The sequence below is a fragment of the Phyllostomus discolor genome, chromosome 9 (genome assembly GCF_004126475.2).
Source record: "Phyllostomus discolor isolate MPI-MPIP mPhyDis1 chromosome 9, mPhyDis1.pri.v3, whole genome shotgun sequence".
Taxonomy (NCBI): domain Eukaryota; kingdom Metazoa; phylum Chordata; class Mammalia; order Chiroptera; family Phyllostomidae; genus Phyllostomus; species Phyllostomus discolor.
In genome coordinates, this window is record NC_040911.2 from 28,253,217 (window position 1) to 28,458,542 (window position 205,326).

The 205,326-nt window shown below is 42.3% G+C and overlaps 1 protein-coding gene and 2 pseudogenes across 4 annotated transcripts; 2 read left to right on the forward strand and 1 right to left on the reverse strand.

The window, feature by feature from the left end:
- Positions 1–64,395: 64,395 nt before the first annotated feature.
- On the reverse strand, positions 64,396–205,101 carry MAPRE2 (microtubule associated protein RP/EB family member 2). 4 transcript variants are annotated; one of them, XM_028523884.2, is made up of 8 exons: positions 204,986–205,101; positions 182,407–182,468; positions 123,860–123,987; positions 100,208–100,353; positions 96,803–97,016; positions 74,362–74,501; positions 69,694–69,852; positions 64,396–67,372 (listed from the first exon to the last, which is right to left on the reverse strand). In XM_028523884.2, the coding sequence occupies exons 3-8, from the start codon at positions 123,978–123,980 to the stop codon at positions 67,298–67,300; spliced, it is 855 nt and encodes a 284-aa protein (XP_028379685.1). In that variant the 5' UTR covers positions 123,981–123,987; positions 182,407–182,468; positions 204,986–205,101; the 3' UTR covers positions 64,396–67,297. The 4 variants fall into 4 exon arrangements, with proteins under 4 accessions (XP_028379685.1, XP_035865051.1, XP_028379684.1 ...); XM_036009158.1 differs by lacking the exon at positions 204,986–205,101 and adding an exon at positions 203,488–203,669; XM_028523883.2 differs by lacking the exons at positions 182,407–182,468; positions 204,986–205,101 and adding an exon at positions 150,219–150,533.
- Positions 109,901–112,099, forward strand: LOC118496677 (annotated as a pseudogene).
- LOC118496678 lies at positions 201,143–203,430 on the forward strand (annotated as a pseudogene).
- Positions 205,102–205,326: the final 225 nt, after the last annotated feature.

Consider the following 205,326-nt stretch of genomic DNA (forward strand, 5'->3'; position numbering starts at 1 on the left):
TGAAAAGTAACAACCATGTATATTGCTGTTCTGTTCAACAGCTCTGTGCAGTAGCTATATTATCCCCATGTCACAGCCACAGATGCTGTCTGAAGTCAAGCAGCTTGTGACCAGAGAGGCTGCAGTCCCCGAAGTTCAAGGTCACTGTGGTTTCCCAGACTCTGCACCTTAACGTGGGATTTCCCCATTTTTCAATAGATTCTAGCTGGCAGGAAGTCTTAGTATTTAAATTTTCTTTTGGCCATTTAGTAGGTGAAAAGTGATGTCCTGTTGTTTTAAACTAATTAGCTTGAAGGTAGGGCATTTCCCCTCTCATGTTTATTGACCATTTACGGTTCTTCAAAGAAAGGGCTCTTCCCAGTTTTAAAAATGCGGTGTCGCTACTTTTCTTTTATATGTGCCGGAATCTTTAAAAGGTTTTAAAAACATATTTTTAGAGTGGGGAAAGAAACAGCAATGTGTGGTTGTCTTTCACGCACAGGTACTGGGGACCTGGTCTACAACCCAGGCATGTGTACCTAGTGGGAATTGAACCAGTGACCCCTTGGGTCACAGGCCAGGGCTCAGTCCACTGAGCCACATCAGCCAGAGAATACCTCCCTGAGTTTTTTTACTTGCTAAGGATCTTGATTCATTTGTTGCTAACATTTCCCTTTTTATTTCTATTTAATTATTTTTAAATGTTAGTATAAGATAACATAAATAAAAACAAATTCTCCTTTGTGAAGACAATTAAAACACATATTTGGGAAAAAAATTTATTAGCATGCAGAGCTATTCGTGACTTACTAAATCATCCTTAATCATTGTAAAATAACTACAGCAATTTTACAAAGCAAGAGAAGAAATAGCATTACCTTGTGTTTCAGTTATCTATTGCTGCGTGGTGACCAAATTGGACTTACTAACAATAGCAGGTGTTCGTTCTATTGCACCTGATTCTATGGTCAGGCATGCAGGCAGGGCTTACTAGAGATGACTAGTGCCCACTTTATCAGCTGTCAGCTAGTGTGGCTTCACTGCCATTGCTGTGCTCTTGGTGCTGCCTTTCATCTGGAGTTCCCTGATTCTTCTCCATAACGTCTCACATCATTCAGGAATTTAACCTAAGCCACCGGTGGCAAACACAAGGCCTACAGGCCATATCTGGCCCTCCACCTTGTTTTATCCAGCCTGGCACCTTGTTTCTACCTGGTGGCCGTGTCGAGCTCTCGCTTAACTGTTAAGGAGTTGGTTACATTTACACAGTCCTAAAATTGCATTTGGCCCTTTGAAGGCAACCTCAAGGCTGATGTGGCCCCTGGTGAAAATGAGTTTGACACCCCTGGCCTAAGCTTTCTTGCATGGTGGTCGGCTCCCAAGAGAATGAAGGAGGAAGGGAAAGAAGATACTAGTTCTCTTAAGGCTTAGGTCTGGAACTGGCATTGTATTACTTTTCTGAATTCTATTGGCAGGAGTAGATTCATGGGAAAGGGAAATAGACTCCACTCTTTAATAGGAGGAGCAACTTGAACATAGGAAAAAAATTAGCAGTTTTCTTTGTTTCCAATCTACTATACCTTTTGTTATATTGAGAAGCCTACTACTTAGGAGTGGAACTGTTGAAAGGGAGAAGGAATACTTTCAACGGTGGGAGTAAAAACCCTTACCAAATGTCCTTATTGTTTAAGCTTTTTCATTATCCCGCAGAGCTAGATGTATAAAGGTAAGGCCATTCCCAGGGTTGGTTAATTACCATGACTTGATGATATTGTCCAGGAACCAGATCCTTCCCCATTTTTGCTTCCCTTATGGTCCTAACACAGCTGCCTCAGTTCAGATTACAGGTGATATCCAGTCGCAGCAAACGGGAGCACCCTTATCTTCTCCCCCTTTTTAAGAGGAAAACCTCTTAGCCCAACAGATTTTTCCCTCCTGTCTTATTAGGTTGAGCTGCTTCAACTGTCCATGCCTGTCACCAACAGGGAGTGAGGGGTGGTGGTGGGGTTGAGGCCTCCATAATGGACACATGCCAACTGAGCATCATATCCCAGAGCTGAGGAGAGGCCACCCTGTCCTGAAGGACACTGACAATCGGGAGAAGGTGAACCAAATAAGGGTGTTAGGGACATAGGTTTCTAGTGCTTGACCCAAATGATGCAATCGTAAGAAGCAAGCTGTTCTCAGTGATTGCCAATTCATCCCAGGAGGCATGGGCCCATATTACCTGAAAAGAATGTTCTTACCCAGAAAAGTAGGCCAATTCATGTTGTTTGCTGCTTTGAATATACAGTGTTTATCAGGCAGGTGCCATCTGGCTACCTGCCACCTGCTTAACGAGCACATGCTACTTGGCTACCAACCACCTGCTTAATGAGCACATGGCACTTGGCTACAAGTCACCTGTGTTCCTGGAGGCTCTATAAAGCTGCATCCTCTTTGGGACAGGAGAATTCACTCTCTTGCTGCTGTGCGGGTCTCTGCTTCTGTCTGTAAGTTTTCCAAATGAACGTTAATTCTAGAGCTGTCGGTGTCTTTCTTCAGTCGGTCGGCTCAATAGAGGTTGGTTTTAGCACACTTAGGACATTTTCTCAGCACAGGGTTATATTAAAAAGGAAGAAATGTTAAGGACAGAAAAAGAGGATAGATGGATGAATGTTGACTGGGTAATAGTAGCATTTACCTCAATAGATAATCCCATTTCTTACTTATGTAGGTAAGGAAGTGACACACTGGGAAAAGTTCAAATCCCTGTCATTCCTTATAAGGTGGTACATACTATATTTAACATATAAATCAATTACTTAGTTGCAAGAGACTGAAGATTTAGAGCTAATTTCTAGGACTTGGTTTAAATTTCCATTAGAATAGCAACTAATTACTTTTTAAGAGCCTAGACCAAAAATTTCTATTTACATAGTGTCTTAGTCCTTTCGGGCTATTGAAACAAAAATACCATAAACTCAGTGGCTTGTAAACAATGGAAACTTTTTTCTTGCAGTTCTGGAGGCTGGGAAGTCCGTGATCAGCAGACTCAGTGTCTGGTGAGGGCCCACTTCCTGGTTCACAAACTGGTGATTGGTGAGTACAACCATTCAGTAAAGTTCAGCTGCTTGAATTACTGTATCATTCAATGGTGCCCTGCTCCCTGGTCTTCATGAAGTGAGATAAGCTTATTGACAGTCTCTTAACAGTAAGCCACTATTCAATAATAAAGGATAGAGAAAATGGCTTCTGATACTTAAGGGAAATGGATCATTCTCTCATTCAGCAAATAGTATTGGAACATTAGTATACATGAAACACTGGTATGAAAACTGAGGGATTCAAATGGAACCAAAGTTGAGCTTCCTTATTTTACTTACCACTTGCAACTAGAGGATAAATTCCACAAGGGCAGGGGTTTTGCTTGTCCAGTGTTCCCTCTCCAGTGTGGCCTGGAATACAAATGTACAAGGGAGCACCGGAGCTGTTAAAGTGACTTAAAAAGGTGGCTTGGATACTGCAGCCTACAGAAGCAAACCAGACCCAAGCCAGAGATGGTACCAGTAGATGCCTCAGGTTAAGAGGTAGAAACTTGAGAACAACTAATCACAAATCACTAAGCTTTCTCAAATATGGCAACCACTTAAGCTATAGCCAAGCAATGATTCTTCCTTGCTATGCTCTGTAAAGCCTTTCTTTCCCTTTGTTTCTGCTGGCAGAATGCCGCCCGTAGCCATTTGCAGTTTGGTGCTGCCTGATTCCCGTAGATGTTTGCTCAAATAAACACTTCAAAATTGTCACGTACCTCAGTTTATCTTTTAGCAGTGGCAAAACAAGTGATTCTAAATACTTGAAGGATGCAAAGAAGTGGAGTATTGTAAAATATTAGGCTGGCCAGAAAGTGTGTTTAGTTTTTTTCTGTAAAATAAAAGACATATTTTTTGTTTTCACCAATAACTTGATTAATGTGGATATTTCGAGTATGTCGGCTGTCTCCCATTGTTGGCTTTGGCTAGGGTGCTGCTAAACATCTTCCAATGCATCAGACAGCCTCGCAGCAAAGAATTATTTGGCCAAAATGTCAATAACACCAAGAAAATTTGCAAATCCCTTTGGACGGATTTGATCACTGACAGCACCTTCTCAATATACTGCACAAGTCTTTTTTTTTTTTTCATTTCAGTTGTGTTTTTACCTTTCTTGAAATAATTAAGCATAATATGCTGAAAATGTTGTGTATGTTCTTCCATCTTCGATATTAAAATGGCTGCACAAAAATTCACCAACTTTGATGAGTTTTTAAAAATAAATGCTGATATGACAGTTGTCATAATACAATCTAACAAAATCGTTTCAAATCAAGTTAAAGACAACTAAGCACTACTAGAGCCACTGTACAGAAAAGATGTAATGGACTTTTTGGCCAACCCAATACAAATTTTGAGTAATATGCTGAGAGTATTTATTTTAACCTGAGATTTATTTTAATTGGTATAGTAAGATGACAGACACAGAGACAACTGCCTTTGAGAGAAGTTCCCCAGAGGGTGGAAGGCCCCATATGCCACATAGGGTCACACGGGGTCACTCAGGAGAAGCAGAGAGGGAGAGAGAGAGAGAGAGAGAGAAGAACTGGAACTAAACCTTTTATCATTGCAGTGCTAGGAAGTAGGTAGGTGGGGACATCCCCTATCGAGCAGGAAGCCAAACACAGAGTTGAGGCTTGTGGTTGGAGGGTTTGTGGACAAGATTTCCAAGTGCTTAGTGGTGGAGGTATTTGTAAAAAAAAAAAGTAAAGGAAAGGAAGAAAGGGAGGGAGGGAGGGAGAGAGGGAGGGAGGAAGAAAGCTTGGGCTGTTAGCATGGCCCAGTGACTTCAAGATGAAAATCATCAATTGAAGATTATCAAGAATAGTTATTATGCTATTATATTCCATTGCTGTTACCATGATGTCATCAGCTTAGCTTTTTATTTTTTAGAGACAGATAATAGATACAGGAAGAGAGTGAGACAATGCTTATTTGTAGTATCCAAGACAGTAAACAAAGGCCTTATTTACTAAGAAGCTGTTTCTCTTTGCTTCCGTGCCCAAGCCCCTGAGGCTGCTCGTGAAGGTGCACTTTTGCACTCATCAGGCCTAGAACAGAGTTAAAACTACAGGTGGGCTCGTACTGTTCTACTTTTCCCCTCTCTTTTCAGGGTAAGCACAATGCCAAATCCCGTCCTAGCTCTTAATCCTGTCAGCCGTTTCAGAAAGCGATTCCACTAGGATTCTATTCTGCCCGGGGGGTGATTCAACAAACATTTGTTCTAAGATTATGGAGAAGGCCCTGTGTTTCTTAATGCACGGAGTATGAATAGTGAAAAGAACACTTGGCTGAAGAAACTGAGTGAAACATTGTCTAATGGTTTTGCGGGTAGGACACAGGAGAGCCTGGAGAGAAAGCTTTTCAAAAGGAGCTGTAGGACTTGAGTGCTGAAAGTCACTCGCCTCCTTTCCTTACACCTACCATTTGTGGTGAACGGGACAGGTTTAGAAATGGAATCCGGTTGTCTTGGGCTTGTATTATATGCCTACACTCGTTTGTTGTAGCAATATAGAAGATTTAGGTTTCAATTGAAATTTTTACATGAAAGTTAATGTATTGAAAACTCATTCTCTTCAACAGTGTCAAATAAAAAAGTAATTTTTTAGTCTTATTAGGCAGCATGGTGGTAAATGACTAATTTATATTCTACCCAGTATACTGTATACTTTTATTTTAACTATTTTTCAGGAGGTACAGCTTAATTTGCTTAACTTTTCTGGATCTTTCTTGCTTTTAAAAATTTATTATTTTACATCACATTCTTATGGCTGGGATTATTCTGTGGGTAATAGCACATTCTTTATAAATGGCTAATTCTTTTGGTTATATTAAAAAGATTCCATTGAATACATTTTGGTGGCACCTCCTTTATTTATATAATGAACCACTTTAAAATTTGTGATCATGTATACAGAGACTGCAAGGTGAATTTCATTACCAGGAGTGGAAGTGAGTACCCCAAGGGAACTTTTGGCGCCAGCACTTTGGGGACAAACAGGACAAGTGGGTATGGGAGAAATAATGTATTGATTATAAGTTCAGGTTCTGGAGCAAGACTGGGTTCACTTCCCTGACCTCTCAATTATTAGCTCTGTAAACTTGTGCATATTTCTTAGATTCTCTATGCCTTGGTCTCCTTGTTTGAAAAAATGGGGATAGTTGTACCTGCCACAGCAGGTTGCTACAAGCATCGCGTGAATTAACCCGTTTAGAGCCGTGCTCAATGCACGCGTGTTGGCGGTGTTTGGCAGAGGAAGAATTGAGTTGTTGAGAGTGTGGAGGCTGGAAGGGGGAACATCTCCACAGATCTGGATTTGTAAGAATTATTTAGGGTCTGTGTTAAAAGCACACATTTCTAGGTCTTCAAGCAGAACACCTAAGGAAGAATTCTAGGAATTTTTTTTTTTTTTTTGACAAATACCTGAAATGATTCTTATCAAATTAGTTTGGGAGACTGGGATGTGAGAACAGAGTGTAGACTTCTGAGTGGGACAGATATGTATTCGGATTCATTCTTTGAATGATTATGTCCAGATGTCCACATGTACCAGGGACAGTTTCAAGTGCTGGACATTCAGCAGAGTCCAAAACCAACACAAATCTCATCTTTGTGCTTATAGACCTTATAGCCTGCTGGGATCCCTACTCTAAGACACCAACTGGGGCCTCCCTGAGTGACCTGAATGAACTGTTTAAACAAAAAAAAATGTTTTTTCCTTGTCATAAAAGCATTAGAGGTTCGCAAAAGAAAAAAAAATGAAGCAGAAACTATAAGCCATAGCTCTCATGTTGAGGAGGGAAATCCTCAGTACCCAGAGGCTTGATGTTGATATTAAGGGAAGTAACTTAGAATAGAGAAACAGCGGTGCGGTTGGTGGGTTGGCGGTGGTGATGGTGTCCAAGTGTTTGACCTGTAAATGGGAAATGGAGCCACTTGCCCACAGGAAAGTAAATATGACCAGATTGTTTCCCTGCATGTTGGGTTTCTGCATTTATGTCTGATTGTCTAGTTGTCAAGCCTAATAGGTTGTTTTGACAAATCCCATCAAAATTACCCTTTGAAAGGGGAAATTATAGCAGCTGAATTTTGGTTTTCTCTTCCCCCAGGGAGGTAGGACCAAACACAGGAATATTTTCACGATGTTGATGGCTTCATTTTGTTGACATGTAAGAGGACGTATTACCTTTGAAATGGTTTTGTTGCTGTCTTGTCAGTGGGTGCCAAAAAGTATTTGACAGTGGTTTGAATTAGAGTTCAGTTTAACATAACCAGTGTCCCATCTACTTCTAGGCAACTCTATTTATTTTGTGTTTTTGGTAAATGAATCAAAAAGCACTAGGGTTAAGAGTTATGTAGGAATGCCATTTAATTCTGAAAAAAATACATATTAAATATAAAATATTGTTTTCTTTGGATCTCTTGAGTGTTCAGTTTTTATCATTTGATTTATAGATTCTGGATTTATTTCCCACTGGCTGTAGTGGTTTACTATCCTCTCTACTTCTGTGGTTATGCTTTAAGTACGGTATAAACAAACATTGAAACAAAACTGTATTTTGACAATGCTGTTGGGGAAATGAGGTGCTCCTTATAGTGACATAAAGAGACAGCTGATGCTTGCCTCTTTAAGAGCCAGAGTTTCCACATTTTTGCACATTCTAAAGGTGCTGCACATTACCATTCCTGTTGAGAGTGTATTGAAAAAAATGTTATGCTATAATGTACTTTTTTAAAAAATTGATTTTAGAGACAGGAAGGGAGAGAGATGGAGGGAGGGAGGGAATCAGAGAGAGAGACAGAGACAGAGACAGACAGACAGACATTGATTTGTTCCACCCATTTATGCATTCATTGGTTGCTGCTTGTATGTGCTCTGACCAGGGATTGAACTCATGACCTTGGCGTATCAGGACAATACTCTAACCTGAGCACCTGGCCAGGGCACTATAATTTACTTCTATGCTAAAGTACAATTTTTGGAAATTATTAAAGTATGGAGATAAGGATACATAGTCACTACTTATTGTTCAACCTGATGCAATCCAGTTTCTTTTTACCATTCCACTGAAGTTGAACCTTTGAAGATAGCGACCTTGTTGCCAAATCCAATGGCCTCTTCTCAGTCCTTATCTTTTGTGAACTCTAGCTTTTTCACTGTTGACAGCCTATCCATGTTTCAAAAATTTAGTTTCTAGGACACTATTTTTTCTCTACCACCCCCTTTACACTTTGCCCAGCTAGCTCCTCTTTACTACCTACTTCCTGACACAGGCTTTGGCTGAGCTCATTTTTAACACTCCTCTCCACGTACGCCTTTTCTCAGGGGGTGATGTCACTTACTACTCATACATCATATGCCCAAACTCATATTTCCACGCCTGACTTGTCTACTAGATGCAGGCGTGTCAAACTCATTTTCACCAGGGGCCACATCAGCCTCCAGGTTGCCTTCAAAGGGCCGAATGTAACTTTAGGACTGTGTAAGTGTAACTACTCAAGAGTTAAACGAGAGCTCAGTGCTGCCGCCAGGTAGAAACAAGGTGCCAGGCTCGATAAAACAAGGTGGAGGGCCGGATTCGGTTCTTGGGCCTTGTGCTTGCCACCTGTGTCCTAGAGGAAAAGTTATTTTTCTGCTCATAGCACTTTTGACATCAAATATGTGAGTTTTCTTCAGCAAGCACTTCTCCAGTTCTCTGCAGACACCAGCAGGGTGTCCTGCAATTCAATTCAGTTCTGATGTTAACTACCCCAGGGGTCCTGGGCCCGGACTCCACAGGCTCCCTGTGTTAGGGACCAGGGACAAAGGCCAAATGTATATTTCTTATTAAATCACAATATTACATCTACCAAGCCCAGGTCTTTTTTTTTTTAAATTTATTTTCTTATCCTCTCCTGGGGACATTCTTTCAGTGCTTTTAGGGAGGGGAAGGGAAGCAGAAGGATAGGGAGAGAAACATCAATGTGAGAAACATTGATTGGCTACCTGCTGCTGACCAGGAACCAAACCAGCAACCTAGACATGTGCCTTGAATGGGAATTGAACCTGTGACCTTTCAGTTTGTGGGATGATGCCCAAATCACTGAGTTATAGCGGCCAAGGCTACCAAGCCCAAGTACTAATTTTCAACTTGTGTGAACATCTAACCTGGATAGTCCACCAATGCTTCCACATTTACACAACCAAATCCAATTTGCCTGCCTCCATTTTAATTTTATTAAGAATGAATTATTATTATGGAATTATTATAATAGAATAATTGTTTTACTTTATTAACTTCCTTTTTTTTTTTTTGCCTCATACTGTCATGACTAAGCAGAAATTTTAGGGCCAGTGTAAGGGACCAGGAATTGGTGGTTTAAAACACTGATCCTTTGGAATCATCATCTGAGATAGCTCAGATTTTCGGTTCCGATTCAGGACTGTTTGTCTTCCATGTAATAGCTTCTGAAATGATCTTCTATGCCTCCTATGCCTCTTCCTCTTATGTGTTTCTCAGATTGCCCCTGGAGTCTTAACATGAATCTGATTATGTAATCACACATTCATAAGCCTTTGCTGCTTTGCTGTATGCTCAGAATATAAGGTGCACACCCTTACCGTGCCATTCAGCACCTTTTCCTTCTGACCCATAGCCATTCCCCCCTGTACTTGGGCACCGATGCTGAGGCACCATTTCTCTCATCATATTCTGTTCAACTTCCTTATCTTTGCTCTGGCTATTGCCTTTAATGGCCTTATTATTTTGGTTGAATCCTCAGCATCGTTCAAGCCAGTTTATATGTTATCTTCCTTGTGAAACTTTCCTCACTGCCCCCCCCCTCCACCCTACCACCAAGGAAGGGCTCTGTTATGATTTCCATCTCTTAAATTATTCGTGTTAGTATTCTCTGAACCTAGCAAAGTACTTTGATCGTACTATTCATTTCTTTTTAAAATTAAAAGTACTTATTTTTAGAAATTATCCTTAAAACAAACATAATTACCAAATTTAGTTCTTTATCTATTAAATTTCCTTTGTTCCATTCCTTAGCAGATTAAACGAATATCATCATCGTCTTCACTTTGACACTGAACAAATATCTAGACTGTGCACATACAACTGGGGTGTGGATCTAACCCCTGGTCCTGCACTCACCGACTCTGTCAATTGTTTAGTAGGCCTAGTAGATATTGTGATTGTACTTTTCCCAGTGCTGTGCTGCCACAGACAACAGTGAGTCTTAGTTGGGACTGATGGGAATGATGTGCTACAAATTCTCCAAGTTTCACTTGAAATTCGAGTTCACAATCTGACTCATACTCTACACATTTCTAGGCTTAGTGGTTACTGCCCTATATAATTTTAAGCAAGTCTCAAGTCCATTATTTGTTAAACATGTACAGTCAGTTTAATCTTGTGTTTAAATAACAACCGATTTCTCAGTCTACTAGGAAACTGTGTGGAAACTGAAGTACAAATAATAACCCCTTAAACAGCATGTCAGAACCTCATAGATTTTAAAAATCAAAGATACCATTAATTGACAGTTTGCATAGGTATGGCAAAATAGCAGAATAAAATAAAATTAGAAAAACACACAAGTGAATGCATTCTGCTAATGACTAAATCGAACCAAACAAAATAAACTCAAAGTAATTATTTTTAACTCTAACTTGCCCAACATTTTGCCAAATTTTACTAGTTTATGAAAGGATTACATGCTAGGAACAGCCTACAAGGTTAGTAAAATATGTCAGGATGTTTTCCTGGCTGGTGTGGCTCAGTGGACTGAGCACCGGCCTGCAAACCAAAGGGTCGCTGGTTTGATTCCCAGTCAGGGCACATGCCTGGGTTGCGGTCTAAGTCCCCAGTTGGGGGCGCACGAGAGGCAAGCACACATTGATGTTTCTCTCCATCTTTCTCCCTCCCTTCCCCTCTGTCTAAAAATAAATAAATAAATAAAATCCTTGAAAAAAGTGTGTCAAGATGTTGAATGTCACTCTGAACAGAAGTACACATGCCATCGGATACATTCTTTTATTTTTACTGAAGCACTTATTTGTACAAAGAATGAGTAAATTAATCAACTTTAAAATCACTAGTTTTTGTAGTTAGATTGTATTATTTTTAGCATCTATATTAATAATATAGTATATGAAGCATTAGTATTATGCACAGTAAAAATATATCATATAATAATCATGTTTATTATATTGAAAGGTTATCAATATCCATATGAGAGATGTTCCAGATTACTCAAGCAATTTTCAGTTTCTTTCTCAAGTTCCCGTTGGTCCTTTCCTCTCTCCTTTCTGGCTTGGCAGGAACCTTGCTAGTTTGTGTTGTGTCATCCTTGTGAATTAACAAGCAGGTGGTAATCAGTAATAGTGGTGACACTGGATCTAGTTGTAAAATGGTTGAAACCATTCAATGACCTATGATGCTTTGGAAATACAGTTTGGCTGGAAGCACTAGATTACACGGAATTTCGCTTACTTGTATTCCACAGCACCGCAGTTCTTGGGCAGTTCTGGCGCTCTCACGAGGAAAAAGTCCCTGGGTTTTTGAGCTATTTCCCTGGACCGTGCTGCCACCTGTTGTCCAGAGAAAGCAGGGCAGCTGCAGCAGGATCCCATAGGAGCCTGCAGTGTGATTTCTCACTCCCACTAACATGCAACACTTTTCTGGACACAAAGTTTGGGCCTTCGACATCTCAAGGATTCATCAAATATTTGAATTATAAAGAAAAATCATAAAACAGACTAAACAACCAAATAGTCTGGAGTACTTTCCACAGAGTTCCATGAAGACAAAGATGCTGTAAAAAGATGCTATTTCTTGTGTAAATAGAAAGAAAATAAACCTTGGAGAGTTTTATAGTGAAACTCTCAAGGTTCAATTTTTCTTATGCTTATTCAGTTTTATAAATTTGTCATTGCTTTTTAAAAGTGATAGCATACATAAAAATTAAATAACTTGGGCCCTAAATGAAAAAGTTGAATATTTAAAATGTCATTAATTTATAAAATGTGTGCTATAAAGTATAATTATTTTGATATTTAATTAAATAAACAGTGTTTGTTAAGCACCCCTGAGCCTAGCACTCTGCTAGACTCTGTGACTGCTGCACTGAGTAAAACACACGGGGTCTCCTGACGCCTGGAAACCCATGCATTGCAGAAGGTGATGTGGAGACATCAGTAGATTTCTAGAACAACAGAATAAGGTGCCGCATACAGGGTGCTTTGGGGATATGGAGGAGAAACTTCAAACCCCAACTTGGATTATGGAAAATAAAAGACAAAGCATATTAACAAACATTATTCAATAGGCACACCAGTCTGCAGCAGACAAGAAGAGGCTAAAATTTGTTTCTAGCTCTTTGTTTGTTTAAAGCTGTTTCCCATAACAGCTACTTCAACTCGTTTTATATCATTAGATTTCTATCTAGTGTATATTATTCATTATAAATTTTCCTCCTTTCCTTTCTCCCAAGGTAAAATACTTAAGAAAAATTGTATAGTGTTTCCATAGTTAAGGTGCAAATAATTTATAACTAAAGCTTGGACAGAAATGACAAGTCTATGAAAGTGTATATATTTATAATTTCTCTGGGTTTAATAGTGTCTTAGAAATGATCACTTTTGATTTTCATAATCACTTACCAATACTGTAAATATGCTGCCTCCATCTTATTATTTAGGTCAATGATCTGTAAAGAACTGCTTTTTAAAATTGATACTCATTTCTTTAGGTCTGTGAATTTTGAGAATGTAATTCCCTTCTACTTTTAAATTTATTTTGCTTGAAATGAAAGGGAAAGTTGCCAGCCTGGAACAAATGAATGAATGAAATAAATGGACACATAAGTAAGTACATAAGTTGAAGAAATAAACAGACACAGCACACCCACAGGCCATGTGAGCACAGACAAGAGCTGCTGGAGTCCTTCCCTGGAGCATTAGGTTATGCAGTAATGAACTGCAGACCTTCAGTGTTTTCTGTGAGTCACCTCCCTGCAGCAAAGCCCTTTCCCTTCTCTGCCAGTTGCCTGCCTTCATTGTTACCATTTTCTTACATTTGATGTCCCTTTAAAATAGCGTGGCATTTCTAGATCTCAGAATTTCATTAGATTCTTTAAAATTTGCTAAAATATTTGATCATTGTTCCTATCTTAAAGTAACATTTAACTAATTTTTTAGACCATTGAATGGGAAATCAGCTTTCAGCATTTTGACCCCAGGGCTCTTTGTAACATCTGAAAGCTCCCAGCCTTTGATTAGAAGGTGTCGCCAGAATATTTTCTGTCTAAAAAAATTGCTTGGGATGCCTTTTAATAGAGGTTAAAATGAATAAAATAATCCTTTACTTATCTCCTTAAAAGTTGTTTTTAACCTGACTTTTTTATCAGATGATTTTTATATTTTGGTTTCAACAACAGAGACTTTTTGTCTCATGGTTCTGGAGGCTGGAAGTCCAAGACCAAGGTGTCAGCAAGTTTGGTTCCTTCTGAGGACTCTCTCCTTGGCTTGTACATGGCTGTCTTCTTCCTGTGTTTTCACATGGTCTTCCTTTTTTAACAGGTACATTTTTGAAAGTTTCAGAAAATAGCTATAAAATGGAAAGTTTTTATTTACTAACTTCTACTCATTGCTCACCTTCTGTATAATCAGTATAAGTAGTTTATTATGTATTATTCCAGAATTTCCTGGTGCATATATAAGCAAATCAAATATATTTTCTTTTTTTATCCCCTTTAGTCTAAAGGTAGCATACTATATACTGTTTTCACTTAGAAAAACTAATGTTATACCTAGATATCTTTCCATGTTGTTGAAGAGCTTTGTCTCCATTATATTCTATTATGCAAAATTTATTAAATCATAATATTCAATAATCAGCCTCATAATGATGTATATTTAGGTTGTTTTCAAACTTTTATTGTTATTAGCAATACAACCATGATTAACCATATACATTTAAAAGTAGGATATTGATCTTATTTTTTTCTGTTTTCTGTGAATATGTTTTACACATTTTTGGGGGGGTGTGTGGATTTTCTTTTTGGTTTATTTTTCTATGGAGATGTTTTTGATTTTTATGTAGTTGATTTTGTCAACTGTTTCTTCTATGGTTTCTTCATTTTATATCATGGTTATAAAAGCCTTCTTTGCTTCAACGTTATAAAAGAAATTTTTATTTTCTTCTAGTACTTTTATTGCTTTGTTTTCACATTTAAGTCTTTGATCCATTTAGAATTCAAAAAGTGTGGGTCTGAAATTCACTTGTTCCTGGTTGCCATCTACTTGTTACAACACAATTTATTGAATAGTCCATCTTTTACCAACTAATTTCAGATAATATTGTTTTCATATGCAAAACATCCGTATGTATTTGATTTGTTTCTTGGCTTCTTATCCTGCCCCTCTGGGTTTGTCTGGCTGTCCATGTGTTAGTTTTCCTAATTGGCTTTTGATTTATGAAACAGTAATATCGCTTTGCTCAGTGAATAATATGGGATTGTAAACATCCGGTGCTTTGGGAGGCATATTTTGATTCTCAAGTTAGGGTGTAAATAAAGTCAGATGGTAGAGCTGCCCATGCCGGCACCTCCCTATGCTCAGTGTCTAGTCCTTTTGCATGCATTCTGTAGGCCAACATCTTCTTAGATGTGTTACGTGCTGAGTGGCTTTATTAGCCATTCAGGCTGCCAGAGGACAATTTGGCCATGAACTGGGTTGTGTAAATAATTAAAGGTAAAAAGAAGACCTGAGCCCTGGCTAGGTGTCTTGGTTGGTTGGACCATCCTCCAGTACACCAAAAATGATGCAGGTTTTATTGCCAGTCAGGACACATCACACATGATGGATGTTTCTATTACGTAGTTGTTCCTCTTTCTCTCTCCCTTCCTCCCTCTCCCTCCCCTCCTCTCTCTCTAAAGTCAATAAACATGTTGATTTGACATTTACCAGTCTGAACAAAGTATAGAAACCTTACCTCTTTGTGGGTCCCTTGACTCCCTTGCCCTGATTTATAATGTAATTGTCTTAAATATTTTTCTGCATACATTAAGAATCACATCAAATAATGTTATTTTTTTTTTTGCTTCAACCATCAAGCAAATTTATTGTATTTACCTAAATTCTTCCTCTTTTTGTTCTTTCTTTCTGGTGTTTCAAGATTGCTTCTTTTATCATTTCCTTTCTAATTCAAGAACTTTTTTTAGCCATTCTTTTAGGGAAGGTCTGTTGGCAACAAATTCTCTTACCTTTCTTTCTTCTGAGAATGTTTGATTTCTCCTTCATTCTTGAATGATATTTACAGTGGAGATAGAAATTTTTTTGTTTCTTTCAGCACTTGAAAAACATCCAGAGTGGTCTTATGTGTGTTTCATGTATAATTTCAGTGATTTTAGCTGTGCTTAGCAGGAGGAATAGGGAGCAGTACGGTTATGCCATCTTGCCCTGGAACCAGAAACCCATGGAGCAGTTTTTAATATTTAATATTATTTGTATTCACATTTGGAAGATGGAGACTACAGAGGTTTATCAACATATCGTTGGCTTTTTTCCAAGTATTATAGAATTACATCAGTGGTATTAAGATCCTATGTCCTGAAGTCACCAAATTATGGTGTCAAGAACACAGCTTAAGATACTGGATGCAAAATCTAGATGCATTTCTGTGGATTGCAAAATGCTTTCTTTACCAAAAGAAAAAGACAGAGTGCAAATAAAAATGCCAGCTGAACGTGTCCAGTGTTTATCGCCCATCCTCTTTCGGACCAATTGCTTTCTGGGAGCTTAATGAAACAGCCCTTTGTGAAAAGAAAGAACCTTAGAATCATTTAGGGTTTCTTTCCAAAATTACACCTGCAAGGTTTTATGAGACGCACACTCATTAGTGTTGATTGGAGTTATGTAACTCATGTTACCCACGGCATGATAGCTTGCTTTGTTAGTGTCTAATCTAGTGCCAGAATCCCCAAAGGCCCTGAGTCTGGCAAGGCCACAGCAAGATAAAATGCATAGCTGTTTTTTTTTTTTTAAATGCAGTCCAAGCTGTTCTCTGTAAGTTTTAAGCTTAGATTTAATCAAGTCCAGCCAAAATTATTTCACCCAGGAGCTATTATCACATTCCTCCTTTGGAAAGCAGCTAAAACCACGAAATTGTTGGCAATCACAGCCAATCCTCTAGAAACAAAAAAATTCTTATGGCCTCCAATTCCTAATTCTAACTTCCTTTTCCTGTTTAACATATTTGTGAAGTTATTTGGGGGAAAATGTCTTAAGTTGTAAATGTTTTTTCCTTTTTTATTGAATTTATTGGGGTGACATTGATTAACAAAATTATATAGGTTTCAGGTGCACAATTTCACAAAACATCATCTGTACACTGTATTATATGCTCACCACCCCAAATCAAATCTCCTTCCATCACCACTTATCCCCCCCATACCCTTTTCACCTCCCTCCATAAATCTTCAATTTATTTATCTTTTTAAAAAGATGTTATTTATTTTTAGAGAGAGGGGAAGGGAGGGAGAAAGAGAGGGAGAGAAACATCAATGTCTGGTTGCCTCTCGTGCTCCGCATACTGGGGACCTGGCCCATAACCTAGGCATGTGCCCTGCCTGGGAACTGAACTGGCAACTCTTTGGTTCCCAGGCTGGCACTCCATCCACCAAGCCACACCAGCCAGGGCCATAAATCTTTAATTAAATGCAAGGTAACTTTCTGCTAACAAAGAGGGTACTGAACCTGGGAGAAATAGTAATTAGAAAACTCTGGCTGGTAAAGGGATTAATACAGAGAAATAAATATATATATAGCTAGAAAGGATAACATAAAACAAAAATAAACCCCAAGAGATAATAGCAGTGATTTCAAACTGACATTAAAAACCACCTGTTTTTATTTAAGTATTTTTTGAGCTGCAGCTCCTTGAAAAATTCAAAGCTGGGCCACATTTGTTTCTTTACCTTGTTTTTATAGATGTTTATATGAAAAAGAAAATACACATTCTACTTAGACCTTGTCAGAAATATCCATGGTTTTCTTTGGGATCTCTTTCTGTCTTGCACAGTGGGCCACTTGCAATGTAATACTCAAGACACTTTTTGATTTGCATGGACAGTTCACACTAGGGAAGGCCCTTAGAACTGATCGTGAGTGGTAAAGGATTTGCTCGTTCTAAGCAAAATTGAGAAATACGCAGAAGCATGCTTTTGGCTCCTTCCTGTTTCTCTTTACTGAGTTTGCCCCTTCCACCCTTGGGCCCCGTCCCAAGGCCTGATTCTACTTTCAAATGGCTGTCAACAAATATTCACTAACATTGGCTTAAGGTACATGTAAAAAATAATTGCAGTAAGATTTGGTTCCTGCCAATCTTTTTTGCTTTTTAAATGGATCTTTGGAGGATAAAAAAGTGTTTTTCCTCTTCTAGTCTGCTTATTTGAGGCTGGAAGCAAAGAGCTGGTTAGCATATAGCCTTGAAGGAGTGTGGACCGCTGGTCTGTGCTTACTTGATATAAACATTAGGCTTTTTGCGAATTATGGAAGCCACTTCTGGCAGGAGAAGGGCTATAACCTGAACAAATCATGAGAGTCCAGCCATCCAGGGCTCTCAAAGGAAGAGCTTAAGCTACAGACCTCCCCTACCTAGTTGGGCTAATCATCCAAATCAAAAAGTGTCTGTTCATTAAATTGCAAGAGGCCATCTGCTTGCTCAGTCACGTGCTGCTTTTTTCCTTTGGGTTGCTTATCCTCTGGTCTGGCCCCTTTTACTAATTAGACTAAGCTTGACCTTCAGGTGAACCACAGGTTCATTTTATCCTGTTGGAATATGGGTTTATTTACTCTTCCATCTGGGTAAACTGTTTAAGGAAAAAAATTTTTTTGTTCTAAAGTTTATAAAGAGAGGTTATTTAGAATCTGGGTGGATGTTTGGCTTTTGCTGAGAACATTTGAATACTACCAAATGAATTTTTAAATTTTATTTCTTTTCTCAGCTTGGCAGTGAAGATGGCAATGTTTTATATTTACTGTTTTCCCCTTTCTTTTTCTTTTTTTTTAGAGCTAGAGAATTTGTTGTTTCTTTCTTTATGAAATAATACATATATATTCAAATTCAAGGAAAGGCATTGGATAATCAGTACTAACAATTTGGTATGGATCCTTTTGCTATCTTTGTACAAACACACTTACATGGAACAGGCTGAAGATCTAAATGCAGCAAATAAAGCTAGGGGAGAATAATTCTATGATGTGGTGGGGTGGAATGTGGGAGTGATGGAGCGAGCTGCTTAAGCAAGATGGAAAACCCAGATGCTTCGAGTTAGATTAAAAGGTTAAACTTTCTGAAGATGATAACCTATTTGAGAAATTTTAAAATAACCCCCGAACAATTGTTTATTTCACTAAGCATAATGTTTTGAAGGTCCATCCATGTGGCAGCATATATAATGCCATTTAAGTAAGGAATCCCAGGGTCATGGGGACCTGGAGCATGTTCTGGAGTGGGGATGCCCTTTGGTTTTTTTAATCCTCGCCCAAGAATATGTTTTTGATTTTAGAGAGAGGAAAGTGGGGAGTGGGGGAGCGAGAGAGGGAAACATTGATGTGCTAGAGAAACGTCGAATGGCTGCCTCCTGTATGTGTCCCGACTGGGAATCAAACCTACAACCTAGTTATGTGTCCTGACCAGGAATTGAACCTGCAGCCTTTTGGTGTACAGGATGATGCTCCAACCCACTGAGCCACCTGGTCAGGGCACAGAGTGGGGATGCCTTTATGTAAAGAGGAATGTAGTGAGAGGAAGATCAGAGTGGGGGCCCAGGCAAGACACAGTGTAGGAGGGTGGACCTCACATTTTTTATTGAAGAAAATAATTATTTTGTTCAATAATTTTGAGCTGCCTAACATGAGAGGAAAGATAGAATATACTCCCTTAATAAAAGAACTGTAAACCACTAAAAATTTTAATCTTAGAGGTTATGTAGAACATGGAACATGTTTGCTGTGTGCAATATTCAATATGAAATATTTAGGCTGAAAAATTCAGTAGACACTGTGACTTTAACTAGTTAAAACATCAGCTAAAGAAGATTTACTTTTAGGAATTTATCCCATCAATATACTTGTGTAGCTGCATAAAGATATGAGTACCAGAGTGCTTGCTGTGGCATTATTTGTAATAACAAAGAATTGCAAACAAGTTATTTGGTATTCTATAGGGCAAACAAGTTAAAAAAAGAATGATTCAGCTCTAAATACCACTAAGAAAGCATTTTCAAGAAACATTTTAGGTGGAAAAAAGGAAGGTGCATATGATACAGGGTGAGGCAAAAGTAGGATTATGGTTGTTTGTAGAGGACATAATACAGTAATTACTAATAATACAAGACAAGAATAAACTGTGTTTCATGTACCCACAACTGTAAACTTTTTGCCTCATCCTGTATGTTACTACTGATGTAAAAAATAAAGGATTTTGTATGCATGAAAAAACAAGACTAAATGGGAATATTACAAATAATACAAAGTTCGGCACAAATAATGCCTTTTTTAAATTACAAAATCATAAGCATGTAATTCTGTAACATAACAATATCATACTCAAGCACACCATATGAGACTTTAGGTGAAATGGTCTAATTAGAACTATAAATTATTATACCCATAGTATTACCTTGCCAACCACACTCAAACAGGTGTTAACTTCTGCTGGACTCTGTGTTTGTAATATTATCATTTTAAGGTGTCAAGGGATATGGGTAACAATTTTTCTTTATTTTCAAAACATTCTTTAGTACTTATGTAACTTTAAAAGGAAGATTAAGGAAATAAGTGAATCCTAAGCAGCCATGAAAGGAGGTTCCTTGAGGTGTAATCACCTCTTCCTGTGCTGTTGAATTCTGACTCTACGTAGAAACCTGTCCCTCTCACATCTGCATTGCCCCGTTAGGTTCAAAGGTGGGGTGCTGTGATTTGGTTTCTATTCATACGCTCATTTGAACTTTGAACTTCTGTGTGCATTATCAAGTGATGAAAAATATGGTTCCTGAACCTCTTTATTGGGTTGCCTGATGTAGCTACACTCAAGAAACAGAACTGACTTCCAGAGAAATCTTTGGCTTTCATTGAGATTTCCTGTTTTCTTTTTTCTTTTTATTGATTTTATAGAGAGGTAAAGGGATGGAAAGAGAGAGAGAGGGAAAAAAAGAAACACTGATGTCCAACCAGGCACTGAACCCACAACCTAGCCATGTGCTCTGACTGAGAATTGAACCTGGGACCTTTTGGTTTATCAGACAATGCTCCAACCAACTAAGCCACAGCAGCCAGGGCTTGCTGGTTCATTTCTGTCAGTTCTTTTCTGGCACAGTCTCATGAATAAAACAAGGCACCTGGATGCTTTTAGGGGGGGGGGGGGGGTTGGCTTTTTCAACCGAACCTTAATTCTGCATTATTTTACCTTTGCACATTGTGCTTCCTTTTGCATTCATGCTTCTGACTCTTGATAACAGTTTGTTTTAGTAGAAAAATTAAGGCAGATAACTAGTGCAACTAATCTCAGCTGTTTGAGAAACTGAGGTATCGAGGTGATAACATCAATGAAATCTACTGTTTCTTCATTCTCTGTGTTTTGGGTGACTTAGCAAACTCTGAAGTCTTTATCTCGCATTGCCCCTGCAGGGCTATACAGGTGACATTTCAAGGGCTAAGCTGATACCTGTTTCTTGTTTAGCAACACCTGTGGAAGTGCCTGAATTCTTAGTCCATGTTAGGTTGCCTGCCATGCTGAATTTCTACCCTAGTCTTTGAGTTCTAATACTTTTACTTAACAAAGTTATTGGTAATGATTACATAAATAAATTACTACATTTTTTCACAGATAGAAAGGAAATGATCCTAAATTGATTAAATTTTACTCCAGGCACAGGCAAATTGTTTGATTATAGCTTCCTCAATTGGCATATAAACTAACTTTTAACTGTGGCTTATCTCCTAAAAGATATGATTCATTAAAGTTAGAGAAATTCTCTTAATTTATGCATACAGTTTGCATGTGCTCTTTGCACTGCTCCATTCAAATTAGTAAGTAATCAATTGCCAAGTTCTGCCTACAACTGGTGTCCTAATTAGTTTGGGATGCAGCTCATTCATATGAACCTAACATAATTATGTTTTTCCAACATAATACACTGGAAAAAGGGTGCTATATTTTTTAATGGAACTGTTGTCTCAGATCAAAGTGATATTACATTTTTTTACCTTCCATTTTTTGATTTTTGAAATCTATTTATTTAAGAGTCAGAACATTCTGTATATTTATTCTGTAAACATCCTCCCCCTCCCTTGGTTATAAGATTGAAAATGGAGAAAGTAAGACATTTTATAAGCAGAGTTCCTGACTGGTTTGAAAATTACATATTTTTTATTGTAAAATTTGGCAGTCAGCAGAATATGATTAAAAACAACATGGGTTTTGAAGTCAGGCCAAGATTGGAATGCTGATGTACTAATTACGAGTTACTTTACACAACTTACTAAGTGTATGCAGTGGCAAATGAAGCTTTCTAACACACAGTTGCTTCAAACATGAAGTAGGCACACCATCTTTGTCCTGCTAGGGACTTGTGAGAAATCCTCAGAGAGAATACATAAAGGTCTGGCATCTATGGTTTTCAGTTTGGCCTTTAATTTAATATGCATTCATTGAGTAACCACCTTATTCTCCATATCTTTTAAAAATACATCATCCAGATGACTTCTTACTAAAAGGACACATCATGGAGTATTCTGTAATAAAAGAATAAATGATATTTTATCATCTAGAAACCTCTCTTACTCTGTATTTTTGCATACTTATTATGTAATAATGATGATTAATATTTATTAGTGTAATCTTGAGCCCAGAGGATCCTTCCAAGTGATTAAAGATAAAATAAGTTATATGATTTCACCTTTAAGCATTTTTATGATCTAATTTCTTAAAAATCAGTACTGCAATTGATTAAATTTTCTTTTGTACATAGGCAAAAGTCTATAGTTTAATTGTTCATATTACTTTTTTAAAAATCCTCACCCAAGGACATAGTTTCATTGCTTTTAGAGAAAGAGAAAGGGGCAGAGAGAGAGGCAAACATCAGTCCAGCTGGGGATCAAACCTACAACCTGGGCGTGTGCCCTGGCCCGGAACTGAACCCACAACCTTTTGGTCCACAGGACAATGCTCCAGCCAACTGAGCCACATATGCCAGGGCTCTACCTGTTACTTTTAACAGTGATATATCTATATCTATATAGACACAGTATACAATATCGATATAGATATACTGTCTATTGACCAGAATAACATTTTTATAACCATGCCAGATAACCAGTCTGTTGACAATTACTAAGAATAATATAATAATGCCACCCATTATCCAGTGCCTACTCTGTGCCAAACTCTGTGTTTCTCATCTAATTTCAACACACAATCTTAATATTAACTTGCACCATGCAGTATGTGTAATATTATCCCCATTTCACAGATTAAGAAAGTCAGGGAGATTAAGTAAATGGCTCAAGGTCACATGGGAAGTAAGTGGCAGAACCCAGACTCAAACCTATACCATCTTACTTACCTGCCTTACTCCAAAGCTTGGGCTCTTAACCTCCATGTGATTCTAGATTACCTTTTATATCTAGCTTCTCCTAAATATTTTTTTTATGCCCTGTAGTTAGGTCCTTTCTCTCTGAATGGTTTCATGGTACAAAAATGAATTGTGCTTCATTATTATGTGCGTTTTAAAATACAAGCCATCCCTTGCTGGTGTGGTCATTGGATTGAGTGCTGAACCGTGAACACAAATGTTGCTGGTTCGGTTCCCAGTCAGGGCACGTGTCTGGGTTGCAGGCCAAGTCTCTAGTTGAAGGTATGTGAGAGGCAGCCAATCAATGCGTCTCTCACACATCAATGTTTCTCTCCCTGTCTTTCGCCTTCCCATCCCCTCTCTCTAAAAATAAATAAATATATCTTTAAAATACAAGTCAAGGCTATTTTAATAGGGAAAATGTACTGACAGTAGCAAAACAGCACTACATTGCTAAGGCTGTTGGGGTAGAAAGGTCACACAATCTTTAGCATCATTGTCGAAGACAGGGGGATTTAGCCTTGTGAAAAAAGTCCATTCTGAGTCACTTCTGTATGCCATGGCCAGAATGGAGTGATGGAAATGGTGCATTTCACTTCAACAGAAAATAAAGGCAAAGAATGGGAGGGCTTGTTGGTGACAACTGCAGAGAGACGACCGGCTGACACGAGCCTGTGACTGAGAAGGAGTCGAGTTGTTCGCACAGACATCCTTCTCGCTGGCAGCCACCCAGACGGCTGCACGCGTGGTGTCTGCTTTTCTCCTGCAGGGAGGGTCCGAGGCATTGTCAGATTCTCTGTGGCTCCCACCACCAAAATGATTTAAGAACTAGTTGATCTAAATTTAGCCTTACAAAAATGATTAAAAATATAAGTTGAAGATAATTTCTCAGGATTTAATTATGTGTGGTTTTATGTTAACCCCTGCAGATAAAGAGAACTTCTATGGGCGGCATTGTCTGGAGGTTAAGAACAGTAGGTTTCGGAAATAAGTAATTGGGTTTTAATCATTATCACTGTCCTCACCCATTTCTAACTTCTGAGGCTTCCCTTCCTCTTATGTAAAATTGGGATAGTGATATTTCCCCCACTGGGTTGTTATGGAGATTATACGAGGAAATTTGAATTATCTGTGCAGAGAGATATAAATTATCTAAATATAGCAAACAGTGTGACACTGGGTTTATAGGGATTCAGTAAATGATTATAGTTAGAGCCCCATAGCCTTTATTATAGAACTTAACACAGCTAAGCTAATCTAGCCAATATCCAGGACACACAGAAAATGTAACAAAAAGACTAAATTAGTTTAAGTCAAGGGGGAGTTTCAGCAAAAGTGAGGCAGGCAGTGTGAGATGGCAGGTTTCATTGTGTTTGAAGCAGCTGTCCAGGTTACGATGGGAAGGTCTGGCGGAGGAGTGATCTGATCAGGCTGCTGCGGGAAGTGTGTGATGCCGCTTTGGAGTCACCTCAGAGGCAGGAGTGAGTCACACAGTGTACCAGGTTCAGATGCTCCAGTGTTTAATGATGGAAATGACTCCTCGAGGGGATGTATTCCAGCTGCTGGCGAAGGCATGCCTCATTTACTACCCCTGTGAACACACACGGGTCCTCATATTGGAAAATACGTTCACTTATAATGGGGTGTGGGAGGTGGAAGGGAGGGAAGGGCTCGACAACTGAAAGTGCTGCAGAGCTTCCACTGCTCTCAGGACCGCTGCAGACGGGCAGGCGCGGTCCTGCACTCCCGGCAGGACAGAGACGTCTTCACGGGTGAGTCTTCCTTGGCCGGTTTTAGATGAAGGTGTTAGTGTAAAAGAAAGAAGTGTTTTCAAAATAAAATTAAAAATTCCCAAACAGCAATGGGAACAAAAGAAAATAGTCTTTTATTCTTTTTTTTGTATTGAAATGTAACTGATACATAACATTATATACATATCAAGTGTACAATGTAATGATGTGATATTTGTATATACAGTTGAGATAAAAAAGGTTGAAAATTACTGGTGCAAAGCAATGAGTACAGTTAGCCCTCCACTTCCTTGGCTTCTCAACCACAAGTCGAAAATACTGTTTTTGGCTTGCAGTTGGTTGAATCTGCAGATGCGAAACCCAGGGATATGGAGGACCGATTGTATATTTATTGAAAGAAAATCTGCGTATAACTGGACCTGTGCAGTTCAAACCTGTGTTGCTCGAGGATCAACTGTATTGCAAAATGATCACCACAGTCAGTCTGGTTAACACCCATTACCACACGTAGTTACAAATGCGGGAAGATCTTTTAAATGATAATCAACAGTCTTCAAAACTAGAAGACAGAAACTGACATTTTAAATTAGGTAGTTGTTTAATGTTAATATGTTAAAGTTCCCAGCATGGGACCTGGCACATAGTAGGCCTCACATGTTTCTTACTCCTCCGTCCTTTCGTGTCTTTGCTGCTCAGTGAAAACTACTGAGCTCCTGCGGGACCCCAGTCACAGTTCCACAGGGGCGGCTCCTCATGAATGACAAGACACATTTTCTATGATAAAATGTCTTTTTTTAAAACTTACAAAAGTATCCTTCCTTTTCAGAGCCAAACATTCCCTGTTCTCCCAGGATATGACGGCTGAAGCCCTTTAGCACATAGGAACAGTGCATTTCCTATTCTCCGCAGTAAAGGCCGTAGGAACGCTTGTGGACTCGCCCTTGGCTTTTGTGAATGGAACGTGAAAACACCCACTTCCCTCTGCCAGAGGCTGTTTCAGAGAATAGCTTCTTTTCTCATTCTACTTACATTCTAAATCCTTGCACAAAGCCGTTAATTTATAATTGCTGATTTGACCAAATGTATACTCTCAGCCTTAAAGCAGTTCAAGTTCTTTTGGCAACCGCAGGAAGTTTCCATGTTCCAAAAAGGAATGTTCAGTTTACTTTCTTCTTTAATTAGATGGGATGGTGGTTTAACCCTATCAAAAGAGGTAAGTTTTTTTTTTAAAGATTTTATTTATTTTTAGAGAGAGGGGAAGGGAAGGAGAAAGAGAGGGAGAGAAACATCAATGTGTGGTTGCCTCTCACACGCCCCCAACTGGGGACCTGATCCACAACCCAGGCATGTGCCCTGACTGGGAATCGAACCTATGACCCCTTGATTTACAGGCTGGTACTCCACTGAGTAACACCAGCCAGGGCAAAAGAGGTAAGTTTTGGTCAAAAGAAACATCTAGAAAGCATGATGGGATGAGGAGCACAGATTCAAATCCTGGAGAATGCTAGGCAAGCAGCAACTTAAATTTGAACTCCTGTCCTTGGTATTGTCAGAACACTAGCAGGCCAGGTTTGTTTGCTTTGCTCAGACCTACAGGAGAAAAATTCACACCCCGTGATAGTACATCCCATTACTTACAGTGACAGTCATCACCTCCTCTCATCCCGATGGCCCATAATGTTGTGTTATAGGAGAACTTTGAGCTAAATTTTTATTTCTGTAGTCATTAATTTTACATGAAATATGGCGATTTTCTAATATCTCCTCTTGTTTCTTAAATAGCATACTTTAGTAGCACAGTTTTGTCCCAAATTATTCCTTAGGGAACAGAGTAACTTCTAAGTCTATGGTAAACTGGCGGGGGGGGCGGGGGGAGGGGAGAATGCTGGCTAGGGCTCTAGAAACCTTAATACGGTATTTGAGGACCCCCAGTGGCAGGCTGGATTTGAGGCCCTCGGGATCTCCCTGCATGCCCTTGCTGGAAGTCCAGCGTGGAACTGGAATTAACCTGGGCGTGCACTTAGACAAAGAGCAGCGAAGGTGATCTTCTCTGGGTAGAAGGTGGCCTTGGAGAGCTTCAGGAGTCCTTGGAAGGGCAGATGAATTTCTGAGAGCTCTTAGCATGTTTAAAACATAACAGGAGTGGGTGGCAAGCTGTGGGCTCTGTGGTCAGATTGCCCTGGGTTCAAGTTCCAGTTCTATCATTTACCAAGTATACAACCCTGGGGAAGTTACTCAGCCTCTCTGTGCCTTAGTTTTCTCATCTATAAAGTGGGAAGATAAACTAGTAGAGTTGTTTTAAGAATTAAATACACTAATTTTTAAAAAGCTGAATAGGGCCTGATACCTAGTAACTGTGTATGTTCAAAAACGAAAATACCAGAGGAGGGGTATATAGTCTAGAGCAGAGATTGGTAAACCCTGGCCTGTAGGCCAAACCCGGCTGCGCATGTGTTTTGTGAATAAAGTTTTACTGGAGCACTGCTGCACCTATTCATTTACACGTTGTCCATGGCTGCTTTCATGACACAACTGCAGATCTTAGTAGTCTCCTACAAAACCTAAAATAGTTATTGTTTAGCTCTTCACAGAGACAGTCTGCAGGCTCTGAACTACAGTCTTCATTCTTTTGCATTAGTCTATTTCCTTTATTCCACAGTAAATGCTTTCACCACAGATCCAGCCAAAGTGCTTCCAGCTACACTCCCTCTCCGAACGCGTGAGAGTCTGTAGGTCACGACACTCCCACGAAGCAGCACGCTGCACCGAGCCGACAGGCCACCCGTGTCACAGGATGAATTGTGACTGGATCTTTTGTGGTGGTACTGTGGACCATTGAGACTAATATGAAAATTACCTTCTGAGTATTTATGTGAGACAATTTAATTTTAGAGCTCATAAACAAGATCAGAGTTATGTGGTTTAACAAAAGGTCTCCTTATGTGTAAACACTCTTGCCAAAAACATGATGAAATCCTGAAACATGGCAAACTTAATATGCACGTTTAGACTTACATGTGGCAAACAGAATTGACTAATGTATCTGTTCATAAATATTTCTGCGGCTACGAGGAGGCACTTAGGAAACCTAGATAGTTCTATTAAATATGAAAACGGTTCCCTCCCTTGCTCTGAGGTCCTCTCCCAACAGACACACTCATACCAATGTCCTGCTGCCAATTTTTCTTTTTTAAAAATTAAACTCAATGGGGTGACATTGGTTAATAAGATCATTCAGGTTTCAAGTATACAAGTCTATGATACGTGACCTATATATTATATTGTGTGCCCACCACCCAATGCCAAGTCAGCCTCTGTCACTGTATATTTGGCCTCCTTTACCCTTTACTACCTCCCTCCCCTCTTCCATCTGGTAACCACCGTACTTTTGTCTGTGTCTAGGAGTTTCAGTTTTATATCCCACGTATGAGTGAAATCATGTGGCTTTTAGCTTTTTTTGACTGACCTATTTTGCTTGGCATAATATTCTCTAGGTCTATTCATGCTGTCACAGATGGCAGTATTTCATCTTGTCTTATGGCTGAGTAGTATTCCATTGTGTGTGTGTGTGTGTGTGTGTGTACATATACCACATGTTTTTTTGTTGGTACCATTTTGTCTTTATTCAACCATCTATCAAAGGATTGTCTCTATGTCTTGGCCACTGTGAATAATGCTGCAATGAACATAAGGGTGCATGTATCTTTGTGAATAAATGTTTTCAAATTTTTGGGTAGATACCCAGAAAAGGGATTGCTGGGTCATATGGTAGCTCTATTCTTAATTTTTGAGGACACTCCTTACTGTTTTCCATAGTGGCTGTACCAGTTTACATTCCCACCAGCAGGGAATGAGGGTTCCTTTTTCTCCATAACCTCTCCAACACTTGTGATTACCTGTCTTGTTGATGGTAGCCATTCTAACAGGTGTAATGTGGTGTCTCATTGCAGTTTTCATTTGCATTTCCCTAATAGCCAGGGAAGTTGAGCATCTTTTCATATGTCTGTTGGCCATTTGTATGTCTTCATGGGAGAAGTGTCTGATTAGGCCCTCTGCCCATTTTTTTAATTGGATTGTTTGTTTGGTGTTGAGTTGTGTGAGTTCTTTCCATATTTTGGATATTGGTAATTTTTCTTTTTGAAATCCTATGTTCCGTAGCAAGCACACTCATCCTTTCCCAGCATCTTGCTTATTCATCTGAATCTGTCCCTGTTCACACTGCCTGCTCATCCTGGTACGAACTCCCTTCCTGAGGCTGTCCTGGCGCCATGTCTGCCTGAGGCTCCAAAAGCACAGCAGTGTGTGCGAAAAGTTAAGCCTGCACATGTCCCACCGTAAAATTAGATTTATTTACCAAATGTTTTTAGGTAATTTTAATAGTAAAAACAAACTCTTTTTCGATGCAATTTGAAAATTCTAGACATATATGTCAACTGGAGAAGAATTGGTAGTGGAAAATGTTTTCCAATTAATTCCAAGTTATTGAGAGATACACAACCACTCAGCAATGCACTGATACTGAGGGGCTGGTTTTATCACTGCTGATGATAGATAACAGATGCCATCAGCAATCAGTTTCATTCGGCAAGTACTTGTTTAAAACTGACTGTATGCAAAACATATGTGGCTATAATTTTAAAAATTGGATTAGATGTATTGGAACTAATGTTTCAATGACCCGACTACAGATTTGAATAAAGACATGTTAGCAATTTCAATTCCCTAAAATTATATATGTATAAAAATATATAATGCACTATATATAATGCAAGCATTTAATCACTGCAAATATAATAGCATGCATGAAAAAGAACAGTAGTCAGAAAAATGCATACCGTATAAAATCTCACTGATAATAAAAAAGAAGCAGACTAAAAGAAGAGTTCATTTTTTAAGTTACAGATTGGCAAAGACGAAGAAAGTGTGATAGCATGCTGTGGTTTGTGAGGGGAAATTACTCTCACACATCGATGGTGGAAGTTTAAATTTGACAAATGTTTCTGGAGGACAATTTGACAATATATATGAAAATTTATTCTTTTGACTTGGCAATTCTAATTCTAGGAGTGTATGCTATGGATATACTCACTGTACAAACACACAATAGTGTTCATTGCAGCATTGTTATAGTAGTAAAAAGCTGGAAACAGCAAAATTGAATGCATTTGCTACAGACTGAATTGTGTCCCCCCCCCCCCACCCCAATCCATATGTTGAAGCTCTAACCTCCAGTATTCTAGAATATGACTATATTTGGAGGCTTTAAAAAGGTGATTACATTTCAATTTAAATGAGGTCATAAGGGTGGGGCTCTAATTCAGTAGGACTGGTGTTCACATCAGAAGTGAGAAGGGGGGGAGGGGAAGGCACCCAGAGGAAAAGTCGTGTGAGGACACGTTGAAAACGTTGCTGTCTGTGAGCCAAGGAGAGGGACCTCAGGAGAAACCAAACCTGGTGATATCTTGACCTTGGACTTCTAGCCTTTAGAACTGTGAGAAAATATATCTGTTGACTAAGCCCCCAGTCTGTAGCACTTTGTTATGAGCCCTAGCAAACTGATACAGCGTCCATCTAATGGACATACATGCATTTTCAGCACAGGGTATGGTATTCACCCATGTGTTAGACTAAAACATTTTTTTCAATGATATACATGTATATCCATGAACCTTTTTTGGTTGCTTTTGGGGAGAGGTGTGGTAGTAGGGCTTGGGTGTAGGTGATGGAGACTTCTGTTTTTTATTATGTACCACTTTGTATTGTTTGAATATTTTCTGTAAGAAATTTTAGGTTTTATAATGATTCAGCATCTAGTTAAAGTAAAGGGGATATAAAATTCTGCCTAAAATACAAATATTACTTGACAGTTATGGAGTGGACTACAGCCCCCACCAATGTCCCTACATATAGAATAGTGTTTTTTTTATTGTTGCTTTCTCCCATTTAAGTTCAGCATTGAGGAAGTTTTCCTTGGACAATAACAAGACATAGGTAAAATGATAGACATTCAAAAGTGCCCCTCGTAGCTTTGTTTGTGAGGATATACTGTTGGGAATTGAAACAACAGTGTGTGGTGTAGAGAGAGACCTGGGACTGGGGTTCCACAGCATGTGCTGCCTTGACATCCGAACCTGGGGGGTCGGGCTTGAATAGCTCCACTGCCAGCTCCCCTCCCCACTCTCCTGAGGATCAGGCAGCCCAGCCAGAAAGTCTCCTCCTCACAGGGACCAGGCGCAGTGCTGCTTATCCCTGAGGAGCAGGGTTTGGGGCCCTGCCAGCCTGCACCATTGTTCAGACAAGCCAACCCCAGCCTGCCACAGGCACCAGAGGTCGCCTCCCCGTCATGTTACTACAAAGTAACATGCCATCCACAGACCCTGCTGTTTGTTCCCTCTGTTCACAGGCACAGCCCCCATGTGGCCTTGTGTGGTGTGCACTGTCCTCCCCGGACTGCGAGCGTATGTGACTAACAAATTGCGGTCAGTCTAATCTGTCTAAAGTTGGGTGTCATGCGTCCAGCCGTCCCCATAACCGGAGGGCAGATCTCCCTCGCTCATCACCGGGGTGAAGAGGAGATGAATAGAATGGAGGGCACTGGAGAATTAGTCACAGCACATCCAGAAGCCAAAAGGCGAGGCAGTCATTAAGAATCTTGTAAAATATTTAATAATAAGTCAAACTGCTTATAATTTATTAGGCTTAATAAGCATTTACAGTCATGCCCTGCTTAATGACAGGGCTGTGTCTTGAGGAATGCACCGTTAGGCAGTTTTGTTGTGCAAACATCATAGGGTGCACTTAACACACCTAGGTGGTGCAGCCTCCTGCACGCCGGGCTGTACAGCATACACAGCATCATCTACGCTCTTAGGCTACAAGTCTGTACAGCAGGTTACTGTACAAAATGATACAAACTTCAATCAGGCACAAGAGAAAATAATGTCTTCAAAAGACAATGATATAAACACAAGTTGTATGAGGCTGCTGTAAGTGTAACACAGCACAGTTTTACAGCAAACTTTTTTTTAAAAAGATTTTATTTATTTATTTTTAGACAGAGAGGAAAGGAGGGAGGAAGAGAGAGACACACATCAATGTGTGGTTGCCTCTCACACACCCCACACTGGGAACCTGGCCCGAAACCCAGGCAAGTGCCATGGCTGGGAATTGAACCAGCTACCCTTTGGTTTCCAGCCTGTGCTCAGTCCACTGAGCCACACCAGCCAGGGCTACAGCAAATATTTTTTAATAAGTAGAAAGAATATGCTCTAAAATAACAATTTAAAAGTATAATATAGTGAATACATAAACCAGTAACATAGTGATTTGTTATCACTACAAAGTATTGTGTGCTGTATAGGACTGTGATAGCATACTTGTACGTGCCTGGCAGCGCAGGGGTGGTTATGCCAGCATCACCACAATTGTGCGAGGACGGTACAACAGCTCTGACATCACTCTGTGGTGGGGAGTTTTAGCTGCATTATGGTCTTACAGGATTGTATCTGCGGTCAGTCGTTGAATGAAACACTGCTGTGTGGCACATGCCTGTACCCGGAGCCGTTGTGCGGCCGGTCAGTCTCAGGGTGGTTCTGAGAGGACTAGCTGGAATAGGAGCTGCTGGGCACAGAGGGCAGCGCCTGGAGGAGCGATAGAGCCTCCCAGGACTCCGAGGTTTCTCGTCCTGGTGCTTTGACTCATGTGGGAAATGGCAGCATTGGACATCGTGTTATCTCTAAGGTCCTTTTTAACTGCGACATTGTGATTCTGTAAGATGATTTTCGAGCGACACTGCATTCCAAGCTGCAGTGTTGGAGTCACATTGCAGTCCTTGTGTGTAGGGTACAGTGACAGCACTTCTGTCCGACACACAGGGACCGGGACCTCTTTCAGGACTGCTTGTGTATGCGAACACACACACACGCTGCCTTTGTCCAGCAGAATGTTACAAGTTGCAGACTACCTCCCCGACAGTGTACACAGCTTACTTCATCCTAAGAGGAAGATGCATGAGGAGATTTCTTACAGTAACCTGTCTTCATGATTATGATTCTTGGACCGTGTTATTTTTATTATAACAACCATATAGTGAGACCCCAGCCGGTGAACGTGCTGTGTTGGGTTTTAATGTCAGGTTTCTGGGCCTGTTGGTTCTGCCTCCATCTGGGCTGTTCTCCATTCCGAGCAAAGTTCCTGTCACATAACCCAAACATCCATGGCAAGAATATCCTGTGGTCTCCTCACACTCCCTTATATCATCAAAAGATGACTATAACGTGTGTCACTCAGGATTCATGTGTCCTTGACTTCTCTGCTTTGGGGAGGGCAATTAAGGGGGAAGTCTTTTCATTTTATTTTATTCTATTTTTTGGTTCTGGAGAGTACTAGTTATCCAGTTGCCTTTCTTAGAACTGTTGAAGGGATATACTGCCTTTTCTTTTTTTAGATAGTTAATGTCAGAATGATGTGAGGGAGAAAATAAAGGTTAAAATGGAAGTGTCTGGGATATCGCAGATTTCTTTTTCTAAGAACTCAGAACACTTTCATGACATATAATAATTTCATATAATATTAGATTTTTAAGTAAAATCCCTGTCAATCATGTTCTCTCATCCCTCAAGCACACACACACGCGCACACACACACACACCAGGTGCTGAAGGGGAAATCAGCTGCCAACTCTAGGAACGATGGTTGTTTGGTTAGCCAAGAACCTGAGTATAGCCCAGATCGCAGCCAGCGTCACCACACAAAGGGCGTGGGAAACCAACTCCAGAAGAGCGTGGGAGATATTGCTGACTTCACCAAAGACGTTTTTGTAATGGAAATCTATAGCAGTGATTCAGTCTCCAAATTATGATGAACTGATTTTGTTCCAAAAGTTCACTTGTAAGCCAGTTGTCATCTCTCAGAACTTATTTTTCCACATAAGCAGTGTTATAGTGTTAGTACCATCCCCACACTCGCCTCTTAAAGCTTATTTAGCATGTGCGTAATTGGACCATGCTGCTCTAGACTCTCAGATTATTAGTATCTGAGGGTCAGTAAAAGCAGTAAATCATACAAAGGCTTGGAGAAGTTAAGCGACTTGTCTAGGGTAATCCAGCAAAGCCAGGACTGGGTCCATGTCTCCTGAATTTCAGGCTGACTTTCCAGTGTACTGTAATTTCTAAAACTGGACCACTGTTTACCATCTTATAGCTCTAGTAAAAGAGTTACTTCTAAGTAACTATATATCACTATAGAACTTAAGTACGCTTTTCCACTGGGGAGGCTCACAGAGTCTCACAGTAATCCTGTGGAGATGGTAGAGCAGACCCTCTCCCCATTTTAAGGGTAAAGATAGAGGCACTCCAAGAGGTTAAATAAGTTGTCCATAGTCACACAATTCATGAGCAGAGGACTTGAGACTCAGACTCAGTTCTTCTGAGTCTGAGACCAGTGTCTGCTCCTCCCTGGATGTGGTGGCAGTAAGGCAGCCTTCAGGGCTTGCTCCCCCGGGTCCCCATGCAGACAGGATGCTGGGCCAGTCCTAGAGAGGGGTGAGACCAGCCAAAAGAGACTGCAGTGTTGTCGGGGCAGCAGAGCTGAGGAAAGGGATTGGGGGTGGGGGACACCAAGGTCTCTGGAGCTAGTACGGCTTAGGTAGTTCCCACCCGTGGAGGGAACTTGGCGGTTGGTGGTTCTCAGTGGTAGAAGGTGGGAAGAATGGCCGAGTGGGTGAGTTGTGATTGCTGTTAATACATTCAGGTCACTTTTCCTTAGGAACTGCATATATGTAAAGGAGACTTTTATTTAGACAGATCATCTGGCACGTGGATGATGTTCTAACTATAATGTGTGGATTAGGCGATAGTACCTTGACCTATGTAGGCATTTGTTAAGGGTTTAACCTAAGTCCTTATCGAATTAATCTAACTGGACTTAACTTAAACCTTCTCTATAAACAGATGAAATGGCTACAGAATACCTATTTAAAACAACTAATCTCCATTTGAAGAAGAACAAGTGCCTAATTGGGCAATCTAAGCTAATATTTTTACTAAATCTCCCTGTAGAGCTTTATGCATTTTAACCTGTATCTTTTTAGAAAGAAATGTTTATCTACAAAAAGAAACCTGCTGAATCTGGAAGAAAAATTGATCACAGCTGCAGGGCTAAAAACGCTGTGACATTGTTTGCATATTATGAACTCCCTGGAAGGGAGAAGAAAAAAATCATTCCAAACAGCGCACCTTTGCGCTGGGCTGGCGTGTCAAGGCCACTGCCACTCTGCCCGTGTTGCTCTGGTTGAAGGTGCTGGCACATGTGAGTGTGGGTGCAGGGCGTGTTCACGAGGGTTCCTCCTGCTTGCCGTGGTAAATATGGAGTTGGGTTCCCGTCTACAGTGAGGTGGACTAAGCGGGGAGAAGAAATACAGTCTGTGTCAGCAGCCCGCGGTCTGGAGGCTTGCTGCAGAATTGGAGATGTTTCTACAACGACATTGTGTTTCTGCGCCACATGCCATATTTCTAAGTATTGTGTCATGTCGGTGTCTCATTTGCATTCCTCACTGCTTAATTTTCATGGCGAGGGGTCCGTTTGCTCACTGGTGCTTTCAATTCATTACCCTGCGATTGCAAAGTCTATCACTCCAAGCTGCAATCCTGTTTATGGTCGGGTGGCGGGACGGCGGGACGTGGAAGTGGTTTGTGCAGTCGCTGGAGGCTGCATCTGCCTTCTCCTTTGTCTCATTCATCTTGTCTACCATTGCTCTGTCCCTTTCTTTTCTCTAATTTGTAATTTTTCTTGTTTTATACTCTTTTAGTTCCTTTAACTCTTGTCTTTCTCCATCTCTAAGTTCCACCTCATCTGCCTCTTTTTATGCCTCCTTTCTTCGTGTGATCACTTCTCTCCCACCCACGTCCTTGGAGTCTCAGGACTCTCTCCCATCCCTCTTCCAGCACGCACTTGCAGTAACCTCCTACCCGCTGGATCTCTTTAGTTACTCATTTAGTTTTTGTCATTTGTCCATATTTGTTGTGTTTAATGCTCTTTATTTTTAATTATGTTAGACTGTAAAAAAGAGAGGCTGGTTCTGAGCTTGTGGGTTATATCCTAAGATGCTATTTGGGAACAGGGGATAATTTTTACAATCTCCTGGTCTAGCGTTACTGAGCCATCTCAAAGGCATTTGGGAAAAAGAGGTAGTATATTGTATTATTACTCCTTTTAATAATAACTATTTAATGATGAGTTATAGTTCAAGCAAATGTAATAGTTTCCATTTAGGAGAGGCAGCACAGTATTGTGGGGGAAAAACATGGACTTTTGTGTCAAACAGATATAAATTTAAATCTGGGCTCAGCCCTTAGTTAGCACTGTAACATAGTGAAATTATTGCTATCATTTGATTTATTTTTTATTATGAAATATCTCAAATTCACAAAGAAGTAGATACAAGAACTATTTACCCACCATTTAACTTTGTCAGATCTAATCATTTTGCCATATTATTTTCAAATCTCTTTGTTTTTGTTAAGAAACAAAATGTTATAGCAACTACTTAATTTCTCTGAATTTGTTCCTTCTACTCTGAGATGGATCTAATCATATCCATGTTCTAGAGTCACGAGAATTAATCAGCATGACACAGCTGAGGTGTCTGCCATGTGGTAAATGCTGAAAACATTAACATTCTTATGCAGACAATCATGAATAAATCACTTTAGTCACCTTTAAAGAACTCCATCTGAATTTTTTATACAAGGTAACAACATAATTTTTCTGACTAACCTTGATCTTGTTATTATAAAGGTAGCACCATAATATCCCCCCTAATTTTGACTTTGTTATTGTAAAGATAAAGGTGATTTTCTTTACCACTGACTTAGAAAAATTACCCAATTTAATATTTCCTGAGAGTAAGTTTTTTAAATGTTAAATTTTCATAAACATACTAACTAGTTCCTTGTTAAATGCACTTTGAAAATAATGGTTTATAACCACAGCTACTTTGCAAAAGGCTGCTTTGGTCAGCACATGGGGATTGAAACCTTTCTAAGTGAGTTTTCCAGCTGTTGGATGGGAAGTGTTTCCTTTGTGGCTGGTTCTGCTGTAGCGGCAGCTGCCCTCAAATAAGCTGCTTTGCAGCCAAGTGAGGAGAGGTGCTGTAGCAGAGAGACGCTGCCCCTCAGGGGGGCGTGATTGTCAGGGAACCTAGGAGGATCACGGCCTCGACAAGGCCATGGCCGCCTGACTCAGCAAAGCTGCAGAGGCGTGTCATTTGCTTGTATTTATTAAGTGCCTAATGGACACTATTCCACCCACTTGAGATTCAGGAGTAAACCAACAGTCAAAACCCACTTTTGTCATGAAAGTTACATTTGGTGGTGGTGGGGTTGTTGAGGACAAAGAGATAACTAAATAAAATAAATTAATTAATAGCATATTAAAGGTAACCAGGGCTATGGAGTGCCCTGGCCAATGTGGCTCAGTTGGTTGGAGCACTGTCCTGTAACTGAACAGTTTTGAGTTCGAATCCCCAGTCAGGAAACAAAGGGGAATGGGTTAGGCAGTGCTGGGAGGAGGGCACAATTTACAATGACTGTGGGTATATTTAATTTGTTTATTTATTTATTCCACAAACATTTGTTAAACAACAGTGTCATCTGGCACTGTAGTAATGTTAGTGTACGTAGCTAGATATTAATAAGAGAGCAAAGGGAATCAGACATTATTAAGTATAATCAGCTGGGGAGCATAAGCGTGCTTCTCTGCAAAGCTCCAGTCTGTCACACTCCCCAGGGAACCACTGATCACTGCGGGAAGGGATAGAACAATGAAGGGGGTGGAAAGCATATGCGCAGCAGGAGCCAAGATGGCCATCACAGAGGCCAGTCAGTCTAGCCTGGGAGAAGGAAATGAATTGGTTAAGGGCTGGACCCATCAGAAGCCCACGAAAGCTTGGAAAGTTGATTGGTTATTTTTTAAAAAGCACCCGCTCCTTCCCAGGCCCAAGATAATATAACCTGAGCCTAATGAAGACAAACCCCCTTTCTCACTTGCTCAGTTACACGTGCTCCCTGTTTGCTCGTGTGTTCTCTCTCCATAGTAACCACATGGCCCTAGTGGCTGTGCGACCAGCAGCCCGTGGGCTCCAAACACAGACTCCATGTGGGAGCTGGGTGCAGCAGCATAGCAATGAATTGCAGCCGGACACAGTGCTGAGCTACCTGGATAGGGACGGACACTGCTGGTGCTGGACCAACAGCACAGAATCTTTGGACACTGGCCTTTGTTTTGGCCATGACGAAGGTAAGGCTGGCCTTTTTCCATAGTGGGATGGATAGAAATGAGACATCGGGTACCCAGGGACAGCCTTCTGATCTTACCACACTACAACCCCCATGCATGGGATTCTTGGAATGATTTCCTGGAGGTCCCGTGACAGAACACGATTTCCACCACCAGCAATAAGGCACAGCCCAGGATCTGAAGTTACTTAAGGTCTGGTGGGCAGCACACATCTGGCATGGTCTGATTATGGTGTGCCATGGGAAAATGGGAGAGGGACATTTCAACTCTTTAGAGTCAGGGAAGGGTTTCTGGAAAGAGGAGAGAGTTTTGAGTGATAATGAAGAGTTGGAACTCACAGGACTTGACCACAAGTTGGGGATGACTGAGGTGAGGCATCCCGGACTAGGCGTGGTTCCTGCAGGGCAAGTCGTGTGGTGCTGGTTTCATTGCATGAAGTCAGGAAATGCAGGTGGAACACGGTGGTTTGGGAATGGTGACGAGCTCTGTTTGATGTCTGTGGAAGCCTGGGGCAGCGGGATAGAGGCACTCACAGAGAGGTCTGGCCTGGCGAAGCAGCATGGTACAGTGGGAGATTCCTGGGCATGCTGTCCAGAATGCACCACGTTCAGAGGCATCTGCCTCCTGTGAGCAGAATCTCACAAACCGCCTGTTGCTCTCTTTCACATGGGGCAGCCGCTGATCTTTCTGTTCCTGCCACTTGTTCCCTCCCTGTGAGCTTACAGCCCAGGCTTTAGTTTTACTCTTTGGGGGAATCTAAGGGACCCTTTTTTAAGAGCTCAGACAGGTCAGCCTTGCAGCCAGTCATACTCAGAGCCTCAACATGTATGGGTCATCTTCCAGGGACCTAGTCCACCTCACAATTTAACAAACTGGGCCTTTATTTTTCTCGGTTCTAAATCCTATCCTAATACGCTGCCCTTGACTTTTATTCCCTGAAGGCTGGATCCCTGCTTTGACTTCAATAGTTTAGTCCCATTTATTCATAAACACGTGCTGAGTCCCAGGCGCCAAAGGTAACACACAAGGTGTTAAGATTCAAAAATAACTTAAACATGTCCCTTGCTCTTAAAGAGCTTATTAGTTTAGTAGGAAACTGGTCATGTAAGCATGCAATGCTGGGTCTGTACGATTTGATGCAGTAACAGCAGAGTGTTTTCTGTCCAGAGGAAGCACAGTTCTGCCCACAAAAGGGGCACCAAAACCCAATCCCGGCCGTAAAGCCACTTGCAACCTGCTGCAAGATTTCCTTCTTGGTAGCTGCTGGCCTGCCCACCATTCTCCACTTTGTTTTTACAGGATTGAGCCATTGGTGGCTTTAAGCATTCTTTTTGGAGTGTAAACACTGTACTATGTTTTGCCTGGTGTCTCACTGCATTTCTCTCTAAATACTTGAACTGTTCAGCCTGCCTCCCTTCCCTCTCCATCTTCTCTTGTCCGACTTTGACTTCCTCTATCCGAGTCTTACCATGAAAAATTAGCGCCCACACAATAGTCTCAAATCTGTATCAGAATTTGAATCCAGTGCCCCAGAGTCACAATGTAGTCCTTCCATGAGAGCTTCTGGCCATGTATTTGAGAGAAACGGTGGAGAATTTTCAGTCAGAATAGTATGGTGGTTTTAAAGCACATTTGCAAGTTCTTTGGCATTTCTCCCATCAAAAGGTAGACCCTAATTCTGCCCTCTTTGAATATGGACTTTCCTTTGTTATTTTAGAGACTAGAATGTGCCAGAATAACAATATGTGACTTAAAACGCTATGTTAGAAGAGGTGATACATCTTCTGGCTGGTTCTCTCTTGCATGCTAGCACGTGGGAGTCAGCCACCACCTGGCGAGGAAGCCCAACCACTTGTGACTTCGGGAGCCTTCAGATGCTCACGCCGCTCCGCCTTTGCTCCACTGAGATGGCCGAGGGAGGCAGAGGTGGGCTGTGGCTGCTGAGTTCTGCCCAAGCTGCGTTTACCACGCTGACTGTTGCAGTCGTTTTGATGTGAAAATAGCTCATCAGAGCACGTAATAAACAAAGTTACTGATCCTGTCAAAAGTCGTAAGACATTTGAAACCTTGATTTTTGCATAAGGAAGGCAAAGAAAGATAGCAAAACCTTACCTTCGTGGACTAAAATTGGTTGATTGTCTATGAATTAGACTCATTTAAACATTATTTTGAGGAACTAAATGTTTTTTAGCTTTTGTACTGGACTGACTTGTTTATTTGCAATTAGTTATGCCTGTCTGTAAAAGTAATATAGTAACATCAGTAGATTTGAGCAGAAGTTCAGTCTCTAGTTTATTATGTATTATATTATTTTTTAAAAACAACTTTACTGAGGTGTAACTGACATACAATAAACTACACGTTTAGAGAATGTGCAGGTAGTATCACTGTTTGACTTATGTGCACACTGGTGAAACCATCACCACAAGGTAATCCAGATGTCCATCATCCCCCAAAGTTTCCTTGTGCTCCTTTGCGGTCTCTTCCTCCTGGCCCTCCCACTCCACCCATCCAACCTGAGGCAGCCCCATTGAGCTGCTTTCTGTCACTACAGATTAGGTGCGGTTTCTAGGGCTTCATATAAATGGAATTATTCATAGTACACATTCTGTTTTTAATCCTTACCCAAGGATATATTTATTGATTTTTAGAGGAAGCCGGGGGTGGGGGGAGACAGAGACAGACAGACAGACATTGATGTGAGAGAGAAACATCCACCCATTGGCTCCTGTATGCACCCCAAGATGGGATCAAACCTGCAACCTAGGTGTGTGCCCTGACCAGGGATCGGACCTGCAGCCTTTTGGTGTATAGGTAGATGCTCCAATCAACAGAGCCACATGGCCAGGACTATAGTCCATATTCTATTTTTTTGGTATTTTTTTCCATTCAGCATTATCATTTTAAGATTTCTCCTTGTTGTTATGTGCATCATTACTGCATTCTTTTTCATTGCTCAGGAATATTACATCATATGGATGTATCACAATTCAATTCCTGTTAATAGGCATCTGGATTGTTTCCATTATTAAAAATAGAGCTGCCATGAACATTTGTGTACAAGTCTTGTGTGGAATAACTAGATTCAATGGCAGGTATATATTTTACTTTTTAAGAAACTAACAAACTGTTTTTCAAAGTGAGTGTGTCATTTTTCATTCTCACCAGCAGTGTGTGAGAATTAAAGTTGTCCAATACCATCACCAGCATTTGCTACTCTGAATCTTTGTAATTTTAACCTTTCTAATAGGTGTGTAGTGACATCTCATTGTTATTTTAATTTGTATTCCCCTAATTAATAATGATACTGAGCATCCTTTCATGTATTTATTTGCCACTCATGTATCTTCTTTGATGGCATCTGTTCACATCTTTTGCCCATATATTTGTTGGACAAATATCTGTTGGTGTTTCTCATTCATTTCAGAATGAGAATTGTTTACATATTCTGGATGTAAATGTTTGATAAGATATATGCTTATCAGATAGTTTCTCCCAGTCTGGGCTTGTCTTTAATCTCTTAACAGTTTTTAGTTTTCAGGAAGTCTAACTTATGAATTTGTTCTTTTATCTATCATGCTTTTGATGTTGTAGCTAAGAAGTCTTTGCCTAATGAAAGGTCATAAAAATTTTCATCAATACTTTGCTCCAGGAATTTAATGGTTTTAGACTTTACATTCAGGTCTATGATGCATTTTAAATGAATCTTTGTACTGTGTGAAATATCTAAGTTCACTTTTATGTGTATTCCAGCTTCATTTGTTTAAAAGGTTACCCTTTCTCCACTGAATTGCCTTTGCATCTTTAAAAATCAGCTGTCCCTATATGTGTGGGTCTATTTATAAACTCTAACCATTTCTACTGATGCATTGGCCCATCTTCATGACAATCCCACACTGTCTTGATTACTGTGGCTTCATAACAGATCTCGAAATTGGGTAGTGTTAGTCCTCTAACTTTGTTCTTTTAAAAAATGTTTTTCTTGGGACTTCCGGCAAGATGGAGGAATAGGCGGAGGCACCGTACCTCCTCGTACAACCAAGATTAGAAAACCAATAATTTACAACAATAATTTACTATCAGAATAACACCCAGATCCGGCAGAGGATTTATCTGAATGGAAGTCGGGCAGCCAAGAAGTTGAAGTAGACGCGTTCATCCAGACTGGTAGGAGAAGATGAGCCGGGCGGGCGCGGGGCTGGCTCGGGTCGGCGGCTCGGAGGTCGAGGGAAGGTTTGGCGCGAACTCGGCGCGACAGCCATCCGGGGGCGCAAGAACACAGCGGTGATCCCTGAGTACGCAAGCTGCGGCTGGCAGACTCAGAGGGGTAGCGATTGTGGACCAGGGCAGAACTCGCGGCCCAGAAGCCCAGACAAGGGTCTGAGCCCAGGAGAACGGAACTACCGCCATTGTTCCCTCCCGCCCCGCTCCCGCACCCGCCCCACCCCCACATATAACGTCACAACCTAGCGACTGGGGTGCCCAGCCCCGGTGAGCACCTAAGGCTCCGCCCCCCACCGTAACAAGAGCAACCCGACTGGAAAAAAAAAAGGAGAGACAGGGGAAAAAAAAATATGTTTTCAACAGAGCAGATCAGTCCCCCAGGACTCATCCTTTTGAGCGACCAAGAATTAGCCAGTCTATCAGATGCGCAGTTCAAAACACTGGTGATCAGAAAGCTCACAGAACTGGTGGATTTTGGACGAAATTTAGATGAAAGAATGCAGATTACCATAAAACAGATGCAGGAAGACACTCGGAGGAGAGCCAATAGTGAAAGGAAGGAATATGAGTCTCAAAACAATACAGTGGACCAGAAGGAAGATAGAATCAACCAAGCAGGAAAGCATGATGAAATAAGAATTCAAAAAATTGAGGAAAAGATTAAGAGCATCCAAGACACCTTTAAACGTTCCAATATCCGAATTATAGGGGTACCAGAATCGGAAGGGGAAAAGCAACAGATTGAGCAATATTTGAACAAATAATAAAGGAGAACTTCCCCAATCTGGCAAAGGGAACAGTCTTCCAAGAAATCCAAGCAGCTCAGAGAGCCCCAAAGAAGTTGGACCCAAGAAGAAACACACCAAGGCACATCATAATTACATTAGCCAAGGTAAAAACGAAGGAGAGAATCCTAGAAGCAGCAAGAGGTAAGGGGACAGTCACCTACAAAGGAGTTCCCATCAGACTGTCAGCTGATTTCTCCAAAGAGACCTTACAGGCAAGAAGGGGCTGGAAAGAAATATTCCAAGTCATGAAAGACAAGGACCTACATCCCAGATTGCTCTATCCAGCAAAGCTCTCATTTAGAATGGAAGGGCAGATAAAGTGCTTCTCAGATAAGGTCAAGTTAAAGGAGTTCATCATCACCAAGCCCTTATTTTATGAAATGCTAAAGGGACTTATCTAAGAAAAGAAGATAAAGAAAAGACATGTATAGTAAAAGGACAGCAAACTCACAAATATCAACAACCACACCTAAAGCAAAACCAAAAGAAACTAAGTAAACAATTAGAACAGGAACGGAACCACAGAAATGGAGGACACATGGAGGGTTAGCAGCAGGGGGGTGGGAGGAGGAGAGAGGGGGAAAAGGTATAGAGAATAAGTAGCATAGAATGTAGGTTGAAAATAGATAGGGGGAGGGCAAGAATAGTACGGGAAATGTAGAAGCTAAAGAACTCATAAGTATGACACATGGACATGAACTAAAGGGGGAAATGTGGGTGGGAGGGGGGTACAGGGTGGAGGGGAGAGAAGGGGGGAATGGGACAACTGTAATAGCATAATCAATAAAATATATTAAAAAAATGTTTTTCTTTTGTTATTCTAGGTCCTTTGCAGTTCCATATACATTTTAGAATCAGCTTGATTTTTCTACAAAAAGCTAGTTGGGATTTTGGTAGGGATTATGCTGAATCTATAGATCAGTTTGGGGAGAACTGCTATCTTAAGTATTGAGACTTTTGACTCATAAACAATGATCTCCAATTATTTAAGTAGTCTTTAATATTTTTCAGCAATGTCTTCTAGTTTCATTGTTCATTCTTGTACATTTTTTGTTAGATTTATCATACTTTTGATGCTATTGTAAATATTTTATTTCAATTTCTAATTATCACTAGGGCATAGGTATATAGAAATATGATTGATCATGTGTATTGCTTGTATCCTGCAAAGTTATTAAATTCACTTATCAGTTCTAGTAGCTTTGAAAACTATTCTGTAGGATTTTCTACATAGACAATATGTCATACACAAATGAAGACAGTTTACTTGTTGCTTTTAAATCCAGATGCCTTTTTCTCCTTTTCCTGCCTTATTGAACTGGCCAGCATCTCCTGCATGATGTTGGGTAGAAATGGTGGGAGTGGAGATCCTTGTCTCGTTCTTGACTTTCAGGGAAACGTGTCCAGTCTTTTACCTTTAAGGATGAGGTTAGCGGAAGAGTTGTACTAGCTGTCCTTTATTGGGACGAGACAGTTCCCTTCTATTCTTAATTTACTGAGAATTTTTATCAGGAATCAATGTTAGTTGATCATATAGTTGATCATACAGTTTTTCTTGTTTAGCTTGCTCAGCGGTGCATTACACTGATTGATTTTTTAAAATATTAGGCCAACCTAGCAGTCAGGGTGAGTCCTCACTTAGTCACGATGTGTTATCCATTTAATATCTTGTTGGATTTGACTTGCTAAAAAGCTTTAAAAAGAATTTTTGTGTCTCTGCTCATGAGGGATATTAGTTCTGTAGTTTTAGTTTATTTTATCGTCTTCATCTGGTTTTTGTATCAGGATAATGGTGGTCCCATGTAATGAGTTGGAAAGTATTCCTTCCTCTTAAATTTTCTGGAAGGGTTTGCACAGAACTGGACATTATTTCTTCCTTAAATGTTTGATGGGATTTATCAGTGAAGCCATCTGGGCTTGGAGGTTTGTTATTGTTGTTTTCCAGAGGTTTTAAACTACAAATTCAATTTCTGTAGTAGTAACAGGGCTATTCTTGTTTTTTTTCTCTCTCTCTCTCTCTACACACACACACACACACACACACACACACACAGAGTGAGCTCTGGTAGTTTGTGTTTTTCAAGCAATATTTCCATTTCTTCCAAGTTGCTGAATTTATTGGCACAAAGTTGTTCAGAATACTCCTTTATTACCCTATAAATGTATACAGACTCTAGTGATGTTCCTTCTCTCATTCCTGATGTCAGTCATTTGATTCCTCTCTTTTTTCCCTGATCAGTCTAGCTAGAGAGCTATCAATTTTATTAATCTTCTCAAAGACCAGGTTTTGGTTTCATTGATTTTCTTTATTATTATTCCATTTTATATTTTGTTAATTTCAGCTCTGCTCTTTATTATTTTCTTTATTCAGCTTACTGAATAAAGTAAGGAGGTTAATTTGCTTTTTGTTTTTTAGTTTCTTAAGGCAAAGGCTGAAGTCATTGATTCGGGACTTTCTCCTTTTCTGTTTGAGGCAGTTAGAGCTGTGTATTTCCCCATAAGTACTGCTGTAGGGGCACCCACAGGGGGCTCTGCCTTGGTTTCCCTCCCTGAACCATGTCCTGAGGTTTCTCTCAAGTCAGCAAGTTAGGTAATGCCTAGGGCTCACCTTGTTTATTCTCTGTGTCTCAGGTATAACTCTCCTCCTCTGTCTCACATCCAGTGTCTTGAAAACCATTGTTTCATATATTTTGCCTTTTTGCTTTTGTTTTTGAAAGCTTCAGGCAAAAGGGTAAATATAATTCTTGTTACTCAAGGATGCTTGGAACTAGGGGTTCTTATGTATTCTTAAAAAAATTCATTTATAGGCATTGCTTTGATTATGGAGTTCACTATTCAGTTTATTCATCCTAAAATTTCTCTTCTCTTCCACCTTTCAGACACAGCCCTGGCGCCGCCCTCACTCAGAGACAGTGCAGTGCAGCAGTTAAAGCTCAGATTTTGTTCCCTTCACAGGATTTATCCACCTTTTGCTGTACTATATAATTTGGTTATTTATTTATGTACTTTCTGTCCCACCTCTTCCCCACAGGGGAAGGGAGGGAAGGACTTTTGTCTGTTTGATTTCTGCTGAGATTCAGATCCTAGATTTGTTACCTTTACTAGCTAGACTTAACCTCTCGGTGCCTCAGATTCATCACTCACAAAGTGGGACTAATAGTGCCCATCTCAACATGCTGTTCTGAGCTTTAAATGTGATGTTATGTAAAGCGCTTAGAGCAGTACTAGTAGTACGTAGTAAATCATTGTTCTTGGAGATAAAGATAACGACAGATGATAAATGCAAGATCGGCTCTCTCTGATCAGCCACAGGCCCGTGGCACTTTGAAATAGTTTGGATGAGGCTGTACATTGAACTTATCCACTTAAATGCCACTGTTAGACAATATGTATGCATAATGGCTATACTTTTCTGAATTATAAGAAAAATTAAGTATTGATTATTAAATCAGTAAAAATTGATGGCTCTGATGACCTAGAGGAAATATGTAATGAAATTGAACTCTTTGGGAATCTCAGTTTTTCTTCAGAAAAGTGGAGCTATCTGAGATCCTTGTGGCTGGATGTGTTTTGGAACTTAGATATTTTTGGATATTTTGAAAGAAAAACATGCATATATTCTGTATTACTTAGTATGTCACGTCCCGGTACAGCCTGGGGCAGTGCCCCAGAATCCAACATGTTAAGCTATCAGCACCAAAATGTATGACTGTTTGCATTAAGGGGATAAATAGAGACTATTAAAAATAATAAAACCCAGTGTTGGTTCAAATTAGGTTTTGCCACCAAAAGAGTTTTCTGTATACTTAGGAAAAAACATTTGTGTTTTCAGAACTTTTGTATTTTAGAACTGTGGACTGTTTATCATAAGGTTTCGGAGGGGATTAAATATGTAAAGCACCTGAAAGGTAATAGGAACTCAATAAATTATTACTACCATTGTTATTCATTGCATCAGTATTGTTAGTATTACGTTGGAGTAGTACAGTAGTAGGAATTATTACAACACTCTAAAGGTTAAAGGCCTGTTAGAAATGTTCCTCTGTTTCCCTGATTACTCAGGCCTAGTCGAAACCATGGGTGATGTTGGGGGAGAGTTTAGACAAAGGAAGAGACTGGGGGGCCCCCTTAGAGGTCTTTCACGTGCTCGCTGAGGGACAAGATGGAGGGGCTGGTGGTGTGCGTGTGTGGTGGTGGGTGGGCCCCGGGTAGCTGTTGGTTCCCAAAATACTGGGATTTGCCTTTCCCCCTCTTCTCCCTCTTTCCCTCCTGCTTCCCTTCCTCTCCCTCCCTCCCCCTCTCTTTCTCCTCTTCCCTCTCCCCTCCCCTTATCCTTCTTGGTACTCAACCTTCTGACTGTCATCTCATGGGGGAAAGGGGCCAGAGGTTGAGGGTGACATGACTCTGAGGGGTGCAGAGTGCATTACTGCCCGCACGGTGGACGGTGAGCCTCAAGCTGCTTCCTCGCGTTAACAATGACGTGGCTTTTCAGTTCATTTTGGCCATTCACTTGTCGAGCAGCCCCTTGTGTTTCGCTCTTCTTTCCTGTGTTCAGGTAAAGGACGACTGATTGACAGGGGGTGGTGAAAGGTTGGGGTGGGTTCCTAAGGAAGCCAGGAGGCCTGGGATTGTTCTAGGAGTGATTAATTCCCTTAACTGGAGCATGACATGGCTTACAGGGTCTTTCTCCTGAGGCCCAGTGCCCCAGAAATACAGACTTCAGAATATTTTGAATCCTGGCTTCCCATGTGCAGGTGTAGGCAAGTCAGCTCCCTGAGCCTCAGTTGCATGAGACATAAACATAAAAATAGCAATTGTTTCCTTAGAGTTGTGAGAGTGAAGTGTCCCCAAACAGGCAAGCACCTAGTACGTTCCCCAATACACCCAAAAAGAGTTATACATTATTTATGCATATCTTCTTATTTTATTTAATGAGAACATGCTAGTAGAGTTATTACTTGATGATTCTTTGTAGTTCAAAGTGCTGATGAATTGTAACAGTTGTGCTTCTCCAGTGGGGGATGTCTGGAGGTGGGGCTGAACATTTGGGGGGACAGAGAGTGTATAGGGACTCTATACTTTTTGTCAATTTTGTTGTGAACCTAAAACTGCTCTAAAAATAAAGCTGATCAAAAATAATAAAAATTTGTCATATGGTAATTACAATAGAGACATTCAGCATTATACAGTAAAGTACATATTTCTTAAGTACTGTAGAACATGACGCTATCGTGGAAAGAACCTGAAATTCTGTAGCAGAATATCTGGCTTCTGGCCTGGGTTTTACCAGGGGTGTGAGCTTGAGCAAGTCACTGAATCAGATTTTAGTTTTACTGTCGGTAAAGTAAGGTTGTGATGTGGACTCTGCCCACCCCCTGGGGCTGATATGAAGATCCACCGAGGGCAAGTGAGTGGAAGCATTTCGTAGCACTAACATATCGTAGACTGATATCGTTTGTGAACTCATGGTTCTGATCCAAGGGTTCACCACAGGGGAATAGCCTGAGTTCAAAAGGAACCTCCCCTTCATCTCCTGCCAAACCCACAGTTTGGTGAGGCAAGGAACTACTACCACCGAAAGCAGTGGGGAGAATGCAGGCAAGGGTGAATCTTTAAACATGATGTAAAATGAATAAGACACACAGAAGTCCCCCATTTTGGTCTTTCTTACTTGATACCTCGCTCACTCCTGGCGATGTCTACTTCCTTCCTCCTGCTGGGGTCACCATTTATGTGAATTTCTTTATTTCCGTTTTGTAAATCAAATTGAGTGCAATTGTTTGGGAAATAGAGAACGCTTGCTGCTCTGGGCATCGATGAGGCAAACTTGGCTGTTGTAACCCTGATCATATTTTCTCTCCTGTTCCTACATCGTCAAGTTGCCTTAACCTAATCCTCTGCGCTCTCCCTCCCACGTGCTCCCCTTTGCTGGAACGGGCCCGTGGAAGTTAACGGGGGATTTCAGTGACATGGCTTGACAAGTGGATCCCCGCAGAATGGTCCTTGATATCTGGTCCTGTCCTGAAGTGTCCACGGAGACATTTGGTTCATGCTGAGAGGGCCTTGAAGTGTGAGAGGCTGAACGGCTGAGCCATGAACAACTAACTCATCACCCAGGTTCTTGGTGGTGCCGCTCAAGCACAGCTGCCAGCCTCATGGTGATACCTGTAGACTCAAATCTGTGTCCCTGAAATGGCTCACAGGTAGAACGGATAGAAAACCCATAATTAGATTGACAGAGACTTGAGAGCAATTGCTCATTGACCTGGGGTAACCCTGCTGTGCTTCGGGACGAGAAAGAATAAGAATCAGTGTGCAATTCAAGATTCCTCATGAATTACAAGAAAAATAATGTCCCTACAATTTGGATGAGGTTCAATGTTTGTATCTGTAACAAATCATGGACCAAGTGTCTCCGGGTGTGTTTTGGACAGGACCAAATATCCCGCTACACAGTGGCGTGGTTACTGAAAGGCCTGAGAGGAGGCAGCCTGACACGGTGGCAGGAGCGAGGGCTTTGACTCCCAGCTCTGCCACGTGAGAGCTTTGTGACGGGAAAAGCCAAGTCACCTCTCTGAACCTCACTTTCCTCATGTGGAGAGTGAGGTAAATACCCCTCTGCCTTTTAGGGTGGCTTATAATGGTTATACATACTGTAGGACAGTCCTCAGTACAGGGAAGTTGTTTTTTATTAGGAGGAAAGGCTTCCACAGTTGAATCTAGTTCCATAGCCCACTAGTTGCTGGTTAATGGGCAAGCCACTTAACCCTCCTGAGTGCCAGCCCCCTCAGATGTGACGTGCTGATCACAGCATTGCCTGTCGATGAGGGCTGTTCTGAAAGTTCAAGATAATACAAGTGAGGTTCTGGAACGTACTGGGGTCTTTGTAACACTGCTCGTTCAGTGGTTGAGTTTGCGGCCAGGCAGATCTGCCTATAAATCCTAATTCTGCCACTTAGGCCTTTTGAGCTCCATTTTCCTCTTAGTGAAATGGCAGATAGCATCCTGCCTGCGTGGTTTTCGTGACGATTAGAGAAAACATCTGGCACTTTAGTAAAATTGCTCAATAGATGTTAGGATTGTTGTTGTAATTCATAGTATTAGTAAATGTTTTCTGTGTCCAATTTGCTTATTGTGATTCTTTGTTTACTGAGAAATATCCAGTAACTGACAGGAATGTTTAAACTTTAATTATTATCTTTCTAGACCTGCAAGCATTACAGCAATGGAAAACATGGGGTCTGGACCTTTGGTTCAGGGAGAAGCGAGGCTGCGCAGATGCCAGCTGATCTGAGGGCGCAGTGGGTAAGCCGGCTCCAAGGCCGCCGGGCTCCCCTGGGGCGGCAGGCTCAGTCCTCGCCCTCACGCCCAGGGAAGGTCTGGAACCCAAGTCTGCCTGCAGGGGAACTGAGCTGAGTTTATACCTGAATATGAACTTGAAAAGAGTGGCTCGTATTTTTTTTCCTCTCGGAATATGGTGTGGAACCTGCTGCCAACTCTAACCGGTTAGTTGTTTATTGGACCAGCAAGCAAGATGCCATAGACTGTTGGTCCAGGCGACTCAGACCAGACATTTTTCTAAAATCTGAACCAATGAAATTAAATGGAGTCATGCAATCTGTTTTCCACATTGTTTTCCCCTGTGTTGATCCAATTCAAACATATATCAATAATTGGCAATTAACAGTGCAGAATGTTTTCAGACTTGCCTGTAGAAACCATGAGGGCCTTGACCGATCCTCAGTTGTACTCACAGAGAGGACCTTTCTGATACTACAGTAGAAGACAGTTCCCTTATCCCCAGTTAAGTATTTTATCAGTGAAATAATTGTGAAGCAATAACTACAAAGTCACTCTGGAATTGAGAGAGTCAGTAGAAAAAGTTCAGTTTCAGGGACTGTGTTGGAACTTGAATAACCTGAAACTGTGGCTAGCTAACCAGGTCTCAGCTCAATCTACTGCATCCAGGTGATGGGTATACCGGGTTGTGGTAACAAGGTACCACACACTGGGTGGCTTCAAGCGACAGAGCTGTGCTGTCCCACAGCTGTGGAGGCCGGACGTCTGAGGTTGAAGTGCCGGCAGGGCCGTGCTCCCTGAAGGGCCTGGGGGAGGACCGCCTCAGGCCTCTCTCCTAGTCCCGGTGGCCACGGCGGCCCAGCTCGCAGTCCCAGCCTTCCAGTCCTCTGTCCTCATCCGGTGTTTTCCCTGTGTCTTCCCAACATCCTCCCTCTGCATGTCTGTTTCTGTGTCAAAATTCCCCTCCCCCCTTATAGGGACAGCAGTTACATTGGGCTGGGCCCACCGCAATGACGGTTTTAACTTGATTACCCCTGGAAAGGTCATGTTTCTTAAGAAAGGGTTACATTCTGAGGTCCTGGGGGGTTAGGAATTCAACATCTCTTTCTTGGGAGACACAACAGGTTTGGGTTTCTCACCGAAGGAGGCTTGTGAACTTGTCAATATTTACTCTGTGTATGACCAAGGAAATCTCTGATAATCTTTCTCCTTACCAGTGCATCTCATAAAAGCATGAAACATTTACAACCCCAGTGGCTACAGTTCTCCTAAGAAGTCTGAGAAAGTCCTTGGCATTTCTTTTTCTTTCAAAAAGATTTTATTTATTTTTAGAGAGAGGGGAAGGGTGGGAGAAAGAGAGGGAGAGAAACATCTTATGTGAGAGATACACTGCTTGGCTGCTTCTTGCATGCCCCCAACTGGGGACCTGGCCAGCAACCCAGCCATGTGCCCTGACCGGGAATCAAACCGGCGACCTTTAGGTTCGCAGGCTGGCACTCAGTCCACTGAGCCACACGAACCAGGGCTGTCCTTGACATTTCATACTTACTTTGTTTTATAATCTGTATAGAGAAGTAACTGAACCTGTACACTGTGCCCATTATTTAAATGATAGTGCCATGTCTTAAAAAGGCACCAAATAACTCAAAAAACAAAATTTATTGTAAGCTAAAGACATGGGAATTTAGTTGTATGCACACATGCCTTGAGACTTAGAGGCTGCAGACAAAGATGTTAATGCAAAATTTTGTTGGCTAAGTACATAAAAACCCATGGTCAGTAGAGGAGAGTTAATGTCGAAAAGACTTCAGAGGACAAGTTTTAAAACTGGAATTTGAAGGGAGGAAAAATGGTATTTGCATTAGAGGGAGGCGAGGGAAAGTCAGCTAAAGAGGGAAACAGGCCACAAACAAAACTGCAGAGAGTAGAACGGACAATCGGTAGGCGGTGGACTGTGTGCCTACGTTCTAGGCGCTCGGACTCAGTGAACGGAACGTGAAAATCACTGCCCTCATGGAGCTGACATTCTGCGTGTGCATATGTGGTGGGAGGAAACAGAAAATAAGTAAATATAAAGCGGTAAGCACTTTAGAGAATGAAAAAAATGTAGGCAGGGGCAGACAGTTGGGAGCACAAGCAGGTGGGGGGGTTGTTTGCAGTTTGAACAAGTACTCAGAGCAGGCCTCATAAGGATGGATAGGGAAGGACGAGGTGGAACACAGACTTAAAGACTGTGAGGAAGCCCTGTGGCTGTCTGAGGGAAGAGCCTTCTAGAAAGAGAGGAGCACTGGTGCAAAGGACCTATGGGAAGAAAGTGCCTGAGATGTGTAAGGAACAGCCAGGTGGCCATTATAGTTGAGGCAGGTTGAGCAGGCCAGAGAAGTAGGAAACAAGGCCAGGTGAGGGCTTTTGTTTATTGAGTGGAACGGGCAGTCTGTGTAGAGCTGAAGCAGAGGAACAGGAGACACGACTGATGTTTACAGGGGATCTCCTTGACTCTCTAGGAGGCAGGTTAGAAGCAGAGAGACCATTTAGGAGGCCACTGGGTAGCCTCGGTAAGAAATAATGGTGTTTGGACCAGGGCAGCAGATATGAGAGTATTGAGGGACTGGATTGGACTGTTACACAGTTTTCTTGATGGATTTCTCGTAGCCAATAGGATAATCTGATGGACTGAGTGTGGGCAGCGAGAGTCCAGTGTGACATGAAGACCTATCTTGAGCAACTGGAAGAATGGTGGTGTCATTAGCTGAGAAACAGGAAGCCCTGTAGCGCAGCACGTTTATGGGATGGAGTAGGGAAAAATCGGGAGTTCAGTGTGGGACATACAAGTGCGAAATGTTTATTAGATATCCAAATGGAACTACAAAACAGGTAGCTGTGTATGTAAGTTTGGGGCTCAGCAGAAGGGTTTGAGCTGAAAATACACACTTGAGAATCACTGGAATATGTAGATTGGATGAGCTCTCTAAGGGTGTGACTGGTAGCAGACAAGAGAACCAAGGACTGACTCTGGGACCTTCCAGCACGACGGGGACAAACAAGAACAGGAGACTGAAAAGGAGTAACCAGTGATACAGATAAAAGCAGCATCAGGATTTCTGTGGCTGAGGGTTAACAATCTGTTGAGACAGGACAAGACATATGTCGGTAAAAGGTCCTGAGGATCAGGCATACAGTCTGCATTTCCTAGATGCTGAGACTGAGGCATAACTTGATAGAAGATCTGTCTAAGATGATTTAATGATACATTTCTCCTGAGTTCCTTGACCCAATCAGAACCTTCACGGTTGGAAAAAAGGTGTCACGTGCAAGGTTCAAAAATATGCCCTTCTGTCATAGATTTGGTCAGAGAAGCTGTTTTATTCTGAGTTCAAAATGACAAATTCATCTGTGATTAATTGCATTTCAGGGAAGCTCCCACAGAGCCACCAAAACTGGTTGGTCAGCATTACTTTCTGAAAACGTAATTCTGCTCAGTAGCTTGATAAAGGAGGGGTTGCAGGCTTCAAAGGCAGTCTTAAAGACAGGGTTTTCAGAATCCTGGTTCTGGCCCCATTCTCTTTGGTTTTTGCTGAGATAATTTGTCTTGCTTTGTTGACCTTTGACTCGGGAATTTGGGCTTTCTTTTTGCAGTATGAAATTAAAGAGCAGTAGATTCCAAAGGAGGCTGAAACACTATCTTTGGAAATACAACAACATCCCACAGGGGAGGGGAGGAGTCAGAGGGGGTGTTTGGCACCTCCTGTGACATGCAGCTCCCAGGTGTATCAACCCTAACTCGGAAAGAGAGTTGGGATGGTGCAGAGTTTTTATTGGTTTTTGTTTGTGGTTATATTGGTGCTTCGAAGAAATAACTAAGTGCTTGCATTTAGTAGTCTTTGAAAGTTGCTTCATTTTTAGTCCTGTTTTCTTTGTTGCTTTTTTGATCTAAACTCTCAAACTCTTTCAGAACTGCAGCAGGATATTTAGATTTAACCTCAAGAGTCAATGTTTTGTCTTGTGTCTCCTCTAATATAATACAGATGTTCGGATGGCTATATTTTACTTGAACACTTATTGAATTTCTGTCCTACTCTTTTCTCTTTTTAATGGGAAACAGCCTTGTCCTCATTAAACTCAGAGAATCCAAGTTGTAATCTTGAGAATGTACACGGAGAGAAGATATATTTAGGCTATTTACTTAGATTGCACACCCTTAAACTGTTTCACTGTTTGAGGGAAAACATTCCATCAAAAAAAAAAAAAGAAAAAGAAAGAAAGAAGAAGACACTAGAAAACAAACAAAATATTAAAGATTCAAAAAATATTAGATGAAGAATCGAAAAAATAGCCCTCTTAAATGCTCTTTTTTCACTGGAATGAGAGTCATCGGCTCATTACCTGGGCGGCCTGTAACACGGAGAGAGGTCACTCTTCAACCCTACGCATTCTAAGTTTACAAAGTCCAAATTTTCTCTCTAGGACTCTAGCTCTAAACTGTGCTATTGCACAGAACTGCACAAACCATCTGAGTGCTGCCACAACTCTGGGATCACTGTTTCGGCTCCAGGCTGCATGCACCCCTCCTGGGTGACGTGTCCAGTGACTCTGTGATACGGGCAGTGGAACCCCGGTCCCCTGGCCAAAGTGCTGCTTTGACTGATCAGTCCTGAACCAGCAATCTGAAAATGTTTTCAGGTCAGCAGCAAGGTTATTCAAGTTAAAAAAAACACACTGTATTACATGGGCATGTAATGCGAGCTTATTATATGGTCCAGGCACCATTTTCTTCACTAGCCTGGTGACTTGGTCTACTTCAGTGAGTCTAAACATATGTCCCTATTATGTCTGAGTCCTCTTATGATGCACTCAATTACAGACTTTGTTGACTTGCATTACAGAGGAAAATAAACACATTCCCATGTCCTCAGACGAACCACTGATTTGTTTAACCTGGTAGTTACCACTGATCATGAAATAGAGCTGTCCAAGGACGGAATGGTGCCCTCCCCTGGGATGCAGTGAACTCTCAGTCAGCATTGCCAGGTGTGACAGGCCGGTTCTGGCACGCAGCCAGGTGACTACATGGCGGGGATCTTATGAAGAGGCTCACGCACTGGATGAGCAGTTGGTATAATGACTTCCATGGCCCCTTCTCACACTTAGAGGCTTTGATCTGGGCATTTGACTCAGTGCTTTCAGGGCTGACAGTGTCTGGGGAGCTTGTTTATTACATGAGCAGCTTGGAGTCATGTTCGCATCTGGCCCATTGTGTAACAGTGAACCTGCTAATAGTTACACGTGTACACATGGCGTGTCAGGGAAATCAGCATTCTGTGCGGGGAACATTTAAAATCATGTATTACTTGGACATTGACATTTTCTTTGAAATTTACATTTTATATCGTGTGTTAATTAGGAAGGCTGGACATCTGGTTTAAAAAAACCCAAACCACCTGTGTTAGTTGGCACTTCTAGAATAATCTCTATATAAGACTATAATAACAGCAATGATTATCTTAGTGGTACTACTACTGTGGCAGCCGACAAGTTGGTGCATTTGGTCAAGAACTATATCATTTTCTATTACAAGTGTAAAGTGTTTCTAGTGTTACCACCATGGTACACCTTATCACTGTGGAATGAGAACAAATTTTCTTTTATAAATGTCTGTTCCCACCTCCCCACCCTGTCACATTTCCTGCCTTGCCAGACTTTGCAAAAACAGTTATATATGTAAGTTTAAACCTAAGAAGGTAACCAAGATGGCACTAGAGGCAAGAGTTAGGAGCTGCTGGTTCAGACTGGTTTGGGTACAACACTCAGCTGTGAAATTCACTGTGTTGCATAGTTTCCGACTTCCTCCTAGATTCTTTGGAACAAGACCCCAGGATTCCTGAGACCCCGTCTGAGGCAGGTGCCATGCGCAGAGAGAGAGGGGAGTCAGCATTGTTCCCCGTTGGGCCTGGGCATTCGCAGGAACAAGGAGCAGGGTGGAGGATGAGAGGCAGTGTTGGAACTTCTCCCGCCCTTTTCTCATCTGCATCATTGGCTTGTACCTTGTCCGTCTGTTGGTAGGAGACTCCACACGGAAGGGAAAGCACAGTCAGGCAGTGAGACCAGAGTATGCTCAACAGTGAGGATTTTGATGTTCTTAAAAGGTAGTATTTAGCTCAAGAGTTTCTGTGTGGCCGAGGTGTGGTGTATCAGACTCCCAAGAGTTGTGATGACTACATTTTCTATTAGATATTTGTATGCTTTTTTTATAGGGAATGTCTGAAGAAAGTCCTAGAGAGAAATCATTTCTGTGACGCAGGGCTTCCCTTGGCGTCTCCTGCCTTGTTTTCCCTCCTCGCTCTCTGGACAGCCTTACTCCAAGTGGCTTGCCAACCAGGCCGTCCAAGCTGTTTACATGAAAAGCCAGTGCTGCTTTCTCAGTGTGCCCGGAGGCGTCTCAGCCCCTCCCTAGTGCTGCTTCCCCAGCAGAGGCTCTTCCAAAGTGCAGGTGTGAGTCCTTGGGCCAAGCCTGCTCTGCTCAATCTAGCCAGCATGTATGCTGAGAGCTGGGGATGGCAGAATTATTTCAGGATGCTCTCCCCATATTTGCTGACCCTGTATGAAGGCTTGCAGTTTATATGGGTCTGCATATACAAGGTCCCTGGATGCAAAGAACTTGAATGTAAACTGGGTGACTTATGTTTTGACATTTATACCTGCTAATGATTACAAATTGTTAGGTAAGTTTACTTATGGACAAGTTAGCAAAATATACTGAATCTAGTAACATTAACGCTCTTCTAATTAATTTACCATGATATGACTGACATTTTAATTAGCTTCATTTATACAGGGGATGATAAGCCTTATACTTCAACAGCAGCATATAAACTCCCATATATGTGACTGTTTCTGTCAGGCACACCAAATCATTGAATAGCTTTACTTTTCTTTGGGAAGATGTTGACCTCGGTGACGTGGGAGGAATCTCAGTACTATTGGAGAACACCCGCAGTTTGAACTCATCCATCCATGCTCAAACCACTCCATTTGACAGGCCAGTGGCTCAGAGTTGCAGCAGATGGGGATTTCTGGAGCTGGAGGAGGGTTCAGGGGAAGGGCAAGGCTGGCCTGGCCCTTGGGCTGCAGAGTAGAGAGAGTGAATGACCACCTCCAGGCCAAGGCTCGAGTGGGGGCCAGATGAGAGGAAGGGGCAAGCCAGAGCAGAGAGAGAAAAGTGGGCACGAGGCTATGCCACGACGGAGGAAGTGGGGACGCAGGGGCAGGCAGGCAACTACTGGTCCCTGGGCAGGGTCAGACGGCCCAGCTAACTGGGGAGCTCTGTGTAACCAGCTCACTTCATTGCAATGAACATGCCTTAAAGCAAACACACTGTGTGGGAGATCCGATCACCGCATACTCTAACCTTGAATCCTTAGGGTCCCTGGGCTTGCTTATCTGATTGTTCTGGTTTCAAGAGAGTGAGTTCTTGAAAGTGATAGGATATCCCAAGAGATGCTCTGGATGTCTGAACTTGCCCTACTCTACCTTCCCTTTCCAGGCAAATTCATAGCAAACCTCATGGCAGGTCTCGGGAATTGTCGTGGTTAAAGGAACATGTTGGAGAAGAGGTGGGAAACTGGTCCCTTTAAAATTGGTTGGAAGCTTTATGCTCTGGCAGCTCAGCCATATTGATTCCACATTCCCTGTTATCTGCCTTTCCTATTTGGCCTGCCATCTAATGCATTAAGTGAATGTCTGTGTTTTCTCTCTGTGTGGTCCTTTACATATTAGATGGGCCAGGGGCATCTTAGTGGAGCAAGTCATTAATAGGTCTTGTTTCCAGTTTTCTTTCATCAAATGATGATCTGCTCATTTTAATTTGTAACACAAAGAAGCTATTGAAATAGAGGAATGTTTTCATGCTCTCATATTAGAACCAAATGAGCAAAACATTAAAGTAGTTGAAATAGTTTCCAAATCAGAAAAAGTCACATTTCTCTATAATTTTCCTCATTCTGGTTCCTATTTATATATTCTGTGGAGGCTGAGTTGTGGTTGCCATAGAAATTATTTTTTTAAAATATCTATTAAACTCTGGCATTATTATCATTTGTATTTCATAGCAAGTCAAGAGCTATTCAAATTTAAACATTTCCTTCAAAATAAAATAAAATGACCAGAATAGGTCTTTTAACGTTCACCTCAGCACCCTAACTTTTTTGACCTCCGAATTACAGGTTTCTTGGGTTCTATTTTGACGAACCAGGGACAGTCCTGCGTGGGTGGCTGGAAGACGACGAGGTCTGTGAGTCCCGGGGCCACCGTCTTCTCTCCGCTTTTCACGGGGCGTTTCCGCCACGGTTGTGCGGAAGTGGTCCTGGCTTAAGTACCCCCAGTCTTTGCTGGACTTTATTCCTTTTTCTCTCTCTCATCCTTTTTATTTCCTTCTTTCTGCTTTTAGATTCCCCCCATGCAATTTTCATGTGTTGCTTTGAGCCCTCTACTCTACTGAAAACTTTTGTCTGAAGCTGACAGCGACCCAGTTCTTGTCAACTCCACCGGCTTTCAGAGTGTATCATTGGTGCCTCCTCTGCGGCTTTGATGCTGTTGACCAGCCTTCCTTGAAGCTGTCTCCTCTTGTTTTTTTCCCTCTTACTTTTTTGTCCTTCCTTCCATCTTCCCACTCATCCGTTGGCCAAGATGCCATCCATCCAGAGACCTGCATTGCTCTGGTCTCTGAGTGGACCTTTCCCAACATCTCTGCTCCTCTTTAATTCCTCCAAAAAGTAGCCCCTTGCTCCAGGTTCTGCCTCGGACAGCTCCCTTCCTTCGTGGGCCCACTCACTCTTGGGATGTCACGTGTTCCCAGAGAGGGCTACCCCTCCGAAAAATCTGTATCACTGGTTCTGACCACTCGCCTCCATGGCCACCGTCTCCAGAGACTGAGAGAGTGCGGGACCTGTCCATCTCAGGACCCGCCATCTGACACCTTCTCTGCAAGCTCCCACCTGCCTCAACTGTCAGCTGCCTAGGCTAAAAAGCCTTTCAGTCTTTGACTCTTCTTTTTCATTTCCTATATCCAGTTTCACACGGCTGCTTCACTTTTCAGGTTGGAGGGCTATGCCTAGCTCAGGGAACTCTCCCTTTGGGGCCATGCTGTGTGTGTGTGTGTGTTATTTGTTCGGAATCACAAAACCACCAAAAGCAAAATTAGTAATAATAGCTTCTATTTTATTAACTACTATGTCCAAGGTACTTTACAGACATTGTCTCATTTATTCTTCAAAACAACTCTACAAGGAAGGTTTAATCTACATATTGGAATGAGGAAAGGGGCTATGAAATGCTGTGATTTGTTTACGGTCACGTGTCTAGAAGTGGGCTGGCTGGGGTTTGACTCCAGGGCAGAGCATTTTCAAAGCTTATTCTCTTTCTTCTCTACATGGTTATTTGTGAAACCATTTTGCGACCTATAAAGAGTTTTACAGATGTAGTAAGATTTTTATTAAAATATTATCTGTTTTCTCCTACAGACCTGTGTTTGGACTTAATCCACTGACAAAGGCAACATCTCCCATCCCCAGGATAATTTTAAGGGCTATGGGAGGGCTTCACAGCCAATCACGTCACATTCGTAGTGCACACTGAAGATTGCTCTAGCAGTAAATGGCCAAGGATAATCGAACAAACAAAAACTAGTCTGACCCCTACATGCTTCTGGGGAAACCGTGACCTGCCTGCAGGTCTCCTCCCATCTGCCCAAGGAAGGGGTGGGTGGCCTCCTCCTCTGGCGTGCGTCCCGACCAGGCTCCTCGGCCTTCAAGTGTGCCCTCTGTGAGGACAGGGACTGGGCCTTGGTCAGCCGATTCCGTGTCTGCCCTCCAGTACTCCAGTAGCAGCAGCAGCAGCAGTGCCGCCCTTGCCTCAGGATATCCTGGTTTATTCCGGGACAAAGCTGTAGGCGCTCTTTTCATGCACAATTTTGGTCTTTGGGAGACTGGCTTTTACCAACCTGTACTAGGCACCATGTCGTCAGGGATGGCCCTGATGACTGATAGGGACAGACCTGTCAGACTGTCACTGCACCCATTGTGAGACGCTGTGAGGTCAGGCTCCCTAGATCAGGTAACGATTTCCCCCTTGGTCCTGGAAAAGCCCGCAAACCTCAGTGCATGTGTGAGGCTCCTGAGCTCCTGATGGTACTCCTGGCTCCAATTCCCCCCCCCCCCCCCCCCCGCCCCACACTCTGGTCACCTCACTCCTGTGTAACGTACTGCTTTAACAAATAAGTCAACTGCTTCCGTTTACTTTTCTTCAGCTGGGGCACATATGGATTCGGGATGCCTCTTTCTTTAGAGTCCCTTGGAGTAACTGAGGGAATGTGACGTGATATTTTAGGAGTAGAAAGTCACTACCGACTGTTGTGTTTTGTCCATGGTTAGTGCTCCGCTTTGGAAAACAAATTAGGGGAGAAAACAAAAACATTATCCCCTCACCCCACTGGCTTTTTTTTTTAGTTTAGAAATTTCTTTTGGGTCTTTCTGATGCTTTAAAGAGTGGGTGCATTTGGTAATTTCCCCCTCTGCCTCATTTTGGGGAGCACCACGAGTTGAACAAACACATCTTTTCCATAAATAAGTGTGAACGGGAATACACTCCCCATCCGTGAAACAGTATCAGTTCCCTCCCTGGTCTCCAGGGTACGGTTTCTCCACGGGAGCAACGTCAATGGGCCAAGTGACAAACTGCCTCCCACAGGCCAGGGACTTGGAGCTCGTCGTGTGCGGAAGCTGTGGCCTCCGAGGGCCGTCACCCCTTCCGCCCAGGCCCCACCTTCCTGTCCCGGGAAGTGGGCACATGGCTCCTGGGCTGAGGACATGATCAAGTCCCCGACCATGCCATTTTCAAAACAGGAACACGTTTCTTGAAGGACACATGACTATTCTTCAGACATCTTAGGGGGCAAGAGAGCTCACACACCATCGTCCCCCTGCTCAGGCGTCCTCTCTCCTTTCCTCAGGAGGAGAACATGCAATGGGGTTCCCACTGAAGGGGGGGCTCGGGGAGTTTCGAGGGAGCTGGAAGCCCCTTTAGGCACAGCCTTGATGGGCATGGCTACTCAGGTGTCCTCTTTCTAGGTTTTCAAAAGCCCACAATAAGTTCAGCCCAAAAGCACACCCATATTGGGCTTGGGGACCCTTCTACACATAAAGTCACCTCCTTTTTTCCAGGTGGAATTCAGCACAGTCACATAAGACGATGGGAGAGACGCTTCACAGCAGTCCGGAGATCAGCTGGGGGAGCAGTACCACAGTGAAGTGTGCTGGATTACAACTGTCATTCATTCCGCTCGGACCGAGTTAAATGAGGTTATTTCACGGTGGTCTGTGCTGAATGTATAGCAGTGCGGTGCATGGTACCACTTGACACTTGTATGGAAACTGGTTACTATGAATGTTTTCAAATTAAGTATGTTTGGGGCTTCTTTTAAATACTCGGTAGTGAACACAATTGTGTGTTCTAACTAGGGATTACCTACACTGGAAATAAAGTCTTTGCTAAAACAAGAAATAGTTGGAGGCATAACATGTCTGTCAGTTTCGAACATTATGTTCTCAGAAGAGAAAGGATTACATTTAAGCCCTTTTAGAGATACTGTAGTATGACAAATACAACCGTTCACTCTGTGCTTATTAAACCTTTAAAAGGAACATGTTTTTCATCCCCAAGTAAATGGTGTCAAAATTTTTAAAAGAAAGGAAAACTAGAAGCTCTGAGTGTTGTGGCGATGGCTTAGGCATGACCAGTCGGCATCCTGTGATATTAATCTCAAAACCACTCTCTCAAGAAAAATGAAACATGTTCTGGGGTAAAATCATTTTCCTTCTCTGTTCCCCCCGCTCCCCCTTGAAGCTCAGGTGACAGAAGGTGTCTGTCTCTACAGGAAGGTCCCTGAACCCATCTTTGAGACAGCTTATAACAGACTAACATTTAAAGTGATTTTCTGTGGGTTCTCTCTTAAAAAAACTTTTAGGCTGGTTAAAAAAATTGTTCCATTGGTAGGAGCTCACATTTCATCCATATAATCAATAAATCAGATCAGAGGAGTATCCTAGTAGAAAGCTGTGAATTTGCATTAGATTAAAACTCAGTACATCTATGGGAACTTTTCATTACTTCTCTAACTTCTAAAGGTTAGAAATTAAGGCACTAGAGCAGCCAATTTGACCAAAACATTTTAGTGAATAAGATATATATATATCTTAAAACGATTTTTAAGAGGTTATATTATACAGATAACCTTCAAGATCTAAAGAAATACCACAGTGTAAAACTGTGAAGGACATTTGCTACACAGAAGGAAATGTGTAATCTCTGAAAAAACATTTTTAATCTCTGAAAAAACATTTAGGTACTCAGCTAGTTCCTACTGAATATTATAAATTAAAAAGTACGTTAGTATATTACTTTTTAAAGACAATTTACACCGTCTTGACAAAATAGTTACGAAATACAAGAAACCTATTTAAGAAATTAAAACTTGTTAATTTCATAAAAGGTTCAGCATTTTCTTTCAGAGGAAAGAGAAAAAGGCATTCAACGTATTAGCTCTAGCTGGGCCTTCCCTTTTTGTTACAACCCTAAACCTAACACAGGAGGAGGCAAGGCCTTACTTATTAGCAGATGCACCTTCTGTGTAAACCTCACCTCCACCGGGTGTCGGGCCCAGGTCGGAGCCTGGGAAAGGGGGTACACCCTGGGGCAGTCCTGTGACCTGCCATCCTGGTGCGGCATGGGGGTTCTCCAGGACTCAATGGATGTTAAACTTGGCCTTCCATTAGGCACGAAAGCCAGAGCTCTTCCGGCGCACTCCCTGACATGTCTGAGTCCCCAGTTCAGCAAAACAGGAGCTGTCAGCCCGCCAGGGAGGCGCTCTGCTCTCACACTTGAACTGTTTGGCAGCACGCGCTAGTGCTGAGAAGCTGGGTCAGTGAATGTGACTGGTGACGGCGCCTGTACAGATCCCAGTAGCTGCATTCTGGCAGTTAGGGGGGAAGAATAAGAAAGGTCAGAAAGGAAGTTGTATGTTTAATTTTAGAGAACTGTCATTTTATAACCCAAATTTAGTGGAATTATTACCCCATCCCCCAAATCATGGCCTACCCATAATGCCAGCAGGAACGCGTGCTATTTTAAGAGATGATCTCGGATTTAATGAAATAAAGCAAGCATGTCATTTTACCACTTCTGAACCACTAGTGATGTGTTTACTTGAGTCCACCAGTGTGTCTTTTAAGTGAGGTGACTCGCACGTGTTCCTGACTGTGCACAAATGTCTTTAAGTGGAAGACCAGTGTTCAAAACCCCGGTTGGTAAATGTGAGTGTGACATTTCATACCCGGGTAATGGCGCAGACTTCTGCACAAGTGTGCCCTGTGGGGAGGTGAGTGTGGCTGGAGATGAGTGGTAGCACCTTTGTATTCTGTTATTTCCCCACTTCTCTGCCCTCGAAAGAAGAGGGCCTGGAGGCAAGTGAATGGGAAACAGGTGCCCAAAGACAGGACAGAAACGAAACTGGCCTCTAGGTGGTGCCTGAAAGCAGTTCAGGGAAGCCGGGCATCCTCCAGGGTGAACCAGGAGCTGGCTGAACCTCGGTGACCTGACCGCTGCTCACCTGCTCTACACCTCTGCAGGTGGCTCCCCGGGCCAATCCTAGTACAGTTCTCCCCTCCCCCGCCCTCACGTATTCCTCTCCCTTGAAAAAACTCTCAAGCTGGTAAAAAAGAAATAGTTCCATTGGCAGGAGGTCACACTGCATCTGCATAAGCGATATAACAGACTGGGAGAGAGTGTGCTACTAACAAGCTGTGGACTTGGGTCAGATGAAAACTCTGAGTACATATATGGGAATTTTTAGGTTTTATATTCTATTTATGTCTATAAATCATTCCAGTTAAAGTCAACAAACCAGAGGAGGGAAACACACTTGATCAAAGGGCTTCTGCCAATCACAGGTCGCTGTGCCACAAAGCCCTACTGTGACCCGTCCGCCTGCCTCTGCACCGTCTGCTCTGCTCTGTGCCCCGTGTCTCGTCCAGGCGAGATGGGGCAGGCTGGACCCGCAGGGGCTCGGCTCGGCGGTGGAATGTTTCCTAAGGGAATGGTTTCTCTGTTTGTTTTTGGTAAAGATTTTTGAAAGGCATTACAGCTGCTACGTTTGATATCAAATACTAATGTGTAATTCCAGTTAAAACGTTTGTTATCAGTAAAAACGAAGACCGCTCTCCCTGTGTAATTATAGTCAAATGTGATTCCACACAAACAGCCTACCCACATGCACATGCTCACTCAAAAGGAAACCTATGGATGCAAGCCGGTTTTAACATATACTTTTTTTTTATTAAATATGTAAAAAGATAACCGCAAGTCAAGTTATTCACATATTCAGAGACAAAAAGCTATTCTATCATGCGACAATTGGTGGGTAATGTAAAATGAATGTGATACATCTGAATAAGACCTTTTCATCTATGTCATTACTTATCTATATTTATAATTAACAATACATATGTTTACATTCCTTTCAGTTTACAAGTAATATATAACAAAAGCTTTATGGTGTACTATTTAGTAAAAGTAATTTGAATGCATATTAAACCTTAACGGAATAATGGAGATAGATACTCACCAGGGAAGGGAGTTATTCTCGGTTCCCTCCTGGAGTTTACTTCTCTCAGGTCAACAGGATGTTTGTCTTTTCCTGCTTTTCTGCTTAGAAGACAGGCTCCCTCTGCCCCTGCTCCCATCACTTCCTATCTGACACGAGTGGTGGGCGCTGTGCCCGCCACAGCAGGTGTGAGGGGACGCTAAGAGTGAAGTCGGCTTCTGAGAGGGAGGGGCAGGGCACACACCACGGGTCGCCCATCGCCCAGCATGGTGATGCATGACCGGCCGTGGAGGAAGGCGAGCCCCAGATGCTGAGGTGGGGGGGTAATGGGGTACCGCCACTGGGGAGAAAGGGGCAGGTCTGGCAAGTGAGACGCGGCCTGCACAGGAGCTGGGGTGCTGGTACATGTCTCCCGAGGTCTCAGTGCGGTCCCGTGTGAAGCAACACAGTGGCAGGTGTTTCAGACTCGGACAGAGAGCGGCATCTATAGCTCTTTTCTAATCGAACGAATAGCATGCTCCAAGACCTGGGCAGGGGAATGAAGTATGACGACTGGGGGACGTTATCTTTTCGAACTATCTGGCCAGTGTGTTTACAGCTGAGGAGGCTGGGGATTTAGGGAGAGCGGAGTGGGTGTCAGTGGTGCGGTGAGGCTTATGTAACTGTATCGTAAACACGAGCACCCAGCACTGGGTTTTCCTCAGCCGGCTGGGGCAGGCACGAAACTGAGTAGAAACCACTGACCTATAATCTTCATGGCGCCTCTTTATAAAAGCGATTTAAAACATGGAAACTCAGTGAGTGCAAGAGGTTTGGGGGAATATACCACTCAGCAGGATGCTGCGTAGAGCCCAACCGCCACCTGCAACCAGGGGCCGGGAGGTCACTGCTGAGAGTGGGCTTTCCAGCCCACGAGAAGGGAGCTGCCGCCGCAGCACAGAGCGAGCAGGAGAGAGAGGGAAGGGAAACCACACTCCACGGAAGAGCTGTCCAGTCCTGCCCAGTGTGTTGTAATCACGAGTCATCTTTTTCACATGTAACTCAATAAATACCACTTTGTTGCAAAAGATTTATTTTGAGAAGACTTCTTTTGGTGGAAAGCTTCAGTGTGAGGGTTTAGATTTAGTATTTCATCAATTAATAAAGAAATGTCAAAGCTTTATGATACATAATTCAGAAATTTATTTTAAGCTTTTCAGGTGAGAGGAAAGTGGGGTGGGCACACTTCTTTGTTTTTGTTGCACCTGCTGAGTCAAATAACAAGTGGAAGGTGAATCTAAAGTTAGACACCAAGTGAAGTGAATGCTCCGGGAAGGGATACCATCTGTCACAGGGGGGAAAAAGAATAAAGAGGGAAAGATTTGGAAAGATACTAAGCAAATGTGCAAATCTCATTTAAGAAAAAAAAAGGAATGCTTTTAATCCATCCATGTATCCTTGGTTTATGAACTGCCACGGCTTAGCAAAGGTCGATGACATGGAGGGCTGCCGTACTGAGGAGGGGAAATGCTTTATTCCAGAAGGTACTCAGGGTCATAGAATATTCTGTGCTGTCATTCCAGTGTCAACACTAGACCTCAGGACCACAATGCCTCCTTGGAATTAGCCTCCTGCCCATCAGGCCGTCCCTCCCAGCAGGCGTGCGGCTCACTGCGGGCCCCACCCCTCGCTGCGCCCCTGCAGTCGTTCCAGGTGGAGCTGCCCAGAGTGGTGGCGGGACTGGCGCAGAAACCCACCCTGGAGGCAGGGGACCTGGACCTACGCAGACCCCTCTGGACTGCAGGCAACTGATGACAGCTTCTTGGGGAGAGGGGCTGCCCACCAAGGAGGACCCTGAGAAAGAAAACAGCATGAGAACCTGGGTGCGGGTGGGGGGGACAAGCAGTTAGAGGGCCGAGTCGAGATAGTTTCTGAAGACGTTCACTCAAGGAAAACACCAACGACACGCTGTGTGGCTGTCTGACATGCTGATGTGTGCACACTGCCGGGCCCTGGCGCCCTAGTTCTGATGCCACTCTCTTTTTCCCTTTACGTTGTGAGCAGAGGCAGAAACTGACTCTGTGTTTTCCCCTATACAACAAGTCACTGTCATTATGGCTTTCATATCAAGTATCTCTTTCCCTTTGTTCCAATTTATTATTTTACCAAATTTATGTTCAAAAGGTTAGACTTGCAAACATCAAAGCACCACAAATGTATGTGACATCTAGTGACACTGGGTTGAGAAATGCCAATATAAATACCATATATCAAATTACCATTGTTTCACACCAGGATTAAAAAGGGGGTGTTGGTGGTGGTAGTGGGGTGGGGAGAGTTGCTCTGGAAAGAAACGAGAAGAGCAGAACCAATTTCACGCAGCCAAGTGGTGAAGTTGAAGGTATGTGACCCCATGATCTCTCAGGTAGGCCACCAAAAGGCCAACTGCTAAGTGTCTTGGCAAAGGAAATGGGACCGAGTGCAGTGGCTGGCGTATGTATGCGACAGTGCGTTGATGTTACCGGCAGACTGGGAACAACTGGTTTCTGTTGAGCTTGAGGCCACACGTGTTCTGATTCTCCAGAAGAAAAGTTCCCACGCAAAACGGAAGTGTCAAGAGCTGCCAGGGCGGGTCAGTACTCTTCTTGCTGCTGGGGCTGCTGTTCGTGCACTTGCTCCTCGGCTTCCGGCTCTTCCGGGTGGCCCTCCTGCAGGGCAGGGGACACGCGTTAGCTGAGACAGGTCACTGTGTCGGAGGCCCTGCGGCGCCCCAGGCCCCTCTTCCCTGCACAGCACGGCGTCTCCAGGCCATGGAGAACACAAGCTCGGGAACCACTCCACGCGGGGGCCACCCTACTCCCAGGAGCCGGCACACACAGAGTGGTGGATGCCTTCGCTTCCCCGCCCCATCAGAGGACGGATCATCCCGGGCACAGTCAGCAGGCTTTACGTGCCAAACTTCTCCTTCTGTTTTGGAAAGAAATCCTCACAGAACCTACTACACATTTTCCCACGTTTGCTAAAAGAGAAAACCGGACGCAGTGACTAAAGAGCATCACGAGACTCACAAGTGAATCTGCTGGGACCCATTCTTCCCACCTGGCAGCACGCCTGCTTGAAGCAGACCCCTTGTTATAACCTGTTACTCATCTGGGACAGGCTCAGGGCGAGAGCAGCAGCCGTGAGAGTGGTAAGGCAAGGAGAGGATACCCAGTGTCTCAGGGAAAGACCTGCTAAACACACTATTCAGTCTTCATGACTGATGATGTTTTAAAGTATTACTGCTGCTCGGTGTCTGCCCTCATTGCCTACACAGAGAGAATGGCTTTCTGAATCCAGATGGCAGCAAGTCGGGGGGTGTTTATACGGGGGGCCTGGTGGTGTGAAGAGAAGGTGAGTGCGGTCATCTAGGCAGACCCCCGAGAAGGCAGCCCAGGAGCTGAGAGCTCTCATCTAAGGCCACCCTGCTGCCAGTAGCTAGGAATTTGGTGGCCCACGTCAACCCTGACTTTGGAGATCACTTGACAGTGTTTCTTATATAAGGACTCCCTGTGGGGACAAGATGTGGCTCAAGGTTAGAATCAGGCTTTTCCTCCTGCTGGGCAGGCAGGGCTGGGAAGACTCAGTCCCGTGGGGGGGAGGGGCCTGACTCCCCGGCGGTGTCACGGACAGACAGCAGCCCCGCCCTCAGACTCACAGAGCTGCCTGCACCTCACTGGCTTTCGCGTCCAGCACGCTTGTGAAAATAACCACAGTTCACCTGGTGCTCGACAGACTACAAAGCACTCTGCACGCACAGACCATGGCGCCCGCTCCACTCGGGGAGGTGCAGACACGCTGCGAGGCAGCCTGTGGTTTCCCCGTCAGACCCGAGCACGCTGAGAGCCGTGTGCTGTGAGGCCGGCGCTGTGTCTGCGCCCTGACCGGCAGACTCTCAGGGCTTGCAGATCTACCGTCTGAGACGAGGATAACCAAGACAGAAGTTTAAAAAGAACATCTGGGGAAACTGAAAAAAGTGGTGGAGAATCCCCAAACCCCAGACAGTTTCTTATAGTTCAGGAAAATTTTGAAACTAGGATTTTAATCTTAATGGAGTAAACATTTGCCTGGTGTCAGCTGGAGTAAGACATAAAGTAAACTTGCCAGTGGCTTGTTCCAGTCTGTGGGAACACCAGCACACGTGCAACTCAGCTGCAGAGCCCCTGGAGCATCTGCAGGCCTCTGGGACACACAGGTGCAAACCCTCCTCCCAGCTTCAGCCTGGCAGGAGGAGAAGTTGAAACCCCGGCTGCCCTCTCGTCTTCTATGCCTTCTACAGTGCAGTGGGCACTGTGGGAGGTGAGGCCCCCCAGGCTCCCACTCCTGCTCCCCGCTGCTGGGACCTCTCCCTCCCTGCGCAGGCAGACTTGAGGGGACCTGCCTCCATCTCTGCCCTTTAACCCGCCCCTTCCCCTCCTTGCTTTTCTTGTGCCTCCACTGCACCTCACGTCTGCGTCTCCTCCGCACACTCGCTCCTGGTGGGCAGGCCCTCCCCACAGAGCAGGCTTTCCAGAGGTACTCCGCAACACAGGGGTGCCCCACAGAGCTGGTGTGCTCCGGCAGTAAGTAACCAAGACAACCAGCTATGAAATAAAAACAGACCACTGAGAGGCTTATGGAGATGCAAACAGCACCTGGGTCAATTCCTCCTCTAACCACACTCTGATCCTGTGTGAAGAACGAACCCTCACACACATTCTTACTGTGCCTCTGCTGGGACTACTGAAAGTCACTCGAGATTTGGCTGCATAAGCCTATTTTTCTGCATCGCCCACCCCACACCACCCATCCCTTCCCAGACTGATTCACGGCTGCGTGTCCCAGAGGCACGAGGCCAGTGGACCGCGATGACAATGCTGCTCCTCCCGCTGGGACTCTCAAAGGCCCTGGCTGAGTTGCCATGCTCCCTGAGGTCCCAGGGCAGTGTCCTAGGGCACACGGGTCACGGCACTGTGACCGCGGCGTCACTCCGGGGGCTCCTCACACTTACGTGCTCGTCTGAGGCATAGAGGACTTCCATGAGCCGCTGCACGAGGTCATCGTTCTCCTGCCCCTGCTCTTGGCAGAGCAGCTCGATCTCTCTCAACTTCCCGAAGTAGAAATCCCGTTCCTTCTCCACGCCCTCGAGAGCAAGTTTTAACGAATGTACCTGCAAGGGGGTGAGGGGGAGGAGAAAACCCCCAGATACATATAAGAAACAAGCAACCAACTAAGCCTGTGCAGAAAGACCCAAACACGAACAGACAGACGTGCAAAATGTAGCCGATGTCCAAGTCCCGGGAGCAACAAGGGGCTGTTGTTCGGAGCTTGAGCCTGGGCCAAACGTCCAGCCTCAGCAGCACGCTAGTCATTCCCCTCAGCCGACTGCGTGTTTATAACCAGGGTCAGAGGGACCGTTCTGCTGGACGCAGAGCAGCGGGCTGAGTAAGCTTCCCTCTCCTGCTAACACGGGCCAGACACATCTTCCTCCTGGCCTGCCCATCCTCCGCAGGGAGGGAGCTGGCGGCCTGAGCGGAGGGGTCACAGGGAGAGGAGAGAGGCTGTCCCCGTGGTTACTTCAGATGTGTTTTGAGGATGCTTCTGGCTCCACATCACCTGCACTGAGTCACCCTTAGTTTCAGACGCCTTCAGAGACATTGCTGGGCCAAACTGGACACATGCTCTCTACTGCGAAACTGGATCCTGACTACACAAGGAAAACTGGGGGAGAGATGGAAAACCTGGCTGAGGAGCACTTAATTTCTCCAGGTCTGGCTCTGCGGAAGACTCTCACTGGAAAGGCAGGAAGAGGTGGAAGCTCCATTCCCTCAGCAAAATAGCCCTCTGCCCTGTTCCCGGCCTGTGCTGCTGCTTCGAGGACCTTCCTGGGCCACACAGCCTCGCCCGGTGGTTACAGACACAGTGCGGCAGAGGGAGGGAGCAACGGTGAGGCAGAGCCCGACAGCGCTGTCACCTGGGCTGAAGGACGCCAAAGTGGGTGGACCCATCTGGGCTCGGCTCCCAGGCAGCGACACGCAGGCCCCAGCGATTACTTGTTCCTGCTCTCTGAGACTCCTGTGATTTTTCTTTTACCCTTCATGCATTTTATATTTATGCAGAGAATATTCTTTGGCAGGTAAATGAAGTCTTTCATGGCCCTCTGCAGGTGAAATCTTTTTCAGTATATGAAAAACCATCCTTTGACAGAATCTCCAAGAATTACCTTTGGGGTGGAAATTGTTCTTCTCTTCCTAGTAACTGTGGGCCTCTGTGCCTGCTGTGTACCTGCCTGGAGTCGGCGCTGAGCACAGGCAGGACGCAGCCGCTCTCACACACACCTGGCAAACCCACACCCGTCCTGTAAGACGCGGGGGCACGGAGTTCCCCTCTCGGATGCCCACAGAACTGTGCAGTAGGTAAATAGCAGGGTGTCCGTTTGCTAACGTTTAACTCTGATTTCTCATAATACTATTATTGTCTGGATATTGGTAAAAACTGAAGGCCACCAGCAGCCTCAATTCCAGAAAAAAGAAACCTGCCTTTATTCTAGAAATCCTTTCTTGCTTTCACACAAACCACCCCCTCCTCGGGCTTGGCCACAGAAGCCATGGGAGGCCTGCAGTGGTGCCGGCAGGCGGATCTGCAGCAGTTTAGGTGTCTGCCCGCTCCCCCTCCATAGGCAGGAAGGGTCTCTGGACACATCTGAAGGTAAACTAGGTTCGTCTGTCTCTCCAGCATGCTTCAGCTGCAGGACGAGCAAAGAGCTGAGGCTTTTGCAGAGAGACCTGGCCTAAGCCAGTCTTTGGTGGTGTTCCAGACGCATCAGGTAACAGATGCGCAGCTATAAACATCCCCTAGTGAAAACCAACAGGAGCTAAATTGTATGATGAAAGATCGATTGGCAACCGAAGTCTGTGCTCACAGTCCCCCTCATAAGGACTGATGCCTCTCTCCTCGCTTACATATCACAGCAGAAGCCTGCCTGGTGGAGGGGATGCTGGGGATGGAGCCTCGAGAAAGTCAAAGGGAAGAGAGAGAAGGAAAAGTTATTTTCCCACATCCCCTCACTGTGGGGCTACATCCCCTGAACACGCAGGGACTCCACCCCACTGCCTGGTGGCTAACTCGTTCTCCGGAAATGGACCCGACTTGCTCTAGTGATGCCTTTTGATTTCTATCATTGGAATTGTCTAACACAGTGGCACTTTATAGTGTGCCATGGGACACTGCCTGAATAAAGGCACGGGGCCAAGTCAACGAGAATTCTTAAAGTTTATGGCACTTGTCACTTTCTCTGTTACGACTGTAATTCACTCCTCGGCCTGGGCGTTTTCACTCCGCCATTCCTTGCCCTCGTGTCCTCACTTCTCACACAGCGATGCCTGTGTGGCTCCCGACTGGTTTCAGGGGGCACCCTGCAGGCTTCAAGGACAGAATGTGGGTGACAGTAACAGTTAACCACAGAAACGGCCGGGAGAAAGAGCTCACTGAGTAGTTGTTGAATGAACACCTGAAATTTAGGGTGTGTATGACCTCAGCGGGGGGCGCAGGCACACCCCTCCTCTGACTGAATGAGTCAGGGGCAGGCGCGGGAGGGAAGCCTTTTGGAAGTAAGGAAAGAGTTACCACAAGGAGGAGGAAGACCACTGGGGTGTCCCTCTCTTTTCTCACTGTCTTCTCTAGAGTGGCATTTTGGATGGCAGGACAAGGCCTGGGTCCCCTGGGGATGTGGGGCTCTTTGACTAGAGGGTAGTGGAGCCGCTGGCTAAGGGGTAAGGGAGAGGGGCAGGAAGGAGGAGGGTTTCCATGTGGTCACACTCTGGGTTGGAGGGCTGGGAACCTGGGTGTGGTGATCAAGATATCACAAGAATGGGAGTTCCTAAGGATAAATGGGCTGTAGATCTACAGTGTTACAGCCCCACGCCTGATGCTCTGTGTGTCTAACCGCATCTGCCGCAGCCAAGGCAGGTGGCCCAAGGCTCGCTGTGGCCGTCAGAACTGCCTTTCGTCCCAGCATGAGGAGCCATTACTGGAGAGTCGCTTCGGGCTCAAACTGGGACTCAGCAGGTAAGGTGAACCTTCCGCAGTTTCCAAATCAAAGTCCTGCCCACTGATGACTTGTAGTTTTGCCATTTTCATCAAGGTGATCAGAATTGTAAAGAAACACCGTAGTTGAGCAACTGCCTGCTTTTAAACTAGGTTCATGTTTGCAAATATACAATTATCTCAAAAACCACTTCCAGACTCTTGCTGGCTCATCAAGAATCAGATCAATCACTGGGAATGGCCAGTGAGAGGCTGGGAAGAGCCTGAGGACCTCTAATAAAGGCTCCTCTCCCAGCGGTGGGAGGAGCCAGGATGAAAGACCCTCCTCCTAAGTCAGGTGTGGGGTGCAAGGCTTTTGCAGCAGGTCCATCCCTACCAATTACGTTTTCACTTTTAAACTGTTTAACATCTGAACTCGAACTTGAGAGAGCTCTCGATTTCCTGATCTCAGCTCAGGCCTAGCGACCATTTAAACGTTTTTGTCTGAATATGGGAAAAATATTTTATTTGAAATAAAGTTCTAACCCCTACCTCACAGGGGAAAAAAAAAACCTATGTATAGTTTTCGTGTGACTTAATATAGACAAAATTAGCTATTGTTAGCTAGAACGCATAGCTAAGCGTTTACACAGAAAATTTCAAAGGCAACACAGCTAGATTTATTGTAATCACGAGGAATATTGCTGTATTTTGCTGTGTATAATGTGCACTTTTTGCCCAAACTTTTGAGAGAAACATAAGGATGCACGTCATACATGGGTAGTACTAATTCCGTATCTATATAAATGTTTTTAATTCTTTTTAAAATTTCTTGTATGGTAACATATTAAAAGATAAATGCTAAAATTCCTTTGTAATACAAAAAACAAGTATCTAAATATAAATAAATAAAAAATGAATAAAAAAGTAAAAACGAAAGATTTTTTGTCCTGAAAGTTTTTGGCAAAAAATGTGTGTGCGCATTACACAGCAAAATACAGTAGACAGAAAGCAAGTTCTTCTCAGACGCTGGGGACTTTCTGATCACCCAGTACTGGGTGCAGGGCTCCTGTGGTAACAGATTTCAGCTACTGTGGGAAGTGTTGGAGTTTTTGCATTTGATTGCGTCATCACCTACCCTGTGCAACTGCTGTCTGAAGTTCAATGAGGGCAGGGGAGGTCTCTTTCTCGCTACCATTATATGATTAGCATCAAGCCCAGTGTCTGTCCCAAAGTACGAGCCTAACAAGCAGCTGCTGAAGAAAAGGAAGGAAGACTAACCTAAAGCCTGTAACACCATCTAAACTGGCCAGAAGTGGACAGACAGGCCACTGTCCAGACTGGAGCTCACTAAAGGCACTCAGGTGTGGGGAGGGGGAGGCTGGCCTACAAGCCTACATTTACCTGGGGCTGAGTCATTTGTCCTTCTGTCTTAACGTAGCTTCGAGATTTGTGACTGACATCTTCATTCATAATAAGCCACTGATTTTACCTGCTTGAACGATTCCTTATATTTGTGCTTGCTTGCAACCACTGCTTCTGCTTCGCCTCCCCCTCCCCCCCCGCAGAGTTATCCCAGGCCTCCAGGAGTTTGCTCCCTCTCCCCTCACACTTGTCACTGCTCCCAGACACAGGGCCAGGGGCGAGGAGTTACCTGTTCATTAAGCTGTATGACCTGTGTTTCCAAATCTTTATCAGATTTGGATGCTGAACCGCTGGATGAAGCCCTTTTGGCTGATGAGGGACGAGAAGGTGTGGATCCTGGTTTAGCTGCTGGGCTTGATTTAGCTGCACCTGAAAGTAGGCAGGATAAATTATAAATAATGGCAACATCAGAAATGCTTTTTAGACATAGAGCAAATCGATGGTGCAGAAGGGGTCCGCTCAAGTGTGTGAGAGAGACGGCCAGCGGTCCCTCCCGTCGCAGAAGTAGAAGTACATGCAGAAAGAGCACACGATAAAGTGCCGGTGTCATCTTGGGAAATTTATTTAACCTTTCTGAGCACTGTTTTTCTTCCCCTTCAAGTACCACGAGATTAATGCAGTTGTCCTTTCTCCCTCCAGAGAGAGAAGAGTAACAGGCACAAAGGGATTTTAAGTTTCTTCTAAGAGGAAAGGTCTTTAGGTCAGCTTAAAGCAGCACCACAGTTGAATTTCTAATGGACAAGAAAAAACACCTTATACTAGATTAATACTTTAGAAGAAATGTTAATACAAATGTTTTTTCTTTTAAAATATATTTCCTGGCTTTGGTCGCTGAAGGAGCCTGGGAACAATGACATCTCCGTAGCTGCGTGCGTGCCTGGTGCCCAAGTCCTGGCTTCTCCATCTCGTCCTGCAATAAAAGGGTTACTTGAGAAATGGCTGATTCCAGGGTGGGGCAGGGGAAGTGCAAGGTCAGCCTGGAACATTGTGTGTGTGTGAAAGCAAGGGTGTGTGTAAGGACTGGTGTCAAAGGACACAGGGGCCAGGCTGAAGGGGCGCCCGACAGGCCACATCTGGGACGGTTTGCGCATCAAAAGGAAAAAAGGCTGTAATGCAGTGTGAGACACTGATTAAACGTCTAGTCCATAATTATTGGGGAGGGGGAAGGGATGGACACAAAGATCTCTACAGAACACTGACAGTAGCAGAAATGTTAAGACTAGAAAAATCATACTTCTGCAACACTCTGATTCAGGAAGGTTTATTGATGGACCCTCAAACACTGAGATGTTTTGGGGAACTAAGAAATCCATGTGTCAAGGTATTACCCTATAAATTACTTATTATAGAGGGAAAAAAGATACTCCTTTACAATGGGGAGATCTGGGGATGAGCGCTCTAGCCTAGTGATTCAACAGCACTGCTAATAACGCTGTAAGTTTTTTTTAAAAGCCACTGATTTGAGGTAAGACCTCACCTACCGGGAGCTTGGCTCATGATAAGCTCTCTCGGTATCTACCACACGGCACAGACATAGAAAGTGACCTCAGCAGCCAGAACAGAAGGTACCAGGTATATGCAATGAAGCTGATGCACTTCACAGATTAAGAAATTCAGGATCATTCCTGGGGGCCCACCATTCCATCTTAATTCTGAACACAGTTCTGATCAGGTGGCATCTCAGTCTGGCGGAGCTGCTCCCCCTGGGCGCTCCCAGTGGCCCAACTCTCCACCGCCCCCCAACACTCTGCTTCCCCTAGAAGGCTCTTGGAGGGCAAGGGACATGTCCCATTCAGCTTTGCATCACCAGTGCTGACCACAGGGTTTGGCTGAACATATATTTATTTATTGAGGGAACAAATATTTGATTAAATACATGAATAAGTAAATAGAACCATGGTTAGATGGTTTACAGTTTTGCAGTTTATTTCCAACTTTGCAGTTTATCCGTACCCACAAATTAGAAAGAGGCAAGTGCTACAAAGGCTAAGTGTGCTGACAGCAGTGCTCAAATTTCAAACACTCTTAATTACAATGTAGGAAACAGGACGACTGTAAAGTGTAGATTTGTATGTCTGTATGGTGCCCAGAGTCATTAGTTACAGAAGCAAAGTCATACATACCCTCAAGGAGCGTCAACAGCATCCTACCCTGATGTATTTTAGAATAAGAATGATTCACTTGGGAGGGACTTAAAACAGTTTCGAGTATTCAAAGGGTAACTGTTCCGTGTAGAGAATGCCTATCTCACCCATGCAAGAAACATTCCTGAGGATTCTAGAGAGGGGCTGCTCTGCTTTCCTTGTGATTCGCACACGGGGGCCCTCTGTCTGTGGGGAAGCCCACAGAAAACAGTGCTGGGAGCTACGTCCAGGCCCACGGGCCAGGCTCTCCAGGTAAAGGGCAAGCCAGCAGCGAGAGAACAGCGTGGAGCGTGGCGGGAGAGGCAGGGCGAGAACATGCTGACCTGGCAAAGAGCCTTCTCTATGGGAAACCAGCAGCCTGCCTAGCTGGGGAAGCTGCTTTTGAAAAATCAAGTTACTTCAGACCTTTTTGTAAGCAATATGTCATACTTTAATATAAAGAATGCCCACAGAAAGCAGATCAAAGACTGTATGATCAATGCGTCTTATTTACTAAAGACATACTAATGAAGTGCCTACTGTGAGCCATGCCATGGACTTGGAGATGCCCGCTCTCCAGGAGCTCAGGGCCTAGTAGGAGGTTCAGGCATCTAAGCAGCCATGGCTCTGGTCAGTGTTCTCAGGGACAAGAAATGTTCTGGACTGCATGGCCAGAGCGTGCGATTTGGGTTACATTCTGCCTGCCCTCTGCCCCTGCTTTGAACGACTAAGTCTACTATACCCTGGACCTCGGATGCCACTGCTCTGGGAGGCCACGGCATCCGGAACCCCCTCCACACAGCACCCACCAGTGGCCACGGTGTACAGTACTGCCCCATCCATGGTTCTGCTTGCTGCACTTCCAGGTACCCACAGTCAACCGCTGCCGGAAATACTCAATAGAAAATTCCAGAAACAAACAATTTATAAGTTTTAAATTGCATGCTAAGTAGCACAATGAAGTCTTGTGCCGTCCCACCCATCCCTCCTGGGACGTGACTCATTCCTTTGTGTAGTATCCACGCTGCATCCACTTCCCACCTGTGAGTCACTGAGTAGCCACCTTGGTTATCAGACAGATTGTGGCGGGACCTATGTTCAAGTAACCCTTATTTTACTTAATAATGCCACAGTCACATAACTTTTATCATGGTATATTAATTGCTCTATTTTATATTTAGTTATTAATCTCTTACTGGGCCTAATCTAGGAATTAAACTTTATCATTGGTATGCACGGATAGGGAAGACACAGTATATATGGGGGTCAGTGCTCTCCGTGGTTTCAGGCATCCCCTGGGGGGTCCTGGAATGTTCCCCCAGATGAAAGGGACTGCTTTAGTTACTTGTTTAATGCCTGCTTCTCCTGTTGTTAGGCAAACTCTACAAGGTAGGAGTTGCATCTGTTTTGTTTACTGCTTTATGTTCCCATGCCAATCACAGTGCCTGACCCAGAGGAGGTACTTAAAAAAGCCATTGTAATTCCCAAAACAGCTCCTAGGAGAGGCATCTATCCAGGGTAAGGCTTCCAGGGGATGCTGGAGGAGCTGACAACGACATCAAAGCCACTGCCAGAAGAGCCAGCAATACACACAGGAAACCGAACAGCAATCATCAGCCTCTCAGAGAGAGAGAGAGAGAGAGAGAGATCCCTCACTTGGCTTCCTTTCAAGGTCACCTTCCATTATTACTTAGGCCCTTTAGCTATGGAATCAGCACAAGAGTTCAAGTGGGTAAATTCAACCAGTGAATGGTTAACTCTGAGTAGGAAGGAGCAAGGTGGTTTGGGCCAGGCTGTCCAAGCTCTGCCATGTTCATGGTCTCTTCTGAAGGAAACAGCCCTGCAGAAGGGACTTCCCTTGGGACCACGTGACAACCCCCCCCCCCCCCCGCCCCCCGGGCCATCCTCTGCCAGCACATCAGCAACTATGAGGTGGCTGGTTGTAACAACAGAACCGGGTTCATCAGACATACGTCTGTTCTTACACTTCCTGCCTGATCCAGCCTCATGTGAACTGTAAGAAAAACATCTACGGAATAGAATAGAAGCTGATTACTTGTAAGTAAACAGGGCTACCAGGAATTATATTTTCAGGACACCATCAAATGTGGCTTGGAAAAAAAAAAGCTGAAATGCCTGATAAGAAGCAAAAGCAGAAGGGGTCAAGGCAAGCCGGAGCCCTGTGCAAGGCCAGTTACGGGGGAGGGAAACCATAAATAAGCAGAGGAAGCTGGCCGGGAGAGGAACAGAGGGCCCGGCGGCATGCTCCCGGGCCTCACAGCGAGGCTGGAGCTGCTGCAGTAATGACGGCTGTTACCGCTGTCCCAGTTCCAAACGTGCAGCCTCACAGATGACCCGTTTTTTCCTTGAGGAAACAACATCCCTTGCTACTGACAGAGCCTGGCTCAAAGATGCTCATGGAGGTCTGTTTTGCCTGTTCCCTGGATTCTGTGACGGCTGGGGCTCAGAGCCGGCTCTTCCACCCTGGCACACCCAAGACAGCTGCGGGTCAGCCTGGGATGGCAGAGGTGAAGGCAGTGAGCAGCGGACTTGGCGTCCTCTGCTGTGGGCAGGGCAGGGCTGGTGGAGAAGAGTGTACTCAAAGACCACCTCCTGCCCCACCCCACACAGTTCCTGACTGGGTGGGTGCAGGCTGAGGAAAGCAAGGAGTGGAAAACAAATCTGGGAAATGTAATAATAGATCCATTACGTAGTTAGCATTTGAAATTTAAGATTAGAGGGGTTTTGAAATTCTGATCAAGTTGTTTGGAAAGAAACTGATAACAGAGGGAAACAAACATTTGATGAATGAGGATATGAGAGATTAGCACTAGTAAGGGTGCGTTTACACCTTCTAATGAATAAATGGGAAGAAATCAAAGAAGGAAAGAGACATGGGGTTGATCTTAGTATCTTCAGAAGTTTAGAGCTTTAAAAAAGATACAATTAACGGTTCAACTAAAAAGCTCATTTTCAAAAGAATGTAAAGTGAGCTCTCTTCACACCATCACCAGCTGTACCTTGGTGTGGAAGTAACCCACCCCCCACAGCTAGAATGTGACTAACACACATGAAGAAATGCTAGACACTGACACTTATAAAAACAAAGATGAAATAATTTCTTCATTATGTTTAATGATTTCGTGGTTTTTTAGAATAAATAATAGAAAATACCCTGCAATATATCACCCTCATTAGGCAGTTAAGAACTATGTTTTTATTTATTTGCTTTAAAAATCTTATTGTCTTTTTTCAAACAACCATTCTCCAAAGTGTGCTGAGCTTTTGGGGGTGCCAAATATTCCTTTCCCACTTACCTGGGCCACGGCATTAAGGGCATTACCAGAAACCTGTGCAGCGATCAATATTGGTATTTTCAACCCGGATACAACACAACACTTTTGTGTAAGCTACTGTTTGCACTGCAACTTGTAAAGTGACCCAATAATGTCCTTGATCCTGGTGTTAGCCACTGGGGTCCTCAAAAGCGCCTCCCCGCCTCCTAAAGTGCCCCCACGTCCATCTGTGGTTTCACTCTGCCTTCCCACGCCTCCCGGCTCAGTGATGCCGATGGGAAAAACATTTGCATAATGCCTTTTGAAGACAGTGCAGCTACTTTGGCTACAATACAGATACAGATTTTTTTCTTGCAGCCATCAAACATTTCAATTTTTTTTCAAGCTGCATTTGATGATGCCCTGAAAACATAATTAATGGTAACACTGTTTTACAAGAATCCCTTCTCCCTGAAGCTTTTCTCTCCCTCTCGAATCTTTCCTTTCAAAACAAGTTTCAGAAGCAGAAAAACAGACATAAATTCTGCACGAGTCCCTGTAATTCTCTGACTTTACCCACTGGATATGGACATGATTTATAATGCTAGTCTTTGAGTGTTGTGTCTTAATTAATGCCTCCAAGATTTGGGGTATAAATATGAGATTCTAAGACATTTCAACTGTAGTAAAAAACAAAGAGTGGCCTGATTCATTGCCTTAGTGAAGCCAGAGCATCACTGTGTCTAATGTCGATAATTAGTAGCTTGCGTAATGTCTATGGAAAATGCTACAACGTTTTGGGCATATGAGGCCCAATGAATTCAGAATGATGAAGCAAATAAAAGCATTGTACTTGGCTTATCCTTTGTGGCCAGGGCTCTGATGGAATTCAGAAATTCTTCTCACATAATCTGCTGTATTCCGTCTGCCAAAATCGTAAACAGAAGAGCTAAAAATATGACATTAATACTGTTGACAAGAACCACAGAGCCATTAAAAACATTTGCACGCACACACACACACACTCAGGAAGCAAGCACACACTCTTTTAATCAGCCCCTACTTTGAGAGAATATTCCCTTCACCCTTGGGTCTTCACTCAATTCAAAACCCTCTCAAACCCCAGAGAGGCAGGGCATGAGCAAAATGGCTAAGGGCAAAGAAAGTACGAACTTCAAGTCATGAAATAAGTCCTGGGAACGTATCATACGGCATGGTGACTGGAGTTAATAAGACTATATTGCATATGTGAAAGTAGCTCTTAGAAGTACTCATCAAAAGAAAAAAACTGTCACTATGTGTGGTGATGAACATTAACTAGACTTATGCGATGATCAGTTTGCAATACATACAAATACCGAATCACTGAGTGGCACACCTGAAATATATGTCAATTATATCTCAATAAAAACAAAACCCCACAGAACAACTGAAGTGCGGCAGAAAATGCATCGCATTGACTTTGATTAGCTGTTTGTGGATAGATCTGACGTTAGTTCCTTGTCCTCTTTCCCTTGGCAGATAGAGTTTATTTTTTTAGCTGAGATAACGGGCACTGTTGAATAGAGAAGTATAAAAAGCCAGCTCTGGGGGAAAGGGCCCGGGGCTGGACCGATGAGGAGGGGAATTCCCACGGGAAGAGGGTCTTCGGGGTGACCACAAGGACACCAGAGTTGTTGCGCTGCGACACGCCCGACAGCCCCCACCCAGTTCTGACCACTGAGAATTCAAGATCTAGTCCTTCCCAGTGGAAGTGGCCCCGCTCCTTCGCTTTGTGGGGGCGAGGAGGGGGAGCACCTGGTGGCCAGTCCAAATGGAACCTGAATGGGACCCCACGGTGCCCTGCTTCATGAGACCATGAAGAGGCTGGCTCTTTCATGCTGAAATTAGTCTGCAGCCCTCAGGGTTCTGTCCTGCTGCCGCAACCAGTGGCAGAGTTTGGAACTTCCTTTTTGCCCCTTCAGTGTCAGCTCATCAAAGTGCGCAGGATTCTTTTTTGAGCAGCTTGGGGCACTTCCTGCAGCCAAGCGTGAGTGGTATTCCCGACGTGGAAGGACCTGGCCTCCTCCATCTGGCCCCTTGGGGGCCGCAGGTAAGAGCAGGGGCCCTGTAGCCAGGGGTTCCTTCCTGGGACCCCGGCTCTGCTACTGGCTGGGAGGTGTGGCTTTGGTGCCGCCTGGATTTGTGTTCAGGAGGAAGAGCAGAGCCCACTTCCCAGACTGGGGCAGAGCACATGAGTGGATAATGGAAAGCTCTTACACGAGAGCTTGGCATGCAGTAAGCGCTCAATAAATGTTAGCTTACATTATTATTACTCAGCAAATGAGATCTGACTCTACTAATGATGAGAAAGTACACAGATTCCCCATTTCCTAGACACTAGCAAAATAAAAACTAAACTGCTGAAATAATAAGGAAATGAGACTTTTATTTAAAGATCTTTAAGAAACGTGTTAACTGACAACCTATCAGCGTCTTCGACAGCACAGGGTCCCCCGTCTGTGCACCCTCTATCGTGACACCAGTTTGCCACAGCCCAGGTCTCTCTGCTGCTTCTTAAATGACCCCATTCATTCATCCACACAGCGAATGCTTCCTGAACCCCTACTGCATACCCAGCAAGCTACAGGCACTTGGATAAAACAATGAACGAAACACAGGAGATGCCTGTCCCTGTGGAGCTTCCATTCTAATGGGGGGAATTAAATACTAAGCAATAGCATAATAAATTACTAAGTGACCTAGTAAGCTAGAAGGTAAATGCTGTGGAAGGGAGAAAAGGAGGGCAGGGCTAAGGAGTGCCGGGTAGGGGGTGGGTAGGTGGCAGTTTTAAATCGGCACTTTAGGGAAGGTCTGAGTGACCACCACGGGTCACATCTCTAGCGTCCGTTTTTCCCTGAGACCCACAGGACTTCCAAGGCCACACTCAGCCCCAGCCACTCAGAAGGACAGGGGTCAGGAACACTGAGTCCTCCAGGTGGGAGTCCAGCCCAGACGCAAAACGGCGAGATCCACACCAGGCACACGTGGGGCCACCTTGGCTCAAAGGCTCAACTGCACAGAAGCCAACCAGAGTCTCAACAACTCCACAGTTACACCTTACAGGTGCCCATGGGGGACGGGCCAGCTGCAGGAGTGACCCTCTCTTCTCCAAGGCCTCACTGAGAAAGTTAGATTTGAGCAAAGACCTGAGGGAGGCGAGGAAGCTGGTCTGCTAGGCAGCCAGAGGCAGAGCGTTCCAGGCGGAGGGACGGCCGACTGCTGGTGCAATGCCCTCCCCGCCTGCTTGGGAGCCGGCCACAGCCACGGCAGGAGGACAGAGGTCTGAGAGGTGCCGGAGGCGGCAGGCCGCACAGGGCACTGGCAGGAGGGGGGCTCTCGTTCCCAGGGGGAAGGGAAGGTGCCTGGGGGTCCTGAGCAGAGGGGGACACGATTTGACTTCAGCTGTAACTGCCGTGTGGGAGCAGACTGCAGTGCAGCACAGGTGAGGACCGGCGCCGCCGGCCGATGGACCGGTTCAGAGGCCCTGCAGCCAGCCCCTGGCTGTGAGTGGTGAGTGCTCGAGACACTTTTGTTTCTGGTAGAGTGCAGTTTGGAAACCCTTGTTATACACCCTATTTGGCAGGCACCAAATGTCCAGCCATTTTACACAACCTGCATTTTGTAACCTCAACAGCAACAAAGACCTTCTGTGGTCAATAGCAACAGCTACTGATTCCAAGGAGAGGACTGAAGGAAAAGTTGGCAGTGACCAGAACCATGAGGCAGCTGGTGTCCCTCCCAGTCCGCTGCTCAGGCGTCAGGACACAGTACGATAACTAGCTCAGCCCGCGACAGCAGGCCAGTGAGCTACCCTGGAAGTCGGGGGGCCTAGTGAGGGTGTGGTGGCCGCCCCTTCCTGACCAGCGGTCCCCAAGCCCATCCCTGTGATGGGCCAGAGGGCCTGACCCCACTCGGCACTCCAGCCAGCGTGAGCTTTCACGGACTGAGTTACTTCTGCCCTGGTTACTGTCCCTGCTGGAGACAAGTGATTATTTTTAGCCATCATGTGATTCACCAGTATTTTCCAGGCTCTGCTTGAGTCACTCTGGTTTCACGTATTTTTCATAGAGGGAAATGCAGGGAAAAACTCCTCATCTTGAAATGGCTCAAGTATTAAAAATTGTAACTTTTAAACACTTATATGAACATGGTGTGGATTTCTTTCGATAAACTTCTGACTTCACACCTCTCATGTCTTGGTAGAAAATTAAGTGTGCTTTAAAACATGTTAGGTGTCAACCAACCACCACCTTAGTTCAAAATGTTTGTTTTTAAATTATTCTCAGAGAAATTTCTCCCTAAAGTGGTGGGGTTCCCTCGCCCCCATGAGAACAACACATGGCAGAATCCCCATGACGACTTGGGGGAGCACCCCCTTGCCAGTTTACTGCAGCACTGAGCAAAGCCCACAGGTGTAACCATGACAACAACACCTGGGTATCACTGTGCTCCTGGCATGCGGCAGTTATTCAGGCAAAAGGCTTACAAGCTAAGATGCTCATTTTGGGAACACAAGTCCCTAGTTACTTCATACTGTTCAGAGTCCCTACTGACTATATCACTGGCAAGACCAGAGCTTGAGGTCATCTTTCTGATAGTTGTAAGTCTGTTGTCCCCCAGTAACACCCAGTCTTACCCAGACTCCCTTGCAAAGAGAGGCCACAGAGCAGGTTGGGGCTCAGGCAAGTGACAGCCCAAACAACCCCACCAGAGTCATCTACTTTCCTCTGCTCTGGGCGGCTCCTGCTCCAGAGGTGTCTGCCTCCACCACACAAACACCTCGCGGGAAACTGGTACAACATCTGTCCTCGGCTTCCCGCTCCTTTAACTCTGGTATCCAATCACTGTCAGTTTTGTGGGCTGTACATCTGTAACATCTCTGTAACCCACATGGCCACACCTCTGTTTAGGCAGCTCTCCTCTCCTACATGATTTGCTGCAACAGCTTCTTAGCTCATCTTCTGGATCGTAACTGTACCCCTTCCAAGTGCTCTCCACACCACAGTGCAAACCTGTGTCTAGAGCCCTTCAGTGACTCCACATGGTCCTCACTAGAAAGTGTGACTGACAGATCCCACGGTGACCCCCCAACACACATCCCACAAGTATCACCAGGAGGGAAGCTCTACCTCCTGGTGCTCCCACCTTTTGTGGCCCTCTCCTATAGTGTGAGTGGGACCTGTGACTTGCTTTTAACCGACGGAATATGGCAAAGGTGATAGGATGTCACACCTGTAGTTATGGAGCTTTATACATGACGCTTTGCTGGCACACACACTGGGGAGACTCTCCCTGCTGTCCTTGAAGAAGCAAGCTGCCATGTACTAAGTACCCATGTTGGGGAAAAACCCACCTGGCACGGAACTGTAGGTGGCCTCTAGAACTGAGATCAGCCAGTGAGAAACAGAAGCCTCAGTCCTGCAGCCTTAAGAGAACTGCCAACAACTTAAAGGACCTTCCCGTACTTGAGCCTCTGATTAGAACACAGCCCCAGCAGATACCCGGGTGGCAGCCTGGTGAGACCCTAAAGCACAGAACGTAGCTAAGCTGTGCCGGGACGTTAGAAGCTGTGGACAACACGTGTGTGCTGTTCTAAGCTGCCGCATTTGTAGTAATTGTTTTTGCAGCAACAGAATAGGAATATGACCTCTTCACCCTTCATCCAGGGCCCTGCTCACCTCTGCAGCCTCACAGCTCAACGTTCACACAGAACAGGCCACCCTTCACTGAAAACAGCACATTCTCTCTCAGCTTCAACATTCTGTTCCTTCTGTTTGCAACGGTCTTTTCCCTACCATTCACCTGGCTAACTTCTATTTCACAAGCCTCGGTGAAACCTCAGTTTTTCAAAAACAAACAAACAGACAAACAGACAGACAAACAGACAAAACCTTTCTAGAACATACAAGACCAGCTTCAGGTGGTCTGTTATTGTCTATTTATTGCCAGGTTTCCTCCCCAGGCTTCAATTTCCCTGAACCAGTTTCTCCAAAACCCTCTCCTGTGCCTTAACAACTATTTGCTGAAACACTAAACGAACAAAAATTCAAGTCAAGCTTTCACAAAAGAGCAAGGAATCCCATAAACATGACCTGTGGTTTCCGAACTCTGGGGATGCGAACCGTGGTGTTTTCCAAGCTACAGTGCAAGGGGGCCCTCAGGGGATGGAGATCATTGGCGAGAACTTAAAAAACATCTATGTGTTGGCTTAAGTACTACATCTGGATCCAAATGGACATTGTAGCAATTCAACTTAAATCAATTCAACAAATACTAAGTAGTCAGGCAGTTGGGAAGCAATGACTGAACAAAATGGAACTGGTTGATAGTTCAATTCACTCAGTTCAAAGGGAGTCTAGAAAATTCTTCAAGTCGAAGCTGTTTTCTATTCCCAGTGACAAAGAAAGGCACCAGTAATAAACACAGATTCACTAGTGATCTGATATTCTGCTCATAGAAACAATAATGCAAAGTAACTGCCCTTTTTTTCCCCCAAATTCTCCCAAGGATAAGTTTATTCATTTGAGAGAGGGAGAGAAAGAGAGAGAAACATTGATCAGCTGCCTCCCATGTGCACCCCAACTGGGATCAAACCTGTAACCAAGGTATGTGCCCTGACCAGGAATTGAACCTGCAACTTTCTTCTGATGTACAGGACAACACTGCAGCCAACTGAGTCACCTGGCCAGGGCCTAAGTCACTCCCTTTTGATGCCAGACAAGTTTTACTGTGAGGCTGAAAGGCCAAACATCAAGTTGGCACATCTATGGAGACAGAAGGGATGACCCATCCCAGTAGTCTGTGGGGTTTAGCTGCAGAACCAAATGATATATCAACATACTGGGTTGGCCAAAAAAGTCCATTTGGTTTGTTCAATACCAGGGCTCCAGTAGCACTTAGTTGTCTTGAACTTCATTGTAAACAATTTTGTTAGATTGTACGGTGACAGCTGTCATACCAGTGGGCGCTTAAAAACCTTACCAAGATTGGTGAATTTTTGTGTAGCCATTTTGGTAGTGAGGATGGAGGAAAATATGCAACATTTTTGGCATATTATACTTTATTATTTCAAGAAAGGTAAAAATGCAACTGAAACATGAAAAATTAAAAGATTTATGCAGTGTATGGAGAAGGTGCTGTGACTGATTGAATGTGTCATAAGTGGTCTGTGAAGTTTTGTGCTGGAGATTTCTCTCTGGACAATGCTCCATGGTTGGGCAGACCAGCTGAAGCTGATAGTGGTGGAGACATTAACTGGGAACAATCAATGTTCTGCCACACAGAAGCTGGCATACTCAAAATATCCAAATCAATAAAGTTACTGGTGAAAATGAAAAAAATGTGTATTTTATGGAAAAAAACCATATGGACTTTTTGGTCAACCCAATATAGAGTGAGCAGCTATATGAGAATGACCCAGTGCTGGTTACAAAAGGACCCAGCGTTGTTTAAAAAGGGCACAGAGGGTTTGCTTCCCAGGTGCAGGCGCAACAACAATGAAGGCCATCCGCCCTTATCTGCAAAGTCCTGAATGGGGGGACAGAGTGTGGCATGCTTACATACATGCCAGCTTTGTCTGAGGGGCTTGCTCTTCACTCTGACAGCACCCAGACCATCCACTCAGACAGTCATTTGGTTTGAAGGATTAAGAAGTCAGAGATTAGCAGTCCTGCTAATCTAGGGCTCAGTGTTCTGGGCTTCACACACATTTCTGCTTGGGAGATATTAAGAGGCCTGGGGCAAGCAGCTTTCCTGTTGCTGCATTTGTAAATGTTAATAAAATAGAATAACTCCCCCTGAAGAGCCTGTAGCAAGGATGAGGGAAAATGCTTTTGAACTTTTAAATGTTATTACTATTTAAAAAAAAATAGATGCCATCCAAAGACAAGAGCATGTGTCCTGCTTTCAGCCTTCCCAACACTGCAGAGCTTCTCACGTGCTCTGTACACTATGCAATTTGAATTTGGTTTGTGAAAATTCACTGTGGCACGGTACAGTGTGGAGAGGAGAAAAGAACATAAAACAAGACCAAGTCACACAGTCGAGTTTCAAATCTTGGGTTGAACTAGTAAATCATCTGTCAAATTGAATTAGTAAAGCATCTGTCAAGGATGTGGTCTCAGAAAGCAAATGAAATGGGGCAGAAATGAAAAAATGCACAGCTCTTCCTGGGAAGAAGCCCCCGGGCCCATCCATGGACATGCTGGAAGATTCCTCTCTGAAGCTCCCGAATTCTTCACGACTCTCTGCTCCGGACTGTGCCTACCATTCCGAACCCACAGGTGTTTAGTATCCTGGCCAGGCGGAGCACTCCTTACATTCTGTGCTGTGGTTTTACCATCATGACCATTTACCACATTATTATGTAGTCTACCATATTTTACCATTATTTACCAGAGAAATGGAGTTTCAATTATTCTTTATGGAGAAAAGCATCCCAATACTGAGCAATGTACCTTATCTATCTTACATATGGTAGGTATGTAGCTGGGGAAACAAAACCACCAGTACCCCTCTCCTTCCAGGGAGTAGGGGATGTCCCCTAAGCATTTAATTAGGCCACTGTAAGTGTTTCTTCCCATTTTCTCCAGGTCTGAATGTAGCTACAAGAGCAGCCAACAACTGGTATGCAGCTTAGCAATGGGGTGGTTTCTTAACACGAGCAGGCCAAGGGGATGCAATGCTGATATAGGTCAGGGATGGAGTGAAAGATAGAAACATGGTTCACATATTAAGGAGAAGAGCTAACTTCTATTTAAAAAGATGTCTTGCTAAATATGGGACTGGGTAAGAAAAATACATCTTTGTTTTGAGCTGTTACTATATGGTCTCTTAAAATCAACATCTGGTCTTAAAGGAGTGGGCAGGTATGTGGGTAATCCAATATGTGGTTAGGTGGCTGGGGACTGTGAGAGAGCAGCATCATGCAGGTATACACTGAGGAGCTGTAAGAATACACAGGCATGACGTGTCTTGACAGGAAGACCATGAAGGGACAAGAAGGTGCCTGTGCCTCTTGCATCTTGACAATAATAAGGAAAAAGAAGTCCTGCCTAAAGGACTCAAATGGGATTTAACTTCTTGCATATTTTTACGTGGACTCTAACTGAGTTAAGTGTCTGTGAAATCAAAAACATCAACACTTTTTGGAGCAATATAACAAAATCCAGAGTCTCCACAACATGACATCATGATGTCTAGGATGCAACCCAAAATTACTCAGCATATGAAGAGCCAGGAAAATGTCATTTGTTCTCAAAGGAAAAGATGACCTACGGATGACAGCTGTGAGATGGTCAGAAGGCGGGATTAGCAGACGGGAACATTAAAGCAGCGATCATAACCATGCCCAGGGGAGTGGAGTACGCTTACAATGAACGAGAAGCAATCTCAGCAGGAAAAAATTGGAAAATTTACAACTGAAAAGTTGGAATTTTAAAAAAGCTCAATAGTAAAATGGAGATAATGGAGAAAAAGAGGGTAAATCTTCAGATCTATTAATAAAAACCATCTAATTTAAAGAAGAGAGAGAACTACCAACGTGTGCTTAATTCCTTTGCCTTTTTTACCCCAGTTCTCCAATCCTCCTCCCCTCTGGCAGCTATCAGCCTGTTCTCTGTATCTATGAGTCTGTTTCTATTTTGCTTGTTTATTTTCTTCTTTAGATTCCATATGTAAGTGAAATCATGTGGTAGTTATCTCTCTCTGACCTATTTCACTCAGCATAATACCCTCTAGGCCCCTCCATGCTATTGCAAAAAGTAAGATTTCATTCTTTCCATGGCTGAGGAACATTCCTTTGTACATCTGTACGGTAGCTCTTTTATCCACTCATCTATTGATGGGCACTTGGGTTGCTTCCATATCTTGGGTATTTGTAAATAATGTTGCAATAAACACAGGGGAACATATATCCTTTCAAATTAGTGTTTTGGGGTTTTTTTTGGCTTATACCCAGAAGTGGAATTGCTGGGTCATAAGATAGTTGTATTTCTAATTGTTTGAGGTAACTCCACACTGTTTTCCACAGTGGCTGCAACAATCTGCATTGCTACCAACGGTGCACTGAGGGTTCCCCTTTCTCCACATCCTTGCCAGCACTTGTTGTTTGTTGATTTATTGATGATAGCCATTTTGAAGGTATGAGGTGACACTGTGGCTTTAATTTGCATTTCTGATGACTAGTGGCACTGAGCATCTTTTCATGTTTATTGGCCATCTGAATGCTCTCTTTGGAGAGGCACCTGTTCAGGTTCTCTGTCCACTTTTTAATTACATCGTTTCTTCGGTGTTGAGTTGTGTGAGTGTGCTATATGTACAGTACAGCACAGGGAACACAGTCAGTGATACTGTAATAACTGCTTGGTGCCAGGTGGGTGCTGGAAGTTTAGGGGGACACTTTGTAAAGTATATGACTATCTAACCCTTATGTTGTACACCTGAAACTGATACAAAGTAATACTGAATGTAAACTGTAATTGAAAAGAAAAAGAGAGAGCGAGCGAGCTAGAAAAGCACCTAAGGGACCTATGGGGTAATTTCAAAGGCTCTACCGTGCAGATGAAGGGAGCCCAGAAGGATGACATTGAGCGAGTGAAGCTGATGAAAATACTTGAAAAAGTAATGGCTGAAAATCTTCCAAATAAGGTAAGAGACATACACTTACAGATTTAAGATGTTTAATAAACTCCAAAACAAGATAAATTCAACGAAAACCACGATTAGGCACATCAGAGCCACACTACTGAAAACCAAAGAGAGAGAACCTTGAATTCAGAGCAGAACAACATCTTCTATAAACAGGGAGATTGGTTAGAACGAGTGTGCACTTCTTGTCTGTGGAGGCCACAGAGAGCGGAGCAACAGCTTTAAAAGGCTGAAGAAAGAGGCAAAGAAAGAAGGAAAAGATCAGCTTGAATTCTTTGTCTAGGGAAATAGTTTTCAAGAATGAAGGTGATGTAAAGATATTTACAGAAAAAGGAAAACTAAAAAAAGTTTTGCCACTGGATCTGCTCCTACAAGGAATGCTCAAGAAAATTATTCAGTCTGGAGAGAAATAAAATCAGCAGAGAACTCAGATGTTCAGGAATGAAGAACATCGGAAATAAGAATATAAAAAATAAACCATTTTTCCCTTAATTTCATGAAAACACAGATGATTGTATAAAGCAGCACTGCTCAATAGAAATATAATGTAAACCACGTAATTTAAAATATTCTAGTAGCAACATTACAAATTTTAAGATATTAATATATGCAAAATATACAAAGTATAATTTCTACATGCAATCGACATAAAAATTATTAGATGTTTTATATTTTCCATACTCAGTCTTTTAAAACCAGCATGAATTTTGTACATATAGCACATTTCAACACAGAATAAGCCCATTTAAAGTGGTCCAAAACCACCATATTAAACAGCATTGATTTAAAACAAAGGCTTTAACATTTTCTTATGGTTTATAATGTATGTAGATGTACTATATATATAACAGAGGACAGTGAAGGGAAGGGTTGCCAGGATTCCACATTTTACATGAAGCAGTGTATTAATTTTAAGTAGAATGTGAAAAGACAAGACTGACTCTCTCTCTCTCCACACACACACACACACACACACACACACACAGAGTAATCCTTAGTACCACTAAAGGTATTAATGCAAAGAGGCATAGTTAAAAAGGCAATAAATTAAGATGGAATGCTAAAATACTTTTAAAATTCAGAGGACAACAGGAAAGGAGAAACAGAAAAACACAGGAAGGGCAAACAGAAAACAAATGATAATAGGGCAGATTTAAATCCAACCAAATCAACAATTACATTGAGTAGTAACAGACTGGATACTCCAATGTCCAGAGATTATCAGAATGAATAAAAATGCCAGACCCAATTATAGGCTGTTTACAAGAGACATACTTTAAACATCAAAGACCAAACTAACCTGTCGCGGAGAAAGAGACACCATGCAGACAGGAAGAATGAGAAAGCTGGAGTGGCTCTATTCAACCAGGTAGACTAAACTTCAAGACAAAGAGTATTACTGAAGATGAAGAGGGATTCCATAAAATGCAAAGGTCAACTCATCAGGGTGACTTAATAATCATGCACATGTGTGCACTTAATAACAGAACCTTAAATACAGGAAACAAGTTGCGAGCATTAAGGGGAAGCAGACAATTCCACCATCAATGCTAACACTGTCTTCTCAGCAACTGGCAGAACCAGACAACAAAAAGATCAGTAAAAACACAGGGGATCTGATAACACTACCCACTACCTTGATCTGATACTTCTAAAATACCGTACAACCAACAACAGCAGAATCCATATTTTCAAGAACATGTGGTATGTTGACCAAGAAAGACCATATTCTGGGCCATAAACTGAAGATCAAAACAGGGAGAACTGTTTCACTGCCTCTCCTAAAAGAACAAAACAAAACTTTTTGGGAAAGTAAAAGCAACTCTTCTTTCCTGATAGAGGGCGGCAGGTGATGCTTACTTCAATTACAGGTGCTCAAGAATGCTCAAACCGCGCTGAACGAACAAATCGAAACACTTGGACACCTTGAGGCTGTTGTATGAACAGCCTCAGGGAGCCATACAGTAGAGAAAACTGAAAATGAAAGTATTCAATATTCAATACAGTTTTTGAAAAATGCAGGATTTATTTAAATCTACATTTATGAGTTTAATTATGATTGTTCAAATACCTTATTCTATTATATTTCTTAGGTTGCTGCCTTTTGGAAACCATTTTTCTAGTATTTCTATTAATCTGATTTAAATCTGGAACACTGAAGTCCCTAAGGCAAAGAGAAAGCTTAGACCCAATTTCCATGGCAACTCTAAATCCATCACACTATATTTGTATATGGGAGTTTGATTTAAATACATTAATATATGTGAATTTGCAATGTGTCTAAGCTGTGGTTGCTATAGGAACTGCACCTTCAAATTTCCTTTTAGGTTTAGTTAAGTGCTCACACATAAAAACTGATCCCCTAACAGCTGTCTCCAGTTGCAGACATGGCTCAGAGCAATAAATCTACAAATACTATGACTTGTGATGATATATGTACTTACTAGATATCTATCATTATGAAAATGTATATTTTAATACATGCTCCTTGTTGGTATAGCAAAACCAATTCAAGATGCATTCCTCTGAGCGCAGATAGGATCAGACTCGCCAGGCAGCTCTGCACACTTGCGTGACAGCCCCTAGTCGTGCTGACGCTGCTCCAGTCTAGGGAAGTCACCCTACCGCACTCAGACACCTCGTGGACCCTACGGCTTTTCTGAATCCACAGAACATCCAGGGTCTATATGGAGATGGCAGAAAATCTAGCGCACTGTCACAAAACAGAACACGCTGAATATGCGGAGTGCAAACATTTTACGCACAAGCAAACGACCTGTGGTGCATGGCTACACATGTAAGTCTGTATGTCATACACAGTGTTTCCTTGCCGATGCAGACGGTCCTTTCTTAACGCTCAACACGTGGATCACCCAGTCCACGATCACTTTTTCACTTTAATACAGTCCCTTTGCCACCGATGCTCTGGAGCTTCCACTTAGGCAAGTTAGTTTTAATATTAACCGAAGGAAATATCTTGAGAGAGAGAAATCCACTACAAAATGAATCAAGTATCCCAAAGCCAAAATAAAAAAAAATAATTAAAGACCATCTTTTCTCCCACTTTTGATTACATCAACCACCATTGCTTGTTTCCACTAATGGAGGTAATTCAGAAGCGACCAAGCTCAGAGGTGGGAACAGAAATTACTGCTGGATGCTGCTGACCCGGCACCACTGCGAGAGAACGGTGACAGGGTGATGTGGCTTTCCCAGACAGCTGACCCCCACCCTCGTCCACCACTTTCATTTGCCTTCAATTTTGGATGGACAAGATCACACTGTGTATGGCGAGGATGGCCTTTGATGATTTTGGACCAGAAGCCGGGAGGCCAGTTCAGAGACTGTAAAGTACTTCATGGGGGAGATGGTTACAAATAGAAATGAGAGAGAATCTGAAGGGTTGGAAGAAAATCCTGAGGGCAGCTGAGATGCATGGAGGTATCAGATGCCGGAATAAAGAGCTCAGGCTTCTGGGCTCTTCAGTAAGGCTTTGATAAGTATTTGTGGCTCTTATTGTACTCTCTATAGACATCAGTGTACTCCTTGCCCCAGTGAGTTATGTTCTGAGAAGCCACATCCCCGTGTTTGTTATAATTATCCAGTGTGTCTAAGTTAAGAAAGAGCAAACAGACGCTAGATAAATATCCTAGGAACCCTCTTGTGTGTGCAGAGTGAAGTGCATGGATTTATAGCAGATTTTACAACGCCTATTCTGACTCATAGAAGATATTTTGGCTTACTTTTAATTTTTTTACTATATTCCCAAGAGTTGGATATATGGCCTTTAGAAAAATGAGGTCCTTATGGTACTTATAGGGCCCTTTCTAGTGTAGCTTTTAAAACAACGTTCTCCATGTAATGTATACCTTGCTGTAATTTTTTCCACAGTTTTACTACCCCACAATGTCCAAGAGTCACAATAAACTTTGTCAAAAAGGATAAGACCAATTTGGATTCTGCAAATATCCTTTCTCCCTGTTGAAGGCCAATGAGGTCAACATGCATGAGGTATCGGGAACCCTTGTCTCAGGAATTACTGCCTCCTGGAACATTAAAAACCAAATTTATTTTCTGTTGACATTAATGAATTTCCTGAGTTTTAAGATCTGGAAAAAAAATATGTCTCTTTCAAGTTCATGGACATTCTTTCTATGAAAATGGCACAAGTGGCTCTGTGGCTTTCGTGAAGACAGATGAGGGAATTCCTAGAAGACGAGGCCCGGGCAGCCTAAGGACAGCTGTTTGCGGAGTCGAAGGGCTGCTGCCAATTTGAGGACACATTATGACTGTGGGAGACAAATATTCTGAGGCCTGTCCAATTTCAATACTTAAAACTTGAAAAAGTGGCTGCAGAGTTTCAAGTATCATTAACAGCTACAGACGACGACCTGCCGATGAGAAATAACAGCCACCTTCGGTTTCCTCACCTTCCTGCCCTCCCACTCCACCCGCATGCGAATCCCTGACTCTGCAGAAGACGCCCCACTCCTCTTTCCCGGCTCCTGGGCTGATGCGAGTTTCTGACAAAAGTTCAAAGCTGTCATAAATTTTTGTTCCCCAAACTTTTTGTGGCTTAATTTTTATCTGACTACTTCTCAGTACTTTTGTTCCAAAAAAAAAAAAAAAAAAAAAAAAAAAAAAAGAAAAGAAAAGAAAAGAAAAAAGATATTCCCTTTCCTCTCTAAACCTCCACTGATGCCCTTGACCTCATTTTCCCCCTCCGCTTTCAGGTTCATGCTCCACCAATTTCCCCTCCTTTTTCCTACTTTCAATTATTCCTTCTCCATGGACCTTTCTCCCACCTTACAAACCTGCTCCCTGTGCTTTGTCCCAAAAGCAAACAAAAACAGATCAAGGACATTACCTGTCTCCTTCCAATCTTACTTCCTGAAGCTACTGTCAGCTTTTTACCAACATCAACAAAATGCCTTTATTTTTCTCAGTTTTTTTCCCGATGAATGTGGTGAAGGTGGAATCTGCTCTTACCGCATCATGTTCACACTTGTCAGGTCATGCCCTTGTTAAGTCACTGCAATCTAGGTGCATGCAATCAGCATTTTAACAGACCAGTTCTCTCAAGGATTATTAATCACCTCCTAGGAGTCAGATTTCTGCAGACTATTTTCAGGCCTCATCCTATTTGATCTCTCCACAATTAATATTCGACACTGTTGGAGACCGCTCTCTCTAGAAACATCCTACTGTTTGTTTTCTGGTCCTGAGCTTACCTGGTTCCCCCCTGGTGTTCATCTTTTTCTCAGCTTCCCCTTTTTCCTCTTGTGTCTTAAATGTATGCATTCCCAAAGGTCTGTGCTCAGTTTATTTCATATGCGTTCACTCTCCCTATGGCTTCAGAGCTGGAGTTTTACGCGGTCTCAATTTCCTTCCTCTAATTCCTCAACCCACTCCTGGCCGCATGATTCCACGGAGTGACCTCCACGCTTAGAAATTCAATGGACTCTCCCAGTCCTCGCTGTCCTCGACCCCTCAGCAGCTTCAGACGCTGTTGGCCACTCTGCCCCCTTCCTTCTGCTTCCCGGCTATGTCATGCCCTCGTTTCCTTCCGTCTTTCTGGCATCTTCCCTGCTCCTATGCAAGCCCTTCTTTTTCTACCCAAACGTTAACACTAGAGCTTCTCACGGGCCTTGCCCCTCCTCACTCAGGGCTGGTTTCCAGCTCCGACTGCATGGATACATGCAAGACCCACAAGTGTCTGCCTCCAGCCTGTACTTCTCTGCATTCTAGACACGTGCACGCACTGTTTAATATCAGCACTGCCATAACTGTTTCTGACCCGCCCTGACTGCAGGTTGGACGGAAATAAGGAATTTGTATTATTTACAAAATAAAGGTTATTTACTGGTTTGGGGGACACAAACAAATGGTTTCCGAGGATTTTGTTAACTGTCCGGTACCACAACTCAGGTTTGCAGGAATGACCCTAATTTTCAGAGAACACTTTGCTTGATGAAGTCTGTTTCCTCGGGCGAGAATGTTTAATATATTTTAGAAAGGTTTTATCTACCAAAGTTTAAAAACTTTAAAGTTCTATGTATTTATCCTCAATGACTTCACTTTTGGCCAAAGCTAGACAAATGAGTCTTGCTGAATTTCATCACATAAAAATTGGCACTGACCCTTATAAAAGATAGGATGTAGATTTCATGAAGTTTCTTTGAAGGATTATAGATGATTCATACTAGAAAAGCATAAATCAGTTCACATTCTGGTATGTACTGCCAGCGATGAAGCAGTAAAAATATTTCAGTGAAAATCTGAACAGACTTAAAATTTCTCAGGAAAAAAAATACGAGGAAAATGAAATCTATCCCTAAAGCACTATATTAACACACGGCTTCAATGACTTCAAGTGAGTAGCTCTGCCTTTTCAATGGTTAAACCATGACGGTTAGACTTATCCCAGAGCGGTCGCTGCGAGGAAGATGAGTGTGGCCGCACAGACAACAGTTTTTGGGAAGCATCAATTAAACACAGCCAAGCGGGGGTGGGGGGGGTGGGGAGGGGGCGGCGCAAGCCATTTTCTAAAATGAAAGAGACTCTGCTCTCACTGCTACTGTACCTGCTGTGGGCGAGTTTGCATGGTGAGACTTTTTTGGCAGGTTGAAGATCTGTTCGCCAGGGTCAGGGGGAGGAATTGCATCTTGCCCTTGTCGTGCTTCGACAGGATCATACTCCTTCCCATCGTAGTTAGCATCATAGAACTTCTTAAACCACTGGATGAAATCCAGGTTGTCCTGGAAACGCCCTTTCACTAGCTTCTCCACTGGAATTACCTGCAATATGAAATCACCACGTAAGTCGCCAGCATAGGGTTTGTAAGTATGTAATTCGACTGAAGTGGCCCCTAAATACAACTGTTTCCTACGCGTCTGCAATTCACGAGTACTGGTCTCTCCCCCAGCTTCTTAGCCAGCTGTATTCGAGAATTCATAAAATTTTTCATCACATTAAAAAAAATACACTGAAATGTTGTAGTTGGTTCTTTTGGAATATTTAGTAATTCTCAACCACCCGACAAAACAAGGAATACCCTCAGCTGTCAAGAAGGCTGGTTCTCTTTATAGTATGTTCATTGCCAAAGCATCACCCCCCAAAACATGGGCCTGGGATGTTGTGCTGTCACTAGATGGATGGGTTTTCCTTATTTCTTCATACCACTTGGTCCAGATGTGTTAGAATAAACTCTTGAAAGGATTATAGCTACAGATAGTGTGAGTGAGACTCAAATCAATGCGAACAGATACCAATCTAATGGTTCAAAGTAAGCTTTCACACAGCTTATTACCAATGTAGAGAGAGGCACCAAAACAACTAACCACACAGTACAGAAGGGCCCAGTAATTCTTGGGGTGCCCAGGAGCTAACGTGCCATGGGAACGCAGAGGAACAGAAATAGAGGCTGACTGGGGCAGTCATGGAAGGCACTCTGGAGGAGGAGGTGCACAGCATTCACCTCAACTTCTGAGATGAATCTCAGCTTTTTCTTTCCTATTGGCAACTCAAAAAGCCAATCAGTATTCCCTCCAGGGGTCTCACAGGAACCTTCATTTTATTTCAGAAAAACACGTGGTGTGACTGCTTAACTTTAATTCAGTGGGCAGCAGCTGTTTTTAAGGGAAAACGAAAAGGTGTCTAGCTATCCAAACTGCACCATTACTGATTCTTTCTTTCTCAATCTTGGGCTGGAACAGTAGTTGAACACGAGCCATGAAAGTTATAAAAGCTAGGGAGTGAGTCAAACTGTGTGTATGAGAGTGTGAGTATCTGCGAGATTCGGCCAGAAACCCAGTGCTGAAAGAAAGCAGCTTCATTGAGGAACGAAATGAATGGGAATTGTATACATTAAGTTTTCAGCAAGACTCTACCACCTTAGGAGATATACACCATGGGTATCCTAAGATGGATCATTAGGACCACTTTAAACAAGTGGAAAAACCTTGACTATCAATGACAACTTGAAAGAAAAAAAGTAACTGAAGCATTTTAGGTCTTCCATTAAACTAAATTATTAGCAATTGACTTTTTAAAAAATGATTTTTATGTCCCTACAGCCAAAACTAATTCAAGTACAGAAAAAAAATAGAGAAGCAAACTTTTGGAGGAGACCACATTTTCCAAGATGACTCTTCCACTAAGGGAGACTCAGGTGCTGGTATCTTTTTCCCTCTTACTCCTCCCCCATTGCAGGAAAGTCTGCCCAATGCCAAGGGCTTTCACACATGCGCCCGATGGACTTTTCATTGTGCTGTTAAGTATCTTCCTGTCTTCTGATTTATGGGTTTTGTTTATGCTGATATTATTTAAGGAAATGCCTTCTTAGAGCATAATGCCATTTAATTGACATGCTATATATTTTCATGTCTGCCAACCATGAAAATTTATAAACAGATTCAGATGATGCTGCTTCATTAGCCAAAGTAGACACTTCACTTCTGTTAACTTAAGCCTATAGTCCCTATCAAAATGAAAGCTCCGGGCTTAAGTTCAAAATCTGAGTTTGCAAGTGAATCTTTGCACAGAAGCTTCTCGCATGCTGTCAGGCTATGACAAACACAAACAGGGACCAGTTTCTCTCCAAAGCCCTTGGGGTAGAGTCCCAGCATTTTAAGCTGGAGAGGCCGACGTGGGCCTTCAAGGACAGTCTCCCGCCACTACCAGCATTTTATCTTCCATATTCCTGAGAGTGGCTCGTCCACTCGGTACGTGACACTCCTCGAGAGACATGGGGCCCCTAACATGTTATGTAGCACGTTCCATCAACAAACCGATGAAGGGTGTTTCTTTTTTTCCCGGGCTAGGAGCCTGTATTGAGAAATGAAGGAAAAGGCTTAAGTGACGCTGCTGGTATGGAGAATGTGTACCCCTCTGGTTCTGAAGGAGCTGACTGGAAATTAAAATAAAGTTGAAAAGAATTCAACAGGTTAAGATGTTTAAGAGAATATTTTTGGAAATAAAAATTCTGAGGAAATGAGAAACCAATGTTTTAATAAAATTTTGGTAAGAATGTTTTAATTTAGAAAGGTATAAAACTGCATTAAATTAAAATATATAGTTTACCAAACGTTTTTCTTTTCCTTTATTTAACCTCTATTTCTTAATAACCTAAGACTTTATTTTTTTATTTCCAAAGCCTATTTATTGCTATTATCTATGCAAAGAAAAGTTTTCCATTTCTCCCCTGCTGGTTTATTTCTTTTCCCTTATTCAAAATTAATTTCTTTCCAAGCCTATTTCCTCCATGAGATATCCTAAAGAAATAATATGAATTGAATATGTGTACAAAGAGCAAGAAACAGGCAGACTGTGTGGACTTTTGCAACAGTCCTTTATTTGGGGTGTTGGTGGAGGGCTCCCGGCTAACTCCATTTGTGTCGCTCTAGGACAAAATTATAAAATCCAAAGGGAAAAAAGGACAATTTATGGACCCTGACTAAGAATCTGAGTATTTACTATGCTGGACATCATCACATATATGCCCTCACTTTAACTTCCTATAACAGGAAAGGGGTTTGGGTCCTATTTTTCAGATGGGTAAACTGAGACTCAGAGGATTTAAATAACTGGCTCAACCCACGGAGCTGGGACTGAAGCCCACACTGCTTCCACGGTCACCTGCGTTTTTCTCCAAAGTAACAAAATACACAAAGAACCCCAGTGACATCTGGCAAACATAAAAATTTGTTAATTCGCAATGCTAGAACAGAGTAACAACATTTTAACATTCGTAATTCCCGTTAGGGTTTTTAGTCTAATGGCTACAAGTTTAGAAATCTCGTTACATAAAAACTCCATACAAATACAGGAAGTTAGGGTTTGATGCCGTATGCTAGGTACAGACCCCAACCTATTGCTGAGATATCAAGACATATCCCACCACTGATATTTTTTTGTTTTCACATTTCTACACAAAAACAATTTTGAGAAGGGAAAATGCATTTTATGAAGGTGCAAGTTAGTCTCCCACCTTATCAACATTCATTCGCTTAAACGATGCTTGCAGAAGTTTAAAGTTGTGAATATACTCATGCTCCAACTTCGCTTGAAATTTTACTTTCTTCAAACTAATGCAGCCTGGAAAGAGCATGTCCATGAACTGGCAGTAGGCCGCTCCTGGAAAGAGACAAGAAAAGTACCGGAGTGAGTCTCACTGTCCCCTGAAATGCCACCGAGGGCTGCCAGGCAGGAAGGAGCTGTCACCACACAGAGCCCTCCTGGCCACATGTGCCCCTCTCTGCACCCCTGTCACCCCCTCAACCCAACCCCCAGGTCTGGGCGTGGAGGGAAGGGCCGTGCCTCGGAGTGGCTCCTGCCGCGTCCCCACCCCTAAGCACTGTGGGGTCGGCGCAGCGCTCACCACAAAGTCACCAGGTGCCACTAACAATGAACACAACCCTGCACATCAATGTCAAGGAGATTGGGGTAAAACAACTCTTCTTAGCTTCTGCCAGAAAAAAAGGAACCGATTTTTTCTTTCATCTAGCTCCAAGTTATCAAAATATATAAATGTAAGACAAAAATAGCAGAAATTCAAACGTGAGGAAGGTACTGAAGTTCTCGTGAAATGAGTAGCTCAAAAAATACCCACATGCTCAAGCTGTTCTACATCCACTTTACAAAATGGCTTGGGTGAAACTGCAACTAAGCCATCTAATACCAAAAGCAGTTGTACACCAATTTAATTCCAGTCCAGAGCAACGGGGTTCCCGTATTAACATGAAGAATGGAGACTCTGAAACCTGCCGAAGTCCAGAGTCATGCTGTTCATGACTGAGGAATAAAAATAACAGAAACATTCAATGAGTCCCCTGAGAAAGTGGTCACAGGCAAAAGGGCTTATTAGGAAGTCTTTGAATTTTTATGAAGAACTCTAGATTTTGACAATTTCAACTAGAAAATTCTTGCCAGATTATGTTTACTGGTTTGTATCTTCTTTATACTAAAGTCTAAAGGCATTCAGAAAAAGAAATTCCAAGCCAGAATGATTACTTTTCTTTTACAAGGAGGAAAAGCAATCTCCGGTGGCCACTTCTGTGCTCTCTCTTTCCTTCTCTGCTTCTCCAGATCTCTGGGTCTACTTCCACAAGGCACCCATAACAGTGCTTTCTGGAACATGAAGGGCTCCTTTCATCCTCTGGTACTGAGGTCTCTGTAAGAAGCCTTTCATTCCATTTGGGTGACTCACCTTAACACACGAAGAACCCACTAGGTCTCGTGTGTCAAACAGACATCAAGCATCCTACATTGGGATAGGAATCCAAGGTCAGCGGGGACAAGAAATCAGGGCTAGTCTAAGGGCTCCCGGACCAGGAAATGGTATGGCAACTCGTTTGGAGATAAAAGCATAAAGTGATGAAATACAGGCGGTGGTAAGTATGTCCTGCAGAATCCTTACATCTCTGATGCTTCCCCTTAGATGCCAGTACCCTCATACCAACTAGTCCATCTCTAGTCAAGCAGATGGATTCTTTTAAAAACAAAACAAAACAAAACCATCAGAGGAGGTAAGAGAAACATCATGTTTTTGGGTGTGTTCTTATAGTCATCAACTATCAGTTCTTCTTGAAATGCCACCAGATGGAGTGCATTCCAGTTGTCACTTTAACATGATTTTCAGAGAAATGGGGGTGTCTAAATCCAAAAGTCTCATTACCTGCTCTTTCAAGAGTTATTTTCACTTTTTGCCCTGGCTGGTGTGATACAGTGGATTGAGTGCCGGACTGTGAACCAAAGGGTCACCAATTTGATTCCCAGTCAGGACACAAGCCTGGGTTTCGGGCCAGGTTCCCAATTGGGGGTGCACAAGAGGCAACCACACATCTATGTTTCTCTCCTTTCCTTCAGCTCTCTCTAAAATCAAATAGAATCCAAAAAAACATCATTTTCACTTTTGTAGAGTTTAGCATAAAATTTACCTATGGAGAGCCAGATATCTTTGTATTCTTACTTCAAAGTTTAAAAATAGGTCTTGAAAAACAACAACAATAAACTTCAACAGAGGGAGGGAGGGGGTTAAGCAGGGAGGGAATGGGGGAAAGAGAGAAGAAAGGCATGCTCGTCTCCAGTCATTATCCAGAGAAAAAACACTATTTATACTCTGGTATGTACTTTTTTTTAAATTTAACAGACCATGATTCCCTTTATGAATCAGATAATATTCTCTACTGACATTTTTAATGGCTTTCTGATTTTTATATCATGCTTAGCAATTTTGCAAACCAAGATTACGCAGATATTCACGTGTATTTTCTTCAAATACTTTTATGGTCTCAAACTTTACATTTACATTCTGAGTCCATGTGGAATTTATTTTGGTCTATGATCTATACTGGATGGTTCTAACTTTAGTGATTCCAAATGTTAGCGGAAGTCTGTCATTCTGGATCTCAGCATTTGGACAGCTTCTTACTTGAGCTGACGCTATAGTGCCCTGCGTCCCACCACGGTAGCAACAGTGGGCAGACATCCCTCCCCCCATTCCCCAGCGGTGAAAACAGAGGCCCATGACCCAGGCTCTGCGTTTGGATGCTCGCTTGGGTATCTGGGTCTTGAGGGAGTGACAAAAACACTCGGGGACCATCAGAATGTGGTCATGGAGGCAATGGTGGGATCTGGAGCACTGAACGGTGAAAGTAGCCCTGTGGCCTCTGAACCATCCTAGTCCAGAGGCCCGAGGCAGGCTGCTGTCCTTACGCCAGTAACACACTGTCCCGATTGCTCTAGCTTTGCAGTCGGTTTTGAAATCAAAGGTAGAAGTCCTTCATCTTTGTTCTTCCTTTTCAAGACCGTCTCAGCTCTTCTGGGTCCCGTGCGTTTCTATATTAATCTTAGTTTACCAGTTTCTGTAAAAAGGAAGCCGATATTTTGATAGGAGCTGAATTAAAGCTAGAGATTAATTTGGGGAATATTGTGATCTTAACAATATTAAGTCTTCCAATCCATGAACATGGGATTGTTGGGAACTGCCCTGCCTGGTATCAGAAGCTGTAACCCCCACCAAGGCTAAGCTGAGGGGGTGGCCTTGGACTGTAAGCCAGCAAGGAGACAAAAGCTTATCTTCCTGGCAGGAGCGCTGCTTCTGCTGCTTCATCTATAACTGAACCCCAAAGCTTGGTGGGTTAGCCAATGACGGGTAAGATTCCCCAAGGGGGGAACAACCTAAGACAGGCACGATCATGTGGGAGGCCCCCAAGACAGGACTTTGGGGGCTACAGCAAAAGGGGGTGATGGACCCTCGCCCCTTGGCTTTGACATAGCCTGAGTCCTCATGGTCTGGGAGAAAATCTCCTTATCTCTTGGTTGCCTTAGTTCCCTTGCTCCACCTAAACCTGAAACAATGACAGGGTGGTGCAGCTCTGTGCTGAAATGGGCAGGTTCCCCAGGTGATCAAGCCTAAGAAAGAACATGTAAAATCCTGTGAAACCTGCTTTGTTTAGAATGCTCTCAGTTGAATGAGAAGGGTCCAAGGAGGAAGTTAGTTTGTTCCTTAAAGTCTTACAGCTCTTTGACCCTGACTCAAAATAGACCCTCAGAGTTCCTTATTATCTATTGTTTGATTCTTACTTCCTAGCAATGAATAATGAGCTTTTACCTGAATTCTTATTCAAACAAAACCAATAAAAAGCCTCTCTGGAGGGGAAACAGGGTGCTCTCCCCATCAGGGAGGGTGGCCAAGTGGCATGCTCCCCATGTGAGGAGTGGCCATGGTGCCCTCCAGGAGAGAGGGTGGCCAAGTGGCGCACTCCCTATGTGAGGAGTGGCCCTGCTGTTCCTATTCCCCCACAGGACCTGGTTGTCTCTGTGTATGTTTTTCTCGCGTGTTGACGAACATCCGCAGCCGAGATGGATACTGCTGGCCAGTATCATCCACATGGGATATCTTTCTGCTTCATTTTTTTTCATTTCTTAAAAAAAGATTTTATTTATTTTTGAGAGGGGAAGGGAGGAAGAGAGCGATAGAAACATCAATGTGTGGTTACCTCTCATATACCCCCTACTGGGGACCTGGCCTGCAATCTAGGCATGTGCCCTGACTTGGAATTGAACCAGTGACCCTTTGGTTTGGAGGCCAGCACTCAATCAACTGAGCCACATCAGACAGGGCCCACTTATTTCATTTCTTTCAAAGATGTTTTAAGTTTCCAATATGTATGTCTCATACTTCTTTTGTTAACTTTATTACTATTTTGTTCCCTTTAACGCTATGATAAGTGGAATTGTAGTCTTCATTTTGAGACTGTTTACTGTTAATGTATAGAAACATAATTGATTTTTGGATATTTATATTGTATCTTGCAACCCTGCTTAACTCTTTTATTAGTTACAACAGTTTTGTTTTTTTTTTTTAGGATTTTCTATGTATAAGATCATGACAAATACATTGCTACTTCTTCCTTTCCAAATTGAATGCCTCTTATTTCATTCTCTTGCCCAATTACCCTGGCTAGAACCTCTAGTACAATATTGAATAAAAGGGCTGAGAGTGGATACTCTTGTCTTATTCCTGGTCTTAGGGGGAAATTATTTAGTTTTTCACTGCTTAGTATGACATTAGCTGTGGATTTTTTCACACGCAGCATTATTAGACTGAGGAAGTTCCCTTGTATTTCTAGTTTGTTTAGTGTAATCATGAAAGGGTGCTTACTTTTGTTAAATGCTTTTTCTGCATCAACTGAGATTACCATGTGGCTCTTGTCCTTTATTCTATTAATATGGTGTATTATATTGGTTGCTTTTCATATGTTAGACCAATCTTGCATTAATTATACTTGATCATGGTGTATAAACCTTTTTGTTTCTAGATTTATTCTGCTAATATTTTCTTGAGGATTCTTGTGTCTGTATTCATAAGAGATGTCAGTCTGTAGTTTTCCTATATCCTTGTTTTGTTTTAGTATCAGGGTATTACCAGCCTCACAGAATGAGTTGGAAAGTTTCTCTTATTTTTTAGAAAAGTTTGTGGAGGATTGGTGTTAATTTTTCTTTAAACATTTGGTTGAATTCTACCAAATGAATTACATACCAGATCATGGTACGTAACATGATCTTTTAGGTATAACATCATGTCATACTTTCTAGAGTCAAAGGAACCCCTGATCTTTCAGAAATATTTTATTGGACTTCGAGAGCTATGCTGAAGATCTATTGCTACTGCCCCTGCGTATGTCCATTTGAGCAGTTTGAACTTCTGGTTCCCCAGATTGCTAATGCTTAAGAGACACCATGAAAAGGAAACCTTGAAGTTAATGTTGCCACTAAGAACATTACCAAGGGTTCTTGCTAGGACGGGAAACCATATGAAGGCATCACCTGAACAAGGATGTTGGATTCTGGTTCCTGTGTAATGTTGACCCTCTATAGTACTCTGGATCACACCTCCTGTCACCTTCTCACTGATGTCACTCCTACAGTGATTCTTACTCTCTCCTACAATGTCATTTCTTTAAATCTGTATGCATTATTCTTACAAACAGGCTCTGATATCATCTGACTTTGTCAAAATAATTTAAAAAACCTTCCTAATTCCACATCATTCTTTAGCTACTGTACTGTGTCTCCTCCTACACCCAGCAAACCTTGACAAAACTGTCCCTATTTCCCTGGTTCCACCTACCATTCAAACCAATTCAATTGCCCTCAATAGCTTCTCTGTTATCAAACCTGACAATCACTTTTCTTTCTTCATACAACTCAGCCTTTGAATATTTGGCCATGTTACCCATTCCCTCCTTCTTGAAATTCTATATTATCTTTCTTCATCAGATAAACAGTCATTGCCATTGTCCTGGACAGTCTAGCCAGCCACAAATTAGGATGTTCCTCATTGGCAGGTGTCAGATTTTTGGGTCATTTTATTAACCTTGCAAAAATGTGACCTACATTTTGCACTGATCTCACTTTTATCACATTATGCCAAGGTTACCATTACTCAGAACATGTCTCCTTGCTAAGGACACTACAGTGGATTCCTGTAAAACTATTAGAAAGTCATAACCCCTTCCCTGGCCTCCAGTGCTCTGTCTACCTCTCCCTTGCCCGATTTCCCTTCTGGAGCTTTCACACGGCCTTCCTTGTTTTTCCTAGAATGCGTCAGGTCTGTTCCTGCCTTAGGCTGTCTCCTGGAACTCCACATTCTCCTTGCCATTCAGGTCAAGGCTTAGCCGACACCTCAGAGAAGCCCTCCCTTACCCTGCCATCTGAAGTGCCTCTCTAGCTACTTTTTATCCCCTCATCCTGTTTTATGTATGGTGTTTTAATGTTAATTCATATGCTGACTTTTGGTTCAGCTTCCCTCACTGGAATGCAGGTTTCAAGAGAGCTTGTATCTTATTTCTCTCGGTCCCCTCTTTATCTGAGCCTTTAACACAGTGTCTGGCAGAAGATGGGCTTCAGTAAACATCTGATTAATGAATGAAGGCATACTGGGAATAGCAGCTGAACCACAAAGACTAGCAAATAGTAAAATTCCAATGTTTCCAAAGTCCTCAATAATAAGTATTAATTGAAGAGTTGCTATACATTCTTTTAAGAATTGATGGGGTATAAGTATTTAAAAACAACCAAAAATATAACCCACCCAAAACAAGAACCACTCTGGAAACCGAGTCTGCAGAAAAGTAAAAGATAAACTTCAAAAGGCAAAATATAACATGTTTAGGTAAAAGCAATTCAAATTATACAATGTTGTGCTCACCAAGAGATTAATTATGATGTACTATGTTGTGAGCCCATAAGCTCAAGGTGCTACTGTAGTTATGAAGACCAACAAAATTTTGGAAATTATTATGAAATAAACATAAAAAAGGAAAACATTCTGTCTTTGCACAGTGCCACGCTATACCTGCACCTATATTCCTAAGAATGATTTTGGCTGTTATACAACACAAGTGACATAATGGAGCTGGAAAGGTTGGGTATGGGAATCCGAGATGAACAGACGGGGCACTGTGTGAAGGCAGAACTCTACAATGAACATCCATCCGCACACGGTTTGGGGGTTTATGACTTTAAGACTAAGAAGTCACGAAAAGCAGGAGACAATCTCATTTTTACCAGCTCTAGGGACTTCAAAAGAATACTATTGGAATAAGTAAGCATTTTTGAAAGGAAATTTTCATGTAACAAAAAAGAAATATTAGTAATAATAATAAATTTATGGAGTATATTATGCCAAGAGATACAAGAAATGCAAACAATCTTGTATAAAATCTGTGAAAGTTTTCATACCTATTTTTAACATTCTGAACCCTAGAGAGGTAAGTATTATTTATCATCACCCTATTTTAAAGATTTGGGAATGAGACTCAGCTAAATACATAACAGAAGTTATGTATTTAGTGGGATTAGTGGGATTTAGTGGGTATAGAAGTGGGATTTAAACTCTGATCTCAACTTCGGTTTTTAAGAAATTTCCCCCTTCTCTATGAATTTTCAAGATTATTTCCTAGATGCAGCAAAGTTTTAAAGTTTAGAAAATTTTCTAGATTATAAGGAGTTGCAAAGGAAACTGCAAAAGAATCCCTGAACCTTTCACACTGGTGTCAGGGCATCAGCTTCATCTTTTCTGTTCGCAGTAGCACCTTAGGCTGGATACGTAGGTTGTTCACCTGTTCCAACGTCGTGACTACATATACTTTTAAGAACTTCATTTTACATATATATATAATGTGTGTGTATATATAAAATAAGCATTTCATCTCTTCCCTCCCTCCTACCTCCCTCTTCCCCATATACATTTATACACACACACACACACACACACACACATAAATATAACTGCTATCAACGTCTCATAGCACTTTCCCAGAAATGCGATGTAATCTTTGGAGAGGGCATCAAGGTGTATCAGGTTCTGCCACAAACAGCTACTCAAGTTGCCCCTCTGAATTTTATACAGAAATGCCTATATCACTGAGGGTTCTAGTTGCAACTTTCTGCAATCTTGCTTGCTGTTGACAAAGGGCTGGAAGAAAAGAATGACAATCTTAATGTACTGCACACAGCTGTGCAACTGAATCTTTCATTACAGGAATCACTATAGGTAAATAATTTGTACAAAATCTAGTCTCTCGATATAATATTAATGAGGACCAGTGAGGGGTGGGAAGAACAGAGAACCGCACTGTTTTGCTCCTTGGAGCTAAGCCTCAGTCATCCTGACTGAACCGTGACATGTCATCATACCCTTTGGTGCCAAGAGTACTCCTGTCTGCAAAACATCAGGTCTGGAGAGATCTCTGAGCTCTAAAATTAGATGCTTCTCTAATCCGCAGTCTGTTACCAAGTTCTCTCTTAAGAGAGACTCGATATTTCTGCTAATTAGGAGATAATGCTTCATCTTCACATGACTGAGACTTCTGCCAGTACTCTTGCTCCCAGCCACGACCAGCTTTCGTCCTCGCTGCCGCGAGAGCAGGAGTGCACAGCTGCACACGGAGAGACTTCCCGGGGCGGCCGCCTACTCGCGCCCTCTGCAGATAACAGGCCTGGACGTCCTGTCTTCCACGGGCTCCTCTCTGAGCTCTTGATAGTTACATACTCAGCGGTATAACCATAGTTTCTGTCATCTTCAGTGGTTTAATATGAAGTACCCTCCATCTGAGAAATGTCTTTCACACCAGAATGTAGTTGAGTATCAAACAGCTTTCATATTAATCACAAAATCATTTCGACTCTATCTGCACTGCCAGCCCTGTCTCTCCTTGAACTGATCTTGATACAGAAATGCGTCTGTTGCCACGGCCCGCACCTCCTGTGGAAGGCAGCACTCCCCTTTGGGATATTGGGCCTTCCTAACAAGGAAAGTGAGGCTGCAGGGCAGATGGTTACCTGTTTCCAACACATCAGCAGAAATCTCTTTACCTACACAAACACAAGGCTTGAAGAACTCCGTGGCATTTGTGAAGTAATGCTTTGAAACATTAATATTTTAAAGGAACTTAAAATCCCAAAGTTCAGCAGCATTTTCCTAATCCAACAAAAATAGGATGAAAGTAGTGGCTCTGTGTTGTTTTTATAGGCATCTTTCACATTCTTGGCACGAACGGCAGCTTAAGAGCTTCAGTTACCACAGTATTATTTAACTCTGCTCAAGTGAACTCGGGAGACTGTCTGCTTCACCTGCCCTGAGTCACAAAAGCAAAAAGAAAGACCCAGAGTTTAGAAATCTGGTTTCGACTGAGCTAGGTCCCTGCAATTCCCACGGTCCTCACCAAGCTTCCAGCTTCTTCCACGTTTCTTGGAGTTATGTCAGAAACTTTTAATTTGTATTTTAAGTAAGTCCCAAAGACAAGGAGATTTCAAACTGATGCCAGTAAGAGGAGAAGGAGTAATAGCCAGCAGGACGACTGCAGCTCCTGCTGGCACAGACAGAGAAGGCTTCTGTGAGCTGCGCAGTGTGCGGGAAGGCGCCCCTTCTCCACGCACAGGGTCCGCTGTCAAAGGGCATTCCGTCCTCCTTTCTTTTACAGGAAAAGAAATAGGCCGGCAGCCGTTTTCCAGGCAGATGTGTTTTTCAGAGTATCAGCGAATGTATTAAAAGGCCTTGTCACATCGCACGGAGGGCCTTCATCTGACACGTGCCCTCCAGTCCTAGTTCACATGCTGTGAAACCTTGGTAAGAATCTTTTAAGGCTGCAGCAAACGGCAGTTAAAGGTACCAGCGTCCTCTGTTCACAGCCTGACTTCAAGAACCAAGAACACTTTTTTAGTAAGTAATGTTGCCTTTCAATCACATTTTTAAGAAACTTGCAGAACAATGTTAAAAGTGAGACCTGCCATAGAGAAAACTGATCAGACATTAAGATCAATGTGCTAATTTAAAAGTGCTTCTTCATCAAAAAATTATGAAAGAATGAAGAATACTTTCCCTTATCTTTCAAAAGGAAATTTCAACACAGTAAAGACCTGCATACCAATAACCCTTGATTAAGATTTAGGTATCAATATTTTTATTAAAAAGTAAATTTTAGAGAAACAGCTAGATTATAACAAATAAAAATGCATAGTACTCAGAGAGCTGATATATTGAGTGGTATCTGTAAAAATAATTTTTGTAGAAATTAACTATAACTTTCTAAGTTGAAAAATTATAATGTAAAGAATGTTGAAGTATAAATGTACTATTTATAAATTATTCTACCCAACACAATCATAATCACCCTTGTAACCTGTCATCTTGCATTTTAAAGCTTTAGGAAAAAAGTACAAAACTACCAATCTGTCTGTTGATACAAGAAAAGATTCAGCCAATTGAAGGAATAAAGAAATGGCAAGTGATGAATTATCTTGTTGGTCTGGAAGATTTCTTTCCATTTACTAATTGACCACCAAATGCTAGGTACTCTGTTTCACTTCTAGTTTCTAACACCAGTGATTTCCTTCAGGGTAATGTGCTCATCAAATACGGCTTCTACATAGGAATCAAGAATGAAGGAAACGGGGAGAAAGGTTCTTCCTTTCCATCTGGCTGCAGCTATCAGGTAAGTCAAGATGGGCGCTTACAAGTACACCTAGGAGCTATGGAGGAAGAAGCAGTCTGAGGTGATGTGCTTCCTTCTGAGGGTGCACTGCCGGCAGTACCGCCAGCTCTCTGCACTCCACAGGGCCCCCCACCCCCACCCCGCCCCACCAGGCTGGATAAAGTGCGCAGGCTGGGATACAAAGCCAAGCAGGGTTATGTCATATATTGGATTTGTGTGCACTGTGGTGGCCACAAATGCCCTGTTCCTAAGGGTGTGACCAATGGCAAGCCTGTCCATCATGGTGCTAACCAGCTGAAGTCTGCCTGAAGCCTTCGGTCTGTTGCTGAGGAGCAAGCTGGGTGCCACTGTGGGGCTCTGAGACTCCTGAATTCTTACTGGGTTGGTGAAGATTCCACGTACAAATTCTTTGAGCTTATCCTCCTTGATCATTCCATAGGCTATCAGAAGGAATCCTGACACCCAGTGGATCACCAAGCCGGTCCAAAATCACAGGGAGATGTGAGAGCTGAAATCTGCAGGCCGCTAGGGCCGTGGCCTTGGGAAGGGCCACGAGTTCCACCACACTGCTGGGGGTTCTCGCCGTGCAGCTTGGAGGAGGTGCAATAGTCTCCCGCTCCACTAATACGTGACATGTTTATAAAGTTTTTACCTAAGAAACAACTTAGGACAGTCAAAAAAAAAAAAAAAGAGTGAAGGAAACAAGAGAGGCACTTGGAGGACAGGCGGGAACAATGTGCAGGACAAATGTCACTGGCCTCCAGGGAGTCTGATAACTGAAACTGGCAGTGAGGTGTCCCAAAGGCTGAAGTCCGAGAATAGGACTAACGCTGGAATTTGGCATTCCAGGGAGAGAAGAAAAGGAGGCACAAAAAGTCTTTATTACAAATAAAAAACAAGTTAGAAAGGTCCATATGAAACCCATTCTGAAAGGGTCAGCTTTCTTATTAGAGTCATCAAAATAGAAAGTTCTAGAAAGCTGTAATATCAGGAGATATCGTTTCTCTGTATGCACGCACGTATTTTCATACAGCTGTATTACCTCCTCTACTGTAATGGGCAAAGATTTTGGAGGAAGTGTTGAAATTACATGATTAACTATGTAAAAAGGGAAGATTCAAATTTAGAAAAGCTTGAGGAGACTAGAATCTGAAAAGACAAGAGATTTCCTCTCTAATTTTTGTAGTTATAGCTCACCACTAAAGAAATGCCAATCTAGAGGTCTTTTAGAAAGATGTAACTGTATTCATCTATGAAAAACCAATAAACCAACAAATATTTATTGAGGAATATGAGTTCAATCTTAACCCAGGAATTTAGCTTTGAGAAACACACATGGAAAAATCAACAGAAGTACAAAACAACTCTAAGTGCTAAACTATATGGCAAAGACACAAATACTGAAGGAGTTCAAAAATTCTGCCCAATAACAACCCAAGAAAGAGTTAACCAATATTATTGAACAGATAAAGTCAGGTCAACCCTGCATGGTTATTTCTAGTCTTCAAGGAGCTTAACCTCTACTGTTGAGGTTATTCAATGACCGCAGACTGCAGAGCTCTGAAAACCGAATAGGGAGAGCTTACATCTTGTGGAAGGTGCTCAGGAAGAACAGGGTGGAAGGTGGCACTGGAGCTGGCCCTCAGTGGAGGCACTCCAAGCAAAGAGAGAGAACTAGAGCACCTGGTGAAAGATGAGTTTGGGGAAATGTAGGGGAGTGATGGGGCTAAATATTGGAAAGACAGGCTGCAGGCAGACTACTCATGACTTTAAAAACAAGGGAAAATGAATGAGTTTAATTTGGTAGGTATCAGGGAGCCAGTGCTTATTTCTGGGTACAAGTGTCAACAGAGTCCCTAAATAAATGATCACACTTTTAAACTCCCATTTTAAGAACATTCTATTTTAAGGGCAAATGAGATTAAGGGTAAGAAACCTAAAACTTACACACCTTTCCCAATTTCTCAGGGAATTTCTACTGAATCATTACCCCTTCATTCTATCAACAGGTCACTATGTGAACTCCAGGTTTGCATAGCTGGTGAGGAGGTTTTCAGTATAGTGTATGACATAACGATATGAACTGACGAGCATCAGCCTGCAGTCCATTTCTACACAATGGGCTGCTCCCTTGGGTTCCTCTTTTTGTGGCAGAGGTCGCTGTCCTTGGGACTGGGGACTGGGAGCTCCAGGGTTCTTCCCAGATTTAAGCCACTTCATCTGCTCTCCAAGGCTCGCAGGTGAGGGCTCCTTACTTATTGCTACTCTCAACCTAAATCCAGTCCACCAGCTCTGATCAATCCCAGTGACATCCTCTACTCTCCAGGGATGAGCACTCTGGCCCCACAGCTCCCCGATAAGAGGCCTAGTGGCCAGAGAAAGCCCAGGTGGCTGGGGCTGGTACCAAAGGAAGCCCCCAGCAACTGTAGAGGAACTACCACGAAACATTCACGAATACTGTGACATGTAAGAGAATCTTTTTCTAGAATGAATTGCTTTCTGTTTCACAGATTAATCCCAGAACACACTGCTTTTCTAAGCACAATTCTAGAATTAGGAAGAACCCAAATTAGCATAAGGAATGTACAAGTATTTACCTCAGGGATTCAATCACATGACCACAGGAGAATTAAAAGCAGAATGGAATTTAATTTTAGTTAAAAAGAAAAAGAAAGCAGGACAGGAGTTTTTTTTAAACGGTGGATTTAAACACAATTATGTGTAATTTTAAAATTGACATACATGCTTTCATTAAAATTTGGCTCTTCAGTTTTCTCAAGTTCTTTCATGAATTGTCATCCAAATGTAACTGGGAAGAAATAAAGGTAGAAAATGATCCTCCTTAAGGAGAATGTTGAGAAACTGCAGGAAATTGTGTTGGCATGAGTTTCACACTTACATGCTTCTTACTGTCAAATAATTTGGTCATAAAAGCTTATGAGTGTTAATACTTGGGTAAGAACAAACCCTTGGAGCAGAGAGAAGAAAAAGAGAGGGAACCTGCCGTCTGCCAGGATTACGTAATGATGACAGGGTAGAAAAACCCAACCTGCAGAGTGATGGTTATTTTAAGAGTTGCCAAGCAGTTCAATTCTTCTGTTTCCAGCTATGCGATTCTAACATGCCCAAGCATTTGACAGTGACTTCTGACACTTCCTTTTTTTTTAATAGTGTCTACATGGCAGCAGATAAACTATAAACTTAAAAACACAATTCAGAAAAGAAATGAGCCAGAAACAAAATGTTTTCCTTTGACGAAGAGCAGATACTTGGCTTATCACCTTAGTGGCGCAGAAACTGGATGGCCTACTAATGTTTCAGATATTCCCATGCATAGGCGCCCGCTAGCGTTACATGCTGTCTGTGGTGAGCCAGGCTGGATGTCTACTTTATCCAATGACCTTGTTCCACCCTTGCTCTGTACTTGGGTAAGCTGAGCTGGAGGGGGGCGGGGGGACTTGAATGCTCTGGATACAAATGCATCAAGGAGAACTTTGGTAGTAAAAGAATGGGTTCTACTGGGCATGATCTGCATTATTTTTGTAAATAGCTGTATCCTCAGATCCTAGCCCACCATCTGACACACTGTAGGCACTCAATATATTAATATTGGCTGACTTCAGGAATATATAAAACATGCTGGAACATCAAATCAATAACTAAGTGGTACCTTTACTCAATATTTCTATCTTCCTTTACATGGCCCGAATCCTCTCTTCGTTTGAACAGCATTTCAATTAAGTTCCATTTTATAAGTATTTACTGACCATCCATCAAATCTGCATGGATGCTTGTCCAAAGACCCAAGCAAGGCTAAGATAAGCTTTTCTAAACTGAAGTAGTCTTCCCTTTCTTTGAACGCTACAGCATTTACTACCTGAAACCTGACTGTCCCTCTTCTGCTGCCTCATATCCTAATACGTGTTTCCAAGTTTTGCGCATGCGTGTATGTGCAAAACATACCTTCTCTCTGCCTTGCTCAGGCATTTTCTGCCTAATGTGTCCCTTTGCCACCTTTTACACTTGGATAGAAATTCTCCTTCTTTAAGTTTAGCCTAAACATCACCTTGTCTATGAAGTTTTTCTGTTCCTAGCACAGAATTAATCACTACAATGACTAAGGGAACCCAACAGGTGTATGACTTATGTTTTAATTAGCTATCTCTCTTAGTTGATTGGTGAGCAACTTTTTAAGGGTCTTAAAAAGTGTCCAATTTATCTTTCTACTGTGCTAGCACAGTGTCTACCGTGACTATGAAACACCAGCCGCTCTAAAATTTTTATATGGAAAAGGGTTAGGAACTAACTGCCACCTGGCTGGAGTTGGGAAACACATACGGGAATAAGGGGACAGAACTGGATGGAAAATGGGCGATTAATCTTAAACGTTCCATTAGCATGTCCCTCTATGTGAGACTAAGAAAATACCAACCTTCATATTAAAGAGTTGGAGAAGTACTGATGGAGACTCTTAGGACAGCTACTGCAATACGGGTTTACTGAACTAAATTAAATACACGGAAAACAGTGATATCTCCAGGCATAAATCCTATGGGGGACCAAGCTTGTTACAAAGCTATTCTAGAAGATGTTCTATTTTTCTCAATAGCACAGAAAGAAGGAAATGAGGTTGTGAAGTCCTGCCAGGGACAACTTTTTAAAGCAAGCCTGGGTTCAACATGAGGAAAGGGCCACATTCTTGGGATTCCGCTGGGGGATCAGGCACACATGTGTGTATGTGCACTTCTTATAAGGAGACGTTATCTTGCTTCACTCACCAGACCTTATTCTGAGAGAGCTGAATAGCTATTAAAAGGCAGGTGGCGAAACCTTAGAGCCACCTTGTCGTGCTTGGAGGGAAAGAGCTAGAAGAGGAGAGGAGGCAAGGAGAACAAGCAGAGAAGGTGAGGCTCTCTCCCCACCCCACCTAGGTGTGGCTAGGTGGAACCAGGAAGAATTTTATAAGACTGGGAGGAATGCCTGTGTTTTTATATTAGTGGCTTGCTACCCCATTGGTTTAAAAAAAAAGTTCTTGATGATGATGGTACCATTGGGTCCCACCCTTGTCTTTAGCAAAATTACCAGGTATGTCCCCTTTTTTCAACTAGAATGTAATTGAAAGGGGTGACATGACCTTCTTTTTTGACACCTCTGTCCTTAGAGGCGCTGTCCAATGGGCTCCTGACAAATGGACATGGACCAAATCAGACACACACACACACACACACACACACACACACACACACGGTGTGCCCTCTATTCTACCAAACCCACAGCTACCAGACACAGAGCAAGGACGACACAGGATGTGATCCAAGGAGATTCCCATTCTAGCGACACCTGTGACTTGGCTTCTCTGAGCTTTTATCCCCACATAACATAGAAATAAGCTCCTATTCATCTTCTGCACAGGGTTGTTATAAGAACTAAATGAATACTACACATAAAAGCACACTGAAAATGGCAAAGACAGATATGTAAAAGTTGCAGTATTATGACATCATTATGCCTGGTTCAAATAATCAGAGCTTTAAAACTCAATAGGATTTAACAGGATTGTTTCAGATATGAAATATGAATTTCTAAAACGCATGTTTGAGATTCAAAGGGCAGAGAATCAAAGACTTAAAATGAGGTGCTTGGCCTCCCACTAACATAGGAAGGGTATGAACACATTCCTCCGATCCTTCAGTTTATCCATTGAAAAACATTTGCCGGCTTCTCCAGTTCTTAAGCCTTTCCCCAGATAAACATATGAGGTGCTTAAGTAATCACAAATTCATTTATAAAAGGAAATGACCATCTCTTCCCATTTTTATACTCCTCCGGTTAAAGTCTTTAGATGATTAAAACTGAAAAGAGGAAAAGGGAAAGAAAAAACAGCAATACTAATGCAAAATAATGTTTTATTGGGAACATATCCATCATGTAAAGTAACTGACATCTTTAGAAAAAATCAAAATAACTTACAATATGTTGGAATATACATTTTTTCTTGTGAAGATAACTGGTTTCTACATATCTTGGTGAATGACTTCAAAATAAACATACCATCCCATGCTTTAAAAGTGAGCATCTTATCATAAAGACAAAATCAGAAGAGCAGGGGCTCCAAAGGTTTCCGACACTGGAATAATGAATTACAAATGAGTCTGAAATGCATCACTTCCTTGGGCTCCAAGGCCATCTCCTCGATGCTCACAGGGATTCCCTGGGGCCACTTCCTCAGGCAGTTGGCCCCCAGGCAGCAGAGCTGACGCAGCCAACACTAGGGCTTCAGAGGTCCCTTCATTATTCTAAGCCCCAGACTCTCATCCATATAGCTCTCATCACATGGCCTTGCCATAGCCTTGTTTTGATGACCTGCCCGTGGGACAAAACAGTTCTCATCTCTTGACTCACAACTACTAACCATTCACGGGTTTTGAGCGGGGAAAACTCATCAGTCTTACTATAGTAGATTAGAAAAAAAAATAAACCGGAACCCAAGGAATTGCATGATAGAAAGTTTGTAAGTTAGTAATATACTTACTAAGAACCCTAAAGACTGAGAATTTTTCTAGTTAAAGGAAAATAAATAAGAGATGAAAGTCTAGCACTTAACTAAGGGTATTGCTTTGTACAAATTCCTACAATTAAACTTTTGTGATCTTATTGAGAATTCTCAAAGACAATCATTAGTTTAAGTTTTTGATAACATGTCATCATGTACTGCATTTCCCCCAAGAAATGAGAAATTCTATATAGTTCCCTGAGCATATCCCATATGTATGCATAGTTGCTTCAAATAGAGTAAAAACGATTTTCACATAGTCATACGATGAGATCATCAGGAAACACTCTACATTTCTCTTAGCGAAGACAACATGCTTCATGCATTTAAGGGCTGTACCTAACAAAACACACGGTATCCCAAGTACTGTCACCCCATCTGACTCAAGACGGAGGAATTCTGAGGTGTTTCCCAAACTATGGCCCTTCTAAGTCACCCAAGCAGCACCCAGCCACTCCCAGGAATCTGAATGAAGGTCCTTCTCCACAGGCTCCTGTGTCCCCCGCCCCCCACCCCTTGGTATGCTCAAAGTTCTTACAAAATGGCACTTCCCACAGTGTGGCCTCTAGTCTTCTGCAGGAGAGTACCCTGCTGTGTCAAGCTCTTAGAGGACAATAACCAGTCTTATTTATCTGGGTCCCCAAGGCCTAGCTCAAAGAAGGCCCCAAAATATGTGTGTTCAATAAAACTAAGTTGATTATCATAACTGAATAGTAATGAGCTAGATAAAGACATGACTGCTTTGAAAGATATATCATCACATACATATATGAAAAAAACTTTTAGTGGCAGTTTGATAAGTGAGAGTGAATGCACATATACTTTTCCCCAATGGTATTTAGCATTACAAAAATACAGTTAAAAAAAAACACCAATTTGTTTAGTTTTAGCTATAACATATCAAGATACTGCAAATAAAGAAATTTAGAAGAAAAAGTTACTGTATTCTATATACTGCTCAAAAAATAACCCTCTCTTTTAAATCCTCACCCAAGGATATGTTTATTGATTTTAGAGAGAGAGAGAGAAAGGGACAGAGAGAAACATCGATGTGAGAAATATCCATCGGTTGTGCCCCTTTAGCACCCTAAGCAGGGACTGAACCCACAACCTAGATATGTGCCCTGACTAGGGATCGAACCCATGACCTTTTTGGTGCATGGGATGATGCTCTAACCAACTGAGCCACCCAGCCAGGGATAAACTCCCTTTGAACTAGCACATCAGTTGAGACACCAGAGTATACTGACTACTGCCACAACTGAACCTGAGGCTAGACCCCACCCTCCCCACCTTGTCCAAGTCAATTTTTGCCCCCTTGCTCTGCAATTAGATGGTATGCTAAGACTAAGTAAACTTATTTTAAAATTAGAGGAAAACTATCAGCAAAAAAATAAACAAAAAAACCCCCACCTGTCTACACAATACCTCACAAACAAATGAAATTCCAGTATCATTCCATTATGATTACATCTCTAACAATAGTAACACAATCCAAGATGACTTAACTTTCTTGCAGCAAATAACAATCTATGATTTTATAAAGCTAGCTACGTAAGCTCCTGAGCTTACAGATACTGATGAAATATCCTTACTTGGTTTCAGTTCAAGAGAGCTAAGGAGAGGTCCACTAAATTTAGACTCTGAGCTGATTTCATCACTAACCTGTCCTCCTGACAGAGGTCTCTGCAGACAGAAGAAAGAAGGCAGAAGGGACACCACACTAGGACGGGATCAACCTATTTAACAAGCCCAGCCTGCAATCAAAAGTGGCCACAAAGAATGCTCTCTGGGCCCTGGGCCCGGGCTACAAGCCCTGGGCATGGCGACAGACAGCTACCCCTTGGTGGCTCTCACAGCATTACTGTAAAGCCCAAATCCTGCAGGGGTGCAATCAGGGACCCAGAATTGTAAATGTGACTACAATGACGGCAACATGATCAGTGAGATCCAGAAGTTTTTCTAGAAGAATACCAGCAATGTGATCCCAGACAAGGCCTGAAACAATTAGGAGAAGCATAAGCTGAAATGGAATCAAATCCTGATCCTTTTCCTGTCTTTTTTTCTTTCTAAGATAGTCAAGAAAAAAGCTAACTTTCCACCTAAAAAATATTTTAATTCAAATGACACGTTAGTAAAATACTAACATGCTGAGGAAAATGACTGAGCTGTTAACCAGCACGGTGACAGAGCCAGGCAGTGCCCACCTGACGTGTGCATTGATTGCATCACACTTGTGTGACTCCGAAGTCTGCCCAGGCGGGGCAGGGGTGGGGGAGGGGTGGGGGGTGCAGGGGAAGGAGGAGGGGCAGGCTGCACACACAGAAAGGGCAGCCAGCACTGGCCTTCTGAGGGGTGGGGGGATCACTAGTCAGGTGCAGTGACCCGGCAGTGGACCCAATGGCTCTGCTGCTTGGATCCAGCCCAGGAAAGAGGGCTGGATGCAGAAAAAGGGCCATCACAGAGAAGCTGGTGAGGGCAGGGGGTGAGGGGTGAAAAGGAAAAGAAAATGATATGTTTCTTCTGTTCCCCTCACACTTCCTTGTTCCCATTTCTTTTTGTTCCTCCTCCCCCTATAACCCATGACCTTTTCTATCATCTCCAAAACCATCTCAACGTGCTAAAGCTGCTTTCAGGGAGTTTTAGCACCCAGCTGTCCAATCTCCCTCTTGAATACCTTGTAAAATATCTAGTAAACTGGCTGGAGCTGGCACGAAAGTAAAAACAAAACATCTCACCCTGCCAAAAGCCCTATAAATTTTATAAACAATTAAACTAAAACAAAGTATTTTTAAGCAGAGCCAATCTAATATATTACATGGTTTAAGCCCCCCATTCCACCACGGAGAATCTACAAATATCACTCATTTCCGAACAGGTTTCAGTGAGTGTATACCCCTGCATTACAGGCAGTACTCACACCCACTGACAGTCTGCCCTCCGTTTATACAGCCCACTGGTTTTTTTTGCTCGAACTTGCTTTTCACAAGAAACGAAACTGAATGCAAACCAAATACATATATGATTATATGACTCAGATTTAATGTTCAAAAATTTTCATAAGGTTATATCCTTGGGATAAAATCATGGGAAATAAGAATGAGTCACTGTTTTACAATTTACTGCAATGTATTTCCAAGTGCTATACCTTCTCGCACCATTTTTCCTTTAAAGAGTTTTTAAAATGCTCACATTAAAAACAAACGAGATGTTTTATAAAGATAGGAAATTCTGAACACAAGTGTGAAGCAGTATTTCAGCTTTTTATGAACTAAAGAAGAGCTGAATTAGTTTTAATAGTAGCTGGGGGGAGATCTCTTAGCTGGAAATAAAAAATAAAATAGGAAATAATACAAATAGAAAAAAAAACCCCCACCAAAAGAAGATTGCCAGAATTAAAGCCCAAGTCTTTAGGAAAGAGAGAAGGAAATAATTGTATTGAACAACAAGAAAAAAATCAGTTGAAACACATGAAGATATTTTCTGTACATTTTCCCACAGCATACTACCAAAATAAAATCAGACATTTCAATTTAAAAAAATTAAAGTTGAAGAAAATGCATCAGTCCAAGAAATTTGACTATTCCTAAGTATAACAAGGGTAAATCACTAAGGTCAACAATAATTGTGTTTTTTTCTCATTCCAACAGCACTGTCCTAGCTGCCTTAAGGGTTTTCTAGAACAAATGAAGGTATAAATAAATGAATTCATAAATAAATAAATAAAAAGATAGGATTCTCCTGCTAAATGCCATTGCTGAAGACAAAGCCAAAGTCACAGACTAAATTATGAATAAGGAAACTGTGCCAGCTAGGGCTTTGGATAATTTAACTACAGTTTTAGTGGTTTGGGCTTTCTCAAAAATGCACTGCAAGCTCTCGGCAGCAGCACAAAGCACTGGGGTGTTTGTTATGATGCAGATTTTGGGTTTCACACCCAGAGATATCTGACTTAGAAGGTCAAGGATCTTAAGAATCTGCATTTTCAAGCAGCTCTTCAGGAGGTTACAAATGCATATCATCCACAGTTTATACTTTGAAGAAGTTATTATTGCCTAATACAAGGGTGTCAAACTCATTTTCACCAGGGGCCACATCAGCCTCGTGGCTGCCTTCAAAGGGCCAAAATAATTTTAGGACTGTATAAATGTAACTATTCCTTAACTGTTAAGGAGCTGAAATTATATTTGGCCCTTTGAAGGCAACCGCGAGGCTGATGTGGCCCCCGGTGAAAATGAATTTGACACCCCTAGCCTAACATAAACATTTTCCCCCCAGAAAAAAACCACATTTCAGAGTAGAAAGGTAGTATCTTTAATCTAAACTTGACTCTTCTCAACTGTCCACCTTGTAATCTTCAGTAACCAGTCAGTTATTCCAATGGAAGTTCCCTGTTTAGCACTGATCAAAATTGTTTCTACAGGTTTCAAGCCACACCTGCTGGTAATATAGCTACGGATGGTTGCAAAATGCACGCCAATGCTTACTTTAAAATAACTGCACAAATGTGGTTTAAGAATCCTTCACAAATGCTACATAAAATTTTGGTGAGTATGGCTTAAGAAATTTGAAAGATCTGCAAAGAAATTATGTATATTACTCATAAAATTTTATTTATCTAAAGAAACCTCTGATTTGCTTTCATTTGCTAGCAAAAACTCTCCAAGTGTGTTGCATAGGAAGCTCCTTGCAGATTCTTTTAACATTTAAGAACCATGACTGGGAATTTTCTCTATGACTCGCTTCCTTATCCCCTTCTGCCCTGGGTCTCTTTTTCTTGATAACCAAGCCCCATTCTCCTTATCCACATGTACACACACCCACTTTGTGGGGAAGATTACATCAGTTACAATAAAGTGGTATGTGCTATTAACAAAGGGATTGCTAATAACAGAGCAGCTTTTTTTTTTTTTTTTGGAGCAAATGAAAAATAAAATAAGAGAGGGTACCAGAATGCACAGCAAGAACAGCACAGTAAAAATCTGACGAGTGGCAGTCTGAGGCTGAGTAAGGTATGGCAGCGGTTGTTTGACAGTAGCTGTGGGAGCCACTGCATTAGGCCAACAACATGCACCTGCTGCATCATCGCAGCCTGGGCCAGCTTTCCTCTAGGCTGTCCCGTGGGGGCAAGAAACTGGCCAGCTAGCACCCACTCTTGACCTCACAAACCACAGGACTTCATGTTTGAGGCCTGGGCACGGAGTGGTGGGTGAGGCAATGCCTAGGTTCTGGCTAACCTCACTGCCTGCCTGGCGGGAAAAATGATCATGAGAGAAGAGGTATGGGCAGTGTGGAAAGTCAGTCCTTCAGTCTGTTCGGATCTGCACAGGGAGAGTGTGTTCACTGGTGGGTACTGCACCTCAGGCATATCTGGGGGCTTTCCGAAATTTCCAAATTCTGACTGTGCTCCTGAAATCTTTTTACACCCAGTGCACCGGGAAGACAGCAAACCAGCCAACAGCACGCACCAGAGGAACCTGATGACTGCTTTGTACCTATTACGTTTCATGGAATTGCACATGAATACACTCCAGTAATACATTCTGTTTTCTAATACCATTTTCATGTCAGAACCAGAGGGGAAATCTCTTACCAATTCGTTCACAAGAAGAAAATACTTCCTGTTTCCAAAGGAAGACTATTTATTCCTTTGATAAATACACATATCTATGAATGAGTTACTTTATCAGTGGCATGTTTTTATAACATGTCCCTACTTTATCATTGAAGTCAAATCTTTTTATTATTTAAACAAATATTACTCAATATACATTCCCTACAGACCTACTTTATATACAAGGCATGATGTCATTGCAGGCATTCAAAAAAATAAAACTCAAGTACAGTCTTGTCCTCAAGGACTCTTGGTGCCTTCAGGGGAGGAGTTCGAGCTGCTACCACAGTGTGGCAAGGGTTATGCTGGAAGGGCAGGCCTGGTGTTTCAGGGAACCCTTCACGGAAGGAGCAGGCCACAACTGAGTCAGACTTTAAAGTGTGAATGGGAGGGATTTTACCATAAACGCTAGAGGAGAGACCTTCTCAGCAAAGGGTGCATGGAAAAAGCCAGGGGATGCAAAAGGGAAGGGGTCTTCAGGGAACAAGGATTATCCTGCTGGGCTGAGACACAGGGAAGACAGACGTGACAACGAAACTGAGGAGATGGGTTGCAGCCAGACCAGAAAGGGCCGTATGAACCACATAAGAGTTAGAGTTTTCTCAAGAGAAGGACAACGCAGAGCCCGCAAGGCTTTTAAGGATGAGAGGTGCAAGTCCCAATCTGTATTTTAGCAAAAGTGTGGAGGCTGATGGGATGACGGAGAGGAGGCTGGAAAGCCGGTTAGAGGCCTTACAGGGCTCAAGTGAGACTGTTCCAATCACACGTCGAGACGGCTCTATGCTCTTAGATGTTCTTGAAGAGTTTCCCCCAAACATTCTTTAGTTTTACCTGAGCTTCCCTGTGAGGTATATATCGATACTGATGTATATTTTTTTCCTACCCTAAATATATCACCTGTGGTTCATGAAATCACATTCCACATGAGAGACAGTAAACATTTAGGTAAATACTTAAAAGATAATCTCTTACCTGAACAAAGCTGTTCCACTTTTGTGTAGTTTAAAGATACTATGTCATTAACCCATGCGATGATGTCATGTCTGCTCATAGTCTCTTGGGTTATCGAGGTAGAATACACATTGACCGCCATTCCCCAACTAGAAACAAAAAAACAAACAAGTTTATTTGTCTACAAAGCAAAAATTAACTCAGAAACAGACACCTATTCAAGGTGGAGACCCCAGGCAGAACTCTAAGGGATGTAAAAGTCCTGCTTTGGCTGAGCCCTTTTTCTGGTCCTTCTCCGTATTCTGTACATACTGTCATGATACTGACTTGCATGTATTGTTCACCCGGCATCATTTTTCATCTCCCTCAACTGGACCCAATGTTCTGCAGTTTCTGGGATTCCTAATTTATCCTTATTGGAGTCTCACTACACGTCTGTGGGTGGTATTAAAAAGTTCTTGTGTCTGTTGCGGTGCACACTAGACTAATCTTTTAGCTTTGTACATTATTTCACAGCACTTGCACTGCTTACCAATAGCCACCTGCTCTTCTAAAAACACTATCATTCTTGCCTCCTCCCTCTCCCCCACTGATACATCCAGTCCATCAGCAAATCCTGCTGCCTCTACCTTCTGAGTAGGATCCAAATGTCCATCAACCTGGTGTTTTGCAAAAGTCTCTTCATGCTCTTTCAGCTCACAGCCTCCCCTGCCAACAACCCAGTCTTATCATAGCACACACAATGATCCCATTGGCATAAATCAGATCTTCCTCTCCTTAGTTCAAAGCCCTCTAATGGTGGCTCATTCAACAGAGCAGAATCCAAAGTTCTCTACGTGCTTTACGAGAACTTAATCCTGGTATCTTCTACTACCCTCTCCCCAGCTCTGCCCTATGGATGTATCACACCCTACATCATGTACACACAGCATCTTACGTGTGAGCTTTCACTTCAGCCGTTTCCCGACACACGCAAAAGGAGAGAGAACAGAACAACAATTAAGATGTGTTTACTTCCTGGCTTCATCGCTTATCGATACTTGGCTGGTCCTGCTTCATTTATACTTCCATCAGCATTCCCTGCCCCCCGTCCTCCGTCTGTCCCCAAGCCACATTATTTTGAGGTAAATGCCAAGCATCCCATCATTTTATCTATAAATAATTCAGCATGTCTCTAAAAGATAAGGACATTGAAAAAGCCAAACCATAACAGTATTATCACACCTAAAAATAAAGTTTCTTACCATCATCGAATTATGTGCTATAATGTCTTATAATTTTGTTTCAGTTTGTTTGAATCTGGATTCAAATAAGGTTCATATACTGTGATTCTTTGATATGTACTTTACACTTCTTTTATTTGTAGGTTTCTTCTCCATTTCTAATATTTCCCTTGCAATTTTTTTTTTATTGTTGTGGAAGGAGCTGGGTTGGTTGTCTGGCAGAGTTTCCACAATCTGGGTTTTGCTCACTGCGCCCCGTTGGAGTGATTTAACACATTCCTCTGTCCCTTGTGTGCTTTTTCTTTTTTTACTATTTTTTGAAAATTTAAGTATAGTTGGTGTACAATATCGTATCAGTTATATTAGTTTCAGGTGTACAAGACAAAGATTCGATATTTTTATACCTTACGATGTGATTCTGCCCCTTGTATTTTATACACAGCTGATTTGATCTAAAGTTGTGACCTGACTCCAGTTCTAATTGAGGGGTGGGGTGGAAAGACGACCACACGCAGTGTCTGAACTTCCCTCTGGCCTGACGGACTCCTTTTGTGATACATTAGCCAGTGGTGGCATTTGCCTGGACTCAACAATTCTCTAGAGACTTCGAAGTGATATTCTATTTTGATCTAATTTATTCTTGATCTATTAGCTAGAATAACTCTACAAAGAGAAACTCTCCCCTGAGACACCAATCATAAAAGAAAGGCAGAAAAGGATACCTGATTCTTTCCCTTTATTTACCAGTTTTCAAAGTGAAGAGGTAGCTCCCCAGTATTTTCCAAACGTGACAAGTGGGGTTTTATTTCTCATGTGCAATTATGAACTAGTAGATTTGAGCATGTTTGATATGCTTCAATCCACTGCAGTTTGTCTTTGTTGCTAGGAGCTTGCAGAGGGCTTACTCAGGATGGCTTCTGAGTTCTTTTGACAAAGTCCTGGAAGCCTCCGATAACGTCCGTGCTTTCGGGTGTGACAAAGTGTTCCGGGCTCAACTTGTACATTTCCTGCCTTAGACCTAAAACCAGTCATTTCTCTAAAGGCTCATTATTCCTTTTAGTTGCGAATGGTATTCAGAGGTAAATAATATTTTTAAGCATGACTACATATGACAGAACAATCTATACAGTTTTATAGGTTTAGTGTACAAATCTACATATTTATTAAATAGTTGTGTTTGGAATTCCTATTAACTCTGGAGAAAGCAATAAAAATCTGTTTTTTACTTAAAGTGCTAAATGAACAATTGATTAATAAATAAACAAACATAAGAATAAGTAAATATTCATCCATCCATTCATCCATCCTTAAAAGCACCCTCATCTCTAAATTCTCTTCCCCTGCAGATCTGAGAACACTCTCGGTCCTGCATCTCAGACCATGTGACCACAACTACCGCTTTCCCACATTATCGAATGCTGCTTATTTTTTGGTTAATAAACTGTTTTCTTTAGTCTATCATTTTTTAAACAAAGCCACTGATTTTTACTACCCATTCAACTTTTTAATCAGCTGTATACATTACATAAAACTTTAAAAATAATTCAAAATTTAAAATGTTTTGGACCTCTGATGTAATTTTCATATACTGGCATAAGTTGGCAGTTGATCCACTTTTCTAATGGGTTCTTCTCCAGTCGGTGCTGAAAGCGTTTGCATTACTGGGCAATGCACTGATGGAGGATGAGGCACTGCGGCCCATGATTGTGCAAACGGCAACAAACCAAATGGGGATGACTTTTTGTTCCAGGTGATTAAAAATAAAACCTTTTACAATGTAGGAGAGAGACAATCTGATCTGTGTTTTAAAGTTAAGCCATCTACAAGTTAGTAAAACTCTTCTGTGGCTACCCAGCAGAAAGAGACGTACGAAAATGGACAGGTAGAAGGGTTATGCCAGCTTTTTAAAAAGCCATTAGAACAAGGAAGCAAGTCGTTTGCTGCAGGTCTGTCAAAGAGTCACATTCTCCTGCAGGTCTTCAGGGATAATGCTCACCCGAGGACAACAATCCTCCCACATGTAAGTGGACTTTCAGTTCACGAAGACAAGTGCAGTACTATCTGCCTTCAAGGAGGCCATTCAGATGAACAGTGAAACAGCACCTGATTTTTGTTTTAGAAAAACTCCGCTTAGTTTTTACTGCACAACAGTTACTAGGCTCACCACTCCAACCTCTATGGTATCACCCTCTAACCAGCACAGCTGCCGTCCTCAGACACCTGGAGTAAAAGTGACCATGTGCTAAGTAAGAGACCAGTGGGAAAACTAGGACAGAGGACAGATGAAGAGTAAGGGTGAAACAGGAATATTTCTTAAAAGAAAACACCACATTAAATAGACTTCCATACCTACTTCCAATTAATAGCAATGGAATCAGTACAGTTAATTTCTAATTACCATCTGATTAGAATACCCTTATAATCTATCTTAGTTCCCTATGGGCAATGCCTTGGGATTCTGGGTGCAAGAGCTCCGGGTCCAGACTCCCTCTCTGCAGAAGGGGAGGGGCTCTTCCTCGCCGCTAGGAAGTCAGGTGGCAGCCAAAGTGGAAAGAGAATTCCATTCCTGCTCTGCCATCCAACCTTTTCTCTCTTCCTCCAGCTCCCACTTTTTCTACAGGTGTGACTCCAATACATTCAAACCTCAGTTCTCCAGGTGACTAAAACAGTTCACAGAAGAAAATTTCTATCTGTCCAAATATGAAACTCAGGGCTGATGACAAGAGTACTTAATAGTCTTGTCAATAGTATTTAATAGTCTTAGTAGTACTTAACAGCTCTTCTGTGGACACCCTCTAAAACCCCAGGTTTTCACATTATAATTTATTGGGTGCCAATCTACCTTACAGTGTAAAGCTACAGGTACCGGTCCCTGTTTATTCTTCAGAAATGTTGTGTGGTAAGTAACGAGGAGTTTCTCTGTCATTTTACAATGAAAGTGATCCCATGCTCCCATTTTGGCCCTTGAAAGAATTCCGTGAGAGAATCAGGGCAGGAGTTATATTCTTTCCTGACGAATGTGGATTGCCAGTGCGATGGAAGGTAAGAATCAAAATGATTTAAAATATCAAATTTTTAATTTGTTGAGTAATTTACAAAAATTCAGTCAAGAAAAACAAATGTTTAAGAAAGGTAAAGTAGTATCAAATGTTACAGCATGAAGAGCCAATGCACCATGCAGGGTTTATTCTCTTGTTCGGATATCTGCATATTTTTTACACAAAAACAGCAGTTTATTCTTAGGTGATCCTGCCATCTGGTCTCTGGGACAGGCATTTCTCTCTGTGCCATCCTTGCAAAGAAAAAAAGGAAGTTGAAGCACTGTCCTACTACAGTTTGTGGCTTTCGGCCAGATTCTCACCCAGATCGTTACGTGTTCAAAGCCTGGTGAGCACGGTAGCACCGATGGTAACAGACAAGGGACTACTTCCTAGCATCCCAGTCTGTGGGTCACTATATCTTGATATGGCATTTCAATTTTATTTTAAAATGAATCTGCATCCATTGCTTCTACTTGAAAATAAATCAGTAATCACAATATAGTTATATACTGTTTTTGTGAACGTTTGAATGCCTTTTTGAAAAGCTGGCAACATACATATTTTTTGTGAACAGAAGAGAGAAAGAAAAAAAGCTCTTCATCCCTCCCACAGGCAAAGTCACTGTTTGGGCATGTCTGTGCATAGTGACCACTGACCCACGTGACTGCAGAAGAACCACCTCAGCCTCAGGGCCAGTGTGTTGAATTTGCCCTGAACTCAATGTCCGGTGGTGTGGACAGAGGCATGGCAAGTTTATGCTCTGCAGCAGCTGCTCAGCCATGCCGATGTCAGCCTCCTGAAACAAAAGGAATTTTACGTGACTGGTGCCTGAGTTAACCTACTGAGTAAAGCCTGGACAGAGGCTTGGCAAGCCCCAAACTGTGGAAACCAAAATATGAATTCTGCCACCTTACCAGTCATGGGCCCCCAGACCAATTAATTACAAAATAATCTACAATTCTGTCCAAGAACAGATTTCGCAAGGTTGGTGAATTATTCCAGAAGAATGTCTCTTCAAAATCTGACAAATATGTAAAATGTCCTAGCTAGCATTATGTGCAGCCATTAAATGAAATTATTTCTTATGTAATTCATTTAGTGTTTCTGCCCCACCCTAGCCCTTACAAATAGATCACAGCCACACTTGTGGGGGTGGGGGGTGTGCTTGAGGAGGGAGGAGGCCACTTTTCCTCATTTCCTCCTTTCACACTTTGATCACTTCTTTTGGAGGAAAATGTAGCATTTTTTTTTTTATCCGGGGAGGCTCACAACAGGCCAGGTGTCCTAGGATCCTGGCTTTGGTCTTGCTTTGGGTGTGTGGATGTAAGGAGCAGGGTTTGAGAAATTAATTCTGGGAATGAGGCATGTGGAACCTATTTTCATTTTGATTTTTTTTTTCACAACTAACGCCTGAGTTTGCCAGGCTTCCCAAGTTTAGACACGACCATCTGCAGAAGAACAGCCCTGCATAAGTTGTGGTCTACTGTCTGTAAGGAAGCTCCGTTTGGCTCAGATTTACCCCGAACCTATTTTGAAGTTGAACCTTTAAAAGCCGTTCCTGACTTGAGTTACCTTCTTTATGTTACTCCCTAAAGGAATCTATATGCAACGGGAAACTTCACCTTCGATATAAAACGGGAACGTCCAACCTTTTTCAACCCATGGCACACATAAACTAATTACTAAAATTCTGCAGCACACCAAAAAATATTTTTGCAGATATGGGGGGGGGAAGCAACCAAGTATAAGTTTGATTCATTCACACTGGACAGCGATTGCTGTGTTGGCTATTGTCATTTTTTTAAATGTGACAATCTAAGGGAAAAGAGGTCAATACCCCTGACTAAATAGTCAGGTATTGCATATGTTTTAAAAATTCTTGCAGCACATTGGCTGAAAATAGCTGATATAAAATATTCTGAAAATTCCGCCTATTCTATGCCAACATCCTCCATTCACACATCTCACACTGGCAGCTGACAACTATACCTACAGGGATGACTGTCTTTCTTCTCGTGTAACAATTTCTGCTTTCAACATGTTCCTCCATCTCTGGGAAAAATAATCCACCTTTCACCCAGTTTCAAATAAGTGAAAACAAAGGACAGACTGAAAAAGAGGTACAAATAATAATGGTATTTTTCTTTCACCTGCAAACATATTTCTTGACCTTGGGCACATAAGGATTTCTGTAGCCCCTACAGTAATCTACAACCCAAATTGTTTCATGAGTAACGTTTAAAAATACTGGTGTTTCATAGGAAGCCATGTCTTGCTGATAGGCGCTATAGGTCCTTTCGAAGTGTCTCAGAAGCCCCCTTTTCCTACCAATCACTGAATTTACACTTGGTCCAGGTTAAGACCTCACCTTTAATTCCCATCTCACAGGGTGATCTTTGGTTCAAGTTTTTAGGATTCTCAAGGTTGGCCTGTTCCTACAGGGAAATGCATGATTTAAAACACACGTGTAACCATAGCTTTTTAGTCAGAATTTTGCCATTCTAGCAGAAATAGCCATGCTGCAAACACTTCTAAGTAGTCACAAATATTATGGTGAAGCATTTAGAAAGAGATTTAGCCAATCGTTGACATAATATTTCCTTGTCTTACAAGTGACCTCTTTCTAAAATAGCCTGCAAATATTTTGAAGGAAAAAATTACATTTATGCCCACAGATTAAATACTGAACCAAAGAAAAATCCCAAAAGCTGTTCTCAAAGACCACGTCTGCACTAGAACGTATGTCATCAACCTGGGGACTGGGGCGGGGGGGTTCGATCCCACAGGAGACATTCCCTTAAAGTGCCGGGTTTTCCTCTGAAAAGCCTTGTAACAACACAAACAGATTCTGCCTGAGTGCCTCCTTCCTGGCTCCCTCCTAACAAAAGGCTGACTCGAAACCCCCTGTGGCTGTCCCCAGAATGAACTGGGCATCAGTAAGGAGTGCAGTGTCAATGTGTCCCCAAACCAGAAACTTCCCTGCTTTTCAGCTGTGAATAATTCATTCTCTAGATTCAATACTGCGAGGGGTAGGATTTAAACATTTCACCAAGGAAAGAATATCTCCAGATAATTCTCATCACTTTCTCTTTATTAGTGATCTGCAATGTGAGGGCAGGGAGACTGAGGAGGGAGATCAGGATGGGGCAAAGCGGAGGTCTAAGAGGGTACGTGTCTGGGACGGACCAACCTTGACTAGATGCAATCTCCCTGGAGAGACAGAGAAACTGTACTGAGTTTCATTTAAAATTGGGCACTAAGGCTTTCGCGGACCTCACGGGAGCACCGACGTGTGCACGGAGTCTGCGGCTGGCGGCGGGTGGGCGCAGGAACTGAAGTCCCTTACTGTCTTCAGGCAGTAACAGCATTCTTGCGCCGCTCAGGGGGGACGCGCATCTGTTTTCTTTTTACAGGGCCTTTGACTCTGTTTCGGGACTAGACAGTGCAAGACCACTCCCCGCCCGGGGCGCCACCCTCCCCGGAGAGTTGCCGCAGCCAGGGGGACCAGGGGACGGCCCCTAGGGAGCAGAGGTCTGAGTGCAGTACCAACTTCAGAGAAGGCTAGCGGACAACCGCCAGCACATGCCCCCAGTTATAAAATACATGTATTTTATTAAAGCACAGATATTGAAATAAGGCTATGTTTCACTCAAAATTAGACTATTCACATATTTAGATCTAGTAAAGAAAACCAACATGAAGAACTTTAGTACTAAGCTGCGCAGAGGAACACTGGATAGAACATGAGTAGCATGAGTTGCATCAGAGGGCAGAGCTGCCTGCTTCTCATTCCAGGCTGTCCTAGGCAGCCTACCACTGCAACGACCACTGTGCTCTTCATTGCCGTTCGCTGCTTGATGATGATGCTTTTATTATGGCACAACATTCCACTTCAGTCTGAAAGCAGAAGCCCTAACCTCAGCGAGTAACTGCCACCTCCCCAAGGGAATGAACAGAAGACAATGCTCTTTTTCAGGGTGCCCATCTCTTTTGCCATTAACTGTTACTCTAAAATGGAGACATGAAGCCCTTCCTTGCCATACCACCAAGTATTCCAAGTACTATTTTTAAAAGGGAGTATGATTAAGACACACAGATTTCTCCAACTGCCTGCAAGGTTCCATAACCAGCCTTAAAAATCTTCCCCCATTTTAACAGCTTTGACACTATTGGTGTTAACCCACCAGTTACTATTCAGCAAGTGGCTCCTTACCTTGACTACCTACAACATTGTAAGTAAATGCAACAGAAATGCAACTTCAAGCAGCATACGTAGGTTTTGGTTTTTTAAAACTCAGAAGTAACAAGTCAATAGCTATGGCCCTGAAATGACTTGGAAACTTGGCACTTATCCAAGGAATGGAGAAATTTTGGAATTCTAAAAAATGTTCTTTGTGGCATTCATAATGTTCAGTGACATGAATGAAACTCAGCTGCATATAATAAAAGTAAAAGACTAAGGACATGAACACATAAAAATACACAAAATGGGCATACGTTTCTTCGTATGGTCAAAAATGCAGCAGATTATAGCTGATTATATTTGCCTAAATGCCCATCTGTTTCAAACAGTGAGTGGCTGGCTTGGTATCCATGCTCTGAAAATAATTTCAACGACCCAGAGCTCATTCCCATGCCACAGGGCTTGGCTGGTCTCCTCGGGCACCAACTTGGCTCCCAGTACATCGACTTCTTGACCATATGCCTTCTGTTTACTTTCCCAGCCCTTCTCCCCCCTGTTCCCTCTCACCCAGACCTTAGCTCTCTCCCATGACCCCAAGTCATTTCCAGTTAGGCCCTGAGCCTCCCCCGGACTTCCCCCATGACCACGGGTCACTCTCTCAGGGCAAGAGTGCTGCCGCCACCACAATGAGTGGTGGCACTCATGCAGTCAGTCCACCAGGCATAAAGCTGGGCGCATGAAATATAGCAGAAGCGTGGCAGCTGAATGAGCATGCCACCGCTAGGCCACATGGGAAGGTGGGAAATTTTGTTGAGAGTGCTCCCCACCTCCTGGCTCTGGGCTGGGCTATTTTGTGCTCTTGGTAGTACTGGTTCATCCTTCAGGTACTTAGCACCTTCACTGGTCTACCTTTTCTAAACCTTCTCACTACAAAAAACAAAAAACAAAACAAAACAAAAAAACAAATGAAGGATAACAGTGTCAAAGTTAATCCTTAGTTCCCGGCACTTGGCACCAGTGACTGCATCTCATGCTTCAGGTTGGGCTCACATGTCAACTCCTCAGCAAGCGCTCTCTGCTCATCCCCAGAAGTGGTCTCCTCCAGTTACTCCCACATCACTGTGGGAGATACTAACACCATCTGTAACTATCTTACTTATCGTCTGTCTACTATTCCCTGTCCCCAGAACGTAAGCTCTATGAAGGCAGGTATTTTATAGAACATATTTTGTTTACTACTGTATCTTCTGTGTCCAGAGCAGTGCCTGGCACATTAGCAAGCACAATAAATAAATGCTGAATGGATGCACGTGTGGAGGGGAAATACACAGGGTTTCTGAAATCATACCATGTAAGCAACTGCCAGCATATGTCTCTAGTGCTGTGTGAGAGAGTTAGGAGAAGATAAACCAGGGTTGAGTGAATTAAAAGGACTTTGTCACCTATAACTAAAAAAAAAGTAGAGAAACATGCCATTCTTCATGTCTCCAGCACTGATGTGCAGAGCTCCCAGCTGCATTTCAGTTTTATGAGAGCTCTGACCTCGAAGTCAGGGGTACTGGCTTCTAGTTCCAGGGCTACCATCAACCCGGCCTGGTACTCGTGGGCATCTCCTTTTCTTCATAGGCCTAAGTAGTTAACGTGCATTTTCTCATTTAGTTTTCGTAACAACGCTAAGTGACACCTACTGCTTTTCTGCCATTATGTAGGAAAAGATACAGAGACACCCGCCCAGTCACAACTATTAAGTGGGAGAGCTGGCACTTGGACCTAGGGCTGATGCTAGCTACGGTTAACCACCTTTAACCACCTCCCTTTCTGCGCTTGGTCTTTATTGTGTCATGGAAGTGAGTGGGAAGAAAAAAGAACTCCAAATGAGGACACAATTGTGGTCTTCAATAAAACCATTTTCTTTTTTTAGTTCTACCATGGCCTCATTTTACATTTTCACTTTAACCAAGATGATTTTTTTTTAAACATAAGTTTTCCTGAAGAAGAGCCCAAAATGCAGAGATTTGGGTGACTAGTTACTCAGTCTATTGCTGGGAATAATTTTTGGCTCAAAAACACGCCAGCTGTAACATATACGCCATGCTAATATTTTAGGAATTGCCACATTTTACATTTCCAGTTACTATATATTTTGGACTTCAGCCTCTCAATTTGCTGATTGTGGTATGTTAGTCAAAATGGACAGAGATCAAGTTCATTACTAATAATTTTTTCAACACTAAAGACTTCAGATTGGTATCTTGACTGTGTGTTTAGAAAAATGTATTTCTTAAAAAAGAAAATCTTCTGGTATCTCACTCTTAGAGATCAGTGTCTTTGGCTAGACACCGATGTCTGCATTATGGTAAAATTCATTTTTAAACTCATGAGAACATTTTGAAATGGAAATGGAAATCAAAGGACCAATAAAGTTAAGCCTAAAAGGATGAGGGAAGTGCAGGCCAGTGTTAAAATTCATTCCAGTGAATTTGGCTCCAAAACGGGCAATGTACATCCATACCCACTGACCCCCTGGGGCCCGCCAAGCCCTGTTGGTGCCATCTGCTCTTAATTCTTCCCATAGCAGACTGACATAAAAACCAAAATGACCAATTTCAAACTGTAACAGCATAACATTCAACTTCTTAAGTATTAACTTCAGTTGACAAGGGTGCTCCATCCCTTGTCATCAGCTTCTCCATCCAACTGACACCCCAACTCCACAGAGCACCCTGCAAATTGCATATAAGGTGGCCGCACATTGTGAGAACAGGAAATGGACATTTCAGCTGTAGCTACAGCTGAGCTAGGATTAGTAATGTTCAGCCAAACTGGTGTAGCAGTGGGGAAATGTTATCTGAACTAGGAGCACTATTTCATCACCAGTTCCCTAGGGCATTGTCCCAAAAACTTCCTTTCCCAGCTGAAATGATTCATTTCAGTCAGAGAAGGGATGCCCCTATGTTCCTACAATTCCACCCCACAGCGGAGTTCATCCTCCTGCCCCCGCCCCTAGTTTCCTAGTATTCCTGTTTTGGCAACCAGATACCAGTCCTGTCTTCCTTGTATATTGAATTAGAAGAAGAGTCCTTTCTTATGTTTTTTGTTGTTGTTCGGTTGGGTGGTTTTTAAACAAATAGGCTCACCTACCATTTGCTTACTGGAATGAAAAATAAAGAAGGGACTCATAGACATCAGAAGTTTACATCAGAAGTACTCAACAGATAGAAAAATAACAACTGATCAATGAGCACTCACAGATTAAGGGACAGAAAATTATTTATGAGAAGACCTTATAAACTGTTTGGCTAAATAACTAGAGATATTATACTACAGACAAAGCAGTCTTCAGAAGGGTGAGTGGATCAAGTTAGCTCTAGAGTAGATGTGTGTGTTAAAAATTACCTAGTAGCTGAGCGACCTGATAAAGTTTGGTAACAGGCCTCACTACCCTTCCCCAGCATCTAGTTTCTGGGCTCCTAGAATTAATCTGACTTAGAGACTTTTAAAACATTTAAAAATTAGATTTTTAATTCAGCACTTGAGTATAATTATAACTTTTTTGGTTCCTCAGACTTAAACCAATGTCTCAAGATTTATTTCACTTTATTTCAAATTTAGCTGTAGTTATAATTAATGTAATAATAAGCATGATATACAATATCATAAGAAGTGACTCATTTTTTATGTGTGTATATAACTAAGGATTCTTTTATTTATTTATTTAGAAAGATTTTGTTTATTTCTGTTTAGAGAGGGAAGGGAGGGAGAAAGAGAGATAGAGAGAAACATCAATGTGCGGTTGCTGGGGGCCATCGCGGCAACCCAGGCATGTGCCCTGACTGGGAATCGAACCTACGATGCTCTGGTTCACAGCCCGCGCTCAATCCACTGAGCTATGCCAGCCAAGGCAGGATTCTTTTTATTTTTGTAAAAGATTTTATTTATGTACTTTCAGAGAGGGAGGAAGAGAGGAAGAATGAGAGAGAGAAACATCGACGTGTGAGAGAGGTATCGATCAGCTGCCTCTCACAAGCCCTCAACTGGGGACCTGGCTTGCAACCCAGGCATGTGCCTTGACTGGGAATCGAACCTGAGACCTGCACACAATCCACTGAGCCACACCAGATAGGACAGGATTCTTATTTTAAATTAAGGATAAAATACCTCAGAACAGTTTGATGAAACAAAGAAAACAAACTCAAGGGAGGATGTTATAGTAAGAAACCTATTTACTATTTTTTAAAATAAAATGTAAAAGTGCTGCTTATTTTTCAAAATATTTTTATATAAAAACCAGTACATTTCCACTATAGGAAAAGTAGAAAATAAAGATAAAATTAAAGACCTTGTGTGTGGAGCATGTATATGAATTTTATACTTACATACTTACACATAAAAGTGGGTTTATAAACATGCAGGGTTCAACAGTGTTCCCCAGAATTCATGTTTCCCTGAAACCTCAAATGTGATTTCATTAGGAAATAGGGTCTTTGGAGATGTAATTAGCTAAGATGGGGTCATACTAGATTAGGGCCCTAAATCCAATGACTGATGTCCTTACAAAAAGGCCATGTGAAGAAAGAAAGTCAAAGACGCAGAAAGAAGGACACAAGATAACAGAGGCAGAGATTGGGCTCATGTAGCTACAAGCCAAGGAATGAATGGGGCCAGCAAAGGTAGGGAGAAGCTAAGAACGACCCCCCTGCAGCCCTTGGAGGCAGCGCAGCCCTGCCAATGCCTTCATCTCAGACGCTGAGCCTCCCCGGCTGTGAGGACAGTCTGCCGTATTTGTCATGGCAGTCCTAGGGTGCCAACACAATACATTCACACTTTCATACTATGCTTGTTTCTCTTAACACATTGTGAATGTGTTTCATATCTTTTTCACATGTGATATTTGCACTACATTTCACTGTGTAGGTATACCACAGTACACCTGATTCCAGAATTTTATGTTAATCTGCTTGCTTGTAAGAACTACTGATTTGATCATTTCTCCTCTTTTTCAGTTAATTATTATTTCAAGATAATGGAAGCAGTGGTCACTTAAATGCTAACAATGACCAAACCATATTGGCTCACATAAAAAGACATGGACATTTTTCCATGTCCTATAGTTCTTTAGGTGATTTTGAGGGGAGGTTTATTTGTGTGCTAGTTAGAGCCCTGAAAGTCCAATGGGCAGCAGCATTGGTTCCCGTCTCCCTTGTTAACAGAGAAGGAAGCAAGCAATCATCTTTAAAAAAAAAAAAAAAGTCATGTCCTTGGCCATCGTAAACTAAGGGAATCACAGGATGTCCTGTCTAACAGTATTTGGCTTCCTTTCATGGAACAACCTCAATTAAACCAAAAACAACACTGTTAACTGATACTTTAGTAGCTGTGACTTGCTCAGTCACAACTAGAACACAGAAAATAATCATCTACAAGGGAGACTGCAAGAGATTACTGCCATCGTAGAAGCAGTAAGTCATCTGAAATTCGACCTGAAGGTTTTGCAATAAACTAAATGATAGATGAAATAAGTTACACTCATAAAATCTACTTGCAGGCCTAGGGCATTTGTGAAATCATAAGTGATCTCATATTTTATAATATCTTTGGATTTTGAAACATGTGTGGCCTAGAAATTTGGATTTTAGCTGGAAAGTTTCTAGAAGTCAAGCATTCCTACTCTTTCAAAATCACGTAGTCCCTCAAATAGACCCTTTCGGGTAATAATCCCCTGGCCTTCCTGAGCTTTCGCTTTTGCTTCCCAGTTCCTAAATTCTACTTAAGGCAATTTCTCCTTAGGGGTTAGAGAAGTCAGGAGTCAAACTGGCAATGACAAAATTGCCACATCAGATTGAATGAGACTGGAGCAGCAATGAGGTGGGGGATGTTTGCCTCAGAATTTAAAACAGAGAGCGGGGAGAGGGTAGAGAGAGAGAGAGAATGAATCTAATGCTTTAATTATCAAGGGCAAGATTCAGAAAACATGAAAATGGTTCCTGGTTACTTAAAAGAAGAGCATTTCTGTACACATTTTCCTCAAAATTTAACAGTGGAAAATCTGATCTAGTGTTAAGGGGACACTCACTACAAAGAAAAGAATATTTATATAATTACAGGGCTCTTCTCCACAAAATTAAGAAAGCTTCTCATCTATCAAGATCCCATAGAAAACCTAGGTCCTAACTTTAACTCCTTCATATCAACTTTTAAAGTGGGCTTAGTGTTTTTTTTTCTGAGCTAAAATAATGATATTATTATTACTATTTTAGTCTATTTTAATGTAATCATCTTATATGAACTTGCTGAGACCTGGACCTAATTACTAGAAAAGGTGTTATGGACAAGACCAGGGAGAAGCAACCACGCTTTTTCTTGAGGGGTTTATATTCCAGTTAAGAACAACAGACCCATTAAAATGTAAGTCAAGACTATATTATAGCATCCAGAATATAGTATTTTATAACAATAAGATAGGCCCTGGCTGGCGTAGCTCAGTGGATTGAGCACGGGCTGGGAACCAAAGTGTCCCAGGTTCGATTCCCAGCCAGGGTACATTCCTGGGTTGCAGGCCATGACCCCCAGCAACCGCACATTGATGTTTCTCTCTCTCTCTATCTCCCTCCCTTCCCTCTCTGAAAATAAATAAATAAAATTTAAAAAAAATTCCCTAATTTGGTGAAGGAAACAGACATGCAAGTCCAGGAAGCACACAGAATACAGAACAAGATGGATGGAAAGAGGCCCACTCCATGACACATCATAATTAAAATGTCAAAAGGTTAAAGATAAAGAAAGGCTCTTAAAAGCAGCAAGAGAAAAGAAGTTAGTTACTTACAGGGGTGTTACCATGAGTCTATCAGCTGATTTCTCAAAAGAAACTCTGCAGGCAAGAAGGGACTGGCAAGAAATATTCAAAGTCATGAAAAAGCAGGGACCTACAGCCAAGACTGCTCTACCCAGCAAAAATATCATTTAGATTCAAAGGGCAGATAAAGGGCTTACCAGATAAGAAAAAGCTAAAGGAGTTCATCATCACAAAACCGTTATTACATGTAATGTTAAAGGGACTTATTTAAGAAAAAGAAGGTCAAAACTATGAACAATAAAATGGCAAAAATATGTATCTGTCAACAACTGAATCTAAAAAATAAACTAAGCAAACAAGAAGAACAGAGACAGAACCATGGGTACAGAGTGTTTTGATGGTTGCCAGATGGGAGGTGGTGAAGGGGAATGAGTGAAGAGGTGAGGGGGTTAAGAAGAACAATAGGCAGGTACAGACTAGCCATGGGGATGTAAAGTACAGTATAGGAAATGGAGTAGCCAAAGAACTTATATGCATTTCCCATAGACATGAACAAGGTGTGGGGATTTCCTCAGGGAGTGGGGGGTGCTGCCTGGAGTGGGGGGGAAGGGGGAAAAATCAGGACAACTATAGTAGCACAATCAATAAAATATAATTAAAAGAAGAAAACCTATGTTCCCACAAAGACGTGTGTGAATATTTATAGATTTTGCTAAGAACTGGAAACAACCCAAAAGTTCATCAACTTCTGAGTAATAAAATGTGGTAGAGCCACACAATGGAACACGGCTCAGCAATACAGAATACTGAACTGCTGGTAAACCTAATCTAGATGAATCTCGAAATCATTATGCTGAGTAATAAAAGTCAGACACTACAAAGGACAATCTGCTTGATTTCATTTACCAAAAATGTAACCCAGACTGTGGTGACAGAAAGAACAGTGGTTGCCTGGAGCGGTGGACGGCGGAAATAATCCAAAGGGTATTAGGATTATTACCCTTTCAGGAGAGATGGCTTCGAGGGCATATACATTGCCCAAACTCACTGAATTATATACTTTAAAGAGATGCAATTTAGTTGGAGAGGTTGTGGAGAAAAGGGGACCCTAGTGCACTGTTGGTGGGATTGCAGACTGGTTACAACCACTATGGAAAACAGTATGGAATTTTCTCAGAAAACTAAAAATGGATCTGCCTTTTGACCCAGCAATTCCACTGCTAGGATTATATCCTAGGAACCTTGAAACACCAATCCAAAAGAACCTGTGCACCCCAATGTCCATAGCAGCACAATTTACAATAGCCAAGTGTTGGAAGCTACCTAGGTGCCCACCAGCAAATGAATGGATCAAAAAACTAAGGTACATTTACACAATGGAATTCTATGCAGCAGAAAGAAAGAAGGAGCTCCTACCCTTTGCAACAGCATGGCTGGAACTGGAAAGCACTATGCTAAGTGAAATAAGCCAGGCAGTGAAAGACAAATACCATATGATCTCACCTTTAACAGGAACCTAAACAACAAAACAAACAAGCAAAATACAACCAAAGACACCGAAATAGAGGACAGGCTGACGGTGACCAGAGGGGAGAGAAGAGGGAATTTAAGGGGACAGTGGGAAGGGTTCACAGGAACAAACTTAAAGGACACATGGTCATAAACTAAGGGGAGGGTGGTAATGGGAGGGAAGTGGGGAGGGTGGGAGGGGGGACTGGATTGGAGAAAACTGTAAAAAGGAGAAAACTGTATTTGAACAATGATTAAAATGAAATTTTAAAAAAAATTAAAAAAAATTTTAAAATGTTAAAAAAAGAGATGCAATTTACTATATGTAAACTAGTTCCCAATAAAGTTGATAAGAGTGGAAAAGACTACAGTACAATGTTTGAATATTTTCCACATTCATTTGGACTTTTAATGAACATCTGTTATTTGCCAGGTATTGCATCAGTTACTAAGGACACAAAAGTCATAGACTAATTAATATAAAGATAAGGTAAAAGAGCAGATTAAAATGACCAGCAACAATACTAGCTAACATTTTTAAAAGCATTTACTTTGACCAGTCATTGCTTGGTATACCTTATATTCCGTATCTCATTAACAACTCCATGATGTTAATGTCATTGTTTCCATTCACGCATTAAGAAAATGGGGCTTGGAGAGGATAAAAATTTTGCCCTAGATCATAGAGTTAGAAAGGGGTGCCACTGGAATAGAAGAAGTCTCAAGGCCAGAGTCTGAGCTTGGCCACTATACCACACTGCCAATCCAAGCAGTAATCTGGGACTTTGAGAACCCCAGTTGGTCTTAACGTAGGGTAGGAACGGAGGGGTGCCGGATACTCCAGGACAACGTTTCAGTCCACACCAAGTTTTGAACTGGAATTGAAGTAGCAGTGACACACTCATCACACAGGCTGGAAACATGTTCATAACTATTCATGCTGACATCTTTTTTAATTTTTAAGAAATTATTTATCGATGAGAGAGAAACATCAATTTGTTGTTCCACTTAGTTATGAATTCACTGGTTGATTTTTTTAAATTGATTTTTAGAAAGAGAGAGGAACAAAGTGTGAGAGAGAAACATCAATTTTGTTGTTCCACTTATGCTTTTATTGGCTGATTCTTGTGTGTGCCCTGACCAGGGACTGAACCTGCAACCTTTCTTGGACGATGCTCTAACCAACTGAACTACCCAGCCAGGCATGCTGGCAGCTTAAAGTCAGTGGTATGACTATGCTATCTGCCTGTCAGAAATTCCTGGGAGAGAAAAAATGGGCTTTCCTAACACCAAACCAGCTTTTCCATTTATTGTGTGGTTGCTAGCCTCACTAAGAGATTTTGGAAAGACTTACAGGTCTCCATTCCCTTCTGTTTTCAGCCCCCTGCCCAGGTGGCTGATGACTCATCTCTCTTCTCCTTCCCTCTAGAGAACAAGTATTGCACGGACAGATTTACTATCTCCAGAAACAGAACGTGGGAGCCAGGAGGGAGGATCAAGAGCCTGGAGCATCTACCCCAAGAAGGCTTCACCCTGCGCTGGGGCTGGGCCCACCCACCTCTAGCAGGTGGATGCACCCACCAATCACCCCCTCATTCGCATCATCCTCCTGTTCTAGCAGGGAGAATCAGCTCACAAGCTCCACAAGCTTTCTATTTCACGGTTACTGATGGTGAGCAGGTCTCTGCAGCTGGGGTAATGTATTCAAAGCTCTCCTTTTGGTGACTCTTAATTGGTCAGTCTCTATGGGGATTCACTCAGACTAGTGGGCAAGGAGGCTGGAGTAGGGAGTATGGTGAATGCAGATGGATGGCTTGTTTCCTGGCCAGTGTCACACCAACACTATTGCAGGGGTCACATGAAGGCCAGATATTGCTTAATAACGTCCAAAAGGTGGGGAGGTTAGACTAAGAGTTGGGGGAGGCCGGAGAGCTTCAGTAGAGTGGCTAAAATATGGCAATAACCCATAATCTCACTGTCTTAGTCCCCCCTCCAGTACCTGACACACAGCAGGTGCTAAAAAACGAGACAAAAATAAAAATTCAAAGAGGATATGGAAAAAGAATCCTCACAGAGCATTATTTTGCAGTTAGTGCAAGATTCACGGAGCATACTAAGCAGGCTGAACATGTCACAAAAAAACATAGGAGGCAGATCCAATGTACTCTGAGCAAGTGAAACAAAATATGGATTATATGGATCATGATGTATGAAACCTCAAAGGGCAGATGCTACAGGAACAAATTTCATTTGTGATATTGTTTTAATTAAGAGTGGTAACTGCATTAGGCAAATTTTTAATATTATCCATGTGACTTCAGTACGTCTATGAATATTTTGAGATGCTTCCCAATATATTTCAGCAGGTAAAACTCATTGTTAAAACAAGACTCTATAAAGAGATACACAGGGACTTATCTGTCCAGTTCCCACCAGTATTAGTTTATATCCTTGCAGTTTCTCCAGGCATAGCAAGTAAATATGAATACACACTCCTTTTCCTCACTTTTACATAAAAGTTAGTAGAGTATAATTGTAATCTAGTGATGGTCAATACAAATATCATAAAAATCAGGGTCCAAAAGAGATAGGCCTTTTTACTTACCCTCAACTGACTCTTTGCAAGGAAGAAGTAAACTTCCCACCATGTAAGTCACTCAACAATGCTCAAAATTATGGCACGGGCTGTATTAAAATTTATACACAGAGGTCATGACAGAGGATGCACACTCAAACAGTTTTTATTTTCATGCTCCATTTCTGAAAGCTTCAGAAAATTACAGGAGTGATAATTTTGCCTCTGCCAGGTGATCAGCACAATAATCACAGCAGTACTTTATTGAGGTCAGATGTGAGTATCTCCCCATCTCAGCTTCCTCCCTCCTTGCCTGTTGTCCTGGATACAAGAGGCTTTTCAAGGAAGGGCTGTGCATTATGTATCTTTGTACCCTAAGTGCCCAACATGGAGTTTAGCATATAGGAGGAACTCAAGTTTGCTGAAAGAAAAGATTAAGAGTCAGCAAAAATGTTGGCTTAAATTTTAATGTAACAATAATTGTGTCATTATTTAAAAGAGTGGAAATTAAAATTTGTTTATTGTTAGCCATCTGAAAATGTGTTTTGTCATTCTAGATGGATACAAAGGACGTAGATTGGGGCGGGGCCCTGGGGGGCGGGGGGCCCATTTTAGTAGCTTCACTGTCTCCTGATTTACTGAGCACCAAATACAAGCCTTTCAGGGAATCCCACTCTTAAATGAAGGAATATTACCGTTTATAATCAAAGTAAAAATGAACATAAGAACGCCTCCCTGCGATGTCAAGGCCCCTAGCAGTTTTGACAAATACCTCTCAGGGTTTTTGCCAAGGGAAGCTGACTCTGAAGAACAAACAAAAACAAACACTAATTCTAGGAAAAGTAAAACAGGATCGCAGCAATCTAATGTGTGCCTCCTGCGAAGGTCACCATCATTTCAGGGTCATGCAACGGCAACCACTGGCCGTAAACTCCAGGACCAGTTCTTTGTGCAGGATATCAAGTTTTTTTATAGACTTCCCAATGCACACTACATTATTTATAACACGTTTTCTTATCTCTCAAACCTCCTGCCCTATTCCTCTTCTGTTCCACCCCATGGCCCGGATCTGGTTCTTTGGGCACATTTTACCTGCCCAAACCGAATGAGGTCTAGAAATAACAGGAAGACTGAATTCTAGATAAACTACACGAGCAGGCACCATTACTAAAAGCAGCCATCAACTTGACCATCTCGTGTATATATTAACACCCTCAGGAAAAACAAAATAATGCTTTAAATAAGAAAGCTTGCCCTGGTTCAAGTGAGAAAAATCCTAATTAGCCTGGGGAGGGTGGACACTAAAAATACACACTTTTTTTTTTCCTACTAAGAAATTATTTCTTGGTGGCCTAATAAAGCTGTTTAATCTTTACCTCACTAATGATTATTTTCATTAAAATAACTGAGCATTTTGGGAACACATTTCACAAAAACACACTTAGAAGAAATTTCTTCAACTGATGCTGTAAAGCAAAAGTTGTATAATTTCAGTTCTTGCCTCTGTGAACTGCAGGTTTCCAGTCTGAAAGAACTCTCTCAACATACTATAAATTCCAAGCACCAAAACATGAGGATAAACAATCAGAATGTTAAAATGAATGATGAGACAAGGTGCACAAGATGCCAGTGGGATGTATGTGGAGCGTGATTAACAAAAAGGGCTGCAGAAACAGTGCTTAAGATACCAGATGAATATGACATAGTACTACAGTGGCTGGGAGCCGAAAGATAGCCTAAGGTCAGGAAAATGAAACTATTCTAATATCCACGCATATTCTAACATATTTCATTGTGGAAAAAGATCATTTTCACAGGAGAGGAACAAATCAATTTTTCCTTTAAACTGAAATTGACAAAATTCCAAAGTAAATAGACTCAACACTATCCAAGTTAAGTTCTGTCTTCTCCAGTGCCTGCCATCAAGGTAATCCCCTTCCTGCTGTCAGAAGATTTGGCACCCAAGTCACGTGGAAGGCCCTGAGCAGTTTCATCAGTGTCCCGTCTGCATGTTTTAAAGTATTAAATGACTCAGGAGGAGCCTTCACGATGAAGTGTCAGACCCCTCGCTTTTGAGTTTTGGATGGTTAGAACAGTGTAAGCGTATAGAGCAGCTACTCCTTGAAGTTAGGCTGCTAGTCACAAAGTGGGCTTCTGCAAATTCAGAGGCCACTGTCTGACCCAAGTACCAGTCCTGTTATGGGTGATGCTGTCATTGCTTCCACTAGGGGAAAGGTGCCTTGGGCCAGGGAACATCTGTCTACCTGGTCCTGATCCCTACACTGGGCCTCAGAGAGTTCTCTCATGGTGAATTAAGGATTCTCTAGTCCTCCTGGAGCCTGCAGAGTGGAGCACCATTAGAACTCTCTTTTCCTTTTAACTCCCATTTCAAAGCAGGACATCAATTCCAGCATGCACACTTCTGTTTACATAATGCTGTTTTTTTGATTATTCAGTTTTCAGTGGCTTTCCATTTTCGCGCCTGACCACTCTGCCTGCCTGCCTTTCAATGCTCCTGCCTCATTTTCCACTACTGCCCAACGTGCACCTTACCAGGCCAAAGTTCTGATTCTAAAGCCTGCATTCTTTCCCCCCAGATGCTTGGTCTCCCACAGTGTGGTTTAGCTTCCTGCAGTATACTGGCCTTGAGGGTATCTTTTTCTACTTTGAGTCACTGTGGGCTCAGGAAATGCAAACCACTTTTGCTGTTGGACCAAGCCAAATACTCACAAGGTATATCTGTTACAAAATGAGCTGCTCACACATCTGACTTTGCTAGAACTCAAGGTCCTTGAAGGGGCATCCAGCAGCGAGTTTGCCCAGAGCACACGCTCAAGTATTTGTTGAATTAATTCTCCAAATCAAACAGTATTGAGATTAGTCCCAATATTTCCCCCTCGGTTAATCTACGGGGTTATTCATTGCAGCTTCAAGGGGTCGCTGTAAATTCAGAAAAGATATGGTGTATGGAAAACAACGACCTAAATGCAGAGAACCACCTCCAACCACTGTTCCACTAAGGTAATGTGCTGTAAACAGATGTGACCAGTGACAGCCGCTGGTGAGGAGGGGTAAGCCTCTCAGGGAGCCTAGAAGATCACTCCCTTACCAGAAGCTCTGGCAAAGAACCCTGAAAAGTTCAAAAATTGGGCACCAGAGAATCAAAGCATCAGGTAACCCTTCGATTTTTTTTTTCACAAATACTAAGAAAAATGAGGACAAACAAAAATCACTATTTTTGAAAACCTGGGAGAGTAGGAAACCCAGATGATGCTGATATATACGTAACAGAGACACATGAGGCAAGACTTTTAATGTCTGCGGCTGCTGTTTTGGGGTATATGATCTGAAAACTACATTGTGATTGAAGTGAGCCATGTTACAATAGCTTCTATTAAATGGCACATGCTTTCATGGCTATCTTTTATAAACACAGACACGTGATTTTTCTTTTTGTTTTTCTTAATGAGAGTTCATTTTTCAAGGTTGGTAAAGTTGTCAGAGCCAATCTTTCAGGCTTAAGTTTAAACTTGCTTTTTTTTTTTACAGTCCATTTCCTGGGGCCAAGTAATTTTTTAAAAAGTATTCAGAAACATACACTACTGTAGTTGCACGTGGAAACACCAGTGTGGAAATAGTCCCCTGGACTTATACATTCATTCTTAAAAGCCTGGAGTATGCAAACAAAGATATGGTGGGCAGAAGGCCAGTTAATAAATCTCATTTCCTACGAGCATCTGCATGAAACAGCTGTAGGGAGCCGCCTCTCCAGGGAGAGCCAGAGCAGGACTCGCTCACTCTGAATTAAACAGTGTCACCTCAAACGGCCCATACTGCATTTATATTTTAAGCGGCTCTTAACATGCACAGATTTCTGGTGCTCATAAATGCCATGAGGAAGCCGGGGCTGAGGAGGCCATCACATGGTCATGGACATGAGCTGTGGAAACACGTCCACATGGCTCTGCTGAGCCATTTTTGCACTTGCTCTTTTCAACTGAAATGACCAATGGAGAGGTAATTTTCTAAAGGAAACTTGCTCTTCTAACCAAAGTGTGCACAGGTTTCAATAATGATTTACTACCCACTCTAGCTCAGGCTGGAGAAATGGGCTCTGTGTACAGTACGAGATACCTGGGTTAAAATACCTGGGTCATGGACCATATTAGAGCCTTATTTATAAACAATCTGGTGCAAATGTTATGGGAATGTTGTCTCCAGCTGGGAAGTGACTGCCTGTTCCCTGACAGTGCTGGGAAGCACTGCCTTGTCCCCTGAGTTGTGTTACCTGCCAGGTGAGGGGTATTCATCCTGGAGCTCCTAAGAGTCCTTCTTTCCATAATCACAACAATCTTCTTATATTTATATAGTTCTTTTCTTTTAAGAAAGTCTTTGTTTTAAATGTTTTGAAGTTAACCTTACAAAAACTTTACAAGAATACAGTTAGGTATCTTATATGTAATGACCAAATGTAGGTATCATTATAAAGATAAAGGACGGGCTAGGAGGCCTGTCTAGAACTCAGTTGAGGAATCAGAAGGAGAATTCCCTACGACATCCCAGGGCTCTGGGTGTATGCAGGCCTTCTACGAGCCTCAAACAGAACTCTCAGGCACTTCTCACTGGTGGGGGCTATGCCGAACCTACGGCCAAAGTAAAACTTATTTGGTTACACCTCTACTCTGGCTTTCAAATTGCCTTCCAAGTTTTCTCAGCAATTAAATGGCAATATTATTCCAGCCTCAGGACGCCAAAATAATTACAGAACAGTTCCTGGATTAAAAAAAAAAAGTGTCACATTTTTCCTTCCCTTACACCCCTACAGAAAAATAAGTGGTAGTTATGAGACACTAGTCATCCACTTTGAAAGAAAAGCAGATGGAGGATAACAACAAGCATGTCTGTCCCTGTGTGCATCCTTGGTATAATATAGTACGTATATAATTTTAGAGGCTTCCTTCCTCATTTAACCTATGACATCTCTCACTATAGTGTCCAATAACCCTATTAATATAAAATAGGAATGCAATGATGCTCATAGTGACTTAAGAATTTGTTAAGTCAAACATTTATTCCAATTCAGTTTTCTTTTTCGTATCATTTCAGACACCATTATAGAGACTCAGAAAGCAAACTACAAATAATTCAGGAAGTAGAAATAACCTGAACTGACTTAAAAAGGTAAATAAAATTTTATTTAGAAACAATAATTTATCACCAAAATTAGCATTTAATATTTCCACCAAGTGATTTTTCCATTGCCATTTCAAGTTAGTTCATATGACTAATAAAACCCAACTAGGCCACATCCTTTGGCCCACATGGTAAAATTCGAACTCTATCTTAAAAACAACAGCTACCTACATGGCAGAGATGAACTGATTTAAGAAATGAGGGCTTCAAATGCATTACAGATATAAGATGTACTAAATGTGTAAGAATGGCTTAAACAAGTGAGGTTTAAAAAGCAACTCAAGGTTTTTGTTTTTAATTCTATTTGAGGCCTTAGAATGTTCAGAGAAAGGCGGAGGAGGGAGGGAGAGAGGGACCCAACTTCTAATCACAAGCCTGGGTCTCCAAAAGGAGAATCTCAGAAGTTGCAGACCAATCTGGGTTTACATTAAAAGAATGACAAGCACTTGGAATCTGTAAGGATACCATGTCAACGTATTAGTTGGAGCCATAAGGCATGAGATTTTGGTGACTTCGTGGGCACAGCCAAAAATGACTGCAAGTATTTATGTAATAACCAGAGAGGATAGGGCAAAGGTTGCTTATCATTTGTTTTTGAGTCAGCAAATAGTGTTTCATTGGTCAAAGGCAGAGGAAGTGAGCTACTTTGGGTTCTATTTTATAAACATTTATACTCACAGAATATTCTACCCATAATACTATCTTAATGTTTAGATGAAGGCATTTAAAAAAAGAGTTATTTCCTGTTGCTCACTAGCTGAGAGGATGCACTCTAGAGGTATGTGTGTTCTGCTTCAAAGCAGAAGCATTGTTAGCGGTTATCAAGGTAACGTTTAAAAATAACTACCCCAGTACAAAAGAACTTCAGAGGAAATATGAGTGAAGATCAGTCTCCCTTCTAGTCTGGCCTTGAGCTTCATTAGACTCTAGCTGCATTCTCCATTACATTGTTATCCTTATCAAACAATGCAAACAATTTTAATGAGCTTATCTACTAGAACATATTGCCAGATATGTTAATGTAAAAATGATGCCAACCACACAGGCCAACTCATTAATCATAGGGCTCACAACACAATGACCAAGATCAGCCCCATCCTCAAATCAGACCTCAGCAAAATACCAGGAATTACCTTCCTACTGTAAATAAAAAGGGCGGGCTCCCCCACCCATGCGGAGGCCATAAACTCCTAAAAATATGCATAACAGCGCCCCATTTTTTTCAGGTCTGTTGCAGTCCAGTCTCTTTCTAATAAACCTTGGGTTCCATGAAGGAAATTTTGGTGAATGCCTGACACCATGACCTCTCCTGTCAATCCTTGCACCAATCAGCGAGCAGAATTCTTACAAAGCTCCATCAATCTGGCGGTTTAACATCACAGACTGCAGCTTAATCTAGAGGATTCCATCTTTCCTGCACAGACACCAGGGCAAGCGCAAACGCTTTCCTCGCCATCCTCCTGTCCTCTGCCTTTGCCTTTGGGCACAGCCTACCTAATGGTTCCTTTAAAACATCTCCAAGGAAATAAGGGAAGGAAGTGCTACAGCTTGTCTCCCTTTGGAGAGGAGGGAAAATTGCTTGCCTTTTCATCAATGTGGAAGGAAAGAAATGGAGGGAGACCCCTTGCAGGCAGCAAACCTATTCACAAAATGCTTTCCATCTGCAATCGTGAAGCCTCCATGCATACCCAACATGACACATGGAAATGGATAGCAAAGAATCACAACTGCCTTCACAAACGCACGTCTGCAGCCCGGTCTGGGTCAGTGTCTGCTTCATTATATAACGGGCCGGATTTCCATTTCCGCGCGTCCCAGCCGAGGTGCCCCGCCCGGCACCACTCCCGGTGCCAGACCGATTACCTGTAGGAACGCTCCCCGCGCACGGTGTGCTTCCGGAAAGGAATGATGGTCCCGTTATCCTGGATGATATCGTTGTTGTTCTCGCCATTTGGGGACAGGGTTTGGGTCGGACCAGGCATTGGCGCACTCCCGAGGTAGGGAACAAACCGCTGTGGGCTGGCTGGTGAGGAAGGTGGCTGCGTCTTGCCTTCCCGCTCGCCTGCTCCTCACGCAGACCTCGCCTGCTCGTAAGCTCCCTTCTCCCAGCGCAGGCTCCCGCCCCGCCCTCCTGAGTCCCGCCCTCCTAGCTGCTGACGTCAAAGCGCCGGCAGCAGCACCCTGGTCACGTGGCCAGGCCCATCACCATAGCAACTCGCTAACTCATCACCTCGCCTCAATTCGCACAGGGCCGTGGCGTGACCACGCCAGCAGCTCCAGGCAGGCACCCGGGCGGGCCTACATCTGGCATGTAAAATCGAGGGCCACCCCCAGCCCCCCTCGCAGACTCGCCTGGTCTGAAAACCAGCTCTTCCTCTAACCATTTCCTTTCCGACCCGTGCTCCAACTGCAGCTGTGTACACAAAAGAGCGATTCAGGCCGAGGGGTGTGGGAGACCCTTTAACTCATTCAGTACCAAGTTCTTGCGCCCTTAAAATTAAACTCGGTTCGGTTTCAGGAAAATCTAAGACTTGGTGTCCTGCTTCCAGAAAATGTATCGGACTAAGGATTTAGAATTTCCAATTCCTTCCGTATTCTCTAAACACAAGCAACCTCCTCCCTAAAATAAGCCTCAAACGTAAGAGGAAGCTGTATTGCCTTGCAATCAATGTAGCCTTTACCTTAATAATGTGGAGATTAAAGATGACAAATTAAGAGATTTTTCTGCACAAAAGAATCCCCAAAGAGGGTTTATAAAAAAGATAACCACCATTTTAGAATATCATAGTTACCCACAACCACCTAATTCAAATTCTTATACTGCCTTCAGATACAGATAATTAACTCCTTGCCATTTATTTCACTTCCATTTGAATTAAGTGAACACCCGATTTAGTATTTGGAAGCTCTCAGCATTCAAGCTACTCTATATCACTGTAATGCAGTTTTCAAATACACTGGTTATGAGACAGGTACTATTATTACTATCCCTATTTTAAAGATGAGTGAACCAGTGAGATTAAGTAACATGCTCAAGGTCATACAGCTAGAAAGTGGTGTACTGGAACTTCAAAATGGCATGTTTTTATCAATGTGTTTGACAATACTGATCTATACCTAATGTGAGCTCATAAATATTATATATTAAGGTAAGAATCAAGTACTTAATGTACACTCTCAACGTGACCACTGTGCAAAGATAGCTGTGAATAGATTTGCTATTACAGTGCAAAGACTAAAGATTAGATTATAAACTCTGAACAGACCTGGGATGTGTCCAGTGCTTTCCTCCAGGGAGGAGAAGAGAGTCTGAAGGATTCTGTGGCTATCAAAATGGTCTTTGGTGTTTTGTTTTGTTTTTTTTTGTGGGGGGAAAGGGGGACAAGAGTTGGGGTATAAAAGACAATATAACTATATGTGGCAGAAAGTACTAGGCTATATGGCCCACCTGTTCACATCATTGTGTGGTTCATCAGCTTTATCATTTTGTGGTAGAGATATTAAAAACAGGTAAAAACTTTGTCATTCCTGACAATTGTCTAGCATATCTCCCTGGTAATAAGTTATCTCTGGCATGTAGCTACTAGAATTAGACACAAGTGGTTTATAACCTAGGTGGCAATGATTGATGGTCTCAAACAAGGGGGCATTCTCCCTTCTACTTTATATTTGGGTGACATTTTATAATTTTATTTTATGCTTCTCCAGTGAATTCACTGTATACTAGCTGATTTCTTAGCTTACATGAGAATTACTTCTTACATAATAAAGATCCAAATCTGACCTTAGACTTTTGCAAAGTACACAGATACGTATAAGTAAAAGAGACACACACAAGCCTTACATTGCCCAAGGAGCTATATAAGGGACTTGAGAGTGTAGTCATTGCTACAATCTACTTCCTCTTACTATTTCTGGTATGGGACCCATGGTTGTCAATTTCCTTAGTAATTTGTTCTCTTTCACTGAAACTTCTCCTTTTGCAGGGAACAGTCTGAAGATGAAAGGCACAGTCTACAAGACAAGTATTTAACGTTTTCAGAGTGGGCTCTCTCATTGTGTGTTCTTTATTACAGCTTACTTTTTCATAACCCCATATTTAAGTAATATGTTAGACATCACTGATGCTATCACAGGGACTAAATATTTGTCAGAATTGGAATGCATGGTTCATTGATTATACCAACTAATTTTGTGGAGTGGATAGTCCCACCATTTCTAGGCTGCTTGTGCAGAAGAAGACTACTATGGCCAAGAACTTGGGTTGATGGGCTAAAAGGGGAAGAAGACATCTAAGAGCCCTTGTGAATTTTCCTCTAGAACTGCTTTGAGCCACATTACTATAAAGGGGCTCAGAAAGCTCCAGAAACCTGTGATTACCGTCCAAGATGCAGGGGTAACAGGAGTAATAATTTGAAAATATTAAACAGATGTGTTTTCATTCCTCTTCTTAAAAATCAGGTGATCTGGCTGCAATTCCCCAGTGTAGCCCTGGGGCAAATTCCACTTCAGGAAGGAAGATGCTAGGATGCAGGCAAAGTACAGAACAGGCAGGAAGGAGGAGGAAAGAGTCTACCCTTTCCAACCTCAACTGAGTGTAGAAAGAAGGAGATGAAAGTAGGATCACCCAAACGGAGACTTTGGAAAAGTGGTGACTTTGTTCTCAACCCAAGAGATTTTCTTTTGTCTCCTTTCGCATTAGGGACTCCAGGAAAAGACCTTAAAGAGCAGCTCCCTAACACCTCCTTCCCCAAACAGGTGCAGCCCCATAACAGTCAAGACTAAAACCAGGGGCTTGGTATGGCCAGGCATAGGAGTAAGGGAGAGGGAAGGGTATATAAAAGACTAAATATTCACCCAAGAGATGGAGCTATTCAAAGATAGTCTAAAAGGCTGGAAGAGGCCCTAAAACTGTGGACTGGCATCTTTAAAACTGTTTCTGCTACCTCAGCCCTCAGCAGGGTGGGCAGAATTGCTCAGGTCAGTATAGAAAAAAACAATCACGCTAACATGTCTTTGTACATCAACTGTGGATTCAAATTTTGCCTTCTGTACATAGGTGTACCTGTAATAAAACACATGCGGACCATGTCCTACATCTCCAACTGCCCAATGGAGAAATGGCTCCTCTCATCAAGCATCATGATTAAAGTTGGGGCTGTGGAGGCTGGCCTGGGGTTCCAACCTGGTTTCACTCCTTGCTTGACCCTAGCAAGTTACTTTGCATTTCTAAGATTTGGATTCCTCATCTATGAAGTCAGTGTAATAATACTGGTTTTATAGTGTTGTGAAGATTAAATTCTGTAATATATTTAAACAGTGAACACAGTGTCTGGCATAGAGCAAATGCTCTTCAGTGGTATTTTATATGCTACCACTTCAGTGGTAATATGTTAGGTATATCCTAAAATGTTCATTTATTCACTTGCTACTTATAACTGGATTTCTTGTGTATTGGAAGTCAGCAAGCCAGAAAAGTCCCAGGCTCTGTCCTTGAGGAATTTGTTGTTGGCCAAGACAAAAATATTGGCAATTATGATACAACATAATGCTGCAATAATTGTACCATGTAGGGTGATATGGGACTATAGAAGATGAGCACCTAATTCAGAATTGGAAATTGGCAAGTAGGTCTGGCAAACTACCCTAAGGAGCTATTGTCTCAGCCTCAGATGAATAAGAATTATAACTTTTTTGTTCACTTCCTATGTGGCAGACAGAGTGTAAGATTCCTTAGGATAGGGGTTTCAGCTGTTTTGTTTGCTGCTATATTTGCCATTCCTAGAACAGGCCCTGACAGCTAGAAGGCACTAAATGAATAAGTAATTCATTCATTTACTCAATAAATACCTGATTTGATTCTCAAAACAACCCTAATGACAAAACTGAGGCTCTAAGAGGAAAAGCAATTTGTTTAGGATTGGATATCAGGTTTTCTCAGCCGTGCACTGGGGAGCACTGTCATGTAAAAGAGGTGTGGCAGTGCAGAGGAAAGCTAAAGGAACCCCCAAGCGGATACACTTAGGTGCAGAGGTAGGAGAGGGTGTAGGTCTCTGGGAGACAGCAAGTCGTTTAGTATGGACTCAGAATGGAGTGCACAGTGGCAGGACACAGGGCAAGCACCAGGTGCAGAAAGCTGCTATGGCCCAGCTAAGGAGTTGACCTTAATTCTGAAGGTGTTTTGGAAGTATGAAGTGCTTTGGGGAGGACATTAATGGTGAAAATTTGCATCAAGGTCTGATACTGACAGGTATGGAGGATGTATGGGAGAAGATTAAAATGAGTCAGTGATGAAAGTCTAAGCTAAGACATGGGCCAAGGTTTAAAAAGAAAGCACAGATTTGAGATTTAGAGAGGGTAAAACTTTCAGGGTTCTCTGACTAACTGGATGTGGGCACGGATATTGGATGGGGGTAAAGGGTGCGTAGTGAAGTAGAGGGAGGAGGCCTTTCACATGAATCCTGGGCTTACGGCTTAGGTGACCACATGGGTAATGGTATCACTTACCCAACTAGGAAATGCAGATTGAATTGTCCTTCTGGAAGAAAGGTTCTCCTGATGTGTCTTGGACACAGAGAAGTACCTACAGGACATCCTCCTGGTGACCATGAGTGGACACTGGGACTCACATGTGGTGGGTGGTCATTCTCTGTTGAATGAGGGAATATGTGGGTCTTTGAACTTATGAGGACTTGGGGATTTGGAGGAAATGACCTCGCAGGTGATAACTGAAGCTGTGGGTGTTGGCACCTCACTCAGGGAGAAAGAGAAGCCCTGGGGTGGAACTCTTTAAAACCTGAGTGATTTAAGAAAGAAGGTTGCAAAAAGAGACCGTGAAGGATTTTGCATGGTGGGGCAAAGCACAACACGGAGCAGTTTTCCTGAGCCCAGGGGAGAAGCAGGGAGGAGGGGGTTGTCTCTGGGGCCGAGAGTCACAGAAAGGTTGAGTCAGATGAGGCAGAGAGGTGTTCACTACATTTGATAAGGTGCTCTTGGGGGTACTTTTAAGAGGGTGGATTTCAGATCTGAATAATAAAATCTTCAGCAAGCAGGGAAAGCTGCAATTCTTTGTAAAATTACCAGTATTCTGATCTAGCAAAGATATTCAGAGAAGGGATATTAAATCCAGGGTCATATATACTCATATGTAGTATCAGTAACTAACTAGAATCAATAAGTATTTGCATTAAAAAGTCCTAACAATGTCGGAGAGGTCTATATGTTCATCAATGAGCACCAGTGAGTACCAGATAAGCCGATCCTACCTCTGAGCCCCATTCTAGTGGAGTCAAGACTCCTTCCCTCCCTCAAAAACGTCAAACAAATATTCAAAATTCATGTTGGGAGAACATTGATTACAAAGGTAGACCCGGAGGATGTGGAGCCAGAGCCGTGAAAACAACCAGCATAAGAGGAAGTCAGCAGCAGTCTCAGCACAAAGATCCAATCAAGGAGGATGGAACTGGGAACCAGCCCAGGTTTTCATTTTCAGAGTTTTTGGCTTGTGGCACAGTCCCATTTCTCTTGAGACTCTGGCCAGCAAGCACTGATAATTGTGTACTGGCAGACCTCATTGTCTCTCTGCTCCTCCAACACACGAGGTTCATCTAGAACAGGCATTTTGCATTGCCTTGGATTTGAAAAATCCAAAATCCAATAGCAGAGAACATATGAAATCATTATCCAGGATGCACGTTAATCCTGGTTCCATCCCAGAAGCACTTACTCATTATGTACGCCTTTTCCGGGTTACAGTGTGTTCACTGACATTGATACGCACTATGGCCGCACTATAGTCAAAGGCACTCACAGCCGTCACACCATCTTGGATGGGGGCTTCCTTAGATTGTCATCGCCCCCCAAATGCAGGCAGAAGATCCCACTTAGCTGTCACCGTTGCTGTCCTGAGAAAAGAAATTTCTCCCATGCATATGTCCTAGAACATTTTCCAGTAGGGAATGGCAGAACAGCGTATCAATCCATGACTTAAATTAGTATGTTTCACACCCAAAATGATAGCAGGGAATAAATGTGTGATTGGTGGGTCAGCCAGAGGCCCTGGCCCTGAAATCACACTTGTGGCACAGAAATGTAACAGAGTGTTCCTTGCTCACTGCCTTAACCCTAAGGCATAGACGGTTTTTGTATGATATGCTTATGTCTCCTGGCATTTAGTAATAGCATTTTATGTAAGAAAAATTGGTAAATAATGTTTTCTCCCTGATGAAGAAACTCTCTTCAGAGCCAACTGAAATAGGTGTGTTCTCCAGGACTGACTTTTAAGATGACTTGTCTTTGCAGATTATTTTTCTGCACATTTGTAGCTGCGCTGATATTTGCACTAGGTAGCACCTCGCAAGCGTCCTCCGTGCGTGCTAGTAAAACAGCAAGGTTTCCATAACGTCCAAACACAGAACATGCCATTGTGTAAGATTTCTCTGAGTCGGAATTCATTTTCTAATTCGCTTTCTCTTGGATTTTCTCAAGCTTGGACTTAATTTTGCGGAATAACTCATAGAACATGATGGAATACGATTTAAAAACACTCACAGAGCATTATGATTTCTGTAATCATTCAATCAAATCTGTTCAATGTGGAGTTTCAGTCTATTAAATAAAAATGTGCTTTTGAATTATACCATCTGGTTAAATTTAAGAGCTTTAAATATGTTTTCCATAAAAATACAATGTGACAAATGTTATAATTGAAGAATGTATTGAGTATCACAGGAATACAGAAAAGAAAGAAACCACGTCTGGAGGAATGAAAAAAAGCTTCACCGAGGCCGTGATATTTATTTGTTTTATGGCTCAATCACTCATTCAACAAATATTTATTGAGCACGTATGTCCTAGGAATAATTCTAGGCACTGAAAATACAGAATTTAACAACATATAAAATCCCCTGCCCTCAGAGAACTTACACTTGAGTGTGTAAGTGTGTGCGTTGCGAGGTGAGGGGACTTAGGAGGTGAGGTTGGAAAGATCACAGAGGGACTGGAATGTGCAGAGCTTTGAACGGCCTAGACTTTGGCTGAAAACCAGTTAGACACCATTACTTTGTAGTAGCATTAGCGGTGTCTGTTGGCACAGATGTGAATTCTAGTAATATTGACAGTAATGATAGCAATAGTGATACCTATTATTTATTGGACATTTTTTAAGATTTTATTTATTTATTTTTAGAGAGGGAAGGGAGGGAGAGAGGGGGGGGGAGAGAGGGGAGGAGGGAGAGAGAGAGAGAGAGAGAGAGAGAGAAACATCAATGTGCGGTTGCTGGGGGTTATGGCCTGCAACCCAGGAATGTACCCTGGCTGGGAATTGAACCTGGGACACTTTGGTTCCCAGCCCGCGCTCAATCCACTGAGCTATGCCAGCCAGGGCTATTGGACACTTTTTAAAAATTATATTTTACTGATTATGCTATCACAGTTGTCCCACTTGTTCTCTATCCAGCAACCCCCACTCCCTCAGGCAACCCCCACACCATTGTCCACGTCCATGGACCACATGTATAGGCTCTTTGGTTACTCTCTTCCCTGTACTGCACTTTACATCCCCAGGGCTGTTCGGTAACTACCTATTTGTACTTCTTAATCCCCTCACCTCTGCACCCATTCCCCCACCCCTCTCTCCCATCTGGAAACCATCAAAATGCTCTCTGTATCCATGACTTTAGTCTCTGTTCTTGTTTGCTTAGTTTGTTTCTTAGATTCAATTGTTGACAGATACGTATTTATTGCCATTTTATTATTCATAGTTTTGATCTTCTTTTTCTTCAATAAGTCTCTTTAACATTTCATATCATAATGGTCTGGTGATGATGAACTCCTTTAGTTTTTTCTTGTCAGGGAAGCTTTTTATCTGCCCTTCGATTCTAAATGATAGCTTTGCTGCGTAGAGCAATCCTGTGCTTTTTAATGAGCCAAATACTATGCTTTAGTTGAGTAGATATTTTAATCCTCACAGAAACTTATGAGGAAGGGGTGATTTTCAATCCCATTTGTCAAAGGAGGTAACTACTGAAATAATTTTGCCTGATCACCAGCCAGGAAGTGGCCAGCTGGGCATGAACATACCTGCCAGGTGTCAAAGCTGCCATTCTTACTCACTGAAGCCCGCCTTCCACTAGGGTCTGATAAAACCTGGGTGAAAGAATGCAGAATCTGGACTTGGGGAGTAGCAGCAATGAGACAACAGAAGGACAGAGAGGCAAGAGAATGTAGATTCCTCCCTGAAAGTAATTCAGTCTACGGAGCAAAAAGGTAAGGCCTGCAAAAGGTTGGAGGCAGAGGGGATGGGAGGAGGGTGCAAATTATTAGAACAAGTTAGTTGAACATTATGGTTAAGGGAAAGGAAGGGGGAGGAAGGGGGAGAAGGAAGAGGTACCAGGATTTGGGGTTAGCAGTATATGTTATTATAGAGAAAATAGTTTTTTTACTCTTATTTATAGTGATTAACTATTTTCTGAGTAAGCCTAAACTACTAAGATCCATTTCTTTGATATCCATCTTCTGGAGGTGAGAGAGACCACAAGGTTTTTTGTGGGTTTTTTTTTGTATTTATTCTCAAAGCTAAAATCTGCTTTCATTTTCACTATACCAAGACTGCTACAATTCAACCATTGTGCTACAGACATGCATGTTTGAATGTTCTCACTGAAATGTGCCAATGCCCAAGTTCATGAAATCCCTTTATTTCCTCCCTGTTTTATTCCTATGTTTAAGTACAACACATGTTGTTGAACTGACTTGGTAGGGCAACTAAAAAAAGATAAAAGGCATCATGTGCTCAGTTGGGTGGCAAGGGAAATGAAGAGGCTCTGTGTACCATCAACAAATAAATAATCTTCCAGAAGGCTCAGAAGCTTCCAGACAACTATTTCTTTAGAGCTCTCAAAAGTCAGCTGACTCATTGGGCTTTATTTCTGACTTTGATATTGAGAAGTCCTAATTGAATGAAGAGGCTCCTTAATATAAATACAAAGCCAGTGGGGGAGGGGTGGGGACAATACTAGTTCTAATAGGTGCTGGTGGCCTCTAGAGCTTCAGAGCCACTCAGATCCCAGGCCACCAATGGCAACCAGGAGCCCTGGGAGGAAGGGTCTTCCTGAGCCCAGGGCTCCTCCGTGGAGTCTGCTGTGCATGGCAGCAGCGTGTCGGCTCACGGGTGGCTCCTCCACAGTGTGTCAAGGGAACATGAGGCCAGCAGCTGGGAAGCAGTGTGAGTAATGGAAGAGAAATTCACCAATTTCTGATCTCATCCAAATAAAATTTTAAAAAAGAAATTAAAGCAGCTTACTTCATTAAAAAAAGAATGCAAATGGAAATTATGAAGTAAGACTAAGTTTCCATTAGAAATGTTTTAATTAGTGCTTAAACTTTGTTTACGCAAGAGTTTATAATGTCAAGTATCTTCATGATCTCAACTCACATTCACCATCTACAGAACATGAACATGAACGTGAGGGATCCAACTACAGAGCACAACACAGGAAAACATAATGGGTCACCGTCAAGTGGCTTCATGAAGAAAATCCAAACGGAGCTTAGTCTTAACAACACATAGGGAGCCACAATGAGTAAATAGTCAGCTAGTACAGCTAGATTAATCCTTGAGATTAATGCCTCTACACAGCCTGCCTTTCATACCCACCCCCAAACCCCCAATTCCAGTCTTTTCAGGAGATGCTATCAGCATTCAAGGACACAATGCGATCATTATAAATGAGAAGTAATGACGTGTAGTGGGATGCGCATGAATTGTTATTATATTATCTTTCCCTCCTTTTTTCCTGGGAACTATTCCTTTAAACCTTGTGATTCAAGTAGAGCTTGACAATAATAATATTCCTCTGCCTGGCACTAGGGGATGATTCAGAGTTAGGCATGTGCCCCAAACCAGCTGATCTAGAATATTTAGATTATTAGAATATTAGAATTTTTAAAAATTAAAGTTGCAATGTGGTGTGTGTGTGTGTATGTGTGTAGGGGGAGACAGTATCTACCTTACTGAAGATAGCAGTTTGGAGTTAAGAAAATATAGTATGAAGTGCTAGGCAAGAAAAAGAAATAAAAAGGCATCTAATCCAGAAAGGAAGAAATAAAACTGTCACCATTTGCAGATGACATGATATTGTATATTAAAAAACCCCAAAGATTCCATCAAGACACTGTTAGAACTAATAAATTCAGTAAAGTTGAAGGATATGAAAATCTGTCCCTCTTCTATTCACTAATAATGAACTATCAAAAATAAATTAAGAAAACAATTCCACTATAATTGCATCAAAAAGAATAAAATACCTAGGAATAAATTTAGCCAAGGAGGTGAAAGACATGTACATTGGAAACTTTTAAGACATTGATAAAAGATATTAAAGAAGACACAAATAAATAGCTAGATATTCCATGCTCCTGGATTGAAAGAACTAATATTATTAAAATGTTAAGCCCTGGCTGGCGTAGCTCAGTGGATTGAGCAGGGCTACAAACCAAAGTGTCGCAGGTTCAATTCCCAGTCAGGCCACATACCTGAGTTGCAGGCCATGGCCCCCAGCAAATGCACATTGATGTTTCTCTCTCTCTCTCTTTCTCCCTCCCTTCCCTCTCTAAAAATAAATAAATAAAATCTTTAAAAAAATGTCCATACTACTCAAAGCAATCTACAGAGGCAATGAGATCCCTATAAAAATTCCAATGACATTTTTCATAGTAAACAATCCTAAAATTTGTATGAAACCACAAAAGATGCCAAAAAATCAAAGTAATCTTATAAGAATGAAGTGGAGGCATCAACCTTCCCAATTTCAAACTATTATTGCAAAGCTATAGTAATCAAAACAGTATGGCACTGACATAAAAATAGACTCATAGATCAATGGAAGAGAATAGAATGCCCAGAAATAAACCTACACATATATGATCAATTAATTCATAACAAAGAAGCCAAGAATACACAATGGGAAAAGGACAGTGTCTTCAATAAATGGTGCTGGGAAAACTGAATTGCCACATGCAAAAGACTGAAACTGGACCACTATCTTACACCATTCATGAAACTTAACTCAAAATGGATTGAAGACTTGAACATGAGACTTGAACTATAAAATTCTTAGAAAAAGACATAAGCAGTAAGCTCCTTGCCATTGGTCTTGGCACTAAAAGCAAAGGCAACAAAAGCACAAATGAAAAAGTGGGACTGCATTAAACTGTAAAGCTTCTGAATAGCAAAGGAAACCATCAACAAAATGAAAGGGCAACATACCGGATGGGGAACAAATATTTGCAAGTCATATATCTGACAAGAGTCAAATATCCAAAGTATATAAAGAACTCAAACAACTTAATAGCAAAAAACCAATTTAAGAACTAGGGAGAACACCCCAACAGACATTTTCCAAAGAAGACGTACAGATGGGCAACAGGTACTTAAAAAGGTGTTCAACATCACTAATCATCACGGAAATGCAAAGCAAAACCACAGTGAGATATCACCTCACACTTGTTAGAATAGCTGTTACCAGAAAGACAAGACATAAGTGTTGGTGAGGTTGTATAGAAAATGGAACCCTTGTACTCAGTTAATGAGAATGTAAGTGTTGCAGTCATTATGGAGGTTCCTCAACAAATTAAAAATAGAACTACCATGTTATCCATCAATTCTGCTTCTGGGAATGTATCCAAATGAAACAAAAACACTAAAAGTTACATGAAACCCTATGGTCATTGTAGCATTATTTATAATCACCAAGACAAGGAAACAATCTAAATGTCCATTGAGAAATAAATGGACAAAGAAAAGGTAGTATACATATACAATGGAATATTATTCAACCTTAAAGAAGAAGTAAACCTTCCTGGTTACAGGAACATGGATGGACCTTGAGGGCATTGTGCTAAATGAAATAAGTCAGAGAAAGAAAAATGACATATGACCTCATTTATATGTTGAATATAAAAACAAACAAACTCCTAGAGAGAGAAAACAGAAGGGTGGTTGCCAGAGGTGAGGGATGAGTGAAAGGTGTGAGGGGGTGGGGTCAAAAGGTACAAATGTCCAATTATAAAATAAATAAGCCCTGGGGATGTAATATACAGCATGGCACCTGCAGTCAATGATACTGTATTGCATATTTGAAAGTTGCTAAAAGATCTTAAAAATTCTCATCACAAGAAAAAATTGTAATTATGTGTGATGACAGATGTTAATTAGACTCATTGTGGTGATCATGTTGCATATACAAATATTTAATCATTATGTTGTACACCTGAAAGTAATGTTATGTCAATTATATCTCAAAAAAAAAAAGAAAATGTAGTATAAATTGTAGAGTATATACTGTAATTTGAACAGAAGAGTAGAAATAGAAAGAGGCCATGGTCTGGATTAACATAGACTAGAATCTGAAGCCAGATGCTGGTACTTACAAGTTGAGTAACCCTGGCCAATTATTTCCTAGCCTCAGTGTCTTCATCCAGAAAATGGGCATACTAAGATTTACAAGGTAACATTTGAGATTTAAAAAAACTAGACTTCCACTTTATCCACTGGAGCCAAAATTTTTGACAGTATTCCCTTCCAAAAGTTGAATCTATCTCTCCTGCTCTGGAATCTGGGCAGGACCGGTGACAGCTCTGAGCAATAGATTTTGGTATGAATTATGCCAGCCAATTCCTAGCCTTGACCTTACAATGACTGGCAGCTTCTGACTCGGTCTCTTGGAAACCAGCTGCTCCGTAAGAAGATGAACCACCCTGGGACCACCATGCTGTGGAGAGTACAAGCCATGTGGCATGTACCTAGAGGATGTGACCATAGAGAGGACAGGAGGACAGGGGTGCAAAAGAGGCATGAACCCACGCAGAGTTCCAGGTCTCCAAGCACATGACAGTAGAAGCATCCTCCAGACGCAGCCACCTCGGTGGGTGGTGACCACTATGTGGATCACAGATGGATTGCCTAGCCAAGGCCTTCCTGAATTCCTGATTCACAAAACTATGAGCTATAACAAAATGGTGTTTTTTTAAGTGAACGAGTTTTGGGGTCGTCTGTTATGTGGTAATTGATAACAGTGACACTTTATTGGTTCTCTATAATGAATCACTCCAAAACTCAGTGGGTTAAACAACAGTAACCGTTTTATTACCTCTCACTCTGGAGGCCGACTGGCCTCAACTAGGGGGTTGTCACTTATCTCTCACACAGATGTAATTAGTAGGTGGCTGACTACTGAAGTCATCTTATTGGCTTCCTCAGTCTCACAACTGGTGGTTGACGTCGCCTTGGGTGGGACCTCAGCTGGGGCTCTGGCAGAACTAGACCTCTACAGACCTGTCCAAGCGGCTTGGGCTCTCAGCAAGAGAGGGCTGCCCCTAAAAAGGCAGGCATGATAGCGCGGCAGTTTAAAAATCTAGTCTTGGAAGTCACCCACCATAACTTCTGTCACTCTTTGCTGGCCAAGGCAACCACAGGAGTCTGCCCAGATTCAAGAGGAAGTGTTGCTGACTCCATCGATATGCTAAATGGGAAGAGACTGTCAAGGTCACACATGGGGTGCGCTAGTGTGGTAGGCACCTTTGGAAACTACACGCTGCCACCCCCACCCCCCACACACCCTGCATCACTTCTGAGTCTCTGTTTTCTTAGCATGGGGCTATTAAAGCAAGAATGCAAAAGAAGAAAGGAATCAGCGCTCAAGCGTTGTTTCAAGATAAACTGTTAAGCCCGCAGCACAGAAAGTAACCTGAAGAAAAAGTTAGTGCACCTGGGAAATTCTGGTTTTCAAGTATCAAAATCTTACCATCATTGAAGGCCTCAGAATGCAAAGTTCATGCTATGAGCTAAGTTCATGCTATGAGCCATGAGACTATGTGACTAGTTGGAGATGGTTGGGGCAGGGGCAGCCTCATCTCACACTGGCTTGGGAATTCGAGAGTAGAGGGAGCCTGTCCTTCATTTTATATCTGGAACCTTGAGAGCTGGCAAAGCCACACACAGGTTCTTGACACCCCATGCTTTGGACAGGAACAGGAGGGTCCAGATGCAGGTGAAAGGTTTGGTGTGACGCCGACTGTTCTGCAGAGCTGAAATGTTTCTGGGAGGCTGGTGGGACACGCCTGACCCTATGTGGTAGTGACAAAAACATCAGCAGAAAATAGGCCTCTTCTGCTGACTCAATTGATTTTTCTGAGGCAGAGTCACCATGAGAGCAACTCAAAAAAAAAAAAAATCTGCATTGTTCACAGAAACACCTTGTAAAAACATGGTGTGGTGTCAATAGTCATCACTGCATTCCCTCCCTTACCGAATAAAAGCAGGCCAGAGGCAGAAGCAGAAATTAGGTTGGTGCCATGGGTTGGGACGATGCACGATGCATTTCATGAGGAAGATTCTCCCCTGCGGCTCCCTCGCTTTCCACATCTCCTGCTTGAACTGGACCCAGAGCCAGCACTCGGTTTCGAATCCTCAGAATCACTACCCTCCCTCTCCTGTGTCTCTAATCTGGTCACCATACCTGTCCATTCACAATAGGACATGTAGGTCCCTTCCTTTCCTCTCCTACTCCCAACGCGCTACAGTAGACATACCGCCTCGTGCCTTGCTCATGAGATTCTCTGGGGAGGTTTCCTTGCTTCCTGACCCTCTTACTTCTCCATGCTTCTAACATACCGACATGAAATCGATCTTCCTCCCTTAATTTTCAAAAGTCTGCAGTGGTCCTCTCGCAGGGACAGAGTAAAAACTACATGTTTTCCTTTTGGCACTTAAAGCCTTATGCAGTCTAACTACCCTTAGAAACATATCTCCCACCACATATAGTGACGATGGGATTTAACATGGTGACCTCTTAACTTGGAATGCTGGTTCTGTGTCCTGGCGTCAGCATATGTAATGAGCGGAGAAAAGAGCCTGTGCGTGCCACTATTCTGAAACATTCACATATACTTCTGTAGAAAGAGATTCTTCCACCCAATTACTGTATTGGACTGTGTTCAGTGGGCCCGCTAGACCTCTAAGCTACCACTTGAAAATAACTTCAGCTGGCTTCATTATAAAGCTAGGAAGAGGAGAGCAGCTTAGTCAAATGAACTGTGATGTAAACGTAACAGTATCTGAGTTGTTCTCTCCTTACAGTCCCTGTCCACCCAGGAGGAGGAGAGCGCTCCAGAACATCCAGCCACGGCCATCTCATTTCGCCACCGCTCTGACTAATCAGATTACATCATTAAAGTCAGGATCACTATGTTTCAGCAAATGAAATGGTCAGCTTAAAAAATTCATAGGCACTTATTGCTCAGAAGAAACAAAGCATCTTAGTGTCACTTGTCTGGTTAGAATATTCTAAGTTCCCTGGAGGGTAAGTCGTGAGGCCGGATGACAAGCCCCCAAAAAGTTCCTCTGGCTGGTCGCTCACATTTGAACACGACCTGCTGAACAGCAGCCCTCACATTCTGCACGCAAAACACTCGGCTCTGGGTGAAGTAAATCATTCTGTAAGTGGTCTCCTCCCACGTTCACCAGACTTGAGAGGAGTTCCCAAAGTTTGGACACGGCGCTGTGGAGCGGAGCCAGTAAACTTCATAGCGATTATGAAACAGCTGCAAATCCATGCTTATGACATGCATTATACAAATACTATATAAAGGCCACATTCAGATAAAGAGAAGAAATATGGCTTTGCTGGTGCTAATCAAGGTGTGAAGCATGATTTCACTAAACAAACTGGAGAATAACCCCCTCACGTTGCCTAATGGTGCAAGTCCAAAATGTATAATTAATCTATATTACATTCCTTATTTTATTTCTCTACTCCCCCTCCTCCAAAAGAATCATGTACTCCCACCTTTTAAATTCATCACTCTAGCCATTCACAGCATGAAGAGGAAAACTCAGTCACAAACCGACACAAAACACCTGCCTGATCTCTCAGAGCTCCCGCACACAATCGTACCTGACAAGAGAGGAAGCCCTAGAGTGGTGAGAGACTTTGTTGTCCACGATACTGTCTGTCGTAGAAAGGAAGATATTAAATTCACTGAAAAGCCTTTTTTCTGATTTCCTTTGAATATCAATTAGGCAAAAATGAGAGCCAAGTTTTATGCATGATTTTACGCACAATTATAATTCTCTCCAAAATGGGAAGTGGAGGTAAGGGAACTTTTGGATCCTGTTCCACAGATCTTGATAAATTTTATTAAATTTGGCATTCTTGGTTCCACTGGCTAGAGAAAACCACATTTTATAGTTATCAGTAGATTTGAAATATGTTTACTTGTCTAAAATGCTTTGTTCTACTACAGTGTGAAAAAAGCATTTACATTCCAAAGGCTTTCAGCAAATAACTGCAATGGATACTCCATGAATGAGGGATGGTGTCAGGTTGGGAATGAAAGGAAGAGGGATTGGGAGAATTCATGATTTGCAAAGGGCTTTGAAAAGACCTCTGTCCCTCCCAACTTTAAGTTAGAAGTTTAAAAACTTGTGGTAAATAGGATCAAGATGGGAGAGTTGCTAAAATCCCAACTCCTAGTAGCAGAGTAGGATTAGATGTTCACTGAAAACCCAGTATTCACAGCCCTGCAGCTCTGAGTGCTTCTAGTGCAATGAAACCTGGGCACTCACCGCCTGCCATAAATCACATCATTGAGAGATCGCTGATGGAGCCAGTATACACTGTTAGCCTAAGGCATCAACGGTTTGTTTTTATATATAAAGGATTGACCAAAAAAATCTTAACATTCTTTACTGTGGTCTATGATGGTTCTTTTCTGTAATACATTTGACCTTTATGATGAAATAAAAATATCTGGATTATCAACTTCTTTTTTTTTAATCCTTAAAGATATGTTTATTGATTTTAGAGAAGAAAGTGAAGAGATGGTAGTGGGGGAGAGGGAGACGGAAAGAGAGAGAGAGAGAAACATCAATGTGAGAGAAACACTGATTAGTTGCCTCCCATACATGCCCTGACTGGGGATCGAACTTGCAACCTTTTGGTGAAAGAAAAGACACTCCAGCCAACTGAGACACCTGGCCAGGGCCTGGATTATCACATTCTTATGAAGACAAATATTTGATCACATTACAAATGTCACTTAATAAAATGGTCATATTTTCACTTCTTAGACAGCCTGGAGAAATATAACTGGGCAAGAAACATCCAGGCATCAGTAAATTTAAAAATAAATATATTATGCTGGATATCATTTTGTTAGTTTCAGTTTGGATTACCTAATTGATGAATCTGAAAATATTATACATTTTATTCTCCCTTCCTCCTTTTTAAATCTATCCTGCTCAAATATCTACCCAGCCACAAAATCCTATCAATTCTTTTCCAGTTGCCTCTCTCAATTTTGTGTTTTGTTTTAGCCAAGTTCATATCATCAGCAATGTAGACAAATGCAGTAACTTTCCAAGAGTCTGTCTTTCTTTCTCTTTTCCTTACAGCCCATTCTGTATATGTGAATAATTTACTATTTTAATTTTTAGAATATGCGCACAAAGTTCTAAACCTCTGAGGACTATGAAACATATAATATTAAGGGCAAACATTTTTCTTACTACTTTCTTTTACCCCAGTCTCATTTTCATTCATTAATTTTTTTAACTATTCCTTTTTTTAGTTCTTCTGGGATTACAATTGAGTCTCCAAAGATTCAGATGTATTCTACTGATTTACCAGCATAATATAATAATATAACATAGCAAAATAATATAGAGAAAAGTAGTATCTATTTTCTACTGAGAAATTCAACAAGTTTCTATTACTTCTTACCTTCCTTTACAATGGTAACATTCTTAAAATTCTATTTGCTGATTCATTCCAAGGAATATCATCCATTGACTGTCCATTATGTTTCTTTTCAACCTTCTCTGCTTTTTACAGTGTGGTTTTACCATTATGTCTCTTTTATTCCTTATATTCACATGATGTTCTGTGAGTGTACTTAAGTCTTCTCTGTTTTGACTATAGATTGCTTCTAAAACAGAAGTCTGGTAAATGGCATTTATAATTATGTAATTTCTTGTTTTCTCCAAAATCAAGTAGTAGTATCTTCCTAGAGAAGAAAATATAATATTCTCATTAAATCTTGCAATCAGAATAATATTCTAATGAAAGCATCAAGGACAAATGGAGTTTCTGTGTTCACATGCCACTAGTTGTTCAAAAGTATGCTTAATTTTAAGATTAAACCTGAATCTTGTCATACCTATATAGCTGGCATCTGTATTTATATCTCTATGTATCGATATAGTTTTTTCTAGGCTTTTAACTTTTTTTGACAGAAGAAACACCCCATGGTATTATAAAAACAGTCAGATCCTAGGTCTAAATTTATATAATAGCATGACTTTTTTCAAGATATTCTTCATGGAACCCACTACCTAATTTGGACCAGTATCTTCATGATTACTCCTGGCATCCAGGTGTTTCTTATAACTGGATTCTTCCATTAGTTTCATAGTTTTCTAGATGCTACGTTATCTTTATTTTTCTCCTCTTCTACATTGTCCTGGAGCACCTGTAAGTTATTTTATTGAGAGGCAAGGAGTAAATTTTTAAAGTCTTTTCATGTCCAAAAATGCCTATTTGCTCTCATACTTGGATAGTTGGGCTGAGTATAGAACCATAGCTCCAAAATCATTTCCCTGAGGATGCTGAAAGCAAGGCTGCACTGTGACACAGTTTTTCAAAGCTTCTACCATTCAGGTGATCTCTTCTGACTCTCTGACTTTCCACTCCACTTATCTGCGAGACCTCTTTGATTCCAAACCTAGATAGGTTTGGGCTTTTAAATTGCTCTTACTCAAAATTCAGTGTCCTCTTCATCTGAACCTTTATGTCTTTATTTCCTTATCTCCAATGTCTTTAACTTTTTCCCTTAAAGATACTTACTGTTGGACATTCAGAGGTGTCCAACTTTTTGGTGTCTCTGGGCCACACTGGAAGTAAGAGAGTTGTCTTGGGCCACACATTAAATACATTGTCACATGTAATCACAAAAATATCTCATAATGTTTTAAATACATTTATGATTTTGTGTTGAGCCGCATTCACAGCCATCCCGGGCTGCAGGTGGTCTGCGACCACAGGTTGGACACCCTGGAGATCACCCTGCCGTATCTCTGATGCTTTTCTCGTGGTTTCCATCGCCTCATCTGTTACTTTACATTCTGCAATAGTCTTTAGACACTAAGTCCTTCTCTTGATTTTTAATTTGATAATTAAAATTTTAGTTTGTAAGAACTGTGTTTTCAAACTGCCTCTTACCCATAGCAACTTCTGGGGGTGAGGCAGGGAATAGTGGAGTTTAATGGATGCAATACTTTTTGTACTAAGAGTATTAGTCTTTTTGGCATGTTCTTCTGTTTTCTGAACTATTTGATCTATATTATAATAATTCTCTGAATTATTTGTTCTTTTAAAATATTTTTTCTCCTTTGCTTTAAAAAATTTAGCTAGCAATATAACCCCTATTCCCCTTTCCTTTTCCTAGAAGTTTGTCAATTTCTGGTCCCCATTTATGCTTCCAGAACTGCCACAGATTTGTTCTTTTCAATTTTTGTTATTATTTCAATTGAAGATCTGGAGAGAAGGGAACCAAAACTGTATTTAGACTACCATCCTAAAACAAAACACCGATTTTTCTAGAGAGTATTTGCATCATATTCAATATGTTTTAGATAGTAGGAAATAAAGTTTAAACAACTCAGTGTGGTACTTGGGACTCTGCACTGTGTGACCCCAGCTTATCTTTCTCCCTTAATCCTCCAGTGTTCACATTAAAGAATCAGTCTACTCTCACCCACTTGAGGTGCTTTATGCTCTGTTCCTTGTACTTTTCAACTGGTGTTTGGAAGTCCTTTTTTCCTCCTTTTCATCTACCCATATTTATAAAGGAAGGCTCAGCTCAAAGTCTACCTCTCCTGAAACCTTTATGACCATCTTAGGATAGCCAGAAGTCTATATTATTTACAAACATTTACATTTCATCCAGGCAAACAATTCTGTTTTTTGTGCCAGCAACGTCAAATTTTCCAACCATTATGTTCTCTTCTGCCATTTTCACCTGACATCCAAAATAACTTTACCTCAGTGGAATTAAATCTTAAAAGCAACTACTTCATGGTTTGATAGCTCCTACAGGATAAAAATATAGTAGTGTGATGGAGTTAGGCAATTATTATGATGTAATGTTTTCTTGAGCAGAAGGCAAGAGCAGTCGGATATTCTTATTTCAAGACACCTATACAAATTTGTTATTTTTGGTTGGGGACAATGTGGTCACTACACAATGTTCCGAGCACTCCATTTATATTCTTTGACAAGCAAAGCACAGTTTCCTCTAAACCAGGTACCAGGAAAGGATGCTAATGGTTCAGTCCAGCATATAGGCCAAGGCAATGTTGCTTGTGCGGCATTACCTCACACAGGGCTGAAACATATCACTCCCCAAGCGCAGAAGATAATGTTCGAGACAAGACTCCCATGAGGGAAACTCTACCAAGCAGATATTACACAGCCTAGTCATCGCCTTGAAGAACCGTCACAGGTAACATGTCAGCATTTTGAAATGCCATGGTGCAGCGAAGGCTGGATGCTGTGCTCCAAAGCGGGAGCATGAAATATTGGAAAATACAAAACCCGCATGGCTTAGAATTTAGTCCCCTAGGGAGGCACTCTGAAATTTATCTTGACATGTACTGCTCATGTTTCTTTTATTTTTTAAGGTACAATACCAAAAACTCAAGAAAATTATATATATTTTTTAGACAAAGGGGGAGGGGGAGAGACACACACACACACACACACACACATCAATGTAAAGAGAAATGTTGATCGGTTTTCTCCAGTATGTGCCCTGATCAGGGATGAACCCATTACCTAGGCGTGTGCCCTGACCAGGAATGGAACCTACAACCAGGTACATGCCCTGGCTGGGAATCAAACCCATGACCATTCAGTATTCAGTATGTCACTACAACCAACTGAGCCACACCAGCCAGGGTCTGTTCATGTTTCTTAATGCGGTTTGCTGTTAACCTGATGATCTGTGATTCATCTGAGTTGCTTTCTTGAAGACTGACACATGACTAACTTTAGAACAGAGGCAAACACGTCAGTACATGCATTTTAGGCAGAATGTTATTTGAGGAAAGGGATGCTGAAAATCTGTCATACACAGTACCAGTTGCTGGGCAACTTGATGCCAAGCCAGTTTCATGGACTTTTACAGAAGCATATATGGAGTGTCCAATGTGTGAGGGAGAGTTATTAAAATATAATGCGTCAAACATTGCTCTTAAGAATATTATGTTTTGGAAGTTAAAAATTATACATGTGAAAAAAATGTAAATCCAAAGAATATCCAATCAGGAATGTCATAGTATAACAACTGTATTCACGGGGGATGTGGGACCACAGGTGTGAGGCTGCCAGTTGGGGTACTGTTTAACCAGCTTGACCCATTAGTTAAAGTCTACCAGAGTTAGCTTTGAACAAGGCTTCGTGCATCCAACGATGGCAGGTTAGAATAATGATAATAAATGTCAACTCTATAGACTACCCTGCAGACTTTAACACTATCACCATGCATAGTGTGGCAGCGTGGGAAACTGTTCAACACGGTGGGAAAACTGAAGTGTGCACAAGGTATGGTTACAACTATGTAAAACTGTGTGAAGGAGAACTACAAGGGAAAAAAAAGAAAACAAGTTATTGGTTAGGGTTGGATGATAGGTGATCTGCTCTTTATGATTTCCACTATTACTTTTAATAATGGAAACTTTGGAAACACTACAGAAGTAGAAGGAAATAGACAGGTAAGAGACATTTGAGAAGGCAGGCAGGTAGCAGCTGGACTCTGGGAGGTGTTTACTTAAATGATTATAGATAATCTAATAGACTCCTCATAAAACAGGAGTATAGATAAGTACCAAGTGGTTTGAGACTTTTACCTGGATGGTGGCTAAGATGCTGAAATATGTCTTTGTTTCTCAACCCAGATGAGTTTTAACCCAATGAGCAACTGCACATCTCTATGACACTCAGAGCTGTATTTCCAGGAAAGGGTAGCCTGTAACTAACATAGCTGAAGTGGTGTGAGGGTAGGGAGGGCACGAGGGGGAGGAGAGAAGGAATAGAGTACAGTTCCTGAGATAGTCAGGGTTGAACACACACACACACACACACACACACACACACACACACACACGTCATTTGCCTCCCATAACGTCCCCTCTACCTCCGGTCCTAACCTGAAGGCTTTCTGCTTCCCGAGCAGTTCCAAGCATGCATGTCTAGGTGTGAGTATTGCTTGTGGAAATAACTTTGGATTCAAACCTGCCTGGGGTCTAATCTTGCCTCTGCCACTTATTAGCTATGTGCCTTGAACTAGTTAGTGATTTCTCTGAAACATAATTTCCTCATCTATAATAAGCATTAGAAAGTTTCACACAGGATATATAAAGATTAAGACAACATATGTGAAGTTGCCAGCTGAGTACTTGTACACAGTAGGCATGAAATCAAGTTTTTTCTCTCTCTCACACACATTTTTCCCCTCTGTACACTGGAGTCTGGTGTCCAGGTATTGGAGAAACAGTTTATGTAGAAATGAATGTGAGTCCGCCTTGGCTGCAGGTTGTTTTCAGATCTCGCCCCCTCCCTATAGTTACCCTCATGCAAGGACCAGAATCCTGGGCTATCACCAGCTGTGATGACAAGATGAGGCCAGGCCACACTGGTCCGCACAGCAAAGACTCAGCGTGGGTTTCCTGGGGCGGCTCTATTTGTAAGATGCACTTAAAGCCTCAGGTCTATCTGATCTGGCTTCTGGAGCTGGCTGTCCCATACTGTAGCCACAGGACACATGTGGCTATTTACACTGAATTAACTGTAATTAAAATTAAATAAAACTTTAAATGCATATAAAACGTTCCTCAATCACAGAGCCACATTTCAGATGCTCAATGGGCACATGTGGCTGGCGGCTACCAGGTATGATGGCACAGGTACAGGATATTCTCATTAGTCCACAACATTTAGGAGTCTACTCTGAAGTTCTGGGACTATCAGCGGGAATAAGAAATGTCATAGGATTAGTGCTTATCATCTTTGTTCATTAATTCTTTTACTTTTAATGACTTTCAGAACAGAAAACTAAACTCAGATAGAGAAAGGGGTGGGAGGTAGAAGAAACACGTTTCTTGGTTGGGGAGCCTCAGCACACACAAGCATTCTGGGCACCAGCCTATGAGACATCAACAGCATTCTTCCCCCACACCACAGCCCACTTGTAAAGAAAACTTTGATATGTCAACCTCAGTGACATTTTTGCTAGCTCAAATGAAATAATCAGGTTCTAGCACTCTATGTAAAAGGCAGACATTTCCTGTAGGTGTGCAATGAATGAAAGGTTTGCTAGGCACTTGGCAGTTTTATTTCTGAGTTGACAAAGCAGTTGACTCAGGTAGGTACTACAAGTACCCACGACAAGCGATGCAAATTTGTGCATGGGGCATGCCACACCAAATTACTCAAAGTGCTCTAAGTTTCATTATCAATCAAATCAAATGTTAATTAAGGCTGGTCTCTAATAATCTATTTTGTCAACAGGGGGCCCTCATGAGTTAGTTACAACCCTACACAAATACCAAACTCATTATAAACAGTCAGCAGCTCTAAACCAGTCATTTGGCTCCTGCAATATTTAGAAAGGAAAGCGTCAGCCTACTTTAAAATGCATGTATTTTCCTTATGATCAGCTTTTATGTCCCCCCGCCCCGGCCCCCCAAAGAGCTCTTGTCTAGTTTTTGTCTGCTCAGGTGCGCGTGCTTCTGCTGAGACCTGCTTGGAGAAAGAGGCACTGTGCCTGGAGGATGAGTACAACTGTAAATTCGTGGCCTTCGAACCTGCCTGGGTGTCGGTGCTTACAGATGGTCTGTCTGCCTCCCTGGTCAGCACCCTGCCGTTATTCACACACCAGGCACTTCAATACTTTCCCAGTTTCTTTACACCCTGACCCTTTCAGCGGAAGGCCTCGCCTCTGATCTCGCAGAGCGCATCCGCGCCATTAGACAGGAATTTGTGTCCTGCCCCCAACCCTCACGTTCGCCTGAAAGGCAGCTGTCTGATTCTGCTTCTTGCGTGAAGAGATGTATCCTGGCCCGTTGCCTCCTGCCTTCTCAAGGCTGGCTCTGTAACTTTTCACAGGGTCCCTTACATGCTCCCCTACTGGCTCCTTCCCAACAGCATTTGAACGGGTCATGTCTCTTCCACCTTAAATCCACTCTTCTTCTCCACAGGTCCCTCTTTCTCTTCTCATCTTTGTAGCCAAACATAGTAAGGCTTATCTAAACCTACTCTCTCTACTTCTCCATTTCTCCCTCACTCGGGGGTGTCATCTTGACCATCCCATTGAAATGATTCTCATTAGGATCAACTACTCCCTGTCCCAGTAAAATACACATAACACAATAATGTACCATTTAAACCACTGAAATGTATAGTTCAGTGGTATTAAGTACATTCACATTGGAATTTCCTTCCTTTTTCCATTACTTGTATTGTAAGAGTGTTCCATTACTTGTATGTATATACCGTACTTTGATTATTCATCAAAGTGTCAATGGACACTTAGATCGCTTCCACTTTTTTGGCTACTGTGAATAATGCTGCCATAAGCAGGGGTGTATTCTCTCTCTCTCTCTTAATATCCCTGTTAAATATTGATGACCTTTAAGGTTCTACTCTGGACATCCTTTTCTCATTCTATAATCTTCTTGGGCAATTTTATCTACTGCTTACATGCCAGTGACTCCCCAAGTATACTAGTGGTTCACTTTTTTGTTTTTGGGGGTTGTCCCACCTGTGGCCCACAGGCTGCATACAGCCCAGGATGGCTATGAATGCAGCCCTACACAAAATCGTAAATTTACTGAAAACATTGATATTTGTTTTTTGTGATTAGGTGTCACAGTGTATTTAATGTGTGGCCCAGAGATGCCAAAATGCTTGACACCACTGCTCTAGGACATCACAGTCACTCTAAACTCAACATGTTCAATACTGAGCTTCCGATTCTTGCCCTCTTGCTTGTAATGTTCCCTCACCCTGTGTTTCCTATCTGAGTAAATAATACCACCAGACTCCCCACTTACTTATGCCAGGCACCTGGGTATCATATCCTATACCAACCACAGCACTGGCCAAGCTTCCAGGGAGCCCACTGAGTAGTAAAGTCACCAGGTGACTAATTCTTCCTTTGGTATCCCTGAAGCAGGGTCCTTAAAAACTGATGCGTGAAGGACAAGGGTCCTTCACAGGGGCCCTCCTCTATATACTGCATTTTGCCATGTATAATGCACACCTATGTTTTTGTGCATATTATACATGGCATTATTATACCCATGGTATATAATCATATACCCATATATATATTAACTGCACACCCTCATTTTCCCCTCAACAATGTGGGTAAAAAAGTACACATTATACATGGCAAAACACAGGGTAAAATAGCAACACCTCACCCTGGATTCTCAATAGCACTTCCATTACTTTATTTTTCCTCTCAGCATTGAAATAGTACTTACTACATAGCAAGCAAGCACTCAATTCATGTGTCAAACAAATGAATGAATTCTTGACCTCTCCCTTACTCAATCATGCCTATTTTGCCTTCTAAATTGTCTTCAAATCCACCCACTTTTCTCTACTCCAGCTGTTACCACCTGAGCCAGATAGATGTTCATTGTCACTTACTTTGTCTATTTCTAACCTGGTCGCTTCCTGATCATTTTCCACACAGCTCCCAGGGTGGCCTTTCTAAGATAGTGTAAAACTGGTGGTTTTGCCTCTCCACTTAAATACTTCAACTGTCACTTTCAGGATACAACCCACAGTTCTTCATTGGCTTCGCAAGGCCCTTCTGGATCTGTCTATCCAGCCTTATCTTTTACTCTTTCCTTGATGGGGCAGCTCATCAAGGAAAGTTACTGAACGAGAGTTACTGAAACTCTCTTAATTTTGCTAATATGTCACATGCATCTCTTATGTTTTTCCTCTCCAGGTCTTTGAAGTTGCTAGTCTTCCTGCCCAAATGATTCCCCCTTCTCTGCAGCACCCCTCCTTAATGCCTGCTAGCTCCTCCTTTTCCTTCAGGTCTCGGAATAGACATCACTATCCCTTGGAAACACTGTCTGATTTCTCTGCACTAGTTCTGCTTCACCGTTGCCGCTGGGGCCTCACAGCATCCTGCCCTCCCACCATAGTTCTTAGCACCCTGTATCAGAGCTGCCTGTTTCACAGTGGCTCATAGCTCCATTGGGCTGAGACCTTGACTTTTTGTTCAAAATGTACCCTTTGCACTTTGCATACCGATGAGGCTATGGTAGATGCTTAATATTCAATATATAATTCTTCATAGAAAGTTTGTCCTGGGACATTTCAAACAACCAAAAAAGTAGAAAAAATTGCATAACAGTATAATGTACACTCATTTCCACCAGGTAGATTTAATAATGTTACTATTTATCCATATTTTCTTTTTAAAATTTTTATTTATTTATTTATTTTTAGGGAGGGAAGGGAAGGAGATAGAGAGAGAAACATCAATGTGCAGTTGCTCGGGGTCATGGCCTAGCAACCCAGGCGTGTACCCTGACTGGGAATCAAACCTGCGACACTTTGGTTCACAGCCTGCACTCAATCCACTGAGCTACGCCAGCCAGGGCTTTATCCATATTTTCTTTTTCATCTTCCTATATTTAACAAGTCATTTAAATCCAAATCACAGAAAAAAATAAATGAATTCTTAAGTTTTACCAAAATGTCCACAAATCATATAAAATAAGCTACTGAAGAAAATAAGAACCATGAATAAAAACCTCTAAATATCTACTTTTGTTAAGTGAAATTCAGATATGAGATCATTAGGCTTTGCACTAGATACTTTAAAAACTGTACCCTCATTCCATCACTTAAGTCTCACGAGTCTTAGAAAGTAACCTCATCTGTGAAGAACCAGTAGCTCTAGGCAGGAAAGAGAAACAAACATTCTCTGAGTGTTCATGATATACCCAACACTTACATTACCTCAAATTATTCCCTCAACAAACTCAAGATGTAATAACTCTGTGAGGTCAAATTATGTGCCCAGATCCTATAGGAGGTAAGGGATGGAAAATTTTAATTTAATAATTTAAGTGCTTTGCTATGGTCTGAGATGGGTAAAATACATATTATTCTTATGTACACAAGGAATGCTTATAATTCTCTTTAGTTCCTGTTACCCTACAGTAAAGATGAGGCAGTGAAAAGTCAGAGCAGCAAGTACAGAATAAGCATGTGAGAGTCAGAAGCCAGGGTTCTGGTGCTGTGGCTTGTCACCAAATGTCTGACGACAGGCTAGTCACTCAACTCTTGTCACCCAAAAATGTTCATCTATAAAATGAGTTGGATTAGATTATTCTTCAGGTTCTTTTCAGCTGCTTAAAATACAAAACACAAATGAGACCCTGTAATTCCTAGCGGCCCTCAGCTGGTGAGGGCCAGGAGAGAGGGTCTTGCCAATCCCATGCATTCTCAGTACCGGTGATTACTGGGGGTACTCACTGTAATGGAGGCCAATTTTAATGGAAATGTCAGTCAGTTCAACTAGAATAACCTTCAGACTTCCAGAGGCAGACCTCCCACAGACTCTGACAATGACTGATGATGAAGATTGTCCCAAAAGAAGAGCCATGAAAAAGCTGTCATCAAAGGAAACCCCAGTGGACACTCCACCGGCAGTGAGTGAGGGCTCCTTTTTCTCCACAACCTCTCCAACACTTGTTGCTACCTGTTTTGAAAACAGTTTGCTGGTTCAGTCCTCAAAAAACTAAAAGTAGAGTTACCATATGACCCAGCAATCCCTCTTCTGGATATCTACCTGAAAAACTCTCAAACATTTACTCACAAAGATATGCATGCCCCTGCTCTCACTATAGCATTATTCATGGTGGCTAGGACATGGAGACAACCAAGTGTCCTTTGGTAGATGACTGGATAAAGAAGAGGTGGTGCGCATGTGCATGCATGCATGCATGCACACACACGCACACACACACACAGACACACTATGGAATGCTACTCAGTCATAAGATAAAATACTGCCATTTGCTACAATATGGATGAACCTTGAAGATATTACAGTAAGTGAAATAAGTCAGAAAAAGCTAAGAAGCATACGATTTCACTCATATGTGGGACATAAAACTGGAACTCAGAGACACAGACAACAGTGTGGTGGTTACCAGAGGGAAGGGGGTGGGGAGGGTGGTAGAGGGTAAAGGGGGGCCAAATATATGGTGACAGAAGGTGATTTCACCACAGGTAATGGGCATAGAATGCAATATACAGATTAGGTGTCACAGTAATGCACAATTGAACCTATATGACCCTGTTAACAAATGTCACCCCCATACATTTAAAGAAAGGAAACCCCACTTCATCCCTACCCCCACGTGTCCTCTGCCAGACAAGCTGTCCTCCTTGTCACACTCAGGATTTTTTTAAAGGCTCTCTACGTCACCAGATAGTAAGTCTAAGAATTCTGTCTTATTCACCTTCCTATTCCTAGCTTTTAGTATTTGGCAATTAATAAATGTTTATAAAATGAATGGCAAAGGTCGCCACCTCTGAATATCCCAATACAACTTACTTTCAAGGCTTGGCTTGGACGCCATTGTACCTCCTCCACCCCTCCCAAACTCCCATAACATTGTACCTGTATTTCTTCTGTGGTGTGTTGATTTTCTATATCTGATTATAGGTATTTATGTATTGATCTTCACTCCCTAATCAGGGCACATTCTGAGACCAAAGCTATCCCTTACTGACCACTGAAACACCGTTGCTAAAATCCTGCAATACCTAGCTCACAATAGGCTCTCAGTAAATGTTTGTGGAATGAGCACACTGATCATCTGTGTGTGTGTGTGTGTGTGTGTGTGTGTATGTATATATATATGTGTGTGTGTATATATTATATATATATATATATATATATATATCAAAGCAATTAGCACAATCCTTTACATATAGCCGTTCAATAAATATTATGGAAATAAATGCTGTTTCTGATAAAGTTGTGGTGAGACTGGTACCTCAAATTGCATATGTTTGTAAATGTTGTACTCCAGATCTTTTGGGGAAACATATGATAAACTGATTATGATGATTATATCCTTTAATAATAATCTTAAGGAAATAGACAGACAAAACAAAACAAAAACCCCAAGGTAAACTGAATCAAATCAACCTAACCAAATCAACAATGTCTAGAAAAAATTAGTGCAGAGTTTTTAGGTGAAAAGTTGGAAAGTGTTATGCACTTAGTTGTGCATAACTAAGTTGTGCATAACGAACAGTTGTGACAGAGACTGGATAGCTCACCAAGCAGGACGTATTTACTGTGGTTCTTTACAGAAAAAGAGGGATTTGTCCTGCAGTCTCAGGTATACAAAGACACCGATAAACAGATACCCGATTTAAGTATTGGGCCGCCTTTTTCTATTACTTTTTCTTCAAACATGCCAACCTGGAAGACATGGAAATTATATAATACATCATCTAAACTAAGAGCATCCAACATGCATCCAAGTGCATGTTGGTAGAACACATAATGCTATTTGGCTATTCTAGCAACAGTTCTGAGGACGCATACAAGGTGCTTGCGAGCACTGCTCGGTAAAACGCAGAGCCCACAAGCACTGTGACACCCACTGCAGAAAAATAGGGATACTTATGGAAAAAGCAAACATGCAAAAATAAAAAATAGTTCTTTTGGATGATGTTACAGGTGATTTTCTTACCCCCCCTCAAATTTTCCTTTAAGTGTTTTGTCTTTGTATAAAAATTTTGATACAGTCAACGTTAACCTTTCTTTCATGAGGCTATATTTTCTATAGACAGTTATTTAGTGAGGACCAAAGCAAGGCATTAAATTGTCTACTAAGTCATTTTTGCTCCAGTGCACTGTTCTAGGGTTCAGGTGGTGGCTGAATAGGGATGCCGTTCTATGTCATGAGACATATGGCAGGGGCATGTTGTACAGGGTACAGAAACGGATTTGAATGAGAAGCAAGCAGCTAGGCCCAGCAAAGGAATCTCATGAAGCCATACAACTGATAAAGAGATTACTCCCTCAAAGAAACTATAAATATTAGCTCATGAGAGGGTGAAGTAAAGAGGTTGCAACCCAGCAGGTATGTGAAGAGGAGAGGAATTAAGAGTGGCTGCCTTCTTTGTTCTCTTTTGTTCTCTAGCATTTCTTACCCCCTTATCATCTATTATCTCACAGGAGTCTGTAAACGATGACCTGTTTTTGCAAATAAACTTTTATTGGAATACAGCCAGGCCCATTCTCTCACGTAGTGTATACAGCTGTTTTCACACTACAAGGAGTTGAACAGTTGTGACAGAGACTGGATAGCTCACCAAGCAGGACACATTTACTGTGGTTCTTTACAGAAAAAGAGGGATTTGTCCTGCAGCCTCAGGTATACAAAGACACCGATAAACAGATACCCGATTTAAGTATTGGACCGCCTTTTTCTATTACTTTTTCTTCAAACATGCCAACCTGGAAGACATGGAAATTATATAATACATCATCCAAACTAAGATATTTTGAGGGTAAAAGGAGGTGCTAAACAGACCATACGCAAGCACAACAGAAGTAAACCAGGACTACCCCAGACGCCAGACATGTGTGCTCCCCACCGGAAGGGCTGGTACACAGAGCAGATTTCGAAGGGCACTCAGCATCTGTTCAGAAACTGCTTTTATGTGCACAAAGGAAGCTTAGGTGGCTCCTCTTCTTGGTCTTCCTATTTCACTTGCCCTCAGATGCCTTCCACTGCCCTCTGGCCCCACTCCGCCCTAGAGCCAGCTCTGGTCCTGGGAAAGTCCAGCTGTTCAGACACTGGTCATGGGGCAGTATGTCCTTTCTCATTAGAGCAAAAGGCGAAAGGTTTACTCATCTTATTTAAATAAATTATTTTAATTGAATACATGTAATTTTGTACCTGAATATCTCACTTTAGGAGAAGAACTTTAGGTTTCCTCTCTAAAATAATTTATTTAAAAATGATCAGCAACCATACCATTTATCACAAAGAAACCTCAAGACAAATATGATATATTATCCATTGATTTGAGCTTTTAAAATTCACCATGAGTTTAACGAATTATTTAAGAGTGAAGTTCTAATTTTATCATTTCAGAATGAGAACCAAAAGAAAACAACGTATACACCCCACGCTCCTTTTCTTCCTCTAGTAAAAAAGTTTGATGCTGTGGGGAAAAAAGAAGTAAAACAAAGGATGTTTGGAGCACCTATGATGAAGTCTAGGACGTTACACTTCGTGAGACTATTCTCTGAACAATAATAGCTGACAGCTTTGAAACCTCCCTAGATGGCTTTCCAAACATTGCCATCTGGTGGCACCTTAGTTAATTGTTCCTTTGTTCTGGGGAGCTCCTGAACTGAACCTTGAGGACAGGGTTAGACAGAGACTCAGAGCACCAGCAGGAAATACTGAAGGTCGAACGACGGTCTCAGACACAAATCCCAGGCTGAAAACACGAGGCGTTGCAGGCCTTCATCCCCTTCCCAAGGTGCCCGTCTCTACTGAAAAGGCAACAGAGCAGATGCCTTGACTTTCAGCAAGATCAAGTGAACACTTACAGTTAGAAATGCCATGAGGTCAGTTGACTACATCCTAACATTCTCTTCCTCCACTTATCATTAATTAGAACTCTAAAATTAAACATTCACTGACCATTTTTAGAGGAATTACTGATGGCAGTTAATTAGCCCTTAGTACATGAGAGAAATGGAACATAGTTTGGGAGATAATGTTTTAACAAAGGGTGTTTACTCAAATGTTTGCTTTAGGTATATAGGGCAAACTGGAGAATAAATTTGGTCTAAAGGCATTAACAGTACTCCAATTTCATCTCTAAGTCACACAACCCAACTCGAGTTTGAACCTTACCTTGAGCATGCAGGCTCTCTCCCCGGCTGTCGTGACCAACTGCTCCTCTGAGAGGTGGGGTGCTGAGATAGTGAAAATGAAAAAACGAATTAAGAGCGAGCATTTAATATGATGAAAACATAGGAGCAAAGAGTTATAAATTAGTTCATTGGGCGTGGCCAGCAATGCAAAAGGAAATTAAAGAAAACACTCACACAAAATATCCAAATTCAGCTGATTTTACCATGAGAGATTAAATCAGCCGAACAAAGCGGTTATCCATCTATATCATTAAATCTATTCCTAGGTCAATTTATTGTAGTTTGTGAATATTTAGTATAATATCAGTCCTATGGAGAGATTTGTTTTTCACCTTCCCACCCCGTCCCCTGATCGTCTGACGTGATGAGAATCATATATTATAACCCAGGACACAGTGCCTCTTGTGCGGTACCAGATGCCAAAACCAATTAAAATGCTGACTTCCCCAAACGTAGATTAATTTGCAGGTTTTATATGTAGTATCAACACAGACTTAGTCTTTTAGTCAAAAGATTTGTGTTTATTTTTTACAGGATAAGTATTAGCAACAATATCAGGATCAAACTTCAAAATATGTATACCCGCAAGTAAAAATTTACTTCCTTTATGTAAATAAACTACTTCTCTTTACAACACGCTGTGGCTAAAGGATAAGACGATAAACTGATGAAGGGCAGATCCAGCTCTAGGGGCTGAGAAATGTGTGCGCCCTCCAGGTTCTGAGGGTCCAGTGTTAGGGGTGGGGGGACGAAAACTGAGGAGACTCAAGCGGATGCTGCTAACAAGGAGCTGAGCTGCATGTACGCAGGGTCCTTAATAGTCTTCCCACAACCCCAAGAAACAAATTAGAAATGACCCCACCCCACCTTCCCCTGAACGTTGCTCCTGTGTTTTCTGTATATAGCCACTTTAAAAATGCCCTTGGTGCCTAGTTTAAAATCAATTGTATAAAAATAAAATATCTGTGGGCAATCCAACACAACGTGATTAATCCCAAACATAGTTCTGGAGATGTCAGTGAGAGACAGATTTTAAGAAAGTGAGGAAAGAGGTATTTTACACTTTTTCGATATGGGAAAGAGGAGATGGTAAAAGAAAAAAATTGCAAATAAAATGGTAAGTGCTGAGAGTGTAAAGGTAAAGGTGACAGCTGAATTTTCAATGTTACACTGTTCAATAAGGGAGCTCAAAAGTAATTTATAAAATCTGGTTTATTTAAAACCCAGAAAATTTCACATGCATGGTTTCAAGAACCGCACTCTAGTAACCTGACATTTTTTTCCTTTAGATAGAACAGGTAGAATTTCTTTATGTGTTTGATAGCAGAATTTAATTTTATAGATATTTCACATTTTTCTTCCATAATCTAATGAAGTCGATAAAATGGAAAAAAAAATCAAGTTTAAGAAAATCTGCTCTCATCCTGTCAATTTCTTTCCCTAAATCTTCCAATCAAAATAAAGTTGCCTTGGCTGGTGCGGCTCAGTTGGTTGGAGTTTTGACCCATAGAATGAAGGTCATGGGTTTGATTCTGGGTCAGGGCACATACCCAAGTTGTGGGTGTGATCCCTGGTCGGGGCATGTACAAGAAGGCAATCAATTGATGTTTCCCTTTCACATTGATGTATTCTCTCTCTCTCTTTCCCACCCCCTCTCTCCAAAAACAATGAAAAAAATATTGTCAGGTGAGGATTACAAAGAAAAAAAAGAATAAATATTTCATTTGTGCTCTTTGCCTAGTAACACAGCTGCTGGGTACTAGTGGAAACATTGGCCACCAATCTGGGAAGCAAGAGCATATGGTTCCTAGTTTATCTATAAACCAGATAATTAATTAGCCCTTAGAAAATTCAGGGCTGGCCGTGCACAATTGGCTTTTTTCTGTTCTCTGACAACAGCCCATTGCTAATTTTCCAACAGCTGCAATGGATCTGTTTGGAGAAGAATGAGATCCATTTATTGAACACCCCTGCAAAAGTCATTTCACATATTTTATCTAATTTAATCCTCAGAGCCATCTTATTACAAAGGAAAAACTGAAACTCAGAGTAGTGGAGCAGTTTGCCCGGTATCATGCAGCCAGATTCTAACTGAGTCTGACAGGCTCCAGTATCAGCTCTCTCACCCACACCAAGGCTACCTGAAAAGCCAGGCCCTTGCCACTGATTTGAGACACCTGGAGAGCTATGGCTCCAGGATACAGTAGCTGCTCAATAAGACAGTGTGGCGAGGGTGGAGGTCTAGGGTACCCTCTAGTCTGGGTGGCAGGGGAGGCGACAGTTTGTTTCTGTGGTGTTTGGCAGGTGTAGAGCAGTTACTGTCCAAGAGTTTCACACTTTAAATGAAGATTAACTCAAAATGGGTCATTACATAAATATAAAATGTAAGGATTATGAAATGTTCAGGAAAAAAAGAGAAATCTTTGGAATCTCGGGCTTGGCAAAGAGTTCTTAGCTTTGACCCCCAAAACACAATCCATAAAAGGGAAAATTGCTAAATTGGATTTCATCAAAATTTAGAACTTTGCCCATGTGAAGGAGATGTAAACAGAAGGTATAAATTGGGAGAATATATTTGCGAACTACATATCTGACAAAGGACTAGTGTCTAGAATTAAGAACTCCCAAAACTGAACAGTAAAAAAACCCAAACAATTGGAAAATGGGCAAAACGCATGAAGAGACACTTAACTGAGGAGAATGTATAGACAGCAAATAAGCACATGAATTGACAGTGTCACTAGCCAATAGCTAAGAGAAAATGAAGAACCATAATAAGCTATCACTATACATTTCATCAGAATGGCTAAAATAAACCTCGACAACATGACACACTGATGAGGATGAGAAGAGCCTAGATCACTCATATATTGCTGGTGAGAATGTACAATGGTTCAGCTACTCTGGAAAACATTTGACTTAAAAACAAAAACTTAAACATGTAATTACTTTACAGCCCACTAATTGTACCCTAGGAATTTTTCCAGAGAAGTATGTATGTTTATAGCAGAATTTTCCATAGTGGTCAACTGCTGGAGACAACTCAGATATCCTTCGACAGGTTAGTGGTTGAACAAACTGTGGTATGTCTATCCATCCATCCTTACCAGGGAATATTACTCAGCCATAAAAAGTAGCCAACTATTGATATTTACAAAAACCTGGATGAATTTCCAGAGAATTATGCTGAGTGAAAAAAGCCCACCCCATAGGTTATCAACTGTGTGATTCCATTTATCTCACATTCTTGAAATGAGAAAACGATAGAAATGGAACGTAGCTTAGTGGTTGCCAGGGGCTAAGGAGGGAAGAGGGCATGTATGGCTGTAAAAGGGCAACATGAGGGATTATTGTGGTGATGAAAACGTTCTGTATTGGGAACCTGCATGGACATCAATATCCTGGTTAACACTGTAGTACAGATGTTCAAGGTGTTACCATGGAGGGGAACTGAATTAAGGGTACATGCCATACCTCTGTATTGTTTCTTACAACTCATGTTAATGTATAATTGTCTCAAAATGAAAAGTTTAATTTAAAAAATCAGGAGATCAGACAGCAATTAAAATTAAACAAGATACCTCCTTTCTTTTAGTTTCTTTTTCAGAAAAGCAGTGGGCAAGATAGGGTCAGGAATTTGCTCTACTTTGCACAGATCCAAGAAAGTAAAAAAGTCTCACCTCCTATTTTAGCATTCAGAAACCACTGCCAACAATCTGTTGGCCAAGTTTGCCTACCGGAAATTTTCTCTTCTGTTATTCCTTCTCCTATATTTACCTTCCTGGTTCTTCATTACAATGGACAATTTTGATACAAATACCTACACTCAAAATCAGAAGTGACTTCTAACTAGTGGTATGATAACTCTGAGTTTTGGAAATGACCTCTCATACCTTCCCGTTTATGCTGTTCCCCAATTTCCAAAATTCCCACATCTTATTATTTGCACAGGAACAGAATTTTATCCTTGGTGGTTTTCATGGGTGCGAAGGCAGGTGTTCCATAGTCTAACCTGGGCTGTGCACTAACCCCCACATACAGAGGGGCTTGCAGAGCTCCCTTCGCACTAGGAGAGACCACATGTGCTTTTACTCTTCTCACTGTGAGCACTAACTAGCTGGCTCCTCAGAAAGGAGCAGCCTTAAGCCAGATGCTTTCTCTGGGCTTGTTGGCTTTGTTTTCACCGGAAAGACCAAATATCTTTGTTAGGACAAGAGTCATGACATGGTCAAACCCTTTAACAAAGCACATTCTTTATTTCTACAGAAGCTCATTTTCCCTCATCCTCTAGAAATTGCAAATCCTCTTTCTTTAAACAAACTAGTAATTCTAGCCACCCCCAACCCTCTCCCCCCACACTGCTTTTTGTGTAACCATAAAGCCACAGGCACATAACAGACATATCAGAATGGAAAAAAAAAGGTTGTAGAAATATTTGCAGTCATGTCATGCCATTGAAAAAGTTAGGAGCGCTCTCTTTAGAGCTATGCATCTAGTTAATTAGCTTCTGATCAACACAAGGTTAAAGCATTCTCCTCACAAAGACACAGGAATTACTGCCTCCCCAGCTGCTCCCAGCTTTTCCAAGAGAACACCCTTGGGACCTGAAATCCGTTTTTCCTCTCAGGAGTTGACTAGGCTATCTTTGGATTTTCCAAATGAACTGTATCCTAAATTCCAAACTCCCCCCCCCCCCCCCTTAGAGATATTGAATCACTCTGGTTGTATATTACATTCTTTAGTGTGGGAGGCCCACAGCTTTCTAGGAATAAAGCAGCTTGTAAGCATTAACAGAAGGTCACAGGCTATTAATCCTTAGGGTGATCTTACTGGATAAGAGCCTTCCAGAGAGCCCTGCCTGCACTAGCATCTCCTCAATTAGTGGTCTCAGGGTGGGGGTTGGGCTCAGGGCCTTCCCAGGGGCAGCAGAGGGTGTGGGGGCAAGAGTCTGCCCTTGGGAAGGGGAGGGACTGTCAGGAAGCAGAGCTGAGCACACACCAGGGAAACCAAAACCCAATGAGAGTATCTGGCAAATAAAGGGGGTCAAATATCCCTGAATCTGGAGTATTGCACGTGGTATAAAACATTTCTTTCCTTAAGAAAGGCAAACTACCAAATGACCCGTATTGTGTGTTCAAGGGCTTTTGAAAAATTTTAGCTGGCAGACAATAGGATTTTGGTGGTATATGTTAAGAATAGTAATGATGTTATCAAGTTACGGTTCTGTGATTTGGGCATCTACAAAAATAAAATCATCCTTGGAAACTAACTAATGTGATGGCTTTAATTAAATGGAAATCCAGTACTTTCATTCAAACTGAGCTAACCACCCTCTTCTCAGAATCCTCCTTTATCCATCTGCTACTTCCCATAGTAGTCAGAGATTGCCCTTTCCATTCTGGAGTGGAATATTCATAGTGCTAAATATACAAAGGTAAAGTTCTAAAGAGAAAAATAACACGAGAGAAACTACATATGTGAGAAAGACCATGTGCATTATTATTCTGAGTTTATGATAATTACTTTCATTTATGCCTATTTTTTCATATTTATCTATTCTTAATCAGATATCTTTGACCATAAAGCAGGTGGAATGAAGAATGGCCCCCTTCCTCCTTGGTGTGAAGGGTAAGGAACTGTAGCCAAATGGCTATGTGACAGGAAGCAGCGCAGAGAGAATGGTGTCAGATTCACTTTCAGAGTCCAGGGTTCAGATTTAGCGTTTGGGTCACAGTGGAAACCATGCTTTCCATTTGTCCTGTCTTTATAGTCTGTTATTCCTTTGACCATCCAAAGAAGTGGACACAGTAACATTTAAAATGTGCATGGGGTAACATGTGACATCTGAGTAAGACTGACAGTGCCCAGAGGGTTCCTCTGACCTCCCTCAAAAGATGGTAACCATGGTGTAATTCCTGTATTTTAAGCCTATTTTTTCTTCTTGTCCTTACATGCTCTGGTGCCTTAGGCAGGCGGGTGTCACTCGCGTGGGTGTTCGTAACAGTGCAGCTATGTGAAACCATCGGATGCAGTCTTTCTCGTCTCTGCCTATATTTGGGGCAGTGCAATACAGCTCATGCCAGATGGGGTTAGTAGCTCTGCTTTTCCCACATCTTCCTTTATGCAACAGGGTAAGATGCCTCGTTAAATTTCAGCCCAGGCCCATTGATGGAGAGATGACTCAGCACTCACAACCTCACTGAGAAAAGTGAGCTCAGGAGGGTTTCTGAGTAAATGCTTTTTAAAAACGTGTCTGCTCTGCTAGAAATCACACTGCATTCATATTATGAGGAGCTTCTACGGCATTCTCCATGTGTTCAGTGGAATTTTATCATTGTTCTTTCTATTCTAATTTAACTGAGTCATTCCAATGGACTGTCAAAACTATTTTCCTGATGTTTTGAAAAATTTATGGGTTCTCCAAAGGAAAAATGTAGTTCCCGTGGCATTTTCTATTGTACAGAGTCTGGCAGAAATAAGGCCTGCCTGAGTGTGGTTGGTAGGTAATAATATGGGTGTAATAATTTATAATTCTAATTTGAAAATTCACCTAAAATGTCATATGGTGTGCTTGAGTGTGATATTGTTATGTTACAGAATTACATGCTTACAATTTTGTAATAAAAAAGGGGGCATTATTTGTGTTGGACCCTGTATTTTATTCTAAGAAAGATGGATGGATGAACACCTGCCTTTCCGAATACTCACATAACCTGCGGGGAAAGGGCAGGTGAAGATAAGACATCCCCTTCACTAACGAGGCCAGGGGCGCAGGTGGACTGAGGTATGCTGGTGAGCACTTCAAGCGGAGCTGGGAGGAGAACCAGGCCCCTGGACAATCAGTTTAAATTGGTATAATAACAACCAGAAGAATGGTGTTGTGCCTAACTTGCAAAGATTTGAAGAGAAAATCACTGTTTGAATAAGGGGGATAATTAAAGACAAACTTTCTTTGTCTTAACTCATGCTAATTTTTCTTTTGAGTATTTTGGTAGATGTTACTTTCTCTTTGACTATTATTCCTCTAACTCTTTATATTCGGAATAATTTTAACTTGCTCCTTTAATATTTTAATCTCTAGAGCTCCTACTCATGATCATTAATAATAAATATTTGCAGTTGTTCAGAGAGAAATTGAAAGGAGTAAAAGCCTCTCCACCAAAGCCCTACAAAATTAGCAGAGTAGTAAAAAAGCCCAAGCTTAGTAATTATTTAACATTTAAAACAAATGCCCCAAATGTGGGAAGAAAAAAAAATAAACCAAAAAATACACATGGTTTTCAGATTCCAAGAGCAACCCTTAAAACCTGACAAGATGTTGCTAAAAAGAATCTCTGCTGGGCTGGGCCACAAGCCCCACAGGAAAATATGACTCAGTGGATTCAGGCTTGATGCTCCAGTGTGTAGAACGCAGCAGTTGTTCTACCCACCCCGCACAGCTCAGCCGTGTCAGATTGCTCAGCGAGGCACACTCTGAAGGTGTCAACCAACATACCAAACCTACATACCCAACCGACATACCAAACCACACCTAAGGCCCCAGGTCTGGGCAAATCACCATGAATAGCATCACCACGAACTCTTGGATAAGCAGTTCAGGATGGAAAGACAACCTAATACGTGCTTCCACAGGAGATAAACCTGACTAACCCAGAGTCATAATTCCACTGGAGCTGGTGTTCTTGGTGAGGAGTAAGCACAGTGGAAGACTGGAGAGGGGGGCACAGTCACACATTCTTGCATATAGTCATCCTCCCTGTGGCCTGTGTGGCTAATTGTGAGGACTGCTGCTGGTAAGCAGTACCAGGAGCCTCTCGCTCCTTTGGCACAAGACAAACAACCGCCCTGCAGGACAGAAGTGTCTTGTTTCTGGGCACATTTTGATTGCAAAGCCCTCATCCGTCTCCTGCTGCTTAAAAACAGCAGCCTCTGGCCGAGGCCCCTCCATCAGCTTGTCCTTCTGCTCCGCTTCTCTATCCCCAGAATATTCCCGCCACAGTGAAAAGACCAAGTGGTTCCTGAACTCACTGAAAGCTCCCGGGAGCTCAGCTCTTGTTTAGTTTTCACATGAGCTTAGAAACATCAGTATAGGAGTAAACATCAGTGCACTTTGTCTACAATTTTAAAACAAACATGGGCAGGTGGGGTGTGGATCCCTTTTGGTAGCTTGTTTTGAACACAGGGCTGGATGAAAGGCAGGATGGGGGTTGGGGAGTCCCATCCTGCAATTCTATAGATAAGAAATGTGATTTTTTAAAATGGAAAAATGGCCTATGGCATGATTCAATATAAAAAAGCATGGTAACATCTGTCAAAAGTTGTTTTGCAGCATTCTACCATTATCTCTGCCTGTCTCCCAAATGTTCACCAAAGCCTGCCTGCTGCTCAGCCTGCACATAAAGTGAGACATGCAATTCCTCCCAGGGGTGTTGATGTTCAACAGATACTAACATTTTAAGCAAAAGGGACACAGTTCCAGCATGGGCTTTCAGAAATTATTTTCAGAGAGAGAAGCATCCCCCACCCCACCGTGTTTGTGGGAGTGAAATCTACAAAAAAGGAAAACTGTAGACCAATGACCAAGAGAGCCCTACCTTAGGACCCCACTTCCCAGCACGGAAGTAAACTGTCATCTGTATCTCTTCACCTACAAAGCGGTGGTGTCGAAAAAATGATGAAACAATTCTAAAAAGTGAATAGGTCAATAGGGCGCTAGATTCAGGGATGCGGAAATGATGAACTTCACCCCACCTCCAACCAATTTATGTGCTGGGGAGGCCCACGTGTGGGGAATTAAAGGCAAACCATCACAAGCCTCCTAACCGATTCTAAATGGGTGGGCCAGTGAGAAGGTGAGGGGAGGCAATGATTAGGGAGGCAATGAAGGTTTTCCAGAACAACGTTCCTCGAATGTTAACCCATAACAATGGACACCTGTGGATCCCATTAAAGTACATATTCCAATGAGAATGTCTGGGGTGGAGCTGCAGCTTTTGTAAGATGTTCTGATAATGCTGATGTTATTGGTCCAGGGAGACAGTTTGAGCAGCAAGGACCTAGAGGAATTAACACCTGAGATAAGAGAAAGGCTAAACTTAAATTTACCAGGCAAAGACATCCCAGACAGAAGAATGTGCAAAAACACCAAAGGTATTGGACTGACCAAAAAGTCCATTTAGTTTTTTCCATAACATAAAAGACACATTTTTCATTTTCACTAATAACTTTATCGATTTGGATATTTTGAGTATGTCGGCTATCTCCTGCCAGTGGCTTCTAGTGGCTAGAGGCCAGGGCTGCAGCTAAACATCTTCCAGTGCATAAGACAGCCCCATAGCAAAGAAATATTTGGCCAAAATGTCCATAGTACCAAGAAACTTTGCAAACCACTTTTGATACGTTTGGTCAGTCATAGCACCTTCTCCATATACTGCACAAATCTTTTTTTTTTTTGCATTTCAGTTGTGTTTTTACCTTTCTTGAAATACTAAAGCATAATATGCTAAAAACATTGCATATATTCTTCCATCTTCAATGTTAAAATGGAAATTTTGATAAGTTGTTTTAAATACACACTGATATGACAGCTGCCACCACACCACCTAACAAAATGGTTTTGAATGAAGTAAAGACAACAAAGCTCTACCAGAGCCACTGTATGGAAAACACTAAAGCTTTGTGGTCAACCCAATAGAAACATTATGTTGGATAAGGGAAACAACACTCAACATGCTAAGAAAAATTTTTATGTAAAAAATTATTAAATGTGAATACAGACAATGGAAGGTTTACACAAGATTGAAAATAGTTTTTGCAATCATTGTGTGAAGGTGGTAAGATTAGGAATGCATCCCGTCATGCCCCACCCTCATCTTTTTCAGACTCTAATGAATTTATTTTGTAATTATTAAAACAACAACAAAAACATGAATATGTTTCTCCTCCATGTTCTGGTGGGGGGAGTTCTCTGCCTTGTGGTGTCTTTTACCAAAATGATCCTGCAGCTTCTTCCAATGTGGGTCTATGTGATTGGGAAAGATACAATGCTACTTAATAACTTCCTACAACAATTATGTGATGATGCGGTTATGACGGCTGCATGAAAACGTGTTGTCAAAGGAATAGTTGATGTGGTAATATTTTATTTCCACGGTTTCACTGGAGTAATTTTGTAAAGAGAGTTGAGTAATTAAACATATTTAGAAGCATGTAATCCATTAATAATTTTTCCTTGGGAAAAAATGCAGGAGGAATTGTGTAGAGTTCTGGCAGACAAAAACAAACAAATAAGCAAATAAACCCTGTGTCTTCTGACTTCACAGAGCAAATGAGTTCATTGACAGGTGTCCTGGAGCTAGTCTCTGTTCCAGCCACATTCCATTTCTAGGGAGCAGGAGGGAAAGCTGTGGTTGCCTTGGACTTACAGCACCAACTAGATGTTGGTATGACACATGCTCTCTGGTTCAGTTCCCAGCGCATAGATGGAACTGTTGAAATCCACATCACCTTTCTTCCAAATTAGGCACATTGCAGGAAACCACATCACATAATATTTAGTCAACTGCCAGCCTGTCTAAAGCTGATCACTAAGCAAATCATTGTTGCACATAATAGTCACCGTGAAGACCCACACACGTTACCTAATTTGATTCTTACAAGAATCTGGTGAGACAATGCCAAACTCTATTGTCTCAGTCTGACAGATGAGAAAACTCTATGGGAAGGATGTTGATGAAGGATGTTTAAGTAACACCTCCAAAGTCACCCAGCCAGTCAGCAGCAGCAGAACTAGTTTTAAATATCAGGCCTTCTGATGTTCTCACTCCAGTTCCAGAATTCTTTCTATGGTAAACACTGTAACTTCTAAAAACAACAACAACAAAACAAAAACCAAAAAACAAACACAGACAGGCTGGCATTAAGAAGTGAAGTTTTCCACAGTGGCTGCACCAGTCTGCATTCCAACAAACAGGGTGCTAGGGGCCCCTTTTCTCAAATCCTCCCCAACACTGGTTTGTTGATTTGTTTATGATGGCTATTCTGACTGATGTGAAGTGGTATCTCGTTGTGGTTTTAATTTGCATCTCTCTGATGGCTACTGATGCTGAGCATCTTTTCATATGTCTCTGGGACCTCTGTATGTCCTCCTTGGAGAAGTGTCTGTTCAAGTCTTTTGCCCATTTTTAACGGTTTTTTGTCTTCCTGGAGTGGAGTCGTATGAGATCTTTATATATTTTGGAGAACAAACCCTTGTCCGAGGTATCATTGGCAAATATGTTTTCCCATATAGTTGGTTCTCTTTTCATTTTAATGCTGTTTCCTTTAGCCATGCAGAAGCTTTTTAATTTGATGAGGTCCCATTTGTTTATTCTTTCCTTTATATTGCTTGCTTTAGGGGACTTATCAGTGAAGATGCTGCTGCATGGAGAACAATATGGAATTTCCTCAGAAAACTAAAAATGGACCTGCCTTTTGACTCAGCAATTCCACTGCTGGGACTATATCCTAAGAACCCTGAAACACCAATCCAAAAGAACCCTTGCACCCCAATGTCCATAGCAGCAAAATTTACAATAGCCAAGTGCTGGGAGCAACCTAGGTGCTCACCAGTAAATGGATGGATCACAAAACTATGGTACGTTTACACAATGGAATTCTATGCAGCAGAGAGAAAGAAGGAGCTCCTACCCCTTGCGACAGCATGGATGGAACTGGAGAGCATTATGCTAAGTGAAATACGCCAGGTAGTGAGGGACAAATACCATATGAGCTCAGCTTTAACAGGAACCTAATCAACAAAAGAAGAAAGCAAACAAAATATAACCAGAGGTACTGAAATTAAGAACAATCTGACAGAAACCAGAAGGGAGTGGGGAGGGGATAGTGGGGGGAAGGGTTTTCAGGAACAACTATAAAGAACAGACACATGGACAAAACCAAGGGGGAGGGAGGAAGCAAGAGAAAGAGGGGGTTTGGCTGGTGGGGGTGGGGGTGGGGAATGCAGACAACTGTAATTGAACAACAATAAAATAATTTAAAAATTTTTTAAAAAGTAAAGTTTTTTTTTAACTCAGAAGGAATTTAAACCCATGAAACTTTTTTTAAACAACTTTTTAAAACTTAGAATTTCACAAGAATAGACTGGAATTTGCCACAGGCTCAAACGCATGCCCTTTGTTCAGTTTCAGAGGAACCTAGGGATACAAATATATGAATGTGTGTTGTTGGCACACGAATATTCTTGTGTAAGTTACAACATGAAATGAAGAAGCATGAAAGAGAATCGGTGATTTCAGGGCCAGGAAGTATGTGCCACCTGATCTGTAGGCTATTAATCAAGAGCAGCACAGACTCTTATTTATAATAGGCTGTCGAGTTAGTGCTTATGAGAGTCATTTTCAAATTTACGTTTTTCTTATTTTGTTATAGAAAACAACATTAGAAATGGTCATTTAGGATTTTCTTATGAATAAAATAGAAACATAACAATTTCATACCTTGAAGATATTTGATCAAAAGGAACTATTTTTTTTGTTAGGTGTTAAAGGAGAGTTTATTAAAGATTATTTGAACATGGTATTAAACAAAAAGACCAATTTCTGTGTAAGAAGCTGAATCTTCTAGTTCAGGGCTTCTCAGACTTTAATGTACAAATGAATCACCTTTGGGCCTCGTGAAGGTGAGCACTCTGATGGAGAAGTTCTGGGGTGCAGCATGGAATTCTGATTTTGAGGCCCTCAGAGGTGATGCTAATGCTGCCCATCCTGGGACCACCCTTGACTAGTAAGGCATCGCTGGGATCCCATGGGATTGAACTTCTGTGGCATTACCCATCAACTGCACGCATTAGCAACATCCACGTAGTTGATGGGTTTCTCAAATTCCTTCGCTTAAGCTGTTTACCTATTGAGGCTTCTGTGGAAAAAAACCCATCTCCATGCTAAACCTGATACGCTGAGGAGAGGCCTGCCTGGTGGGCCTTACAAACTCAGAGACCTAAAGTAAGGACTTGGGGCAGTCTGAAATGAAAAATCCCTAACTAAAAGCAGTTCGAGGTGGGCAGTCACGTCCTGGGGAGGTATTTTTCCTTAACAGAGGTCAATCTTTGCCTTAACTGAGCCTGTCTGTTGTCTTTGTGCATCTAAGATAACAAACCTGATGATACTCCTTCAGAATATCAAAGTAATTTCTTTTTTCCAGACCCCTCAAAGCACTATCACCACACCAGAGCATGAGACCACAAATCCCCTCATTGTCATTATCATGTTAATTGTTAACTCTTAACTATCCTATCCATACCCGCCTATGTAAAAGAAGTATATCAACTCTTTTTCCTCCTTATCCAATTCCAGAGATTTTCCCCGCTTAGCTTTCTTCTGCCTCCCTAATCTATCACCAATGAATTTTGTGTAAACCCCCTTATGTCTTCTCCTTTGATTTTGGCATATAGAGTAAGTGGTAAAACTTCCATTTTCCCAAGCATTTTCTCAATCCCTTGAGATTTTACTTCCTGGTAATTGTCAGCTTGGGTCAAATAAGCTCATAAAAATCTTACAGGTTTGGATGTTTCTTAGGTTGACATATGTAATATATTAAGAAATTTTGAAGGGATAGAAAGTACCTGAAAACATCCTAGGAAATTGCTAATTTTCTAGTTCTGGTTTTATTTTTTATTTATCCTCTTAATTAAGCAACTTGTGTGAGAACTACAATAACTTGATTTTTTTTCTTTAGTGGGTAAAGTCAGCTCAGACTTTTTAATTTATCACTCCAGAAATGTAGTCTCAAATAAAATATTTTACAGATGAGGAAAGATGGTCTCTTTGAGATTTATTATGGAATAAGAGTAGGTTTACAAAATTTAGTAAAAAAAGAGAGAGAAAATGAAAACTCCAAACTAACAACAACCCAAAATAATGCAATGACCCATTAAATTTGAGAAAAGGTTAAATTTTTTTTAGTAAGTCCTATATATTGAATGGGACTTACTTATACTTTAAAAAATTGTTTATCAGAAATTCAGATTTAAAGATTAAATCAGATTAAATTCAGATTTAAAAGTTTAATTCTTTAGTATGAATCTATCCCATGCAATACATGGGACATATTTATACTTAAAAAAAATCACTGGTTTTTGAAATTAAGATTGAGCTGATGTCTATTTTATCTGGCAACCCAGGACCCCAAATCCTAACCGGCCTTGACGTGCTGGAAGAGCTTCTGCTGGGGTGGAGAATGAGCGGACCCACTGAAAGTGTTGTTCAACCACTCCAGTTGCACAGAGAATCACTTTCTGGATTTGCCAATACCACACAGAACACTTGGTTATTACCACTCTGATTTTTGGAAACTCCTTTTAGGAGATTTGAGCCCAGAAGACCACACTTTAAAAAAAATTCATGATAGAGGCCTAGTCAGAAGTAAAGCTAACAAGAGTCTTATATCAAGAGCTTCCTTTCCTCGGAAAGATTAGGTGGACAAAGCAGGAAGATTTTCCTCTATGTCCCTCTCTTTTCCACTTTGTAGGGCTGAAGAAGCTTAGTAGGGAAATAGAGACTGTGGCCTCTAGGTTAGACTCATTAAAGGTTGTTATTGGTCTGGCGGGTGTGGCTCCATGGGTTGAGTGCCGTCCTGAGAACCGAAGGGTCACAGGATTGATTGGTCAGGGCACATGCCTGGATTGCTGGCCAGGTCCCTGGCTAGGGACATGTGAGAGGCAACCATACATGTTTCTCTCCCTTTCTTCGTCCCTTCCTCTCTCTCTAAAAGTAAATAAATAAAATCTTTAAAAAATGTTTTTTGGCAAGTTGATTGGATTTAAGGTTATGCTTGAAAGAAGGAAGGAGAGTGTAAGGTGGTTGCAGGCATTCTCTTACCTCTTTCTTACCAGTTTGTTGAAAGCGGCCTTGACCAGCCTTTAAAGAGGGTAGAATCCAGTGCTCTGACTTCACTTGTATGTATACATCCAGTACAAAGTTTCATATACTTCAGCAAAACTAACAGGGATCGTCTCATTTTTGCAGCTGCCTTTTCTCACTTCTTTTCCCTTCTCCCACCAACTTCAAATACCAATAGTCATTTCTGCCATGGTGTTTATAAATGAATACTAAGTTAGAACCAAGATTTGTCCCTGCTGAAGCAACTGACAATTATGAATTCCCTACTCTGGTGAAAATGTAGTAAGTCCAGTTAGTTCCTAATTTAGGAACTACTGTGGAGAGAACTACAAGTGATATTTGTATGTACTGCATGCTGTATTAAAATATATTTAGTAAGATTGTGAAATCTAAGTTATGATAAGGGAGGCAAGTTACTTTAACTGTTCCTTACCAGGTCAGTACAGGAGTTAGACCGTCTGTCTCCAGCTGTGCCCCCCTCCCCTTTCAGGAGCACAGCTGGGTCCAGTGACTGTGGGAGTTGGTTGTTCACATGTCCGTACTACCAACAGTCCTAGCACGGGGTTAAACACACTTTTTTTCCTTTGTCTTCAGAAATAATTTAACTGATCTCAAGTACCTCAAACTTTGTTACATGAGGTATAGTGTATTGTTTGATGTAATGAAAAAGTAACTCCTCTTTTTATTTTTTATTTATTGATCTTCAAATTGCAGGTGTACTGATTCTGGGAAATATGAAGAGGACACCAGTTTTATATATAACCCTTAATGCTGCTCTATTAATCTAAGTGAAACCCATTTGCAAATGGTCTGTGGCATTAACAAGTCGTGAGAAAGAGGAAGTTCTCTTAACTGAAGGAAATTGTATGAAAGGCAACCTTCACCAAAAAAAAAAAATTAAGACAAGTTCCTACCAAAGTGGTTATTGTTCTTTCAAATATTCTTTTTAGAATCTTGATAGCAATTTCTCCAGCTCTGGGCAGAAAGCAAATAATCTGAAGACCAGAATCTGGTCTATTTTTAAATTTGAAAATTTCAAACTAAACTGTCTATGGTATAATGTCAGCCTTTAGTGATGTAAGTGACCATATGTACATCTACTTGTTATTTAATGATCACTGCCTTTATAAGTAGCAAGCAATTTACCTTAAGCATATACCGTTGAAGAGTAGTGATATTTCCAAAGGCAGCAGTATGAAGTGGCAGTTAGGGGACATTTTCTAAATCTGAATAAATTCCTACATTACGTCTCCCTTCACTAAAACAAACAAGCATAGAAACACCCTCACATATTGTAAAGGAAGTTGCTACTGCTAGAGAATTAAGGCAAGCATCACCCTGGGCTTTGTCAGCAACAGTGGGTTACCCCATTTTCTGAAGCTGCGGAAACAGTACCAGCACTCAGTGTTAAGTCAGTATTGCCCTGCTGGGCCTTGCTCAGGGGCAGGAGTTTTATGATGAACTGTATCACTAAAATCCACTTCTGTATTATTTATAAAGATACTGCTTTTGCAGAGTAAATATACACAAAGGGGGGCGGGTATGAAACTGAACTGTCTTCAGTGGTTAGTTTGAAAACAATTTTCCCTCCTTCTCTACAGTGGAAAACACTGAAAGCAGACTAAGGCTTTAAGTGAGCAAATTCGCATTCAGAACTGAAGTATGTTAAAATGGAATAAATCAAGGGTCTGCAAATCTGGTCTGTACATATTCAGTCAATAGTCTAAGCTCCATGGCCCATACGATCTTTGGTCAACAGTCCACCCAGCTGAGGGAGAGCAAAGGCAGCCCTGGACAAGATACAAGCAAGTATGGCTGTGTCCGCTCGACTTTATTTTGTACACTGAAGTGTGGATTTCATGTAATTTTCAAGGGTCTCAAATAGTTTTTTCTCTTGACATGTTTCCGACCATTAAAAATATATAAACACCAACCCTAGTTCATGGGCCATACAGGAACAGACTGGAGGTCACAGTTTGCTGACCACTGAAACAGTAGGAGCTGCGGGTTTCAAGTCGATCTGAGCTGAATGCCACTGGACAAAGTTTGTCAATTTTGGAGTGTGTAGATCATTAGATTATGTTGGTTGGAAGCAAATTTCCCAATGATTCTATTCTATAAAGCTCTGTTGTAACAAACCCCAATTTTGCTTACTTTTCTGGAAATTTCTGGGTGCAAATTGGGAGCAAAAGTTTTGTGCAATGAACAGATTTGCAATACTATAGCCAGATTTCTCTGACTGAGGAGAGTCAATTCACTTTAAATGTGTAGGATGGAGTATGTAAGAGAGTTGGATTTAATCTTTGTACTCTCCCATAGGTGGATGCTGCAGGGAGCCTCCCTTGGGTGGGACTTGCTGTGAAGGAGACATGGAAACATTAAGTCAGAGGACCATTTAGAACAGATGCCGGACAGGGCACTTAAGCTTTTGTTGGCTGGTGAAACTAACCTTTAAGGGCCCTAAAGAGGGCTCTGCTACTTATGACTTGGGCAAAATTTTAAAACTTATTTTGATTATCTCGAAGAAGCTACCCATTGCTCAGAATGTTTGGGGTTGGCCTAGTCCAAAGGTTATCTAAGAATAAATCAGGGAGAGCATGACATAATGTGAATAGTTTCTCCTATTTGAAGGAGGGAGGAGATAATTAGAAATGATCTTGTCTCACCAAAGCCTCTGGGCAAGATGACATCAAAACCTATTCAAGAAACAAACAGTATGATGTAATTGACACTGGAAAAGGAATCAGTACCCCAGGTTTATCACCTTGGCATTGCCACTTGGGAAGATCATTTAATTTTTGGACTTTCTTGTGTTATTTGGCATGTAGGAATACTATTTACTCAATTATGCTTAGGCCCTGATATAGTAATAAGACTGAAGGGCTGTATAAATTTTTATTTTTTTGTTTTTTTTTAAAGATTTATTTATTTATTTATTTTTAGAGAGGGAAGGGAGGGAGGGAGAAAGAGAGAGAGAGAGAGAGAGAGAGAGAGAGAGAGAGAGAAACATCAATGTGCGGCTGCTGGGGGTTATGGCCTGCAACCCAGGCATGTACCCCGGCTGGGAATCGAACCTGGGACACTTTGGTTCCCAGCCCGCGCTCAATCCACTGAGCTACGCCAGCCAGGGCCAGGCTGTATAAATTTAAGGTGATGAGACTACCTTAAATAAGACAGTTCTCATCGGTTCTTGAAGACCTCAGAGCTTCTGAAGTTGAGATTGACGCCCTTTCTTCCCACCTTACCCCTGTGTCCTACTTGTACACATTCCAGAATTGGGTATATACCATCCTCTGAGGAAGAGTGTCTGGTCTACCTGGGTTAGGTCCCATTTTTCTTGTCTATATTTCAGCCTTTCATTATCTTACATCTCTGAAAAAAAGTGGTTGGAATTTCAGAAGTGCACATCCAGTCCTTTTTCTAAGCTGCACAGAAGTGAAAATGAGTGCATTTACATCATTTCGGCCTTGAGAAATTCTTCTTAACTTTTATTTTTGGTGGTATATGTAAAAAAGAAAATACATCCAACTTCCCACTTTTAAATATGCTGGCTATTTAAATGCACTGGTGCTATCTTAATGAAGGCAGTAGGCAGATGACAATAAAAGCTGTTTAACTATTAACTCAGTATTTGTCCTACTCTGAAATAATTCTCCTAGCTAGTGAATTCCTTTAGGCAACCACATAGTTGGATAGGTGTTTTTTCCACAATAATGGGTACAGAATGAATTTTTGTGATGTAAGTATTATAACAATTGTTGGTTGTGCTCAAATGCTGTTTTGTGTGTGTGTGTGTGTGTGTGTATGCATGTATAAAAATGTAAGTGAACAAGTGAGCTGCCATTTTATAGCCCTTAAAAACTGTAATAGGCTTTCCCCAGCTGCTGCAAAGGTGCCTGGTCCTTGCGGGGGCAGGTGGTAAGGCTGTGTTGGGGTGAGGCCTTCACTTCATCCAGCGGTTAGCACCCCTCCCGGCAGCGCTTGCCCAGCATTCCCCCACACCATGGCCTCAGTCTGCATCTACTCAGCCCTTATTCTGCATGACGATGAAGGTGACTGATGAAGGTGCCAGAGGATAAGATCGATGCCCTTGTGGAAGCAGCTGGTGAAAATGTGGAGCCTTTCCAGCTAGGCTTGTTTGCAAATGCTCTGGCCAATGTCAACATCTGAAGCCTTGTCTGCAATGTAGGGGCTGGTAGACCTGGCCTCGCAGCTACTGCTGCACAAGCAGGAGGTCCTGCCCCTCCACCACTGCTGCCCCAGCTCAGGAGAAGAAAGTGGAAGCCAAGAAAGAAGAATTTGAGGAATCTGATGATGACATAGGCTTTGGTCTTTTTTGACTAAACTTTTTTGACTAAACCTCCTTTGTAACACATTCAATAAAAAGCTGAACTGTGGCGGGGGTGGGGGGGGGTGGGGAGGGAAGGAATTGTAACAGAACTTTGGCTCCTACATATTCAGAATGTCTGTCTTGGAAAATAAAACTGAATGAACTTAGGATGCTTTGCTCACAAGTGTTCGCCCCATCTTCTGATAAGGCTCAGAACAAACAAGCAGCATGAATAACATAAAAGGCTCTGCGCTACGGGGCTGCAGACATAAAGGCCCCAAAGAGGCAACAGAACACCAAGGAAGGTAAATAAGTGCAAGGAGAGGTTCAAAGTTCAATAGCTAACAGTCCTGAAAGTTTGCCAGGCACTGGTGTCCCTCCTTCGGAAACAGAGTGGGGAAGAAAGCCTTTAGGCAATGCTAGAGAGAGTCACAGTGATATAAAAAATAATGAGGAAAGGAGATGTGTAAAAACTAAAAGTAATAGTAAGAAAGATGAGAAAAATAAGTATTTAATAAACTGTGTTTACATCCTTAAACAGGTCATTTTATTTAGGCTGACCCTGTGGGGATATGTTTTTTTAGAGCAGGAAATCTTTGGTTAATAGCAAAAATAAAATTTCATGTAAAATAACCATTTCTATTTAAATAGACCCTTTAACCTACCCTTGAATGTGTAATCAAACAGTATTTGACGTTTCGTATTCAAAATGCATGGATTGCAAATTCATCCTACTTCACACAATTGAAATTACTTTAACTATTTTCCAACAATTTTTAAAATATGCCTCAACACCCAAGACATTAAAGATGCCTAGTCATTTGACTTTCTATTTCCCCTTCTAACAGGAGAAGCAGGTAGAATGGGAGCTGGAAAAGGGAGAGGCTCCTGCAAGCCAACAGATCCCAATCACACATTTAAATGTGTTTTCAAAGGAGTGGCATTTGTGCGTGTCAATAAGCTACTCCATGTAATTACTTCCTATTCCCGGGCTCCGCCTTGGAGTGCAGCCGACTGCTGACTCACCAGACTACTCCTAGTTAGTTTCTGCTGGGTTTCCCCACTGCCTGCTACACGTGAGGCGGCGCAGGAATGGAAGTTTCTACCCGTCTCCTTAACAACCTTAACAACCATGCAGCAACCAGGCACTGACAGTGAACTTCGATCTTTCTACTAAGAACCAGACCCGAGGCAGAGAGGGTGAGAAACGATGTCGCAGGTGGCCGCTGCTAGCAAAGCTGACAGATGACAGTCCCCACCCTAGGGCATTCTTCAGCAGCACCCAGTTTCAGCGTCTTTACCCCCACCCACCCAAGTAGTTAAACTGGCATCTTGTCTTGCAACGCCTGTAAAAGCTGGCCACTGAATTCTTCCTTTGCATCGGTGACTCTCAAACTCTGCTGCACAATGGTGTCCCCAGAGATTAAACTAAAGTACTGACGGCTGGCTCTCATTTGCAAACTGTCTGATTTAACTGGATTTGGAGGACAGATGGACATCAGGATTTGTCAGAACTCCCAGGTGATTCTATTGGCAGCAAAGTTTGGGAACCTTTGCTTTGGGGAAGCCGTGTTCTTTCCACGCAAGAGAAACCTACCGGTTTAGCGCACTTAATGACCACTGGTGGGCTCCCAAACCTTCCCTCTTGGAGATCTACTGACGCATAGCCCCCGACATCCTCATTATTCGACAGAATGGAAGGTTAGGAAAGCAATGGGGGCGTTTCCAGCGGGGACACTGGCTAGACAACGACCAGTGCCCATTTGCTTGCTAAAAACACAGTTAGATTTAGCGTCCGAGAGAAGCAATGCAAAGGTGCCATTCTTCTGATTACCTTTTGATCTCTGTTCTGTTTCATCCCACAACGTCTTGTTCGGCCAAGTTGTAAACCTTGGGTCCTCTCAAGTTAGGAGCAGGTGCTGCGTCTGAACCTCAGTCAAGACGGGACTGCACGCTTCACTTCGGCTGGGACGGAACCACCGCCTCGCAGCGCGGCCCCAGGGCAGATACTATGCTAATCAAGAAAGTTCTATCGTCTCCCCGTGGGCGGGCGGGCGGGTGCAGGTTTGAACGCTTAACCCTTGATTTTACGTGACTGCACTGTAGTATGTTTTAGTGACCTCCTCTGGCCTAGCGGGTCTGGACCACGTCCCAAAAAGGGGAGGGGGAGAAGAGAACGCGAGCCAGCGATGGAGAAAACACGCAGGGAGGAGGCAGTAGTGACGGCTGGTGCCGGGATGGAGAGATGGCTAATGTTAGGAATATTAATTACTCCAAGCGCTAGTGACCCTGCAAGGGCTAGCAGAAGGGGGCTGGGGGTTAAGACAAAGGCTCCTCCTGCTCAAATGGCTTCAGCGCCCCTTCCTCCGAGGTTACAGCTTTGCCCTCTACGATGGCAGGCCCTTGGCATGGGACTGGCAGAGTGACTCAGGGGTGACCAAATCTACCAGCTCTTTCAGGGTTTGAAAGTCTGCATTTCTGAGCGCTCCAGGTTCAGAGGGGACGGTCTTTCTATGCCCAACCCCTCCTCTGGCCCTTTGTGGGGTTTCTGGTCTCGGCACAGCCCTTCTAAGGGTAGGCTGAGGAATTCCCCATGGAAGCAGAGTGGGGAGTCGCTGAGTAGCCCTCGCCCTGCGCGCAGGTTGCTCCCTGCAGAAGAACCATTGAGGCTCATAGTAACTCTTTCCCACCGACCCAGCAACGAGTTCCGGGGGCCGGGGGCAGAGCGAGGGCGGGAGCCGCAGCGCGAGCGGGGAGTGGTGGGGGCTGGTCTCCGGCGAAGGGGAAGCGCCGCGGGCAGCAGCTGGGTAGGGGTCCAGGGTCTGCTGCCCCGCTGGCGGGCACCAGCGTGCTGCACTTCCTGGTCTGCCCCGAAGCGCGCAGCCCCTGCCGGCGCCCCGAGCTCTCAGGCCCTGCGCCCCAACTCTGGCGTCTCTGCGTAGGTGTGCTGGGGGTGCACACCCGCAAGATCCGCTTCTTCACCAGCGCCAAGTGTCCCTGTCCTCGGCCCTCAACCTCCAAGCCTGTCCACTTTGCTTCTGCCAGCGTGGCAGTCCGGACTCCCTCCCCTTTCTCGGGGTGTGCAGCGTTGGGGCCCCAAGGAGAGGTGGCCCGCAGGAGCGCGGCGGAGCACCCCCGGGCCGCGGCGCAGACCCCTGCACAACTTCTTGACAGGCTCGGAGACCCTCGGTCCCACTGGCTCAGCCACCGGAGGACTGCAGTCCCCGGGCGGCAGAAGGAAGTCAGGCCAGTGTCTGGCCTGGGAGGGACCTCACCAGGGCAGGGGTGTCGGGGTGAGCAGGGCGGTACCGCTTTAAATACACTTGACTCACCTGCTCCGGCGCTGTGGCCTCCTTCCTCTACTGACAGCTGGGGGCTTTGTTTTCTCCACCCACCCGGCGGGTCGCGCTCCACCCCCACCGCCACACGTGACTCACCGTCTGCCACCGCTGCCGCTCCGCTTGTCCACCCCGGGAGAGCCCGGCCAGTGCCACCACCCTTTTCCGGGGGTGCGGGGTGGAAACCCCAGCCGAGGAGAGGTCCAGGTAGGTCCAAGGTTACCCACCGGCGGGTCGGTTGGAAGGTAGCACTCAGGTTAGAACCCTAGGGTGAGTCGGTGATATAAAGTGCTGGCTGGGGAAACGCGCTGGGCTTTTGGGCCACACCCGAGAGG

What these genes read in the sequence shown, in the direction of transcription:
- MAPRE2 (XM_028523883.2), bottom strand. Translation starts at nt 150,337, where the DNA reads ATGCCTGGTCCGACCCAAACCCTGTCCCCAAATGGCGAGAACAACAAC. An exon ending in AGTGGAACAGCTTTGTTCAG is followed by an intron (nt 100,354 to 123,859) that starts GTAAGAGATTAT and finishes GTCTCTTTCCAG; the next exon opens with GAGCGGCCTACTGCCAGTTC. An exon ending in AGCGAATGAATGTTGATAAG is followed by an intron (nt 97,017 to 100,207) that starts GTGGGAGACTAA and finishes TTCATATTGCAG; the next exon opens with GTAATTCCAGTGGAGAAGCT.